The 243,793-nt window shown below is 49.6% G+C and overlaps 4 protein-coding genes across 14 annotated transcripts; 2 read left to right on the forward strand and 2 right to left on the reverse strand.

The window, feature by feature from the left end:
* Positions 1 to 90,681: 90,681 nt before the first annotated feature.
* Positions 90,682 to 154,632, forward strand: NEK6 (NIMA related kinase 6). 2 transcript variants are annotated; one of them, XM_083807028.1, is made up of 10 exons: positions 90,682 to 90,896; positions 115,180 to 115,307; positions 123,558 to 123,698; positions 124,635 to 124,697; positions 127,928 to 128,038; positions 131,608 to 131,716; positions 132,963 to 133,070; positions 142,894 to 142,988; positions 148,212 to 148,325; positions 152,445 to 154,632. In XM_083807028.1, the coding sequence occupies exons 2-10, from the start codon at positions 115,215 to 115,217 to the stop codon at positions 152,553 to 152,555; spliced, it is 945 nt and encodes a 314-aa protein (XP_083663154.1). In that variant the 5' UTR covers positions 90,682 to 90,896; positions 115,180 to 115,214; the 3' UTR covers positions 152,556 to 154,632. The 2 variants fall into 2 exon arrangements, with proteins under 2 accessions (XP_083663154.1, XP_083663155.1); XM_083807029.1 differs by lacking the exon at positions 90,682 to 90,896 and adding an exon at positions 90,999 to 91,147.
* A 743-nt stretch (positions 154,633 to 155,375) lies between these two features.
* Positions 155,376 to 182,136, reverse strand: PSMB7 (proteasome 20S subunit beta 7). Its single transcript, XM_083807030.1, has 8 exons — positions 181,977 to 182,136; positions 181,752 to 181,845; positions 181,513 to 181,610; positions 180,860 to 181,000; positions 179,506 to 179,621; positions 171,052 to 171,110; positions 157,554 to 157,705; positions 155,376 to 155,615 (listed from the first exon to the last, which is right to left on the reverse strand). Exons 1-8 carry the CDS (start codon positions 182,036 to 182,038, stop codon positions 155,504 to 155,506), a joined length of 834 nt encoding a protein of 277 aa, XP_083663156.1. The 5' UTR covers positions 182,039 to 182,136; the 3' UTR covers positions 155,376 to 155,503.
* A 9,887-nt stretch (positions 182,137 to 192,023) lies between these two features.
* On the forward strand, positions 192,024 to 224,009 carry ADGRD2 (adhesion G protein-coupled receptor D2). Of its 9 annotated transcripts, none has more exons than XM_083807229.1 (26): positions 192,024 to 193,994; positions 195,318 to 195,395; positions 195,482 to 195,545; positions 196,441 to 196,671; positions 197,401 to 198,054; positions 198,689 to 198,787; positions 199,276 to 199,361; positions 199,719 to 199,997; positions 201,247 to 201,358; positions 201,937 to 202,071; positions 202,208 to 202,328; positions 202,896 to 203,001; positions 203,281 to 203,336; positions 204,427 to 204,553; positions 204,666 to 204,769; positions 204,955 to 205,057; positions 205,324 to 205,477; positions 206,275 to 206,408; positions 207,050 to 207,165; positions 208,519 to 208,639; positions 213,366 to 213,407; positions 213,619 to 213,672; positions 214,039 to 214,183; positions 214,464 to 214,522; positions 217,187 to 217,217; positions 220,734 to 224,009. In XM_083807229.1, exons 2-26 carry the CDS (start codon positions 195,348 to 195,350, stop codon positions 220,739 to 220,741), a joined length of 3,189 nt encoding a protein of 1,062 aa, XP_083663355.1. In that variant the 5' UTR covers positions 192,024 to 193,994; positions 195,318 to 195,347; the 3' UTR covers positions 220,742 to 224,009. The 9 variants fall into 9 exon arrangements, with proteins under 9 accessions (XP_083663355.1, XP_083663350.1, XP_083663352.1 ...); XM_083807224.1 differs by lacking the exon at positions 220,734 to 224,009 and adding an exon at positions 218,231 to 220,722; XM_083807226.1 differs by lacking the exon at positions 220,734 to 224,009 and adding an exon at positions 218,275 to 220,722.
* Positions 222,329 to 243,382, reverse strand: NR5A1 (nuclear receptor subfamily 5 group A member 1). Of its 2 annotated transcripts, none has more exons than XM_083807270.1 (7): positions 243,032 to 243,382; positions 240,661 to 240,776; positions 240,244 to 240,385; positions 236,365 to 237,002; positions 229,084 to 229,203; positions 228,455 to 228,602; positions 222,329 to 224,547 (listed from the first exon to the last, which is right to left on the reverse strand). In XM_083807270.1, the coding sequence occupies exons 2-7, from the start codon at positions 240,760 to 240,762 to the stop codon at positions 224,300 to 224,302; spliced, it is 1,398 nt and encodes a 465-aa protein (XP_083663396.1). In that variant the 5' UTR covers positions 240,763 to 240,776; positions 243,032 to 243,382; the 3' UTR covers positions 222,329 to 224,299. The 2 variants fall into 2 exon arrangements, with proteins under 2 accessions (XP_083663396.1, XP_083663395.1); XM_083807269.1 differs by having other exon boundaries at positions 240,661 to 240,779; positions 243,032 to 243,380.
* Positions 243,383 to 243,793: the final 411 nt, after the last annotated feature.

Here is a 243,793-nt window from a genome sequence, read left to right on the forward strand (position 1 = left end):
TTTTCCTTCAAAGCTCACCTGCCTTTTGCTTTTGTGGTGCTCTACCTGCATTTTGCCTTCTCCTATATCCACTGAGCAACAAAAGGTGAAAAGCTGGGTTTATACAATTAAAATTGTCAGAATAAGAATGGGAAAAAGCAAAAATCCTGAACAGGTTTGAAAACAGGATGAAAAGGAAAAGTTAGAAATGGGTGTAGCTTCCCTTCAAAATATGGACAAATAGGCTCCATGGCCAGCACCTGTGTTATGAGCATAAACTTCTTCCAGCTTGGAGAAGTAATTACAAGGTGTGTGCTCTTCGTGGAGTGTGTCCAGAACTGTCACTGAATGCGTGAGATCCAATCCTGCCATTATCGCCATATGCTTTATAGTCTCCAAAGCTTGTCTGCCAGCGTAAGGGAAAGCATCAGTCTCCATTTCAAGGTGCAGTTCCTGTCCCTCTGGGGGACAGCTGCTGTGTGTCAGTGCGCAGCAAGGAGGCAGGGAGCAGCTACACAAGAGCAGCATGCGGGAGAAAGGTGCAGGCTTTGCTTTGCCTTCCTGAGCAAGGGTTTCTTTGGATGTGTTTTGTGTCCCTTCAAGTCACTTGGGAGTTTAGGAGAGCCAGACAGAATAGCTTTTTCTGTCATTATTTGATAACCAATACAGTTCCCTTTGACCCTCTCCCCTCTTCCTAAAAAAGAAAGACCAGCTCAGCATTGTGTTATTTTTCAAAGCCTTTACAAATTAAGACAGTAACATGGAAATCCTCGTTGGGTTTCAGTTCATACTTCCTCCCATGCTGGGCTGAAACGGGGATTCTTTTGTGATGGCTGTGCTGCTTATTTTTTTTTAAACCTCCTGAATTTGGCACACTGCCCTACTTTATTTTCTTTCCATTCTCTAGTGCTGCTCCCAATGGGAGGCTCATTCGCTTCTAATGCATGGTGTTATCTTTTGCAAGTTGAACTCTAAATCCCGTGTTGTTTTTCCTTGCTTGTTATTCAGGTGCAGAGAATGTTAATGACGTCTCTTTGGTTGGTGGATGCCCTGGCTATGTGGCTTTAATTGTTTTTATTAATGTGTTTTATAAAGTAAATCACAGCTAAATGTAGATTTTGACTGTGGCTCAGGCATGGCACGTCTGTGAGACACATCCATTCATTTGTGCTTGAAATGCTCAGTACCGTCTTCATAGCGAGGGAGGATGTTCCAGGTGTGACTGGGAGAAGTTTTACTGAAGCAAAAGCTCCAAAACCACGAACTGACTCCTGATATGCAGAGGGACAGAGAAGGGGAGGGGGAGAGGAGCAGGAGATCTGCTGACTAAATTGTATTCAGGGTCACTGAGTGCAGTTCCTGCTCAGGGACAGATGTCCACACCAAGGAGGGGACTTTCCTCAGCAGCACTCAGCAATCACCATTCACAGTCACTGGAGAACGTATGGTCCTCAGATCAGAGAGCCGGGACCCGAGCATGAGAAGATCCAAGTTCTGTGTTTGCCCCTGGTTCAGAATTCCACGAGACCCTCCTAAGTGCTTCTCAGTGACCCAGGAAAACCAGGCTATATTTTCTGAGGCACGCGGCCCTGGCAGGAGGAACGCGCCCGCTGCGGCCAGTGCCAGTGCAGCCCCACGGTGCCGCGGCCCCGGGTGCCGGAGCCTGGCCCAGGAGCGGGCTCGGGCAGGCGGCCAGGACGGAGCAGCGTCGCTCGGGGGGACGCCTGGGTGGCAGGGTTACAGGGGGAGCTAAGGTGGCCATGTGCTGCGGTGAATTTCTCTGAGTGCTCTGGGCTGAACTAGCATTAGAGGATTTGGTAGAGGAAAATAGGTACTAGTGTCTGTAGTTTGTCTGTTTGTTATTGAACTGAGAGTCTCCCGAGAGCCATGCAGTAAGTAAGCAGTAAAATCATCCAACAGTGCCTTGAAAACAGCCCTGTCTCTAAACACCGCGCCTTCTGGGCACTGATTGTGTTCCGAGTGGCTTTCTGCATCTCAGGAGACCGTGTTACCTTGGACAACACACAGCCATGGCTAAAAATAAATAATTAAAGCTGCGTGGTGCTTGAGTTGTCAATGCAATGAGAGGATGCAAGGCTAGAAAATGAGCTGATGGGCTTTACATGGGCAATATCTCCAGGCCATTCTCCCCTTCCCGAGCACTTGCCCTTAATTTCTATGCAAGAGACATTGTCAGTTTGGGGGATTCTTACCAGGAGCTTGTGAGAGAAATGTTGAAAAGGGATTTTTCCAGGTTGCCTTTTCCGTCTTCCCGCTGCATTAGCTGCAGGTGGTGCAGCTGCTGTTTCGGCATTTCTTCTTCAAAAGCTACATCACGTAATATCACTGAGATCACAAGGAGATGAGGAGAAAAATGGCCCTATAGGATTTTTGATAAAAAAGGATACATCCATAAAAGATGAAAGGTTAAATTGCTTTTAGAAACACAGCAGCGTTTAAACAGGTGAAGATCCTCGGAAACGGAGTTTGGATTCAATAAAGTAGCCACGCAGAAGGGCAGAAGAAGGCCTTTCTTTGGAGGGAAATGTCACACTTTAGTGTTAATAAAATGTCTAGTGGTATGATAATAATGATAGCAATCAGAAGCCTTTATTTTTCACCTGGCAGGGCTGGTTCATGCGTGTTTTTTCAAAGCTACCTGCAATTCAGGACAGAACAAAAAAAGAATCAGGCATGCATTGACTGAAAAATATCACAGTGGAAGAGAAGAGAGCCAAACCGGCCCAAGACACCTGAACGTTACTGGGGAGATAAAGAGTGCTGCTCCCAGGTGGCAGGACATTTTCTTCTTCAGCCTTTTAGATATTGCCTCCTCACAGCTGAGTTGTAAAGACATTGCAGGAGATTTACAATCCTAAAAGAACACACAGTGAAAATGTCAAAAGGAAAAGGCAAATGCAAACAATAGTTTTGCTCTGGGCTGGCCCACTCTGCACTCTGCTTAGTAGTGATGTACCACAAAGGCAGCCAGCTCACAGCATTAGATACTACTGCATCTCTTGCATATTTATTAGGTTTAATGTACCAGAACTCGGTGGAACAAAATTTGTTCTCCACCTACGTAGATGTCACTTACAACTTTCTGAGGAAAGAGGAGATGAGCAGAAAACATTGGTCTCTTAAGGGCAGACGGTGACACCAGAAAGACCAACACATATCGTTCCAGGAGGTCTAATTGTGTAGGATCTGTATGCAGACACTAATGTCCAAAAAAATCACTTCTTGCTCAACTTTTTTTCCTGCTAGTACATTGCCCGCTGTACCTCTGGTGCATCTTGGCTAATTTCTCTGCCTGCATCGTTAGACTAACTGCCTCTCTTTCATCGAAATACTGTTTGCTCCCAAATAAAATCTGACAAGCCTCTCTGTCAGGGTATGGCTCTGTCTTGGGTTATGGCTGTATCCATGACAGGGCAGTGGTTGCTAACAGTTCAGCTCTGTAATTCCCTGAAGGAGCTTATTTGGTAAAGTTACTGTAGGGGGAGGCAGCAGCCACACCTCTAGAGTGGAACACAGCAATTGCTGCTCTGTTGATGCCTTTTTATCCTTGCAAAAAGTCCTCCAGCATATGAAAATGTGCAGCTTGGGGAAACCCAGTACTTCTGTGTGGAGGAGAATTAAATTTAGCATCCACCACCAAACTGATAACTGCATTGTAGTTAAACATACAGTGAAAAAGGATTCATGTTGATGGTTGTACCCTTTGAGCAAGCAACATTTTCCTTATTGAAAACTAGTAACTCGTATAAAGGCACTGGTCTCCTCTCTGTCCTGCTAGCTCAGCGTGTGCCAGACGCAAACCCACCTGCGTTCAGCAGCATACACGTAGGCTGGTGTGTACCTACGAGCTGGGGAGACAAGAAAACCTGTACGTGCAGCACAGCAAAGCCGGTCCCCGTGCAGCTGCCGTGGGCTGCGCGCTCTGGGGCAGCGGCAGCCCTCGGAGCTGGGGCTGAGCGCCGTGAGCGGCTTCAGGATGGCATTCCTGAGGGCGAGAGCCTGGCGCGGCGCTGCTGCTTGCGGTCATGTCGGGAAAGCACGGGACAGAGTGGGATGGGCAGCTCAAGCAGAAGCCTCTCAGAAATGTTTCCGACACATGTTTGGCATGTGTGGAGTTTGCCATCTCCCCAGCACTCAGATGCTCTGGAGCTGAATGCCAGAGTGCACATCTGGAAGGAGGAGACTGCTGTCCTGCAGAGAACTAATAGGCTGCAGGGACTTTTCTGCTATAAACTCTCATCTTTCCTTGTGCAGCAGCTGGCTGGGTTAGCTGTAGCATTAATATCGTATCATTAATATTAACTTCAGCAAGGCTCACACTGGAGATGATACACTCCAGCCCCAGGAGCCAAGTCTTTTGAACAGTGCTTGCAAGATACAGCCATGAGCACTCACTCCAGCATTTACTTTGAGACTCCTCGACTGTAGATATGCTGCTCATGCTGGCCCAGAGCGCGTGTTGATGGGGAAGGTGCCAGCTCTTGTCAGTCACTGGTGTTGTCATGAATTATCAGGGGCCACACAGGGTATAGCTGTGTGTGTCAGCCTTGAGAATGAGCACTGGAGCAAGATGCGAAAACATGAGGTCCTGCTAAGACGAAATATCAGAGCGAGAAGGAGCTTCCTTGGCACAAGAGCTCGTGGGCCCTGCTCACCCAGCACGCCCCAAGCATGAGCAACCTTCCCCCCTGCCCCTGAGCCATTGCTTTTCTGAGCCCTGCCGACTGCTGCTGCAGGAGCTATGAACAGGGAAACGTCAGTAACTGATACAGACGGGACTGACTCAACGCGGGACCCTGCAGTAGCTCGAGCTGCAGGCCCTGGCAGCAAAAAGCAGGCAGGCCGGGTTGCAGAGGGGATGGGAAATGGTGGGGTTTTGCACGGGTTTCCCTGGGATCCGAAACCTGCTCTGACATCCTGTCCTTGAGAGGAGCCGAATGGGCTTGGTGCCAGTGCGAAGTGCCAGCCCTAGTGCTGTGGAAAGCTGCTGTTTGTGATGCTGGACGGCACCAGCTGGGGTTTGCACAGCAGCAGCTGGGTGCAGAGTCACTGGCAACCAGCTGTCTACAGACCCAGCGCAGGTGGCATTTTGCCATAGGCCTTGTGGCCACGGGTAGTTTCCATACAGACAAATACCTAGGTTTTTATCACGTAGTTTAACCAAAATTCTTATTGGCATACGTTTCCTTATTTATATGTAAGGAAAATAGCCCAAACTGGCTGTTGCTAGTTTAGGAGCTCACCACGGGCTTGAAGCAGGGCCCATGAGGGTCGGAGGGTTACTTCTGCCCTTTATAGCAGAGTTGAATAAGAGCTACGGTGTCATTGAGCCAAGGAATTTGTTCCATGGACCTAATTTGAAACCATTTTCCCCAAGCCTGTGAAGCAGAGTTGATCTAAAAGTTGATCTTCACTTCTCAGCAGATAATTGCATAATGGTTGTATTCGGGTGACAGGGGGCATTTTTGGTGTCCACAAGGCTTTGCTCTTACATTTTTGGGACAAAGAAATAAAATAATTCCAGTCAAAGAGGTTATAAGGTGCTACTACAGCACTAGTGAAATTGTCCTGCAAAGAAATTATTCTTGCCAAAATATTGTAATTGTTCTTCTGAACAGCAGCCATCGGTTGGCTCATCCGGGTGCTTCCACAGGAAATGAAGCACTGATTGCACCCGTAGTTCATCCTGCAGTTGAGGTCTGTAGTTCCTGGATAGGTCTCTGTGTCTTTGCAGAGCCCATGGGAGTCCAACAGGAGACTCGTGGCCTTACCAGTTTGTTTTCTCTCTGTCAGAAAACGGAGCAGTTTTCCTAAGGCACTGAAACTATTTTTTTTTTCCTGAGCAGGACATTGGTAGGCACTGGAAACATCAGGGAAAGTCTAATGAGAAAAGAAACACTGTAGTATTATAGTGAACTGGTGTGCTAATTGCCTTTCAACAGTTACGCTTTTCAAAGCGTATCTTTGCTGCTGCAATTTGTGTAGCAAAAATACACCATTTATTGCTGTACATCTAGCACAACACTGAGCTGGCTGAGTGCTGGAGCTGTTGATTCATCAGCAGTACACTTGGGAGAGCTCTGGACTTATCTTTTGCCAGGGTAGCATGTCTTTTGGACTAATTCTGATCCAGGATTGTCTTGGAAAGGAAAAATAACCCAGTGTCTGCCCAAATCTGTATTATGCTGCACATCCAGTTATTTGTGTATGTGGTTCACAAATGCCTTTGCTTCCCAGTGTCCTCTGATAGGCACAGAGCACGTGGAATAAATTTACACCCCAAAATCTGAGGCTGGATTACTTTTTAGAAAAACATCAGACAATTTTCACTCTAAAACTTATATGGCACCGAAATAAAAAGAAGCAGAAGATATCCAAGATTATTAATGCAAGTACAAATGTACATTTTGTTTTAGCAAAACACGGTACTGGATTTGAGCTTTCACTGTTATGCTGAGGTATACACAACCAGATATTGCAACTTTGTTCCAGCAGAGGCCCGGGACAGGAGGCTCTTCAGTTCATGCTGCAAGGATTTCTCTCTTGCTTTTGACTGTTTGTTTCCCCTTCATCCTTTTTGGAGCAATGTTGAACCTCTGCCAAAGAAGGGGGGCATGGGGGTGTTGGGGAGATTAGGGGTGTTACAGACTGTTTGCTCCAAAATTTCTGTGCTCTACTACTGCTGGGTTTAGGCATGGCTGTAAAAATATAACTGCACTGTAATGTAATGAAAAAACGCAGGAGAACTGAAAGTGAAACTGCCTCCCTATAACACTGCCAGCAACAGCGAAAGCAAGCTTGCCTGCTCGCCTGCGGATTGAACAGGCAGAAAGAAACAGCCAGTTCTGCAATTTCAAAAATGCCTCCTGTAAGAAGAATGTTTCACAGACAATATATATAAAAAGAACCAATATTTGGTGTTCTTAAACAATGTGCTTTTGTGGAACTAGAATCATTTTATTTTTTTTTAACTAATGGTTCATAACACTAAAAGGAAGAATAACTTGACTGCTTTCCTATATTCTTACCCATTCCCTGTTTGTTGGCTATTTATGGCTTTTCTCACCAGAATAGCTGATTGGCTTGGGCCCAGGTGCTGTGTGCATGTCCTGGCTGAAGAAGGACCTTCGTTTCAGGGACCCCCAGGTGCGGTGTGGTTCTCCACCCGTGCTTGGTCTGAGCTGGGAGCAGAGCCCGGCACGCACGGCTCCCAGTGCTGTGCTCCTCTCCTCGGAACACGCCGACGCATTGTGGAGGTGCTCTCTCACGGAAGGTGAGGGCATCTTTCTATACCCAGTGACATGGCGAACTTGGGGCTAACTAACTTCCAATTCCTTGTTAGCCTTTATAGACACCGACAAACCTGTTTGGATTTTGGTCTGAAGCTGCACTGCCTCTCCTCTCCTTCAATCTCACCACCAGTTTCTCTGGGAACTGGAGAGGCTGAGGCAAATAATAGATACAAATCATGACCAAAGAAGAAATGGCTGTCATTGTAAAAATGTATTTATTAATGATCTTCACATAATTCTCTGGGAGTGATATTCTGCAAGACAGAATTGTAATAGATTTTCACCAAATGGGAATATTTTCCTCCAGAAGTATGTAGCATTAAAGGGAGTGAAGAAATTGAATATGTTTCCTCCAGTCAGGGAAATGACGGATCAGGGACAAGAGACAATACATTAGTAAACAATATAAAAAATGTACATTTTGTCATTTTGTATTCCTGAGTTATTCTAAATCTGTGAATAAATCGAGAGCTTAAAGTCTCTGGAGCTGTTTTGAAGTCTCTTGCTTTCTATAAATATTGCATTTGCCTCAAGTAAGAATTTCTGACATGTATTAAAAAAATATACATTAGTAAAGCGTATAAAATAGATATTTGGAATGCTGTTATTGTTATTTTTTTATTAAAAATACAGTTTAAAGGAACAATTGAGTTCTACTTCAAAGTGTCAAAATTATTTTTCATGCTTTTTCCCCATGTTCTTTGAGCTTCATGGTTGAAGCTCTAATTTTCTGCTTTCTGATTTTGTCCTTGTTTGAAGCAGTCATTCCCTTGCACAGATAATGCTCTCTGCTTCCTATTAATTCTCCAGTGAGATGCTCGTGTTAGGGTCTCTTGGCAGCTGGCCATGGCTAGCTGAGCTTGGCAGGCCAAGTCCAGCGCAGTCTATCAGACTGGACAGAGAGAGAATATCACCACTCCGGAGCAGACCTGAGGGAATAGCTTACAGCTGCTCTTAGTGTTGTTTTGGGAATTTTGGGGGAGAATCAATGTCAAACATGAGCATGTGCTGGTGTCCATACTTAATCTAACCAAATGGTGCAAAGAGATCACTTATCATAACAAACTGGCAAGTAACCTGTTTGCAAGGAGAGAATTCTGGAGTTTGTACGTGAGGAAACTGCTGTGGGTTTTCACATTTGTGACATGCTTTGTTTTATCGTGTGCTGTTCCATGTAGTCTGTGGAGAAGTTAATGGTTTTCATGTGCTTGCAAGATTTAGTCCAACTGATCCAGAACTCACTTCTGTGTGATACTGAGCATGCACTGTGCTGTACCTCCAGCAGAAAGTTGTCGTGACAGCTCAGGCCACTGGCACAGTGGCCTAGTTCAACATCCAGTATGGACATGGCATTAGCAAACAATGCTGGATGACCTGGCACTGAGTGGTGAAAGGAAGCATTGGAGTGAGCTGCTATCAGCTTCCCACCATATTTGCAATAGCTGAGTGAGCAGGTGACCACAGTGTTAGCTCAGCACTTGGCGCATGCCTCTGTGAGCCCTTGAGCAGAGGCAGCCTCTGGAGGTAGTCTGTGCGACTTTACAGTCGCTTTCCTTGTGGGCGCACATCACCGCAGAGCTACTCACAAAACTCAAGGCCATGCTGAAACAGTCAGGAGCTGTGACAAAACTTAGCAAAGGAGACCTCATTCCCATGACATGGGAGCATATGCTGCAACCATGGATCGCCCTACATGTGCTTCCATGCTCTGTATTTCTACCTGTGGATGCACCCATTTAGGAGAAAAATGCAGGAATTACTTTTATAGAAAAAAGTCGTTGAAATTTTCTGACACCATTACAGTGCTACATTGTCATGAAGCAGTGCTGAGAATTGCAAGTCCCTGGGACACAAAGATTGCCTCTAATGCTTGAAAGCAACATAAAAACAAAACAAGGGAGGGGAGGGGCTGCATCCAACACACACGTGGTTTCATGTGGGTGTTGTCTATGCTATGTGGTAACAGCATGAACTCACGGCAGTGATATCAAAGAGCTCCTCAACTTATTCATAATTAGCAGTGGGAATGCTTGGGCTTACTGTTGTGCTCACAAAGGACCAGGGTCTGCGTCGGAGGGAACTGGAGCTCTTTAATTAACTCCTTTCTAGAGCTGTTGAGTTTTGCAGGCTCTCTCTGGCCTGACAGAAGAAACTGTCCTTTGCTTGGGCCTCAGTGCTGCTGTGCTGGGATGTCCATTTTGGGGCGTCCTGCAAGTGTGTCACTGTCCCTTGAGGTGGTTTGTGCTGCCACGTGGAGCCATGCTGATGTCTGCTTAGCTTTGGCAGGAGCTCCTGCTGTCCTCCTCTGCCTCCCACAGCATCCCTTGCACCCCATTACAAATGTCTAGCCACCCTCTGTCGCTGTTGATACCAAGCACAGCCCGGGGGCAGCTGCTGGGAGCGGTGGGTGCACCGCGGGCTGAGGGTGCCCTCCCTCACAAGGCCCCACCAGGCTCCTGAGGGCGGGTGTTCCTCCACAATGCGGCCCGGGGCCTTTGCTGCAGCCACCTCTGTCTGAGGGAAGGCATCGAGGGGCTCTGCCGCAGCCCTGCAGCCACCATGCCAGATTGGAGGCGCCGCTCGCAGCTGCCATGCCACCTCAGGAGAGGGCGGAGTCTGCGGGAGCCATCTTTGGGGTGGGCGCTGGCGGCCATGTTGTGAGAGCAGCGCATCGCAGAGCTGCGGTGCTGTGGGGCTTTGCAGGAGGAGGATGGGGCTCTCCTCACGTGCAAGGCACTTTCAGTGAGGTGCTGGCCCCATAAATGGAGTGTTTTATCCTCAAATGTGGAGGAAATCCCAGGACTTGCTCGAGCATGGTGTCGCTTCCAACATTCTCTGATTCTCTATGATCTGAATCCCCTCCTGGGGATGACAGGAACCTCTCTGAGGAGCTGGGCCCTGGCTGCCGGTGTCCCCTCTCATGGACGTCCCCTCCCTGGCGGTGCTGGTGGAGGTCTGTGTGGAGCTGCAGTCTCCTGTGGATGCCACCTGAGGAAGCACCCCCCAGAAGATGGCACCAGGTAAGGCTGGAGCGGGGATGGGGTGTTTGGGGCCTGAAGCACATGGGGCTGCCAGTTCTCCTCCTGAGGGGACGTTTGTAGCTGGGTCCCTGCAGCTGAACCACACACAGCACGGAGCATGGGCCTTGTTCCCCCTGTTGTATCCCCTCTTGTATGTTGGGGACCTGCGCTGTGCATCACGTCCGAGCACCACGGAGGTCTGTGTCTGCCAGTGAGTCATACAGGAGTGGGGAGAGGGGGCCTGCTGGATATCCACTTGTTTTCTGACGCTTTGACACAACAAATCTGCACCAGAATATTGGCAAGCATGAGGTTAGGCACAGAGATGCTCTCCTCACACATTTATGTCAATTGCATCATTATATTTCACTTAGTTTTTGTCCACTGCCCACTTGAGTTAGTGACAAAAGATTTCAATGCTGGGCATGCAAATTAAAGCAAGAGCTGCTATTGTTTTCCCAGGTACCTGACAGCTCCTCTTACTCAACCTAACGCAGACTGAATTTGAAAACAGAGGAGCCCGGGCTGGGGTATTCCTGGCAGAATGATAGCTGACAGGGCCTTGCAGGCTCCAAAATCAGCGTGATGTCTGACACAGAGGAACGTGTGTTGGCAACCTTGCTTGAGCCGCGTTTCCAGAGCCGTAAAGAAACTGGGGCACTTCCAGGGGATGACAGAAAAGCTGCTGTTTGAGGGGAGAGCCAGAGGCCATGTCGTTGTCATTCTCCTCTGTTTGGCAATCTGCACAGACTCCTTGGAAGAGCACCTGAGAGCATTTATGGGACAGGAGAAGTAATAAAAGTTAAAGCGATGGCCCAGTACTAGCAAGCAAACATATTAATGCAACATTTACAGCTACAAAGGGGCTCGTGCCTAGCATGGGCTTGTTGCCATTCTTCTGGGGGCAGAGAAGTGCTGCTGGGGCACAGTCTGCACAATGAAACACCACAGCCTGCAAGGGACGATAACTTATTTGTTACTTGAGAATCTGGCTGTGGTGAATAGTGGTGTTCCCTCCATGACGTGCTTGCCATCCTGGGTGTACTGTGAGCACATATAAAGTGCTGCCAGTGGTACTGTGACAGATTGAAAGATCCTGCGTAGTACCAGTGATTCACAAAGCTTTGCTTTGCTCAGGATGCATCTGGAAAGCTTCCCAGATTATACATCTGCCCCTTTGACACTGAAGCAGCAGTGCAAGTTGGAGGCCAGAAAGAGCAGAAAACAGATTTAGTCTGGGCTGTTCTTTGGGGCAAGGATTGTCTGTCTCCATGCTTGGAAAGCAACTGGTGAGGCACACCAGCCCAGAACAATTCCTAGAGCAGCTGCAGGAAGTCCTGGTGCCAACAAATTGCAAGCGTGACGGGGTCCTGGAAAAAGCAATGTTTTCTTATAAATCTGCGTGTTGTACTATCCCTCCATGGCAGGTAAATTGAAAGTTGCCCCACTGTGTTTGATGTGACAGTGGTTGCTATTTGCCTTCTTATCACCTCCTATCCAAGTTGGAAAATGTCACGGATTTTCTAAATGAAGTTGATCAGTTGGGTCCATAAGCTGTGCTATCAGGAACTGTCGACCGTTCTTTTCCATTCGGTGTGCTTTCTCTCTCCTTGCATGGGTGGGTGGAGATGAGGATACTGTGCGTGCTCTTTGGGACACAGACCACTTCTCAGATATGGGTTTTCTACAGCACCTCCTGCAATGGGAAGTGTTCTGGGGCACCTTGACACGAAAAATGACTTCCTATGGGAGAGGCAGGGTCTCACCAGAAGGACCTGCAAAATTCAGCAGAGAGGAAGCAGTCATATGAGTGCTGAGGTGAATTGCATTTGACATACGGCTGGGAAATCTCTGCGTGTCTGTTACAGTTAATATGTGATGAAAGAAGGGGACCTAGCTGTTGATTGTTTCATAAGTTTTGTTCAGATATGATCTATATGAAAAGAGGCAAATCTATATTCAAGGGCAGGATTCTGCCTATGGATCAGAAGTGCACGTCGTGCTTTCATAGATGGAGGCAAAATGAGTCAGTGGGAGGGTTGCAATTAGAACTGCCTCACAACAATTTCCATCATCACATATCATGGACTTCTGATATTTAAAATCTTCATTTTCCTCCCTGCTGGTGGTGGAGGAAACTAAAGGTTTAGGGTTTGTGTTTTTTTTGCAGCCTAGGAACGTAATAAAACCTGTCATTGCAAATCAAAATGTTCTTTGTTCTGGCCTCACTCGTCATCTACCTGCATCTTTCTGAACTTTCCTGGAGTTTGGTGGTCAAAGTAGTGCACGTGCCTGTCCTTTGTAGACCCTTTGGAATCTGGCTGGTGCCCTTGACCCCAAGGGGCTCCTCTAAGCGTGGCCGGGTGCAGAGCGCTGGGTCTGCTCCCTGGGTGTTTTCTGCTTTGCCAAGTTCCAAGTGGTTATCGTCAGGATGGGATGCACCCCCAGAACATTTGCAGCTCACTGTCGAGCTGAAAGCCTCACCTCCAGGGTGTTTTCTGGGACACCATAACTATAAAGTCATGGTGAGCATCAGTACTGGGTCTGCTCATGCGCTTCTTTCTTCCCCTGTAAGTTACAAGCTCCAGAAGGCTTTCCAGGGCTAGATTAAAATGAGAAAAAGTAACGCAACCAAAGTATATCTTATCCTGTACTTTTGTTTTTAAAGCAACTGCAACGCAGGAGTGCGGGCCTTGTCTGAGCCTTGCTTCCTAGGAAGGTAAGAAATGTTCCTTATTCTTCATTGTCCAGACTTTTGACACAGAGCAACCTGCCCCATATTAACTTTTGCATTTCTCATCAAGATGCAACATACTTTAAATAGCATCTGCATGACTGGCTCTTTTTTTTTTTTCGTATGGAGGCTGATACACAAAGTACCTCAAGTGGCAGCTGTCACCAGTGAGGTGGCATTTTTCTTCACTGAGGCTGACAGCAGCTGTCCAGGAGAAGTATGAATGGAATGAGAATGACATCATGTTTATTCAGGAATGACATTCCCAGCCATGGATCAGTGTCAGCAATATTTTGATAAGTTTTAGAATGAGAAAACATTTCTTGAAATGTTCCATGATTTATCCTTTGTAAAATACACAACACAAAAAATAATTGAAGAGATTGCAGCAGGACAAAGCAGGGCTTGCCTAGCGTATGTTTCAACACACACTTTTATCGGTGCTGGAGACAGTCACTGGGGCACGCAGCATCTTTAACTCTTGCAAGTCCAACAAGTTTACTGATCAAGCTTTTCCCTCTGTTCTCCTTGCCCTGGCCCAGTTTGTAACTGAACACGGTGGATTTCGTAGCTGTCAGCGAGAGCAAGTAGCCACAGAGGAAGTCAGCCAGTCAGAGCAGAGGAGGTCTGGAGTGGATTTTAGTATTTGCTTTTAGGCTGCAGGGACAGAGACAGGAACAATTCTGTTTGGTTACTTACAGTGCAACTAACAGGGCCAGTTTCTTAAATACATGTGGGTGGGTCAGTCAGGTTTATAATGTGATGACTGGTGTGGCTTTTGGTGGCTGATTGTCCTGCATGAAATCTCTTCTGCTGCCAGAAGTGGTTCATCCCAAAGCCCAGTGAAAAGTTTTAGGGAACTAAGCACACGGCTCGGTGGATTTGAACACCTGAGTCCAACAGGCTTGAAGCTCTGGTTAACTTTCTTGTGTTATTTCTCGTGGACTCTCTTACCACAGTGGTACAACTTTCCTCCCTTATTGCAGTGGTCACACTTCTTCATCATCTAATGGCCGTTTGTTTGTTTGTTTGTTTGTTTTATGCCTGGCTGTTTAATTGCATCCTTGCTGGTATGCACACACCCATCTCTGGTCTGTTCTCGCGTCCAGCCACCGGGGCCACTCTCCCCAGGCAGATTTTGAGCCCTGCTTGAAAAATGGCTTACAGGGCAAACCCCATAAAGAAAGAGCCCAGAACGAGTCGCTGGCCTGAAGCGCAGCGTGTGCTGCAGGCAGCACAGAGCGGTTGCGCTGGGACATTAGCTAGGAGCTGGTTGCTGTTGTTGTCAGTAGGCTCCAAAATTCGTCCTGAGGTCCCTGCCTTTTTGGAGGTGCTGACTTCCCCGCTTGTGCCTCCGTCAGTCCGGCGCTGCTGTAAGTGCTGACAGGTCAGGGAGATGAGCGTTTGGCTGAATTTTCATTTCTGTAATACCTGAAGGTCTGTGTCTGTCTGTCTGGTGAGAGACATAAAGCAGAAGGACACGCGAGGGTGACCGCACTGCAACCCATACCACAGCAGAGCTGAAAAGAAACAAACTCAGCGTGCACCAGAGTCAGGTGAGCAGCCTGGCGTTAACGTTGCAGCTTTACATGTATCTGCTCAGTTGTGATCTCCTTCGCGTTCTCTCCCTTGCCTCCAGCCTTGGTTCTCTCATGGTATCACATTCAACCGAGTTATATTTAATTCGGGTTCAACAGAAGGGCTTATTTAAATATAAACTTTGTGAGTGACAGAGCATTGGCTCAGCATGCGAGGAGATGAGTGTGGGGAAGCGGCTGGTGTCTGGGGAAGGGTGGGAGGAGGTCACAGCGCGCCCTGCGAGCAACCCGTGCAGACAGCAGATGGACTCCTCGCCCTCGCCGCAGCCTGGCCTCCAAGGCTGCAGCGGGACCGGGGAGACCCTGCCCGGCCAAGGGGCGTCCCGTCTGCTCTGCCCCACAACCACAGCCGTGTCCAGCTTGCCGTTTCGTGCTGGGCAGCGTGCTTTCAGAGGGTTGGTGTAGTTTGTCCCTTGGCAGAGCACTGCAGGAGGCCAGCGATGGCTGCAGGGTGGCTGTGCCTTCGCTTCGCACCAGGGCCCTCCCTCCCCTACAGCCCTGCTCTGCTGAAGCCAGGCTTTGGTGACTTCTGCTGAGGGCTGCTGCTGTTGGGCAGTGTTACCCGGCAGAGGTGGGAGTGGTGTCCCTGCCAATGCTGCCGTGGCTCTGCCCAATGCCCCCTTGCACTCTGCTCCCTTCTGCAGCTGCAGCAGGGTTTTCGGGGGCAGCCGTGCTACCGGGCCAGACCCATTTGTCTGTGCTCCGCGGGGCAGAGCGGAGCTGCTGCAGCCTCCAGCTGGTCTTTGTGGCAGCAGAATGGAGTCACTGGATGGGGTGCGCCTCACGTGGCTGTTTCACATCGGTTCAGCAGGCTCAGGGATGGCGAGGAAAGCTGGGGAAGAAAGAAGGGCTTGGGAGCAACTGTGCTTTAGTGGGATTGGGCTATTACTAGAGCAGCAGGTTATAATTAGACCTGGCTCTAGATGATGGAAAACACAATTCAGCATTGGTTTTGCTCGGGTGAGGACTCTTACGGTGCTGCAGGCCTCAGTAGATCTGCAGAGGGGAGCACCGAAGTGGTGCTGTTGAGCCGAACCAGCCCACGCCGCCAGCTCTCTCGGTCTGTACCCGGGCGCTCCGTGTCCGGTGGCACAGCCAGCCCGCGGGGGGGCCACGAGCCCTGCAGCAGCAGCGCGTTGTCCCTGCAGCGCGTGAGTTGTGGCGGCTTGGTACGAGGCGCCTCAGCCTCGGAACAGAAGGCTGGAGTGTCGCAGAGGGAGCTGGTGCTAGCTGCTTTCCCTTCTTATCCTGATTCTTTGCAGGGTGTCAGTTGCTGCTGTCAGGCTACAAAGCAAACCATAAATAACCTAGCAAAGGAGGAATCATTTCAGGGAAATGTTCCACGGCAGCCTGAATAGGGTTATCAATCCATTGAACTGACTTTTGTCTTGTGTTTTGTAGCTGGGTTCGTATTATTTTTTCAGATCTTGCATTCTGCTAGAAAAGTGTTTTGATGCACGTTCATTAACACTCACATGCGAAATGCCTTTTTCTAACGTGTTCACATATGAAATGCCGTTTTCTAACCTGAACTATACCTCTACCACGGACATGCATTTAGGTTTGATTAAAGACACAGATTACTTTTGTATCCATGAATTGATGCTTAGAGTGTCAGAAATACCTGTTGCACACACACCTGTTCTTTTCAACATGGCAAAAAAAGAATTCTATAAAGAAATACAAATCTAACTAATTATAACTAACTTAAACTTCTAGATTTACATTTTTAATTCCCATCTAAGTTTATGTTGGACTTGTGGGATTGATAAAGTATGCTGAGAGATGACCTAGCACCGGAGTACTGGGTCGGTGAGGAATCTTCAGTCTCGGACTAGAGGCAGACCTGTTAGAAAAGAAGCACAGCGGCTGAAAGCTGGTTTGTGATCGCCAAGTTCGCACAGAGTGAGGATGTGCTTCTCCAAATGGTGAACGAGTCTTGCCTGAAAGACAGAGGAAGCAACTGTTTCATCTCCGTGAGCTGTCCTACTGCAGAAAGCAGATTACTGGGTTGATCGCTTTACAACCACATGCTAAACATTCTAAACAATTTATGCATTTAAACTGTATGTTTTTCTCTCTCAAAACTTGCTACTCTGCAATGTTCCACAGATCTTGTTTATAACACATTCATCTAAAATTATCTCAGTGCACACAGCACCCTCCTATAGAACAGATGCTATGTAACCTGCAGTTCTGTTTTGATCTCAAATCGACGTGTTTAAACTACTCGTGTGAATTATAAATTGAAACTAAACTAAGAAAATGAAATTGTTGTGTTTTTTGCCATGATGCTTCCACAGTTCAATAGTTCTGTTCATTTTAGAGTGCCTTTCTGGTGTGACACTTGCAGTTGCTATTTCAGGTTTAATTATTTTTGTATTTAAGGAGTTTCTGGGTTATCTTAAAATAATCTCTAAAAATTAACCTTTCCCAGCTACATTATTGAACTTTTCCTGGGTATCTTCTCAATTTGTTTTTGCACCACTTCTGAATTTAGATGAGATTTATATACAAGAGACATTTTCCGTTGTAATTAGCCTACTTATGTGTCTTCATGCATCTTGAAAGGATGGCTAAGTATCTCAGGAGATTAGCACTTGCATCCCGGGGCCTTTTCATATCTAAATCACTGGTTATCATCCTCAGATAATTATTCCTATTTATTTACTATTTATATTACAGTAATTCCTAGAGGAATCTCCCAGGTTGGAGCCCAGTGTGCTGGCTGCTGTAGGTGCATGGATGAGGCGTGTAACTGCAAAGCCCCCCATACCGCTCTAAGCCTTTTGTAGGGAGATTACATTTTGCAGCGCCAGCAGGACACTGGCAGCACTCTCCTAACCCCCTCCATGCAGAGACGACAGAGGATGGAACCCTGCATCTTTTGGTTCTAGGAAGAGATTCCAGATATCACATTCAGGGAAAGGCAGACTGAGGCCAGGGATTTACTGCTGCTGTCTGAGCGATGAAAAACCAGACTTCAAGATCTGGAGCTGCCCGGTTTGGTCCTGTGCAAATCCCTGGCTTCACGGGCCCACCAAGATGGGCTTTTATCCTCTTTAGGGTCCCTGGAAAACACCTCTTGGACACTGTTTTGGCACTGTAACTTCGTATTTTGAAGCCTTGAAGTATTTCAGTGTTTTACGTTCTTAGTTTTTGGTAAGATGGAGAGAAACTGATTTCCTCTCCCAGGACCTTCTGACTGACAACAGAGCTGGCATCTTTTTCACTGCCCCTCTTTAAAAAATCTTATGGACAAAACTGTTTCTTTGTAAGAATACTTCACGTCTTTATAAGAATGAAAAGCTGAAGCCAGAATTGCTTCAAAGCAGAAGCTTTGGATCCACTTTGGCTTCAACATCTCACCATAGGAAAGCCAGGAGTCACAGTCACATCATTAATCAAGGGCAGTGATAAAGAAGCCTTGGACTGAGATTCCCCCAAGCCTGACATACGGCAATTTCTTTGCCTCATCAGGGCCCTGTCGGGTCCCCAAAGTACCCATTCTCCTCCAGCCTGCTGCTTCCTTCTCTAGGTTTACGAGAACCATTTTTCCTGCCTCCTCGTCCCTCCCGCAGCTCCGAGCTGTGATCCTGACGCTGCCACGGGCTCGCGTCTGCAGGTCGGTGGGAGCAGGTGGGGGAGAAGGGGACTGAGAAGGAGAGGAACACCTGCAGGCTATGGGGGAGCCACACAGGGTGTAACGGCGTTGTGGCCCCAACTGCTAGCAAGGTGTAACAAAGCCAGGAACAAGGAGGCACCCAGCAAGAGCCCGCTGCTGGCGCAGGGCAAACAGATGGTGCAGGCAGCCTGAACGGCAAGGGTGTCAGCTTCGGCACGGCTCCCTGGGTCCGCTACCACGTGCTGCACGGCCACAGCAAGCCGCGGGGTCAGCAGTCACCTCCAGAGGCGTGCGGCCCTGCCTCCCGGCACGCCACGCAGAGCAGCCCAGGCTCGACCTCCTGACGGGGGAAGTTAGGAGCTGGAGAGAAACGGTTGATTCAGGCCTCTGCTCTGCTGGGGCGTGTTCATTCAGAGCGCTGTGCCGAGGAGGCAGAGGGGCTTGATGAATGAAAGTGTGGCTGCTGCTCCGATCTGAAAAGGCTGGGCAGAAAACTGCTTTTGCATTGGCACACGGAACTCGAGAGGGCTGTGCCTGGGTGAGCAGGACGTGCGTTTTCCTGGTGGCTATTGTTTAATTAGGCTGCTGCTGATGCTGACACTGTGTTATTTTCTTTGCTCTATCTCCTTTCCTTCTTTATTATTTCCTACTTTGGTTTGATGTTGTTGGTATATAAAATTTAAAGAGCTCTAAATTTTTTTAAAGGCCCCTAAAGGGAACGGTGCATTTTGTGTTAAAGTCATTACATGAACACCTGTGAACTGTTGAGTTTAATTGGGCTACAGCTGTTGGGGAGCGAGCGGGGATTTATTGGTTTGATCGGCTGTCTTCAGGCTGTGGCGTGTTGTCATGTGCTGCCCCTCTAACTCGTCTCTTTAAACAGAAGCCACGTGTGCACGCCGGCTGGTTATGGGCACCGCGGGGCTGTGGCAGCAGGGTGGGCCGTGAGGACGCAGAGGCAGGCAGCAGGGCGCGGGGAGCTGCGTCAGCCGGGGGACGGCAGCTGCCACGGCCGGGCTGCAGCCTGCGCGGGGCCTGCCGAGCGTGTGGACGGTGCTCAGCAGTGAGTGAGCTGCCCAGGGCTTCCCGCGAGGAGCAGGGCGGGACAGAGCGGAGGATGCTTCCCAGCGTAAGTGCAAGGTCCTGCCTGGAACATCGCACGTCTGCGTGGGCGGAGCGGAGGTCATGTAAGAAACGTGTCTTTTGAGGAAGCAGCCAGTGGGAAGTCAGCAGCGAGCCAGGGCAGCTCGGGGTGAACAAGTCCTCTGGCTAAGCAGGTGGGTCGTGCCCGGCTAGCTGGTCGCTTCTGCTCTGCAGGGCATGACAGCACGGTACGCACAGCAGGGAGAGCGAGGGAGAATGAGGAAGCCTGCACCGTACCAAAACTTGGTAAAGGCCGAGCCCTCGGGGACAGCAGCTCCCTCCTCACCTGGGTGTGTTTGGGGCACCCGGCGGGGCACCCAGCTGGGCCCTGCTCAGGACCACATGGGCAGGAGGCAGCAGCAGGCGCTGTGGTGCTGGTGAAGGCTGCGTGCGGTGCTCACCCAGCCGTGGGCACCCCGGGTGCCGGCAGCGCTGAGCCCTCTGGCAGAGCCACCTGGAGCTGGTGCCTGTGCCCGTCCCTTGGTCCCTTGCTGGGGACAGCTGCCCTTCTTGGGGAGCACTTTAATGAGCCGAGAGCCTGCCCCTGCTCTCCGCAAGTCACCTGCAACTTGCGCCTTTGTCCAAGTGTCCAGAGCCACCCCAGGTTCCTGGGACCCTGGCTGCCAGCACGAGCCTCAGCCCCGTTGCTGCGAGTCACCTCCCCGTGTGTCTGTGGGGGATGTGGATGTGGACGGAGATGTCTCTGTGCTGCGCCTCGGGGTAGGGGGGAGGGTAAGAAAATTCCTTTTGATTCCTTTTTTTTTCTGTTGTTTTCACACCATTAGGAAATAATTAACCTCCTTAGTGAAAGCATGTCTCCTTTGCACCTGAGTAGGAGAACCTTAAAATACACATACAATATTTTTAACACTAAGCTTAAATTATGCAGTTGCTGCATTTTGATGATAAATATGCAGATGAGAAGATTTCTGCCTCTTTTATCTTGTGGTTCTAACTCTGTCTAAAAACAGATTGTTGCAGTCACCCTAATTCTGAGAAAAACAGCCTTTTGTGCATTGAAAAGCCAAAACAAGCAAGTCTGATGATCAGATCTCTTCCTGGCTGGCGTATGTCTGCCATGCTAGCGAAGGAATCACTTGTCTTTCGTGGTGACGGCAGTTGGTGCCATCAATTCCTGTCAGCTGGGAAGAGGGATGGGAAGCCAAATTCATACACTGGTGATTAATTCTGGAAGCTCATGGGAAGAAGGACATTGTGAATACCTCTGGAAAGCTCTGAGGCTGCAGCAGAACGGGCAGGGTAGGTAGATTCAATGCAGACCTGCTTGGGTAATTCTCGTCTTTCTGCGTCCCGGGGACAGCCTGGAGCAGGGATCGGCTCAGACCCGTGACTGCCGGTGTTCAGGCCAGGCCGACGTGAGACGGGTGCGTTGCGGGTGCTGAGGAAGGCTGCAGAGCTCAGTCGGCTGCAGTGCTCGTCCCCTGTCCGTGCTTACCGCCCGCCTTCAGCTTTGGAGGCGATGCCTCCACTGGAGGCCACGAGTGCTTTGGGCAGTTCGGGGAGGGGCATGGTGTGAGAAACTGCCTGGTGTGCTCCCACCACTTCTTCTCCCCTGGTCTCTCTGTGATATTCTCATATATCCGTGCCTACAATCACTTTGTCTCCACTGCACAGTTCTCTCTTGCCCTGCCTGTTGCAAGCGGGCTGCCCATTGACCTCTGTGCCCTTTACAGTGCCCGCTGAATGCGTGAGGTCAGGAAACAAAGCTCCTGGGGGAGTCAGGCCAGCCTCTCAGCTACACAGACAGCAAATCCTTGTGCCTGCCCAGCAATCCGAAGCGTGTATCTGCCAAACAGCTCTTGAGCTTTGGTTTAAAAAAAAAAAAAAAAGACGATTGCAGAGTTCACCTCTTCAGGCAGCGGCTGGGTGCGAGCTGAACGCAGCAGTGCCCACACTGCCCAAAGGGCAGGTACCTGGGGTCTTCATGCTCACCTGATTTCTGAAGTAGCCATCATGAGAAGAGGGGTTTCTCTTAAGTTTTGTCTTTTTTTCTAACTTTTATGGGTGTTTGCAAGGTCACTGCCGCCCGAATACATATTCCAAAGCTCAAATTCTGGATCGTTACTGAGCATAGCAGCCAGCACACCGAAGCAGGTTCTGGTTGGACAGATGCTGTGGTTTTACGCTTTTCGGTCTTTCTGGGCTTCACAGCATCCTTCCTAGTGCTGCAAATGACAAGCAAGAGCAAGTTGTTGTTTGTCACCGGCCATTTGCCTTTTCCTGAGCGAACTCTGTTGTTTGGGCTGTTCTTGGACTGGCACCAGCGCTGTGCTCGGAGTGATGTGCACAGGCCAGAGCAGGTGACGCCTGCAAGAGCCACTCCCCTGTCCACATCTTCCTCCTTCCCCATCTGGTAAATTCACTGCATGTCTCTGACAAATCATAAAATGGGGGTAAGAAGTTCGGCAAAGTGTAATTAATAATAGTGAGCAAATCTGCAGTTAAAGGCTCCGAGTCACCTCCCCAGAGCACTGCAAAGCCTCTCTGGACACGTCAGATTAGTGCTGCAAGCACCGCTTCAAGCCTTATATCTGATCAGGCTGTTAGTGCAGGAGCTACAAAGTTTGGAGATACCACAATTTACATAGAAGCCAGCCTCTGGTGGGAGTTAACTGGCCTCGAATTGCCTCCGCAGAACCCCCCCACTGTAAAATAGCAGTTTGCAAGTGAGCGGCATTAAATCAAAGAACTGCAAAACGAAATAACACTGTCTGCAAGGACTGTGAAACTTCGTTCCCAGACAGTGTAACTTCTCATCTGACCTGTACATATCCCGCAGTCAAACATGAAGGGCTTTGGACTCTAATACCATCTGTGGGAATGTGATCCCTTGGCTAGTTTGCAGCTGTTCAGCACTCTCTCAAGATACGCTGGAATTTCCAAGTTCAATTGAACGAGGCAGTGAAAATAAGTGTGAAGGGTTTTAATATCGATCTATGAAGACTATGGTGCTCACAGGTAAATAAACACTCTCACGTTATATTTTCTTGCACAAAGGGCACAACAGAACATACTTTTTATTTTAGGCTGAGGAAAGCCGTAGTGAGAAAGAACAGAAGGCAAGTCCCCACGACAGCACGGCGTGTGTCTGCGCATGCATGTCTGTCAGTCTTTCGCAAACAGTTGCAGACGCTCCGAAAACAAAAGTAGTTGTTGAGCTCTGCACATGGGAGAGTTCTTACGATCGTACAGATGCAGTCCATGGAAAATAACAGGCCCTTGAGGCTTGGCTGCATAATCCGTACAGCCTCACACCTAAAAATATATTTTCTGATCTCCTCCAGAGACACCCTCCCCCCCCCATTTTAGGCTGTTGAGTAATGAGGGTGAGTCAGCCACATCAGGGCTCCTATTCAGCCTGGTTCATTGTGCTGAAGCAGGCAGTAGCTACTGGAATTGTGCAGCCCATCTCTGCGCTAACTCAATAGCGCTGCTTATTTCTCCATCTCTTTTTAAAGACTGTGCAGAAGTAAACCTGCTGGGGTTGCACATTAGTTTTCCTTTCACTCCAAAAGCTGTTCCTTTCCCAAGGAGCCCAGCACCTTGCTGCTGGCGGCTCATATAGGCAGTATAAAGTAGAACTCGATCTGCAGTTTTTAAAATTGTTTTCTAGTATTTTCTTGATTAAAGAGTTCTGTCCAAGGAATGATGGTCCTACAGGCATCTTTCTTTAGGGGCCTGTGAATGGTAATTCCTCTTCTTGGCACCCGGATCTGGTATCTCCTGCTATGTGTCATGAGTGCAGCATGCTTGGCGTATTACAAGTTCTGTTTGAATTGAAGTGGTATTGCTGCAGCTGCATCATGTGAACATCAACATTAAATGGTTGTTCTGGGATTAATAGTTCTTTCTCTACCTTTTGGACTGTAGCTTCCTTTTGCAGGAGGGGCAGGAAATCACATCCTGTGCCTTACATTCACAGCCTTGGCTCGTTCCCAGAGGAGAGCAGAATTTGGTGCTGCTGTTGCTTGCAGCCTGCTCGGGTTGTTCAGGGCACCGGGCGTGAGCTGTCTGCTGGAGGGGGTGGGCGTCCTCGTGGTCGTGGGAGAGGCGGCGTTTTGCCTCAGCTCTGCCGACTTCAGTCCAGCAGCGGCTCTTGGAGCAGGGATGGCATTTCCTAAACTCCAGCGAGTGCAGGGCACGGCCAGCTGGGCCATGGCCAGGGGCACGGCTCTCCCGCGGCCCCCGTCCAGGCAGAAGTGTGCGCGAGCTGCGCCATGCAGGTGCGGAGAGCGCGGTGCTGCCCACCGGCCGTGCCGTGCTTCCTGCCACCGCTGCTGCTGCAGGACTTCTGGGCGGCAGGAGCCTGCACGGAGCTGAGAAAAGCCACAGGTAGCGGGGCTGCCTGTCAGACTGGGCTGTAGCTGCACGTTAGCATCCTTCTGACACTCAGCTTGACATATCTTCATGTCTTGTTGGCCTCCAGAGCTGAAACCGAGAACTGAAGAGGCTCCTCTTGGTGTTTGTTGCTCAAGAGACTGCGAACGTTTCCTCACTCTCACCATTGCCACTTGTCACGTTAGCGAGGCCCCACAGGCTCATGCAAAGCCTCGGGGATGCAAACCCTCCCCTCGTGAAGCACGTGATGTCTCTGCCTCTCCAACGGCTGCGCCTTGCCTGTAGGTCTCAGCTTTTCTCAAAATCTGCTGTTGACACAAGCCTGTATCTCAGCGGGTGCGGATGAGCTGGGTGTTCTGGGTTCGCTTGGCACACCGACGGTGTGGTATGAGGCAGCTCCGTTGCCGTTGCTGCGATCACCTGAAGTAGCTCTGCGCTGCAGCCCAGGGTTTGCTGCTTTCCGTGCCGTACCGGTCTCGCTGCTGCGCGCTTGCGTGATGTGGTGAGGCTGGAGAGGAGGGCGGCACTGCGGCGGGGCACAGCCTCCTTGCTCCGGGACAGGGAGACAGAGCCAGCGGGTGGTGGGTGTAGGGGGGAGCCATTGAGTATCCCACCGTGGGCCTGCCTCTGCTGCCTGCCTCTGGGCCCCACGTGGGGATGCTGAAGAGGTCGCCTTGATCAAATTCGCCATGGAGCTGCACCCAGTGGTGGTTTTGCTCGCTCATCGTGTTGGGGTTTTAGGCTGGGATGTGGACTCTTGGAACTTGGAGTCCTGACCAGGGATCAGAGGGTTGCATCTTCATCGGCATTTCGTTTTGATCAACCCTTCATCTCACGGTTGCTTTTCATCTTTAGTGGTGCCAGTGTTCGTTCCCCAGTATTGGGAGCAGCTGGGAGGAAGGGGAGCAGACATAGGTGAGCCGAAGGCTGTGCAGAATGTCAGTGAGCTAAGCCTCGATCCCAGTGCTGTGGCCAGTGAGTGCCCCTGTCTCTCTCTGACCTCAGTGGATGGTTTCAAACTTCTTTGCTGGTTTTCCTTACATAAATCTCTTTCACTGCGGATTTTGACTGGGGATAGCCCCGCTGCAGCACAGCTGCCACTGCCTTTGCCATGGACTGCCTTGGATGTGAGCCCCAGTGCTCCCAAAGTGTTCCTTGGAAGCAGGGGAGGTACAAGGTGGAGAGACCTAAAAGACAGAGAGCTTAGCGAGAGACCACGTAAGGAGCTCCAGGTGAGGGCTGTTTGCCCTCTGCAACAGTGGAGCGCACAGAGCGCTACGAACAGCCGGCGTTCGGATGCCGGCGTGCGCTCTTAGATTAACCTGATGAAATGCAACAGGATAGGGAGGAAATGAAAGAGTTTGTACAAACTGTAGGGGCAACATATGGCAGACTGGGGATGGGGAGACCTTGGAGAGCAGTTCGTGGCCGCAGAGATACTCAGCCTGTTTTACAGCGCAGCTGCTCCGAACAAAAGAGTCTGTCTGGAGCGCTCGTGTGTTAGTTAATGCTGGTGACAGGAAGTTTGGAAAATGTCTGAAATATTGCTCATTAAATGGGCAAGTGCAGTGCTCAGGTTCGAAGCATACTGATCAAATATGTTGGTCATAACGGACATGCTTATGAGACGTGTCAACGATTTAACAGAGTGGGTGCGAAAGCAGGGAAGCAGTGGAACCAGAAGGCTCCAAAGGGAGCAATGTGTTGCAGATTAAGGTTGCCCAGTGCGCTTTCAGGAGAAATTTGTCCAGCTTGTCTAAATATGTGGAACTGAAAAAGGCAGAGCAGAGAGGGTGTATGGATCAGCCTTCCAAATGGACCTCTGGGTGCCTCAGTTTGGGTCTTCGCAGGGAATCAGCGAAAATCTCTCCTTTCTGGAGCCGAAGCTCCCAGCAGCGAGGAGCAGGCGGTCACTGCGCCTCACCAGCAAGGAGCACCCTCGCCCGGGGGGTCAGCGGATCTAGTGGAGTTACTGTGGTTCAGAAGTGGTGGTGCAAAACTTACCAATAAGTCATGTGAGAGGGTAATCTGGGAAATCGTATTGAGAGCTCTGATGAGTGGCTCTGCAGATACGCAAGCAGGGATCAGCAGGATCCTATATTTGTTTAGTTAGGCTGGATTTGCTCACGGGCATGGAGCAGTACCATCAGCCAGGCAAATCATTTCACTAATGCTTGCAGGACTGTGAGTTTATTATTATTCTTGCTTGGCATTCTTAAAGTAAGTGTGGATTGAAAGAATATTTGGGTCTGGGTACACAGCAACTGCTGCTGCTCTGAGTACAGCAAGCATTCCTGCTGTACTGGGTAATGAACTTCTGGAAGTGCTGTAAAAGGGAGAACTGCTTTGATCAACTCTTTGCTATAGGCGTACAAGGAGAGTTAAGTGCCTGGGAGTTTGTCTTGCCCTGTGCGATAGCATGGTAAAATCAGTGGCAGTTTGTACCTTTGGACACTACACAAAAATGGATCTCTTTCCTATTCTCCTTGCAGTGAGGGGTGATTCCACCCTTAGCAGGACGGTAGGCGTGGAGCTTTCTGTAGAATGGCCATCACTCTGCTGCCCACGTGTTTCTACAGACGCACGGCAACGTTGGACGCTCAGGCTCTCTGGGTGCGGAGGCAGGGAGCTACCTCAGCATCTTTGCTGAAATTTTGGCTTGGTGTGACCCAGATTTTTTCAGAGCACATGCATGTAACAATGCCCATTGCTGGGACTCCAGCTGCTGGAAAGGACTCCTACTCGGAAAAATTATCAGCATGTAAGGCGTGCGGGCTGCTTTACCCAGGCTAGCTTTGATCTTTGCTCAAGAACTGATTCGGGATAATAACAAGCTGACATAAAATACAAATGGCCACTTGGCGAGACAAAGATGATTGCTTTTGTAGAGCTTTGGCTACCGTGCAATTCATTTCTTTTCATAGACATGCAGCTAATATGTAAGAGTCATTTGCAAGATACTCCTGATTTACATAGTGGCCCCACCTTTCCTGCAGCCCCCACTGCAAAAGCTAGATTGGCTGGAGGCTTACAATGCTGACAATGAATAATACATCATCTGCAATCCGGGCTCCCTTAGCCACGTTATTTGCAGGCTGCAGTCTTTTCTGGCTTAAGCAATAAAATTTTTAGTAGATGTGCAGGAATTTGGTTTTGTCCCTCCTGCCATAACTGTGCCCGGGACGTTTGGAAGTGCCCGTATAAACCCAGGGGGTGGTTTACTGCTGGTGGAAGCACACCCCTTATTGCTCCCTGCGAGCAGGGTGGCGGTGGGACAGCAACAGACGAAAAGCTGAGCTCAGTGCGGGAGCGAGCTGTGTCTGTCGCTTCTTAAACCACGTTGGCTTTTCGCACCCTCGATTTCGCAGCATTTGGGGAGTCCCTTACGGTCAACGGTATTCGGTTTTGGCTGTGAGTTTGCCATCTAGCGGCTACTGCGTTTGCTAATGAGGCCCCAGGAAGCCCCTGCTAAGGGCGGTGGTCCCGAAGCCCCCTCCCGTTGCCCCCAGCAGAGGCAGGCAGGGCAGCGCCCGCCGCACAGCGCTCCCGGCCTCCATCGCCCGCTGCGCTGGGTGCCGCTCCCCGCGACGCTGCCCGCGGCCGCTTGACGTTTGAGCCTTGCTTACAGGTGAAGCAAGCTGTCACACCAAGGAGGTCCCAGGCTGACGGGTACCAGCCTGCAGTTCGGAAGCATTTGTGTCGAAAACGCTCTAGAAATAGGAGCCAGCTTCATAACACAGGCCTGCGGTGCAAGGGCCGAGGAAGAGAGGTTTTCTTCCCAGCCTTAGCAGTGTCTCAGCCCGGCTGCATTTTCCTGAAGCCGAACCAAATTCTCTGGGCTGTACATACTCAGCACATGGTTATGGTCCCAGTTGTTTTTCTCTGTTTTGACCTGGCTTTAAGAATGAGCGTAAAGCTTCTGTGTTGGTGTCCTGCCCGCAGAATGCTCCCCAGGTGGGTGCCGTGGCGGGTGCCCGGGTGTGCGCGGCAGTGAGGACGCAGCAGGGCAGGCTGCACGAGGTCCCTCACTCGGGGCAGCCGTTGCTTTCAGAGGATCGTCCCATGACAGAGCGTCGGTACTCGGGTGGGAACAGGGAGGAGCAAAGAACCGATAGGAATGCAGGTAAGTAGAAGAGCATTGGCGCAACTCCCTCTGCCTCTTTCCCCCCATGGGTTTTACAGGAGTCGTGCTTGCTTGTGTTTGCTGTCCCAGATACCAGAAGAAATGATGTGCTGCTCTCGGTGCGTCTGCTTTGTGCCTGACTTTCTCTTCCATGATCTCATGTATGAATCAAAGCTTGCCTACAGGTGGTGATCGAGCCCCAAAAGGCTCATCACTTACCAAGCGACCGTCTGCAATTATTTGTTTGTCCTCTGTAGCCAGCTTAGTTACTTATTGATATCTAATGTTTGTCTCACCATGTTATAATGAAAAGGAAGAGATAAAAGCCCTGTTCTTGCTTGAAGTGCCAAATTAGCTAAGGATGGTGACACTGCTACTGTTCTCTCATGTGCTTGGATAGAAAGGCACAAACCGCTGCTCTTTATAGGCAGGGGTAGCTTGTTATCCTGGGACAAGACTGTTTCTAATGCATGAACTGTGAGCCAGAAGCATCTGAAATATTTACTAGACAGTTAAAATACAGGGGATGCTGCCTTGCCAGATCAGGCATCCCACCAGGAATCAGCATGAAGGAAGCGTTTCCTCCAGGGTAGCTGCAGCGGAGCCTAAAGCAAGCAGCAAGGCCAAGGGTTTGCTTTCAGGAGATAGTCCTAAAGCTCTCGTAAAACCTCCTGAAAGAGAAATACCTGTCCTCTGATCCGAGGCAGCATGGGCTCTGCGGAGTGAGTGCAGAGGCCCAAAGGGCACGGAGATGTCAGCGCCCGCTCGTGCCAGCAGCCTGTGCTGCGGGGAGCCACGGCCGCGGTACGAGGGGCACCGCATCGCAGCACCTCCGGGGGCCTCTGGGCCCTCCCTCCTGGTCATGGCTCTTCAGCAGCAGTTGTGCTTCGGAGGATGAGAAAAGAGCCTGCCGGGGCCATGAACCGCTAACTGCCCCGTTACACCGGGCAGTGGGAAGGCGATTTGGGCGCCCGCAAGGTCTCTGTTGTGAGCTGGCTGCCTGAGGATTGTTTGCTGCTGGGAGGGGGAACTCGCTGCTCTTCAGTCCGCAGCAGGACATAGGTTTTTGACAAAATAGTTAACGTCTGCTCTTTTTAGCAGCAACGTCAAGGCAAATATCCTTGAGATAGCAACTTGGACCATGTGCTTCCTTTTCCTTGCCTTCCCCTGCAGCAAAAAGAAACAGCTGTTGAAATATTTTTAGTTATAATCTGGTGGACATGAAAAAACCCATGTGCCTGCGCACGCATTTTGCTGCCTTTATGACTGTCTGTGCCTCCAGCCAGACCACCTAGTGCCGGGAGCCCACCAGACGGCCGCAGGGCAGGGCTGGTCGGGGTTAGTGCTGCTGCCAGCACGCCTTGGGCTCGCCCCGGCAGTAGGAAGGGGTCACTCAGGAGCTGCCTGCAGCTCCCCAGGACAGTACGGGCAAAGCCGGAGGCGAGGTGGTGGAGCCTGCGGCTCCCACGGCACCTCTGCCCGCCGCTCGCTTGTCCAGCCGCAGCAGTTTGGCAGGGCCGCCGCCGCATCCTGGCGTGCTGTTTGCACAAGTTTCTTGTTTGGGTCCAGCTGCAAATCAGGGTTTACAACCCCCGGGGATTTTTTGTGTGTGAGTGGGTGCGTTAAATTGCTGTAAAATGATGTCCACAGACATTCTAAGCAGACCACAGCGCTTTGATGGAAGCCAGGGTCTGAATCAAAACCACCTCATTTCCCCCCAAACCCCGTCGCCCCCTCAGACTTGTCTGGATCCCATCAGAAATGTGTTAATCACAGAGAAATGACATACATCTCTACTCCGAGGTACATATAAATTTAGCGTGACGTGGTGAGAGACCCAGTGCTCCACACTCAGCAGAAAGTTGTGCTTGCTGGCAGCCCGGGGACTTCGAGTCTCTGTGATGCCCGGGGCTCTGGCGATAACCTCCAGCAACGGCTCCCGCGGCTTCCCAGCCCTGAAGCTGTGCCCTTAGTGGGCGTTACGTTTCTTTTGCTTGGCTTTGCTATGTGAAAGTAGTAGTTAATGCTTCTGTTAGGAGGGAAAACTCAACTTTTTCTTTTCTTTTTTCCCTGGCAAGAGGAGGAGTGACGATGGAAAGCAGTTTTCCAAACTTCCTGAAGCGTGGTGTGGTCACACGCTGGGGGCTGTTTTGTACGGAAGGCACGGCCAGTCGGTACAACTGCGTGTAGCAGTCGGAATCTGGTCTGAGAGATGTGCAGGGCTGCCAGCCGCGGAAGGACGCGCTTCTTCAAGGCCTGGGGCAGAGGCGGAGGGAGGATTGCTCGCTGCCTTTCCCGAGTTGTTCCCGAGGCAGGACTGCTCTTGGGAATCAGGCACCCAAACCAGGCTGGGATTCCTGGAAGAGAGCTCGCTGGTGTCCTGTTGGTAACGTGACTAAGTCCTATGGTATTTTGTGGGGCTTTTCTTCCAGATGTTGAAAGAAATGGGTATTTGTGCAATTTAAGCTCTCATTTTAGAAAATACATTTCTAATCTTTGTGGTTGTGTAAGAACTTTTGAAACATGACATGAACGCAGCCTACTGGCTCAGAGAAAGGAAAGCAATGGGGGAGAAATCAAAGTGTCTCTTCTTTATCCCTTGGTTGCTTTGGGGAGGAGGAAGAGTCATTATTTTTTAGCATGTGAAATCACCAGTGCCTGTGGCGATTGCCCCGTTCCTATGAGCTTGTGCGCGCAGATGAAATGAGCTGTGCTTCGCTCCTGCCCGGGGGCTGTGGCACTGAGCTGTCCTCGCTGGGGGGCGGGAGGCACCAGCAGTGTTTGGGGGAGAGGTGGGAGAAGAAAGCAGGACAAGGAGCTGCCCTGGACGCGCTGCTGGGGCCTGGGGTGGTGCTGGGCAGACGTCCCCAGCTGGGGGACAGTGCCCATAACCCCGCGCCCATGCCGCGGCCTGGGGGGCAGCCCCCGCACGGGCAGCTCCTGCTCATCCATCGAGCCTCCTGCTCAGTCTGCCTGATGCATTCAGGGAACAGACACTTGGAAGTAATTCTCACGGTAGTATTTTAAGATTCAGGTCTCTCATTTTATTTGTCCTGCATTAGTCAGCATTACCTTGCCTTCTGAGGCAGACAGAACAGAGAGAGGTACACGGGAAGAGCGAGCTTTTTAAGTTAGCGCCCAGGTCGTTTGTTCGGTGCGAGCTCTCCCTAGAACTGAGAGATGGAAAAATCCTGCTGGGCTGGTGAGCCCTGCAGTTCGTCAGGACAGATAAGCAGATGGCGAGAAGAGGGAGGTGGAGGCTTCATTTCTGCTCTGTTTGCAGTCAGGGTCAGGAGCACAACGTTTTCCCTCTCCTGGGGGCTTAGTGGCAGCGCGGGCTGCATGCACCCCACTCTCCTAGCGGGGGGCCCTGGTTGTAGAGGCAGCAGGAGTCCTTGGAGGACCCGGCCTGGGGCTCTGAGAAAGGTCCTGGCCAGCCCAGAGTTGAGGCAGCGTTTTAGGAAGTAGTTTCCAGATTCGTCAACTTCTGCTTTAATTCTTGGTGCTTACAGTTTTAACTTTTAAAACTCAGCCACTTTATTATCTCCACCTCTGAGATCCCTATTATCCCTGTTGTGCAATTACTGTGGATCAGAGTTGAATCTATTTTTACCCTCTTGTTTTTCCCTTCAGTCTGCAATGCCTCTGGGAGTGAATTCTGGGAAGAATCTGCTTTGGTTTTAAGCTGTATGGTGCCGCCTCCTCTCCCATTATCACTCTCCGGTTTCAATGGCCCCATTGTGCTGTCTGTACTGGCACTTCGCTTGGTTTGAAGCGTGGGGAAGAAGTTGCTCCATCCCTCTAGTTTGCTTCTGTCACTCACGGCGCTGACCTTCCGCCCGGGAGCTCTTTGAGAGCAGTGGCTATTCCTCCTGCCGGCACACCTGAGCGAGCTGCCGCGCTGCGTCCTGCCGCCCCGGGGCTCCTGCCCTCGCACCGCTCTGCCGGCGCTGCCTTCCTCCCGTGCTGCCGTGGCTGAGAGGAGTCTCTTCGTGGGTCCTGCGTCTTTAGTACCTCGGCACGCGAGGTTTCTGTCAGGACTTTTTCCTTGTGAGACTGTTGGCTTCCGCCAATGGTTGAGAAAGAACATGAAAAAAATTCTGATGATGCAAAAAAACGTGGTGGAGTAGAATTATCTTAACGTAATTACTTTCTGACTGCATTAAACCCTTTCCATTGTGCATTTCTCAGGCCTTATTGAATCCCTGCCAATTTCCTTCAGCTTTGTCTCGTTTCTCTTCAAAGTTGGCTTTTCTCAGCTCCGAGATATTTGTGTTGCTGCCCTTTCTGCAGACCCTCATCTGCATTTCAAACCTGGTGAGAGGTTACCATCCCCGTATCTTAGGTATCTCTGTAGTCAGTTAGTACACCTGGCTCGCATCCAGCCCTTGGATGCGGAGCTCTCTCTGATCTGGCTGACAGCGCGAGGCAGCTGCTCTCCTGTACTATCCCCAGGAGCGCAGCCCCTTCCGTAAGTGTCCTGTTGTTTCCCAAACGAAGCAAAATCCCCCTGGACCACACTGCTTGCCCCGTTGACAGACCTCCCAAGTATTTTCCTTTTCCTTCCCTTTCCTTGCCCAGCTACCAGTCCTGCTGCTCCGTCCTTTCTCCAGACGCCGACACCTTGCACCCAGCGGGGACTGTGGGCGGCGCGCGGTCGGGTGCTTGGGTACCTCCGACGAATATCGAGGATGCCACCCATTAGCACTTGGCTAATGAGCTGCAGCTCTAGCACTCACTGCAGAAGTCTCGCAAACATAATGGGGACAGCATTCGCTTGAAATTTGTTTTGAACATTCATGACATTTTTTTCTTAGTTTACTCAGTTCTGTTGTTTTTTCCTGCATCTTATTTATTTTGGACTGTGAAACTATACTAGTTATTTTCACTTTTTTTTTGTTTTGTTTTGAATAAATTTCATTTTACTGTTCCGCAGACAGAATGACACCACAGGCTGTCAACTTCACTTCCTGGACATATTGTTTTATTAATGCTCTTTAAAACTTCCACTTTTTATCAGTTTTACTTTTGCAAAACTTGGATTTGGAGCTTACAGCCTCCCTTCAAACCCAGGGTACTCATTGTTTGGGAGCAGTGCGCGCTGTGTGGAAATGCAGGGTGGGACTGCGGGGGAAGAGTTCCCAGTACCTGCTGAGTGCACGAATCCTGCTCGGCTCTCGCGGCGCTGAGCTCTTCCTGGACGTCCCCTGGAGGACTTTCCTCTCCGCCTCCCTCGAAGCACCGTTCCTGCGCTGGTCAGGTTCGTGCCCCACATTCGCGCCGTTTCACGCGGCAGCGCCCCATCCCCCTGAGGTTGTCTCAAAGCCATTCTCCATCCAGCAGCGCCGGCCCACGTGATGGGTGAATCCAGGTCAGAGAGCACGGTCCCTTCACATCTGCTCGATGCTCGCTGCTGACATTTTCATTCAGCCTGCCTGTACTGGGCAGCGATGGAGGTCTATGAAGGGGGGACAGAAACATCTTTCTGCTGGGGGAGGACAATGGCAGGACCTCCCAGTAACTGCAGCTGTGTCGGGGCTCTGAATACAACGGGCCACTCTTGGCAGTGCTACTGAGGTCTGGCTCTTGGAAAGCAGCACTGTGATTCAGCTGTCACTCAGCTCCCAGCAAAGGGAGCTTTGAAAAGGCGCCTCTGCTGCTCTCCTGGAGTAGCAAATATTTCCTAGGCCTCTGCTGCTGAATGGGAGAGATTGCCATTGTCCTTCGTCCCCTCTCAGGCTTGCTGGGCTTGCTCTAAATGGGCCTTTTGCAAGGGAACAATAAGCCCGGCGAAGGGTCCAGGTTGCACATGTCTGAGCAGTGAGAACACTCGAGCACTTGTTCATTGGCTCCCGTGATGTGAAAGGCTGCGCTGCCGAGAGCAGGTTTATTTGCCAGCCACAGCTGTGGGTTTGTTTTCTCTCTCAGGTTGTGCTGCTCTGGGTGTACATCTGCACGTTTCACCTCATCTCCTAGAAAATGTCTTTGCCCCAAGACTTCCTTTGGCCTCAGAAATCTGTTTCCTTTTGTCGCTGGAGCTGTGTGATGTTGCAGTGAAACCACAAGCCAGGTGGGACCAGCCGCTTTCACATCTCGCTGCTGTGACAAAGCGGGGTTTGGCTGAGTATCCCCAGACTTGCATCGCCTTGTGGTTTTGTGGCAAAACCACACGCACCTCTCTGAGTCAGGCCCACGGAAAAGCCATGGCTTCAGCTGAGGTTCACAATGATTTGGGGGTTAGTTCTGGTAGTAGATGTTCCTCAGTGATCCGTGTGGAGGCAAAAGGTAAAATTTTCTGGGCCCACAGAACATTTTCTAGTTTTCCTCAGACCTCCTCATGAAACTTTCAGCATCACAGGATTAGATGCTGCTTTTTGAATATGACTGATGTTATTCCCGTTCTCTTCCTTCCCCAGCTGGAATGTGTTTTGTGAGTACATCGTTGATTAGTGGGCACGTAGAAGTATACTGAAGCTTTTATTTAATGGGAAAAAGGATTAGGTCCTACTGGGAAAGAACTGGGCTCAGTCCCTCACTGGAAGAAGGGTAAATATGCTGTTTAGTGGAATAGAGTAAAAACTTACAGAGAGACAAATATGAACACGTCCAGTTACAATCTTGTCATCTGAAAACCAGAGAAGGAGCCGTGATGGTCTTTGGATCACTTCAAAAAAATCAGTTAGTTTTTAAACCCCACGCAGATCCCAAGTATATAATAATGAATTAATTTCCTCCACCTGCAAGTCACTTTTTTAGGGGGTCTTATAACAATGACCCGTCTAGAAGTGATGTAAGACCAAGGAGCAGCGTTCAGCGACTCAGAGCCTTGCTCCCCTACAGTGCAGCTGACACGGTTTGCTTTGTTTTTCTGACATCGCATGTATAGAGAATAGAGCACTTTGCAGTAAACGTGGCCTCTGCTTACATACGCCTACAAATTAATGCCAGCTTTTATTTTAAAATGCTATCAGAAAAATGAGTTCTTTGTTCAGTTCTGTCATCTGGTTTTCCTCCTGCGCTGGTCTTACTCTGGTGCAGTTTGCATTGGAGCTTTTCCGGATTTAGGAATGCAAAGGGCCAAGCGATGGTTCCTTTGCAAGGGACCCAACTGCAGCCTGTCGCGAAAAGAAGTTCACAAAAAGGAGGTGACATCACCCCAGCTGCCAGTCCAGGGGTTTGCGCCGTGCCTTGTCCTCCAAATGCCAATGAGGAAAATCTCTTTGGAAGTTTCTGCCTTGCTCATCCCATTTACTGCAACTAAATTTCAGGAAGCTAATCGGGCAGAGAGTGCAAAGGATGAAATGTTAGAAATCAAATTAATGAAGCTGAATCACCAATTTGCGACCTAGAAGACTATTAGGAGTGGTCAGAATTAATTAACTCTCCTTTGCAATGCTTCAGAGGAAGCCAGCGAGCTAGGCGCAGAGACGCAAAGGACATCAATGGGATCTGACTACCTGGAGCCCTGTGAAGAAACGCAGCGAGGCTGCTCTCTGGCCCGAGCGTGGGCTCCGGGGGCTGCTCGTGAAACACGGCCGGCAGGAGCAGGAGGGAGAGTTGCCATGCTCCCGTCTCGTGTCCTGCTCGCATGCGGGGCTGGGCTCCATCTCCCGGTGCCGCAGCCATCACCAGACACAGAGAAACTCTGACACAGTGTCTTGCTGACATTTTGCTGAATTAATCAAAACCAGGTCCGAACCCTAAGCTCTTCCAGGGAAAGATGATACAGGTGTCGAGCTGTAGCTTCTTTCCTTTCAAAGGTCAGAGTTTTAGACAGCTCGGTCTGGTCGTTGCCAAAATAAGTCAGTCATTGGGGGTGCTCGGTGATAGGAAGCCAACTTATCAACTGATTTGAAGTGAATGTGAAAGGCGATACCCACTTTAGTAATTTTGGAGAACTGTGAAGAAAACGAGTGTTTTTCTCACCATTCTTTTTGGGGCAAATATGGAAGGAAGAAGATATCTAATGGTGTTTATTTTCACTAACCAGAAATGCAGTGTTTCTTCGTGAGCGGATAAACTCTTCTGTATGCTAAACAGCCTGTGGGAGGAAGGAAGAGGAGGGAAAGATTGGTGCAGAGATGGCTTCAGGTCCTTGAATAATGCATTGTTCAGTAAATTGACTGTCCGATCAGGAAATAGTCCACTGTATGTGATCAACATCGACATTGCTAGCTGGACAACTTACAAAGAAGCATTTTGGAATTAATTTGATGATTATGAAAATGTCTTAGATCCTTTGCTGAAGGCTAAATAAACACAATTAAAATATTCTTAGTTTTCAATGTGCTTTGTTCAGTTCATTAAGTGCAACTAGAGCTTCCAGTTATCTGCATTTAGTTTTTCAAAAAATTGGAGGGTATTTTTAGAGCAATGTAAAGCTTATTGCTAATTACACCTGGGGGGAAATCTCATTAGATATTCATTTGCTTTCAGAGTTTAAAACAATTCTAATGAGCTGCATTAGTTGTGATAACACTGACTGACTCTCTCTCGTCTGCTCCCCCTGGCTTGTCTGAAACAAACAAAGCTTCTCCGCAGCCCGTGGCTCGGCGAATGTGACCTTGGCGCTCTTCGGGTGCAGCAGGAGGGAAGCGCAGTGCCAAGGACGAGCTCGTTGTGCCAGGGGCCTGCAGCTGGACACGACGGGTGAGGCTGCGGTGAGCTGCCCGCGCAGCACCCTGCCGTGCCCGGCCGGCTTTCCGGCATCCCCTGCCACCTCTGCTGGACTAACGTGCCGCGGTCTCGGCCAGGCCATGAGAGGCCGAGCGAGCACCTGCGACAGGCCCGGCCGACTGGTTCCCGTGCAGAAGGAACCCTCCCGTAGGCACGCCTGGCCGGGTGGGTGCAGCTGGGCTGGGAGGCCCTGCAGGAGCTGCTCTTTCCTCTTGACCTCGCTGCTGCTCACGGTAGACCGCCGTGTGGAGGTTCGTCGGCTGGTGCGTCTGCCTGGGCAGTGCCATGACGAGAGGTCAGCTTGGTTCTCAGTCCTCTGCTCCTCCAGCTGCCAGAAGAATTGCTGCCTCACCCCTCTGTATCCAGGAGATTGGAAAGGCTTCTGGTGAAGAGCAGTCACTGCCTTGGGTGCCTTAACACCAGGACGATGAAGCTGCTCAAGGAGAAGTGAAGAGCAGGCTTGCCTTACCTAGTGTGAAGCGTGTTGGAGTAGGGCAGATAGAGCAGAGTAATTTTAATTTCTTCCTACATCGATACATTTCGGATGAACTGAAGCTGGGAGTAATTCAGTCTGTGCTGAACAGATAAATAATTTGGGGCTGATCTTTTCATCCCTTCCCACCAAGCCCCAGTAATGACCCAAACCCAAGAACACCAGATAAGTTTTGATCTTGCTCCTTTCCATTTCACAGACATAGCATTTTTGTCCAGGACAGTTTGGATATATGGAGGATAAAAATTACAACAGCTCCACACAGCGTACTGTAACTAGCCCATGCAATCATTTGAATGTGTTTAAGTCAGCTCTTTCTAATTATGCAAAGCAACACGGTGGCATGGGAAAATACCTGTTTATGAGTCTGTGTAAGCAACATAAGATATTCATCTCATCTGGCATGCAAGGAAGGAAGCTGTTTGTGCACACACATATCTCTGTAAATGGCATAGCAGGAAGGTGACTGTGAGCTGAGACACTCCTCTGGAGACCAAGGAGACTCAATGTGGATGTAAAGTGGCACATTGAGACAGGTTTACTGCGGCTTCCAGGCAGAGGCTATGAATTGAGCGGCAAGATAATGGTGCAGGAGTGATCACACACAGAGCAGGATATATGGGATTCTTTGGTAATTGGGGACATTTTGGCATCGGAGCTGAGCAGGGTGAGAACAAGCTGGCGGAGTCTGCATGTCAGCAGGAAGGAAAGGGCTGGAGGCAAAGATGGAAGCTAATTTTGTTTTAATCTATTGGTTGTGGAGTAGAGAAGCATAAAGGGGAAAGTAGAAATGTCAGGCTTGGCTACTGGCAGAGAGAATACACCTGAGTCAGAGAGGAGCCGCCTGGACCAAAGTTGTAAGTAGAAAGGTGGAAACCAGACTTTATTCCTCAAAGGAAAAGAGAGCACAGAAAATGAAGCTTTCAGGGAGCGAGGGTGTGAAGTGGATGGTTGGTACCAAACCCCCTACTCTATGGCTCTCTTATTAGAGAGGTTAAAGGAACTGTGGGTCTAAATTGGAAAGGTTTTCACAGGCACTTCACAGAGCTGAAGTGTTTTGCAGGAGATTCCTCAAAGGTGGAAGGCGGACAGCCTCCCACCATTATTTAAGGAACAACCCAGATGTGCACCAGGGTCTTGCAGGGAAGTTCGTTTCTCTTCAGGTGAAGACGAGTCTTAGAAAATGTTTTAATAGATGAAAGGTGGCCTGTTGAGAAACGCACAGCTTGACCAAAGATAGCCAGTGTGGTTTCCGGAAAGGACCTTTTCTGCCTCGCTAACTTTTGGAAATTTCTTTTTTTAGAACATACACTCCTGTCAGCATAGACAAGAGGCTAAGCAGCAGTCAGGAGAGGCTTGGATCTTCAGACGGTGTTTGACAGGGTCCCACGTCGGAGGTTAATGTCTAAAGGTGGGGAGTTGGAAAGGGGAAGAATTGGCTCACTGATTGAAAATTGGCCAGAGGACAGGAGCAGAGTGGGGAAAGGAGGCATAAATAGAAGCCTTTCAAGATGAAAGACAAGTTAATAAAGGAGCGTGTACTGTAGGAGACTGCACTGGCGGATCCTGGTCTTTCTGATAGTTACAGTGTATGAAAGACTTGGCTGAGGACATAGAAAGCAAGATTTCCTAGTTTGCAGATCACATCGGATTTGGGAGGAGTGGGGAATAATGAAGAATTCCAATACAGGCAAATTGGAGACCACTTCTAGGCTTTAAAATGATGGCAAACACAGATCCAGACAGAGCAATACATTTTATGGCAATGTATTTGGTTACTGGTATCTGACTTCCCTTTAAACAGTCTGGGATGGTCATTGGTTTTAATACATCCCCGTGGGCTGTATTTCTTGCTGAGCTGCTGGAAGAGCCTCACAGAGAGTACACACATGTACGTAGTAAATTTTATTCTCTCCTTGGGTTGGGGGGAAAACAACTGGAAATGTTTCAAAGGCCAAAAGCGTCTGAATGGAAAAGGGCAGAAAGTAGGAGCGAATGAGCTGGTTTAGAAGGAATAAACAAAGAGCTATTCCTTCCACGTTCAACCCCAAGTTCGGAATAGCTCAGCTGACTTGGAGAGCAAACCAAGCCCACATAGGCAGTAAATCCCATCTGATGCGTATACTTCTGCCTCAAAATGGAAGCAACAGCTTTTCAGTATGTCCCGGCCCTGCAGCGGTGAGCAGCTCTGGCCAAAATGAAGCCTTTCAGGAGGGCGACGGTAGTTTCCCAGTCGCACTGCGCAGCTGGGAAGGCAATTCGCGTGGCCGTGCGGACCCTGGGGGAGCCTGGCTAGCCGTGAGGGAGCCGATCTGTCAGCTGGCCTGTCACAGCGCTCGTGGCTTCAAAGGATCGATGACATTTTCCACTGTGTCAGGGCGAATACTGTGGTGGTGGAAGGCAGAGGTGTCTGTGTTAGTGCTTAAGTGATACTTCTCTGTCAGCTTCAGATGTTCGGAATGAGCCATCACAAGCGGAGCAGGCTTGGGAGCGACGCGCGGCGATGAAAGGAGCCGCGCTCAGGCTGGATGTCGCTTGGGGCTTCTGCCAAGCCAACGGAAAGCACGAGCCGGGTCCCGCTGCAATCTGCTGACATCAACTAGATAAGGCACACGGCTTGTGGAAGGAGATGGAGTTTGGCTGTCTGACTAGGGCACAGAGGCAGTCCTTGAGGAGCTTCTGAGCTTCTTCCCAAGCATCTGTCTGGTTCGGAAGTTAAACCGCGGAGTGTTTTGCTTCAGTAGTGAAAATGGCCTCACTGGGGACTTTCCCCAGACCTATTCCTCAGTGATTTATTTCGTGTCCTCCAACCAGGCTTGTATAAATTCCTTTGGTTACTTTTTGGGTACTAATTAACTGTGCAGTAGAAATTATATTATACAACTGGTAATGAGCAAAATCTCGGATACAGTCATATACCAACCAAACCTTGGCAAAATGTAATTAGCTTAGCATTTGATACTTTTTTACTCTGCACTTGATTTTTTTCCTGTCTGAGAAAAAAAAAAACCCTATATAATGAGCTCTTTGAACCTAAATCAAACAACATTTTCAGTCGGGATAGGTAATGAAATATTAGTCAAACCCGTTGCAATGGGCAGATCAGTCACTGCCTTGTAAGATCTTAAAATGAGCTCTGAGATAATGGTGGCAGGATGGCTTGCTGCAAATCTTCCAGGCCAAGCGGTTACGGGTGTCACAGGTATGCTGTCGAGAGCTCTTTCTTTCGATCCCAGCACACTCAGAAAAACGAGTTGCCACTTGCTGAAAGCAATGGGATTGAGACGAGAAAAGCTGCTTTCACTTTTGGATCAAACCAGCAAATTCTCTGTGCCAAGAGGGAACCTGGAATAAGTATTAAGTCTTGCAGGAACGCTGAGGGAACTAAATGTGTGTGCTTGGCCTCATGGCAACAACAAGGGAGCTTATAAAGCAAACAGTTGTGAGCTACTGAGCTCAGCTGTTCACCAGGGAGAGGAACAGTTTGCTGGAGCTCTCGTTTCCATATTAGCATCATACAACAGCCTCATCTATTAGTAGAGTGTACTCATGTCTGAGATGCTGCTGCAGCACCGAATCACTTCCCAAGACACTAACTTTTTAGTTTCTCAGCAATAAGGCTGTTTGGAAAACAAAATATTGGTCCCCCAAGAAATTCTGATCTTTTAGATTTTTTTTTTGTCCTAAATTGTAATAAAAATCAAAATGTTGAAATACTACATTGGACAAAACGTCTCAAGTATTTCAGTTGGGACGAAAAACGCAAAACGTCATTATCAACACATTACCTTTCTCTAATACAGAAGCATCTCAGTGCAATAATTTCAAAGTGTCAGGATGATATATAACATTAAAGTATGTGGGGATATAGACTTCAGAATGTAGGAACAAATTGTTCAGAAATGCTCTTGTTTCAAGCTTTGCTGAACTGCCCATGTTCCCAGGGAGCACTTTTGTTCTTGATGAAACAGCATTTTCTGGTTTTTGACATTTGAACAAAAGCGTTCTGAGCATCTCTGCTCAGCAAGTGTGTCTGCAGCAAGGGTGGGCACAGCTCTTGTCACCCAATTTATTTAATGTTTGTTTTTGCTTCAGCTGCAATCCTGGAAGTCCCTTACACTTGCGCTACCTTCAGCGCTCTCTCTCTCTGTTATTACTGCGTGATTTGGAAATTGAGCCCAGGCCCTGACCTTCTGTCACGCACGCTGAAGGACTTGCTTTCAAACTAGACAGTAGCACTAATGGGATCAATAGCTATTTCAGCCAGTGCGCTGGTTCTCTCTGTGGACATGCACTGCTTACATGGCCGTCTGTTACTTCGTCTCCCTGTGTCCACCAAGGCTCTTCTCTTCCTACCCTTTCTGGAAACCAGTTCTGCTGAGTCTTGAGAGGTGAATCTGGTGATGCGCTGCTGTCTGCTCAGCCTTCAGTCAGCCCCCGTCCTGGGAACGTAGCTGCAGCCACCAACTCCTCAGCCTGAAGGTAATGGTGACCCCAAACAGTCAGTGAAGAGCAAGACTCATGTTGTGTGCTCCTTTCAAAGCCTTTCTAGGAAACCCCTTCACTGTTAGAGAAGCCTGGTCAGAGGCTTTGCTGCACAGGCTCTTCAGCTAGGGCTCTATGTACACGCTCAGCAGCCCTGTTTACCTCTGGTAGGAGCTGCATGGGAAAAGCCAGGATGAAACTGTCACTTAAAGGTGCAGGAGGGTCATGCTGACGGATGCACAAAGTGTTAGGAATGCCCCCAGCGCTCCCCGGGCTGGGTGCCGGGCAGGGCAGGAGGGTGCCCAGGCGGCTCTGCGGTGCCCGTGTTGCCCCGGTGCCCCCTGCAGCAGGGCTGCCGAGCCTTGGTGCTGCAGCGCGCGCAGCTCGGGTACTGCCGCTCCTCGCCTGTTACCTGCCTGCTGAGCCTGTGCTTTGAGTTACCTGAAATACATAAATGTGCTGCTGCTAATTTGCTCGTGCTAAGCAGTTCCCTAGGGGTTAGATCATTGCTGCTGAAGGAGCCTGTTCCCTCAGGATTAGAGGGAATCCAAACCCACCGCTCCGAAGCACCCTCTAAGGAGGTGTTACAGCTCTGCCCTGCCTCCTGTCTTGGTCAGGGATCCTGGTGCAGGTTAATCCTCGAGCCGGGCAGCGTCACCCTTTGTTTTTTACTGCCCGGTGCCCGTTTCACAAGCCAAAGGGATTAGTGCTCACCAAGGCAAGAGCCCAAGTTGCTTGGCCTCTGCAACAGGCCCTCCCTGACATTCAGGCAGCCTCGGGGTCTTTGCTATCTTTCTAAACACTTCCCTTCTCTCCTGTAGAGCTGCCTTATTACAGCAATAAAAATAACAAGGTCCCTGCAGACCTCTTTATAAAGAACAATTTAGAGCCAGGAGTAAGTGTGAGGATCAGGATGAAAATAGGCTATCACAGTGCTAATGTGATATACAGGTATGATTCGTGCATTATATTGGTGCAGGAGAGTTGTGTGTCTTGGGAAGGCAGGGACTCGGGGTGGGACTGGTCTAGGTGAGGACAGAAACCACGGGTTCGATATCCACAGTGTGAGAAGGGTTTGTGACAGCCTGGAGTGACTGTGACAGGTCTGAAATGGTTCTGTTAGGTTTAGTGAATGCAAACACCAAATAGCAAATAAATCTATCGAAGGACAACATTAACGTTGAGCTATGTTAGATTGGAACGATGAAAACAGAATTATACCGCAGGTTCCGTGCTATCCGTTCACTCCTGCAAGTGCTGCTCATGGCCTCCGTCACTGGAAGCTGGGCTGAAAAGGGACATAAAACAGACAAAAATGTGCAAACACTTCAGATCCCATCTCCCACCTCAAATGTTGCTGTGCGTTTTAAACCCGTGGTCTCTGGCACTGGAAGTCCACAAAACCACACATCTCAGGAGACATCAGGCACAAATCAAAGGCCAATTAGTTGCTGAGCTTGCCCAGGGAGCTCAGTAAGAAGGGGGTTAAACACCTTAAAAGGTAAGAAAAGGTAATTAAAGCTTCTGCTTGTGGTTTGGGGAAAGAGGAAGAATGGAGCGGTGTCCCCCATGTAAGAAGTATCTGTGAAAGGAGAACCTGTCGTTAGTGGGACTGGGGCTTTCTCCCAAAGGTCAAAAATCCCAGACTGGAGTGTGCAGCAGGACGGTCTGCTCAGCTGCAGCAGGGACAAGGCCAGCCACACCGCAGAGACAGAAAGCAAGCAACCTGCAGAAAAGGAAGGGATTTTTTTCTAATCTCCTGCTTCAGTTCGAATGGAGGGTAAATAGGAAACAGACTAGGACTCCTGAGGAGGTTTTCAGGCAGATGCCTTGCATGCACTTCTGCCAGGAGGGAAGCATTTTGAGGGAAGGCTTGCATTAATGGCACGTGCACAATATTAATGTATTAATGTAGGCTCTGTATTTTTTTTTCAAAGCAAACTTACAGAACTGCACGCGTTGGGAGATCTGAGGGCACAGCAGCTCCTGGCATCACTGATGTGGAGCAGATAGAATTATGAAGGTTTATTAATAAAAGATTGGGGCATTAATCACAGCCACGTGGTTTCCCCCTCTGGCCCTTCACACGTTTTTTGGGGGAAGTGAAGTGTGCCCCTCTTTGCACAGTAATTCCGGGCACCGGCGGCCCCACACGTTTATTTCCTCACCCTTTCGCCCGGGATGGCTGCTGCCTCCTAGCACTGTAAGTCTGAGGGGCTCTGTGGGATGGCTGGAGCAGCAAGTGCACCGCTCATGGCAGCCCTGACAAGGGGGCTCTTCTGCTGACTTCCACTGAGGTGTGCTAGATTCCAGTATTTGCTCTGTGCAACTCAGGAGCGCAGCGGCTCTGCTGCTGCAGGAGCTCAGCTGCCCAGCGGTGTTATTTCCTGTGTGACATCTGCCCTTCTGGTAGCTTTAAATAGAGCAAGATGAGATCCTAGAAAACCCAGAATGTCTTTACTTGGAAACCTCATTAAGTACAAATGAAATTGCTCTTGCTCTAACCACACTTTGCGATAACCGTAGCAGGTTGGACTGTTCATTTCCTGTAGCTGTATGACTGTTAGGAACTTTGCTTCGCTAACAAGTTTGCAATGCTGCATCTCGATTTTGAGTCTGTACCAAGAACTGTGAACATTTATCTGCGCCGTATCTTCCGTACCCAGGTGATTCGAAGCAACTCCTGCAGTAGTGCTGCGCCTGCATGAATGTTTGAGAGGAATGTTGCTTTCATGAGTAAAGTGCAATGAGAAATCCCAGTCCCAACTGAGAACTCAAAGACAAGGCTGCACTTCTCACCACCTAATGAAGCAGAGGCCCCTGTCTCACCCAGTGACCCCCAGGACATGCCTCAGAAGCTGGGTTAGAGCCCTGCTTTCAGCAGTGAGCTTCTGCACCTCAGAGACCTCCCTCTTAGAAACGGCCCCAAAGGCTGAACTTGAGCCAGGTGCTCGGCGAGACACGTCGGAGCGCTCGGCTGCGTGTGCCTGGGGAACAGCTCCGCTGGCGCGGGGCTGAGCTGTGGCATCAGCCTCGGCTGCTCCCCTCCTGCTGCACCCGACCGGCAGTGCCGGCACAGACAGCGGGGTGGCCCCGCGGCCCACAGCGTCTGCTGCTGGTCCTGTACCTGGCCAGGCACCTGGTCGGCTGGGCACAGGGGAAAGAGCGCCCTGGGTTTGGTCGGCTCTGTAACGCTCCATTTCGTCCTCTTGTTTCTGCCTTGGCTCACGCCTTGGCTCCCCTCGGAAGGAACTTGGCAGTAGCACAATGCCCAGCGCGTACTTGGAGGCCCGGCTCTTGCTCCACGGCTTGAGTGTTGCTAAATGAATGATGCAACCGGCTTCCGAGGCCAGGCCTCTCCTGCATATTAAGTTACCGCTGCCTCCTCAGGACGTTTTTCTGTGCTACAGGCAAGCCCCTGCAGTCTTTCTGCTTCAGCGAAGATTATCTGCCCCGTGTAAAAACACTCGGGCTGGCCCCAGAGAAACTTAAGCACCCAGCGGGAAATGTTTCTAAAATACACCCCCCGTCTTTCTGTGCTGCCCTCCGCAAAGCTTCCTCCCGCGGGCCAGCTGACTCGTGCTGACGGCAGTCCCCGCGTGCCCCCCGCCCCTCCGACTCCTCCTCAGCCCCACGAGCAGCGCGCGAGGCTGCGGCCAGCAACACCTCGTTTTCCCATTGCTCTGGGCTGCTGTCGAGCTCTGCTCCGTGCCTGCCTGGGGAAGAGGGGAGGCCGGCTGCGAGCCCTGCTGGCAGGCTCCTCCTCGCGTCGTACGAGGCTTGCGAGCACGAGATTGCTATAATATTGAGCAAGGTTTTCCAACACATGCTTTTCTCTGGCAAATCGCCACCCACAGCGCAGTGTGCCAACATAACACTTTGACTTAAAGAGGGAAAACTGCCAGATAAATGTTTTAGTTGCAGGCCTGTTTCATTGTTGAATTCTAAAATCTTGGCGAAAGCCTTTGCCAGTGGATGGGGAGGCAGCCTTGCTGTTGAGGCTGGTGAATAGGGACTGAGGCAAACGTGCTCAGGAATGACATTCGGTGGACATCGCCCGCCAGCTAATTACGTTCCCTGCTTTCTGCACCAGGGGCACTCAGAGCAGGTCAATGACAGCCGAGTGGGGGACCCTCTAATTGTCTAGTGGTTGGCAAGCAATAGGATTTCCTGTGATTTTGGGGCATTTCTCAGGGATTTGGGGACACCTTCGGAGCCCGCAGCTTTCTCTTTGAGAAGCAAGCCCTTCGTGGCCGTGGGGATAAATCCCTGGCACCAAGAAACTTTTCAGTGGGGCAGAAACATAAGACAAAAAGAAAATGTAGGGTGGGACACGGCTCTGCTCCCTGCCACACCTGGAATTCTTCCTTTGGGCTATTGCCATTTCTGTGCTCCCTGTTAGCTGCGTGCAAGCTCTGTACTGCCCTGAGTACACAGGGAAAATGATGCGTGCGCCATCCAGGCGTAATGTCACCCAGGAAATCCTTCTGAAACAAGCGGCTTTACCACTCCTTTGCTTCCATCTGCCTGGGCCTACAAGAACAGAGGTGTCAGAAGGACACTGTGCTCTTCTGCCCCAGACACAGAGAACCGGAGGATAAGCAAAACGTCAGAGTTAGGCAATAGGAAGGAAAAGGCTGAGCCTCTCTGTCTGAATGTCACCTGCAATAGAGTAGAATGGAGTAGAACAGAACAGACAGGACAGAAACCGACTGCTGTAATTGTTGATTTTCAAAAGAAACCCTTGCTTGCGTGTGTAGGTAGCCACCTACACAACTTTTGTTCATCGAGGATTATTTAATTTCTTCTCAGATCATTGTCTGCGCTAGTTGTCTTAAACAAGACTAACTTCCTTTCTCTTTATTCTCTAGTGGTCTTGATAGGTTTTAATTGCCTTTAGGTGGTTCCCTGTATAATCACACATCAGGTTCATTAATGATTGCAATATGTTCACCTAATAGGTTTCCATTAAAATCCAATGGGCTCCCATCAAAATGAGTTATGGGAACTGACAGAAAAGTCACTGAAATCTCAGTATATTTAGTTACAGCAAATTAAACATTGCGTCTGGTATGAAAGATACAAAACAAATGACAACATGAAAGAAATCATCTCACAAGGAAATAAATCCATATCTACAGAGCTCTGCAGAAACTAGAACAAGGCCCTTCCTCACTTCTGGGAGCCCAGCGAACCGACGAGGTTCAGTCTGCTCTCCGGGCCCTACATCTCCGCTGTGCCTGGCAGCCGGGTGCAGGCGGGGAGGAGAGGTCACTCGTGCACTTGCAGCGCTAAAATAAGCCCCGGTTAAGCAGCAATGCCTCAAGGCCGTGAGGGGTCGTCGGCCCTGGGGCTGTTTGCACCCTCTCCTTCCTCCTGCTCCATGTAGGCGAGGAGCGTCTCTGAGCTGAGACATGCCTGGCCCAGACCTTTCCGTCCGTACCTGAGCCTCCCCTGCCGTGCTGAGCCCTGCTGGGCGGTTCTGCCGCTGCGTCCCGCTTCTGCCACAACAAGCGGGACTTCGGAGAAAAAATCAAACTGCTGTAAATTCCAGTAAGCGAATCTGTGACTCTTCATGGCAACTCCACATTATTCCCAGGTTGTTTGCTATTTTCTCTGTTCCTCCTTCCCTGCTGCCTTCATTATCACGCCGAATATCACCAGGGCAGCATGACAGGAATCTAGAGAGACACATTATCAGGGCGGCCTTGTTCATACCTCTGAACTGCAGCATTTGTTAACATTTCTGAGCTTAAAAGGGTGGGGGAGGATGGCAAAATCTGCTTCTCCAAATGAGAAAGATGTATTTTAACAGCGTGTCTGGGCGGGACACCTACTTCACGGTGGTGACTCGCGTCCATCCAGCGCCCCCCCTATTGCCCAGCCACACGGCCCTGGCCGGGGGGTCCGGATCGGGCCCCGCCGGGAGCACAGCGCGTGGCATCGGGGCGCCGGCCCTGCCTCTGTGCAGCGCGGGTGCCGTGCTCAGGCAGCTCTCACCCCGTGCAGCGGGATTGTAGGGCGCTGTAAAGCTCTGTGTGATAAGGGGCCGTTCACTGACTTGCAGGCAGCTTTGCAGCAGCCGTAAGCAGTGGGATGCTTAAAAGAAGGGGGAAATCAGCGCGCAGAGACCCTGCGCTGTGCACGCGCTGAGCTGCGTCTGCAGAGCCCCGCGGGGTGGTGAAGGCAGGGGCTGGAGCTTCAGGCAGGGGCGTTCGAGGCTTGGGGTGGACACTTTAATGTGACCTTACGTGTGCTGCCGAGGGCTCATTTCCCAGCGAGTTCAGCTTTCATCTCGTTGCTACAGGTGCTGTCTGCCTGCGGATGGCTGCCTGGGAAGGTGGAGCTCAGCACCTTTCCGTGCGCGGCCGGGGTCAGTCTGGGATCAGCGTCGTACCTGGGCTCTGGGTGGGTTCGTCTGCGTTGCCTTTGTGCAGCAGAGCTCGGAACGGGGCTGGCTCCTTGCCACAACAAAGGTTTTGTGCCTGTTTCAGGCAGCTTCCTGAAGTTCCCGTAGTGCCAAGAGGGGAACCAGAGGAAGTTCCTACAGACAGAAATGTTACTGCTTCCTGTTCCGAAAACCCACCAAAGCGTCAAATCTTAGTGGTTTCGTTTGTTTATCTCAAAATGAACTAAGCGACTTAAAAGTATTTCTCACAAGTAATTAAATTATGATTTTCCTCTGCTTTTTCTCTGCAGTTGCTGGAGGTAATTTAGCATTTTAATTAGCTTCAAGCTACAAACACATTTCTGACCCGAGAAAGAAACACAAAATTGTATTCTGGTCTCAGGCACTTACAAGTAAATAAAGTAGTCCCTTCTAGTCTTGCCACCGACTTTTATTTAGTGCTGCTGGGAGGTGCCAGAACGTCAGCCTCGGTGCCTGATCCTTCTTCCTAGACAAGTGCCCGTAGCAGCTCATAGGGAAGAGAGCTATTGCTGCGAGTGCCCGGCTGCCGGCTCAGGTGCTGGCCTTACCCGGCCCCTCCATGTACCTGCCTGTAGGTGGGCACCTGGCAGACGAGGCTGGGACTGGAAGACACCGAGGCTGGCCCGAGACTCGCAGGGCGCCGTCTTCTCCCCATCTCGGTCCTTCGCTTTGCATTAACTCAAAGAAAATTTAGGGAAGCAAACACCTCTTTGAAAATCTTTGCAGTAACTTGATATGATACTGTCTGAGAAATGCTGAAACCATTCCAGGGCTCCAAGAGAGCGGGCCGTGGTGGTGTCAAGGAGAGTTTTACAGCGCATGCAGCTGGGTCCACAGCTCCTGTTACAGCCTGTCAAGGCTGGCTGCTCCCAGCGCCGCTCTGCTCGTTGCCCTGCCGGGCTGCTGGCTGTCTGCGCGGGGCATGGAGCGGGGTGGCCGGTACGGTGTGTCAGGGGATGGGACAAGGCGTGCGCATCACGCAATTGCTTGCCCAGCCTGGCTTCCTGATAATCCCTCCCCATTCAAGCAATCCCATCTCAACTTGCGTGCAGTATTTTATATATTTGAAGCACTGGCATGGGCCAAACAGTGGCCAGCCGTGTAAACAACCCTCCAGTGGCCTTGCCAAGAGGATGGGTGGGATCACAGTGCCAGTGTGAGCTGGCGGGCTCCAGCCAACCTCGGTGGAACAAGGCCAGTTTGCGTCTGCGGTGCTTGGGAAGGCAGCGGGTTTGGCTCCGGTGACGGGGAGTGGGGGCACGGCGGGCTGTGCTTCCCGGTCCCGGGCACTCCGGGGCTTGTGGTTTCAGGGAGCACGAAGCCCCCGCTGACTGCCGTGGGAGTTGAGAGTGCTCAGCACTTCTGGAAGCCAGGGCCCGGCCTCTGGCTTAATGTACATGCTTGTACAGGACTCTGTGGGAAACTGCGCGCAGCTTCAGCATGGCTGAAGAGAGCCAAAGCATCTAACGTTCGGAAGAAATCCGCATTGTCAAGAGGGAGCACTTTGCAGCACGGGACAAACTCTGCGGGGGTGCCGGCAGCACGTACAACAGCTGCTGGACTCCGGCAGGGGCCGAGGGAGGCTCTCCTCCTCCACACCTCCACGTGGCGTGGCTTCATCTGTGCCTCGGTGCGCCCAGTGGGCCCTGCCCAGGACCTCGACACCTGGGCAATTTCCCTGCTTGCTTCCAAAACCAACTCTGGCAGCAGGAAATCGGAAAAGTTATTTCAGATGCTTAGAGACATTTGAAATACCCACGATTGCTTCAGTGGATGAGACACATTGGAAAATGGTCTCGAAGGACGAAAACAGCCAAGGATTTGTTTTAAAAGCTGCGTGCTTGTGGAGGAGGCAGTCGACTGAGTTGTGCTGCAGTGCCTCCTGCTCTGACGTTACGAAGGAGAGAGGGCACCTGCACAAGATGTATGTGGAGCCCCAGATCTGCACCATTTTGTAGGAAAAAGCTCAGGTGTTGCTCAAGATCAGATGTGAGACGTGAGATGTGACTGCCAGACTACAGAGGAAAGATAAATTTTTCATATTAACAGTTCCTGGCAAGCTTCAGATTTTTCAGCTTTTCATAGTTCGCAGAAGTGCCAAGAACTGAGGCAAACAAAGGGTGAAAAATATTTCATTCATCCTGTAAACAGCCGGTTCAGGGACACTTGTTATGAACTGAGTCAAGTGCAGAGCTCTGGATCCAGCCCTGGGCAGGAATGCTCTCTTCTGAGGCTTGTCTTCTTTGGATCTTTGACAAGGAGAAGAGTGCTTTCTGTGTTTGAAAGCAGCGAGTGGGATGAAGCAAACACAAGGACAATTTAGTGAAGTGCTGCATTTTTGCTAAATCGTGCGTAAGACATCTAAGTTTGTACACGCCATAACTGAAAGGCATTTGCTCTCCAGAAAGCAGTTCACAAATTTCCTTGTGCTCCACACCCTGTGTACAATGTCACAGTAGAAAACCACATTTTCAACCCCCAAGGAGACATAAGCCAAAGAAAAGCTTTACAGAACCTTTGCTACCTGCCACATCTTTCGCAACCTTTCACCATTTGCAACAGGGCAATTTCTGCTACTGTTCGTGGGGACTGCACTGCAAAACCGGATTCCTAAGATTAACAAAACCGAGTCTCTTTTATACAGTTTATACTTGGAATTCAGCGTTGCAAATTAACGTCTGGGTCAAAGATTTGTCAGGGCCGAAAGGCAGTGCGCATCTCTCTGGCTTGCCTCGTTACTCACAAGTACTGCTGAGCTGATAAGCACCGCATCGTTGCGGACCGGGCACCTGAACCTTGCTGCTCCCCTGCTGCAGGGGGCTGCAGGGAAAGCCGTGCTGCGGCGACGCTGTTTGCCACCTGCTCTGGGGGCAGCAGCCCGGGGCAGGCAGACCTCGCAGCTCGTCTCGCACAGGACCCCCCGGGCTCCTGGAGCCGTTCCCGCAGGCTGATATTTTATCTCTCGTGGTGAGTCACGCTGCTTCTCAAACTTCGTGCTCCTGCGCTGGGAGCTTTTGGGTATGCCCCTGGTAACAGAGGGTCTGGGGAGGGTTCCTCTCCCAGACGAGCTTCGGCACACGGATAGTCCAGTGGAAACAAGGTGCCTGCGTTCCTAATTAATTATATGTCACCTAAAGTAGATCTGTGTAAAAAGAAACTTGTCCACTGACTTTACAGGCTGGAAACTTCTGAGTTCGCTGGGGGGTTCCCAAGCGCTCTGCTTCGAGCCGGCTGTTCGGTGCGTGGGGCAACAGCGATGTAACACTGGGGCAACCCCGCGTGGCCGTCGTGACATCTAGTGACGCCAGCTAAGAGCTTCGTTTGGAGTGAAAGTCACAGGTGCAAACCGATGGGGATCACAAATCTCTGTGAGCAAAATCCTTCTTCTCCTCCTAGCCTTGATATATCAGAGAGGCTCCAGCCTTTAGAAGCAAAAGGTACGAGCAGGCAGGAACTGCGCCTCGGCACAGGAGAAGCGGCTTTGCTGGCGAGCAGCGTATTGCGGTGTGCGGTGATTTAGGGAATCTGTCTGTGTACAACTTCTGAACCCTGGCTGAGGTTACAGAACTGCTGCGTGAATGTTTCAAAGTATGTTGTTTCCACGTGCCACACATCTTTCAGATCAAGCATAACGGAGGTCCCTTAGGTGCGAATAGGTCCCACTGCAGTGAGAATAAAGGGAGGCTGCAGCCTAGGCGGGGTCTCAGATGAGAGCTGGTAAGGCTGGAGAGCCAAATAGGATGTAACGCGGGGGCTTAAATGCAGGCAAGTCTGAGAAGTTAAAGGAAGAATTCAGACTCTCTCCTGCACAGTGAAAGCCTGATAAGGAACACAGAGAAGAGATCGTACTTTCATCTGATGGAGAAGGTGTGTCCTTTATCACTCTAGGACCAGCCACATTAAAGGAAATCATTTGCATAGGAGAGGACGAGAGAACTAAAGACACTTTCCCATCCTTTGGAATGAAGAGCTATTTTCTGCTGTCTCCAAACACTGTTCCTCAAGCATACCCTCTTGATGGCTTTCAACAAGCCACGAAGCTATTTTACACACTTAAAAGGCATTCCCGAAAACCACTTTTCGGTCGCAAACCCTTTTTGAGTCGATTTAGTTTCTGCAGGCTTGTAATAGGCTGCCATGGGCAGAAAGAGCTTCAAGTAGCAGGGTGTTCAAGAAGCAGACTAGCTTCTGTGAAGGAAACACAGTCCTTGAAGTACTTCAGTTCTGAAAGCCTCTCTTATCCAGTGGTAAGTACTGCTGGGAGTAATCAGCAGAGCTAATAGCATGTGCTCAGAGAATAGATTTTGCCTGAGTTTCCATACGTCGGTGTAAATCCAGATCCGACTGATAAGAGATGAACACACTAAATGTATCTCAACTCCCCAGGTGCAAACGGCATGAGACGGTGTGGGAGTTCCCAGCGGAGGTGACACGCAGAGTGGAGGTGAGCACAGACATCCAGGGCTCCCTGCAGAACTCCTTGCCGGAAAACAGACTCGTCTGATTTCTATTACGGGAAGGAAACCAGGGGCAAGAGTTCAACTGGTCACTAGAGGATTACGGGGAATGGCCACTATGCATAGGCAAAATGTCTTCGCAGCGTGCAGGACGGCAGCCAGGGGATCCAGTCTGGGATGCCAGCACTGGGAACGGGCGCTGCACAGGGGTGGCCTGGCTCTGCCAGAGCTGTGGCATGCAGGGCGCCGGGGAGGAGTCGTCTCTGGTTGTGCTCCCACGGGGCTGCAGCTCCGCCTGTGGCGTTGTACCTGTTGGTTGCGTGCTGCTAGCCGCAGCGCTGCCGCAGCGCAGAGCTCAGCAAGGGCCAGAAATGCGGCCCAAAGAGCTGGGTAAATACTTGGGGCTAAGCGCTCACAGCGCTGTTAGTCACAGCGGCCGCGCCGCACGCAGTGCCAGAACAGGGCTGCTTATAGCCTGCCCAGTGCCTCTGTCACTTAGTCCACTTAGTCACTGCAGTGACTGCGGCGTAGGCGAGCCCCATTAGAAATAATGCATAAAGGTTAATGAAATACTTGTAGCTATTTTAATAAGTAGTTAATCTTTTATTACATACTGCTGCACAGTCCAGCAGAGCAATAGATTGCGTTTAATTGTAGCTTATAATTATCTATGGTAGCTTCCACTGATGTGCTGGTAACCATTTTGGACACATGCTGCTTACATATATAGCGAGCCAACAATATCAATTCATTATTTATTAATGCCTTGTGAGCTGCGTAAGGCTGGTACCATAACACGAAGCGTAATCAGGGCAGGCCTGCGAGTGTCTGTGATGCCGCAGGACTGACTGGGAATGCCCGGAAAGGTGCAGCAAGAGCTCACACAGCTGGCCGCAAGGGAAGTGCGAGCAGGACTGCGGACTTGTGGCACTTCAGAAATTGGGAAAGCTGTAGGGCATATGTGGGAAAAGCCCAGCTCAACCCAGTGCGTCTCTCCCCAAATGACTTCATAAATGCAGCTAAACTGGTGGCCGGGCTTCAAACTGTGCCCCAGGCACCTGCCTTTGGCCGCTGGTGGAGGCAGGGCGCTGGCCAGGTGAGCACTGCTCTCCCCCCGTGTAGCTCCGTACCTGTGCCACAACCTGCGAGCTCAACAAGTGAGCGTCTGTGTAGACGTACCCCCAGCACTAGTCCTCAGCGCCCTGCCCAGTGTCTGTGCCGCTGCTCGCTGCGTTTCCAACTGAAATGGCAGCTCAAGGATGTGCGGTACAGACGGAGTCCATCTGCCAGTGCAATAACTCGGGGACTCTCCCTTATGCTCGTGGCTGGGTGCCGGCTCCCACCCTTCTGCTTTCGCTGTGATCCCGGTGCCTGTGATTTGCCTGGCAGCCCCTCTGGTTTTATAATGCAGACCGGTGATTTGGGTTTACTCACAACCTGAGGGTTGTGCGGCTGCTGTTGCAAAAGGAAGAGCTGCTACGCGTGTTCAGTGCTTAGGTATCTGTGCCCAGAGGACAGCGCTACATTTTGTTACCTCTGATTAAATAAAAGCTGATGAAGAAACCTCTGAGCATGACTCACTGTCTCACTCTCCGGGTCTTGAAGTCACTTCTTAGAAAACGAAATGGGGAGATACTGTTGCATCCCTCTGATAATTGTCTGCAAAGAGGGTGATGTGAGTAATGATCTAATTTTATCATCTTGTGGTTTGAAGAGGCATCAGGACTGGTTGCAGATCTGTAATTAGCGTATGGCTGGCAAAGGGTATCTGATGCAGTCATTACCAGTTCTGAGGCAATATGGAAAGCAGAGAATATGAAGGGGAAATTCAGCTCAGGGTGCTTATTGATTCATCAGGCAAATGCTGGTGTGTTCTCGGGGCTGATTAGCACTCCGGTTGCTCTGTGATCTCTCTGGGCTGCAGTAAAACCAAAGGCGGTCATTAGCTCTTGGGAAAACTCCCAGCCCCCTGCCCCTTCCCTTCGCAGTGCTTCAGGTGCTGGAGATGTTGCTCTGACCATTGCCCTCCCTGTGCGAGCCTGCGGACACGCAGACAGCTGAGTCTGGCCGTGCCTGCCCCTACCCAGCGGTGCTCCAGCTTCGGCACTGCGCTCGGGTCCTGGCTGCATGGGCTGGAATCGGCCACGTCAGCTAAAAAACACTGAAGAAATGGCAGGGAGGGCAGGACTCATACCACTTTATCCATTGAGATAAACACGGGCGACACCTTAAATGATGAGTACCAGGAGCAGGGGCTCCTTTTGTTCCAGAGCTGGGGAGAAAGCAGCTCCAGTCCAGCAGGGAAAGGACCCTGGTGATCCAGGAGAAAAAAAAACGCAAAACAAGTTTTTGGTGTTTCAGGTTTATAGCCCCAGCTCTAGACCTTGTCTGAGCATTGTCTGAGTCCTGGCGTTGTCCTAGGAAGCTCCCCCAGTTAATCCTGCACCCCACCAAGCAGTTTTCACAAGTTCCCCAAGCGTCTTAGTTAAACGTTTCATTAGGTGTGGGTGGCTGTGCCCCATTTTCTTGCTGGAAGATGGAGGACAAAGCATGGAAGCATGCACAGAGAAAACGACCTCTCGGACACGCACCTTCCGCTTTTCTCGGTTGGGCCTCAGGGTCTAGGTGCAAACGAGAAGCACCATGGTCTCAGCAGCCCCTCCAAGTAACATTAAGTATCAATAATGGAAGTGCTTACAGATACCCTGTACAATTCAACCCTTATATTTTATTTATAGCTGACAAAGCTCAGAGAAGGAAAAAATATCATCGTACTTTAAATAATAGAAGGTAGAGGTATTAAAACTACCCAGGCAGTTACAGTAGTTGCAGAAATGTCTCCCAGCAGACTTGAGTGTGCATACACCGACTGCATTTTTAATTTTTAAAACATATTTCTTTCAAAATTATTCAGCAATACAAGAAAGCCACTTTTATGGGGTGATAAATTACTGTAATAAAGTGTCTTTTGTCCAAGCATATGGGAAGAAAGCCATTGCAGGCAGCAAAGACAGGCGCTAGCCCCTGGAGAGCCAAGACCCATAAGCAGAGGAGCATGTTGATTTGTCTCACATGATTTTAATTATTTTTCAAGCATCCTCTCTGGATGTTTTTAACTGCAATTTTGCTTTTGGTTAACATTTCTAAGAGGGTTTGATTCCGCAGCGAGTTTTGCATGCAGTATCAGACCTTCGCGCTGGTTCAGAGAGCTCTGCTGCCCCTTCCCTGCAGCCCCAGCTCAATGACTCCGTACCTGTCATTTACATGCAATTAGGAATGCTTTGATAAGATTTATATTCCTTTGAAACTTTAGAAACTTCTTGCAAGAATTAACTGAACAAGGAATCATGAGTGATAATGAGGGGTCTGATCCTGCTCCCTTCAGGGCCGGTGTGTTTTTATCGCAGCTACTCCCGTCCTTGCACAGTCTGGTGTGTGATCACAGATGCAAATGGAGTCCCTCAGTTCTCAATGGACCGAGCACCAGTGGACACAGGGCTTTTTTGTCGTCCCTCTGGACAGCAGCGGCACTCTTTCACCCCTTGCTTTCCTTTTCATCATCAGCATCGTTGTTTTATAAACCCGAGCAGATTATGTTTAACCCCAGTCCCATATATACCTATATCCCTGTTCTGCACGTAATTCTTGCCCCCAAAGCTATGGCGTTTGAACTTCAGAGAATAAAGTACATTTAATTGGACCTATTATTTTCTTGCAAAGGGAAAGCCTTTCAGATCAGGCTTCAGCCTCTCTGTGCCAATGAAAATACACGTGCCTAATTATTTCCATTTTTCAAAGAACCTCAAAGGCAGCTGATGAAAGGAACCTTTTGCAAAAGCTTACAGCAAACAGAGTGAAGTCACCTAATGTGCAGAGAGAGGAAGCCGCGATCTCCTCCCGCGTGCATGGTGCCAGTGACGCTCCACATTGCTGTGAAAGGGTGTGGCGCTGCTGCCCTGGAAAAGAAGAAGATTGTTGGGAAATGGTTGAATTCATAGCACCAAAGCGTTTTGGGGGGGCTCACGGCTTTTTGGGCATCATCATGAAATGTTTTTCCCTGCTGCCGGCGCCTGTTCTCACAGAAGGCACAGCCCTCTGTGAGATTATTCAGTGTTTCTTCCTCACTTCGAGAACAATCATTTTTCACTGCGATTTTGCACTAACCTGTCTGGCTCCACTGACGGTAGACTTCCCCTTCTCTAGGTGTACACATCTGGGGTGAGAATCGGCTCGTGCCCTGGAAAGCTGATGGTCTGAGCGAGCAGCTGTGCCTCTGCCGCAGGCGGTTGGTGCCGGCGCTGCGGGGCGCCTCCCTTCTCCCGTTTCTGCCCCAAAGTCTGGCAGCGTGTGCTGGTCTCCTGGATGTGTGTGTGCTGAGACTCCTTTCTTGTCTGCTCGGCTGCCAGCTGCTGGTACTGGAAGGGTAACATGAGTTTCCTCCACTTAGAGGTGGCAGGAAGCCATTCCCTGTTGCTTTTCCTACATTCTGCTTTAACAAACCCGTGTGCCCCCGGCCTGGCAGCACGGCTCTGTTCTGGGCTGCGGCTGCGGGGTGACGCCTCCCAGCCAGGGGCACAGCCTGGGACGTGGCGCCCTGGGGCTCTGGACTGCCACCGGCGCAAGAGGGAGAGGGGAGCAGGGGGCAACGCATGGCCCCGTGCATTCTTCACGTATTTGATATTTTCATATTTCACCGGAGAGAGAGGAGCGTCCTGTTCAGCTCCCTGCACGCACCAGGATGCTCTCCTTGGCTGCCGCCGCTGTTACCTGTAGCTGCTCCGTCCACCTCTTCTGCTGTCAGCAGAAGATAGATGCAGCCTGGAAGCTTTTGTCCTCCATCCTTCAAGGATAGTATTCATTAGGAATTTATTGGCCTCAGAGGACCTGGGCTAGGCCCGGACAAAGAGATGTGTAACAACGGAATACACTTGAATTGAAACAAAGACTGAACTCAGATAAAAACTGTTCTGGATTTTTTGGTCAGCCTGCAATCTGTTCAACTTTTATTGGCTTTGTCTTGACTATCGGAGGACTTTTCTTCATCTGGACCTAAGCCCAGCTGGACTTAGGCACATGCTTAAAGCTGAATACAAGCTACGTTGCTGTGCTGAATCAGGGCTTTTCTTCTTCCTAAGTCATTTTGCTGTGAGTGCATTTTTGGTGCACATGAATATAAACTGAAGCTGTTATGCTAATAAAGTTGAACTTCCTCATTTTAATATTCTACATTTCTTTTCATTCTACATGGAGACGGCGATGACTTCTTTTGTATCTGAGATTTACATGCGGTCCCATATTTTAGCAGTGACACATAATTTACATGTGATTAGATCAAAGTATTTACTTCCACGAGTTTTAAAACAACAAAATCTGATACTGACTATGCCTATTTCCCTCACCTTTTAAGTGAATAAAGAATAGAAATAGCAGCTTGAAGCAGCAGAAATTTCAAGAGATCTGACTTTAAGGGAGAGGTTTCCCTGCACCGTACTTCTTTCAGACGCTACTGTCATGGCTGGAGACTGAAAGTGGCAATGTTTTGAGAAATGTTTCGTGAAGTATTTTATAAGTGCAGTTTAAATTACTTTTTAAGCTGGGTAATCTGCCAACGCCTTACATTGTTAATAGAGAAGAAGAAATTGCTTCAGAACTGACTGGTGTGCTCAGGAGATGGGAAAGGAATTCCTGCCGAGAATGAGCCATGCTTCCCACAGAGAGCGTATTCTAGCTTCTCTTGGCTGTGTCAAGAAGCATCCCTGCCCGGAGAAGATAAGCATGTTTTCTGAGTTGCATGGGAAATGCAAGCACATCTGCAGAGAAATGAGCCTGGGCAAGCAGCCCTTCCAGGCGGGCTCCACCTTCCTGTGACAGAAGTGATTGTGGGGAGACCAACGTCTTCGGGTTAAAGACAATCGGAGAATTTCGGCGCTTTTGAACCTGCTTTTTCTGATACCGTGTGCTTAAAAACTCTCAGATCCTGATGGTTTGTGTGAAGTCCCCTGTGCACCTTCCCTTCAGTTCTGCCTCACTGAGCCCTGCTGGCACCCCAGCGGGCGCCCGGCAGCCGCCCCACGCAGTCCCTGCACGCTGCGCTCCCAGCTCCGCCTCGTGCTGGTCGCTGGTTGCTGGTTGCTGGCCTCCTTGCTCGTTTTCGGTTAGGACAGACCTGCAGAGCACTAAGCCACTGCTGCCTCCCTCACGGGTACTACGCTGCGGGGTGAAGCCAGCACCCGCGCTGGGGGCGCCCGTCGCCGGCACATCAGGCGCTGGTGGCCACACTGCTGGTTCCTCGGACTGCCGAGCCTGGCTAGCACCGCGAGGGGTTTATTCTGCAGACCTTGGCCGATCGATAGGATCAGTGTGAGTAGCCTCAGCCCCTTGCAGGAGAAATCCTTCCTTGCGCCAGCTCAGCCCCGTGTGCGTGGACACGTGCATCCCCGTACCAGGTGCGGTGTGCTGCACAGCCCCGAGCTGGCCCAGGCTGGGCTGTAATTGACTTTGAACACTGAGCGAGGCCTAATTCATCAGTCTCACAACTCCTCTCGTAAAACAAAGAAATCGCCTCCCCTCCGCGCTCTGCCCAGGCACAAGGAGCAGATAATTAATTCTCTGGGGTGGGGATGAGGCTCTGGGGAGGTTCCAGAGGCAGAGCCCTGCCCTTGGAGAAGCACAAACAGCTGCACGGGCCCTCCTGGTAGGGGATTTGTTTTCAGCTCACCCAGATAATAAGATCCTTTCTCCTCTTAACCTCTTACCTAGAGTGCAATTAGGGGTAAACAGAGCTGGCTGCGCTGTAAAGAAAGATGTGTTCTTAACCTGGCAAGAACAACTTCTTAATTACTAAGCCGACAGGGGGGAGAGTGGTCTGAGTCTGTCTGAGCCAGGTGATGCTGCAGGACTCACCTGGCTCAGCGGAGATGCCACGCGGCGCCTCGGTGAGGTTTCGCCTGGGGAACAGGCTCTGTGCAGCCAGCAGCTCGCTGAGGTTCGCCCCGGCCGGAGAACAGCACCCACGCCTGCCCCCAGACCTGCTCAATGAGGCCGCCACGTATGTTCCCGCTGGTCCCGCAGCCTGCTGGTAGCATCACCCCGTCTGCCCTGCCCTGCCCTGCCCCTGCCCCGCTGTCCATGAGCGTCTCCCTCCACCGGCGTGCGCGTGGCCGGGCTGGTTTCCCAAATCCAGCAGTCTCTGTGGTGCTCTCCTGGGAGCAGGCACAGTTAAATGGATCGCAGGACACTCTCCACCGCTATTATCTGATTTCCCCTGAATGCGTTTGTTCAGTCTCTGCTACGCGGCTGTTTGGTGACAGCTGTGCTCAGTGAACCATTTTCCAAAAGCAGAGAGCATCCCGTTAACCGCGTAACCTGGCGTCGTGACGGTGGGAGTTGAGCTGGGAAGCCCCAGCCCCGAGCTGCTTCTGCCTCTGTGGAAATTCCTGTGGGGGAAGAAGCACGACTGGTGCTCAGGGACCAGATGGACTTTCCAGCAACATCTTTCCAGTGCTGTGGTGCTGGGGCTTTCCTGTGCGTGCCATTTCTGAGTTTTCTTTTTTTCCACGGGCAAATAGCAGACAAGATAAGCTGCTGCAGCAAATGGCTTACACAGATGTTAACGAGCATCTAATCTTTACATAATTTTTCTGCAAAAGGTGATCAAAGTGGGAGAGTTTGGACGGGCCCCGTTCCAGGCAGCAGCGTGAGTCAATCCCAGCCCAGGGGCCCGAGCTCAGCACTGGCCGTGGCAGCTCCAAAGGCAGCTTGTGTCCTGGCTCTTTGCCTCTTCCAGGGCCCCTTTCGAATCTCGGCTTCAGCTGCTGCCTTCCAGGCGAGCAAGACTTACTTTTTTTTTCCCCCCGTGGAGGAAATACCGCTCTCTGAGGCTCGGTTTTGAAGCGCGTGGCTGCTGCGAGCCGCGGGCAGCACGTGGGCAGCGCTGCCGGCCCCGGCCCCCGCTCACGCAGTGCTCCCCCCGAGGCAGGCTGGCTGCCCGAAACCAGGCCCTCTGCGGTCGGGGCAGGGAGGATGTGGGCCACGGCCCTGGCTCGTGCGATGGAGCGGAGGCGCCGTCAGCGCAGCATCCAGCTGGCGGCCCTGGCGGCCCCCGGTTTGCAGTGGGTCATGACGGCAAGGCCGAGGAGTCGCGAGGCGGTGGGTGCTGAGCTCCCCCGGCTCTCCTGGCACCGGCGGGAGGTTAACGCCTGTCCTGGCTTCCCCGAGCCCTCCCGGTGCCCTGCCTGCGCTGCCCGGCTCCTCCCCGCCCTGCTCAGAGCGCGCTCTGGTTACGGATTTCACACCCTCCTTATCTTTGCGTCTTTTTATTCATCGCTGTAGCTGCAACTTCCCCACTCTTGCGCTGCGGTAAACCCCAGAGCTTGTGGGCTTAGTCTGATGGCATTTCTGTTCAGGGCTAAGACCCGTGCTGAAGTTTTCCAGTGCTGATGTGTGCTGCGTGAGGTGGTGTCTGTGAGGGCTTTACGGCTCCTTCCGCCACCTGAAAGTGGGGTTTTCCTCCCGACCTGCCGAGCCCCGGGCCCTGTGCAGGACTGGGGCCGCCTGCCCGAGCTGGCCGGGAGGCTCCTGCCCGCCCGGCTGCCCCGCGCCCACAGGTGGTTGAAACATCCCATCGGCCGCGCCAAGGCATCCACAGCCCTGCAAGGCAAGATCTGGGAGATTAACTATTGCGAGTATCGTTGTCAGCAAATTACGCCTCTCTCTGTTGTCCCTAATCAGACCGTAATAATTGCATTTATGCTTTGAGATGGCTGAGGTAGTCATGAGGAGCCCTCAGTCTGCAGCTGGATTGCGACAGGAAGCTGCCGGCGCGCCGACGGGAGTTGGCGTGGCTCTGGTTTGCCGGGCGGTGCGCGTGGCAGCACTTCACTTCCCAGGCTGGTGAGTGCGACTCGTGGCGTCAGGTGCAAAAGCTGGTTTGTGAGCCCGTAATTTCCTTTATGGAACGGTCTTTTGGGGTGGGTTAGGATTTGCTGGTTCGTGATCGCTCCCACCAGTGAGCTCGCATTCCTGGGATGTTCGCTGCAGGCTAACACCGGGGGAACATTTTATCCTAAGAGTAACAGCCTGTGTGTGGTTTAAAAACCTTTCTCTGTAATGAGAAAATAAAAGCGAAAAATTCGAAACATTAGGCCTTTTTCTTAAAAAAACACTAGGAACATTTCCATTAAAAACATTCCTCAAGAAAAGGAACATCTTAATTCCAGCCCTCTGATAAGCACATTTTGCACCGAGAATGCATCTCATTTCCTGCTCGCTTTATGGCCAGCGCTGGGTCTGACTCATTCCTGTCCACACCACCTGGCCGGGAGCTTCTGCTAACAGAACAGGCCGATCGAGGTGGGAGTGACCAGATTTTCTCTCTAGAGGACATGGGTCTCTTGTTTTCTGTGCTTGTATTTCCACTCCTTTTTACTGGAACAAAAATAGCCGTGAACAGCACTGCTCTTCCCGGAGGCTGACACTTGCCTGCAAAGGGGCAATTTTATTGTTTCTGCTCAGGAGGTTGAGCAAACCCCTTCCAGCCAGAGCAAGAAAGAGGATACAGGGGTGGTGTGAGCATGGGAGCGATGCCATTGCAGTCATCCCTGCGTGCTAGGTCTGAGCTTGCGTTCTGGCAGGAGAACAGGAATGGATGACTAAAGAGAAGGAAGCTGTGTCTGATAAAAGGCCAGGGCTGGGAGAAGATGGCAATACTTCGTTATTCTGCTCTGGCTCAGCCTTGTCCATGCTCCCTGGGTACGTATCACCCACGGGTGCTGGGACAGCTCCCAGCGCTGCGGCGCTGTCCTAGCAGCTCGGCGCTGCCTGGGCGCTGCAGCGCAGGGCAGGGCCCGAGGGCACGGGTACAGCCCCAGCCCTGGCGCTGCTGGCACGGGGCCGTCCCCCCGGGCTGCTGCGTGGCCAGGCTGGGGCAGGCGGGTGGCAGAGCCTCGGGGCAGCGAGGGGAGGCCGGGCGTTACGGCACAGGCACTGCTGCGCTGTCTGGAGCACGCAGCTCATCAGGCTGCGCCACGTGCCAGAGCCCCAGGTGAAAACCCAGGGGCAAACTTCAACTCTGCTGCTGCACGAGGTCTGCAGAGACCGGTCCTGTCCCCCTCCCTCTTTGTTCAGCTGGGTGCTGACTGCCGAGGACACCGGCATCCCCTGCCAGTGTCACGGAGTGAAATACGCCCATGCGCCAGGCCCTGGCAGGCTCCGTGAGATGCTGGCACAAAATGCGGTGGCCCCGGGGATTCTGCCTAATCCTGGGGATGTCAGAGCTCCTCCCTGAAGCCCAGCAGAGGGTGTCCGGTGAGGAGACAGCCCTCGCCTCCTCCTGCCTCCGGCAGCAATCCCCTCCGCTCGCCATCTAAGCAGGGCCTGAGATGCACCCTCCTACCCTCCTTGTTTCGGGAGGCAGCAGATTGGATTGCCTCCTGGTGCTTCCTAAAGGAGTTCTGATGTGGCAGGCTGCCTCTTGCAAATGAGCTGAGCTGCAGCTGGGCTACTAAAATAGGTCCCAGTTTCCTCCGACAGACCAGATCTGGCTTGCAGGTGGCCTGGACCGAGTGCCAGCATGCTGGAAACTGCTACCAGGAGCAGGGTGGCAGCCGGAGCTCGCTGGACTCGCAGTAGCGGCTCCATTATCCGGCACATTGGAGCCAGCTCTCAGGCTCTCAGTTCCCAGGCACTGTGACATATGCTGTCTTAAAGCCTCCGGCAAATTGGAATCAGCTTGGCTTTTCAAAAGCCCTTTCATACAAAGGGCTGACATTTTCTGTGCTTTATTCTGGAGCTGGTTTGGGTTGTTAAAAATTATACCCAGTGGGTAGGAGCTGCCATACCTCCAATTGCTTGTGAGGCTACTCTGTATTTTATCAGCCTGGTTTTTTTTTATAATTTTGGTGTAAGGAGAGGGGACCATTGTTTTGAAACTGTAGCAAGACTTTCCAATAGATCTGGAAACGTGCTAGTGGTAAATAGCTATCTGAGGAACAAGCCACCCCCTGGCACCTCAAGGACAAGGCCTCCAGCTGTTCCGTTATTCAGCCCCGATCATGGGCTCCAGCTGTAATTTCTGTTCTGCTAGCTTAATTCCACACCATTTTTACACTGGCTTTTGAAAAATGCATGTTTATTCTCCCTCTGCCTTCCCCCATTAGCGGTAAAAGCCTTTCAGAGGGTCGCGCTGAAGTGCACTTGTCTGTAAGCTGCTTGCCGCGCTGTGCCAGGGCCCGTGCCCGCGGGGAGGTGGGAGACGCCTTCAGGGTGGATCTGTCTGAATCCACTCGTGGTGCCGAGCCAAAAGGGAGCGAACGGTGCGAAAAGCAAAGCTCCCTTGTCCTGTCTGCGTGTCAGCACACACAGGGGCACAGGCGTACGTACGGTACCAACAAATGCATCGCAGGCCTTCGGAGTCGTCTTCCAGGACACCCTGGGAAGGCTGGTCCGCCTTCTCCTCGGATCTTCGTCTGATAATGTTTCCTTTCCCTTAGTGGAGCGACTCCTCCTCATTCACATTGCAGCAAGGCCGGCGCGGTCATTTTCACAGCGGGGGCAGAGGAACAGGGCCAGGTTGTAGAAGGAGATGTGGGAAAAGCACAGGAGCAGAACCCTCTGGCAAGCCGGGACAGGTGGCCCTACAGGCGCTTCAAAGGGACGTAATATTTGACTACCAGTAAGAAATATCAGGGTGGAATTAGGAGACACAACATTTGGCTGGGAAGTGGGGTGTGCATAAGACTTTTGAATCATTTTTCAAAGGAAATGGCATTGCTTCAGCCCCGTGACTCCCCGCTGGCCCAAGCACGAGGTCAGAGCAGTGACTAATCGCTACAGCTAATTTAGCTTCTGTGCCTGTTCCAGGAACGAGGTGGTGTGTCGGAGCACGACTTTCACTTCTCTTCTACAATAACTGCTTCAGACTCCGATTCTGTGAGTTCACAGGTATTCCAGGCAGAAGCTCAGCTTTCTGGGGTGAGCAGCGAGGGCAGTGACACGCGCTTGTTCCTGGTGCCCTGCCCGGGGGAGCCGTGGGCAGCTCTGGTCCGAGTGCCCGTGTGGGGAAGTACAGGTTAGGCTCGTGGGTGATGCTGACTCCAGGGTCTTTGGAATTTTCTTCTCCCGATGACTTATACCAAGGAATGCTCCTAGAAGAGTCAAATAAGCACCCCGCTGCCCCGCGGGGACGAGCCAAAGGGGGCTGCACTGCTCTGGCTGCTGAATGTTCTGGGGGGACGGGGCCACCTCCCAGCTGCAGCTCGAAGCCGCAGACGCAGCCCTGTGCCCGGGAGCGGCACCCCGGGGCCCTCACCGCTCCTCAAACTGCTTCCCTGTAAGAGGCGATGTGGAACCCCGTCCCCTGCTACCCCCCCTGCAAAGCCTCCCTAATTGCGGCTCTGTGCCACCGCGTCTCCTCCCGCGCCCCCCTGCCTGCCTTGCGGGGAGGCGTCCTGTCCCCGAGGGAAGGCAGCGCCTGTCGGCCAGGGGCTGAGCGCTCCGTTTTCTGTTTGGCTGATTCTTGCGTTAGCTCAATCCCACGGGCGACGTGGAGGGCCCGAAGCTACAAAGGGCTGATTTGTCTTGTTCCTGCATCGTCTAATGGCTGCTGCCCGTTTGTACCGTGCTCCAGAGCTTAGTCCGCTGCAGCCCATTAGATCACCCCGCTGAAGTGGAGAAAATGAAACGCGTCCTTTCCAGGGACTCTGTAAACAGTAAGAAAAAACGAGAACTAAACCCTCCCCAGCCAGAAAGATTGCTCTAACGATTATTTGCTTTGAGCAGGCATATCTATATTAATTTGCTTTGGGTTGGCTTGATTGTCTTGATAAAGATTACAGTAGACTGGAAGAAAGTTTAGAGGAAAGTGAATTGTTTAATTGCCATTCAGCAGTGGGGGTATGTCTGGCCTTTCTGTGTCCGTAGAGAGTTTTAATAGAAACACTTAGTTTGGTATGAATGAAATATGAATGGAAATGTGAGTGTACCTCTGTGTGTGAAAATGCAGCAGAAGAAATGACAGAAGGGTTAAAAGAAAAGGTATCTGCTAATTGCTGCGTAACACCATATGTGAGATTTCATTCATATTTCATTCATATGAGGACAAACTGACCTAAAGATAAGGTGGAAGAAGATGGAGAATAGAACTGGAGCCATAAATACCCAGATAAGGAAAAGAAGAGAACTGTGAAATTCAGGAATTCAGTGCAAGACGTCTGAGGGTGAGACGAAGTGATGAGGCAGAAGTTCCCAGAGTCCGCTCCTAAGCAGCACAAAGAGCAAGTTGTGTGTGCGTCCTCCAGAGCACACCAGTGCTTGGTGCTGCACCGCCCAGCCATTGCAGACACGTGAGCTTCACATGAAGGAAAAATCAAGTAGTGCACGTCCCAGCTCAGCGTAATGCTTCAGCGAAAGGCCTAAGCAGTAGCTTAAATTTAAGCACATCATTAAGTGAGTTAGTGAGGAGAGACGTGTTGCTCAGTTGGCCCACTCCTTGCTTTCACAGGCGTGAGAACTCTCTTTTTAGGGCTCCTGTTGCAATTTCGTAATTAACAGTAGCAAAGACTTACCACCGGGTTGTGGAAGTGGCGTGTCTTCTACCTCAGCGGTCTCCAGCTGAGCAGAAGTCTGCAGAAATAGCAGAACACCACCGAGGAAGCTGCGGGGATGCTCTGCGATGCTGCAAGAGCCGGGCTGTGTCCGTGCCGTGTGCGGTGAGGGTCAGGGTTCGGGCTGGCTGGGACTTCCCACGGCAGCTCGCTGCCGTCCCTCTACCCGCACTGCTGCATCCCGGGCCGTGCCAGCTCAGTGCCACAGATAACAACGAGGGATTTGTGTGTTCCCGCTGCGACTCGTCATATGGAAAACCACGAGTGCGATACTTTCCTGCGATTGTTTGTAGCAAAGTGTGGCTCTGGCACAAAATGGCTCTGGCGTTACCTTCCTAGCTCTCCATGGTCGTGGTTTTCCCTTTTCGTTGCTCAGCTGCTGAGTGTACCTATCAATAACTTGTTATTAATTTCTTTGGGAAATTTAGGAGCTATTAATAGGATTCAAACAGAGGTCCCCACAGTTTCATTTTAACACTCAAATAAGACTTGAAGCGTAACTTCACATTAAGCGTCGGTTTCATACCGTCTGTCAAACTGATTTTCACCGGTGAGAAGTCAAAACAGGGAGATAAAGCGGGAGCCTCGGCTGGTCTCTGCTCCACAGACACGGCCGTACCAAACGCGGGCACGCGGGTTCCGTCCTGGCTTGCAGGCCTTGGTGCCAGCAGAGCGAAGGGAACGGCGTGGGCAGACCCTCAGCCCCGTGCTGCTCCCCGAGCCCTCAGCTCCCTGCTGCAACTGGAGACGAGGCAGAGTTAACTTTTTCCACTCCTCGGCCAGAGCCCAGCTGCCCTCGGGGTGGTGCGGACGTCAGGCAGCGACGGGCACTGCCGCTGGGGTATTTCTGATGTGACTAAAAATAGGCAGGAATAGTCTAGGAATTGGGAATCTCCTGGGACACCGGCCTCTCCGAGCTCCGCGCACCAGGAAGCTCAGGGACATTTTTGCTAAAAATCTTCAGATAAAGCGAACTGCCTTGAACCTGTGGGATTTTTCTCTTCGGTGATTTATAGGGAAACGTCCGCTGTCCCCTGCATTGCTCTGCATGCAGTTCTGAGACTGGGCCTCCCTCGGCCCTGCTCCCTCCCCAGTAGATCAGCTTTGGTAAATGCCTAGACGCGTGTGCCAGAGCTTGTAACGAGGGGTAGGTGCCCTACAAATACCTGCGATTTCCAAACTGAACCTTTGAAGTTCATGTAGCCCTGCTCGCTGGGACAGACAAGGAAATTTCAGCATTTCATTGTGTCATCTTCAGTTTAACGCAAATTACTTAATGCGGAGTTGTGACTGCAGGCACACATTGCTGCTTCCTGTCCTGGTTTCAGCAATATTGAATTTCCCCAGCCCTACCAGGGCTCAGCTCCTCATTCCACTCACAGAGACCAGCCATTAGAGAAGGGAGGGAAGGAGGAGGGGAGCAGCTCCTGGGAGCCGCGTCCTCCAGCTGGTGGGGAAGGCAGGAAGGAGGAGATGGCTTCGCTCCTAATCAGCCAGAGCCCTGCACGGCGAGACGAGCCCCGCGCTGCCTGCGGCCCGGCGCAGGGGATGTGGGCAAGCTGGGCCCAGACCCGGCTTGCCCAGCCGGGCTGTCCCCGCTGTGAACATCTTTGCCCTGGGCTGAGGTCCCTCTTCTCTCCCCCTGTTCTCCCAGTGCCCCGGGTGGGCAGGCAAGGCGTGCTTTCACCTCGTGTCAGAAACAGGGACTGTGCCGTAAAGCCGTTGCTACTAGGACAAGAACAACCAGGAGCGAGTGCGGCTCTGTGGGTGAGCTGCCCGGGGAGAAAACTGGCACTCACCTGGAAGGCAGAGCGTGCCCCGGCCCGATCCTGACGGCCCCTAAAGGCAGCGAACATGACGCCGTGTACCAAAATGCTTTTATTTTTTTTTCTTTTTTCTTCTTGTTTTTGAACAGGAAGAAAACAAACCAAGCAGTGAGGATGTGAGGGGAGAGGGAGAGGTGTGAGGTCTGGGACTGCAGGAGACAGCGGGTAGCCGGGGGCGGCTCTGCTTGGCCCCTCGCGGGCTCGGTGCCCGGGACCGGCTCCGCCAGCTGCCCCCGGCCGGGAGCAGGGGCCTGGGCTCGCCGCGCGCTGGGCACAGTAGAGGCCAGGCACGTGAATGTGTCCCGGAGCGTGAGAGACGCCAGGCTGACCCCAGGGACGATGAAGGAGGTTTTATTTGGGATTTAAGGCAAGCATTTTGTGCTGCAGCAAACAACCAGCCTTGAGCTGCTCCCGGTGCCGAGCAGACTGCCAGGAGCGCTGCTGCCGCCCGACGCGGGGCTCTCGGGGTGCGAGCGCGCGGGGGCACGCGGCGGGTGGCTGCCTTGTGAAGTGCCACGAAGCGCTGCAAAGGAGCGCCAGGAACAGCCTGGGGCCCCCAGAGCAGGTTGCGGGAGCACAGCAGGCACTGCTCCAATTTGACAAGCACAGTGAGTGATTAATGAGCCAGGGAAAACAGGGTGACACATGCAAATACTGGAGATCTACAGAGGAAATTCTGAGGATCAAGTCCACCTTTGTAAACAGAAATATCTCTATTATTGGGGAAGACAAGAAGGGAGCAGAGAAGCTCTCTGACTTCCCCAGACAGTCTCTAATGATACTTTCTGCAGTTTGCATCAATCCAGATTAAGCTTTGGGCTGACACAGACGGATCTTAACTAGGCTCTCGTCCAATGGAGTCGCATGTTCCCCTGTCCCCTGCCTCCGCCGTGCTGAGCCGGGCTCCGCGCCTGACACAGAGTATCTGCACATCCCTTTGAGCAGCCAGCCCTGCTCCCCTCGCCGCTCTGCCAAATGAGGCTCTCATTTCACGGCGATGAGGAGTGCTGCGGTGATGAGGACAGTCCGCGAGCAGGAGGAAGCGGGCTTGGTCTGCGACTTTTGTTGTTGCAGGCATTCACTTGGGAAGAAATTGGGGCAGCTGGGAGAAGTGCTGAAGGAGGCATTCGTAGTGTCCCAGGGCGCCTCTGCCAGCGTGAAGCCCCTTCCACGGCGTGCCCCTGGGACTCCTGCTTCAGCCGTGAGCCGGGCCTTAGAGAAGAATCTCCAGTTTGGGGAAACAATGCCAGTCGGGGTCGTGGGCAACGGGAAATGTCACCGTGGTGGCCTGCGCTGGTGACATGCAGGTGGGGGCAGGATGAGCGGTGCTGGCTCCTTCCCGCACGGTGCGAGAGCAGAGTGCGTGGCTCTGGGCCGTGCCGGCGGGGCCCTCAGGATGCTCATACCTCGGGCAGCATCCGTACAGCAAACCTGCCCGCGGGGCGGCCGCGGCAGCACAGCTGGGCACTGCCAGCGCACAGCAGCGGCGTTCCGACGGATCACACAGGGCTGTGTTCCCTTCTGAAGGAGAGGTCGTTGCTGCCTCCACAGAGGTCAATAATTATTTCTCTTCATCTGTGGAGCAAAGTCTTGGCCGTCTGGTGCACGGTCAGATCAAACTTTTAACAATTTCCCAAGTCACACAAGATGGGAGAATTTTTAGGATGAGATTTGCAGAGCTGTTGTGGAGTCCGTTTTCTTTAGATACCAATGGGAGATTTAAAAATCTGTACCTCAGTGTAAGGAAGGTTGAATAATGTGGAAGCTCCTTGGGCCATACAGCAGCGGTACTGGGACTCATCCACCATCAGCTGTGGATGCATTCGTACCAACCTGAGCCTCCGTGCTGGGCCTGCTGCTCACACAAGCGATCCCAGGGCTCGTGGTGCCCTTTCCCGCGTGGGGCAGTGGAGAAGCGTGTCCTCAGCACCGCCTGGTGAGCGCAGAGCGATTCTTCTGGGGCAAGCGGGGGCATGAGAAGCACAACGGAGAAGCCGTGTGTCAGTCAGGGGTGCCCATTTCTGCAGCGGGTAAGGGAGCAAGGTAATTGATTTTCCAGGCGCGTGTTATCTGGAAACTTTCTCCCAGCTGGTGAGAGCCTGCGGTAACACAAAAGTGGTTGGTAATTGCAACCCGCACAATGCACACGCTGCTGGGGTGAAGCCTTCTACTTCTTGAGAAGGCGCGAGCTCGGAAGGGTTCTGGGCTTGATTGTCATTCTAGACAAGTGTATCCTGACATCCTTTCCTTTTTACTATAAATCAGAAGCAAAATGAATAAATTAGTTATTGAAGTTCCTTGTGGGCTTCATTGATGCGATTGCAGGTGGAAAAGACAGGTAACATAACCAGAGGGAATTGGTGTCAAGGCTGCTCCTTACAGCCCCAGATTATGTCACCAATCAGCCGGTGAAATAAAGAGATTTCCCGCGTATATTTAGTAAATCAACATGACAATGTCATATACAATCGGAGTTAATTAGGCAAACCTTCTCGCTGCGTACAGCGTACCTCGTGCCTTAAAGGTAGCGCGGCTCCGCCGCCGCTGCAGCCGCGCGGGTGCCAGGGGAGCGGCCGGTGGCAGCGCCGGCTGGAGGCACCTCCGGCAGCGTCCTCGGGGCTGCAGAGCAGGGGCAGCCGCGGGCAGCTCCGCGCTGGCTGTGCCGTGCCGCCCGTCCTCACGGCCCCGCGGCCGCGGCCTGCTGCACCGCCGCCCCTCACACGCGTGGCCCCAGCAGCGCCCGCCGCGGGACGCTCGCTCCGACGTACACGCGAGGCTCGCTTTCAGGTCAAGGAGGGACAAAAGCGGCCACAACCCCTGCCCCTCCTCTGGCCGCGCGCAGCTCACGGGCATGTCCAGGGCAAAAGGCGTTTGGTCTCCGAAGGCCTCTCCCTCCGCTCGGCCCCGGGAGGAGAGGCCAAGTGTAGGGCAAGGAGGCGACTTGTCCGAGGTCAGCCCCGCGCCATCTCCTCGCTCCGACCAGGGGACTCCCATCTGGTTCGATTCAGCTGTCAACCCCGGAGCAGAGTGGCAGTAACAAAAGGCTTTTTCAGACATAATCCCGCTAAACGGAGACAATCCTGTTATGTTTCCAGGCGACAGGAATTGAGACTTTAGTGCCAGAGTATGAGGGCTCTGCCCTAAGGGCTTTGTTTCGGGACTCGATGTCAGGTGATCCCAGGGCCAGCCTGGTCTTTGTGCCCTGCAGCGGCACAGATTAAGCCCCAAACGTGTATTTTTAAACGGGGCGAAGCCCAGGAGGTGTGACACGCAGTCTGGGATGGGGAGGAGAACCAGACCAGCATCCCAGCAAGGGGGATTAGTCTGGCCAAGACAATAGCAGCCCCGAATCTCCGAGGGGCACGGCCTGACATGGCAGCTGAGGGCTGCCCTGCCCGCCCCGTGCCAGCCACCCCAGCCTGCCAAAGTTCAAATGTCTGACAAGCGTCACACTGCCGCTCCTGTATTCCCAGCCCATGTGTCCCCGATCCCCAGCAGAGGCCAGCTAATACCCAATTAACAGGATTCTTTCTAATGAACTGAGCCTGAACCGCCAGCCACTCCATCCTTTAATCTCTCCCAGCCGGAGCGGAAGGGCCTGGCAGGTGTCCCCGCAGGCGGGGGGGACACGGCAGGCCTGGCGTGCCAAAGCGCAGCCGCGCCGCCGGCAGCCCCTCGCCGAGCCCCCCCCCCCCCCCCAGCACGTGCCTCTCTGCGTTTGTCCCCGCGGGTCTCGGCGTGTCCTTCCCCGTCCCTGCTGCCCCGCCGGGCTGGAGACGGGCACGTCAGCGCCCCGGGCAGGTGGCCACTGTCCTGGCCAGTGACAGCTCGGTCACAGCCCTGCACCTACCTGCCAGCGACCCCTTTGCTCGCCGTGCCCGGTGTGAAGGTGCCCGGGCGTCCTCTTTGCTGTGCCTCCCAGCCACACGGGACAGACAGCCCTCGGCACGAGGCTCGGGGATGCGGGGCAGAACGGGGGGGTACGGCTGGCCCGGAGACCTCGCTGCGACCGACAGCAGCGGGCGTCTTCGGGTGTCGCCTCTCAAACGGGGGGGAGCCCACCCCTGCCTCCCGGCCCCTCTGTGGCCGCAGGGGGCTTTGGAGGGACGCGGTCCCGGGGTTAGCTTGGCTTCGGGAGCATCAGAGCGAAGCCGGTTCTGCTGCCTAGGAGTGGCTGCCCTGCTTTACAGGGACTGCTGTGCAAACTAGACTTTTCCCTCTGCTGATCTCAGAAGTAGAAATCTGAGATACTGCCACCAGCCAGGAAATCCCCTGCGTGCCATATCTCAGTTCCACCAGCCTTATCGCCGCTCACAGGGGCTGTGTGCATGCAACAGGCATCCCAGCAGCCTCCGGCAGAGCGAAGCCTGAAGATGCAGCACAGTGTGGGTGCTGTGGAATTTGGGTTCTGGGCCAAATGAGGCCACGGGGAAGGAAAGATCACATGAACAGTAATCTCCAGTGGCTGGGGACAGCCCACGCTTCTCCTGTGCCTCCCTGGCTGCAGGTAAAAGCTGCGGAGGCTGGTGCTGGGCTGCGCAGGAGCCAGCCCTAACCCGAGCAGCGTGGCCCGCCGTAGAAATCTTTGACTCTGCCCTTGTGAGCCAGGGCAGCTCCTGCCTTTTGTGTGGGCGTCAGTCTGTTATCTGGAGCAACCATCATTCCCAGCCTGGCCCCAAAGAGCTCTGTTGTCGGACGGTGGGTCTGTGAGCGGTGTACTCGGCATGCTGAAGGGGCGTCGTAGCACCCACATCATCCCCGAGGACGACTCCGTCCTCGGTGTGCTGGGCTGGCACGGGGCTTACCAAGGCTCATCCATGCCAGTGAGTCAACTTTCCTGGTCACAGTTCTTGAGTTTTTGTACTTAGAAAGGCAGAGCAGGGGACCCACTGCTTGAATTATCCGTCTGGGGAACCAGGGGAGCTGCAAGCCCTGCTCGGATCTGCTCAGCAGAAGAGCGAGGGGCAGGTTAGGGTCGGGAAGGAAACAAACCTCGCCTCCCTCCACAGCGTGGCAGGAACCTGTAGGTGAGAGGGAAACTCCCGTGGGGCTCCAGGATGGCATTTACAGCCCTGAGCATCCCCGCCAGCCGCGGCTGGCAGCGATTACTGCATGATGGGCATTTTCCTCTCCCAAAACTGTGCTGCGGAATTGGAGGGTGAAATCAGGAGCCTTTGCCCCTCGCAGCAGGAGCTGGGATTTGACAGCCCTGCAGAAATGCAGATGTTCACGGTGGCACCGGGGCTGCCGGGGTGGCAGTGGCCGCCCTGCCCCTTGCAGCTGGACGTCGCCGGCTCTCCCGCGGTGCTCTGGCTGCTGCACCAGCGCCCGCAGGGGTGCCAGGAGCCGCTCGGTCTGGAGGCAGGGCGGAGGCTGAGTGCCCAAGTCCAGCAGGTAGTCGTGCAGCACCATCGCATCACCGTATTTCTTTCATCTGCAAATCTCGCCGTGCTTCAAACATGTGAATGATGACCAAAACCACCCCAAGGAAGTGGTGAGATAGAATTGTCCCAGCTTACAAACGGGGAAAGTAAGACACCGAGACAAAGAACTCATTTAGATGCTGGCTCCCGTCTTTGTCAGGTGCCTGCGAGAAGCTGGGCCAAAAAGGATTTGTTCAAAGCCCCAGAGCAAATTGCTGGAGCACATCTGGGACTCTCTGTGCCCCAGCCTTCATCTTCCTTAGCCACAAACCAGCTCCATCCCCCAGGCAGCAAGAGGGGATCCCGAGAGAAGAATATAGTCTCCTAAATACGAGGTCTTCCCCAGACTTCTGGGGAGTTTGCAAGTAACAAACCTTTGAAGCACTTCCTTGTGGTATCGGCACAGACCCAGCAGCTCTGGCACAAGATGCTCACACTCCTGGGGCCGGGGCAGGCTCCTGCCTGCTCTGAATTTACGCTTGTGCCCATTGCCTTGATGCTGCACGGAGCCAGGCAGCTCCTGCCCTGACTCTGCTCTTCCCCCAGCCCAGCCAAGGAAGCCTCAAGCTGCTTGGCCATCATTTTCCAGAAGCCTCTGGACTAACCCTGAGCAAGCAGACTGGATCCTAGGGGATCACTGGAGAGCAGTAGACAGGATCCGGTGGGATCTGTGCAGACATATTGCCTGAGCAGCTTGTGCAGCTCCCCCCCTTTGCAGCTAGCCGTGTATAACACAGGAACTGAGTGTGAAACAGCTTCCCCGCAGACCCCATTAGCCCGAGCTGCCAACTGCAGACATAAGGCTGGGCCACGCAGCCCGGGAGAGACGCTCGAGCCGGTACGGGCTCCTCGTGGAGCTGGCAGGGCGGGAGGGAGCGCGGGCAGGGAGCAGGCGGCGGCTCTGGGCCTGCTCCTGGGGCTGGGCCGAGCCCTTTGCTCCCAGCGAGCCCCCGCTGCCCAGCCCGTGCCAGCGGCAGGAGGCACTCGGGGGTGGGTGGGATGGGGGGGTCCTTCTGGCTCCGGGGCCGGGGGGGCTTCTCTGCCCTAATTTCCTCCCAGATGAATTTCTCCTGTGCCTCTAATTAAGCTTCCCCTTTGGCTTAGCGCTGTGGACAGTGTGAGCGTTTGTAAATTACCCTGTCCAGCAGACAGGCTTTGTCCAGCTCTCAGACCTCCAATTATTCCGCGGGGCCCCTCGAGACGGGAGATCTGCCGGAGACAGCCCGAGCAGAGGATGTCAGGTGCGACAGGCCCTGCTTGGACGGCAGCCCTGGGACACGTGGCTGCTGCCGCCCGGCACAAAGAGCTGTGAGCCCGCGCCAGGCAGAGCTCCGTGCTTGCACACAGAGAAGGAGAAGCCCTTCCTCCTGCTCGCGGGGCCGGGGCAGGCCGCGGTCAGTGCCTCCCGTGCCGCACACACCGGTGCCTGCCGCGGTGAGGGCTGAGCGCCGGGTCCTGCCCGCACACGGCTCGCCGCAGGTCTCCGCACCGCGTGCTGTCAGCTCCGAGCTGAGTTTCTTTCTCCTCGCCGCAGGCGCCACCGTGATGCTCTGCTCCCGGCACCGGGCGGCCGTCCCTCTGTCCCTGCTGCAGGAGGCGGACGGCGGGCGGGGGGCACCGGCAGCGACGGCTCAGCCCGCCGTCCCGATGGCTCCCAGGTCCTTCCTCTGGGTGCTGGGGCTGCAGCCTGCAGTGCCCTGCAGTGGGCTGCTTGGGGTGCGCGTAGAGGCATGTATTTAAGGCAGCGAAGGAGATTCGGGCCATCATTCGGAGGACACCTCTCTCCAGCCGTTTGCAGGCTCTGCGGCTCGCCGCTCAGCGCAGCCCTCGCGCGTGCATCAGCGTGCGGATTTGTTTACCGGAAGCATCTGGGGAATGCGGCCGTCCCGGGCTCTGCTTTCTCACTCACAAACGTGCTGGCCGCAGCGCCGGCCTCGCACGCGGCTGTGCGGGGCGAGCAGCTCGGCGAGGCCGTGGTAGCTCCGGGCCGGCCGCCCCTGGCTGGGCACGGCGCGGGGCCACGGGGCAGCACCGCCAGCAGCGCCTCGCCTCGCCTCGCCTCGCCCCCGGGGCAGGGCAGCTGCCGCCCGATCGCTCCGCGCGTGCAGATTAAAAAGGCAAAAACGCACCTCTCCGAGCTAGCTGCTTTGTCTAAGTCTTGAATGATTTTCTGTCACTAGGTATCAAACTGTAGTTGAAAGGATTTCCCGTTGACATTTAGCAGTATTAAATTACAAAATAACCACAAGTCAGGCACTCAGTATGATATAAACAGTGGGATTTGACAGAGCTTTTTCTGGCCTTGGGGACCAATTTACTCATTTTTACAGTCCCAACTCCAGTCATCCGCTGGTAATGCACAGCGCCTTTTGGACACCATCTATTTGGAATTAGAGACACATATGGCAGAGTGTAATTACCTATTTATTCTGCTGCTGAATCAGCAAACTGAGGCTAGTTAACATTACAGCTCATAAGCCCCTTTCATAAACATGGGTCAGTGCTGGAACTGGGCAAAATTAATGCAAAAGAAAGAAAGAATTCCTATCGGAAGGGGAGCCAAAAAAATCAGATGATTTAACAGGGAAAAAATTGACTCTCAGTGCTTTCCGCAAGGAAGAAATGCGAGGAACCCCAGCCAGGCTTCTGGGAGGAGGGGCCGGGACCATCCCCTGCTCCCACCGGTGCGAACCGGGAGCTGAAGGCCTGAAACGAACGAGGGGAGATCGGGCCCGCCGGCCGGAGCTGCAGCTCCAGTCCCCGAGGAGGCCAGGGGCCGCTCTCAGCGCGCAGCCCGGTTCCGTGCCGGCCGCTGGGGCCGCGCTGCGACTCGCGCTCGTTTGCAGCGCGGGTGGGTTCAGCCCTGCGGCCGGGGGCTGCGTGCGCCCCAGCACCCCGCGGCGCCCCACGCTTGGGTCGTGCCCATCGCGTCGTCAGCGTTTCCTGCTGACCAAACGGCCCAGCAGCGGCAGCAGCCGTGGGGAAGCTGCCGGCCCTGCCTGCCCGGCTGCTCGGGGAAGTCAAGGAGCGGTGCCCGGGCCCCTGGGCAGGCCAGCCCGGGGAACCTGCCCCTCGGTGACTGCGTGTCCCCACCCCAGCGCTGAGTTTCCGTGGCCCAAGCAGGATTCGGCTCAGCCGGCCAAGGGCAGGGAAGGAGGCAGCTCCTCTCTCTCCCCGTGTGCATCAAAGAGGCAAAACAACCGCAGGATCCTAAACCGCCGGCAGAAAAGCCACAGACTGTTCTGGAAGGGACTGGCTAAAGCTGAGGAACGCGTTTCTCCTCCCACTGACCTACAAAGCGTTGCAGTGATTAAGACACATCGCTGCCAGGACTCAATAAAGGTGGTTTCCCCGTGGGACTGGGTGAGGTGCGGGGCTCCGTGACGATTTGAACCCAGATAGGAGAGGCGCCGTCTGTCCTGCTCTCTGCCTACCGCCGGCCCTCGCACGATCTCTCTTTCACGGGGAGGTCTGAGTGGGTCTTGGTCTGGAAAGCACCCGGGAGCTCACGAAAAGCAGGCACGGTGCTCAGCACCGGGGAAAGGCGCTGCTGGGAGGCACGGGGGCAGCCGGGGGCAGGCGTCGTGTCCAGCTGTCTGTCTGTCTGTCTGTCTGCCTGTCCCGCGGCCGCCTGCGGGCCGGGCTGGGGGAGCAGCCCCGCATCTCCTACAGGCGCACGCTCTGCGCTCCTGCTCCTTTCATTCCGGCTCTTCAGAGGGCCGGGCATCTTGTACGTGGGGGTGTGCGGGGCGCTGGGATTTGAACTCGTTAGCTTTGTGCAGCCTGCACCTGCATCTCACTTATGTCTGCAGCCTGTGGGGAAATGGTTTTGTTTTCTTTCTCTTTTTAAGAGGGGAGGAGAGGGAAGAGAGAAAACGACAAGTGCTCAGGAGGGCCAGCCTGGTTCTGGGCCAGGTGCTGCACAGTAGGAGCAGCACAAAACGCCGTGGAGGTGGCTGGCGAACACCCCCCCCCTCGGGAACGTGACCGAAATGCCCGCGCCTTGTGCTGGGCTGGGGGCACAGGGCCCGGGTCTGCCCGCACGAAGGGGCCGTGCTCGTGGCACACGTCCTGGCCTGGGTGCGCCGGGCTCGGTGCAGGCAGGGAAATAACACAGCACTTCTGCCTTTTCACTGCGTCCTCCCTGCAGGGGGGTGCGGGGAGGAAGAGGAATGGGTAGGCCGTAAAGCCGGACGGCAGGACTTGTGCGTTCGCATTCTTCCCTCCACTGTTACTCACTCTGTTAGCATGCATTTTTTTTACTTGAAGTGGCAGCTTCCCCCTCCTTAAAACAGAGATATTCACTCACAGGAATATTCGCCCTTCAGACAGTTTGTCTCATGTGAATTCACATGTACCTGCCTCTTTCCTCCAGCCCTGTGCCTTCTTTTCTCTGTGATTTCAGATAGACTCCCATAAATCGTGTTCCAGGCCTAAATTAAACAACTGCTTAGAAGTCAGATCCCATCTGTGGCATGCCCTGTGACCTGGCAGTCTTCCTTTCCATCACATAAAGCTGGCAGCGTCCCAGGGTCTCAGGGAAGTTCTGCAGAAGGATTGTCAGGCTCCTGGGATTTAGTTTAGATCAGTATTTCCATCCCTAAAACCTGTTTTCAGGGGGAGAGAAGAAAGGAGTTCAGTGCAGAGTTTTAAATTCGCCGTGCAAAGGCCGTACACTTAAAAGTTAAAATATCGAGCAGACAATCTGTTTTATATCTGCATTTGTTGGATCCCATTAAGGGCTCTGGAAACCAGCACGAGAAGCCCTGTTTTTCCCACACTTGCTGTTCCTTGGCTTTGTGCTCTTCCTCCCAAACGTCCTGCCCGTGCCACGCAGGAGCTGTCGGTACCTGCTCCTTGGCACAGGCAGGTAAGCTGCTGCAGTTTGCAGATCTGCTGTGAGGGGTCTTATTTTAATCTCACGTGAGCGTTTTTGCTTAATTTAATTAACTTTGCACTGCACAAAACGTACCTAGTGAACGCAGGGGAACGAGAATAACAGTAGGAAGTTGTTACAAAAGCAGCAGAAGTTGTGAACGGAGCTCGGAGGGCTGAGGGCTGAGGGCTGAGGGCTGCAGGCTGCAGCCCGGAGCAGGCAGGAAGCGAGCGCGCAGCAGCCGGGGTGCCAGCGGTGCCCCCAGGGAGCGCGATGGGGCTGGGAGCCGCTCCAGGGCTTTTCCATGGGAATTCAGCAGGACCTATTTTCTGATGGAGGAGTTGGCAGGACACGCCGCGAGCCAAGGAGTTCACTCCAGAGCATGGTGATTTTTAATAAAGTCACAATTGCTGCTCTGTGCTAAATGACTCATTTTGAAGTCAGCCCCTCATAAAACAATCCGTTCTCAGAGGCTGCTTCCTTCTGTACGTGTTTCACCAGCACGGCATACTTTTACGGTGTAAATGCTACCTTGACTTACGGTGCTGCCCAACAGTTGCTGCTTGTTCTCACAGGTTTCTCAGCGGCACAGCCCCGGGCCCTGCACAGCGCGGCAGGAGGGGGGGCCGCAGGATTTCACATCCAGACCCCGTTGCCGTGAGCCGCGGTCACGGCGGTGGGGCACGGGGGTGTGCGGGGGACACAGCCCCGCGGGCACAGCTGGGCCCCCTCGGTGCTGCCTCCTCAGCAAGGGTGCTCGTCTGCTCACGTTCCGTTCCACTGGGCTTTCTTCAACTTCCTCGCGCTGAAATCTGCGCTGGAGCCCCCTCCAACTCCCTGCCAAATGACATGAAATTATTTCACTGGCCAGCGAGTTGGCAGGAGAGGAGCTGGAGGGGTGACAGATGGACGCTGTGAATGCAGGAGTCCTGCGTCGTTAGGGAACCAGGCTTACAACGTTCAGAAAACCGAAGAGGTCTCTGATCCATAAACCCCTTTGTTCCCAGGCACTAATCTTCCCAAACCGACCGAGCTGTTGACGTGCAGGATGATTTAGTTTACATGCTTTTGTTTATTTGCTTTTTGAGGACGTGTGGGCCAAAACCATGTCTGAGAACATGGCATGTCTCTCGTTACTTGCCTGCAGATCGCAACCTTGTAAAACAGCTTTTTTCTCAAACACACAGTGTGAGCATTTGTAACCTGAATGCAAACTGCCAAACACACGTTCGCAGAACTCTGGTATTTTTATTTAATATGTATATATTTTCTTTTACAATTTGGGCCTAATGAAAAACATGTGGATCGCGCCGAGTAAAAGGAATAATAGAAGTTTGTGACGGCCGTGTCAGTTCCCGCTGGGTATTGCCGACCGTGCACGTTCTCTTGCTGGCTTGTGGCTCCAGATACTGCAAAATAACTCGAGTACGTTCCCCGGCCCCGTCCAAACCTGCACGCTGCGGTTTTCAAAACGCTGTTGTCTTGGCAACCTTCCAGCCCCTTTCTGGGCATTCAGACCTCAGCTGAAACGAGTGGAGCACAACCGGAGTGTTTTCCCAGGCCTCTAGCACAGCACCTGACCGCGATCCTGGTTTTCTTCCTGACGCTTCGGTCTCTTTGCTTGTCTTTGCTCTCCTTTCTGACAACGGTGGCACCGCTGTGGTGCCTCCGTTTCCTTCCTGCTTGCAGTGAAGGCGCTCTCTGCCCAGCGTCTGAACCAGGGGCACCGACACACTCTTGCTCTGTGGTTGTTCGCAGCAGAGGACAGAGGTGCTTGGCGGGGAGCTGAGTCAGCACTGCCAGCTTCCTGAGCGATACCCGCCCGAGCGGGCACGGAGCACGGCCGCTGCCTCGGAAATGCCACTGAAACCCTACGACTGCAGAAAACTGCTCTAGAAAATGTAAATCCGAATGAATGCCGTTAAAAAGAAAAACAGAGAAAAATGTGAACGTGAGTTTGAACAAAGCCGTCCACCTCCTGCCTTCCCACAAAGGAAACCTGCTGCCTCTGCCCTAGGAGAGCGTTTTACCAAGCTCAAACGGAACTGTTTTTACAACATCCCTTTGTCTCTGTTGGAATGCGACCAACAATTACAAGCTTTTAAAGAGAGCTTCTTGCTTGTTCAGGCCCAAAGGGAGTAGCTGGTATAAATAACAGACGGGCCTGCATTGTCTCCAGCGCTGCCGTGCCGCTGCTCCTCGCGGACGCAACCTGGGCAAGGTGTGGCGGCGCCCGCAGCGGCAGGAGCCTGCGATCTGCTCCCCGCGAAGGAGCACGATGATAAAGTGAGCAACAGCTGACAGGGCCAGAGCTGGTATGCGCAGCCCAGTGGACGTGACGCTCCAATTTTAGAAAACTACAACTGGGGAGACTTGCTGGACCTTGCTGCTGTTTTCCATACCGGGAGCCTTGGGAGAGCAACATCTTATCTGCCCGGCCTCGCGCGGCATTAACAGCCCCTCGTCCAGGCAGCTGCTGGTTAACAATTAATACCTTTGGAGCACGCACCTAGCTAAGGAAAAACGGTAGGGATTTGCAACATACAGCCGGGCCACACGAACACATTCTTGTTTTTCCAAGGTGAACGGCTCTGCCACGTCAGCCGGGAAAGCTACACTTCTCCTTTGCTCTCAGTTTGCCAGTACTGCCTCTTCCATCTCTGGCTGTGTGCGAGCGGCAGTGCTGCAGCCCCGGAGATCCGCAGTCCTGATGCCCGCCCGCCCCACTCCCACCCACCCCTGCCTTCCTGCTCCGTCCGCCTTGTGCCTTCGAAGCTATTCAAAAACATCATCTCGCCTTTCCTAAATGGTATCTTTATCTGTTCTCTCTTCGCCCCCAGCGTCAAGTTCTGCTTTGAATTGTCAGGTCCGACACCAGCGATTTGGCTGAAGCCCAGCTCCCACCCACCTCCTTCTCCATTGCTGTGGTTTGTAAGGGAGGGCGCTGGGGGCTGCTGCGTGTTCCCCAAAGGAAGGTCTTGTAGCTGCCTCGTGGTGAGCAGGATTAGGAACCTGAGTGAGAGTACGCAGGCTTCTGCTCTCTTCTGCTCCTCAGTAACCTTCTGGGTCTCTCTGGGCAGATTAAGGCTTTTGTGCTGTTTTCACCAAGGTCAGTGATCTATTCCTTTGTATTCACTGTACTCCACTCAATTAGTTGAGGGCATTTAAGATGGATTTTTCATATTTGCATCGCAAATTCCAAATGATCCATGAAAAGCAGCTGTTCAGAACTTCTGAATTCATTATCCCCAGTGTTTTGGAGTAAAGAAACTTTGCCAGCCGTTTGACTGGGGCCCTGAATCGTCAGTATGATGGGAAACTGTCAGTTGTTTTTCGCTTGCATTGAGGAAATAATGTGATGGTACGGCATCTGTTTTCCATTTTCCGTTCACTGCAACTCGTCTTTATCTGACTTGCTATTTCCTAGTGGCTGCTCCAGCACAGCAGCAGCTAAGGGCCTTCTGCAGGGGCACCCCCGAGGACTTGCAGTGTTGGCACGGCCCTGCACAGTGGTGTTAGATACAACATTCCTCCTCTCTGCTCTTCCCTTGAAGAGAACGTGCTTTAGATTTGGGCTGGAATTTGTTACTTTGCGCAGAATCTTTTCCTCCTTCCTGCCTTAAAATGGAAATCTGACCTTCTGGGGCCTCATTTCTTCTTGCCTCTGACTTGCTGTGCAACCCTGGGCAAACGATCTCCCGTTGCAGTGTCTCTGCTGTCTGCAAAACGGGCATAACAAAGGGGGGAGTCTGCTGTTAGCTCCCCACACTGAACGGACACACCGCCAGAAAACAAGAAGTGATCTTCCTTCTGGCCCCACCAAAACCTGGGAGAGTAAGGAATGTTCACGTAAGGGAAATACTCTGGGTGAAGTAGAAACAGCAGACAGAAATAACAGAGCTTTTTTCCTGCTCCTGACCACCACCTTTACACAGCATTCCTGGGTAAAACTTTAGTTCTTGTTTGCTGACTCTTTAGAAGGACCTAGGACTTTGACAAAACAATATGCCGATGTGAATAAAGAATTAGAATGAAAGTGCTGTGTTTCACAACAGACCTTGATGCCATGGCATCAATAATATGAATAAGTTTAAAACTGGGAAAGTTTCAGCTCAAGCTTTTCAGGATTGCTTTCGAAGCCAAAAAGGAACTGCAAGAACTGCAGGGAAAATGCAGAGCACGGAGCATGCAGGTTCCTCTTCCCTAAACAAGCAACCGTGGGCTCTCCAGTGAGTGCTTTGAGCTTTAATCATTTGGGGCTCACATTTCTTCTGGCTTGGAGGTCCGGTAGTGAGCAAAAGGAAAACTCATAATCTAACCTGAGTGGTATTTGCAGTATTAGCTCCCCTAGGTTTGCTTAATCATGTTGCAATGAGCCATGGGCACGCTGTTCACATTGCCACTTTGCCTTCTACATCCTTTACCTTGTGTCATTTTTTTTTTTCTCCAGGAGTCAGAACCAAGATTATTTCTTAGTGGCAGCCTCAGTGTTTTCCTGCCCAGTCATTGCACAGTGTTTGTTTCCAAGCTCACTGGTTGTGCCTTTTCCCTGATCTCTATCTCCTGCTTGTGCAACCCTCCCAAGTGTTACTGCTGTGCACCCACGTGTCCAGCGGACAGTACAGCACACCTCGTCACCTGTGGGGAGCCCAGCCTCCCCTCGAAGACCAGCACTCCAGGCACACAGGTTCGTACGGTCAGCTCAGAATACAGCAAGAGACAACTTGCACAGACACCACAAATCGCATTCACGGGGCTCACATCATCCTTTCTGCATTTTCCAGCCAGCCAATTTCTCGGTGGCCATTGCGTTTGTTCGTACAGAAACGATGTGGCCGAGAGCCAGAGGCTTGTCTCGCTTTCTCCTCTCTTTCCTTCCTTCCTTTCTTCGGCTCGTCGGGTGTGACAACCTGAACACGGTTGTTTATTGCTTTTGTTTCCACATATAATCAGATCTCTTTCCCTGACATTATGCAGCTCAGCACAAGCACTCCAGGTGGGATGAATCCAGTTCAGTGCCCTCCTCCCACCCTAGGCTGCTCCCACTGCTAATGAACTGCAAACAACCATGTTCCTCATGTTCAACCTTCACCCTGCCCGATGCATCCATAATCTAAATATAGGCCATAATTATTCCACTGGCGTCTGTAGGCCCATTGACAGAACTGACAGTGGCAGAGGTCGGGAGACCCTTTGCACCTTTAATATATTCTCTTAACCAGTTCCCTGCCACTGATGGTTACAGTCTCCCTAACATCCAGTAAATACCTGGGGTTTGTCCTTTGACTGTTCCAAACGCGTTTGTTCCTCAGTCCTTTCAGTCCCTGCACCACCACACTGCAGGCTGATTATTTTCTTCCCTCTAATTGGGACACTTCATTTGTTTATCTGGTTGTGCAATCAAAATGTGAGCTCGGAATGCTCTTTTCAAGCCAACGACCTGCATCTCCCCCAGATGCAAATCCCAGTGCCTGAGAAAATGAGTGCAGGAATCGATCTCCTGGCCAATGTGCTGTTTCCATGTTGGAATACCCTGGAAGCAGAGGCACTGACTTTCCATATTATTATTTTTATGGTTCTGTGGAACAAACAGTTGAATGTGGTGCTGCGAGTGAATAGCGGGGGGAGAAGCTAATCTGTGCTGTAAGTAATTTGATCGCAAATCATTTAGAGAATGTAAATTATAGGGGAGAGATGTCACTCCTGGCAGGAGGTCGCCTGTGTCACCTGTCAGGCAGTCCCCAGTGGCGATCACGAAAATTTCTTTGCGGGATTATTAATAAATAAACATAATGCTCTGCATTTCTGCAGCACCTTTCACTGGAGGGACAGAAAGCACCTTAACATTAAGAACTGTGCTGCGCCATTATTTTAACTTCCTTTCATAATATTATTTTAAAGGTTAAATTTATCATTTGATTCCTGGGATTATAAAATGGTATTAGATTTAAAATTCATGATTCCCACCTCCACCTCCGCTCGTTTTGAGGCATAGGAACAATGTCCATTCTACATCTTGATAAATTAAATGAAGTGACAAGTCATTAGTTCTGAGGCGCGTGTTAAGTGTTTCTAGGGCAGTAGCTCCTCGAAGTGTAAGAGTGGTCAGGAATCCTGAGTGCTACTACAAAGGACAAAGTTTTTGTCTTGCAAAATTTATAATTTAATACAAGACTATGAAAAGCAGTAGAAGAGAAAGGAGAAGGTTGGCTGAAACTGAGACTGTTTAGATCCGTAAGCATGCATCATGTGGGACATGAAGTTACGATGATAGAGTTGTCATTCAGTGTGCAGTGATTTATTACTGCACTTGTAAAGAACTGGCTGTGCGTCTTGGTATAGGTATCACCGTAACTGTTAATAAGCTAGAGGAATGTAGAGAAAAGGTGAAGAAAAGATGGAAGAAAAGCTGTTACTATTGCACGATCCCTGAGTGTTATGCTAACCAGTACTGTCTCATTTTTCATTTGCATTCTTTTGTCTCTGTGTCCATATTGTTAGCCTGAAATGTAAAACTTACCTGCAGGCTTTTTATGGGCAGGAATCTTCCTTTGTTCTGAATTTTTTTGCACAACACTGAATGCAGTCTGAGTCCTGACTCACGAGTAGGACCCCAAAGTCCTGAAATGTTATTATGCTGTCCTGCTCCTGCTGAAGTTCATGGCAAAAGGTATCCCACTTTCTCTGGCTGTGAAATTTTATAGCACCGATGCTACGAGCAGACCTTAGAAGTGAAGAAGAGAGCAAATCACAAAAGCATTACCCAGAACAGATTCTTCAGAAAATATCCCCTGCGCAAGGGGCTGAGAATGGGAAGGTGCACGCATGCAGCTTCTGGCAGGGTCACACTCGTAACATCTGGCTGTGAAAGCCGGGAGGCTCTGCCAGCTCCTTTCGAATAACAGGCCGTGCTCACGGAGACGGAGCGTAACTGTGCATTCCTGCGAAACTCGCCCAGAACACTTGGAAGGGGTCACAAGGAGGAATGTCAGGGAAATAGGGGAAGGGCCTACGACTGTTACAGCCGGAGCCATTCAATCTGGCTTCAATTGCTTCAGTTGCTTTTTCTTTTTCCTTCTCCTATTTTTCCCCCTTGCCTTGCCTTCCCTTGCCTTTCCTCCCCTTCCCTTCCCTTTTTTCTTTTTCTTTTTTTTTTCTTCCTTCCTTTTTCTTCTTTTCCTTTTTCTTTTTCTAGAAATTCACGCATGAAACCGAGAAAGCAAACCTGCAACAAAAAATGAGAACTCCAGCACGGCTGAGTAAGGGAAGGCATTCAAGTACTGCTAACAACCAGAGACACTGTATAAACAGGGACTGACTTAAGACAGTTCATTAAGAAAACAGGGAGACTTAGCAATGAAGCTTGTGCCGTCGCTAACAGAGCAGTGCAGCAGCTGGGCCCGTCCGTACTGACGGCCTCCCGTGAGGTCTGGGTTCACACCCGAGCCCAAGCCCAAGCCCTCCAGGTGTCCCCAGTGCCTGGGTGCCCGCGTGCTGTGGCCGCAGCCCCACGTGAGCCAAAGGCAGGCTCAGCCCTCGGCTCGGGACGGGACCTGACCTGAGCTCAGACCCCACCAGAGAAGCAAGAGGGAGGCAACGACTTTGAATTGAGTTTCCTGAAGCCCTGGCACAAATGGCAATGTAAACTGTGACACAAACGGCACGGCCTGCAGCTTGGCGCTCAAACAGCAGCAGAACAGTGCTGCTTCTGGTCATTGTTCCTCCACAGCCACACATGGCGTGGCGAGTCGCCTCTCCCTTCCCAAAGCAAGCCCTAGGTACCTGCCGCCTTAGTGCACAACTCCTCGGGCAACCCGTTCCAGTGCCTCAGCACCCTCCGAGAAGTCTCCATGAGGGTTTCAGCAGCAGCTGCAACCCCCCGGCGGTGACGAGGGCTTCTCAGAGCAGGCGCTGCAGGTGGGGAAGGGGCTGCCCTTTTGTGGGGCTTTTCTTTGAAGTCCAGCTGAAGGAGCCCTTTTGTGTCTGGCCTGTCTGCTTTCTCCCTCCATGCTGAGACGTTCCTGAGAGAGGACGGTGGGAGACGCTGGTGGCCGCGTGCTGCCGAGGGCTGAGCTGCTGGGGGGCCAGGAGGAGCACGCAGGCGGAGGGTGCTGAGGGCTTGGAGACCCCACGAGGCAGGATGTGCTGGCTTTGGGGCGCAGGGGAAGTTACAGGAACAGAGTTGTAGAAAGGAAAATGTGTGAGTCAATATTCATCCATATATTCATGATCTGTAGGCTTGAGTGCTGTGATGCTCATTATCTAGGCATGACCTTAAAAACTGGAGTTGATTGAGAACACGGCAGCCCATCTGCTTGGCAATGCGGGCTGCTGGGGGCCTCACCCCAGCGCTCGGCTGCTGCGCTGCCTCCCTGCCCTTTGTCTGAATACAAATGCAAGGGCTCGGGCTTCATCTCCAGACCCTTTGCTGGGGCTGAGACAAGGCGCCCACCACTCCTCTCGCAAGAGCACGGGGAGCGGAATCTCCACGTGCAGGACCCGCAGCTTTCTCCGTGTCCCAGCTCCAGCTTTTACAGCAACTTCCTCCTCCTCCTCCTCCCCAAAATAAGCAGCGAGCACAAACCTGACAACCCCCATCCTCCACCCGCCCTTCCCCGAGGGCAGCAGGAACTGCCACCCACAGCCCTCGCTGGCAGGGCAGAGCCCACGCCGGGACCCTCTCGGTGCTGGCGACGACGGGCACAGGCACCAGGCAGCCTCTCCCCGCGCTGCTGCTCCTCACGGAGGGCGAGCAAAGCTGCGGATGGAAGCGCACAGTTTCCTGCCCTGCGAGGAGGGGCGGCAGGCCTCTTCTGCTTCTTCTCCGCCACCCCGCCCTGCTTTCCACTGACCAAAGAAATGAATGAGAACTGCTCACTGCCGCTTAATCCTTCCAAACACACGATCACCAGCAAGGAGGAAGCGATGTTAAATTTTCTGTAGTATAAAAACTCCTCCTGCTCCTTCCTCCAGACACCTTCCTCAGCCTGCTTTCTAGCATCCCTTCTTCTTTAAAAGAAAACGTGTCTTTCTTCTCAGCAATTAAACTCTATAAAAAAAAAAAAGGACATTTTCTCCATCATACTTTCCCATCTCCCCTTTCCTGGATGGCAATCACAGACTCCAGATCTCACGCTGCGCAGGATATTCTGCCACTGGTCACATCTGGTTCCCTGATGAGATCCGCAGGCGGCCGAGCTGGAGCGCTCGCGGGGTCACGTGGCGGCTCTAGGTCGCTTATCTTCCTGAAGACCAGCGCTTTTTAATCTCCTTTGATTCCCTTTCTCTCTTTGTGCAGCACTCTTATCAGTTTGAGACTAAACTGTTGCACAAATGCTCATGAGATCAATCTGCAGATCTTAAATGCGGTAAAAAAGAGGTGTTTCTCTGAGCAATCTGTTGGAGAGATTTTGTACTGACTTTTAGACTAGTTACACGCTGGTATGCATTCCTTTAGCATTAATGCTTCCTCTGGGACTCGAACCCTACAGAAATATGAGAACCGAGCATGCAGGCTGCAGACACACCGTGAAAGTCAGCCTGCATGCAGTGTGTGTGCGGAGAAGGCATGCTGCCGCCGTGCACGGGGAAAGAAAAATTCACAGCCCATCTTCTCTAGCTACTGCTGGAAAATTGAAGCTCTTTAAACTCTGCAAGTTTCATTTGAGGAAGAAGGGTGGTTTTTTTTTCTTCTGAAAATAACTGTTAGCAGAAGTCTCCACAGTGGATGCTATTAAGAATGGAAAATAACAAATAAGTCAATAGGCATATATTAAGTCACTAGGGCCAGGAATTTATCAATAACGGACTGAGGATGAAGGACACAGTGACAGTTGCATTTAGCACTCAGAATAAGGTAAATCAATCCCATTGACTATATGTTGATTTAAAATCCTTAAAGAATTGGGTTGAGATCATTCTAGTTTTCCAGATACAGACTCACTATCGGGAACCTTCATCCCCGTAAGAAATAAAGAAAGGTACCTGTTTAATTTTCTCAGCCCCCACCGCTGTGGTGGCCTACTCGTGGCACTCGGCTGTGTTTGAACGACGGCAGTAAAGTGGCCTCAAGGCCACGGGTCGGGACAGTGCCGAAACACTTGGGCTGTGGGGAACAAGCAGGCTGTCACCGTGTGAGCTTTGGCCGTGCAGCTTTAGAGGCAGAAATGCCTGGCTGCGCTGGAACAGAAGAGCACTTCCTTGTATGTTAGGGTAAAAATGAAGTTATTTAAAGTACCCTTATTTATGTAGCTCTCCGTTCCTTACAGACTGAGCTTCAGGCTTACGCTGCCTGCTGGGAGTTCCTTCTGACAGCTGTGTCAGCGGGACTTTAAATATTTGTAGATTAAAATGTGCGTCAACACACTCTCGAACTGTATAAAACAGTGGAATTGGTTAAATGGAAATGGGGAGCTGAGCTCAGCGCGTGGCACGACCTGCCGTCAGATGGGCGTGTGTCGAGCACCTCGTGCCCTTGTAGGCCCGGCCCTGCACGAGGGCCGACCTCCCTCCTCCGCGAGCCACCGGCCAGCGGCTGCTCCTCGCGCGGCCGAAACGGGGAAGGAAAAACGCAAACGTCTTCTGGAAGTTCTCGCTTTGGGGGTTGTTTGAAGGAGAACTGCAGCAGAATCCTAGCATACTGTATGAAAGAAAGCCTCTCTCTGTCAAGACTTAATTGAGGAAATTTAATTTTCTTTCTTAACTGAATTGCTGTTGATAATCCAAAGTAATTCTGTCTGGTGTGTCTAATTTAGCAGTGAAAAACCTGGATCTTGAAGCTGTGCACAAGAATGTAGCAGATTTTTGAAAACAGCTTTTCTGAATAGCAAGACAGTAACTCATGGCAGCCTAACAAAAGATCCTTTTCTTTCTTTTTGTTTTGTTTTGATGTAAAACACGAAAGTTCTTGTACCTCGATCCACTGGCAGTCTATTTTCAAGAGAAAGAAATGCATTTTTGCAAGTGGCACATCAACAGACCTTGAGAAAATTGAGTTTGGAGAAAAAAAGAGAATTGAATTCATTTTGTTTCTCTAAGCACTTTCCCATGTTTCAGATTTTGTACTGATAGATTGATGATATGATTTGCTTTAAAACCAGGTGGCCTCTCAGTTTCCATCTGTTGTGTCTATTGCTCTGTCTCTAGTGAGAAGCATTGCATAGCTGTGCAGGCATCTGTACCCTTGAGAGAAAAATCTATGCTATCAGAACTGCTCAGGGAGATAGAATCTACTTCTGCAGTATCTTAAATGTGAGACGTATCAGAAACTTGAGGCCCTGCAAGGATCGTGTTTATATTCACCCGGACTGGATGCACTGAATTTATATTAGCTTTGTGTAAACAACTTTACAACAAAAACAAAACTTAGTGACGTTTTCAAAAGAATCAGCTCAGATCTTACAAAATAACCTGAATATCCCACAAACATTTGCTGCAGCTCTTTTGTCTCTCTGGATGCCAGAGGCAGCACGGCTTTAGCGAGAATGTTTTCCTAAAAGTGGTTCTGATGAATAAACAGTGCCACCTGCGCAAGGACCTGCCGGCACTTCCCGGGTTCTGCAGAACTGGGACTTTGGAGCTCAAACTACGTGAGGAAAGTCTGCCAGCAAAAATGACTTATTCGGACCAAAATGTCACAGGTAACTGGTTCCCCCAGCCCTGGCGCAGGTGAGGCAGAGAGGGGATGATGCAGCAGCCCCGCAGGCTGCCAGCATTTCTCCGGGAGGTGCTGGCCATGCCTGTAAGCGCAGGATGCAGAGCGAAGCCCTTCCCTTCAGGACGCCTGAAGGAACCGGGGATCACAAAAAGGCCCAGGACAAATGGGACGAGATCAGACCCGTCCCAAAGACGGGGGTCCCCTGCGTGCCGCCAGCACCGGGCTGGCTGCGACTCCCTCGTGTGCCTGCATTTCACAGCCCGGGGGGGTCGCGGCCGTCACCAGCTCCACGCCAGCTGCTCGCAGCGACCGAACGGCCTCGGTCAGCGGTCATTGTAAAAAACTGTATTATTTCTGGGTGGCAGAGCTCCAAGTAGGGACCAACTGCCGCGGTGGCGGCGGTCGCTCCTGCCCGCACGGCCTGCTCGCTTGGCCCGCCCGGCCCCACGCCGCGGCGCCTCGCGCCGTGCTGGTGCCGGCTCGCGGTGTCCCGGTGGGGCAGGGCCGGGGCGGACGAACACTGACTGAGCCCCAAACCGCCAGCGGCCGCACGGTGCTGGCAGCCGGGCTGCGCCTGTCGCCCCGCTGCGTCGGTTCAGCCAGACCCAAGGGTTTCGCTTTTCTTTATGGTTAAGCCCGCTTTCAGGTTCTGCCCCCCTTGTAAAAGAGCCTCGAGTTCTCGGCCCTAACTCGGGCACACCGGGAGCGACCGGCGGCGGGCGGCGGAGGCGCGGCCCGGCCCAGCAGGGCCCAGCGCAGGCCGCGGCGGAGCCTCGGCGGCCCCGGGGCGGCCCCGGGGCGCGGCGGGGCGGGAGCGCGGCGCGGGGCCGCCGTCATGTTCCGGGGGAGGAAGGCGGCGGGAGGGCGGTGGGAGGGCTCCGCTCATGCTCCTTCCACAGGGGCAGCGGCGCTCCGGCGGTGACTCATCGCGGGACGTGGAAAAAGCACCGAGAGGGCGAGCGAGCGGCCGGGCGGCAGCGCGGAGCCCCCCGCCGGGCCGGACGGAGCCCGCGGCCGAGCGCAGGCGGCAGCGCCCGAGCCCGAGCCCGAGGCCGGGCGGCGGCGGAGCCCGGCGGCAGGTGGGGAGCGGGGCCGCCCGCGCGCTCCCGGCCCCCGGCCTGCGTGGCAGCCGCCGGGCGCGCTCCCGAGCGGCGCGGGGTGTGGGGGGGGGGCGGTGAGGAGGGGGGGGGGAACGCGGGGGCGCGCGGCGGGAGCGCGCGGCCGAAGTTGCCTGCGGGACGCGGCGCCGCTCGCTCGCTTCGCGCGGGGCTGCGGGGCCGCCGCCGCCTGCCCGCCCCGGGGCCGGGCCCCGACGCTCCTCCGGCCGCAGGTGAGCACCGGGGGGGGGGGGGGGGGGGAGGGTCCGGGGGCGGAGGGCCCCGCCGCACCGAGCGGGACCCCCGGGAGGCCCCCGGGGCGGGGGAGGAGCGCGCGGGGCCCGGGCGGCACGTGCACGGCCGGGCCGGGCCGGGCGGCAGCGCTCGGTCGGGGCCGAGCCGGGGCCGGGGGGGAGCGGGGGGCCCGGCCCGGCCCGGCCCGTCCGTTCCCGGCCCGCCCGCCCTTAGCGCTGCCCCCTCGGGGCCGGGCAGGCGCGGCCCCGGGTCCCGGCGCGGCCCCGCAGCGCGCCCCGCGGCCTCCCGGTGCCGGGGCTCGGGGCCGGGCACCTGCCCCCGGGGAGCCCCCGCTGCTCGCGGGGCGCCGCCGCCGCCGCCCCCGGCACGGTGCTCGGCCCCGGGGCGGCGTGCACTTGTTGGGAGGAGCGGCGGGGGGCATCGGGGCTCCGGGTGTCCGCCCGTCTGTCCGGGTGTCCGCCCGTCTGTCCCGCTGCCCGTCCGCCTGCCCGCACGCGCCGGGCGGCCCTGCACATCGGCGGCTGCCCGTGGCGCTACTGCGGGCTCGGTAATCCGATAGGAAATATCGTAGCAATTACCAGCCCGGTGATGCAAGCCCCCGGCGCGTTATGGCTGTCCTGCTGGCGTTCCTGCGTCTCCTTTCAAAGTTGGTTGCTGTGAATCACGGCCAGCAACCATTCGACTTGTGCAGCCTTTCTGCCGTTTTCGCGTTCTCCGGCATCTCTTGACGCTCACACGAACTCTTTCCATTGTCATTTTTTTTCCTGCCGACGTTCTCCGTGACAGTCATGCTTTCAGCAGCGGGGGGGGGGGGGGGAGGGAAGGGAACTTGTTTCAGATAGCAGAGTTGCTGCCCCCGTTTCCTATGGCTTTATGCCTCAGAGATTTAAAAAAAAAAAAAAAAAAGAGAAAAAGAAGTGGGGGGGAGGCTTTTATTATGGTGGAAAAGGAGCATCCTCCGTGGGAAGTGCGGTTTCTGGACGGGGCGCGAGTGACGGCTGTCGCCCTGGCGGAACGTGTCAGGACAGAACCGGCCCTGTGCGCTCCCAGCACCCCAGCACACAACGCGCCTCTGCTCGTGTTGTTCACCCTGCTCCTCTGGAACCTTTTTCTTGACAAACACGTGCTTTGTCAGGGAGGACAGGCACGTAGCTTGGAGATGAGTTTTAATGCACCTTTGCAGCGCGTAGCCTGGACTCCAAGCCCACGCGGGCAAACTGACTTTTTTTAGTACTCGCCTCCTGTGGTCCTACCCAAAGGGTTTTATGCCAGTATGCGATACTCAAACGTATATTGAAAATATTGAGCCTACGCTGTCTGTTCTCATTTCTCATAGTAATCGAGGTTGTGCTAGAGGAAATAGTGGGAGATTCTGAGATTTATCTCGCACCACGCTTCTTGGCTTTGTTCAGACCTATCGTCGGTCTGAAGGCCTCTTCCAGTCAGTGGCTTTAAAGAGGTGGTTTTTTTTCTTGTAGTTCTTTTTTCATCTGTTAACAATTATTTACTCAGAGTAAAATGACTATTTTTTAATTTTTTATTTTTGTATAGGGATAGGAGCCAAAAATACTTACTTTTTTTCTACTCAACGTGTGCTTTCTTAGCTGTAAAATGGAGGCAAGTTTTTCTGCGCACCTTGAGAACACTTTATAGCTGTGCAGAGGATGAATTAGTGAATGTACTTCACACCTTTTCCTACTTCATATGTGCCAAATATGTTTAACTTAAGGCTGTGAAAAGTAGATAGACAACAACATGGCAGCACAGAACTGGAGCAGCCAGCGAGTGGGGCAGGCAGTAAGAATCCGACTTTCTTGTTCTGAATTTAAAGCACGAGAGTTGTCACGTGTTGCTGGACGGGCAGAGGCAGTCCTAGAGGAAGATGCCAAAAACCAAATTATGAAAGTGGACATCAGTATAACCCCAGGGGCCTGACTCTTGCCCTGTCCTGAAAGCCTCGTTGGGATAGAGGACTTCTAGAACACAAATTTAGTATCTGACTTGTGGTTTTTAGCCTTTGTCACCCTGAATTACTTCTCTTGGAAGCTCTTGTGATAGAAGAGGTTGTTCATGGCAAAGAACCCATGAAAGTTGTCTTTATCTCCAGCTAATGGGGAAAAAACCAAAACCTGGAACTTCATTTTAGACGCTGGGCTATTTTACTAACTGCTTCAGTATATTAAAATTCAACGTGTCCAGATGGAAAGGGGCTGTGGTGCTTGGGCACAGAATTGTGGTTAAAGAAGCCGTGAACAGACGTTTTGTTAGGAAATGGTGTGGTGCATCTTCGTGTCCGGCCTAAATGCAGGACGCACCGGCAACGTTCGTGCAGCCCTGGAAGCAGACACGGAGCTTTCTTGTGGTCGCAGAGCTCCCGGCTGCCCTCACGCCACCGCTCGTCGCTGAGGGCCCGAGCGCGGGGCTTTGGGCAGGAGGTGGAGGCCCTCGGGGTGGCACAGGGGGAGCCTCGGCGCACCTGAGTGACACGCAGTTGTACACCCCTGGAAATGGCCTTTACCGGTGTAAAACCGGGGGGAAGTTAAAGGCTGGCTGAAACAGACAGAAGGAAAACGTTGGCATGTTAAAGGTGGAGGCCTTGAAAGTAATTTCTTCTGGCGTTAGCTCCTGTTAACGCGGGTGTGATTGTTGTCCTCGCCTTTTCCTTTGCAAAGCTGACAGCACGAGTGCATGAAAGCACTTGGCAGGCTCTGTGCGCGTTCAGCCAGTCGGTCTCCGCGTGCCCTCGGGGATCAGTGCCGTTTGTCTGAAAGCTGGGGGTGACAGCCTCAGGACGAGCCGATGTGCCTCGGCGTCGGGCGGAGCGGCCGGGGCTGGGGAACGGGGCTCCGCTTCCCGCTGCCGGGCTGCCCCTGCCCTGCGCCAGGCCTGGCCCAGGGGTGGGCTGGGGTAACGCTGAGGAAGCAAAAGAGAAAACTCAGCTGTGCTGAACCCGTTAACGTGGCTGCTGGAAGGGCGACTTCTGCTCTCCCTAGCTGAGTCCTCGAGGGGCGCGGGCCCGCCCAGCGGTCAGACCGCTCCGCAGAGGGCGGCCAGCACGTGCACTGCGGGACGCAGCCGAGGTCCTCCCGCCTGGGTTCCCCAGGGCTCGCGAGGCCGCGCTGCCACGTGCCCCGTCCCAGCGCTGGGAAGCACGGCTTGCTGCCTTGTGTCAGCTCAGGCTTTGCAGGGCACGTCCAGTGATGCTGCAACAGGTATTCATTACGCAGTGCTTTGGTATGAGGGCAAATTCACAACGGTGAGGTACGGGTCCCGCGAGGCATCCCGCACAACAAAAAGCAGTGCAGAGTGCCGGAGCCCCTCACGGGGCACCGCGGTGTCCTGGGGCTGTGCGGAGGTGTCTGGCATCCGTCGGATCCTGGCCCTGCAGCAGTGAGCCGAGGAGAGGCCCCTGCCACCGACAGCGCGGGTTTGGCAGGGCACAGTGCAGCGGCTCCCCGGGGAGGCTGTGGGATCCCCGCCGTGTTCAGGTTGGGCTACGCGGCACTGCAGAGGGTGCTGAGAGGAGGGGGGGGGGGAGGGGAAAAACAGAAGCCAAAAAATTTGCATTCAAATTCTAGATTTTAAGAAAGTGCTTTTTTAAAAGCACAGTGCGCTGTTGGGTTTTTTGTTTGTTTGTTTGTTTGCTTTTCCCAGCAGGTTGCCATTGCTGCAGTGTGTCTGAATTAGAGAGAACATTCAGCCCTTGTTTAAAAATGTCTTACAGGTTTATTGGGGAGGGTGCCGTTTGGTTTTAAAGCCGGATTGGAGCCGCTGTCGCTGCTTGGCTGAAAGGTGGGACAGGGGGAACCAAGGTCCTCACAAGCATGGGACTAAGCGGGCACTTCTAGAACTTGGGAGCTAAGTTTTATTTAAAAGCAGAAAGCCGTGGGGAGTTGCTTTTAATAGTGGTTCAAACGCAGCAGTCCGTAAAGCTGTCAAATCTTTTTATGGCTAGATAGGTCTCTTTCTATCTTGGCTTATTTTTTATATGCATATTGGCTTGGATCAAGATTACTTCAAGTTCTAACCTGTGCTAAGTATTTAAACATCTGGACATGCTGTACGCTGACGTACATGCACAAGAAGTCTCTTGAATTGTGTTAACGTTTTTAAACATATATTTTTTTTATTTTCAGAATATTTTAAATATTTCATAATTTTTTTAAAATAAAATAAATTATAACTGTGTTTAGCTTCAGTGTTTAATCAGATGATTTGGTTTCTCACATGGCAAATATCAAACACTTTTACAGTGTCAGTACAATTAAAGAAATTAAATTTCTGAAGTGTTTACTTCAGCTCGGTGCTACTTTAAGTGTCTGCTATCATAGATTCCAGGCAGTGAACAGCTGTCTGTCACAGATGGGGAGGAAAAAAAACTTCCCCTTAGCTTCTTACTTCTAAAAAGGTTTCCATACAAAACCAGTAGTAACGTAATACTACCTTTTAGTCAAATTTGAGTTTCCTGTTACGCGTTTAAGTGAACTGACAGCAGACAGTATCTATTTGAAAGCAAATGGGTAAGTGAATGACTCGAGGAATTTCATACTCCAAAGCGTTCTTGAAACCTCACAAATGCTTGCTTAGAAGTCAGAATGCATTATTTATTTGGTCTCTTTTTTTTTTTAGCGTCCTGGAATTCTAAATCTACTTAAATACTGCTTTTAAATCTTCCCCTCCTCAGGTTAAGGCAGCGTACTCCTCATGCACAATAAAACTCCTGCTCCTGCAGTGACGTTGAGATAACTGCATTTTTTTTTTCTTTCCAGTGACTTGTAGGTGGTTTATGAATTACTTCTTTAGAGTCTACTGCATTTTATTAAAATAAAGTGGTATTGGCTGTCCTGTTCTTGTACTGTTTTGCAAAACAAAATCAGGTAGTTTGGAAACTCTCAAGGACACATGTAGCAAATCCATATTTTTCTTACAGTCCAAGTGCAGAGAAGTCCCAAACAGCGCAGGTATAAAAAGCCTAATGACTTTTGTAAAATAGAGCATTTTCAGCTAAGATCTTGAGGTGGTAGAAGTGATACCTGACGTCGTTTTGAAAATGGAGGTCACGCACAGAAGTGCACGAAGTTGGTTCTGGGACCAGAAGTTAGGGTGGTTGGAGGTACTGTTTTATTCCCTGTGAGCAAGAACACCATGACAATATAAAACACACTAAAATTGTTAGAGCACGCCTAATCACAAAATGCAAAAGATGGTAAGGTTGTGGTTTGTTTTTATTTTATTTTTTAACTGAAAAAGTGGCGGCAGCTGTCATACAGCTTTTCCCTGTGTGATTGTTTCCTCACCATCAGTTGTTTTTTTTCCTGGACTGTTAACATACCTATTACAGCCCAGAGGCAGTTCTTCCATTTTTTGGTGTTTCTGCTTTGAGTAACTTAAGTCTTCAGCTGCAGGCTCCAAGCACGATGCGTGCTTCACGTGGTGACTCCAAGCACGCACCAGGCCCTTCCCAGTCTCTGGGCAGAGCCTTGGGCAGCAGCACGGCAGGGCGGTGCGTTTGTCCTTCCCTTTAGGTTTTGGTTTTGTTCGTAATTTCAAGCAGCTCTCGCTCTGATGCTGCCCTGCTTCAGGGGCAGGGGGCCGTGCACCTTTCTGTTCGCTGCGCCTCGGGACGTGGCTGCCGCTGCGCGCCGGCTCGCCTCGGCGTCGCGTGAGACGCGCGTTGTTCGCAGACGCGGTGGACGGGCCGTTTGCGCAGCGCCAGTCACGGGGCGGGTGGAAACGTGGCTTCCCCAGGCACGGGGGGGCTGCCTGTGCTGGGAGCCCTCCGGGGAGCCTTTGGGAGCCGGCTCCTGACCCGTGGTGTGCCGCGGGCGAAGCCAGCGGGGCGAGCTGGGTGCGGTGCCGGCCATCCTAAGCAGGGAGCCACAGCGGCTGCCCTGGGGGTAACGCTGAGGAGCGGGGTGGGGGCTCCCCGCTGATGAGAGGATGGCGGAGCGGGAGAGGGGCAACGAAGCTCCGCGCTGCACAGCTATTTGCAAAATGAGCGGCTGTCAGCAGCCCGAGATAGGCGCTGCAGCCTGGCCGGGAGACAGCTGAGGGACCTTGCCCAGGGGGTCCCGGTCTCGCGTTTCAGCTCAGCATCCCACCTCTCCCGAGCCGTCCGTCGGCGTGTGCCCTGCCGTGGGGCTCCCCGGGGCCAGGGGCGTCCCGTGGCTCTGCCCCCCCGTCCCCTGGGACTGGTGGCACCTCACCTAGCGCCCTGATTCTGCAGGGGTCAAAAACCGAGCCGATAAGGGCCGTGACCCCGCGCCCAGCCCAGCCTGCTGACGGAGCAGGTGTTGCTCCACGCCCTGGGAGGATTTGCAAGTCTTTCATTTTGCAGAGCTCGGTGACAGGCGCCGCTCTCCAGTTGCTTTCGTCGTCCGGTCTGCGCGTCTCGAGAAGCCCGCTTGCTGCGAGGCGGGAAATACCCGGCGGCCTGCTGAAAACTCCCGGTGTGCCCGAGACGGAACCTTAAATCCACGCTGACAGCGGGAGCGGGTGCTGGATGGCGAGGACGGCTCGTGCGAGAGGTGGTGCCGAGGGGCGTGCTGGCGGCGGGGAGCTCGCCCCGCTCAAGGCACGGGGAAACGCACGTTCCCGTTCTTCTTTGCTGAGAGCCGGCGGGCCTCCTTGCCCTCCTTCGCTTTGGGGAGTTTTTTCTTAACCTCGTGAATTGTAAACTGTGCAGCTGGAGATGGAAATGGCTGTAGTTGGTGCAGCAGCAACTGGGGAATGTTGGTCTACAGGGCGGATTACTTCACAGTAAATTCAATGTGATTCTTTTGAGGAATTTCAGTTTAAGTCTCTGTCCTGTCCTTACCCTCATGGACGCATTTCTCCGCCATTTCTGCTCTGAAAAGGAGTTTTTTCTCCTTGTTGGAGGGTTTTGCGTTTCTTCATAGAAGCACTGAGAACTGCCAAGACTCTCTTGGAGAGTTTGTGGTGGGTTCTGGTCCTCGGGGCATACGGATGTCATTACGGTGAGGAGATGGGGAGAAAAACCCGAGAGGTGTTTTAAGGTTCCTTTTCTCCCAAGTGCAGGGACTTAGATTGAAATAGGTATTCACAAACATGGACACAAAAAATCCCTCTTCTGTTCGTGGAAGTTCTGCTTTCATTCCCCTGTGCTGTCAGTATTCCATTAGACCTTCTATCAAACAGCTGTGCAAAACTTAAATCTTAAAAACGCTAAGCGAGAACAACCGCAACAAAAAGCCTTGACACGGTCCTTCAAAATACACGACTGTATTTCAAAGAAGCAAATAAGTCAGAGCCGTGTGTGTCTGTACGTTACCCTTTAATCAGCAGGGAAATCTAAGTGGTGACTTTCAGCTGTCACTATATTAAGAACCAGTGCTGCCTTTCGTGGCAGTCTGTATATACTGGAGTCGGTACTATGTAGTAAATATTCTTGCTGTGTTTTCATAATCATTCTACTTAGAGTAAGTGCTTCTTGGGTGGGTATTACAAATCTGTTAATCTTTATGGTATTTATAGGGTAATTTTTAACTCTCCTGAGCTCCTTACTTCCTTACAGGTCAATTACTCGATTTATAACGTTATGTCAGTCGTAAGAACTTTACCATCCAAGGGTAAACAGTGGTGGGTACAGTTCTTTACCTGTGTTTGCTCTTGGTTCTTTGTATATTACGGAATGCCATAATTTACAGTGTGACCTGTTGGGATTTCTTTGAGTCTCCCTGGTTTGTACTTTAAAGTGACTGTGATGACTTATTGCAGCTTTTGTGCTTCATCACTAATGGAGGGAGAGGGGAAAACTTGCCGCAGCCCTCTCTGAAGAAAAGGCTGTTAATCACGTTGCAGCTACTTAAGTCACAATCGCTGCAGATAATGTTTAGGTATTTTTGGTTGGCTATTGATGTAACTGGTGCCTGTAAGTCAAACATCGCCGTGTTGGTGAACGCGCAGCTCTCGGGGAGGCGTTGGTGGGAGGGAGGGCTGGCTCGAGGCTGTTGGCACTGTAGCTGTCAGTTTTAAAGTGAAGATGTGTTTGAGTCGAGGGGTTTGAGTAGGTCTGTTTTTTGAAAAGGTGATCTCCCCGTGCTCGAGATTGTCTTCTTGAGATTGCCTTTCCCCTCGCCGCCAGCATTAGCACGGCGGTGTGACCTGACGCTGGTGTCCCCGCTCCTTTCGTTCTGGGGACAGCCCCGACTGCCGCTCGTCAGCAATCGAAGCCCTCAAAGAAGTAGAAAGGTGGGAAATCTTCTGGAAGGTCTAGGGTAGGTGCAGCCGGAGAGCCTGAACAGTCTTGTACTGAGCTCCCTTCCTCTTGCTGCCTGGGGATGCTGAAGCGTAATCTGCTGGGCTTTCATTTGTGCTGTTCTGTTTGGTATTTGCAAGATGCGGCTTCTGCTGCAGAAGCAGGTTTTGGCGTCTGTGGTGACTCTGTGAGGATCTAATAAATCCCCTAAGGAGCCTGATTTCTAGTTGCACTTTTCTTTCTTCCCAGATGTAAACCATGATTCATTCTCACGGACAAGCAGACCTTGTAGCGTGTTTGGTATAACACACAGTGAACATATTGTTTTCAAAGATTCAGCCGAGATTTTGTTGTTGTTGTTGTTGGTTATGCTTTGTGAGCACATCACGCTGTGGTGTTCCCTCTTAGCCTTTTTTTTTCCTCCTCCATAACCCCCCTCAATATTTCATTTGCTTGTGGATTAGCGAAATGTCAAAAGGGTAATGAGGGAAACAAAGACTTTATTTCAGAGTAGGAAGGTCAGGTGTTCGCTGCCTCTGCTTCGCTCATTCCATCAGTAACAGGGCAGCGAGACGCTCACCCAGCACCGCGCTCGCTGCAGGCTTCTCCCCAGCGCTGTGAGGTCTGTGGGGTCCCATCCTGCCGCCTGCCAGCACCGTTTGGGCGTTCCTGGGACTGGCGGGAGCTGGCGGCGTCTTTACCCTGCCTGGCGTGTGAGACGGTGCTCAGCTCGAAAAGCGTACATGAAGGGCAAGCCTGGGTCGGCCGGCGGGGCGTGTGTGTTCAGGGTGCCTTTTTGCATGTAGTGCTCTAAAGGAAGTTTGAAATGAACCATGCATCACCGTGTTATCAGACTTTGGCAAAGTTGCCCAAGATCTTTTGTCTCGTTCATCTGAAACGGGGGACAGCTGAATGGCAGCTCGCTCATTTTATTGGTGACATGGATGGCACTAATGAGTTTGATAATAGCAGCTGGATGATGTGGGGAATGTATTTTCCCTTCGGAGACTGTCTCCAGTTTGTTACACCAGACCGTATTTAAGTTTTTATCTACACTTAAGTCATCAGGCAGCGGTAACAGCCAGGGTTGCTTTTGTTCATGCGTCCAGGACGTGGCATTAATTCTGCTCTGCGCTCAGCTGCCGTCAGTAGCTTTTCCTTCGCGCTGTGACTGTAGGGTGAGGTACTGGGGCTCTCAGGCTCGTGGCTGGATGCCTTGCTGAGAACGTGTGGCAGTTGTGTCCCTCACAGACCTGCTCTCCTTTTACTAGCAGGCTTTGGGGTTAGACTGGAGGGGGTCACGAGGCGCCGTAGCAGAGCAGCCCTCCTCATCACCTCCCGTGTGTTAAAGCTGGGGTTTGACCTCCAAAGTGTGGTGTGGTCCTGCCTCTGCCTCCTCTCCGCCGTGCTTGCAGTTCTGGGACTTTGGGTTTATCTCTCTTGAGCCTTGGTTTGATCCAAAATAGTCCGGTCCATTAACCTGTGGCTGTGACTTCTCGAAACCCACCGGCAATGTGTACAGTCCCCTCCCAGGATTCTTCCTCTTCCTGAAATACCAGGTACACCTTTCCTCTTAAATGACTTCTGTGCTGGCCACAAATGCATTTTTTAACCTCAATTCAACTCCATTGATTTATGAAGCTCTCCTGCAAGCCCCGCGTTGCAGGGCTGAGAAATCACTTGTTTGTGAGGCTGTTCTGAACGGGTATTTGAGAAGTTGAGCAAGATGGGTTAATCAAGTTAATTAGAAAATCCATTAGGATTTAGGAGCAGTAAGAAGATGAGCTTTTCTTTGCTGCCGTGTTTAACTCTAGTAGGGATTTAGAGCTCAGGTTGCACACTGAAATTTTGACTCCTACGAAATGTGAGATAACTAGGTGAGATATTTTCGCCCCCACCTTGCCTCCGTCGGGGGCTGGTGCAGGGTTCTGGTGGTCGCTGACCACCTCTGGCGCCTGTGGCAGTGGTGTTAGCAAATGCAGTTCCCTAGGTCTTGGAGCCCTCGGGGCGTCCTGTTGGAAATACAGAGATCGGAGCCTGACGGGTGCTCTCACCTGGGGGGTGTTCGGGGCCCTGGCGCACGGTGTGATTCGAGCCAGGCAGGATGCCTGGCACTGCACAGCTCCCTCCTGTAGCCCGGGGGGGCACAAGGGTGTCGTTTCTCCCCTGCGCAGTAAGATGTTTCTGGATGTATTGTTCAGGCTCCTCTGTCACGTACTGAGCCCAGTTCGTTTCCAAGTGTCTACTGGTCATCAGCCAATGAAAAGCCGATGACTACTATAAAAATTTCTTCCACATGCAAACCAAAAGGCACTAATTCAGCATTTATTCATGTTCTGTCAGACCAGCAGAGTCGATGGATCCCTAGCTCCTGATCTGGGTCTGTCCCGCCAGCATGAGGCAAGGTTTTCGTGCTTTTTTCCAGAGAATTGGGTACATTGTTACTCATTTATCTATTTATTTATTTTACTAGCTCTCTAAGCTGGTTCATTTCACGTCAGCTCAACTTGTTCCTTTGCTGTCAGTGTCTTTAGTTTTGATTTTTCTGCTTTTGCACTTGCTTTGCTGTGTCGTTTGCTACTTCACTGCTCAGGGTTGGCTTCACCTGGATTTTGTTGCACTTAAAAAATTATTTCTGTTGATGAGAAATAGTGTCTTATACACCGGTATTAACAAGCTCTCAACATCATTTGAATTGATATTGATAAAACATTGTAGTTTATTTTGAACTATTGTGAATGCTTGTTCCTTTGTGAAACAAATCTTGGTGTTTCTGCAAGTGCCTGATGGTAAAGAGTTGTCCCCGCTGCGGAGCGGGCCCATGGCAGATATTTTGAGGTGTGTTCAGCGTAATTACTCTTAAAAACTGGTAATTCAAGATGGTTGGAAAATTGCATTTTGCCTTGTTCATAGACTGCTGAAAACTAAATTGCACTGTGCCTCAGCTGGGTATTTTTGTTTCTTTCTTTTAGTAGTGTTAGGACTTCTCCCCTAAATTCTTCTCTTTGCGGCCGTGGCTGACGGAGGTGTCTTGCGGCAGGTAGAACAGGCACGCGTGTTGAAAACATAATGTAAAGGCATTTGCAAACGTCTGAGAACTTTTGATTCACGCTCTCTGACGTGAGTGTTTTTTTCGCTATTTTTATATTAAAGACCACATCATACATCCATAGACGTGGGGTCTTGGCAGGCTGGGAAAGAAGCATGGGGCAGGCAGGACAAGAGGCTCGTGTTTACATGAGCGAGCCTGCGGGTTTTAATAATCTGCTGATTCTTCTGGGTTTATGCCTCAACAGTGGGGCTTATTAGAATAATGAAACGCGCGGGGCAGAATATAGCGCTGAATGTTTTTTGTCTTGCACAGCGCTTGCGCATTGAGCCAGAGCCTTCTCAAAAGGTTGATTCCCAGCTTCTTGTCAGAACATTCTGTGCAGGCCTCTGTAGGAGAAAAAATTGGACCCAATTTAAATAGACAGTCTTGTGAATCCTGAAAGAATTTGGGCATTTAGCCCAGGAAAGGGAGAGTTCTCTGCAAGAACGTCATTAACCCTGTCTGTCATCAAAATAAGTAATAAAAGTAACTATGCAGACTTTATAAAGAACAGAACTTTCTTGTTTTCCCCCGCAGCCTTGATTCGCGAGGCACTGGTGCGTGAATCTTGCTCTCCAAGGGGAGCTGTCCCGGTGGGAGAGGGGATGGAGGGGCCTTGTGGCAGCGCCTCGGAGGAGTGGGCACGAGGTGCAGAGCAGCGTGAAACCAAACCAAACCAAACCAAACCTGTGCTGTTGGTTCCAGGAACGGGTAGGGAAACTGATTGTTCTAGTTAGTATAGATAAGACACTTTATAGCAACATATGATAGTACTTGTCCTGGCATATTTTGAGGAGGAATGATACAAACGTGTTTCTAATGTAGCTATTTTTGTAAGTAGAAAAATGTTAAATCTTTTTACACAGGGAAGAGTTTCTGCTTCCGTTTGGCTGTTGCTTGCAGGATCCAGATGCGGGGAAGCTCTTGCAGCATCTGGCTGCTTTGTAAGTCGTGCAGAGGGTTTATGAGGTGGCTTTGAAGTTGCCTTTGGATTTGAATCATATGAGTCTTCACGTTGGCTAGGCTGCATAATTCTCAGCATCATTTCCTCTTACTTTTGATTATGAGAAATGTAAATACTTCAAGCTGTTGTTCTGATGTTTTGAAGTTGGGCCTACATAAATATATATATATATTGTCCTCCTCTGTTCCTTTTCCCTCCATTTGAGATAGATATGTTGGCTATAAAGACACAAATTAATGGCTGTAGAGCTCAACTGCGTGAGCAGGGTGGCTACAGCAGGTTTCAGGGATTTTGAGCCCATCTGATGTGAACTGAGGAAATACTTTGCGTTCTTAGTTGTATGTGGTGGAAACGCATTTCAGGGATTGGTGGAGATCGGATGTTTTCCCCATGGGTTGGGAATAGTTGGTCTGCCCTACTGGATTTTGGCTCTGTTTTTACAGGGGCTCTTTGGGTGTTGATTGAGAGTGGAAACTGGTTGTATTTCACGTGTAGATTGTCAGCTTGCTGGTAGAACTGTAAGCTTGCTTACTTACGTGCAAATAGCTGATCGTTCCCTCGATGCAGGAGGGAGGCCGCAGCCAGCGGGATAATGAAGCTGACGTTACGGGTACAGACAGAGCACACTTCATAGCTGTATGTGATGTTACTTATTTCAGTTATGATTTAATGATGTGAAAATGTCTGGCAGTTTCTGTGAACGTATATGTTATGAATATATTTCCAGCCTATATTTAATCTTTCCTTCATCTGAAATGAATGAATTCTGAGTAGGACAACAGAAATGTTCTTAAATAATTTGGCTTCAGGCTTGAAAGCTTTATTGCATTATAAATTAAAAGGTAAGCATGTTGTTGCATGCTTAGTAAGCAATACGGTAAAATTCCAGGTAGATTTAGTATGTGTTTATTTTTAACGTGTTTCGTTAACACTAGTAGTGGCCTGAGAGGTCTATCTCTACCCTTTCAAAGGTTGTAAAAATGAATTAAATGAATACTTTTGGAAGGCTCAAAATTGTGCCTAGAAGAATATAAATTAGTTGGGGGAAAATGCAGCCTGCTGTTGCTGTTCTGTACAGTATTATCTGTCTTCAAAGTAGCTGTTGTCAGTTTAAATGCAGCTGAATGCCATCCATACTAAATTTTGATTTTAAATATGTATTTGATATTTATCTACAGATAGTAGGAGCACTGTATGTAAATATTTACACATGGTGTTGCAGGAGGAAATTCCGTGCGGGGAAGTAAGAGGTAGGACTAGTCCGGTTAGGCTGGTGAAAAGGAACGTTTATCTCATTGTCACATTGATTACTTAGCCATAACTGTAAATCACCAAGTACCCTTGGCATCGATCCTAGGACTGTTTAATAGGAGCCGTGTGAAACCATCCCTTGTAATGAGTGGATTGAGCTACATAGCATTTAGAGCATATTTAGAAGACTTTTAAAAACAATTGTATCTTTTGATTTGGCACCAAGATCTAAGAAGCAGATTTCACAACATATTAAAAAAAAAAGGAAAGAAAACACACCAAAAAAACAACACTAACAACAAAAACCTCACATTAAACCTGTCCTCCAAGTCCATGTTACATACTACAAGAAGAATAGATGGTTTACAAGAAAATAATAACAGTAGTAACAAGGAACAAATAAAAGGTAGAAAATAAATCATTTAGCAGCTGTTGGTGTGTTTGGAGCCATAGGGGACAACATACAGACCTCATCTACGTAAGAGCAGTGTAAATTACTGTTGATGCTGTTGCATCAAGGAGATGATGTATGGAGAAAAACACAATGGGAACATGAGAGATTTTGAACCAAAATTAGAAATAAGCTGGTAACTGCCTTTCTGGTTGGTGGTGAGAACTAATGCAAGTAATGGGCATAAAAATCATTCTATCAGATTTATTGTCTTAACTCCAATAACATCTTCAGGTGTAGTAGTATAGTTGAGAAGGGGAAAATGCTCACCGAGACCTTGCTATTTCCAAGTCATTTTACTAGATTTGTTGCCAAACTAGACTATAGTGTACTTGAAAAAGATGATCTTGCCTGCTAAAAATGGGAATATGGACCCAAACTGGATGTAGAGAGTAATTTAAAGGAGAGGGGAAAGTTTGACACGGATATTTAATTATTGGCAGGAAGCATTTGTTTTATTGACATCTGCAGTGAGATGGCTCCGACTGGCTTAAAATTTGTTGACTTAATGTCATTTTGCTTCTAGGTATGGAACAGTGAATTACAGTGTCTGTCACAGCATTTGTTTAATGAATATCAGTTGTTGACATAAAATGAAAAAGCTCTAGGGCTTTTCAGCCATTTTGCTAAAACATTCTTGGTGGATTTTTGGGTCTTCCAGAAGCCAGAACTCCATTACTGGCTGTTAAGACTTTGTGCAAACTAGATTCTCCACAAAAAGTTTGCAGAAAGTCTTAACGCAACCCCATCTGCACCTGCTTTCAGGATAAATAATTCCAGCACTCATAAAATGGAACATGTGTCTGAAACGCTGAGAAGACTTTGGTTCTGTTCTTCTAGGTAGTGGTCAGTTTGTTACAAACATCCTCACCCTTTAAGGGTTTTATAAATTGAATTGCAGGTACGGTTTTCACCGAGGGCTGTGACTTCCCTGATATTAAAGACGAGGAAAGCTGATTTCTGCCGGTTTTCATTTCTCCTTTAGAGCTTATGTCATTGAGGATGAATAAAATTATATTAGATGGTATATTAGCCCTTTGGTCATGGATGGAATTACTAAATCTAATGAAGTTGTGTAACTGGGTGATCGTAATACTGTTTTTAAGAGTTTGTTCACGCTTCCGTGTATTTTTGCTTTCTTGGGCTTTGCATGTGTACATAATTCATGCTGTATTACATTTGCTGGTGTATATGCATAGATACAGTTTCTTCCTAATATTAAGCCTAAATTCTTGAAACTGTTGACTGATGATACATCTGCTCTTTGCGTAACAGTTCTTGCTTGGATTCCCTTTCTGCAATCTGGAGCTGTTAGTAAGAAAAAAATGCACGGCCCTTCCTCTGCATGGCTTTTGGTGGCCGTAGGCAGCCTCGCCACCGCAGCAGCATTCCAGCCAGCTGCACATTCTGTAGGCAACTCTTTCTAAACGTTTTTTTACTAAATTGTTTGCTTAACTCGGCTCTTGCTGCATTCTCTCCTGTCTCTTGCATTTCAGCGGCATTCCTCATGTTTTTTCCCTTTAACATTTGTATTTATAGGTTGTTTTTATTTTCAGTGTTGGCAGGTGTGTATTTCACATTAACATGAGGCTTTTTTGGATGTTAGGCTGCTATTTGCTTATGGTAATTTCCAGTCATCATAAGGTGACTGTTGAGAGAGATGAGCAGAGAGGGGAAAAAATTGTCAAGCATTTACAGTAAATACTCTCTGCTTTTGGAAACACTGTCAGAAGTTTAATTGTTAGGTTCAAGTAAGTTTGTCATGTGCCAGACAGAATCAGTCTGCTGTAATGAACGGGTTGTGCACTTCCACCAGCAAAAAGGGAGAGTGAGAAACCCGGGGACGCTCAGGACTCCCTGTCACCTTGCACTGCAGAAGGGATGGGGTAGGCTTTTTAACCTAGCCTGTAATTAGGTTTTGCATGGAAGCATATATTACTGCGCTTGCTTTGCCAAAGCTCTTCAGTATGATGGATGAGATTTAAAGGTTGATCTGCCTAAATTGCAATGAGAATACTAACGACAGAGATATTTCTGTTGTGAACTATTCCTACCAGACATCACGGCTGTGACAGAAATGGTGTAAGATAATGGACAATAAAAGTCACTCAAAAATAATACTCTCCTAGGATTGGACTGCCTTCTGCACGGCACGTACCCTGAACCGGAGCGATAATGTAATCATAAGCCAAGATCATCATTTAAATATATAGGTAATCTCATATAGTATCCTGACAGATTTATTTTACGAGCAAGCAAGAGAGAATATTATTGGGCAGTAGAGAGGAAGAAAGTGTTACTGATGCGGCTGTGTTTATTTTGTAAAATAGTTTGCTCCGTCCTTTTGGGAGCGAATCCCACGCTGGGCTCTGCTGCGGATGTCGCCAGCTGACCGGCAGCATGCCTGCCTTGGGCACAGCGGCGGCTCTTGTTCACAGTTAATCTGTATTCTGTGTACGTTGAGAGGGGGGAGTTTGGGCAGTAGTTTAAGAGATGCACTTGGCTGTGTTTAAACAACCCGTGGATTTCTGGAACGATGTAAGACTTGCCTTTTTGTTTTGTTATACACAAGGTACCCAAATAGAGGGGCTTGCCTCCTGCTGCACTGGGGTTTGGGATGGGGAGGTTGTGAGAGGCAGAGAGTAACTGAGTGGAAAAGCACGTACATACATACATATGTACATATATCATGATATTTGAGGGCGTTGGAGCAGGTCAGAGGTACAAACAGCACAGTAACGTGTCCAGGAAGGGCACAGCTGCCCCCATTTCACAGTCAGGAACGCTGAGGCTCTGGAGACCTGGTTGCATCGCTTTCAGGGTGGGAAGCGGTGCAAGAGTAGAAAGCCCCAAGCCCCATAGTTCATTCCACAGAGTGGTTTTTGTGGCGGCACGAGGGAGTTGCAGGGCGCGTTACAGAAGCGGCCTCAGGAGGGGCCTTCACCCGAAGCGCGGGGCAGCCCCACCTGCCGGGCTCCTGTCACCGGCCGGTGAGCGCAGCCGTGCTGACCACCGCACCGAGGTGCCTCCCCTCGCTGCCTGGGGCCTTTCTGCCTCAACGGGTGCTTGGGCCTGGTTTGACGTCTGCTTCGCTCCCCTGAGGAGCGCTTTCCACCCCCGTGGCGCAGAGGGCTGGAGCGGTAGGCCCGCCTGAAGTCACGCTGTGAGAGCGAAGCGCTCATCCCATGTGGGCCTCGTTGTGTTCCCCTCCACTCCGAAATCTCTTCTGAGCTCCTGAAGAGCAGCTGACTTTTCTGCAAAGCTGCTGAGGTACAAACCAAAAGAAAATGAGGTGAAACTTCTTGGGACCTGGAATGCTTTTGGTGCACTAGTTTCAAAATTTATGTCTCCCAACTTAAAGCTTGTTGGGTGAGGCGAAGCAGCTCTAGGCCGAGTTCAGGTACATTTTCTCAAATATTTCTCTATTTATTTAGGACGCTGGTTCAATTGGAAGTCTTTCACTTCCTTCCATTGTTTTCAGAAACTGTTTTCCCCAGTGGCGCAGGCGAACAATCGTTCAGCATTAACATCTCTGCAAATATTTACATAGGCAGTACATTCAGTTACATAGGAACTGCCGTTTTTTGTGTGTGGCTATATGCTGCCGTGGTGTCTGCTCTGTACGAGAAAGTTAAAAGCATTTTCAAAGGCAACATGCCTTGCTTTATATTGTACAGCTAAGTAGCAATACTTTAATAACTGTAGCTATCAGTGTATTCTGTATTCATGAGAGTTCTTCTGATTTTGCTGTGATAAAGGTGCTTTGGTGTTTGGTGCAGAGGGAAGTAAGCCTGCCTCTGCTCTTGTAATATAAAGGTGGCACAGGTACAAGCAGTGTGTGATCATAAGCTTTGGTGTTTGAAACTCACCTGAACTGGTGACATTTTTGCTGTTGTATGAGTTATTACATTGGTTGGTAGCCAAGCCAAGCAATCTGGAGTTTATCTGGCTAGTTAAAATTGACCCCAAATGCCAAACAATTGTGATATATCCTTAACGTGACTTGGCTGGAATATCCTGGAAGTAATGCTGTATCAATAGAGCATCAGGGAATTCTTTTCCCCATGCTTTCAGGCACCAGCATTGGTATCTGCTCCACTTACCCCTTCCTCTCTCAAGGACAGGAAGCCCAATTGCCATCATTTGATTTTAATGTGTAGTTCCCAAAGCAGGCAATTGCTTTTTTGGAGACAGAGGTAATCGTTTCAGTTTTGATTAAAATCTGGAAAATGCTGCAAGAGATTTTCTGAATCATATATAACCCTTGCTTTTGTATATGTAGATTTTTGAGGCGTATGTGTTATTGGGGACTTGCTCAAGTTAAATATCTCATACATGTATTCATAGTAATGTCAAAAAGCTGTTAGGTTGTTCTTGTAATACCTTTTGCAGGTGAGGATCCAGTTCTTTTATCCACTTTCTGGAAGATATGTGATGCTTCATGCAATTTAAACATGTTTTAATTTACTGTCATGGTCAAGACCCAGTCTGAAACTGTTTGACACCGCAGAGCTTCCTTGGAAATTTGGAAGCATAATAAAAAGCCTGTCACTTGAGAAATGAAAGTGCAGAACTAGAACAATGTAAAGTGAAAGTGTGCCAATGCTGAGAGAGCTTATTCAAAGACTTCTTATTTCCTACTGTTGTCTTTGGCTGTTTTAAACAGATTTAAAGCAAACAAATGAAAAACAACAAAAAACCACAACACCCTAACCCTCAATTATTTGTCTGCAACTGCTCCTCCCTGAATTTGATAACGAGGAAGTGAGACCAAATCTGGAGTGTTGTTGTGACTGCTTGGTTTTTTGTTCTGAGGAGCTGTTCTCTTCCCTATTTGATTATTTTTGTTGATGCTATATTGTGTCAATGATGTTGCTGCTAGAAAGTGGTATGTGAAATGAATTTGTTACTCCACTTGTTAGTAAAATTACATCCTAAAGCAGATCGGGATAGTAGATTCATCTTCTCCCTCATCGTGCAGTTCTGAGACTGAAGAGGGGCAGGAGGGTGAAACTTCTTGGTCTACACGTGGAGACCACTGGTTCTAGGTGCTGATGCATTAGCTGTCGCTAAAGATCGCTACTTCAAAAATGACACACGTGCCATAAAAGCAGTCTGGTTATTCCTGTACATTCAGTTTAATTGTATTTTTAATGTTGGTGTCCAGTCTGGGGTAATGCTGCATGTTTTGTGGAAGCGGTGTAGGTGTGACAAGTGTTCCTGCTGTTAACTAACAGTGAAAATGCTGGACCCTGCCTCCTAGTAAAGAACTTTAATTAAAGGAATAAACCACCTCACATGAAACCCAAAACCTAGGTATAAGAAATAATTTTCTTCAAGTGCAGGGGCGGCCAAAGTCTTCTTAATTTTTCCCATCTTTCCAACTCTTAAAAGAATAATAAGGAAAATTCATTACCAGTTAATATCACCGTCAGTTCTGGAAGCATTCCTTGCAGTAACTAAGCTGAGCTGTCACGTAGGTCAGCCTCCTTACTGCTTGTGGTCGACACGCATGTGGTGCTGCTGCGTGGTTAGCACGCAGGAGGTGCTGCCAGCCCGATCCGTGCAGCCTGAACAAGGTGGGAGTTTGTAACTCGTTTGAATGACTTTGAGAAGACCAGTCCTTTTCAAAGGAATGAACGTGTGGCTTTTGGTACGCTACATCTCCTGCAAATGCTTACATTAGTTACAAGGAAGTGTTTCATGCTAATTGTTGGAATCCATGAGATAATTTCATGCACAAATTATGGGACTCTCCAAAAAGCCGGCAGCATTTTGTCGGGTTCCACTGTACAACCCGAGTACCTTTTTGGACATCGCAGAGGGCCTTTGTGTCCCTGGCTGCTGCCTGCAGGGCCTCTCGCGAGGATCCCCCAGCCTACCTATGCCGTGTTTGCCAGCAGCCCAGAATAGCTGAGCTGACAGCCCGGGGCAGGACACGCTGTCCCGTAGGTGTCAGCGGGCTGCGGGCGGCTGTCATGTGAGCCCTGCGTATCTCTTTTCAAAGCTGATATTTGGTTCTTGCCTCTTCCTTCGCTTCCAGCTGTAGCACTTTAAACAAACAGTGACCGAACCCAAACACGCCGCCCAATAAATTCTCGTACGTGCTCGTGGCGGCCGGGCTGTTCTGAGCTGCTGGTTGCCTTCCCGTTGTCGCGGTAAGCAGTCCTGCCGTGAGCTTCCCTGTGGCAGCCGAAAAGCTTCGGTTCTCCCCGGAACGCCCCAGATTTGTGTGTGATCAGATGACTGCGGTTCTCATGTTCAGCGCTCACTGCCTCTTCTCTGTGGGCTCTGTTCCTGTCCTGAGGCAGGAGGCAGTAGGTAAGATGTTTGATCAGAGTTAGACTACAGGTACTTCACGTGCACTGCACGGACGTGCCTTTTTATCTTGAGGCTGCAAATGTGAAATTCCCGAATTCCTTGGGAGATGAGTGGTGAAAGGGGCGGCTGTCAGAGCCTGTGCTCCATAGCAGCGTTTCCTCTGTGCCTGTGGATTTAGTAAAAATAAATAAATAAATAAATAAATAAAGTGTTGTTTTCTCCCTTTAGTGAATGACTTTTCTTAAAATAATGAATAATAAAATAATAGTTCTGTCAGTATAATATAAGGTAGGAATTTCATAGGAGAATTTAATGTTGGTATGGAGAGACCTGTTTTTCCTTTTTAAATGTTCATCATTGTTCCTTCTAAATCTACAGATACCTGAAATGGGAGGAATGTTAAAATCAAACTGTGTCACGCTAGTAGTGATTATCTTTCTTCACACAACCATAGCAGGGTTTGGGCTGGAAGGGACCTTAAAGGCCACCGGTTCCAGCCCCTGCCGCGGGCAGGGACACCTCCCACTAAGTCGGGTTGCTCAGAGCCCCATCCAGCGTGGCCTTGGTTTTTCTTCCACTGGAGCTTCATTACACTGACTTGGAAAAACATCTTTTACTAAGAGCAACCCTTGCATTTGTCTCTTCGTATGCGGTAGCTATCCCCGCTTTCACCTCTTTCCTAGTGAGTGCTTGTTAGAGTGAGCATTTGTACGCTTAAGGACCAGGAGGAGCCTTTCTCGAATTCCTCCCCAGCGCCGTGTGCTCACGTTGTGGTAGCTGGCGTTGGAAAGGCCTGCCGGAGCTAAAAGCCCACTTCACCGACAACTGTTAGAAGAACCAAGCACAACTTGCAATAGAAATTCTTCTGCATCATATTTTCTCTCTCCCCCCGCACACCCCCCAAATATTTAAAATACCTTTGCATTTTAAATTAAGAATTAGTCATTGCTCAAATGCCAGGCATGCACTATTAATACACTAATGAGATCAGGTTGTGCTCTTTCACTGAGTGAGTACTTGCCAAAACTCCTGAAACAAGTTTCTGAAAACGCTTGTGTTGGCCACTAAATCTCGCCTTGTCACCATTACGCCTCTCGTCACCATTAAGGACAGCGGCACTGCAATTCTGAAAGCAGGTCTTACCTAGAGCGTGTACGGGTAATGAATAACCAGCTGTGAAAAATGTTGTTTAGCAAGCCAAAAAGCCCGTTTACATCCTTTGGAGGGGAAGGGACATCAACGTGTTCGTTGTGCGTGTTCTGTGTACGCTCTGGTCTCATTGCTGTGGACTGGCTTTGCTCCCAGGGCCGGATCCTGACCCCAGACCACGCACTGTGTAGCAGTGCAGTGCCAGCGATTTAGGGGACGCTTTCGGAGTGTAAAACAGCCAGGATGTGTCCCCGAGCCTGGCTCGGACGTGGCACCACTGTTGGGTCAGGTTCGGGTTCAGTTTTCGAGGAGCAGCGCTGCCCATCGAGGTGGTGCTGAGCCAGGAGGGACTCGGCTCTCCGGGGCTGGGGCGAGGGGCGGCGCTGAGGGGCAGCAGCCCCCGGGCCAGGGGGAGCGCGGGCACGTGGCGCGGTGCTGCGGGGTCAGCCCTACCTGTGCTGCCCCGTGCTGGGCTTGGTGGGGGTCTCACACGTCCCACAGCCTGCTGCAGTAACGAGGAGCCTGCTCTGTCCGGGTTGGGGAATAAATTCCTTCGCCTCATTCCACCGTCATGGGAATTTCAACTTTCTTCTTTTTGATTTTCTCTCTTTGTTTATTTCTTTATTTTTTTGCTTCTGAAACAGCAACAAAACCTGGCTGCCACCCTTCAGAGTGCTTCCCGTTGGTGTGTGCTGGGGTTGATTCTAGCTTTTTGAACACCCTCATCCAAGTGCTTGTTTCTCTTCTTCCTTCCTGTTACCCACAGGGTTTTGCTTGGTTTTATATGGCTCAGAATAAACCTAATCTTGTCATACTGTGAAATAATTGGGTTCAATGTAGATGCGAGATGTGATGGCTGGAAGTTTCATGTTACAGGTGCTGGATTTCACAGCTCTTCACCAGCTGTGCTACCAGCAGCATAAATGAAGGTTAAATTTCTATTTGTGTTGTGGCTCTGAACTTCCCAAATGAGATCTTTGTGCTTAAAAAAGGGAGAGGAGACTGAAGTGGTCTCTATAAGGTGCAGGATGATTTTGGAGTAAAAATGAAGGGTCATGGCAAAAACAAAAGTCACCATCACTGTTCGCAAGCTTACCTTGAGCTCTCTATCTGGTATTTGTTGCTAGATTCTTTTCTGCAGCCTTTAATTTCTGCAATTTTTGTAGGAAATTCTGCTGGACAGTTGTGCTCAGTAATTGCTGCAGGTCAAGCTAGAAAAAGTCATTTGTGGAATTGTCCCTTGTTTGCTTGTTTGCTCCTAGGATAACTAATACTTTGAACTGGTTGAATTTAATGTTTTCGTAGCTACGGCTTCCTGTGGCTGCATGAAAAGGGCTTTAATCTGAGATAGGGGAGAGGGAGCACGGGTAAAGTCGTGCTGCTTTTAGGTTGTCCCTGTCCAAAGCAATGTACCAGCTTTGGTGTTCTGTGCTGCGAATGGGTCTAGTGGAGAGCTAGAACCTTGTAGGTGCTTGTCAGTGACCTTTTCACAATTTCAGACATGGGTTTATGGAGTGCAAGCTTGCATGAAGCATTGTCTGGTTTTGAGTAGAATCTGGGCATAGTTTTTGTTTTTGCAAATCAATTAGGGTTTGTTAGCTTTCACAGCTCTCACTTGACTGTGTAATAAAATAGATGAAGAACTATCACTCCAAGTTTAACAAGTATGTAAGAATCACAAAGGATGTTTTGGTCTTTCTCTGGATGTTTTGGTCTTTCTCTGTGTGAATTATTTATTACCATCTCTGGAAGAATGCGCGGAAAGTTGGGTTCACGTTGGTTGTACGATGTAAAGTATTGTGGAAGATCAGAAGATGTAGACCCTAAACCAGAACTTAACAAACGTGACCTGGGGAGAAGCATGCCTTTCTTTGTGTTGTATGGCCTCGTTGATTGCACGTGCCTCAGATTTCCATAGAGCCTTGAATGCTTTAAAAGCAGGCAAGGCAGGGTCTGTTTGGAAATGCCTTAAAGCCAAGGAATCGCGGCGGGGCGTGAGCGTCGCTGGTGTTCGTTTTTGTTTTGCGAACGGAGAACGTGCTGGCCTTCCTGCAGTCGTCCCCCGCGTGCCTGGTGCTGCGGGGATCGTCTCGCTCAGCAGCTCCAGAGGAAGCGACACTCCCCGCCGTTAGCCTTGGTACCGGAGTTGAGAAAAGTAATGCTTTTTTTTGTAGATAACGTGCCACTGAGCGAATAAACCCCTTTTCTGCTGTTTTTCTTAGTGTGAAAACATACCCGTAATGTTTGTCATCGAGGTGTTTTTGTTCTGTTACCTCAGGACCACGGGCGTAAGCGTGACCTGTCGCTGCGTGCTCGCGCGGCCGTGCCGGCGTGCGGGTGCGTCAGCGGCCGGCGAAGGTCCCGCGGGGCGCTGCCGGGTGGCAGGGTTGGGTCCGCTGCGTTCCGGTGACACGCATAGCCCATCGGAGGGGGGAAGAAGGGGGCGGAATCAGTTCTTGCTGCCTTGCTGCACAGCCGCGTACGGGCACACCCCTAGGAAGAGTTTTTGCTTTCCGTGTTGGATTGGCACTGACGAGCCTTCTCTCTCTCTCGCGTTGCTCGCAGCTCCCGCGGAGTGAGGCAGGGTTTGGCATGGTACCATGGAGGGGCAGCACAACCACCCGCACCACCTGGGGGACCAGAACAGCGCGCTCTGCAAGCTGCCGGGCCAGGACTACCAGCATGACCCTCAGGTAAGCGCGCTCTCTTCGGCCCTCCTTTGCTTTTCGTCCCTGCCTTTTATGAAGCATGGGGAGTTCTTAGCGATTTTTTTCCCTTTTCCTTTGTTTATAGCACAGTTATGGCAGTTCCAGGGTATATCCAGTTTGGGATTTTGCCAGCCAGGCAGAGTTTCCTGAATCCGATTTTTTATGATGATAAGAGACAAAGGAAATACTTTAAATTTCACTTAAATCAAGTATTTTTAAAACATCTTATAAAAACGTGGACTATGTTGGCTTTCTGTTCTCTGTGATTCTTTGAAGAAAAGGCAGTTGTTTGAATGTAAGTGAATAAATGTATTTTATTTCCTTGTATAGATTAATAGTAAATGCTAAAGAGAGAGTTACAAAATACAAGAAAGTTCATCCTACATGAAACTGTAGACTCTCTGACTTCATTTCCTGAGGGTTTCTGGAAGATTTCTACCATAGTATATTTTGTCCGTACTGTCATCAACTTACACTGTGGTGGTTCCTCTCCCTTCCCCTTCCAACCCTTTTGAAGCAGTGGGTTAAAACAAGGTTAGACCTGTAATAAAATAACAGCGAGACCTTCACTGTAATCATGAAATTTGTGTTTCGTGAATTCTGAAAGCTTGAATTTTTCAGACTGTTTTGCTGTTTTTCAGACCAGATGAGTTTTAGTAGTATGTATTTTGAAAAGTGAATAAAAAGCACCATGGAAAAGCTGTCAGAAAGAAGAATATTGGAACTGTGGCGTAACACTGCCGTGGGGAGGGCACGTGGGTGTTAATTTGTTGTTCCAGCTGTGCAGGCCAGCGATGCTCAAGGTTTCTTGAGCAAGAAATGGTCATTAGGACGGCGGTATCAAAACCCAGTATAGGGTTTGCAAAAACAACGAGTTGCCTACACAGATAGTATGGCAATGAATGTATCTTACACAGCACTACTTGGAAAATACATTGTATGGAGCAGAGCTCCCCTCTCCTAATGTAGCAATTTGTCATATTAAGTCATTTAATAATAATTGAATCCCCTTGATTAATCTCCTAGAATTAGCCAGTTGCATTTTGAGCAATTAGGGTTAATTACTGCCTCATTTGGCAGGATAGAGCCCCTGTAATTATTTCATGAACAAGATTAGGAAGTGTTCCTGCGCAGCAGATACATTCATGGCATCTTGGAGCACATGTTAGAATTTGTAATGACATAGTTAAGTGTAATTAGTAGCTAATAATCTATGTTCTGCTGTTCTGCTGATGCTGAGTGGGCTCGTTTTGCTGTATGGTCATTGTTAGTGAAACCTCCCCTCCACTCTGCTAATACCCAAGTTGTGTTAATGGAGGTCTCTAAGTATATTAACTGCTCTGAGAATGATCTAGTCTGGAATTAGGATTGCAGGAAGGTTTTCTTTGTGTTTTTTTTTCCCCCCTTTTTTAAGATAAAAAGGGGAGAGGGAAAGGCTGAATAACAGATAACAAAATATGCGATCTACCAGAAAAACGCCTCTGCTCAGCAAATGCAGTTTAGAAATTAACAGAAAATTGTAGTATTCAGAGGGCAGGCCACCTTACACTGATGACATGATACGATTGCTTATTACGTATTTCTGATTTTCCATTTTGCAGGAACATAATTATATATAATTTTTAATTTCCTGGTACGTTTTACCTGGAAGAATCTGAGATTACATCATTTTTTTTTCTTCTGAAGGTGTAAGCAGTGCAGGCATGCTATATAATAGCGTGTGGATGAGAGAAGGGTTTGGAAAGGAAAATTTGACCAGTTGCCTTACAAGAAGTGCCATGCATGGCGGGGATGAAGGCAGAAGAGACGGAGCCTGGGTGTTTGCCGCAGGTGGGGAGGGGTTTCGGTACGGCAGGGCCCGCTCCTCCTGCCAGCCCCTTTCCCCCACAGAGACCAATGCAAGCGCCTGCTCCTCTGCTAGAAGCTTTTCCTGTAATTGCACGGCTTCCTAAAGCATTTTTCCATGCTGACAGAGGTGTTACTGATATTTCACAGGTATCAACAAGAAGTTACTTAACGTCAGGTAACTTGTTAGTAGAGCTATGAGTGAGGGTATCAGACTCTTCTTCCTGTCTTTAGCTACTGTAGCTTAGTAAGAAGAAGATAGTTCTGAGCAGTGCTTCCTATTTAGAAGTTTTCTAATTAGAGTAAGTGAACATAAAATCACGGTTTAGTTTCTGGCTACCTGACCCGAAGAAGTTCGTCAGCAAGGCACACAGCACATTCTGGTAATGCTCCTGAGAGAAAGTGTCAGTCACTGACATCTCAGAGTTACTTGGTGTTTATAGCAATAAGAAGGGAAAGTTATTGAGGAATAAAACAGTGACATGAAATACAGAGCTGTAATTTTTATGTGGTTTTCATACGATATAAACTGAATAACTCGCTTTTAAACATTCCTCTGGTATACTTGCACATCTTAGCAGTGGAGCTGCTCATGGCAGTTTCGTTTCGGTCTGCCAATTCAAAGTAGATTTGAACATCTAGCAGCAAAGACACTGCAGTTTGTTTTCTGAAGTGCTTAGCTTATTTCTATGTTAATATGAATTCCTTTGTTGATGTGAATATGTGGTCTGCTATTTTCAAGCTGGTATTTCTCTCTTTCCTCTTCATAAACTAGTACAGATATCTGCTGATAGAGATGTTAAAACTTTGAAATTCAAGCCAAGTTCTTCAGCAAACTTTAAATTCTAGGTAACAGTTCAGGTTAAGGATATCTTACAAAGACGGTGTAGTCTAGTTTTGAAGCCGCAAAATGAAAAACCTGATGTATTCTTCAATAATTACTTGACTACCTGTTTGAAGGATAATCCATCTTTTAAAAGTTTCCTCGTCTCTGGTGAGCCCAGAAGTTCTTTTTTTTTTTTTTTAATCAATCTGTTCTAAGTGTTCTCATAAATCCACACTGGAATTCCAACCTCAAAGTATACAAAATTCTTTTCAGGTAAGCATCATTGAGTGGAGATGGGTGTACAATTTGGGACATCATAAAAAGATTTGAAACAATGATGTTCATAGTAAATCATTGCTTATAATGTATACGTGTTCAACTGTAGGGGCTGAAGCTTCTCCATCTACTATCACAGATGTCTTTTAAAGGTGAAATTAGTTTACGGTAAATGTCATTCAGATGAAGTATGCACTTTAGAAGCAAGGAAACAGTTGCTTTAAAATTAATGATGCATTGCAAATATCAGAAAAAAAAACTTATATCCAGCGTGAAGATAATTAAAATTCAGGTCAGAAGTGTATGACTTAGTCAGGCTAAATTTTTTAATGAGATTTCAGAAAATTAATTGGGCGAGTATGTTTTTACTCTTCTGAAGAATATTTCATTTCATGGCTCTACAGGAAGATGCTTTTATTGGTATCTAAAGATTGTAGTGTGTGACTTTTTAACTGTTGGTTAACCAATCTTTAGCAATTTTTTGGTTGATTAAAAATAATCTAAGCATCGTGCAACCTTGTAGCCACTTGTGCAGACTGATGACCAGTGCTGGTTTCCCACATGGCAAGCAGACAGCAGTAAAATGATTGAATTTATTATTAATCAACATTGCACAATGTATAAACCCTGAGCATTAATTAGCGGTGAACAGTCCCATTTTTTGGCTTATTCAGGCTTGTTTTTTGTCTTCCCATACCACTGGAGAAGCAGTCATAGAGGCATCGCTCTGTGGCTGGTCAGTATTTTACTGGCCTTTCTGTTCTTAGTCTCTCACCGCTCAGTGTCGGCCTTTGCCTGAAACACCAGGCTAACGGCTGCAGGAAGGGCTGCTGGGGCGGTTCTTCCAGGACTGCTCAGGCTTCCCCCTTATTATTTGGAGATTATTTATTAGTAGATTTATTGGCCTCGCATTCACAAGAGCAGAGGAGCTATGCCTTTCCCTTGCTCCCTGTGCCATTGAATGGAGAGTGCCAAATAAGCTGCTGAGCATCAGTATATTGGAGACACTTTTCCTTAAAGAGGAACAAGTCGCTCAGCCAGGAGAACAGTTCAGGATATTTCTTTGGTGGCACTGTAACAGACATCCCTGAAAATGTGGAAGCACGAGTGGAAACTACAACCTATCAGCAAACAGCAAGTATATAGCAAGGAATTTTTTTAGTACTGTCATTCTCTGCAATTGCTTGTGTTGCTTTATAATTTGGTATGTAGAGACTCCTATTCAGCTTTAATTAATTTCTTATCATTGCAGTGTATCTACTCAAGGGCATGCAAGATAAAATAACTTTTTATTGCATTGTTTTGTTTTGTTTTTTATATTACAAAACCTTGCTGATTCTGTTTTGCAGAACCTCATAAAATCTCAAATTTTCAGGCTGAAAGTTCTGGTAAACTTCTCCCTTAAGTATTTTGCAGAAGGCCGTTGCCACATACTTCTGCGAGCTTTGAAATTTTTGCTTTTGCATCAATGATTACATCTAAAAGAGGACACATATGCCAAAGATGTTGTCCAGAATAGCTTGCTCTTGGAATAATCTCTGTTTCTTCTGAAAAATGAATAGCCTCTTTATTTGAATGAGGAATTAATTGACTTTAATCTTTGGCTTTTTTTTTTTTAATAGAGTACTAGAAGAATGAGACTTCATTGTGTGGATAGAGAACAGCCTTTGTCTCAAAATGAGCTGTTCGCAGACTGTCCCTTTCCTACAGCTGCCCTGTGAACCAAAGTTTGCAGATAGCCAAGTTGTCCAAATGTCTTCAGACTTCTAGTGATTCGCATTTTTTTCCCCTCCTATTTCTTCTTTTTTTTTTTTTTTTTTCTTCCTGTAAGCTCCATCCTGGACCTTGAAGCTTGCCCTGCAGAGATGTTTGCTTCGTTCTCCTATGTTCATACAGACAGAAACACTTCACTGACATAAGTCATGACACCAGTGACACACATTTAAGGCCAGTCTACAGGGATGCTATTCTGAGGAGGTTGATATTTCTTAGGTGCGCTAAATGTGTGACATTATTTGTAGGAGTTACCTGCTTACATTTAAGTACAAAAAAGCACAAGAGAAGATTAATTTTAAGCAGACGTGTGGGAAAGTGGACTGCCCCGTTCAATAGGGAGCTTTCTGATAGGGTTTGGTCGAACCTGGGCACGCTCTCTGGCTTATACTGCAGTCAAACATCTAGCCTGTATGAAAGCTCCATTACTTTAATTAGGTCTGATAGGTTATGGTAGCAAATGCAAATCTAGGTCATTGCATATGTAAATGTGCAGCTGTAGTCCTGGAGGATGCCAGAACATATCAGCTAAGGTGTCCGGTCATCATCCGGCATTAACTCCAGCGAGGCAAGCAGACTTTATATGTTAACCATGCGAAAGCGGTTGGGACACACAACACATCCTGTCACTTGACTAACATCGTAAAATCACACTACAAGTCTTACCTTTATTCTGAATTCCAGGGTAGAAAATCTTCTGCTCAAAATTTCTTACTGCCTAAGAAGAGCCATGGCTGAGGAGGTGCCCGTTCACAGTTAAGGGGGATGCTTTTATTTCTTTCTGTGTTTTAAGGAGAAAAAAGCGGTTTGCAATTCTGTGTGCTGAGGCCTTTGTTCTGACCAGCTAAAATGATTTGGCTGGACACCTCAGCTACTTTCCTTAGTAATTCATATGGAGGAGGTTGGGAAATTGCGATGTTCCTGGTTAGTTACCATTCAAGGTGAACAAATACTTGTGTGCAGACATTCTGCTTGTGACTTCATCGTGCAAAAAATGCAGGTAAACTGATGCGTTAGCACTCCCTGGCACGAGATGGGTGTTGCTGTATTACTGTCTCATATATTGATGAGTATTACGGTTTATTAAATCTCCACAAAGAGAGATTGTGATCAATTTAAACTGAGAAAGCTACAAGGGATGAGACTTTGAGTATTTGCTTGTTTGGTTTCATCCCGTGTCGCCTCACTTTATTGATAACGATGTAGGCTTCCATTTGGTTTAGTACCTTAAAGGGGGCTGTATGTAATGATCAAGTAGCAGGATCCATGAGCTGTTTTTTTCCCAGTCAGTGAAAAGATACTTCCATTTTAGTGTATGCATCTTCATTTCAATCTGTACACTGCTGTGTTATAGCTCACAAACACGGTATAACTTCAAGCACGGCACAGGTGCCACAAGTAACCCCCCTTGCTTGCTAACGCACACCGACTGCAGCTGATGCGTGGTCTGGCTGGTGGAGTTGTGAGGTTTGATGGGTGGTGACACTTCTTCGGGGTGTAGGGGAGGCCCGTGTGTGTCTTGAAAGCATAAACAAAATACATGCGGAAATCAGCTGCTTGTTTACGTGGGGCTGGCTTTGACGTACAACTGCGAAATCTAACGCAGCCTTTCTGTTCGTGCAGCCTCTTGTTTGTGAGTTAAGGTTCTGACTGCACTGCCCGGAGAAAGAAACAAAAACCATTTCTCATAGTGTGGGAGTATTTATAGGCTCACAGTGACAGATGGAAAAATTTACCTATGGCTTTGGCGCTTCAAAAAGAATTATTCAGAGGACCACTTCACGTGAAAAGGAGCAGGTTGGCCCTTTTAGGGAACTTAAGCTGAGAAATCTGCTGCTGGCCTGGAGTTAAATACCCAGTTATGCGCCTGCTTCCATTAGCAGGCGTTGGCGGGACGTGACAGCAGGGCGTTTCTGTGCTCTCTGCGGTTCCTAAGTCTCGGTGTTGCAGCCCAGCGAGGGTCCTCTATCTAAGGGGTGCGGATCTGCATTCAGCCACTTCTTGGGATGTGGGGCGGCACGGCACGGCACGGCATGGCATGGCATGGCACGGCACGGCAGGGCAGCTGGCCGCCGAGGTGCGGGCAGGGCAGCAGCAGCAGGACGTGGTATCCTGCTCAGGGATATATGTCCGAAGCCTTTATAAAACCTAATCTTTTTTCTTGAGCGTGCCTGCATGACAGTAGTGTCCTGTTGTGGGGATTTATTTGTTGTGATGAGGATGCTGTAAAGGTGGCAGTTGATTGATGCAGTTTGTGGGTCAGAAATGACTACTTAGCAGGCTTTTACTGGTGAATTTTCTTAAAAATACTGAATGTTATAATTCTGTTTATAAAACCACTGCCAAATAACCATGATTGTAGTTCAGAGTCACACAAACCTTTACATTTAGGAGCTTTTTCAAATACCTGATTGATACTTTTTTTTATTATTGAATAGTTATAATTTTTATTCCTGTTGCAAATGAAACAAATTCAAACTTAGTTGTAAGAAACATACACTACAAGATGTCGTCACTCTAGCTTGTATGTGCTACTGGTAGAAGTTGCTGGACTGAAAGCTTTACTTGCATTTTAAATCTTATTTCCATTCCCAGCCCTCTGGGTTAGGAAATTACAGTAGCAGCAACAGTCACCTCCCTGAGCTTCCAGACTGCTCTTCCTGGATGCTTGCTGGGGTTGTCTGCTGAAGATTCAACTTAAACAACAGCTGAATCCCTGGGAAACTGTCCCCACAACTTCCCTTGTGTACTTGGCTAATTGCTTTTTGCGTTTTTCGGTGGGAACTCTGAAATGGCTCAAGATGTTGAAGCTTAAAAATAGTCTACTTGGCATGCACAACAACTTTGTCATTTATTTTCATAATTTTTTTCAAAAATTGTTTAGCGGTCACGTTAATTACAGAAGAGACCGGAATGGCTCTAGGGAGCAATTCCAGTCCCTGGAGCCCCTGGTCCTCGTTCCGCTGTGTCTGCCTGCCTGGCTGCATGCTCACCTGAGGCTGCTCCGGGTGTGCGACGGGGGAGACAGTAGTTTGGGGCTCATTAGCTACTTATACGGGAGGCAAGACTGCTTCCTTTTTAGAAAAGTCATTTAACTTAATTCAGCTTACATTACTAATAAATTACTGGAAATTAATGCATTTATGGTCAGAATTATCTATGGACTGATGAGCCTGGAATGAATTCCTGAACATCACAAACAAGAGCACAAGTGTATGTACGCTTGGAGTTGTTAACTCTGCTCTGTACAGTCTCTGCTCTGGTGCAGCACTGCGAGGAGTGCACAAAGCAAATCGCCCGTGAGGAAAGGAAAGCCAGACCACTCCATTGCCTGTTGTATTATCAACACCAGGTTTCTTTTGTCTTTCTTGCCTTCCATCCTTATTCTCCTGCACACAATTAGTCTTACAGACTGCGAGTTTGGGGTCTAACAGGAGGCAGCTTGGGAATGCAAGTTTCTGTATTTACTATTGCTTTTTGTAGCTCATTGATTGAATTTCTTTTGAATTGAACAGAGACATTTAACATCGTACCCATACCGCTGCACGCTGGCAGACTTTCAGATAGAGAAAAAGATTGGACGAGGACAATTCAGTGAAGTTTACAAAGCAACTTGTCTTCTAGACAGAAAACCTGTGGCATTAAAGAAAGTTCAGGTAAGCATTTAAATTCAAAGTCTTACTGTTTAGCAAGTAGAATGGGAATGTTTTAGGTGTCTACATAGATTAAAAAAAGAGGTATCTGACTCAGAAGTATGTTCTTTGTCAGCAGTAATAACGCTATAAAATGTTTTATAAATTGAGAGCTCAGTGTTTGAGACCACTGGATGATCTGGTCTGATATTATTCTATAAATCACGGTTATGCAGTAATAGTAACAGCAGTGGAATTTCATATTTATTTTTAATTTAATTTTTTACCTTATAAAAAAGGTTTATTATTGAATGTGTGGGAGAGAACAAGGCTCTAATGGCCATCGTCATACAGACAAGACTGTCATCTCAACACAGACCAGCTGCGGGAGGCGAGGGCAGGAGGGGCAGGTGGAGGTGCTGGCTCCTCTCCCCCCTCTGCCAGGTGTTGGCGATACCTGGGCGTGCAGGGGCTGCTGGGCTGCTCAGTGGCCAGGCTCTCAAGTGCTGAAATAAAAGACAAAAGAAATGTTTGTGCTTGTTGAAGACTTTAGAATAATTTCAGAAAAGCTTTTGTGCCAGCAGTATTGATTTGTAACTCAGCGTAAAGTATTGTGTACTGTTACTTAAAAGGGAAAAAAAAGTTTGTCTTTTATTTACCATGCAAAAAAGTAGTAATTAAGCTAAATGCTGTTCGAAAATGACGACAGCAAATTCACAAGCTAGTATCTTTAGTTTCATCTGCTGCTTAGAATATTGTCTACAGGTTCTACAATTAATTTTACCTTATTGCTAGTACTTTAGTGGTTTCAAAATAAAGAAAATGTTTCTCTTTGGTCTGAGAGTTGTATGTATACTCATTAAGTAGAGGCTATACAAAGTGAGGGAGGAAAGGCAAATTTCTTGTTAAGTAAGTTCTTAGTTTTTGTTATTTCATTTTAATCTGTTTTTACCTTTGTAGATTTTTGAAATGATGGATGCCAAGGCTAGGCAAGATTGCATTAAAGAAATTGACCTCTTGAAGGTAAGAATTTTACAATTCCTATTCTTCAATTTTTTGTTTTGAGGAAAAAATATTTTCAGGTTTGCCTTTCATAGCAAATAAAGCTCATAGGGCACATACAATCTTAGTAGACTGTGCTTTCTTTTGCATGCTAAAATGCTTACAGAATGTAAGTTCTGTCTTTTAATAGCATTAAATAATAGCATTATTTCATTGAGTTTTGTGCCAGTTGTGTAAGGAATCTATTAAAAATCTGTCATAGAAAAATACACCAAGTACTCTTATTTCAGAGAGGTATGCAAGTTCTGTACTTTGTATTTTGATTTGTTTTTCTCTTTAAAATAAGCTGATTAATGAACCTGCTAAAGGGATGAAGTTTTGCATGTCTGTCATGTCATATGTATACATATACATGTGAAAAATGGTAGTTTAGGTGCAAACTCTGAAACCAGGCAGTGCTTTTTAAGGGATTAAACCAGCTAATGATCTTTGCTTTCTCAATAATTTATTCCAAAACGTTTGTGGAAAATATGTACGCATTGCACTTTGTTGGCTCCAAGCCCATGCATTTAAGTTAAAAACCTCTGTTTGTCTGAAATTAAGCAATATCCATGTTTATTCTGAAGCCTTCAGTGGTAGCCTTCCAAGCAGAGTAGCGTGCTTGCAAGTTGTTGTTTGTGCGTTTTCCTGTAGCAGCTGGAGCTCCCAGGGGAATGAGTTTCCATGATGCCAGCAGAGTGCAGCTCTGCTTTGAAAACTACCAGCTGATAAAATGGGATTGGTTTTGTTCATCCGGCTGGCTCCAGCGCCTGTCAGTCAGCAGCTGAGCGCGTCGCCCTGCGCCTTACGACAAGTAACGTGTCAGAGCCTATCTGCAGCTGGTCTCCTGCTAAGGGATAGCTCCCGTGCTGCCCGTCCTTACAGCACCGTGGGGGTGGCTGAAGGTGTCACTGTGGAGGTGCGCAGACCGAAGTCCCCAGTGCTGCTGTGCCATCAAACTTTTTCAGATGTGTTAAAGAAATAGGAAATGTCATTAACCCAAGATAAGGTGTTTGCAATGTTTTTCACATTTCAGGATTTCTGGGGGTTAACATACTTTCCTTCTGACAAAAGAGATTGAAGGTAGCCTTTGTTATGCTACAGGCATACACCGTCGTTACAGAAATAACTCCTGAGTCGATTTACTTATTTATAATAAGCTTGACAAAAGGAAGAGTGGAGCATGGAGATTTGGCATATCCAGAGTGCTCTGCCCAGCTGCTCTGGGAAAAGAGTCCAAAGGTCTGTGAAACGAAAGGCAGAGAAAATGTACACGCCTGCATTCACACCTCAGGCGGGTTGTGGGCAGTCTCCCATGTTTTGCAGCAGGGGAAGGAGCTCAGTAAGGCTCCCTCCAGAGTGCTCGTCCTGCTGCTCAGCCTCAGCAAAGGGTGGCGGCAGTTCCAGCTGCTCTTGGGCAGTGCTTGGATGCCTGCTCCTCCAAAGAGCCATCGCAGAAGTTGGCGCAGTGGCACGGGTGTCTTGTTTGTGATTTTGTGCGACTTCACTGTCACAGAAGAAACATCCCTCTTTAGAGCTGATGAGTTTCTTTAAATCAATACAAGCTGTGTCAATAAAAAGTGCACGTTTGTTCTTTCATGAAAAAATACATTTAAAATCTGTGTGTTAGTTAAACAACATTTGTATGTGCGTAGTTGGGTTTTTTTATATGCAGTAAAAAAAAAAAGGCGCTGGGGGGGGAAAACGTCAGTGTGGTAAGTCTCCAAAGGTGTGCAGTCTGCATTCCTTGCTACAGTTGTTGTATTTTGATGCGATTTATTGGCACTCGGTGCTGAGGTTTAGAGGAAGGTTTGTGTGATAGCTTGAACTCCCCGTTGCCTTTGGGAACTCAGGAGAGTTTTCCCATCGGAGCATCCTACAGAAGATAGAAGGCAACTTACAAGTCAGAGGCTTACCTTTGTCTGCAAGAGCAGTATGCAGTGTCCTGGTGTCGGCTGTGCTGTGTCAGCTTGTGCGATGCTGTGGGGGCAGAAAGGCATCCCGGTGTGCGCACCGTATCGGCATCCGTTCTGCTCCTGCTTTTGGTGCTTTCTTGCCTGGAAGTTGGTCTTTGATCGATGTACCTGAGGGCAGACATGTGAAAGAAATTTCAGCAGAAATGGTGGGCTCTGCTATTTATTTATTTATTATTTATTTAAGGCTTGGTCTGGTGGGAATGCTCTTCTCCTGATGCCTGCACATGGATCCCATTAACACTAATGTGCGTTAGTGTCCAGGCATCGCAAAGGAGAATCTATCCCCTAATGTGCATGCAGAGAGGCGTGATTAGCATGATGGATCATAACAGTGTTTCTTTTGGCTTTGTAACCCCTGAAATAGGCAGGTTGAGTCACAGCTGTTTAGTAGATGAAATGCTCACTTTAGTAGTTTCTAAATTTACTGCATTTCTAAGAGCACAAGAGAAAGATAATGTAATGCAAAATGAGCAAGAGCGAGCGAGTAGAGAAATCTGGGTACTCCATTACCTTCTAAGCAATTAGTTTTCCATTTTAAGAAATTCAGACAAAATATTAAAATGGAAATTTTAATTTGTTGAGCCAATTTCTTAATTTAGTCCTGTGAATAAAGCATAAGAATCTGAGAAGTTGCAAATTTTTAAGAAACACTGAGGGGAAAAAAAAAAGGTAAAATACCAGTTGTGAATGTAAGAAAAAGCTATACTTAAATGAAAGTAATAAGTGAAAATGTAAGCATAAAGAATGGGGATAATAGACTAACATACTGAATGTAATTTGTATGTTATTTTACTTCCATCAAGATTTTTGTTGAATTCTACTCTTGTTTTTAATCTTGTTTTTAATTTAAGTACAGTAATCAGTAATAGATTTTTGTTTGTTTTTTTTTTAATTATTATTATTATTGTTCTAACAGGAAAAAAAAGCAGTTATTGCTTACGGAGTGTCTTTCAGAATGTTGCTTTTAAATATTTTGTGAGTTTACAAGAGAAAAGGCTGTTTCACCCTGTTCTGGGCCATATTGCTGTTTATGCAAGACACTATTTATTAAGCTGCACTTTTGATAAATGACCTTGTTTCTTACATGCTTTTTGTGTACAATAACCCAGAGCAGTTTGTAGTTGCACCTATTATCAACCATTTTGCTTAATGATTACAATAATGGTACAAGTTTTGTATCTTTGAGTTGTTACTGCATTGTTATATTTTTTTTTCTTGCACTTCCTCTATCTGCAGCAACTGAACCACCCCAATATAATTAAGTATTTGGATTCTTTCATTGAAGACAATGAACTTAACATTGTCCTGGAGCTGGCAGATGCTGGTGATCTCTCCCAGATGATTAAGGTAAGGAAGTGTCAGTTCTAAAGGAGCTACAAACAGCCAGGACTACGTAGGACCGGGAGGCAGCAGGCCTGTGACTGATGCTCCTCTCGCGGTGCCGCCCGCCCAGGGGGTGATGGCAGGGCTGAGACTGAGCGTCTGCGGGCAGGTGAAGTGCAGCAGGGCCTGCTGCTCGCCCGGCCTGCTGCTCGCCCGGCCTGCTGCTCACCCGGCCTGCTGCTCACCCGGCCTGCTGCTTCAGAAGGGAGCAAGTCTCCGTGTGGTTTGGTGGGATGTGTGCCTTACTTTGCAAGGCTGATTTATCCCACCTGTGACTGATGAGGACATCTAATTATTGTCAGATTCGGTGTTCACATAGCCCGTCTGCCACTCTGAAGACATTCAAGGAAGCGTATTGACTTTCCTTGCAACAGGGATTTGGGGTTGAGAAAATGTTTCAAGTACTTGCTCTTCTCTTATGTCGCTCTCAGGAATACTTGTATTGCTGCAAACCAGCTTTAGTTAAGCTGTTACCACCTGCTTTTATATTTTCTTTGACGTGTTAATCTTTAGACATACATCCCTTGTGAGAACAGATGTGTTATATCATGTTTGTTAGCACTCTCAACCTTCTCTCCATGTTTTACCTGCTTTTTTTGCCATCATTATTCTGTAATTATCATAAATGAATGTTTGGAAAGTTCTCCTCCTCCTTGTTGTCACAGTTAAAATATCTTATTAACAGATTTGTTTTCTTTGCCAGCAGAGCTATGAGGCACTAGGCCAAAGGCTGTCAAACAAGTCATCCATTCAGTCCGTACTCAGTGGCTAAATTTACAGTTTCCATGAAAATCTGCTCCATCTCAGGGAAGAGTCCCCCTGGGCGAGCAAGCTGGGGGTGGGTGGTTGGCAGAGCAGTTCCTGGGGAGAGCCCCAGAATTCCAGACACTCCGCAGCCCCTTGATAGCAGCAGCAGCCCCGGACCTGGGGACGAGCTGGCAGTGGCCGAGGCTGGGAGGAGGCTGGTGCCTCGCTGCGGCAGCACGCGCCGCCTGCCCGGCCCGACTCGCCAAGGGGCAGGAGGCAGCGCTGGGCCTCATGCCTGGGAGAGCTCCTGCCCTGCCCGTCCGTCCTCTTCCAGCACTGCGCTCGTCCAGCTCCTCATGTGTTTTCCCAACAGATCCTGGGAAGCTTGTAGCAGGCTCTTAGTAGCTGCAGTTAAGGATGGTGAGGGTAGAAGTTAGGGCTGTGATCACCCTGGGATGTGCAAGTATTTTTCTTCATTTTTAAATCCTAGCTTTAAAAAGTTTTGCCAGCATAATCGTCAGGTATCATATAAAGTATTTGAACTTTTTGTGGTTTAAAGTTTTTAGTTTAAGACTTTCCCTACTAAATGTTTTTTTTTAATCTGTTGGGGTTGGTTATTTCATTTTCTTAAAATTATTTCTGTCTTAATAAATAGGAGTTACATTTTTCTGCCCATACTTAGGTTGATAGCTGGAACAACAGTGTAACTTGGATTTTTTCTGCCAATGCTCTCCAGTCTGGTCTGCTTTCCCATATGTTTATCACAGTCATGAGGAAGAGACAAGGCTTTTTAAAGGTCATATAAATGATGCCAAATGATCCTTCGGTGCAAATATTTGAATTCATTTTTTTAAGTAAAGGGTGGGGAAACAAAAACAGGAAAAAGAAGAAAAAAAAAAAGAAAAAGAAAAAACAACAACAACAAACCCTAAAACCAGGAGGGAATTAAATTCTCCTCCTAAACATAGCTTGAAAGTAAAATTGACGAACTGAGGTTTGCTGCCTGCTCTTCTGTAGCGCCCTTGCTCCCCACCCATCCCTTGGGAATTTAAGCTTATGTGAGGATTTTCAGTTTCGGAGAGGCGGTAGGAACAGCAGTAACAACACTCTGAAGGTGCGAGAGTGATAAAAACAGGGACTGTCTTTGTCACGCCCCTGTTGCCTGCATTATTTATGAGGTATTGTAAAGCTGATGTAACAGAGTGCTGCTGGATAACCCACTGGAGAGTTGGGACTCTCTTGTAAATGTCAGGCAAGTCTTATTGGACATGACATTTAGAAAATTATCACTTGTGGTCTTGCATATCCACTCTTAAATACTTTAATGAGAATTAAATAATATTATCGTGTATATAACACTTTATCCCTCACCCTCTGTAATTCCTCTGTGCTCTCTATCAAGTTTCGGTTTGAAACTGTTGCAAGCTGTCAGACTTGCTGCCTGGGGAATTGCACGGTCATGCCCCTTCACAGCTGATATGCAAAATAAAATTTGCCATTACTTGAGTCAAACACGATCCAGTAACAGCATTTCACATAAAATACAAAATGTGACAACGGACATCAGATGTCTGTGCTGAGAGGAAAAAGCACAAGTTGCAGAAAGGGGCAACAGCCAATTTCCTTCCTTTATTCTTGCTCTTGCATGCTGCTGACTGAAATTCTCAAGGGTATGATGCAAAAGAAATGTGATTGTAGAGTGCTAGAAGGGTATACAGCGTTTCAGAGATGGTCGTTATCCAGTCATACCTTGTATATCAAAGGATGAAAATAAATCCTAAACCACTGGAAGGGAAGTGTATTAGAAATGTGTTTTGTTAGTGTTCCAGATGAAGAACTTGCTCAGTATCAAACACAGGAAGAAGCAATGAGAAGTCAGGGACCAATAATCAGAAGTAGTGCAATTTTGGGAAGCATCGAAGGAGGCTGTGGCACTTTGCACGGTGTACGCAGCTGTAGCGTGTTCCTGAAATGGAAAAGAGCACTTGAAGATGCATCATATTTAGCCTCCACTGGAGTGTACAGCTGATTATTTATTCCTGTAATAAGTTACTTGAGAGGAAGACTTAAGTATTGGAGATAACCATCCCCAAGATGCACTACATCTTATTGCATGCATTTTGCTTATGATTATTTTGCCTGAGAGCTTTTAGCACCCAGAAGTCTATAGGGTCTGGACTCAACTATGCTTGGCACTGCAGAAGCACACAAAACAGCCTCCTTCCAAATCTGTGCGTCTTATCAGCAGTGTCTTTGCAATCTCACTAGAGAGAGTTCAGTTAATTTAATATTCCCATTATGCATAAAATAGAATATATTATCCTACCTGATCACAGAAGAAATATAGATACTTTATTGATGCTATGGCCATCTTTTTAGAAGGGGAAACGTATTTCCTTATTGTTGTTAATACACTGTACAATAATGAATGCTTATGAGATTTTTTTTAATGATCTTTTGTTACTTAAGGCAAAACATTTGAGACAGTTGTTGTTTTGAGGCATTAAATATGTTTTGCAAGGTAATTAAGGAGATTAATGCTAATTATAATTGGTGTCCATTCAAAAATGTCAAACCTGTTTACGCATATTTTTCATAATAGTTGTTAATGAGTGAACTGCACTGAAGTCTACATACAGAGAGAAGGAGTTAAAAGCTAATCAGAAGACAAGTCATGCTGCTGCAGATTGGGAAGACACGAGCAACCTGCGGTTGACTAACACGAGTCCAGGAACTAGTCAAATATGTTGCTTTTCAACTGATCTTTTATTTATTTCCTTCCACAGTATTTTAAAAAGCAGAAACGGTTAATCCCGGAAAGGACGGTGTGGAAATATTTTGTGCAGTTATGCAGTGCAGTTGAACACATGCACTCCCGCAGGGTGATGCACAGAGGTAACATTAATTCAGTCTCTTTTCACTGAATAATAATATAATGTTCCAATTAGTAAGCGCCTACATTCAAAAACAATTATGCTGATGTTCAGCCAATGCATGTTTAGAGAGGCTGGAGCTTGCAAGATGGATTTCTCCTTCTGTCTTTTTGCCTCATTGTTAAAGGATTCAGTCCGAAGTGAGTGTGGTACTAGGAAGATGAGCTGCTTTGTATTCCAGACACTGATATTAAGTAGAAGTGTCAAACTTGCCATTAGAAAAGTGTCAGAAGTAAAATGCTGAGACTACTAGATAACAGTGAACTCTAAGAAATAGTCTTCATTATATTAGTTGTGACCTTAGAGAGTTTAGAAGAGTTTTCCTGTCTTGGAAGCTTTTCTGAAATATTAATACAAATATGTCCCACACTCTCATACTCTGTTCTCCATTTTCATTAATTATTTTTGAATCTCTTGGCTTAGAACTTTTTGCATTGAGCTTTATCCAAAAATTACATTGCTTCTTGCAGCATAACTAAAATGCTTTGTGAAGGACTTGTGCAAACATCCCAAAAGGCACTAATACCAGTCTGTGCTGCTTCTGCTATTTCCTTTCTCCTTAGAAGTAGTGAATTTTTAACCATTTTTTCAGCAGAGCGGTGTCACTTTTGCTCCTGTATCTAACCCCTCATGTAGCTTGTCAGTTGTACCTGGATTAGTTCTACTATTGTTAGCTGAAATTTGGAACCATGCGTATTTAGTCTTTTGACTTGTGAGAAAATATCCTTTTTAACTTGAATTCTGGTTTCCCAAGTAGCCAGGTCAGGATACTAGTAATTTTTACACTACACAAGCAAAATAGGCTGTACAGAGCCCAGAATTTGCGTGTGGTAGGGCAGTAATTTGCCAGTGGTATCAGGGGACCATGGCAGGCAGTACTGTTTCCTGCAGAAAATGATTGTTCCAAAAGGAAGCAAACTTAAGCATTCCTTTGATTCCGTCAGTTAAAGAGGTTGCTTCTATTGTGTTATGCTGTTTCCTATGACTTTTCCCTCACTGGTGTTTCTTGTGTGCTGAGAGGTATATTCTGTATTGTGTGTGTGTATGAACTTCAAGTCACGGAAGACTCAGCCTATCAAAGCTGTGAAGAAACACGGTTCTGCACAAGCCTGTCCTGTAGAGGCAGCGCTCCGGGCTATGTTTCTATTGCAGTATTAGAACCAAATAACCTTTTGTGGCTTTGACCTTCTACCTTTTTCTTCTTGCAGACATAAAACCAGCCAATGTGTTTATAACAGCCACAGGGGTGGTGAAGCTGGGAGATCTTGGATTAGGCCGTTTTTTTAGTTCTAAAACCACTGCAGCACATTCCTTAGGTAAGATGATACTTCTGGACATTAAGCAAGCACTGCTGTATAGTTGTTAGCTATGACGTTCAAAGGAAGTGGTTTCTGTCCTCTTATTATGACAGAAGTTTGATTTGGTGGGCACATACCGTTGTTTTCTGTGATTTCCTTTTTAAATACTATTGAAACGTCTGGAGTCTTCATACAAAAATTACTAGATTTTTTTTTTTTTGCTTAAGAACTCCACTTGATGGTTGGTTGTGTTTTTTTTCTTTTTTCTGGCATGTCTGGCCTGGTAAAGCAGATGTAACAAATGCAGCTTTTCCACTCTAAATAGCATGCTTGCCTGCACTCTGCTTACTAGAATTAGATGTTACACAGACAACTTTTTTTTAGCAGATGCTTCTCAGACATCTTCCCCTGAGCAGGGATTGTGATGGTGTGTGAGGTGAGGGAGGTGTTTAAAGCCCTCACAGCTTGTCTGTTCCAAAGAGGGACTTGACTTGAAATTCAGTTTAGGCTTTAAAGATCCAAGTTTTCTTAATGCCTTCCACGTATCTGAAGGTTGTTTTCCTGCTCGCTGTCTGTGCAGCTGATTGTTCCCACCAAAGCGTAGTACCCTGCTTTTATTCTTACTGAACTGTATCCTGTTTCCAGACTCTCACACTGATCACTCTGAAATTTTCCTCTGTACTCTGCTATGCTCTGGCTCATCCCAGATTTTTGATATCCACAAAGGCAACAGCATTGCTGTGGTTAATGGATATCTTCAAAGAATTGGGGCTATAGGATGTTTTCCAGGACTTCACTTGAGGTAGCCTTCTATTTTGACAGTGAACTGTTTTCCGATCAGTTTTGCATCTGTGGTTTCATTTAGTTAGATTTCAAAGTTTGCTTATAAGTAAAGTTGTACATCTTTGATAAAAGGTCTGTTAAAGTTATATCTGTTGCTTCTTTCTTTTTTAAATGAATAAATTTAAATGATATCACAGAGTTTTCCTTTAATAGTGCTACCTTCTCATGTGTTGCAGAGAAGTAATTTTTTGCATCATTATAAAATTACAATTGCAATAAGACTACTAGAAAGTAAGTTATCTACAAAATCTGGCAAAGAAAACTAATTTCTTACAAAAACAAACCTCTGTGTGTGATCTTACAAGAGAAAGCAAAACTAGAAAACCAGAGTGACTATATGCTTTTTCTCATGTCTTGTAAGAGCATTCTTAAAAGAAAAAAATGAATCTTATTGTATGTTTTCATCTCTGCAAGTTGAGGTATTGTGGAGAAATCATCTGTTCTGAGGAGAACATATTTTCAGCATGAATCAAAAGATAAATAATGATATTTTGGTAACGTGAAGGAACTGTTAGCATTAATTACAATACTATAGGAAAGTATACAGTGTACACAGTTCATCCTTTGTCTTACAGTATAAAATATTTCATAATTTTTAGTTTTCCCTGAGTGTCCGTACTCTGAGAGATGGCTGATTTTCCATTCTCGTTGATGTGGCTGTATTTGTTGAATCGGAGGTATTTCTGTGTTCCAGCAGAGAAGGGTCTTTGCCTTTAGCACGGTATCAAAGCTCTCTTACATTTAGTGCTCTCGGTTGATTTAGGAACACACGACATGTTTGTTTCACTATTTGTCTTCATTTGTGCAATTTCCTCCACCGAGTGCAAGTCTTGCTTGATTGTTTCTTTAAATGAATGCAGACGTATTTGAGAGTACTCTGTAATGACACTGGGCTTCTAAGTCCACTTCTAAGTAAGTAAAGAAGGAAGATGTATGCCTTATTTTATGTGTGCTTAGAAAAAGTGAGACGTTTCTCCAGTTTACTTCCATAAAATATTAATTTCCCTTTGCATCAAAAGTTATCCTTGGATATGCACACTGTATTTAATAGATTAAAATAAATCCTTTTCACAGAAAGTTACAATCTCATCATCTGAACAGGCAAAAATATGACCATGTCTAATTATATGATCTTATCTAGCTTGACTGCTGCACTTAATACATTAATAAGGATAAATTGGGGCTGGGAAGCTAGCTGCACATGTAAGCCAAGCTCGTGACCTTTACCAGGGTTGCTCTCTCTTAATTGAGAAAGCTCCTGTAGGAAGAGTTGAGCCTCTTCTGTGTGCACCTTGCACTTCCGCAGACCAACAGCATCCTGGAAACAGGTGAATGAGATGCAAAATGCTAACAGAGCAGCAGCGAGCGATTTTGGAGAGAGTGTGCTGTGCTGTGGGGGCATGGAGAGAACACCATTTGCAGTGGTTCCTGCATGCAAGTAAAAAGAATACTTTTACAATCAAAAAATATTGCACACTTGAAGGTTTTGGGTTTGGGTGTTTGGGTTTTTTTTTGTTTGATTTTGGGTCATTTGCCAGACATACAGGATGTGTGGCAGCAGGAAAGATGCAGATCCTGGTTTTGGTTTAATGAAGACGTTTGTGTAAGTCGCCGTGAGTGATGCACGGGGGCTGGCACAGGCCAGGCCCAAGCCGGAGCCGGGCCCCGTTGCCCTGGCAACCGCCCTGCGCCATCCTTTCTCTGGCTGCTGACCCATGAATCGAACACAGGGCCTATGCAAATACATTCATCCCTTTTTTTTTTCCTTCCTTTGTATTTGCCAACATCAGACTGGCATAAAAGGGCATTCGACAGCGCCATGACCTGCCTGACAGGTGTACCACCGGGCCGTGGTCGCCGTCGCGCCAGGGATGGGAGCCGTAATTAGAGCAGGGAGCAGAATGAACGTCAGACGAATTACCAGGCAGCAGATCATATTTGTCAGGAAGGACTGCATACATAAAAATTAAGTGACAGTACATGCCGGCATAATGAAAGAAAAATGAAAGATTTGCCCATACGCAGCGCAGGAGAGGCTGGTGAGCCTTGCATCGGGTGCAGGCAGCATGGGGCGGCTGCTGCAGGCACCCGGGCACCTCCTGCCCACCATCCTTCCTGTGGCCATAACGAAACCGCACGTCAGGAGAGGCAGAGGAGGATCCCTGATGAAGGCCAGGAGCGGTGGCATCCCTCCAGCTGTCAGGCTGCAGACAAACCCACCACTGCCCCACGCCATCCCTTCTTGGTGTGGGGCTGGAGCGGCGATCGGAGCCGCTGGGAGCTCTGGGCACGCGTGGGCTTTGCTAGGAAGCTCTTGGATTTTCAGGTAATTGATGCGGCCAAGGTGGATTTTGTTTGCTGCTGTCACCACGTGGTGCCTCGCCTCTTCCTTTCCTGGTGGATGCGGTTGGGGTGGAGTTGGCTGTCACGAGAGCTTGCTGGCACTGGGGCAGGGGCAGCTCAGCCTGCGATGAGGAGGAGTTCTTCTTTCCTTTTTCTCATTTTAATACCAATCGCTCTTTTCATGAAGAAACGTTTTTATGGCCCGTTCATTTGCTATTTATAACGTGAGCATTTTATTACATTTCTAGTTCTGTGGGTTTTTTTCTTCCCCCCGTTGTGTGGTACTTTTCCCCAGAGCCGCGTGGCACCGGTTTGCTGGCCCAGCTCGCCGCAGGCGGTGCCTGGGCTTCACCCAGGGCATCGCGCCCGGAGGCGCTGCAGCGACGGCGGCGGTGTGCCTCCAGGTGTTGTCTCCCTCGTTCGTCATTCACAATTTAACAGGGCTGGAAGTATTCCTGTTTTGTCTTGTCTTCAGTGTTTGCTCGTGTCCGTTATTTATTTTGTTAATCTCCGAGGACGGCATCCAGAGGCGTACCTTGTCAGTTAAGGTATTTCTAACAAGCATGTTGGAATAGCCCTGTCATTAACTTTTGCCATAAAACCTAATTACTTGTAAATATCATAATGATATTATAAATAGCAAAATATTTAAATACTCCATTTAAGACTTTGGAAAGCTTAGCAATAAAATGCTAGATTTTGTTTCACTAGGATCTGTAATAAATATAGAGAATTTCCATTATTATTAAAATGGGCCATTTTATTGTGAAATGGTATAACGCTCATTTTTAGCCAAATAAACTTGGCATTATCCAAAGCTTCTGATTGGCTTTACGTTTTGAAAACCAAAAACCAGCAATGATGGAAAAACTTTTACACAGAGTAGTCTTGTTTTGGACCAGATGACTTATTATTTATTCTTGGACAAGAATAAACTTGGAGCAGATTCTCCTTTTGGGGGATGTATGCAAGTCAAACCTTCCCAGTTTAGAACATGCAACTAGCTGTGGATTGGTGTACGTGGGGTGTTGCACGTTCTTTCTGTTTTCTTGTTGGATATGAGGGTGAACGGGGAGTAACTCTGCAGTCATGAGAAGAGCTCTTTTATAAATAGATTTTGTCCTTTTTTTTCCCTTGGCTTGCCAAGCTATTTTATCATCTGAAGCAAAGTCGCAATACTTCGACGGGCTTTTTTTTTTTTTTTTCCTTCAGATAGACACACACAAAAGAAATCTGCCTAATATTACAACAGCCAATATTTTGTGCATCTTGAGAAATTTTAGCTTTTTGGTATGTGCCTGAAGTACAGTATTTGTGTAAGAAATGATTGCTGCAGGTATATTGCAATACCTGCATGTAAAAATGTGACTGTAAAGACTTGGTAGAGTTGTATTTGTAACTTAAATAAATAAAATAAGAGAACTTAAAACAACTTCTACTAGAAAGAGCTGAAATACTACGCACAAAATACACTCTTTTGTAGGAATAAGTAGATTTATGTATTTATTTAACCTTTCATTGAGACAATTAGTGTGGGTACCTCACATAGAGATTTGAAATAGTTCAATGTACATTTTAGTGCTTTTGACCACGGTTTTATTTTTATTTTGCTGTCAAGTCTCTGCTGTGGAGGCAGCATGCTTGTCTCCTGTCAGGCACTCGCAAATTTTCCAGTACTTTTGGCACTAAAAAATGGCTAAAGCAAGAAAAGCACAACCTGAGTTGCTCTCTTTATTTTTCTTAGCTGAGTTGCTCTCTTTATTTTTCTTAGCTGAGTTGCTCAGGCTTTCAGTGTTTTTTTTGTAGTTGTTGTTTTGTCTTGTTTTTTGTTGTTGTTGTTGTTTTTGTTTTGTTTTGTTTCCTGATGAAAAGAGCTGTATTATATCTAGTTTGTGTTATTTAATGTTTCTTCAGTATTCCAAAGAAGCTTATCCTTGACAGTTAAGAATATGGGAAACTTCATGTATTCTTATAGGTCACAGACTAGGAGAAGATTAAGTCTCCTGAAAATATGACAATATATAAACAATTACCCAAAGCTGAGCTAATTCCCAAGTTATTCTTCTGGGAAGGGATGTGAAAATATACCCCAAATTATACAAACTTTTAGAAACTGATACTTTAAAACCAGACTCCTTTTAAATAATGCTGTACGTTTTTCTTGGTGGCCTCTGAGCTTGTCTGGAGAGATCAAGCAAGTGAGAGTTGTGGACTGTCACTTGCAAGTGAAATTGTTTCCGTGCTGTATTTGCATCACCTGATATTATTAAAACCTACTGAAATATTTTTTGTAACTGATGTTCATGGCATACGCTATAGTGTCCGGCATATTAAAGCTAAGCTTGTAGTTTTGAAAATACCTTAGTATTATTTTTAAACTGAGTGAGTTTGTTTGTTTGTTTTTAACAACCAAGTTTTTCATGGGTGGCATCACTGGTTTTTGAACACAGTTCTTTGCCTGTTTCATTTGCAATGAACATGTTTCAAAAATCACAAGTATTTCAAAACATTACAAAGTTTGTTTTGACAGGAGTGGAACATCTCGGTGACGAAGGAATGCTTTAATCAGTATTACCCCTTTGAGGCCCACATTGCTCTCTGATATCTCTTGGTTTGAAACTGGGAATACTCTGTAAAGATATAATAAAGGTCAGAATTTGTTAGGTTCTTTCATATTCAGAACTCTGTTGCCTGCTGTGAGAAAGTAAAATGATAGATTCAGAAACACTGTTCAGCTCGGTATAAAGATTAGCTGGAAGATGCTGGTGAAGGCAAAGCAATAAAAGCTTTCCTAATCAATTGCTCTTATATTTTGCAGCCAAATATGGCTATGGAGTTTGATTAGTTTTAAGAGTTATGTTTTATAACACTTAAAAAAAAAAAAAAAAAGTACAGAACTTATTAAAATATTTGGAAGTATTCTCTGCTGATTTCTGTCTAATGATAGTCTGCCTGAAGGTGTGTGACAGTGCTGCTGCAAGAGACTCGTCTGTGGTACGTTAAATTCAGTGAATGAGGCTCTGTGAGAGAGCTTCCTAAAAGTATGGATCAGATTTGCAGGTAGTCTCTGTTTGTTCCCAACTGTATATGGGAGGAAAGGTATTTGAATTTTATTTCTGAGATAACTTTGCTGCCTTTGCCTGTGTTTTCCTGGTGAAACAAGAGACTCTGCTCTTAATTTAACTCGGAATAATTAGCATTTCCCTAGCTTGGGTGTTGCACCAGAGCTGTTCTGGTCCACATGGGTGTTTTAGCTGCGTACACACACACACACACAGTGCTTGGGAAGGGAGGAAGAAATGTTGTTCTGGGGTCTCTGAAGCAGGCTGATATTCAAGTGAAGTGCTTCGACTTTCAGGAATAGAATGGGAAGATGCTTGCTTAGTCATATCCTTCTCTATCATTTTGTGACCTTTATAACTTTAAAGGCATTACTCTAGCAGCTGGTGATTAATATTGAATCTGAACAATATTTTGTATTTTCAGCAGGGCAAATGCCAAAGAAAGTTTCTGATTAATAGTCTCCGATTAGACTATTCTTGTCAAATTGACTAATGTAATGCAATGGTGAGCCCTGACTGATTGCATTGGAAGTCTTGTGCGGTTCTCTAGAAGATGCTCATTACAGGAGATTCCCACATAATGTTGGACAGGCCATAAAGAGAATTGGGCTTGTCAGTCTTTTATCATGACAGTTATTTAAAAATTAATGCGTCAGTTTTGAAACGCGGGGTCCTGCTTGTTCGTACATTTGCTGACAACACTACAGTAATGATAGGTAAATGTGCAAGGTAGGCTTCATAAAATCAGATCAGGCATGGACTGCTCCACAGACCTATTAATATAATGGAACAGACTAATGCACAAAAAATCAAATATGGACTAGAACGCACTCATCCATGTTGTAAACCCTGTCATTTTGCTTTGATCGAAGGTTGTTTTAAGGCATTATCCGAAACGACAATTTTAGCCTACCAAGCAGACCCCTGCTAACGTGGAAGGCGAGGCCATAACTTTAGAGCCCACACATTGTTATTTGCTCTGAGCTTGTTACGCAGTGACCCAGAATAACTGATAGCAAGAACAGCTACTGCTGGAGGCCACCACTGGCACCGTATCCTCTGAAGCACGCAGATCTCGGGAAGTAAGAGTGGGAACGATCTCCACGTTCCCTCCTGCCAGTTCTGTGTGCTGTGGTCCACCCGAACGCAGCTCCTTCACTCCCTGGTGGTGAGGGGCAGGAAGTTTTCTCTTCTGTCTAGTCTGTTAATTTTCTTGTCAGATTTCAGAAGAGAAGAGGCATTGAGAAGTGAAAAGTAGCAACATGTCGTACGTGCTCATGTTCAGTAGAGACTTCCAGAACTGTTTTCAAGAGTTTAACTAATCACTGTTTCTTCTACAGTTGCGTATTTTTAAGGAGGAAAATGAATCGGTGCTATTCTAACCAAGTGCAGCTCTTCCACAGAAATCTGGAAACTGTACGGGAGTTATTAGGAGACCTGTGTTGTCCATGGTGTGCATTTTGCATGCACAGGGGAGACATCCATGGAAAGCCTTGCTGGATTCTTTGAATGAGGCCTTGGCTGCTCAGGCTGTTCTCTGAAGTTACTCTGCAGTGTGTTAAAAAGTACTGACTATTGACAGAACTCTGGTCTAATCTACATGTAGAGGCCTTTCACTGGCAATTAAAGCCAGACAGATCTGGGACAACATCAGTTCAGCATATTCCTAGGCTGGATGTGGTATTACTGAGCATGGAAATATAATAATCTCCATGTGTTATCTTTCCTATCTTGTAGTCTGTGTAGAATTTGCAAAAATGTACTTTCTTGCTTTGTAATCCTCACCTTGAAAGTGAAGTAATTTCTTGCTTGAATGACCTGCAAACGCAAGCTGAATTCATCATGTAGTGCTCCTGATTACTGAAACTCCTGGGGGACCAAATAAATGAGCCAGTCAGGGAAGTGGTCCCCTTTCTTGGTTACTTGATCTGTTTTGATGAGTAGAGTTGTATGTATGCATTGCTTTGGAATAAATTGGGTAGTTGCATTGATAGTGCTAACTTCAAATCAACGCTCTTTGTTTTGACTAAGTAACCTAAGAAAATATTTTTGTCTTTGATTTTCAGCTCCGCTAGGATGCTGATGTGCTAACTAGTATTGCCTGACCGCCCAGGTGCTGCCCTGTGCCCAGCTGCTCCTCACTGTGTTGGTTTATGTGCCCGTGAATTCTTTGAGGCTGTAATCATCATCTTTCTGTACTGTAAATTGTACAGCGCCTATACCAATGGAATCCCGGCCTGTGTTTAGGTTTTCTGGAGGAGAGGGGAATGTAGATGAGTTTTGGACTCACCTGTGCACTTAACGCAGTGTGGTCTGAGCTCTCGGCGCTTGAGGTGACTTTGCTTGGGTATCACACAGACGTCAGCAGCCCCCAGTTTGTGCTGCGTCCCGCGTCCGCTCTGCGGGGGATTTTGCCTTTCAGGAAGTTGTTGCTTTCCACTCCAAAAGTAATTTGTTTCCTACAGAGCGCAAACCCCTCTTCAGGAAAGCTGGGGGAAGGTAGTGACGGGGGGAAGAGCTGCCACCAATGCTGTTCATCTGCTAAGGAATCTTTCAGCTGTCTGTGGTCAGGGTCTTGAATGAAGAAGTTGTAAACTGAAAGTTACGGGCAAATGAAACATTTGCTATCTTATGAGAAAGGTCTTTAATTAGGAGAAGGATACACTGGAATGCCAAATGAAAAAAAAATTGACAGGGGACAGGGAAGCAGGAGAAAAGAGAGCGTATAAAGTCCTTGGATGTTTTAATAAATGATGTATCTGAGGATTATTTGATGTAGCTGAGACTGCCAGGATGTCTTGTATTTTCAGTACCAAAACTGAAACTTACTTAGGATTTTAAAAAGAGCCTTTTTGAGGTAAGGAATTTATTAATAATTTCCTGTAAGTCCTGTCCAAAATGCTGTAGTAAATTTCTTGTGATAAAATGCAGACTTCTGGAAGTACATAGAAATCCCACAGCTTCTAACGTGACTGAGTTGGAACAGTGTTTTAAAGTTTGGAATTATTATCTTGGTTCTTCCAGAAAGTTTTTGAATACCTGTCTGATGTCAGACTTGTTACTTCCATTTCTCTGCTACAATAAATGGTCTCCTGAACTCTTAAAAAGGGTACCCCGTCACATCTGCAGCTGATCTGTCATGCTGCTAGTGCAGTATATGTCAAGTGAACTTTCAATGGATGTGCTGTCACAAGATTCTTGTTTTAGCAGTGTACATTCATGACATCTAACTTGCAGTTTCATATGCTGTTGAGTGAACCAAAGGAGAATGATCGTTTACAACGGCTCCGTCCGTGAGAGACACTCCGGTGGTACTTGGAAGGGGGAAATAACTTTCCTCAAATTTCAGAAATACAAAAGATATTTCCAGTAACATTCAGCAGTTCTCTAGCTTTCCATGTGATTATATTTTTGGTTCTACATAAGAATGTGCCTTTGAAACCATGATTTCTTTCCAAATTTTTGTGCCAGTCTCTTCTAATGAGCAATACATGCTAAACCTAGTCCTTGAGCAAAATCAAACTTCTGTACAATGCAGGTTGCACTGTCTCTTTCTAAGACAGTAACTCCTCATTTGTTCATTTTCTTTACAGTGGGAACTCCATACTATATGTCCCCAGAAAGAATACATGAAAACGGCTATAACTTTAAATCTGATATCTGGTCTTTGGGCTGTTTATTGTATGAAGTAAGTATCTTCTAACTTTTTTCCCCATTTGTCTTAACCACACAGTACAGTGAAACAGGAATTGAGTAGGTCAGACTTATTTTAGCTTAGTTGTTGAGAAACTTTATGAAAATATAACTCTATACTCATCATGTGATTTTTTTAGGCTTGAAGAACAAAGAAATTGTGCCATACAGCTTGGTACTTACGCAAAGTTAATTTAGTAGGTCACAGTAGATGCTGAGGATACAGACACAAACAAGCCAGTTTACTGCATTTCGTTCTTCTGACTGTGAGGAGAGCTGTAATGAGGGCAGCATATTCATAGTTTCTCCTGAATACCATTTGTTCTAACAATAGAAAACTTATTTGAACATAAGCTACTGGTTTGTTTAATTGAATTCTGACCAATTGGAGTATCTTAATTTTGAGAGTTTTTGGTAATGAAAAGTAGGGTTTTTATACAACATGAAATCATCGTTTCTTTAACTGTATTAGAATATAGCTGGAGTATTTTCTAATTGTACATTGTCTTACAGACAAATGCACAGATACAAAGCAGGCACACTTTGTATGAACTGCATGCTTACTGTGTAACTAGTTTTTAAAGTATTTTTACATGTGTTTATTACATGCATTTTAAAAATAGGTGCTATGACTTTATAATAGTACTTTGGGTTTTGTGATTTCATTTTTAGCAGAAATCAGGGTTTGGAACAACATTGTGGTCATTTATAATTTTAAATGTATGTGTCATCTTTGAATTCAAGTGAAAGTACAAGTCAGCATTTAGAAAGTTTTTATCCTTGCCCAGAGAATTAAAAATCACTAGGATGTTTAATTATAAGGCTACTGCTCACATCCTCTTTGGATAATAGACCTCCAGGCGTCAGGGTCATGCTTTCCTGAGCTACTTTCAATTATGTGAAATGATGAAATTTTTCTTCTCACTGCAATTTCTCACAACTAGACGGAATGAGGGAATAAGTAAAAGTGCAATTTTGTGAGCTAATTAGCTATGAAAACAACTGTAGTTAAACATGTAATTCAGCTAGTTGGTTAAACAAACCTTTAGGACAAGACAGTAAAAAAGCAAATTTTCCTATAATATAGCTCTTTCTGGCAGGAGTTAATTGCTTGTTGCAGTTAACCACTTCTGGGAAGAATACTCACCTAATACAACTGAATGCTTGTTCAGCGAGGTAACCTTCTCCATCGGGCTGCTCTGAGTCATTTCTGAGACTGAGCTGTACTGGAGATGGGACTCCAGATTTATGCAGAGAGAAATATTTAGCGTTGTGCTAAGATATGTTTTTGTTGCAGGCAATATGGTCTCCTTATGGCACAGTAGTCTTAGTACTCCTTAGATTTCAAGAAGACTTAATTGTGCACTAAACATAATTCTCTGGTAGGAGTAGCAGTACTATAGTAACGTGAAAGATTTGGCATCTGAAGCATTTTTAAATTTACTTCCTACGTAGGTAAGCCTCTACTTTGTGAACGAGAGCTGTGAGATCTTGCAAATTCCAAGAAGGACTGGACGGTTACCAATTTTGCGTTCGCTAGATAAACAGCTACTTGACTTTTAAACTTTTTAGATTTTGGAAAATTAAAAATCAGGTTCATACATCTTTGAAGGAACTGTATTTTTATCTTGGCTAATTCCTTGTAATAAGAATCTTTTTCCATTTGGCTTAAAAGTAAGGAAGCCATGTTTGTTTGGTTATGAGTCACTTCTGATATTTTTCCAAATACATTGTGTAGATAAGCTGCAGAGAGCTTTAACGTACAAATTGCCCTCAGAGATGTGCGTGTCCACTGGAATCCACTTACAGAACGTTGAGGGGTTTGGGATGTGATGTCAGATAGCACCACTTAACTTTGACGGTCATAACCGTACAGTGATTTTTATTAAATCTTATCAATACAGTAGCAACTGTCTTCATCCCTCACTTTCTGTAGAAATCTGTCAGCGAGATCACTTGGAGGGATGAAAATAAGTTGTTAATTCCAAGAACATAGCTACAAGCAATGGCTTCAGCAGTTCTGGCAAGATGATCAATTTAAGCACCAACAGTGATTCCTGTATAGGTATTTTTTCAACCAGTCATACTGCATGGTGGTCATTTTAAAAGGAGCTCTGGCTGTCCTGCGGTAATTGTTCTAATCAAAATGTCAAAAGCAAACCCAAATGAAGCATCAGCCGTTGTTAGTGAGTACCGAGCGCCTGTAGCCATGGCCCTCCGCAGACCTGTTTCAGCCACAACCAGGGTGCCGTCTCTTCCCCCTTTAATTCCCTGTGTCTGGCACCCCAGAAACCTCTGTTGTTTCCTTTTCATTTCTTCTCTTTTGCACATGACCACTTAATTGGATGTGGAAAGGGAAGTTAATGGGAATTGAAAAATCCTTTTCAACCAGACTGAAATTATTGATTTTTCTATTGAAATCTGGGAGACCTTGTTTAACCCATGATTGCTTTATGCACCCTCCGTAACGCGCCCGTGGTTGTTTTTCTTGGAGCAGTCCTGCGTGCCGGGCCCTCCACTTCTGTTCTGCTGATTGGGAGCAGTTTGCTATCAATCTCTAATTGGAGATTAGAGACTCTAATTGGAGTGTGTAATTTTTCCCCACTGATCTGCCTGTTGCCATTATGACTGCAATAGGGATGTAACTTCACCTTTTTGCCTTCAAAAACTTTGGAAAGGCTGCAGGCACCAAGGCTTTCCTGGCGGCTGCCTGCCACCGGGGCACAGCTCACGCGCCTGTCCTCAATTATTCAACCTCAGGTCTGTAAAGTTTATGAGGAAAGGCTCTTCATTATTGCTGTTTTGCTGATAATGGTGGGTGAAACTGCAGAGAGGGGCAGCCGTAGCCGCTGGTGAGCCCTTTGTTGCGGGTTACGAGCTCTTACGAGTGTAATTCCTCTTCTCTCTCAGCCTGCAGCCAAGCACAGTGAATGTCACGGGCACAGCAAATACTGCAGGCTGTGTCGCCTGGAGCATTGCAGCCAGAAAACTGAACGAGCCTGCAATTTTTCTGAAATGTTTTTGGGAGCCCTGTACTCAGTTCATTGTGTCCTTCAGTGTGCTTTGGGTACCTGCATTGCCATTTTTATGCCACTCTGGATATCTGATAAATATCTCTGGAAGAGAGAGCTTTGTGGAAAAAAAACTAGTCCGGAGGCACGTAGGAAGATAACCTTGGATAAGTGGCTTGAAAGAAAGTGCCCAGAACGTATCTCGTTGCTTCTCTGTAGGGCTCAGGATTCATTGTGCCAGTGCGTGTTGCAGGTTAGCAAGGGAAAAATGTAATGACCTTAAATTGTTTTAAAGAAGTCTTTATGATTCAGACCAAGTATAGTTTCTCTTAGCATGTCCTGCGTTGCTTAGCACTTGAGGTATGTTCATTGCAGTGCAATTTTGCAGCCTGCCCCTGCAGCGCCCTGCGCCGGGCCACGTCCGACTGCTGGGAATGAAACCCAAACGTTTTCAGACCCTGCCCCACTCACAACTGCCTGCCTGTCACCAAGTCGCTAATGATCCGTCAGTCGTGATTCCTAACTGCAGGATAATAGAGTGGAAGATCTAGTATTGACTGTTTTTAATTCAGCTGGGAGCTTGCTGTGTGTCAGCAGCAGGACAGCGTTCTTCTGATGGCTTTCACAGCACATGGTAATGAGCAAAAGACTAATAATTATCAAATAACCCCCTGTTAAAGACATAGTGAGAAGCATCAACTTCAGCTGGCCTCAGTATGAAAAGCTTGCCAATTTGATGCAGCTCGTGGCAAAATGCTTTAAATATCTAAACAGAGTGGATAATACCAACAATTATCCGGTGGCGCTTCGTCAGGCGGAGGCAGGGCAGTGCGGCGCTGCGTCTGACAGCGCGGGTGCCGAGCAGCATTGAGGGCCAGCACATCACGGAGTAATAAGTGGCTGGGCCGTGCTGGTATCGAGCATCCTGCTCCTGCACCTCGTGGCTGCCTGCACAGACGTGTGGTGTGGTGCTGGTGGGTCCTGGTGGGCAGCCCTGACGCTGGCGTGGTTTGTGCCCCCCTGTGTAAGTTCAAAAAGCACCTCCTCCTAGGGCTGTTTCCCTGAGGCTCGTTGTTCAGTGCTCATTTAGACCTCCTGATTAAAAACTTGCAGTGTAGATGATTTTCCACGCACAGAGATGCAGTTTCCTTCCTGACACTTAAGTATCATATAAACATCTCTCTGTAAGGAGCCTCCGCGTGCTCTGCAAGGAGTTTTTCCCCACCAAGAGCCTTCCGTTGTGCTCTCTGTGCTGTGTGAATAATCTGTTTATGTCAGACATCTGTCGTGGGTTTGGAGATGCAAATACTGGATTAATAAAACAGAATCTGAAGAGGAAAAAGACCAGACCGATGGGGAAAAGTTTCAGTAGTTTGGATCCCCAAACTGCCTGGGTTGCTCTCTCCTAAATAGCAAATTTGCAGGGGGAGGAGATGATTGTTTCTGTAGAGGCTGAACTGCATCACTCGCACTAAAAGGTTCTTTGTATTCTAGGTAGCCAAATGTTCAAAATCAATCCATTTATTTCTTGTAGCAGTCTATTAAAAATTTACCAGTCACAGAGAGCAAATGCATTGGCTGCTCTGAACATGATCATAACCGAGGAAGCTTGAAACCGTAACAGTTATCAAAGACAGGAGCTGCTTTGTGAAGAGATGAACGCGTTCATCAGGTTTTCAGTCCTCTGTGAACCGTCTGGTTTCTAACCGGCTGCCCAGCAGCACGAGCACCCTGTGTCTCTATTTAAATGAGCAGGTACTTCGCTGCTGCGTGCTCTGGGCCGCTGTTTACAGGCAATTCTACATCTGAGATGTTTTTGGCAAATAACCACAGTGATGGGAAAACGCAGGGACTTCGCCGTGTGAGGAGGTGCAAGGAGGAGAGATGCGTGGCTGCGTGGGGGTGCCGGGAAGGGCGGCGCAAGCCCTGCCCAGAGCCCGCTGCCCCCGGCCGCCTGCCGCAGGATGGCTCCGAGGGGTCCGTAACACGGGGGCAGAGCGGGGGGGCCTGGGGACACAGCCACAGCTCTGCGCCCCCTGCAAGGGCGGCGGGGCCTCGGGGAGCCCCTGCGGTGTGCGGAGCTGTCTGACCTCGGCAGCAGCATTTGCTCACAGTCAAAGACCAAAATTTGCTCCTGCAAGCCAGCAGTACTGAGGGCTATTAAATCTTTCACATTTCTGAAATGCTTTCTCTGTTTTCCTCTCCAGATGGCAGCTCTTCAGAGTCCTTTCTATGGAGATAAAATGAACCTGTTTTCTCTTTGCCAAAAAATAGAGCAATGTGACTACCCACCTCTTCCAGCTGAACATTATTCTGAAAAGGTAAATTGGGAGCATTTTTGGAGGGGAATGTGGGGGTGCCATGAAGTACCGCCCCGAGCACAGGAGAGGAGGCCAGGAGGAAAAGAGCCCATGTCTAAGGTAGAGCAGGGGCTGGCCAGAGAGAATGCCCCGGGTGCCTTTATGGCTGGCTAAGGAAGCTATTGTTGTGATGTCTGAATATCAACAAGCTAAATTAAGACAGAAAAGATTTTTTTAATGCGATTTCTTAACATGGGGAGCATTTTGATACTGAAAGTCTGTTATGCTGGCAAAAAACAACAATGAACCGTGGGAAAGCCCTCTCCTTGCTTCCCTTCCCTTAAAATAACATACCATAAAGCAGTGCTTAAATTTTTGTTTGTGTAGATTTCAGTTTGTTACAAGGAGGGGATTTTTTTTATTATTATTATTTTTTTAAATAGAGGGGGAGGGAAGGAAAGTCGCTTAGTCTAACACAGTAAGTGTCAATACACCAGCTGGGTAGGGGGGATTTTTGAAATTTGGGTTTTGTTCATATGAAAGGAAGGGATGGAGAGCAGAAGCTGAGCTGGTCTACCTTAAAAAAAAAAATTTAAAAAATCCACTATGTATACTTGCTCGGTGATGTTTCACGTAAGCTGCGAACACCCATGTTGTTTTTTAGGCAGGGCTGTTGGAGCTTTGCTTTTTTTTCTTTTAAGATTTCCTTACCTTGACAAACCATCTGTTTTCCTTACTTCCTCATTCACTTACAGTTGCCTGCTATTTGAAAGGAAATGGCTAATGTAATTTTAAATGTTCACCATACCCTTCAAGGGTTTTCTTTTGTTTTATTTCTGCCTCAAAGTTGTGAGGGGCAAGAGGCAGGCTACAGGGCTACAGCAGTTAGCGGCGGCCTCGTGTCCGACCTGCTCGGCATCTGGGGTGCTGCGCGCTGGGCGCACGCAGGGTGAGTGGGGTGCAGGAGTGCTTTTCCCCAGACTGAACATAATTAACTCCCTTTTAATGGCATTTAAAAGAGGAGTAAGAACACCAAGATTTCACCAAGCTTGACTGAGCTGCATGCAGCGCTGCACGGTGCGAGTCGCTCAGGCAGGGCTGCGGAGGGGCCTGCGTGGAGCGCGCTGTGCCTCGCTCCGGCCTGAGCCCCGACCCGGTCTCTTGGGGCTGGTGTCGTACTGTCCTCTGGGCCACCACACAGTTTACATAAGTTACGTAGCAAAAGAACCATTGTGAGATTATTCGAGAGCTGTTGTGGAAGAGTGGATTTTTTTTCCCAAGCTGCCGTGGCAGCAAGTCCCAGCTCTGTGCGTTCACGTTCGCCATGCTGTTGTAGCGTGCATCTCAGGATATGCCTGCTGGCAGCAAGAATTAGTGTAAGTTGACAGATGTGTTTCCTGTCTTTACAATTACTGTCTGTTTGCTTCCCTCTGGCAGTGCTAAAGAGTGTGTGTAGTGTAGTGATACAATCCAGGGTGAGAAGGATGGTTTAAAGCTCAAAGGCGCCAGGTCCCAGAGAACTAGACTCCAGATGGTGTTCATACACTATTAACAGAATGCTTGACAAAGTCTGAGGAGGGCTGTGCCTTTGGCTGTAGCTTAGCTCGCTGTATGAGCTGCTGCTGCTTACATCAACCACAAAGAGCTTTAATTCTGAGTATTAGAACGTGGCTCCGCCACGAGTGGTATCTGGTGCTGTAGGTGGCCTTAAAGATTGGACTTTGGAGATTATTTTGGAGTGAGGGGCCAAAGGGAAAGGTGGGTTAGTGTCTTCCACCAGCCAAGCTAGATCAACCATGCAGGCTGGGTCCTTCCGAAAGGCTCAGAAATGTGGCAGCACTTCCCAGCAGCAGCAAGCTGCACCAGAAGGAATTCGTTCTTCCCGTGACGGGCAGGGGTTGGTTACCTCTGTCTGGACACGTGAGTTTTCCTTGAAGAGCGAGTGTCTCCATCTTAGATGCAAAGGGCAGATTCTTTAAGCAGCTCTAATATTGTCCCTGCAGCAGGGTTGAAAGTGATGTGGGAAGGCAGCAGAGCCTTTGCGTCCTCCCACCCTGGGGCAGGGACGCGGATTAGGCCGTGCCAAGCTACCGGTTCTCAGTGGTGTTCTGGAGCCGTCAGCACGTCTGTCCTTTGCCCGGCAATGCAGCCTCAAACCAAGGCTTCAGCTGCGGGCTAGCTGCTGGTCCACGAGTGTTTTACGTGGGGCATTGTTTCACGTGGACAAGGCAGAGCATTTATGGAGGAATGCCTGCTTTCATGGCGTTCCCCCTCAGCAGTATCCTCCTGGCGGTAGCCTTCTGTTCAGTCCAGTCTCCCGAGGAACTGGGTTACTCTCTGTTAGCAGGAGGAGCTGGGACTCCAGCCAGGATTGGTTTTCTCTCAGAGACAAGCTTACTAGTAATGGGTTGACTATCGAAGCGTGGTCTGCCGGTTCCTTACAGCTGGTGTAGAAGTGCCTGCACTGTGGTGGTTGAGAACAGAACTTCCCACTATCTGCCGAAGCGCCTTGGTTTACCTGGGAGCGCAGCTGCTGGGTGGATACGTTGGACTGAGAGCGCAGGCTTCGGGCAGAGCTTTAGAAGCACCGTGGTTGTTTGTGGGTGCTTTGTTGTGGACAGCTCAGGGCTCAGGTGCGTGTTAAATCGTTGGGGTCTCAGCTCTTACAAACCACCGCTTGCCCTCGGATGAATCAGACAGGTCACCACGGCAGGTGTGAGAGTGGGACAGGGCCAGAGGGACAGCGGGGCTGACTTTACTGAGGATGGGCTTGCCAGGTTTTACATCTCAGCGTGTGCCTACAGCAGGATCGGGAGGTGGTGAGGTAGTGACCGCGTTATGGCGCGTCCTGCTTGCGTGGGACGTGTGCCCGTGGCACTGTCCTGCCTGCATGCCGACTGCCCTCAGAAATCCTGCTGGAGTGGGCTTCAGCCCCTGCGACAGCCTGCAGCACGGGGCCTTGCTCTGCTCAGAGCTGAAACCTCATTTGGGTACGTTCAGTAATGCAGCTGAAATGTGTGCCTGATAGCTGTATGGTCATGCTTTTAATTACCATTAAAATAATTGGCACTGTGGCTACTGGGAGGATGTGAGAAGATCAGAGGCTCAAGGCTGTTTCTCCCTACGCCTCGGGGGTACGAGCAGCTTTCAGTGTCTGTATAATTAAAAGCTACAATCTTTCATGTGCACAATAAAGAGTGTAGGGAGGTGGGGAGACTTCACCCTTCTGCATTTTATTTATTAAACATAATCAATGACCAGTCTCTCCTTCACAAAGGTTTTCTAGGAAACATTGGTGTTCGACAGCCATGCTCAGGCATCCTGTGTCTCAAGACAGAGGTGCTGCTCAGATGTTTTACGTTAAAACCCTGCCGGCTTGTTACAAAGGGTTGATGTGGGCAGTACGGCTGCTGTACAGGAGAGTTCTGTTCAGGACAGGTTTTTAAACCCCTCCTTCTACTTTCCCCTTTCTTCTGATTCCCCTTTCACTGACATGTCCATCCGTGTCTGTCGGCTCACCTGGACTTCTGGAAGGTCAGTCCTTCCTCACGTGCACGTCCAGCTCCTGCCCCTGGTGCCCAGCTCCCCGTGCCCCTGCTGCTTCCCCTGCCCGTGCCCACCCGGCCGTGCCGCAGGCCCCACTGAGCGAGCTGCTGTCACCTGATGGCATTGCTCAGCCTCACCGCTTCTCTGAAGCAAGTCAAAAATCCCACTAGAAAAAAGGTTGTTTCTGTTTGTTTGTTTTTAAAGCTCTGAAACTAGCAGAGTCAGGAGCAGTGGAGCAGCCAGGCGGCTGCTGGGCCCTCTGGAGCCGCGCGACGTCTCTGAGCAGTGAACAGCGAACCCACCAAGTACATAAGTGCTAGCGGTGCACTGTAAATGACACGAAATCCACTGTGATGTGTGGATTAAAGCTCCTGTGCCGATGGTTTGGTGGAAAAGGGTCTCTCTAGTCCTTCCATGGGGCGGGAGAGGAGGGGGAACAAATGCGTGCCTGCAGTCTGCCCAGGACCGTCCACGTGTAAAAGGGCTCCTAGCTCCTGCCCGGCAGCCCAGTGCTCAGACAGCCCCAAAGCCTTTTCCAGTGAGAAATGAGCTGATCCATTTACGTGTTTGCATGCCTGTTTTTCTGTCTTTCAGCTACGGGAGTTGGTCAGCATGTGCATATACCCCGATCCCGATCAAAGACCTGATATTGGTTACGTGCACCAAATAGCAAAACAAATGCATGTTTGGACCTCCAGCACTTGAACCATCTGCAAACACTCTCAAAAGCCAGCACAGCTTAGTCTTACTTGAATTTTTTTCTCAGATGAAACCGACTGGTGCCTAGTCACGCAAGCGAGAGGGTTGAGCACTCGTAGCAAGATGCTCTATTATTTCTGCAGGTTATTTGACAAGGACTCTTACAAGGTGGTCATGCTTTAAAGTGAAGATTCTGTGAGGTATTGCAAGTGATTTTTTTTTTTTTTAAGCCAATAACATGTTACAGTTGTAGATCATTTAAGGGTCCTTTCTTAAAACTGTCGTGTGTAATCTAGGATAGATTATATTAACAAGGGTGTCAGAGCATTTGACACACCTCTTCTATCTTAACTGTAATGTGAAATATTGAAATAATTCCTTCGGTGAAATCACTTTATACTAATGTAAGAATTACAGTAGATTTTTGTGTAATTTGTATAACTGCTACTTTGCCTCTTCTGCAAATGGTTAATAGCGAATTCAATTTTTACTTTGTGTATTTTAAAGCATCCATTTATGTGTTTTTATTAATTTCCTCCTCTTCAGACTTAGAAACTGGGAGGGGCATGGGAGGAGAGAAATGCATTTGTTTCATGATTTTTTTTTATTTTTTTTTTAACTGAAAACTTAAGAGTGAATATTTTGCTGATGCATTTACTTGCTAATTTGACTACAGTCAATTAGATGAATTCAGCATATAGCTGGGGGGGGAAGTAAAAAAAAAAAAAAACACATGCCAAACAAACCCCAAACTATCATGCTTCTGCAAATAATTCCTCTAAACTTATCTTCCCATTTGTTGTGACTATTTTTAGACTACAAGTTCATATTGAAAACCAGTGTTTAATACAGCTAGATTTTTGGGGAAGATACTTTTACACATTCAGTAGTATGTTAAGTACCAGTAGGTAAAACTTAAGCAAAGCAGTGTTTTAAACTCTGAAACATTTAAAAAACAAGTAAGTAAAATGCTTTGTGTATCTAATTCTACATAAGGATCAGCCCCGTCTATATAACTGTGAAAGCTAATTTACAGAATGTGAATTTTTATAAAAATCTCAACCTGATTTGAAGGAGTCATCTTCTTTAACTAAATGAAAATTTTCAACCAACTAAATTCATTCATTGAATCAATGATTTGTTTCATTACTGTCAATGAAAAATATTCACTGCTTTAGGAACAAAACTTGGATTCACGTTCAAGTGTTTCCATTTCATTTGCCTGTTCAGAGGAACAGTGCTGCACTTAGTGTTCTTGAGGACTACAGCGGGGGAAATAAATAAGCCTGTTCTGTTACAGCGCTGCTTCCATGTGTGACGGTGGCTAATGCCAAAATGTAGATTTGTGTGTGACAGTTCAAATGCAGCCTGTGCCTTTTTTTCTGTTGTTGTTTTGTTGTTTTTTTTCTTTAAGAAAAGAATACAATTTTTTTTTTTTGAAATAAGATTAGGGTTAGAGGGTTACATACATATATATGCTTTTAGTGTTTTTTTTTTAACCTAATTTTCTCTACTTAAAGGAAAACTGCAGTGCCATCTTCAACTACTTTCCATCAAATTTTGAAGTATTTATATAGGTAGCAAAGAAAAGCTATTAATTGCTGTGAATAATGTTGGTATCATTAATGCAAGGTGCCATTTTATCGAGGCTTCTCAGCAGAAAGTTGATCTTGCTGCTCTCCTGAGAGATTGAGGAAATTCAAATCAGCATGAGAATGTAGGAAAGGCACCAAATTGCTTCCACCATTCCCATGCTAACTTGCTTAATTTATAGCCGGCTTCTTTAGCAATTCTTAGATTCAAGAGTGAAGACTGTCACTTTCACACTGCAGGTTTCCTTTAAGCTGTGGTGGCAGCTACACATTCATAGGGATGGCTGTGCTGCGCCTCTATTGGTGTGACATAGAAAAGGATCTCTGGCTTCCAGGGAAGCTCAGCTTAAATTTGAGTATCTTGAGAAGTCTGGTCACTTTCTTGCTGCATAAAATTCATTAGTGCTTATAAGTAAATGTATTTCAAAAGGTAATTTTTTTTTGCAATTGTGCATTTTTAGATAAATAAAAAAAATGATTTACAAAATAAACACCTTTGTTTAAAAAAAAAAGTCAACTATAGAGGGGGAAAAAATTAAAAAAAACACTCAAACAGGACTAAATGTGTGTGAAATTTGCTAACAGCTACCATGATATATAGATACCTGACAAAAAGCTCTGCTGCTGGAAAATGGACTACATAAGCTGTTATCAGTTGTCCTGATGGAAAACTGTATACAAGTCTTCAACCTCTAGAAGTGTGGCTGCTCTAAAGATTTTTTTTCCTCCGGATGGCTGTTCCAGGATGGTAAGACTAGGGCCTAGTACCAATTAACCTTTTGAAGCTGACTGTAAATGTTATGCATTCTCTTTTGAGTAGATAAGAAAATAATTTTATAGGTGGATTTTCAGTTAGCTTTTCTTTTGCTTAAGATTATGGAATACAGTGTAAAACAACTTGAAATCAGTTCATCTCAATGAGCATGAACTCAGGATTTTAGGACAAAAAAGTTCCAAGTGAAGGCTTATAGAAAAATTCAGGCAAGTAAGACAATTAAGACTTCTAAATGATGTTTTCTCTGGTTATGTAATGTAGAAATGGAAACATTTTATACCAGTGTGGATGTTGGACACTTCTAGCCCTCTTTTGTTAATAACAGATCTTTTTGGGTCGCATGCAACTTATTTTCACAGTGGTAAGATGCTTCAGTTCTGTTCTGCATGAGTCCTGTGTTTTCATCGGGGGTAAGAATGGAGCAGCAACAAAAGAAATCAGCACTCTGTGAAATACTAATTAAGAGAATGGTCAGAACCCTCTTTATTCTGTAGCAGTTGCATGTTTCTCTTTGAGCAGGAAGGCTTCTAAAAGCGAAACATAACTAGCAGTCATATGCAGTGACACAGAAGGGCTGCACATAATGTTCAGGAAGTATCCATGGTTTGTACAGTTTCGTCCACCACCTCAATTTCCAGGAGTGCTACATTTTCTGTGAGAACAGCAGTAGTTCCTTTTTCACACTTGTATCTGCCATACCTGTTAAAGAAAACAGTGGAAGTTAAGCTGAAAGATGGTACTACCTAAGAAAACTCATTTAAAAGTTCAGAACTAATTAGCCTTCTGTGATATGGAAGTGTCCAGAGTGACACTGTGCTTATTGCAGAATCTAAACTGATTGCAACAACTAATAAAGTTTTAGTTAACCTAGCATATTCATGAAATGCATGGTCTTTAAAAAAAAAAAAGTAGCAGGTAACTTGAAAGGCTACTTTGTAGAAATAAGTTGGATCTCATTATAGCATAGGCCATTCTTGCTGTGTACTTCTGCTCAAAGCACAAGCTTTTTTTCATCTCTAGATTAATTTTACCAGTGTACAAACTTTGGGTTTCCATGCTAATTGTAGCTACCATTTAACACAAAGCCTGCCTCTAATCAAGCCATATTTCAGAAATTTTGCTGCATCTGACTGTAAAGGAGTTGTCACTCCTCTCCCATTTACACAGTAGAAGCCATAATCTCACTTAAAATGTTCAATGAAGAGTCTTCTGGCTAACTGCCTACATAGTGAGAAGTCTTTGCTCAGAACAAAGGGTCATGTGTACAAGTTTGTATAGTAAGAAAGCCAAAGGATTTTTAACTGAAGCAGTGCAATTCATTCTGGGTTTGGCTATGGCCACCTGCATTAAAAAGAAGGGGAAAAGCGATTCCTTTGAAGTCCACTATTTTGGTAGTGTACTGAAAAGTTGCACAACTTGCTACACATAACATAAAAGTACGTATCACAAATCCTTTAACTGCCTTGGGGGCTGTAATTTCACTGACGAGGCAATGTAGTTCACCAAACAACACATCTGAGCCTTCAGAGGTAAAATTTGTCAGCTCTGCTAACACTCAAATTTTACTCACTTGAGAATCTCAGCACCTCTGCATCCTGAATATTCTCAGTGATGCAAGACAATATTACATCCTTAAATGTAACCTTGTTTCCCAACAACTTACAGAGTTAGGTTTGTGTTACAATCATTCAAAACAAGTCACAGAATAATGTCATTTTCAATAAATGCAGGCAATGAACACTGAGAACCATAAAAAGGGGGTGGGGTGGGCATACTGAAATGGATCTTTTTGATGGGGCTTGCAAAAGGGAAGAGCTGGAAAGCAGCACAGGTTTCTACACGGCTGAAGTGGTTAAGAGCACTATTTCATTAGAAAAGCAAGAATGTTCATAACAACAGTTGTAGTTAATTTATACATAAACTAGGACTCAAGTTTAGTCTTAAATCTTGCTACTGCCATAGTTAGCTATTAACTGTAAACTGTCCTTTACTGTACATTTCTAGACAATTTTAATTTATGAGAAAAATTATGAAAATTATCAAAACAATGTCTGTTGTCTTCGCAGTCTCACATAGGTTATGTTCTCCAGCCACAGGCTAGAAAATAAGTCTAGAACTAGAAGACAACCTGGCAGTCCCAGGCTAGAGTTCAGCAGTTTTCTTTAGGTTTTACCCCTGCAGTGAGTTCATAGGTAACAGCTACGGCAGGCTGGGCTGCGCCATGTGCTCCTTTTTCACATCCCCATGCTACAATTAGGCAGAACTGCAGCGGGCACGGTGATGCCACGAGTCTTTCTGGCACCACATGTTTCAGCAAACACGCACAGTGGGACCTTCTTGCTACCTGATACATCTATTCAGTCACAAATGTGAAACTTCATCACACTCAAACTGCCTGAAACTCCATGAACAGACTCAACATAGCAAAGAGGTGACAGGTAAGCAATTAGTTTCTTTCACACACCTGTAAATGCAACTAAGCCTCTTCTCAACTGCCAAGTACAGCCACTAATTTTGTTCTCTTGTTTAGCTGAAATTCAGTATAGAGATCTCGAGAGCACTATGACAAAATTTAGTATGACAAAACAAGAACGGTTAGGAGCAGCCTAGGTAACGCACAGCTTCGGAAACACTAACCTTTCGCCTTTTTTGTTGGCCACATCGTACGGACGGAGAAAATCCAACTTATTCTTGCTTATGACACAGATATCGATGTTACTGCCAGAGCCCAGATCGTTGTATATGCCAGCTGCAATGGCATCTCTCACAAGCTGTTTGGCTTCCTCTTCCTGTAAAAGTTAAAAAAAAAAAAAAAAAAAAAGCTGTCATTGCACAAGCGTTGGCATTTCACAGAAATGTTTGTCCATGTGACAGTGGAAGCTATGAGCTCTCACAACAATAAATGAGATAATCACCAAGGACTACAGAGCATGAACAGCAGCCTACTGAACAGTGGGACAGCCTTCATCCTGTTCAGGCTCCATCCCTCTCGCCCCTGAAGACAGAGGCATCAGATTTAGTAAAGAGAGTTAAAGAAACAAAATTAAGATTTTTGTCTCAATGAGTGGAGAAATTAAACGTGGATTTTATTTTACAGGCTTCTGTGCACACAAACAAGTTCCCTATAGTGCCCTCTGTAACAGCTGCATACAAATTAAAGACCCAGAGCAGTTACAATCTTTCCCTAGGCAGGAACTACTTACTCTTCTTCTGCAGTATCAAAAATATTTGTATAATTTTGGAACACAGCTTGGTTTACAAAATATATTCTGTAACTGCGTTGCAAGGCAGCCTAGCTCTGCACTGAATTGTAGCCTACTAGTATTTTTAATTCCAGTCCTGAAAACAAGTGCAGAAACCTTGGCTGAACATACTGGCAGAACTAGGTGGCTTTATCAAAATATTGCAGTTTTTGATTGACTTCTTAGCATTTAGATGAGAAAATGGGAAGTTTGCTACAGTCCCTCGTCTGCTATAGACTTCAGAAATCCCATAGGTAATTAATGCATTATATATATATATATATATATACAAAGCATATTAATTTATGTATTTCAAAACATACATTTCTACATTATTTAGTACAACTAATAGAATCCTAGTTGTAGCAAAATTAGAATCAAAAACTAGAACAGGAAATAAAGCTCACATTTTACTGCTGCTGAAACCATGCACTAATCCTGCAGAAGTTCAGGTGTTCACATTCTTACAGGTTTTGTATTATCTACTGTCTTTTAAATGTGCAAATATGCAGCTGGTGAGCTACGCATGCTGCCCATAACTGAGGATTTTTTAAATTATTTTTTACATTATTTGGAAACTGTCTAAATAGTCTGAAACAGAGCACCATAGCATCTCCGTTACACAAACACGTTAACACTCAGATTAGTGTCTTTTTACAAGGAAACATTTCAAAATCATCAAAACTCTCCGTTAAAATATCACAACAGCTTTGTAATCATCTTCATCCCCCATCCCAAAATAAACGGCATGTTGACATAGAGGCCTCTGAAGTCCAAGTTCTGATACGCCCGATAACCTTCTCTTCTAGTACAGGCTATTACAGCTGCACTGGCTCCCTCTACAGCTCCCAAGGAAGGCTGATTTTTATTCCAAAAGCAACTCCAAAAGCTGAAAGTCACAGATGAGATCCAGCAATATCAGAAATGAACTAAAACCAGCAAATCCTTAATTGTACACTGTAGCCAAAGATAGCGAGCATCAATATTGCGAACCAACCTTCCTACTGCATTCATTTAAATCCTACAGAACGCAGCGACGGGCGCCTGTTCTCAGCACCGGCCGCTCCCTCGTGCCGCAGGACTCCCTGCAGCTCCCTGCCCCGCTGCCGCTGCGCCTGCCCCCTCCTGCTGGCAGCAGCGTCAGGCTGCAGGGCAGGGATGCCCCCTGCACCTGCACCCGCCCCATTTTCATCTTTCCAGGGCCTCCTTAGGTACGCACCTGAGCACAAAGCACACCCCTCGCTGCCAGCTTAGGTTTTTCTCCAATGTGTACAAGAACTTAAGAAACACCACGAGCAGAGCAGGCCTGTTCCAAGGAGAAAGATTAAGACTGAAAAAAGCCCATGAACACGGAAGTTTTGTCTCAGTTTTAGCTTACAGTCCTTCACGGCCGTTACTGCACAGCCAGCCCGACGCGATCGGTGGGGTAACTGCATGCTGCGGGCACTCTGTTGCTTCGCTGACATTTCCCACCTCTCAGTAATCTTCTGCCGTTAGACATGAACGAAAGAGCAAACGCCCAGCGCTGATGCTGATAGAAGCACCTTTTTCATTTGCTTCATTTTAGAGGCCTCAGCGTCCCTGACACTACCCTGCCCGTGAAAATCACGATGCTAAGAGAGCCCAACTCCTCCAACGCCTCCGATTCAGACGGCAGCTGCACAAGCCCCAGCGTTCAAGTGCAGCTGAAGAGGAGCCCAAAATTAGCTCAGCTACAATCATGTCTGCTCCCAGCGCATACTCTGCATTCTCCAATGGCCCTCTATAAAAGAACTTGTTAATAGCAGCGTTCCTCTTCTAACAGCTTCATTAAGGCACTGACCAAGAGTGGGGCTCTTTCAGTAAACTATTAAACAGCCTAAGTTCGTATTAGCCTCAATCTTTAAAAACGAGAAACCCACCTCCACTGAATTACACTTTCCACCAAGCTGACTAAACCAAAACAGACATGCTGTAAAAATAATTCCTGTATGTTTCCTCTGTGTTTCGGTAGTAAAGCTCTGATAAGCAAGTGTTTTCTCCTTCAGCTGATACAAGACTGCTTGCACAGATGTGTGCTGATGGTGTTTTATGTTTATTTTCACAATACTACTAAGACAAACAAACAATACTGTGTGCATGGATTTTTTTTTTTAATTAAAGTGGCAGCAAAACCAGAAACATTTCAACCTATTACTTGAGCTGCTGGTACCAGAGAAACATCACAGCTTAGGAAAAGCAAAGCAGAATATGAGTGTTTCTTCCCCTCCCCCTTTAATCTTTTTTTTTTTTAGAATTATGTAAAATCTTGCAGAGTCAACTCTTTTTTGTTATTTCTTAAAATGTACTCTATTAATCTACTGTTATCAAAATGAAAGCTTCTAAAATGACCAGTACAGTCAACAGAGCTCAGCTGTAACCACGCTACAGCATCTGTTACACTGAGAAGGTCTAAAATGTAATCTCAGCTCCTTCATCTGATATAGTGCAGCCTAGTTCAGGAACCTGGAATAATTTTAATTATAGAAAACCCTACTACAGTGCTATGTTTACTCCTCCTCCCCTTTCCATAATTTAGAAAGATGACCAGAATAGCCACGAGAGGGGAAAAAAAAATATCCTTGATAGAGATGCTGCATACAAAGTTCTAGCAAGGACTGCTATTTTACAACCCGAAAATAGGGGGTTATGGTGAAAAGTGCTGACACAGTCTTAAGTGTAAGGGCACGAATGAGTCACTGTAATAATTAATCTTAAAAAACCCTAAAAGTTCAGAGTATATAAAAGGAGCACTTCCTACTTTATGGTTGCAAAGACCAAGCTAACTGGGAATATCATTCTCTCGGGTCCACACTGCTTCTTAAATGAGATTACAGCAAGAGTGATGTACTGTAATACAAGTCAGTTGTGACAAGCAGCGCTTTATGGAGCTATCCGTTTGTCTCCATCACTACATCACGCAATGTGTCCCAGGACTCCAATGTGCAACTCCATTTACCACTACATGACAAATGGGCAGCACTTGTAAAAGGCGCAAAGAGGTCCAGATCAGCCACGTAATGGTCACCACAGATGTACCATAGTGCTGGAGGGGGAGCAAACAGACCCCCAAGTTCATTAAACTGACCAGTAATGGATCTTTCAAAACGCGTCTTAGGAATAGTACAGTAAAGGCTAAAATAAATAACTCAGCATGAAAGGCTAATCTGAAATGGTGTTTGATAAATTATTTATAACACAGACAATTGTCTGCATTTAATATTGGAGCTACTGGTAGCATCTTTAAAAGATGATTTATGTGTTGTAATGCCATTAAGCTTTATATGAGCCCACTGCTAGCTATAAAGTCTGCTGAGATTTAGAGAACGAGTTTTAAACTGTCACTGCAGCATCATAGTAGATAGAGACTGTATTAAATCTTTACTTTAAACCTGTTATCTGGAGAGTTGCATTTTGTAGACACTCAAGAACTGATGGATTACCTCTCTACAGCTGCTATGGTGCAAGTCCCAAACAGCACCAATAAGGAACTTTTACACATTACTCTTGTATACGACTTGAATCAAGTTTCTCCTCTCACTTAAGCGATTTCCAGATTTCAAATACTACTGAAGTGAAAAAGACTCTTTTCTACAGAGGATGTGGACATTTCTACCTCATGTTAATGCTATTGTACTAATAGCTTTTAAACAAGTTAATCATGATGCCTACAGCAGTAAGGGGAGCAGCTGAACTGCTTTGTGAATATTATTTCCTAAATTATTATTATTTTTTAAAAATTTCACAAGCGAGTTAAACAAGATGTCTTTTCCATACCTAAAAACTGCAGAAAGCTTTTTTATTTTTTAATTCTTACCAAAAAGGAATGAATGGCTTCTGCAGGTCGTCAGTATCCTGTTAGTGTTGGAGAACTGCACTATGTATCAAAGTCTCAGTAAGAATTTGAAATATTAGTACACAATGAATATCATTGGGTATAAGTAACAACTTTTGTAAAAAAAAAAAATCTAAAAACATTTAACAAAACTGACTTTTACAGCAGAATTAAATCTGTTCAAATTCTGTAACATAAAAAGTACGTCCTACTGAAAGGCAGAGTCCACCAGACTGGCAGGTGGGAAGAGAATGGAAGGAAGCAGAGGGGAAGAAATCAGAAGCTTCAGGAAGGGCAGAGATGGTAAAAAAAAAAATCTATAAAGAAGTGTTGGGAATTGGAGGCTAGGAAAGTGATACCTCTTGAAGGACATAAGCACCTACAGAAGCATAATTAGACTTTGGAAGAGTAATCAGCAGACTACAACATGCGAGAGGATGTGCAGGTCTGTCTGTTGGGAGGAATCGTGGTAGAGATCAATATGTAACTGGAAGCAATGCTAAAATCTGCGGGGTAAGTCCAAAGAGATAAGAAAACTGGGAAGCAAAGTACATTGCTTTTTTTTTTCCTTGTACAGAGACGTTGAAAGGCTCCATTTAGTGAGAACAAATTTGTTTTGGCTGCCTTTTGAAGCTGGAAAGGGGCTGGCACTTGTAATTTCAACCACTTGGGTTTCACAAGTCTTCACCAAAAAAGAGTGTGAATTTCAAGCAGTACCTCACAAGCAGATGAAAAACATAGTTTGTTTCATAAATCTGTTTTATAAAAATGAATAAACTATGCTACAATCACTGTATCTTGCTTTTCTTTCAGCTTTGATGAGATGAACAAATTCGGAAGTGGTCAGTCTTTCTAGCCCCTCCCCAGCTCCTTCCACCACCAGCTTTTGTTCATTTTCTAAAAAGTCACAAAGTAAGCCAAAAGGATTATGAAAATCAGAATCTGTAAAGATTAGCAGCATCTGGGAGACATGTAGCAGTAAGACACAAAAGATGGGTCCGGGGAGCAAATACCAATTCGCGCATAAAGAAAGGGTAGAAACTACTGAATATTCTCAGTAAGTGCGATGGAAAAATTAAAAGGACTCGAAGACTATTAAATACGATTACAATTTTCTCTCCAGAACACATCCTGTCGAATGCTGTGGATCATGCCTTCTGTTTGGAATGGCTTTCATAATAAGGTAACTTTAATCGCATTTGTCTGAATTCTACCTTCTCTGCAAGTTTTTAAAGTTGGGACTTCTACTTAAATGAATAAAAATGAAGCACAACCGAATTTAAGTTACATACATTCCTGTGTCTCCTTGTGCCACTACACCACTTTTCCCTTCAGAACGTGGCATATTCTCAAATGCAAACTCTACAGAGACTGTGGCACCATCACTGATCCAATACATTGAAAGACAAAAAAAAATTTGCTTAAAACTCTGGGTTATTAATACATCAGGGTTAATATGCTGCCTACAATACACAAAAAATGCAGGAAATTTAGTTTTGAAAGGAAGTAATTTTCAGCACAAGTGGCATAGGCAGAAAATTATGCAAAAAAGAAATCAGAGCACAGCAGTGACCTAGCAGCCTTGTTAAACCTCATCAAATTTAAGTTTTTACGCAAATTTACCTAAATTCATTAATATATCGGATAATTCTGTATTGCATTTGATGCAAATTTTGTTGTGAATAATATATTAGTAAATGTTTATTTTTCTAACTGTTCTTACTAAAATCTTTTCAAATAAAATATACCTAAGTCCCTAATTACTATTCTCAGTAATTACATTTTTTTCTTGTTCCATTGGTACAGACGCCTGCAAGCCCATGCTCATCGCCACCTCCCCCTTTCTGATATTGTACACCACACAAGTATAATAAACCATGTTAATATTTCATACCAGTGTGAAATATGCTGGAGTATCAATTCAACATCTGCTGTCTTTAGGGTACTGGCGTCCCGCAGAGACACTTTCAATTTGTAATTGAGTTCTATACTGAATTAATCAGCAGTTTATCTTTTTTAGTAAAATAATGTCTTCCCCACTAACCTGGATTTACATTAACAATTTATGCCAAATTACCTGCCAAGGCAAAAAACTTATATGATTCGGAACTCCTATTCAATAACATTAGTTCCTATATTTCATTCCTTACAAGGAGACTAGTACAATACATGGCTCCGCTGGTACAGAATTAAATCACAAGCTCCTCTCCCAGCTGCAGGGCTTCTTTTAATACTACTTCCATACTTTGAGCTAAGAATTAATATGAAAACACATTTAATCTATTGTTTGTATCTGTGTAAAGGTCACGTTTTTCAGGGAATCGATTCTCAGAATAAAATGAACTCGCTCAACAACAACAGAGCTGTAAATTCTGCCAGGCTGCAAGTTCTACCCGGCGCGGTACCCTCGGTTTTCTGTACCACTGCATTACCTTGCACTAAGGCACTGAACCTTAGCTGCCAGGATGTAGCAAGAAATGTAAACCATGGAGGGAATAAAAACAAAAAAATCTATGCCTTAGTACTGTGCATCAAAAGATGAATATCCAGCAATAACATCTGGCTTCAACTAAAGCAAATTAACTTTCACGTGACTATTACCTAAACTCTAAAAAAACGATGGAAGGGAATGAAAGTGAACATTTTGTTTGGGGAAAAAAAAATGAAAGTCTTCGGCCCTGGTAATTTTTTCTTCCTAAACACGCCAAAAAGCTGCATAAACCTTGTTGGCTCGCAGGATGCCTCCCCCCCGGAGCCCAGGCACAATCCCCCCTCAGCCTCACGCCCATCCGGTCTGCTCCGCTCACACGGAGACGCACTCTGCCTTCGCAGTCCTCGCTGCAGGACGGCACTCGGGCTCTGTGCCACCTGAAATATTTTCCAGCATGTTTTGCCTGGGTTCTGCGGTTATAGGAGACTATATTCAGACAAACTGAAACAATTTAAACAGGAACACCTGCTCCTGAGAAATGCATCAAAAATAATTACCTGTCCTACATCGACCCTCTGCAGTGAAATGATCTCTTAACATGGAGCTCTGCTTCTGACTGCCTTGTCTACGTTATTACGTACAAAGTTTAAGTATTACTTTCGTAAAGGTGAAGAAATGGTTGCTCTTTGTCATGCAGCAAGGCCCAATTTAAAACAAGGCAAAATTTATTTATTTTGAGAGCCCATAAACAGAAAGCTAGAAGAAAGTGCTACGGGGTACTACTGGTAACCCAGATTAATACTGCCGGCGGTTTCCCACCTGATTTCTGCATAGAAATTGTACTTTGATATATTCAAAAGCACACCTCAAAACTCTTCTCCAGTAATCTTAGCCGTTTCAGAGCCCACGTAGCTATGAAGCAGCACAGACCATTTTAAATCAGGTTCGTATTTCCCATTTAACATTGGTTCAACAATGGAAATCAATCCAAGGCACAATCCTGCGGAAGATGAGAACAGAACTGACTGGCCAACGCGCCAAGCAGAAACGGAGTTAGGGTACACTAAGTTTAACCTAAAAAAGTAAGGAACAGCATGAGAAGCCTTTACTTTCTGGATGGCTGTCTGCGGTAATATCTGATATTTACCCATGGTATTCAGGTCCCTGAAGGAGAAAATAATACAGGTACGTAAGGAAAGCATGAAAACTGTATCACTGAGAGCTCCATCAGTAAAAGGCAGTGAAAACACGCCACTAACAGTCTCCGTTATTGTCACTGAGTAATGAAATAAACAGATATACAGAGCACATAAATACTAAGTACTTATTTTTGTTCACAGAGTCGGATTTTTTTTTCCATTTACTTAATCTCTGTGTTTGACACCAACAGGAGTTCAAGTATCTCAGGCAGGCTCTCCAGCTTAACTCTGATAGTCTGGCTTGATCTCTATTGTCTGCTGTCTGAGTTCAGCCGACAAACCTCCCAGCAAGTGGTCACCTTCCCATGGAGTCATTAAACCTCTGAATGTCAGCTGGTGGGATTAGCCTGCAGACTTGCACACCTGAGCCCTATGGCGGGGACACAGGCATTTTGATCACCATCACTAATGAATACAGAATTCATATGCAGCTTGTCATTGCTCCTGAGCCCCGAATCACACAGATGCAGTCTAAATAAGAATGAGGAGAACTGTTGTTGAAGATTAGAGAGTTTTGGCAGTTTCCAAAAATAGCTCAGTATTATTCTCAGTAGCTAATAAACAAAAATAATGCCACTATATTGAGGGACAGTAGGAAATATAAGCACAGAAACATTTTTGAATGATCTGTATGTCAGCTGTTTAAAAATGGAAGAAAGTGACATGTTTTCCTAATATTTTGTACTAAGCCTGATATTTATTTCAGTAAGATAAATAAATAAGAAGCATGTGCTGAAACTAGCGTTCATACTACCTTCCCCTTTGATACAGCAAAGACCTTCAGTGCACGCAAAGCATCTCGGGGAAGACGTCCTTTATGCCACAGCTCCTTCGCTCTGGGGGCACGGGGCTGCTCCCACGTACCTCGAAAATCAGTGGCAAAGCCAGGAACAAAACTGCGGACCAAAAGAGCCCGAGACTACGCATTTTAAACCTAGATCACTTCCAGCCCTCTTCCTTTCTGTAATTTCTTTGTGAGCACACCTACTCGGACAGTTGGAACCATTAGCTGGAAAAGGTTACTACCTCCCACGGCTGGTCTGCTTCTCATTTCTCCATTACAAGGGATTACCAAATCTGCCAGCAGGACTGCTCGTGAGATTGCTCCCTAACCCATGTTTGTCAAAACCAAGCAAGTCAGCAAAGGTAGCTACTGCGGAACAGCCACAAAAGCAAATCTGGCCACCAGGTGAAGGAGCGCACATCGCTGGTGGGAAAGCAGGATGCAAAATATTTTAACTCCCGGACAGCAGAGCTACTCCTGCATGAGGGCCAGTGTGCGTCGAGGGGAACACAGTCACAGCATCACAACCCCCTTTTCAAATCCATTCCTTGCCCTCCAGAGCTTCTGTTTTTCTGTCATCGCTGCTCGACTTCCTGCCACACTAAAAATGGTGTACTAAATGACTGTAAATATAATCTCACATTTTTGCAACGATCCATTTCGGATGTAATTACTAAATAGCTGCCAGATTCTTATCCCCTTCCATTTTTCCCCACCTATTCTGTGCCCCTGAATTCACTACAAGACGTATTTTATTTTTTCTCTGCAGTAATACTGCTTTCTGTGGCTTCTCCTCACTCTCTTCCTTTTAGATCCTCCTTTAATAAACTTGGCTGTTTTGATGAAATACAAAAAAGAAAGTTACAGACAGCCTGTTTCCATGCTTAAATATGAAGCTACAGTATAGCCTCACTGTACATGTAGTAGTTCTTCTACAGACAAAAAACCTTCTACTTTTCAAAGAGAAGTCAAATACCAGGACAAAACATACAACGTTCCTCCCCCATTTCCCTAGGAATTCAACAACCACAGCATAGATAAAGCCAGGATTCCAGCATCTAATACCATAGGCAGACTTTTTTCCCAGATCATGACGGCTGCCGTATCTACTGCTTCAGAGCACTTCTTCACTATTGTTTAACACTGGAAGGCATGAGCGTATTTGCAAATTCTGACTAAGGTTTAAAAACCATATGGCTACTCTGCTGAAAGAAAAATTGGCTGCAATGAAAGATCTAAGCTCAAAACACTCTATTAGATGTGCTGTTCTTCCACTTATGTTTTTTAAAGTAGATCTATAGCTGCCCACATGACAGATTAATATTGTTCCACAGTAGTTAGGTGCTTGGCATTACATTTTGAAGCATCTACAGGCCTTCAGGGCTGAAAGTGTTCACATCTTCAGCAATCTATAATGGTTCCTCTAGAGGCCAGCACTTGCTTCATAATGAAACATGCCTCCATAAATCAGACTGCAGAAGTGGCACTTGTGTACGTCACCATCCATCTTAGCAGTTTCTCTGAAGGATGTTGGGTAAAGATCATCTCCCGGCATTGCAACCAGGGAAAGGACCATCACAGTTGGCATTGATAAAGCATGTGCTACTTAAATCTGAAGACACACTAAGTCTGTGGAAAAAAACACATCCTGCTGGTGTTAGCATGCCTCAGGCAGTGGTAGAAGCTTCAGCAACTCATCTTCAAAAGGCAGAGAGCCAGGGCTCTAGAAACCTGCAAAAATTGGCTAAGCCTGCAGTCTTTTTTTTTTTTTCCTTTTTTTTTTTTTTTTTTTTTAAGTTGAGAATCTTCAAAGTCTACAATTCTAACTGTAGGGCACAGCAGCTGCCACTGCAGATTTGATCCTCTCAGCTTTTGGCAGCTCTCAACTTGAAATTCTAGCAAAAGAATTTTTCAAGTTGCTATTATTGCCTGTCATAGATTTATAAATATTGTGCACTATCTGCTGTGGCATGGCTCTCATGGGACACCAGTGCATGCCAAAAGCATAACAGAATGAAAAACAGTTCCTATTCTTCAAATAAATGCTAATTTTTTTTTAACTGTGCTCATACGATGTGTTTGGTGATCAGCTTCAATAGTACAGAATATGTATCAGAGGGAAAAAAGCTGATTGTCTTTTCCAGTAGTATTCAGCTGCTACTTTCATTAAGCTTGTTTAATTACATTCCAGATGCTAATTTGCAAGTCGATACCAGAGGGTGCAGGACAGTTTGCCTTTGAATCATTTTTCTGTGATGTGATGGTCTTGCAGCACACCACTACCCTTCAGTAGCCCTAGCAAGATATTCTGACAATTAGTGCAAAAGAAAGCAGTATTGATCTTGACAGAAAAATATTAATTCTCTACCCATTTCATTAAATTAATCTCCACGAATTTTAAATTTAATCATCATTGCCATTTCATAGCAAATTTTACATAAAATACACAGCGTGGTTCGGATTTAATTTAATTTCAATAGAAGTGTGCTATTTGGTTATTTTATTGGAAAAAATAAATCTGGCATAGAAAGTAAATATTTTAAGATGGCATCTGTAACAGCAAGAAGAAGTGTTTAAAAGTACAGTTTGAGCTCTACCACTTGAAACTTTGCTGGTTTAGATATTCTGATTATTAAATTATTAGACAACAGAATGTCTCATAAAAACAAAGGAAGGGTTAAGGGTTTGAGGCTTGCACACAAGCCTCAAACATCTAAATATCTATTTCAACAAACTGGTAGGCTGCATTTCCACATGCTTGTTCTAACAGTGAGTATCTGCTGCCATTTACGGTTGTGTATGAAGACAATTTAATTAGGATGACCTTTCTAAACAGGAAAAGTTGGAAAATTACCAAATTTGGGTGCATTTTCGGTTGCTCTTACACAAAGAAAGCCTTAAAATACAAGCTTGAAAACTAGCTGAGAATGAGGTAAGATTTTTAGTTTCATAGCATAGCTCTTTGACATTTGTATCTTTGAAAGGGGACTATTATGCTGTAGCTGTTGATTCCAAGGATTTGTAGTCCATGTTTTCAGTCTGAATAGCACACATGCCAAGTGCATAGTCACAGGAGAGGCTAGAAAAGAGACTGTGTCATTCTCACAGCAGTATGGGGGGAAAAAAAGAGTAGAAAGACTACCTCTACACCTAGTGGTTCTTTGTATTAGTTATCTAGTGCAATGCTACTTACAGAAGATACTTGAGTGCCTATTAAAAGGTTCCAATGTTTTTGATAGCATTTATAAATATACTGGAGGCCAGAAATCCAGCTTCTTCAGATATTACCTAAAACACTGAAGCAACATACAAATCCTCATCTTCCTGCATTTTTTATTTTTGCACACCCACAACTATTTCATATATATAACAGCATATGACATGCTTTAAGTGTAAATTTTAATTGATCAGTTTTAGTGAGGAACTCAAGAGTTATGGGATTATCCCCAGAAAACACGCTGCAGTCATGGCAACATCTGGAGGGGAGAAAATGGCCCACCGCAGTTGCACTACAAAGATGAGGAACGTCTGAAGATCTTTTCTGAAGTTCATCAACTTTTCATGTGTTATTCAGTGATATTGAATATCTAGTAAGATTTGTTATTTGTGTATTTCATGCTCAAATGACTGCAAGAGTTAATGTTACAAGTCATTTTAATGGGTTAACTTTCTGATTTTGTGTTCAGTTCTCATTTTTTTTCTTTACTGTGAACTTATTAACTGATTAGAATGAGAAGGAGCATTCACAAATTCTGAAGAGATTAACATGGTTTAAAGGGGGTCTTGACACTACTGAGGCATTTCACAAAATATGGTCACAGAAAGCTCTACGATTGTTTTTTGGTGTTGTTTTTTTTCATCAGTCGTGAGCCTGCAGGTAACTAGATTTTTCGCCATTTTTAGTTTAGCAGACACTGAACATGGTGCTATTAAGTGTAATGAAATACTAGAGAGAATACAAAAATAACGTCCTTGGATAAATTCGTTAAAAAAATATATAACAGAATAACTTATTCAGATCTTCATCAAGACACTCCAGCTTTTATAGCTCTCCTTAATGATTCCCTTTCATGAACAACCATAACGTTTCTCAAGTTTGATCATTGGCAAAACATGAACAACTCACAACCAAGTCCCCCAATAACCAGCTTTTAAGTAGATAGTAACAACAAGAATGTACTTGCTAGTTCTGAACATAGCCAATCAACCCAAAATCTAACTGGTTTCCTATGCTACTGGAACATTTTGTTATTTTTACAATCATCTATTCTCTTTTAAAGACTGAGAGTTGCATAAAGAAGAGACTGCCTGACTACTGAGCAAAAAAAACAGCAAAACTGACTATGCAAGTGCTGTTAAACTCCTGGAGTCAACTATGATTAGTAATGTACATGTTTTTCAAGCTTTCATCTACATTAAAATCATACAAGTTTTTCCATACTTAAATTTGCAAGGTTATACATTTATTCAAATTTTGTATCCCCCAATTTCTTTACATTAAGCTGACATTAATGTATTTTAAGCATTTGAGCAGATTTAACTTTTTTAAAGCAAATCTCTTAAATTTGTCATGTCATGAGAATTACTGTAGCCAAAGAAACACTGAAAGAAAAAATCATCTCTTACCTCCATGTCTGGTTTGTATTTATCTTCAAAAATGGCCATAGCTGCTAGTGATCCAGAACCTATGGTAACAAAATGAGGACGCTTCTTTAGCCAACATATTTAGATACAAGATTTTGGGTTGGTTCTTATTAATTTATTAATGAAAAGGTAACAAATAATCAACAACACAAATCAGACCTCAAGTCTACCTTCGCTTACAACCACTACACAATATCTACCTCTTGAGGTCCAACACCTAATTTAATCCTAAATTTGTTATCTGGTGTACACGGACTAGTGTCCCCTGTCCCAACAGCCTTTTTATCACTGTAAACACTGAGATATGAAAATGAGGTTAGCAAAAGCGAGTTACCTGAATACCAGCTTCAACTCCTGCTCCTCCACTCCCCGACCCACGCCAGAGGGCACGGCACTTGACACTGGGGTGCCCAGAGGGAACAGATCGCCCTAACGAGCTGCCCCGGCACAGCCACCTTTGTGCAGGGGACGAGTAAGCCAGCAGAGGTAACTGGGTTGCTGGCTGCTGCCATCAGGTTATTTCCCACATCTAACAGTTTATTACACATTTATTTCATGCCATTATTTTTACTTTCAACAATAACAACTCAATAGACGAAATGACAAAGATGACATCACGAGTTTAACATTACTTCTCCTAAAGCCCACGCTGCAAGTATGATAACGTAAGGGAGCCCATCTCTACCCAAAGCACTAACTGCAGGTGTTACAAATACACTTTCCATAAAGGAATACAAAAAGCAGTACAATACTATTGGAAACTGTAAACGTGCTTTGTTCAGAGTGAATCTTCAGGAAGGGATCCCGTCTGTCTGTGGCCCTAACCATATTTCAGTGTGTGCTACTTTTGGGGAGTGAATAAAGTTACCTGCAATTTTTTACTCCAATTAGAAGATTTTTTGGCATTTATTACTTTTTAACTTGTTTTGCATACTGCTATCTGTTTAGCTGGGTCACAGAGAAAGCCATATTTTCTATTTAAAATGATTTGTGTATATCGCTTGACCACCTCAATGGTTTAGTGAAAGAAAAAGGCAGCGATTAAACAGTTTCAAATGAGGTGTCCTGCTGATTTTATCAAGTCTGCTGAATGTATAATGAAAAAGGAGAAGCTGACAGTGACACTGTTGAGAAAATAGAGACTACCTTATCTGAACCATTTAAGGAGGTCCAATTATAGATCAAATTTAAAGGGTAGAAACAGCAGATTTACAGACACAAATCAATGAACATGGTAATCCCAATGAATATGACAGATATTTCTGTTACAGAATATTGCTGTGGTTGAGGATCATTACCTTTACAGTACCAAATACATCACATCCAAAAGCAGTAGGACACTCTAAGTGCATACTTGTATTACAGGCTGTGACTATTCATTTACACCTTGGAGCAATATGCGATTCCATTTTTTAAATGATGAAGCTGGGAATAAAAAGGATTTTTAAGCAACTAATAGCGGAAATGAACTGCTGATACAAACAGCTGATGTCACAGAACAAATCACCAAATAAAAGGAATTTTACTGATCCTTCAAACAAGGTCAAAATAAGGTGCATTCCAAAACAAATACAGGACTTAAACTATAAAATAATTCTTTTTGTACAATGACGCTGGAACATTTCTAATGAAAGGTTAAAAAAAATCTTAACTATCTCACCACATTACCAAGATGCAAATAAACGTCAAATTTAATATCAGCTTTAAATAAGTAAATGTAGCTGGTCCTACAACATAGGTTTTAGGAGAGTTGTTGAAAATGTACTTAATTATCACTACATGTAAACGTTTATGTCTAAAAATCAAGATTCCAAGAACAGGAAGCAACGATGGAAAAGCAGCTTAAACCCAGTTTTTTTCCTCAACTGGTTATGAATCCCAAGGTGAGTTTTATAAGCTTGCCTGTAAAAAAAGGTACCTTAGCAGAAGTCTGCAACACAGCTAAACATTCTCTGAAAGAACAGATTTTGGTAATCTTAACTATCACAATGGAAGTTCTTTACTCTTCCTAGCACCAGCTGTAACAACTGTGTTTTTAGGAACATCAATATATGGAAACTTCTGAGTTCCTCCACCAAAACAAATCACCTGCTGTTTGACAACAGCAATAGGAACTGCTTGAAAACCATTACCGATGTGAGTTAACGCAGCCACCTGTAGCACACCAAGGCAAGGAGCCTCAATCCACCCTTTGTGCTCCCGGAGGACTGACCCCGGTCCCACACAGCGCGCACAGAAACGCAGGAACGCGGCGCGGGCGCTGCTCTGCAGCAGCCACCAAGCCCCCTGCCCGCACTCCCCGCAAGCCCGCAACGTCTGGAGAAAGACAAAATCCAAGCACTGCAAAACGCAACCCACTAATGAGGAATAGACGCTTCCACCTCATACACACACAACTGATTCAAGTCAGCGAGGATCCAACATTGCAGCAAATCAACGTCAAATCTATTAAAATAATCAGGGAAGCAGTGATGCAATGAATCCTTGTACAGCATCTTCAACTGAGATCAGACCCAAAGCAATACCTCAACAGTTATTTATCTTAGATAGCTTGAGATAGATAGCTTGTTTTTAAGTTTGGGAACTTAACACCACACAATCCACACTATCAGTGCAGAAATAGGAACTTCTCTTGGTTGGATTTTTTTTTTTTTTAAAAAAAAGATGTTAGCTTACAACTCTTCTGTAAATCAGCAGTAAGGGTAATTAAAACCAAATACAATTGGTAAAGTCTTCATGCATTTGTGCTACATAATATACAGAAACCTTTTAGCTGGACTTTTTTAAAACACCAATGGCAATATTACTTCAACACCTTGGGAAACAAGAAAAAAGTGCCGTATCAATTCTGAAGAATTTGTTTCACATCCATTTTCAGTAAGCTACACCTTTGAAACAGAAATATTCAGGAAATATTAAACTGGCATCTAAAGATATAAAAACGCCAATAGCCAAAAAATAAAGAACCATAAAAACCGAGATGCAAAGTTGTATTCCAAGGCAAATACTTTTCAGTCCTGCAATTAGCACGAACCAGAGAACTTAATTAAAAGACCACACGAGTTTTTTTGTTTTGTTTTACTTCTTTAAGAAAGACTGGCCATTTAATAAGTTTTCACAACCAAATTATTCAAAAATTCCTAGACTTGACTGTAATAATCTGACTTTAAAAATGCCTTTGGCATTTACACGAGGAGTCGTACCACTTCGGTATCAGATCTGAAGTAAAAGATAATTGTTGATACCTGGCAGAAAATCCAGCTAACAACTTCCATTGTCTTTTGCAACTGCAGGAGCTTTTCTACGACAGATGAACTGGACCTTTTTAGCAGAGCACTCACTGAGGACAGCTCCTCGCTGCTAAGCACAGCCCGTTTTCATCATCCAAGGACCTGTTTGCTACCTCAGCCTGCCACACTGGAGGATGTGCACAGCCTTGCGAGAGCAACATTTAGCAATTCCTAATCCATCAGTGTCAGGGCTCCCTGACAGGGCATTTATTCACACGCACTCATTGTTATTCAATTTGCTGTTCATCCTAGGTAAAAATTTGGTGATCTCCACAGCCCCATCGATCAGGATCATTTTTCACCCTGGTTCCTGGCTGAGGGGCCGAGTCTCAGTGGTGGTACTGCTTGCTCGGCAGGACAACATTGCCAATGCATGAAGAGCTGATTTATGAATATGGAGCAACACAGGTACCAGGGGACTGGCTTCTGCCACTAGAGACTACTGGAACATACTTACTGTTTCCAAAAGCTGAACTACAGACTTCAAGTGGTTTAATTTTATGCACGCATTTCATTATAAGTCTTGGCCAGGAGCTTTCCTAGACAAGCCAAGCAATCAGACAATCTTGCATCGTTTGCTGAAATCCAATTTTGTCCTTTGTCAGCATAAACAGTTTAATTTGATGTTTTCACTCCTGAGTAAGCACTGAGTATCTTTTAAATCTGCCTTGCAAGGGAGGACATCACTCTACCCGTCCACAAATACATTCAAGGCAAGATATTTTAGCACATTAAAACAAAAATAACCCAACACCTCAGCAACATTTCCCATTAAGAATTTCATTTCCAGAAATTGATTGGCCAAAGATATGTATCCTGATTTAATAAACCACCCTTCAAACGTTTGTGGAAAAACATTACGGTCTACATAAAACAGAAATACAACTCCTATTACTATCTTGGATATGACCTTTGATACATTTTCTGCTGTTTCAGTTCTCTTTCATTTATAACGGTAAGCAGATCTCCTGTTACTAAAATATATCCTAGTCATTAGACAAAGTAGTATCAGTGTACCGCGTATATAAAGGTAAAGAACATTTGTGCTGAGCAGGGCTTTGTGTGGAAGCATGGACAGAAGTAACATGCAATCACCAGACAGATCTGGCACAGCTGACAGCAAATCAAAGCTTAAACTAGAGTAAAATTAATCCACTGAGAGCCTACTCCCTTACTTACTTGAACATGCTCTGCCACTATGTTATTTTTGTAGAGGGAGAGGAATGGCCAGGATTTTCACAAATACCATATTTTAAAGCGTTGAAAGCATAGGCACAGAAGTAACCGTGAACATAACGGCAGCTGTGCGACTTTATTCAGGCAATCAGCTCCTAGTAGTTAGCAGTTTAAAGTCATTTACGGTTTTACAGTTTACTACAATATTGGACATAAGGCAATTATAAGAATCAGACATTTACACTATTTTTTTCTTCTATTAAAGGCTAAACAATGACATCACATAACATGACTGTTACATGGATTTCATTTGCCAAGCAAGTAATGTTCCCATTGCTAAGGTAACGGCACCATCTATCGGTACAGCACCACCTCTGCAGAATTTCTGTAAGTTGATCACAGTTCTCATACCCACAGAGTTAACCGGATCATTCAGTTTAACAGCTGTACTGTTTTACTAGTTCAAAGGCATGGAAGGCTTTAATTGTTAAAGGCTGCGCGTTAAAAATAGGTTCATTAACTTCCCGCATAGCAAGTTAGTTCAGAGGCCACAGCTTCTCGGAATAGCTACCACATGCACACTTAACTGTCCCACACAAAGCCTCAATCCGCTGAACATTTGAAATAGATTCATACATACAACTTATACCAGAATCTTTGTGTTTCCTCCAGCGTTCTCAAAGACTTTTTTTTTCCACGCTAAAAATGTTTAAGAAAATAAACTTTGAGATCACATCTTCAGCTCTAACAAATGAGGAATATTAAAGCTCTGATAAAAACAGGCTGTGATCTCTAAAATTACCAAGAACACGCAACGGAAATTTGAAAACAAATTCAAAGAAAGTGGTGGCCTGAAGGTCAAACGAATTGGTACAAGAAAGTTAAGTCAAGCCCTAACAAATAGTTTGAGCGTTTTTCAAAACCCACTACTTCCTTAACCACATTCAGAGAACGGACAAGTTAAATCCCTGTCCCACAGAAGTACACGTTTTTCTGACAAATAAATGAAAAAGCCTACAGCATAAATTCTGTTTTTACAATGAAGCTGTTTTAGTTTAATGCACTGTACTAGAACTCCACAAAAACTGCTCACTAAGAACTTCTGTTCTTAGTGTTGTGGTGGCATTTTGAATCCGTTTCAGGAAAAAATCCCCAAACCACAGGTTATGGCATTTCTGGTTCCTGCTCTTCCAGACGAGCAGAAAAGCCATTTTGTAGATACTCCAAGAGAGACCCAGAAGGAAAAAAAAAAAAAAAGAAAAAAAAAAAAAGCTTTAAAATTTCCAAGAATATAGCTAATGGCATTTAATCTAGAGATAACAACCATGAACAGGAAAAGATTAACTAAAATTGAAGTTGTATTTTCCCATCACAGAGTCAGCATAAAAGCTACATAGAGCAAGTCTTGCTTATTAATCTGACCTATTTCATTTTTCTGCTTTCAATTTGTTTTTCTGATTTATGTGGACTTTACATTACACTTCTGCAACTCTGCAGAAACCAAGATTTCATTTAAAAATCATTCAAGTCTTCAAAATGAAAGGTAAATCTGAAACGAGTGTCTTCTTTTTAGTTCAGAGACCAACTGCAACCCCAGTTATGTTTGGAATTTTACTTTTTCCAGCTTGTAAGATATTCTTGCTAGGGTAGTGATCTTAAAAATCATAGGTGATACAGCACATGACTATTATCAGCTCATAAGACACCAGTTTTCTCTCTTACTGGTGTCTCAGTTACCTTTCTTACCCGTTTTTACTCTTCAACCTCAAATTGTTGTCTATAAAACAGAACAGAACTGATCAAACGATGAAACCATTGAAAGTACAACTGTGTGCAAAAGATTTTACAAGTTCAGTAATGTTTCAAGATGTGCGTGTCCTCTTCAAAAACGTGTGTGTTAATTCCCTTTTCAAAAAAAATAACCAGGGAGAATGGCAATCACCAAGGCTCTCCTGCAAGTCGAAGATTGTATTTCTGGATTCTTACCAAGGGGCCTCTTCAATCTTCCCTCAATAAATAAAAAACTGATCAAGATGTCTAGCTAATGAAATTTATCTAGACGACACAGACAATGAATAGTTTTAAGATATAGTATGAATTCCTAGCTGAATGAAGATTCTGTATTCTGGAATAGTGTCGTCTTAAAAATACTCCTAATGGCCTCCAATGCTCTATCAAGGAGATCACAACTAAACGGGCTTATGCTCAAGAGCCACTTCAGTGCTGAGATTTTTGCTACTGCAAAGCACCACTGAGGAGTTCAAAAGTTTAATTCTCTCCTGTAGGTATTCTTCATCTGCTTCTGTGGAATTGGAAAGCAATGGAAGAATGGATCTGCTTTTAATGGAGAAAGACAAGATACTCCAGAAAAGCTGCCCATGATTTGCATTTGCATTCTGCTGCCATGAAGCACTCATTTACAAGTTATCCTATATACTTGTTTACAGTTGAGGAAAAAAAAAAATCAGAATATATTTACCGAGACTGTGTTTTATTATATACCTTGAACATTACTTTTGTACTTGGTCTTGGCAAGGCAGTACTACCTGAATGTCAAAAAAATGCATGCAAAAATTACACGTTTTCAGTTTTTGGTATCACACTCCCTAATCCAGAACTGAATAAGATATATACAGAAATGCATTTTTATGATTTGCTTGCTTTTTCTAATTGTTGGCAATGAAAGCATTATGCATGACAAACGTTACTGTTTGTTTTTTTCTTCATTTTTAGAACACAAACTGCTGGCAGAAATAGCAAAGAAGGGATCTTCACAGTCTGCAGACCCTCAAATGCAACACTTGTATCAAACTACTGGAGTAAACAATGTGTACTTAAGCCAGATGATTCCTTTTCAAGTTGCAAATGTCAATTTCTGAAACTGACAAGCTAGTTCCTGGAGTGTAGGGACCACAGGAAACACTGATTGTGAATAGGAAGTTGGAAAAACAGCTAAAGAGGAATATACTATGTATCTCACAAGAAGAGAAAGGAATGACACCAAGAAGCAAGGCCATCATGTAGATTAAAGGCTGGTTTGGTTCTTCTAGGAACCTCTATCTTTTTCTTAGCAAGAGGTGAAAACTATGTGGTTAAAGCAAGCTAAAACTTGGCTACCTCTGGCCAACAAAAACAGAAGGCTGATGCCAGGAAGATCAAAGAACAGCTTCACCCTCTCCTCCACAGCCCTCACAAGGCAGGAGCAGGAAGAAGGTTCATGCTTAAAATTAGCTATCAGCTTGCAGGACATTTTCAAAAAAAAAAAAATAATAAAATAAAGGACCTTCCACAACAACAGAAACTTTTAAAAAATTACTTCAGTTACATATAGTTCATGTTAGTGCTATTACAGAAAAGGTACAGATGCAAGACTTAGAGTTAATAACCTGACGGTGGGCTACTAATGTCAAGCTGGCACCCCAACAACAGACATAACCTTCTTATTGAGAAGCTCCATATCGTAATTAAAACTAATCATACGTAGCAAATAAACTACAGTGAAGCACCTTCTTGCTTAAAACACTGCTGCTACTTAGCAAGAAATACAATAGGTCCAAATGAGAAGCAAGACATGCTTATTCCTAATGGAATTGCAGTAAAACTTCAGGAAGAACGCAGTTCCCCACGCAAGATTATATATGAAGCATAAGTTACCACTTTCTGCACATCAAGTTTCTATAGATTTTTTACAGTAAGTTTTTGCAAATTCTTTGGCTTTGAGGTAAGTTGGGAAACCAAAAGAGCAACTTTCTGAATACCATTTTTGTGCCGCTTAAGATTTAGATAGTATAATAGCCCATATCCTTAAAAGTATTCAAAACAGAACATCTCACCTGCCACAAAAATACGGGTACAGCTTTATCTCTGAAGTCTGAGCTCTGCACAGCTCACAGCAAACAACAGAATTTACGTAAAAATTACACTTTTTTACCAGATAGTTGTGTCAGAGTACTAGGGAACCAGCACTTACCCATGGTAACGTAAGGCAATTTGTCAGTTGATCCGTGGGGATATATGCTGTAAAGGTGAGGTCCTGTGACATCTACTCCCCCTAAAACCAGGGCAGCACCAATGTAGCCTTGATACCTAGGGACGATGTTTATACGTGAACATGGAAACCTACGATAAAGCTGTGCTTTTTTGTTTGTTTTAAACACAACGCATGCATTTGAGAATTATTCCATGATTACACCAGGCACATTTCCATAACAGAAAGACTGCTTTCACTATCTGTGAGCAACAGCCTAAACTGAGAAATTAACTAAAACATTATATATTTCACTGTCAACCAGAGCAAGCATGCATTGGACAAGCAAGGAGGCTAGAAGATACATTTGTGCTGACAGGGAGAGAATTCAGAACAGTTTTCAAGCCTTGCATGAAATTCCTGTATCTGCAATTATGTTTATATTTAGAGACTTCAAAGAAAATATATTCCTTCGTTTCCTCCATAAGATGTTCTTGGCTGATTTAACTTTTTAATTCATTGTCTTATGACACGCTTAAGGCAAACTGCCCAGCAATACAGCATCAAGCAAGTGAGCTGAATTATTATAATTCATCGAGGTCACTTGGTTGAACAAAGTTGTGCTGGAGACTCTTCCATAGTTTGAACAATCTCTCTAAATGAATATGCTTGTTTCATTCTTTTTTCTCTTTCAACAGCATTCTTTACTTCTACAAAAAACAGTATTAAAACAATACTGCAATGCTTAAAAAGACTTGGAGAACATGCCCTCAATAACGGCACATTTTAAGTTGCGTTGCTATTTAGGGGGTACAACTGCCATATTTGTAATGGTTTCCAATCAGTCAAGCAATCAGATAATTTTTCTTAGGACAACTGCAGAACAACTTCCAAGTGTTATATTCCTGTATCTCACTAAACCACCAGCAGAATTCTGTACTAACAGAAGCTGCAAGTTTCAAATGGTGAGTCATTCTATTCCTTTGAAAATAAAATAGATTTTCATATTTTATTTCTATTACAGGTCATAAAATTCTCAATTTCAAAAGCTTGCATTTACAAGATTACTGGTCCAGCCATCTTGTCACAAAAAGATACAGATCAATTGTCACTGGTGTGAACAGTGTGAACAGTTCATTAAAGTATTGTCCTTATATTTTTGCAGTATAAATGCTATCAACACAGCACAACCGTAGTATCAGTTCTCTAAAATATCACACATACAGCAATTCTTCACTCTTTCCTCGAGTCTTGTTATGGAGGTTAAGTAGGCTAAGTGAGGATGCGCACTCACAGGAGCTTGAGTCACAGCTGGTAGTTTTAATAGCATTATTAATAAATAAGAACGTTCGGTTACCTGAAAAGCATTTGCTTTAGCATTCGATTAGCTGTGACAACGCGTGGAAGTCGCCCGGTAGACAGCGAGTGGAGCTCCAGATTGGAAGAAATCAGTTGAGTTGTCATATCAGTATCCGCAGCTGTTCCAGCACCGCAACAACTGGAAAATATTGCAAGCAAGTTGGAAGAGGTGGGGAGGGGAAAAAAGGAACTCTGTGCCTCTATGAGCATTCTGCCTGCTTTATTCAACAAGTTTAAACTTCCTTTTTCTTCCTAAGCTGCCTCAAGTCATTCAACTCCTTGTAACTACTTGGGTTTTCTTCTTGGCCATCCCTAGACAGCATTTACAGTTTCTGAAACACAACAGCCTTGCTACTGGTAATTCTAATGAGCGACATACGTAATTATAGCCCCTTAAGACTTTTTTTTTTCTTTTCAGCATTTTCAGTCTGAGCATCCCTTTCCCTCATTGCAAAATTGAAGAAATTAAGTTCCCATACAGTTAATATTTTCAAAGCATAAAACAAAATATCCTGTTTAGATGTGAATAAAATGCCAAAAATGAGCAAGCCTGGCTAATAAACGTAAATTACTGTTTTTATGCACCTTAATAGTTGCTTTTGGCAAAGGGAACGGCTGAAAATCTCACACAACAAACGATTTAACACTTACTAGATGTTAGGAGAAATGAAGTGTATTTTCGAGCAGTTCTTGTCAGCTACGACCATTCCTTCGGTTGCTCTCGTGTCTGCTCCGAGGACCACGCCATCCTGCGCAAGGAGAGAACGACTCCCAGAGCCCGGCCTCGGCACCGGGGGGGGGCCGGCACCGGGCCCGGCCCCGCCGTGACTCAGCGGCGCCTCAGCGCTCGGGCCCGGCCCGCCGCAAGGATCCCGCCCGCCGCCCCTCACCTTGAAGATGACGCCCGCAATGGTGGTGCCCGTCTTGCGGGCCGCCGGCAGCCGCTGCCCCTTCTGGACGAGCTCGGCCTCCAGGAGCGAGTTCCTGCAACACAGAGCGAGCGCTGGGGCCGGGCGGGGGTGGGGGGGGGGGGCTCCGCCGACCCCGAGCCCCGCAGCCCACCCGCCCGCCCGTCCCCTTGCCCCCCCGGCCCGCCCGCCCGCCCCGAGCCTCACCGAGCGCAGTTGTCGAAGCTGAAGCCGCCGCTGGGCGCCTGCAGCACGGACACGGCCGCCATCTCCTCGCTGCGGCAGGGACGCGCCGAGCGGTTCCGGGTCGGCCGCCTGCGCGCGCAGCGGGGCCGCTGCCGGGGCTGGGCCCGCCTCGGGGCCCGGCCGGGCGCTGCGAAATGGCGGCGGGGCACGGCTCGGCCCGGCCGGGCGCCGTGAGGGCTCGGCTCCGTGCGGGCTCGGCTCCCTGCGGGCACCGGGTCGGGGAGGCCGCTCCTCCCACACTGGAGGTGCCAGGCCGTGCTTCTGGAGTCGTTTGCGTTCGGGTCCCTGCCCTGCTCTCAGCGCTCAGAGCGCTTGGAGCCGGTGGCAGAGGTGCTGGGGCGCAGGGAGAGGGAAGGGTGGGCTCTGGGTGTGGGGCCGGGGGCAGTGTGAGCCCCCCGTAGTGAGTGCTGGTCTGTTTCCAGGCTGAAATAAGCGACAAGAAAGCGACACGGGTGAACTGCAGTTTACGTGTAATTTACACCGAGCAGCCGAAGGTGGTCCGTCCTGCACTACTAATCCCATTTCTCCATGCACTCATCAGACTGACTCTTATGTTTAGATCTTACAAAGAACCTACAACTGCAAGAGAAAATGCAAACCCACCTGACGTTGCTGCGCTGTTAATGTCATGGTTATACGGTGAGAGAGAAAATAAAAATGCCCGTTTTCAAAATTAGCAAACTCCTGCTGTATCTCAAGGAGATCAATAAAATTGTTTCACTGTTTTCTAGATAAACTACATCAGACTTTTGTTTTAGCTTTCTTTTTTCCAGGTTACTGACATACGAAAAGGAATGGCCCGGTGTATTCACAGACAAAAGAACTTGTGGCAGCTTTTCAAGAAAGGATGCATCTTAAATGCAAACGTAGTGAGATTTTTCAGAAGTCTAACGCATATTTTATTACATGTCTAATTTGTTTTCTAGAGAATTAGGTAAAAAAAAAAAAACATAAGTGCCTGAAATTAAAAATCTTGTTGATTTTAAAAAGTCAAATGTTGTTTGTTCTGAACATTAAATGTTAATTATACAAGACCCTCTCTCTTCTAGAACACCACAAGAACGTAAGTAGTGCATTTGCTTCTTGCCTAAAGGAGACTTTTTCCAAGCATTTTACTAAATATCTTCCTTCTTGAGGTGCTTCATCCTCAGAGCACATCTTGAGAGTATGTGGCATTGCTGACAGGAGCAGGTCTGGCTTTCATTCCAGAAGGAACGATAGTTCTTGCATCAGAAGTGAATCAAACATCTTGCAGACTCCCTCTGAACAAGCACCAGTTAGCAGATGGCCTAAAATTGAAACGGGGGTCCCATGTGTCCAGAACAAATCTACATGTCTGCAGTGCCCCTCCGAATTATTTAAAATGTTCCCCATCAGTGTGTTTTTCAGATAAAGGTATGCAAACAAAAATGAGATGGGTGGGCAAAGCTATCGTGCAATGTTTGCTTTTCCCTGTTCAAAAATAGATGCCAATGGGAGGGGAAAGAAAACAGCCAAGGGGATGAAAAACAAAATCCAGCATTTTTCTTGTTTATGCCAGTCTTGTAGCAAAATAACTAAAGCAGTGTTCAGACTGGAGGAGCTGGAGAGCCAGACATGGCATTTGTCCCTGCCAGTTAATAGAAAAGTCTTGTGAAATAGGCAAGAATCAATTTTTATGTTAGAGATAGGTTAACTCCAGATCCTATGACTTGCAAGCCCTTGCTGAGGACACCTTGCGGATGGCTAACTCTGCGAAATGTGCTGACACTGCCCAAAGTCTCTGTGCCCGCTGAAGAGTGGGGAAAGGCGCCTGATGCTTGAAACTGGAAAGAGGAATGGGCATCTCTGTTATTTCTAAGTGCCCTTTGGTTTCTGTCACTGTCAGAAAGCCTTGCTGCTCTCATCCACACCAGCTGTGGGCTCCCAGGGGTACATTGCTAAGCTGGTGGAGTTCCAGAGTTCACATTTTTGGCATTGGCTAAATCAGACAGTGTCCCTGCATGTGGATTCATTGCCTCTGTGTATTGTAGGTCCCAGATGAAGCTTGGCTGCCTGGTTTGAGGTGGAGTGCAGTATACTGACAGCATTTGTTCCAACAGACCACAAAAGACCATCTATAAGATAAGCACACAAAGAACCTGCACTCTCTTCTCCCCCTTCTTTCAACCCTTGCGTAACTAAAAATCCCATATTCTTGTACACCAGTTAGGCTGGGAAGATGTCTGAGAGGAAGAATATCCTGCTCCCAGATGCTCTTTTTTTTTATTTTTTTAATTCTAACACAGTTGTTTTTCTCTTCAGTTGATAAAGTTAAAATAAACAGTCTCTAGGGTGAATTACAGGCGTCAAAATTAGATTGGCATACAAACTGTAGAGCAGTTGGTGGTTGAGAGTCTGGGGAAAAAGAAACAGCAGGTTTTAGCTAGAGGGGACAACAGCTTTATTTCCCTCTTGGTCCTTGACAACCAAGCAGATGTCCTACGATTATTGTTTTACCTTCTAGTAATATAGTGTCTTTTCCTATCCTCCCAGGTATGCAACTGGCTCTCTTGCAGATGTGCAGGTAGGGCTCTTCCTTAGTTCAAAGCTGTCTTAGTGCACCACTAGCTCCATCTATTGCTGGTTAACAGCTGGCTGAATTTCAGATAAGTGTTTGTTTCTTCCTCTCAGCCTTGTAGGATACCTATTTCCAGTCCCACGTATGTAGGCACAACCGATGGTCTTAAGAACAAGTTATTTTCTGATCATCTTACACAGGCTTTTTCACAGCTGTTTGCTTGCAATCTTTGCTTCTGGGTCGATGCCCTTCACTATACACACGGATGACTTGTTCAAGTTTTCTACAGTTGTCCAGAGTCCTCCAGTGGGAGGTTATCAGGACCACTGAGCGCTGACACCCTCCCTGTGCTCCTCCGAACAGACGCGGGGTGGTGGCTGCTGTCACCAGGCACAGCCACGGCCGCTGCGTACCCACAGTACCACACTGGGAGGACATAACGTGGTGGTCCTGTTCTGAAGAGCTCGGTAAATCTGAAATTATTGAGAAGAAAGAAGACTGGGGAAAAGACTGTGGAGTTAAAGGAATTTTTAAGGTTCTGGGCCCATTTATAAAGGTGTGCTTGTGTGGTCTCCAGACAGGCAGTGAATTGGCTGTTCAGAGTTTCTGTTAGCGCTACATACTTTCCAGAGTAACATACTTTCCAGAGTAACATACAGAGTACATACTTTCCATACTTAGCTTAGCCTCCTATGATGAGCTATGCTGAAGCCTGAAGACCGCAAGCTTTTCTTTTGTTATTGTTTTGTTGGGTTTTGTTTTTGCTTTTGTTACAAAGCTGCCCTGAAGTCTGTTTCAAGCCTTAACCTGCAATCCAAGTTTATCACCCTATAAGGCATCTGACAGGGAAGTTAAATAGCACCCCAAATACCTTTTTTTTTTTTTTTTGAAACTTACTTGGGATACAAGGAATTATGGTGTTTTTTTTTTCTCAACAGGTGGGCATTCAGGCTGAAGTCTACATCTTTACGGTTTGTATCTGTGTATAATTTACAAACTCCCAGGTATTTTGGTGTCTGCATTTACACCCTGCCTTGTTCCCCAGTTTTGTAGTCAGTGCTTTCTTTGTGTGTGAGTGCCAAATGACATCTTGAATTCTCAGACCTTATTTAAAGAGGCAGTGCAGAGCTTGGACTGTTTAAAAAAATCTTCAGTACGGTTTTACTTTATGAAGCTTGCACCTGCTCCTGCCATATTAAAGACAAACATGCTTTTTCTTCAGGGTAACAAGTGTAAATCATCAACCAGAGTTTTGCTTTCTAGGATAAGGGAGTTAGAAAAAGTAGTCTTAGCAGATGAGGCTTTTGATCCCGCAGAGACAGGACTGGTTTTGCGTAATGGGGGATCAAGTGATGGGTGAAGGGTTGCCTTTGTTCCAGCTTTCCTTGGTGGAATAACTTGGCACCTAAACCTGTTTGTTTAAGGTTTTCACAGGACAGTCAGACAACCCTGGTAGCCACAGTCAGCACAACAGCTGCGCACACTGAGAAAATCCCGAGTGCTCTACAGCACGCCAGCGAAGCCTGCAGTGCTGGGAGGTGAAAGCCAACACAGAGCTGGCTGTGTCGGTGGTGGGAGCGCGGTGCCCAGCGACTTGGGGCTATGGGACTGGTGCCTGCAACTGTTCAAACTGAAAAGTGACACATCACTGCTGGCACATGCATGTGAAATGACAGGCAGTGCAAGAAGCCTAAGAAATGCTTTCTTGTGCTATGAGTAGCCACACTTGTATCTCTGTTGCATGATGTCCTGGTGGCAGAACGTCTGACTTCCCTCATGCTTCATGTCTGCCTGCAGAACTCGTGGGGGAACGTGCTGGGTTCCTGCACCACCCAACCCTGCGTGTGACTGGGTTTTGTTAGAGGTGGCCAGAGGCAATGCAGATTGTCCAGAAGCTGAAAGCGCATACTGTGGTTGTGCTTGAACCCTAGTCATGGCTGTCTTGTGTGTTATCCAACAAACACATTCATGAGTTCCCAAACTAGCCAGGAGCGACCGTAATGTCCCAAGGTGAACTTGGGTTAGGAGCGGAGCCAGGCAGAGACAATCACTGAACAGGAGAATAAATGCACCATGTGTCTCTCCTGTTCAAAACCACTCTAATTTCAAACATCTTGCCTCAACAGCGATCTGTTAACGAGCTGCAGGCCAAGAATCTGTCAGAAGAATTTAAATACAATTCTGACAGATCTGAACGAGATGGACTAAAACTTTACCAACCTGTGGGTACAAGAAAGCTAATCAAGGAAGCGCTTCCCCAGGTTGGGACAGAAGGTGATCTCTCAGGGATCTTCTGCATTGTGTAACTGTTGCTTCTGAAAGCAGGAGATCTATTCAAGGTGTTCAAACTCATTACAGGAAATAGAGAAACCTAATCTGAGAAGTTTATTCGTTATGTAAAAACTGAAAGAAGAGATTGAAGCTGGGAGCATAGAAGTGGTGCAGGCAAGTGATGATGCACTGAATCGTGAAGCAAGTTTCCCTGAGTTTCTGAAAGAACAATTTTCTGAATGGGGGGAAAGGACCTGGCAGAATACAGAAACAAGAAATAGACTGTCTCCTTCCTTAGGGGGGACAAATAAAGTGCATGGGGAGCCTTTTGCTTGCTTTTAGCTAGATGCTGTTGGATGCTAGAAACTCAAGAAAGTCCAGTGCTGATCTTATGCTATTTTCTAGCATTATGATACTCAAATCATTCTGCTACTGTCTATCACTTGTCAATACTGTTTAGGAGAAGTGCCTGAATTTCTGGTGTTCTGTTGACAATTGGAAAAGTCCTTCTGTTAGTAGTGCTGGATTGAGTTTTCAGCTTTATTTAGGTTCTGTCAGAACAGGCTGGCAAAACTAGACAAGTTGGAAAAGGAAGAAGAGAGTTTCAGGTATGAAGAGGTCTGTGCAGCTCTCTGAGATGCTGCTGTGTGTCATGAGAAGGGTGTGAAGCGGGGAGTCTCCGTCTGGACTGTGAATACGCAGCTGAGTCGGCTGAACATGACGGCAGAAATACGGCTGTTATTAAGAGAGGATAAACTTCTGAACACAAGTGTTGGTAACCTCTAAGTGCTGGCATTTGCAGGAGGAGCAGGTCCAGGTCCAGGCTGCAGTGTGTGGCCCGCCGTGTTGCAGGAGGAGCACCGCCCGGTTGCACTGAGGAATGCCCTGCTGGGTGATCTGGGCAGAAAAGCTCAGCGGGGACCCCCAGCAGCGCAGGACCCGGTCTCAGGCTGGGTGGTGGGGCCAGGCAGCCAGGTGTGCTGCGATTCCCCATGCAGAAAACTGCAGGGAAGTGGGGAGCGGAGCCTGGCCTTGAGGAACAACCTGCTGCAGGCGCTGCTGGTGCAGGCTGGTGCAGGTCGCAGCCCCCGACTGTACTTTTGCCTTCTGTGGGGTCATGACAGGAACCACTGAACATCCTAGAGGGAAAACGGAGAGTAACTTAGATACTGAAAGCAGCTGATCCACTTCTGAACCAATCATTTCAGCCTCACAGCATTAATTTCCTGGCACTGGGAAAAAACCTTCACTCTGTACCTAGTGGAAGTGAAGCCTCACATCCCTTTTAAGCCATAAAAGTCACATTGGCTTTTCTCACCGCTCACTGTTGTGTTGTATAAGTAAACACGAGGTATCTTACAGAGGCCTGTGTGTGTGGGTAGGGCTGCTTTGCTGGGCAAGAGCATTTAGTACAAGGGGTGCTGGACCCCGCCAGCCCAGGGGGGCTCCGAGGAGGCACGGTGGCCCCAGGCACCCTGCATCCCTCGGAGCTGCCCCTGCCTCAGCTCCGTGGGGTATGCTGCTTACACCAGTTGTTTGTAGACCCTCCCTTCTCTCTTGTGACTGAGGTGAATAGATCCAGGAAAAAGATGGTTTCTCTACTGCCAGGTTCCTGCAGCAAAAACCCGGGCCATCTGCTCCATGGTCTGGTGTGTGCCTGGTTGCATGGTGCTGTGGCAGTCGCTGGAGTTCTGGTGTTGCACAACAATTGCATGTGGAAAACTTTACCCTTAATGTGAAAAATGGGAAAGACAGATGTGGTCTGTGCCTAATGTTGTTCTCATGCTTACTGCTCTCATCTCGCAGCAGCTCTCCTGCTGCTGCCTTCCCTCACTCTGCGTGAGCACCAGAGCCCCTCTTTTCACCCCAGAAAGCAGGTCCCCATCTCTGGAGCGAACTCTTCTTTCGCTCAGGATCTCAGAGGATGGCAGAAACACCAGCCAGAGCTCTGGGACATTTTTGAGCCTGAGCTGATGCACATGGACCAGCCCCACCGCTTCAGAATGGACCTCACAGGAACACCAGTTAAAAAAGTTTTTGCCAATTCTGATTACAGGTTAAAGTAGAACCATAGTGGGTGTCTGGCTAAACCAACAAAATCCTTTCACGAGAAAACTATGGAAAAAGGATATTAGAAAGATATAGTGTTTCACAGAGGATCAGAACCAAATGCCCTGTCTTGATCGTAGGAGGACGGGAGATTTAGGAGTAGTTAGCAGCTTGAGAAAAAAAAACAAACAAAAATGAATTATAACGGCAGGTCCTATTTTTTCTATTAAAAGTTTCTAGGCTACACAGATTTGTTATAAATGATGGCACTGAATAACAAGCCTTGCCTGAGCTCTGCTGAAAGGCTCTCTAATATCAGCAGCTGATGCCCTCCTGCGCAGGGACACAATCGAGTCTGCTCCTCCAGACAATGCACCTGTCACTGGAAAACAGAAAGCTGGCAATTAGCAGGGGAGGCTCTGTGTTGTGCTTTCATCCCAGACAATAAGAAGGGCCTGGAAGAGTGCGATTAAGGCTGGCATCTCCACAAGAGATTGTTAAAACAAATCTCACTGAGACTTTTGGGCATTTGAAAACACAAAAACAACAAAATAAAACCCTAGTTAAAGCTAACTCTACAAACAAGTCTAGAAAGCAAAGTAGCACTGGAATTGTATCATTTGCCTGAGAAATATAAGCCTGGGGTTGTGGAGGAAAGACTTTCTTCTCAACTGAGAGATCTTGTAGCTGTCAGTGGTGTATCATAGGAAATAAACACCAAGCGGGGCTCGGCATGCCGCAGCTGCAGTGGGAGTTTTTATTGCTTAACCAGGACGAGGGCGAAGCGTCAGTGCCTGCAGAAGGCCAGTGGAACAGACTTTTTACCCTGCTAATGCAAGTTATAAGCCCCAGGCAATCCTCCATACTTGGCACTCTGAATGTTTAAAGCTCTCCCAAATGACTAACCCTACAAAGGCCCCAAAAGCAAAGCAGCATCAGAAATAGCTGCTCTCAGCTACTTCTTGTGACCAGTACTGAAACGGGAAGGGAAGCCGCTGCCCAGCTCAGCCTTCACAGAGCTCTCTGTTAGAATAGGCTGAACTGGTCGGCAAGTCTCAGACTTCTTCTGCTGGAGGAATTCTTCCAACTGCCAGACATCAGGAAAGCCAGAGAGGTAAATTAGGCAAACCTTCTCAGTGCTATCACCTCCATCTTCTCAGGCATATGATTCACGATTGCTGTATTCCACAAACTAATTTCTCCTGTGGGTCTTCACTGACAGATCCCAAACTGCACTTTCAGCAGTGTGAGGGGCACGAGGCTGGCAGAGGAGGCACAGATCCTCACCCCGGAGCTCCAGCACGGCTTGCTGTTCGCAAGCGGCTCAGGTGTGCGCTGTGTGCTGGAGTCAGGCCTGGTAACGGGGCACGGTGGGATGAGTCCTGCGGGGAACACTGTGTGTTTGCTGTGTGAGGATATGAGCTAGTACGGACAGGCTCCTGAGACCTACGTGCCTGGGTCACTCTGTCCCCTCGGGCAGGTGGTGCTCTTCCTGCCCTCTGCCCTCAGCTTCCCGCGGCGCACGTCCCTGACGTGCCAGACTCTTGGTGTGAAGTTGTAGCATCAGGAAGTTTGGTCAACCCTGATGTGACAGGCTTGAGACAAGAGGGGGAGAGGAAATAGACAGAGCTAGACAAATAATGGGATCGCCAAACATGCAGGTGTCTGGCCATAAAAGCAAATCAATGTAAACCTTTAGTGTGCAGAATACGGAAGCTTGTTTGGAAACCTGAAGAATTAGCCAGAACACGTGTCCTCATGCCTCTCTCCTGCAGAGCTGTGAATGTGAAATTGCATCCACAATCCAAAGTCCAAAGAGCGAATTGTGCATTCGACGGCTGCTGCTAGCTCGGCCAGCCGGTGGTTGCTGTGTAGTTACAGGCTGCTCTTCGGGGCAGTGTGTGCATGGATGATAGGTGCTGATCCCGTGTCTTTATCCAGAGGAAGTGAAAGGATTGTGTAGATTTTTCCAGACGCTGCTGCTTCTGATAGCCTGATCCATGTGAGACAGCATGTGTTAACAGCTTGCTCTGAGTGACAGGATGTCCGGGGCTGATGTCCCCATCTGCTGGAGCAGTGGGAAGTTTTGCCATGAGTGGATCAATGCAAATGTCCAAATATTTGTTAATTGCTTGCTGAATACTGATGGCCTTCTTTCGGGAGACCTGGAGGTCCTGGAGGAGCCGAAGCCAGGCCTGGTAGGCCTCTCAACCAGCTGGAGTTAAGGGGCAGTCAGCTCCCCTGCCGCTGCTTACACGCTGGATTCTCAGGGTGTGGGAAGGACAAGAGGAGTTTTAGCACAGAAGTACCTGTTCCAGGGATGTGTTAAATGTCCAGGCTGAGAACGCACTCAGAAATCCGTTAGTCTTCTTCCTAGTGCAACGGCAGACTGACCATCCAGAGCCTTAAATCTGCCACAGACTTTAATTTGTGGTAGTTAAAAACTGCCAATTTGCAATGCCTTTACGCTGGGTGGATGGCATTTGGTGGAAGTCTTTGTTAGTGAAACTGGAAAGCAGAAGTGTTTTGGGCACGTAGAAGCAGCTTGAAGTTTTAATTTCTGCATGTGAGAGACATCTGGGCTCTGTCTGTGCTCACCAAGAGAGTGTCTGAACTCGAGGAAGCAGAAGGCTCAGGTTCTTACCTGAGCTCACAAACAGCCCAGGTGCCCCCTTTCAAGTACTCAGCATCAGCCAAGAGAGCAGAAGCAATCGCTTCACTTTTCTTTTTGAATAATAAATAGCAAAGTAGTTCAAGATGGTTTGTTAGGATGAAGAAAGAGTCTGCATTTTCAGGTCCTTCCAAACCTCATGACAAGTATCCATTGCAGAAGCAAAGGGAAGCCTCCATATGCAGATAAATAAGGATAGCTTTGAACTGCAGAAGCAGCATTGCTCTCAGTGTGAGGCATCAGCACAAACAGCAGGTTTTCAAATTTTCAGTTGTGTGAAACCGTAAAATAATTGAAATACATGAGACTTACTTTCACTGCCCTGGTACTGGGTGGGCGGGAGGTAAGTCTGCATCTTCTTTCCCAATGCCTCCTAAGTCAACACTTGGCAAGCCCTGTCTGTAGTGAATCTAATTCAAACAAAGTTTGGGTTGCATTAAACTCAGTGAGGAGGAGCCGGGTCAGAGAGAGGGTCAGTTTTGTGTATTAAAAAGTGGGAAAAAACAAATACTGGAGTAGAATTAACATGTACAGCTGGGCTAGGGAGATGTTTGAAGGATAACTCTGCAAGGGGACAGGCTTGCAACATGACCTAGTGATCTTTGACACACACATCACTTTGTTCCATTTTTCAATACATCTTATTTAGACACGTGGCTTTCTACTCCACTTGGCAAATATTTGATTTATAAAGATTAACATGTTGCTAGCCCATGTGCTGGGAAGCTCTTCCAAGGGCTGTGTGAAAGATGTGCCTTGAGGGTGGCAGATCAGGGTTTACGAGCTGATAAGGCTAACGCTTCCTAAAATGCACCTGAGCTGATTTTTTTAATTGACTGCATATAAACAGAATTGCAACCTATTTAAAAATAAGCTAACCCAGAGTGACAGCATCACCCAAACTGCACAACACAATTTGCCCTTTGCTCAACTGCTTATTAGAGAGATTTACAGGCATTAAAAGTACATTGGGATTTCACCATCTTACTGTCCCAAGGTCATACCTCTACTTGCTAAGGTCTTCTTGCACTGCCTGGACATCTCTCAACTCTAAAAACTCTGTTATTTCTAATTTATTTTGAGATGTATGGAATGAAGGCTGACTCTAGGAAATGCAGTTGCCTTAAGGGGACAGATGACTGTCTTGAGTATTTGCGTTGTGTGAATAAGTGCAGACACAAAGCTGAATTACCAGAACTGGTGGTGATGGCTGCCTTCATGGCAAGAAGCAAACAGATTGCAGCGCCAATATGTGTGTGTGGCTGCAGGAAACCTGCTGGGGAGCTGAGCCATCCAAAGGAAGTTTCCAGCAGGCCAGGCCTCGGACCCCTGTTTTTGGACTTACCCAGCACTCTGGGGCCTTGCACAGCAGGTGTGATTTTTAGGTGGAAGACATTGAGGTGCCAGGCACTGGCTTCCACGTGCAGGCTGCCACCTTTGCTTTGCAACGCCTGCAGAGTGTTTCACCAGAGCCCTCTAGAGCCGTCCTTGATTCCAGCCAAAGCACAGAAGCCTTATTTGAAACTCCAGTGTGTGATTAGGGAAGTTAGTTCAAATTTAAATCCAAAGAACTTGTACAGGTGAGGTTAGAAACTCAGGCAGCATTCACTGAGCACTGGAAACTTTTCTTCACCCTCTCTTTGTGTGCACAGAGGATGTTTTCTGTGTATGTCTGTAGAAAAGAGGGGTGATGCTGGAGGCTGTGGTTTGGATTCCATTTCTAATGCTACCAGGAAACTACATTTATTGCCATTACAAGTTGGTTAACTCTGTCTGAGGTACAGGCAGAAAGAAAATAGTTTACCATCTGCTGGGTAACCCTAACTCTTACTAAACCTAACCTAGCTGTAAGTTTGAGAGATACTTTGCACTTTTTCATCTGAAGATCCTTGGTCTGCACTTGGGCTCTGTCCGTACCCCTTGCTCCCCCACCACGCAGCGAGGCAGGACCCGGTTTTGGCGGAGCTGCAGGGCCCGGCCGGGAGCTGCCCCGGCGCTTGGCGAGCCCGGGGCGCTGCGTGTGCGCCAGGGCCGCCCCCCGGCTGGCGGCGGTCACCAAGCAGCCCCGAGCAGCTGCCTCCAAGGTCCATTCTTCGGAGGGAGATTTATTGCAGCGAGCAGAGGCACCGGGATGCGATAATTGCCTTCATTCCCGGACGAAGACCCCGGAGAACAAAAGCCAGTTGCCCGTGAACCCGTGGCGTGATTCAAGCATCCGCCGGGAGGGAGGAGTGGGAGCCGAGCGCGGTCGCTGCAGCCCGAGCGACGAAGCCGAGGGGCGCTCGGCGGAGGGCGGCTCAGCCCCGGGGCGGGGAGCGCTGCCGGCCCCTGGAGGTGGCCCCGGCCTCCAGCCCCGCCGGCCGCCCCCGGCCCTGGGGGTGCCCGGCCCGCCCGGTGCCGGGGCGGGGGAGCCGCGGAGCGGGGCGGAGGAGACCGGCGGCGGAGCGGGGTGCGGAGCGCGGGGTGCGGGGAGAGGGGCGCGGGGTGTGGGTTGTGGGATGTAGGGCGCGGGATGCGGGATGCGGGGCGCGGGGTGGGGGGTGCGGGGCGTGGGATGCGGGATGCGGGGCGCGGGATGCGGGATGCGGGGCGCGGGGTGGGGGGTGCGGGGCGTGGGATGCGGGATGCGGGGCGCGGGGTGCGGGATGCGGGGCGCGGGGTGCGGGATGCGGGATGCGGGGCGCGGGGTGCGGGATGCGGGGCGCGGTGGCCCCGCGGGAGCTTTGCCCCGCAGCCCGCCCGGCTGGCGGCTCGTCCCCCGGCACGGCTCCGCCGGAGCTGGCCGCCTCCCGCGGCACGCCCGCCTGCATCCCCAGGCTGCTGGCTGCTCCCCCTGCCCGGGCCCTGCCCCATTCCCTGCACCTGGGGCTCAGCTCCCCGAGAAGCGCCCGCCCGGCTGCCCCCGGCGCCTTCTGCCGGCCGCGGCTCCCTGCAGGCAGCGGCCGGGCGGGTGGGAGCCGAGCACTCCCCCAGGGCCTGGAGCTGTGTTCGCTCTTCGTAAAGCCGCTGCTGAGCTTTGGAAGACCCCTTTGAGAACGTATTTTGAGTCAGGGCTTCAGAACCCATCTCCTCAGCCCCTTAGCACCCAGTGCTTTGGGATGCACTTTTACTGTCCGCACAGTTCAGGAGTCCCACGGAGAGCCCCGGGACTTCTTGCAGCCAGCAGTGTCACTGCTGAGAGACGGCTTTAGGACTTGTTTGCACTGGAGAGCACATTGCCAGTTTCCATGTCTCTCTACATACCCTTATCGATGTCCCCACCAGCTCGTACGTGGCTGTACCCTCCAGCTCTCCACCCCATTGCCCCGGCCTGGTGCTGTGTGCTGCTGCGCGGTGTGCTCGGGCTCTGACCGGGCATGCTGGGCTTACTGGTCCGCAGGACCTCTGCTGGTGCTGTGTTCCCTTGGACTTTAAGAGAAATGAGAAAAGCTACCCACGAGCTGGCACTGTTTCACCCTGAAATTTATGACAGCTCTTTTATTTAGCTAATGCAGATAAAGAGGCTAACTTGCCTATTAATATCACACATCCATATATGTTTTATGATTAGTTATTCTGTATCCTGGAAACAAATGTTAAATGAGACCTCCAGTTCTTTAAGAACCGAGGCTTGTTTCGATAGGATAATAGCCAGGATAGGTGATTCAGAGAGCCCTTTTCTCATTTTTGATTTCAGACTTAATGAGGAAAGCAGCCTTGCTCTGAAGACTAGCTTTCTGCAGAATGTTTCTGTCTCTGCAGTGCATCTCTAGTAATATTTTGTTTATTCTAGCAAGGGGTGAAAGCTTACCAGTTGGTCAGAATGTTTAGGAGAGACTCAAGATCTGATTCTTGGTTCTTCAGCTTTCTGGTGAGTTTTACAGCAATTTTAATAATTTGAATATTTCAGATAATATTAATACTTTGTATGAGTGTTAAAAACCTCTTCTCCAACAGGTTGGTAGTCTGTCCAGAAGTTTCTTAGTCTTTGCAGCCCCTGCTGAGAATCAGACTTCTAAAGGTTAGTGTTCTTATCAGCACTTCTGTATTTTTAGTCTATATTGGTTTTAATCTGTATTGTTTTTACAAGCAATATTCAGCACAGAGAAACAATGCATAAAAGGGTGTCCCACTGCAGAAGGAAAAGTGAAGAAACCTTTTCTGATCTCATTTTTTGTGGCTGTTGTATCTGTACAGTAAGTTCTTGCTTGGTTAACGATGAAGTTACTGAAGTTACTGAAGTTAGAGTTTAGTTACTCTAAAATCAGGAGAGTACTGCCCAGCTGCTTGCCTTTTCTGCTGTAGCTGCAAACAAGACAGAGATCATCTTGTGCTTGCAAGTTGGATCTGCAAATGTAGAAGCTGGTAGGAGCGGGGAATGGAAAAAAAAAAAAAAAGAGAGAGAAAATTTACTTGTCCATATCTACTTTGAACAAACTACCCAACTACCTTAAGGGCAATCCCTGGGCATACCACAGTGAGGTTTTTCTTTGGAGTTTGGCATGGCTTTGGGTGTCTGGCTGAGCTGCAACTCTAGGCCAGTGATTCAGTTTGTGAGCAGACCCACGGATGTCCTGCATTTTCATTCCAAGATAGTCTGGACGTTTCTGTCACGCTGTGCCTTCTGAACATCCCAGGGGCTGAACACAGAAACAAGCACCTGCTTTCCTCTCCCCTGGGGTGCACAGGGTTTGTAAATGCTTTGGGGTGCTGCAAGAGGCTGACCCCTGCCTCCTGTTCAGCGTGGAAGTGGGATGGCAGGGGCTGTGCTGGAGGACGCTGGGTGCTGGTGGGCAAGCCAGCCGGGGAGGGGGCAGCCCGAGAGCTGAAGTGCTGCTTTCTGGAAATTGCTGCGTGTCCTGCAGGCTGGGTGTCGCCCGAGGTACACGCTCTATGCTGTGTGTGTCTTTCTTCAGGCTTTGCTCCTGTCACGATAGAGACCTCAAGACACATGTACGAATATGTGGCCACTGCTTTGGACTGGTGGCATGCAGACAGATACTGTGACCAGCGCTTTGCCCAGTTGCTTTTTGAACCCCCAGACAGTGAGCAAGCTTCCTTCAGCCAACTGCTGCAGTCCCACCACATCAAAGGTTCCCTCTGGCTGAACGACAGGGATGGTGTCCTGCACAAGCCAAAACGGAGACGTGAGTATAAGTGGGTGTGGACTACTTGGAGACATGCTCACTGCTGGATCTTTTTTATCCTGGAAAAGTAATCTGGCTGGAAAGGTTGCCAGTTGCTTTTTATTGTCGCTGTGGTGATGCCTCCCGTCACAAGCGGGAACTGGCAGCAGGAACACCAGTGACCTGGTACATCAGCAGCCCAGCCACTGTCAAGATTTCGCAATGCATTGCAACCAAAGGGAGTTGTAAAGGGGCTCATCTGCTCTGTCCTTCTCTGCCATCTCCCTGTAAAACAGCTCTGGCTTTGCTCAGCCTTGCCATTTGTGGTCTTCAGTTCTGCAGAGCAGTGGTGGTCCTGCAGAGACAGGACCAGGAGAGCGGGGTTCCCCAGTAGCAAGGCTCTGCATGGCAGATGCCTCAAAGGTCTTATCTGACTGTGCTCCTGGTTGCTATAGCATGGGATGCTTGGGGACATGCAGTTCTTTCCGGATTCACTGTTTGCAGACCTACATTTCTGGAAATTATACTTGCTGTAATAATGCAACCTTGGCTTTCCTGCCTTCCTGATTCCCTCCAGGCACAGGGGAAGCTGAAGCCTCGCTGCATACATGCAGGATGTTCTCGTGTGCAGGGGCCGTGAGTCCTTAGCTTGGGTAGCAGTCCAATGAAAAGGATAGTTTTATTGCAGTGGAAGATGAGCAAGCTTTGGCCATGCTTCTTCTTTATGCTGGCTGAAATTTCTCCTTCTAGGGGACCATGTCGTACCAGTCCTGGTGTTCAAAGACAAAACAGACACAAAATACGTGAAGGTGCTTTCTGACTTCCCAGAACTGCCTGCTGTCACAGCCTGTGCCCACCTCCAGTGGGACACCAGGACCCAGGAGATCGCCACCATCTTCTCCTATGCCGTGCCAGCTTTTATTAATGAATTCCAGCTCCGTGGCTTTGTCGATGAGGAAGGCTTTGTTCGATTTGCTCTCATTGTCCACGGGCACCATTCCCCATACCTGCCTGTGTTCCGTGCTGATGGACAGTGGCATCACTTCTGTGTGACCTGGCAGCAGGAAAATGGGACCTGGGCCATCTACGCCGATGGTAAAAGGAGGGCGTCTGCCAGCGGTCTGTGTGCTGCGGGGCTGGCTGCCCCCCAGGCCATCTACGGCCAGGGCACTTTCATAATCGGTCAGGATCAAGATTCCCTGGGGGGCACCTTCAGGGCAAAAGAGTCCTTCAGTGGGAACATCACAGACTTGCACATCTGGCAGAAAGTCCTGAGCGCGGAGCAGATTGAGAAAGTTCGGTCGTGCTGGATGGTAGAACAAGAGCTTGTATTTGGGTGGAGCTCAAATGCTCTGGAGGTTGAAAGCACCATCCAGGAGGTGACCGCACAGTTTCTTTGCCCAGGTAAGTCCTGTGCCTCTTGCTGCTGCAGCTCCCTTCCGCGGTGGGAGGTCAGCACGCAGGGATGGCCCAAGAAACAAGTCCCATCCTCAGCAAGGGAGTTTTGCACGGTTGGTGGGAAGGACCATCTCCTTGTGTGAGAAGATCCAGAGGTGGGCTGGGCAACTTCCAAATCGTATTAGAACCACAGTTGTCACTAAATCCTTGGTTGTGGAAGACGCTTACAACGACACTAGCAAAGATAGCTGTTCAGATGCCTGGGGCTAGCGAGACTTTCTCTTCTACCAGGAGAAATGTCTTACTTGTCAGTGACGCTGCTCCCTGGGTTTTGCACACCCAGAGCTTCTGTGCCCTGCTGGGAGGCAGGTGCTGCCCCTCAGCCAGGTCGGCTTGGCAATGCTGATAAAACACAAACTCAGGACCCGGCATTGCCACCTCCTCCGATGTTTTCCTGGATGTTGGAGGCAGTCAGAGCCCAGCGCAAGCTCTGCTCTGACTGAGCAGTGGGGCTGCTTACGGAGCAGTCCGCAGCTTTTGTCCTCAACAGAGTTCGTGGGTTGCTTGCAGGAAACGAGACCTGCTTGGGCACGGCGTGTCCCTGGGGAATGGCGGGCCTTCTCTTTGTGTGTTTCCACAGGGCCTGTTGAGGAATGCCGGGTTTTTGAAGTTGGCAGCAGTGGATTCCGCTACATGCCTTGTTTGCAGTCTTTGCCTTTTATCTGTCGCTACAGAAAGGGTACAGCATCTGTTATTTATTTATTCGCTGGTTCCACCGTGTTCACTCCTGGGGGTCCTAACTGGGATCACGGTCAGTGATGGGGAGGCCTGGTGTCTGCTCTGAAGAGATGGCATGCAAAATGTGCTGTAGCAGCGACTGCTTCATTTGTATGTGCTCTGATGGGTTATTTTGTTACTCTGTAGTGAAGCTGTGCTTGTACACACCACATGGCTCCTGGATGCAACGCTGCAGGGGGCCTCCCAGTCTGGGCACCTCCAAACTCGCTGGCAGGGGGACATGGGGAGGAGGCAGAGAAGAAGGGTTAGACTGTCTCTCCAGATGGGATCTTGTACTAGAAATAAAACACAGCTGCAAAGTCTCCTTGTCCTGACTGTCCTATAAACTCACTCAGCATCCGAGGAGCATTCCCCAGGCTTTGAACAGGGCATATGTTAACCATGCTGCTAGACACCACAGCCGTAGATACGCTTTTGTTTTATTCCCAGATGCATATTGGCAACTGAAAAAAGCTCAGCTGGAATCCAGCCACTCGCTTGTCAGCCGTGTGAACGCGCTTGCAGAGAGGACTGTGGTGAGTCCTGCAGGCCCAGCTGCAGCAGCTAGCTGCCCCGGGGCGCTGGCAGCAGCAGGAGCTGTTGGGGTGGGCTTGCTGGCTTCTGCTGGCGTTTGATGTCACTTTGCCAGAAATTATGCCTGTGGCCCCTTCTGGGGTGCTGTTGGAGAGTGTGGCCTCAGGTTGTCACCGAGACTGAGGCTGGACAAGAAGTTCAAAATGTCCGGGCAGACCTTCCCCTGAAGGGAGGCTGCCCAGGCAGGTGTCTGCACAGCAGTGAGCAGGGCCTTGCTCACGTCCCCAGCACACTGCGTAGCTGATGAGCAGGCAGAGGTCATGGCTATACACTGACTTAAAATATATTTTCCATGGCAGATCCCCGAGAACATCTTCAGGAGTGATGTCCGAGACATGAACCTCTCCGTCGCTCTTGGTACTCTTGATGTCCTGGCAGCTGTTCTGAGGGAAGGAGAGGCACCGGTGGAGCCCTCGGACCTGCTTGCGGTGCTTCTGTTACTAAAGCAAGTTTCCAATGTGGAAGTCCAGGAGGGAGAGGAGCTGAAGATATTGGAGCAACTGAGCCAATATTATGTGGAAGTGACCGAGTTAATCCTGGAAGAGCACAATATTGAAACGTGGTCATCAGTCAGCCAGGTAACATGCCACCAGCAGTCTGGCCAGCCCTGTGCCACTTCGGTTCATCTTGCTGTGTGTGCAGTTCTTTGGCCTACAGCACGACCACGGGCTGAAGACCTCTCCTTGCATGGTCCGTGTAGCCTTTCTGGCCGTATTCTGGAGCTCAAGTATTTGCAGTGAGCATGGGAACAGAGCCTTTTTGCCAGCTCAGAGAAGGGCTGGCTCCCACGGTCATCTCCGCTTTCTTTGAGCTTCTCCACTTTGTGGAGCCTTGGTTTGCAGGACTGCACACAGTCTGCAGATTCCCGTTGCTTAGTAGATTCCTCGCTCCCACATCCCACTGTCTGGCAGGGCAATGCCCTTCGTTTCCAGTTTGTTGCATTTTATGTAGGTGGGCTGCCAAGAAGTTGTCTGTCATCAGACCCCACGCTGTTCAAAACACCGCCAGGCTTTATGTGAGGAATTTTCATTATCCCACCCCCGTTCGGATTTTCCCCACTGCCTTCCTCCCTTCTCACATGGGTCTTTTATGTCTTTTGTACGACCCAAACTCTCCACCTGTCTTGGAAAAATGTGACAGAGTCTGGCCTGGCCAGTGCTCCAGGAACTGAGCCAGGGACCTCCAGAGATGAAAGGATGCTGAATAGTTCAGAGTTTACCTCGTCAGAGTAGCTAAACTAAGTAATTGTGGTCTCTGTGGCCACAATTACTCACAGCTTCCTGATGATGGCATAAAAACAGCCTTGGCTCAGATTAGCTGGTGCAGGAGGTGTATCTGCAGAAGGAGAAGGGATTTGTTTTGTTTCCAGGAGGTTTTCATGGCTGTGTTGTGTACAGGGGTGGCACCTGTGCTGCCCAGCACACGCAGGACCTGGAGTGATTGGGCCAGTCACCTGCTACACCTCCAGCAGGGAAACCTTTTCCAGGTTGTTCTACAGCTTTGAAAAAATCAGGAGCCAGGCCTAAAATGCTTTTTTTTTTTTTTCCAGAAGATTGTTTTATTTGTTGATTTATTTATTTGCTTGCTATTTTAATGACTGTTTATGAAGACCATCAAGTTTCCCTTTTTGCCAGTCTCTCCACCGCTGCTGAAGGAACTGGGAACATTTTTCTTTAAAGAAGACAGAGAAAAGCAAAGCAAAAGCATTGAGTCCCAACATCTCTTTTTCTGCCGAACATTAAGCGTATAACAAAACTCCTGTGAGCTGTAAGCAGTGCGAGCTGGCAGTACAGGTGCTGACTCCTCTTGTTCTCTGCACGTTTCCAGGTTATCAGAGGGCCTATGGCTGTTGTTGAGCTCTGCGACAGAATGGTGTCACTCCTAGCCCCGCTGCTGACCGCAGGGAGGACAAAGATCACAATTCAGCACAGGAATGTTGGTGAGTGGCACTGGTGAACGGCAGGGCAGAGGCGGGCATCTCACAGGGACCCAGCTTAGTCATCCCGCCTGGTTTCCAGCTCATCCCTTGCTAACCCTTACGGCCTCCTCCCCCTTTCCTTTGTGCAGAAGTGTCGCAGTGTGGGAGGCACCTCTCCAAACCCCCTTTTAGTTCAGGACTTCTCTCCTGGGTGTGCCTGAGTCAGTGATGGCTCAGGTTGGACAGATCCCAGCTCCTTTCTGTTCAGCACATGGCATCACTGGCTGCCTACCAGGCATCCTTTTCTTCTGTATCGGGATGGAGGGGAGGCACCTACCATGTTCCCCTCTCAGTCCACTTCTGCAGGCTGTTATCTGTAAGAACAGAACTTGGGCCACTGTGAGAAAACAAGTGGGTTAAAAGTACTGTAAGGAACCTTTGGGTACAAGAGACAAACTGAGCCCAGATGCAGATGAAAGGGACCTATCTGCTGCTTCTGTCTTGCCTGGGGCTGTAATGTCCTGGTGGCATTGTGCTGTGCAATAGCCCTGGAGGAAGGGTGAACCCTGCTTCAAAACCTGATCTTGCCCCTGCCACAGGGATGGAGGTCAGGAAGCTGGAACTGAGCAGGCCAGACCTGAGCAGTGAGGCATACCTGATCCAGAGCCCCGAAAAAGACAGGCCTGACCTCATTGAAGTTCCCGAGGAAGAGATGCAAAGGCTGAAAGCCAAAGGTAGGCTGCGAAGCCCGTCCCTGGTTGTCCCTGTGGCACTTCCACAACACCTTTAATGGGAGGAAGGGTCCTCACCGTGCCCGCTGGCAGTCCCGGGGAGTGCTTGCACCCGTCCCACAGGGCTCTCTCTGCCCAGGTCTCCGCAGGGTCACGGTGAAGAACATGTGGTTTGGCTACGGCTCCCTCCAGCGCTGCCTGACCGGCCACGGCAGCGCCACGGCCTCCCAGGACATGGCTGCCTCCGACAGAGGACAGAAGTGAGTGAAGCAGAACCCCGGGGCTGGGGTGTTCATTTCGGAGTCCGTGCTGAGCCCCTCAGTGCCCCTGCTCTGGGGTCACCTCCACCCTGCTCCATCCCACCCCATTTCCCCTTGCCCCCTGCTCTGCGGGGCGGCCGGACAGCAGCGGGGGGCTCAGCGGTCGGTGCTCTGTGAAGGCAGAGACCTGGGCACACCGGGCAGTGCCGGGCTGGGCTCTGCCCGTGTCCCGCGGGCTCCGCACCACCTCCCGCTGCCGGGGGCGAGCCGGGGGCTGCGGGGGGGCTGCGGCGGGGCCCCGGCCGGGCAGAACCGGGGGCTGCCGGAGCCGGGCAGCGGGAGCCGGGCAGCAGGAGCCGGGCAGCAGAGCCCCGCTGCGCCCCGCGCCCGCTAGGTGGGGGTGGCCGCCCGCACACCGCTGCTCGCTCGGTGCTCGGGGGTCTCCCCTGCCCCGTACCTCCGGAGCAGCGGCCCTGGAGGTCCCCGCCTGCCCTGTGTGTGCCCGGTGCGGTCCTGCCCCCGAGCACGGCTGTGGCGGGTCCCCGAGCAGCACGCTTTGCCTCGCAGGTACCTGCGCACCGCGGTGGGCACCGCCGTCATTTCGTCCGCTCTGCTCAGCGACGACCAGGAGATAAGCACGTCTGTGCGCTACCGCCTGCAGCACCGCATCGAGGTACCCGGGACAGGGGGCCGGGGAGCCCCGGGGAACCCCCTCCCAGGCCAGTTGTAAAGCCCGAGCCCCCCAGGCCCTGCGGAGACTTTGCCCAAGGGCCCCGGAGCTCTTGAACTAACGCGTGTCCCGTGCCCGGCTCTCGCCTTGACTCCTGTTTCCCCGGGGAGGCGTTGTCTGGGGCTGACAGCCCGTGCTCTGGTACACTGCAGCCCAGGGAGCGACGTCCATGTGATGTACGTGCAGGGCTGCATAACCTCCTCTTGTCCATCTCTCCTGCAGGATCTGCCCGACAAGCCGCCGGGGCCCATCTGTGCCTTCTGGAACTTCAGCCTCAGGTGCCTTGTTTCTCTTCAGGTCCCCAGATTTACAAACTTTTATTTCCACTGTAAACCAAACATAACAATACAAATATAATGGTAAAAGTAGGGACCTGTAATTCTTTGCATGCTTTGCATGCTGACATCCTCCATCTGATGGAACAGAGCTCTCTCCTGGGAAGATTTCCTTTGGAAAAGTCACTCAAAAGCAAGTGACCTTTAATGAAGTATGTACAACTAAAATGGAAAGCCCGTTAATTGTGATTGTTGTCTGCAACAAAGAAGGGCTGGGCCGAGATATATAGCACAACAAATACTCAGGGCTCCCAAGCCTCATAAATACTGCGTGGCATTGAGACATGTTTTTGCTGAATGTCACCACAGTGAGAGCACTGAGACTGTGATATATTATGGATTTGTAATTAAGTCATTCAACTGCAAAAGACCTCTTTGGAGTCACAGTCTTGTAATAGGCATGGTTGCGTTTGGGGAAGGTGAGCAGAGCGTGTTTTCGGAGGGAGCTGCTTGCTGCACAAACAGTTCCACCAGCCCTGGTCTGAATTTGGTCTTGCCTTGGTACCACACACTCAGAAGGGCAGTGCTGCCCAGTGAGAACAAGCTGAGCCAGTGCAGCCTTGGTCCCTGCATAGGAAATTCAAATCTGGAGCTTTGCTAGCTGCCTGGGCAGCGCTGAGCAGCTGGCCGGCTGCAGACAGGCTGTCCTGCCTTGGAAATCAAGACTCCGGTGGAACTGTGGCAGCCAAGCCGATGGAGAGGGTTAGATGTCTGGTCCAGGGATGCTGTCAGTGAATGTGCTTAGAAGGAGCTCTTCCCAGAGCTGTGCAGTTACTGAGCTTTGTTTAAAGCAGCAGTGGCTGAACTGTACTTTGTATTACACACATTGATGCTAGATCTGTTTTCTGATGGATAAGGTAAATGTGCTGAGACAATCCAGACCAAAGTCCACATGAAGACCTGTCTCTGACATCCTCTTCTTCCTCATTTCAACTCTGCTTCTTCTGGGACAATGAACTTCCCTTAGCACCTTGTCTTTACATCTTGTGGATGGCAATTTCCATGTTTTTCTTTGTCTTTCACTGCATGTTAGCCCAGATGCTGGCGGGATGTGGTCGACAGCTGGCTGCTCTGTGGTGACTTCTCTCCCGGACTCCACTGCCTGTTTCTGCAACCACACCACAAACTTTGCAGTGCTGCTGCAAGTGTACGAGATGCAGGTAAGCGAGCAGCCTTTCTCTACTGCTCTGTGGGGTGGGTGCAAGAACTGCAAGCAGCATGTGGGTAATTTGTGGGGGTTTTGTGTCTTTTGTTGCTTCATGATTGGAGCAGAGGACCACCAAGGAGGAGATCACACTACAGACCTTGACTTTTATTGGATGTGGAGTTTCCTTCTGTGCCCTGATTGCTACCTTTATTTTATTCTTGGCAGTTGGGTAAGAAAATTCCAGACACTTGTTGCCTTCTCTGTATTTTTTTTTGACATTTTGCTTCCGAACAAGGACACAAACAAGGTACGGTTATGTAGGTGGGTGGGAAGAAGCTGCCCAGTAAGCACTAGACAGAGCTTGTGCACCCTTTAATGTGACTGCAGCTGAGGGCTTCGTGTCTCCTTCCTCAGTGTCCCCAAGAGTGAGCGAACAACTGTGCACAAGAACCTCATCTTTGCCTTAGCTGCAGCAGAAGCTCTGCTCATGTTCAGTGAACTGGCCAAGACCAACCAGGTACGCTCACTGAAAGTATCCCATTTACCCAGCAGGACCAGTTCTGCTAAGTGTTATTGTAAGAGCAAACAGAACAGAAGTTTAATTCCTTCTAATAACATTTTGTTAATTCCCTGTAACTTTAAGTAACTTGTAAATGTAAGCAGTTATATCCTGCCCACCCTGCAGCACAATTTGCAGGTTCCTGTCTTCTTCCTGACCACGCTCTGAGAAGTTTCCAGAGGACTGCCCTTCCTGTAACAGCATGCGATTTCTTTTCTCTCCAGGTGGTGTGTTTCATGGTCACTGCCTTCCTTCATCTCTTCTTCACGGCAGCCTTTTCGTGGATGCTGGTAGAGGGACTTCTCCTGTGGAGCAAAGTGGTAGCAGTCAACATGAGTGAAGACAGGAGAATGAAGTTCTACTATTTGACAGGCTGGGGTATCTGCAGCTTCCTCTGCATTGGGAACTCAAAAAAAATGTGTCAATTTTTTCTCTAGCAAAAGTTTCAATAGGAGAGATTCCCCCAATAGCGATGCTGAGCCAGACAAATGTTTGGTTCGATTCAATATGAGAGCTGGGAGCCGCTGTTCTGTAGAGGCTTTTTTACCCTTATGTGTCAAACTGCCAGTCTTAGAGTGTAAGTTAAAAACATTTCTGTTATTTTTCTAAAACCAAGGGTTCAGTTCAAAGAACTAGAGGAGGAGGTTTATGGTAAGTTCTTATTCTTGGAGATAATTACTACTGTGATGGTAATTAATGTATAAACACGTTGAGTAAGCAGCCTTTATTCTGAGTGAGTCCTTTGGGGACATAGAATAAGCAGAGTTTTGTATCAGAAGAGCCTCTTTAGGTCAAGCTTCTTTTGCTCCTTGCAAAACACATACCTAGTTGGATGGTGGACAACTGGCCCCAGTATTTTGCACTGTTTTATGTCTTTGATTGTTAAAAAAGCATTGTGAGGAGTAAATTGCTTTGATCAGGGCTCAGGGCTAGGAATGCTTTATACCTAAGAGAATGATGCTGACAGCATATAAATCTGGTCCTGTAGAGCTGGGACAGATTTGAGCTGCAGTAAATTGATGTTGCACATGGGGTTTAAGAGGCTAAGCTGCCTCATGCTGGAGCGTGTCTGGTCACGGGGGGGTTTTGAAGCAATTGTCTAGAGCACAGCCAATCTGCCTGGGTCATTCTTGGTTTTCCTGGGTTCTGATTTCCTTTTGTGTGTGTGGTTGCAGGCCTTCCAGCCGTTATCGTGGCTGTGACCCTTGCGACTTCCTTTAACAAGTACGTGGCAGACAGCCGCTGCTGGCTGAACGTTCAGACCAACGTCATCTGGGCCTTTGTCGGGCCGGTTCTCTTCATCCTGGCAGTAAGTGCCCAAACCTTCCTGCAAGGTGTGATTCCCGCGTGTCTGGTTTTGGGAAAGCATCGCAGGGTCAGCGGTGGCAGCATTTCTGTAGCTAAGGTGCTTGCTCGCTGGCCCCATTGTCCTTGCTGCTTTTATGGGGGAATTTTTGTTACACTTCATACATGCTAGCACAATACAATTACATCTTTTTAACCAAAGCAGCTTTTTGATAGAAAAAAGTGTTTTAAGAAAATTATGCTGCCCTATGTTCTTGTATTGGCTCTTGGACTAGGAATGTAGGTAAATGTGTAGGTTGACTGTGACATTGCCTTAATTAAAGGTCTGCTTGTTGTATGGGAAGAGGTACCTCCCTGAAGTAGGATCAGTATCACTCCAGAACAGCACAGTAGCAGAAAAAGGTGAAATGCATAAGGGGACTAGAGCTGACACTCAACAATACATTCTGTGGGAGAGGTTTTGAGATAAGTTTTATAGATTTGATACTTGTGCAGATAGCTCTATAAAGTATTTTACTTAAAGCTTTCTCAGGAGTGATACGTTCTCCCTATGTTCTGAAACTAGTTATTGACTTCCCAGCAGAAAAGGCTCACCACACTGAAGCTCACAATAGCTCATGGGGTCCACTGGCTCTTTTCTGACAGGTGAATACTTTTGTGCTTTTCCGGGTGGTGATGGTGACTGTGTCCAGTGCTCGCAGGAGATCAAAGATGCTGACGCCCAACAGCAGCCTGGAAAACCAGATCGGAATACAGATTTGGTGAGCAGGGCAGCGGCTGGGTATCCCAGCACTGGCTGGTCTGGGCGTGAAATGGTGGAATTACTGTTAAGCTGAGCATCTTTGCCTTGGGGGGTGCAATGAAAAGCAGTCAGGACAGAAGGGATTTTCTCCTCCACAGTACCTGTGCATCACCCAAAGGCAGTCTCTGCTGGAACAACTACACCACTGAGAACATTAGGCCTCTGAGCTGCCGAGCAGCTTGTTGGCAGACACGCAGACATCCTGCAAAATAGAAGCGTAGGGAAGTGAGGTGGCAATCTGGGGCATTTCCAGGAACCAAATGACATTAGGTGCCCAGTCTCCTGGAATTTTCTAGGGCTCTGAGCCACAGAAGTGAGTCCTCTCCACTTCACAGAGCACTGCAGTTCAAACTCATCGCTTACTTAGTGCATGCCCGTCAGAAGGATGCTAGATGAACCAAGTGCGGGGCAGTCAGGCTGTTTACCATAATAAGAAGCATTTTCTGTATGTGTTTGGGACTTGGTGGATCAAAAGGAGCCCTGGTGGGGGTTACATACATGGGCAAGGAGAAGCAGCATGGACTTCTGTAATCAGTTAATGTAGGGAGACCTCTAAAAAACTGCTGCTTGAGTCACTACTTTATCATCCTCTGTGAATTTTTATTGTTGTTAGCTGGCGCCGGATACCCCTGCTAGACACGCATTGTTCCCCTCTATCATAAATAAATTTTCCCAAATTTACAGAAGCAGAAAGATAGGGCAATGCAGGAGGGCAGGGTGACATCCATATGCTAATAAAACAATTGCAGAAGTCCTGCTTGTGGCAGCGACTTGGGGGAAATAGCTGCCTTCTCATGGCTAATGACGTCAAAGAGCTCCCTTCTTGCTAACTCCCAATGATAAAAAAAGAGCAGGGCTAGCACACGGGGGGCCAGGAGGTGAAGCGTTTGGTTTTTCTCCTCTAATTTTGTTTTCAAAGAACTTTGTTTCATAGCTGCCATGTTGGGTGCTGCTTGCACAACACACCATCTGGTAGGCACTTGCTGGGGGCACAGAGCCGTTTCCCGCACGGAGACAAGGAAAGCTGTCTTCTAACCTGCACGGTGCAGAGCAGAGCGCTCTAAACTCTGCAGTGCTCTGCAACCTTGTGCAGAGCCCCAGGCAGATGGCAGCAAGCCCCTGGCAGTGGTTGCAGGGCCAGGGTGGACGCTTGGCAGGCTGGGGCACTTTGCCAGGAGGTGCTGAGCTCGAGCACATGGGGCACGGCTGAGACCCTGGTGGCGGCTGGGTGTGGGGTGCTGGTGGGGTGCCAGTGCATAGCATTTTGGCTTGGAAATACGCCCAAGTAACTCTGAGCTCTTCTTTGTGACAGGGCCACAGCCAAGCCCATCTTGGTGCTGCTGCCCGTGCTGGGGCTGACATGGGCGTGTGGGGTCCTTGTCCACCTCAGCATCGTCTGGGCCTATGTCTTCATCGTGCTCAACTCCCTCCAGGTGAGTCCTGTGCCATCGGGAGCCTCGCCTCACAGCCAAGCAGGTACCTGCAGCTCCTTGCGCTTCAGTGTAACCCATCTCTCCTGCTAGTTAGGAATATTTGGCAGTCTTGTGTCTTCTGGTGTGACTCCTGAGTGCTGGCATATGTATGAGTCACTGTTGTTAATACATTTGTATTGATAGGGATCTCTGCAGGACAGAAAGTAACCCTGGTGTGTAAAGCAGTACTTAATATTTGCTTCCAACTTTACTGGTTTCTTCAAAGAGCTTAAAATTTTAAGCAGCCTGTATGTGGTTAAGAGAGCAAAGCAAATGGTAATAGTTACAGCAGCCAGGAGCACTCAGCTCTGCACTGAGGTAGAGCTGTTCACATGGCCTCAGAAAAGGTGAAACTCAGGGACACGGGGTGACAAAATGTTGTAAGGACTTGCTGAAGTCCCAGAACTTGTGCTTGCCACCTACATTCAAAGCATCATCCACCTGGTCGGTGAAAGCTTCCAAACCTCGAGAGAAAGCAGCTGTAGATGGAGCTAGAGAAGCACTAAACAGCATTGCTCCTGACATTTGCAGGAGAGACAAATGTCCCCAGGCAGAAGGCAGACTTCTCTGCGAACAGGTAGTTACCATCAGCAGAGAGCCATGCAGAGGAGAACATCCATGGACGCAGTCCAGCTCCCAGTGCTAAGCCAGCACTGATACAAAAACCATCTGGGTGTACCCACGCAGCCAGTCCTGGGCCTTTCTACCGGATAGTCACAGACACATTTTTCAAAGTCCCTTGCCAGGCGCTTGAGGACAAATCTTACTCTGGGGGATCCAATTCAAGAGAGCAATCAGGCACTATCCTCCAAGCCACTGGGACTCAAAGAGTTCTCCACCTGCATCTCCCTTGTTCCTTTGGCTGCAATAGAAAATGGCCAGTGCAGAAGCTTTCGTCTATGGAGCAGGAGAGTTCCAGTGCTTCCCTCTGGCATACTTGGCAGGCTTCGGTGTAACATTGGCCCAGATCTCCAAGGGTGAAAGGCAGGCGTTATCACCATGTGCACAAGATGTGTGGTTGCTCCAAGGCACATTCTGCCTGTGGCTGGCACTGGTCCAGTGGCTGGGTGCTGCTCATGCACATCTGTCAGCTCTTGGATGGGGAAATCCTAAGGCCAAAGGGCTGCCTCTGGACGTCTCTGCTATTAAGGATACCAGCAGGGTGGCAGGAAGCCTGTGCTGACTGTACTTAAATACAGCCTCAGTTCTCCTTGCCTCCTCATGCCATGCTTGGATTATCAAGCAGCAGAGAACTCCAAGCTCAGTGCTGTGAAGAGATGCTAAGATGAACAGGGCTGAGGACAGCACCAGCATCTTTTTGTTCACAGCAAAACCATTTCTCAGCACAGGCGAACTCCATCAGCATCAGCAGAGAGAGGCAGATCAGAGTACAGCTTCCCAGCACTATCCTGTCAGTCGTTCTGATGCTGAAAGGTCTCTGCCTTGCTTCAGCTTTCATGCTGTAAAAACGTGAGCGTATGTATCACAGCAGCGGGGTGCTGCTGAGGGTCTCAGGCTGGTTAGCTCTCAGGGGAGCTGCTTTCCAGCAGCACTCAGGGCTGCTCTTCCCTCTGCAACCCGGCAATGGCAAGAGGAACCCCACGACAAGTTCCCTGGTTCAGCGACTGCTAATGCCTCATGATGCTATCCTGACAGTGTCACTTCCCAGACTGCATCTTCCGTGGTTCATTCAGCCTTTGCCTCATCACTGATGACAGCAGAGAGGCTATACGATGCAGGTGGTTGTAACATGGATGTGAGGCATATGTTTGTTTGTTTTTTTGGAAGGGCAAGAAATATCTTCTGAAATGAATAAATGTGTCCTCTGGATGATATGTCTCCTGAGACCCCCTCTCACAACCCATAGCAATGTCCACCTTAGGTGAGAGGAGCAGGGGTGCTGGCTGGATCAGGATTTGTTTTCTTCCCTTGCTTTCCAACTTACTGCTTCTTTTGTTTTCCTTCTTTCTCCTAACACTCGGTAGGAGCCCGGTCTCTTGTGTGGGCAAACAGTCAAGGGTTTGCCCATGAATGTGCTGTGCTTGTTTGCCTTCTGCTCCTTCATTGCTAAGTTCAGGTCAATTTAAATATTACCCTAGAAAAGAAAGCGTGATGCTGGTGGGAAGCCGTGGAGTTGAGAGAAAGCAGGGATAAAAGCGTCACATTTCAGCTCCTTTGCTGGCTGTCCTATTGAGGACAACTTCTATAGATCACCTTGGGATTTCCTTTAAGGCCAGTGTGCTTCTTTATGTGCTGGTGTTGTGTAGGAAAGTTTTGCTGCTGTAGTTGTTTGTTTGTTTGACTGCTTTCTGTTTATCTGCGGAAACTGAAGCCTGTTTTCAAGGTTACTCTGTGCGTCGACACCAAACATGACAACTCCTTCTCCAGCCAGGCAGCACAAGAATTCAGCCCAGTGAGAAGCAGCACTGCGTGGTGCTGGGCCGGGGAGGCTGCAGTGCTGCTGCCAAAGCCCAACCAAAATGAGTCCCTCACTCCGTCACCAGCATGAGGGGTGACTGGAGGGGACTGGAGCCACCCCAGGGCTCCTTCTTGCTCAGCTCTGCTGATACTGCGAGGGCTTCAGGACCTCTGCCAGTACAGGTGAAACCACCCATTGGTCTTGTCCAGATGAGCCTTGCCAGGCACTGGGCTTTGAAATTCCCATGAGACAGCTGCAGGAAAAAAAAAAAAAGTTGCTTTTCTGTACAACACTGACTAATTACCCTTGGTTCGGTACCTATGGGCACCCGCGGAGCACAAGCAGCAGAGCTGGCTCCCTGATGTCAGCCGGGGACAGTGCTGGCCCGGCCGGCTCGGCCCATCCGAACCAGGCCAGCAGAGCGGGAAGGGTCCCCCAGGTGGTTGCCAGCTGTGTCTCGGTGGAGGTGGGACAGCCAGAGGTGTTTTGGTGGCTCGGCTGTGGAACACACACGCTGCTGCCCCGCCGCTGTGGCCTCCTGGGTGCTCCACACTGCCCGGGCGTGCGGCGCCACCGTCCCCTTTGGGGCAGGCCTCCGGCTGGATGTCTTTGTACTCAGAGCTATTTAAAATATCTCCTACTGGTGCAGCAGCTTCTGGGACAGGTCTGGAGGATTGCACAGGACTGTGCTGAGCAGTTATTTCCTAATGATGGCCGCTTGCTGACAAATGTGGGTTTGTCCCCTCCCTTCCCAGGCTACGCGACGCACTGGGCCCTCTCCGGGCTCCTGCAGCGGGAGCGCAGCTGGCTCGGCGTCTCCAAACCCCCCCTGAGTGGAGTTGGTGCCATTCGTGATGGAGGTCCCCGGGGAGGATGGCAGCTCTGCCTTGCCCTGGGAGCTGGCGGTGTGGGCAGGAGCAGGGCAGGAGCAGGCAGGAGCGGCTCCTCCAGCACCGCTCCGCGCCATGGCTCTGCTTCCGCCCGCTGCAGCTGGGCCTCCTCTCCTTCCTTGCTCTCCTCCCAGCCGACCTCACCGCTCCCTCCCCCACCCTGCTTTCATACAGAATGATTATTTCAAGGAAGACCTGCCTTGGCAGCCCGACCAGAAATCTGGTCTGGAGGAGTGACCAGCATTGCTGTCTGAAGGACAGGTCATGGCACGGCGCCAGGGTATTGCTACCATTACGCCTGCCAAGAGCTCGCAGATGAAGAGCAAGGCTCATTGAAGACAAGATGGATTACTTTTCTTGCTGCAGCTGATTTATCTAGCTGCGATAACAAACACCCCACAGATATAACATAAATCTGGTGGGCCAGATAGGGCTGCCTTAAGGCCAAAATTGTTGGTCTGGAGCTGTAATTAGCCCCTGGCTGTGGCCTCCAGGTGGTGCTCGCTGCGGGCTGTGCCCATCGCACACCCTGCATGAGCCGTGAGCGGTCAGTGGGCTCTGACCAAGCTTTGGGCTGTGGCAGAGCGTTTGCTTACATACTGGTTCCCAGTATTTGCATACAGGAGCACCAGTTTGGTGGGAAGGGAGAGGGTGGCCACGGCTGTGCTGTCCAAGCTGTGAGGTCCTGGTCTGAGAAGGGGAAAGCTTTGTCCAGGCTGGGCAAAGCCTCTGGATCTGTACCCTCTAAACTTGCATTGGAGTTTCCTGCTGACACACCGTGGGCTGTCACTGTGTAGGACAGCGGATCTGCCCATGGCATCATGCTGCGTTTTGTGGGAGGGTGGCTCAAGCCCATCTCCCCGGGCTCAGTGGAAAGGGAGGGCTGCCTCCTGGATTTGGGTTCCTCTTGCAACAAATTCCTGGTGGCTTCTGTCTCTGAGATCTGAAGGAGGTGTTTCTGGGGGGATTTTGCATGCACAAGTGAGCAGGAGTGTGGGAGAGCTCGGGGGTGAGGGGAGCAGAGGGGCCGAGCAGGAGATGCCAGCTCTCCATCCGTCACACGAGAGAGGTGCGGAGCAGCCTCTGCTGAGTGCCCAAACTGCTGCTCCCGAGGTGAAACGGAGGGAGAGAAAAAGGAAGAGTGACCGGGGGGTGACCTTCTCTCCTTTGGATTCTCTGTAAAGAGCCTGCTCTCAGGTCTGATTTTAAGGAACATCCCTCTAGCCCAGCTGTCCCCTGGCTGTGCTATGCCCAGTGCCTGTGCCTCTTCTCCTTAGGTCGCCACCTATTCTAATACTCATCAAGTTCATTTCCTCCTGTGGAAGGTAGCAGCCAAACAGCTGTACATCTCTGACTTCCTGTGCTCTCTCCTTTTCAGGGCGTGTATATATTCCTGGTCTATGCAATCTATAACAGCGAGGTAAGAGATATCCCTGGCTGGGGCTCTGTCACTACAGAGCAAGTGTTTAGTAGCAGTTAAGGGGTAGCTGGGATTGTAGTAGATACAACAGACAGCGTAGCCCAGACTGTGCTTCTGGGACAGCTATTGCTTTTTCTCCATGACTTCCTGGAGGATCTCTTGCTCTGCAAGAGTTGCTGTGGCCCTCTCTAATGTCCTTGCCTTGCTCCAGGTGAGGAATGCCATCCAGAGGATGAAGGACAAGAAGAAAGCACTCTCATTCACAGTAAGTTTGCAAGGAAGCCTTGCTGCCCCCATTTGCTCATCATTTAGCCACTAGAGGAGGGCCCTAAGTATACATTTGGACTTCTTTGAGGAGATGATGTTGGAAAGAAGTCTTATTTTTCCTCCTTACTCGTCCAATGTAGGAAGAATGGCAGAGACTGAATCCCTTTGCTGCAGTCCTGTTGGACAATGCAGACCCAAAGATCACCTGCCCTAGTTAGAAAGCAGCCTTTAGTACCGGGGTGGGATGGGAGTCCAAGCGCCAGGGGCAGCAGTGCAGATAAAACCAGTCTTCAAAGTTGGACCTGGATCCAGCAAAGACAAGTTGCAGATTCCACTGTCCTGTGTCTCTTCCCTGTCACCACAGAACTGCTCTCATCCCATCAACTACTTATCAAGTCCAAGAAACACGACCTCCTGGGAGACCGGGAAACTGAGTCCTTCTGCAGCTGAGCGTGCCTTGTCGAGCCCTGTGCAGAAAGATCCACCAGTGAAGAACATCACCAACAAAGGTAAAGAGGATTGTCACTGCTGTTGCTCAGGCTGTGGGATGAGACCACAGTAAAACGTTTTTCCCAAGGCATGAAAGTGGCAGTAGGAATGGGAAGGAAGGTATTGCAGGCTCCAACCTGTTTGTGGGTACAAGGATTTACTTGCAATTATGCGGATAACCTGGTTGGTCCCTTTGCTTCAGTGGAAGATATTTAGGGGGCACAAAGAACTGAGTTCTTGGTAAAGCTTGAATATTTCTGCTCTCTGGTCTCCAAACTCATTGTGCTTCTTCCCCCCTAGGCAACTTTGGAGCCAAAATTCCCATGGGGATTTCATCAATTATGTCACCAGAGAGACCGGTATGTAATGTCTTCTGATATTCTTCCACCTTCACCCATATACAGAGCATAACAGTTATGTAGGAATGGCATACAGAGGTTCTAGCGACGGGCTGGGCCTCGGAACACCTGGTGGTGTTACCAGCTCTGGCACAAATTCAGTGGTTTATGTTGAGCAAGTCCCAGAAGCTGTCTGACTCATCCATCCTGTTTGCAGACCGAGGATAACGATGATTCCCTCTGTCCCAGGGTGTTACACCACTTGCCAAGTGTTTGTAGTGGACCAGAGACAGTGTGTTATCACAGCGCGTATGCCCTGTTCCTGAGGACCAATCTAGACACGTGGTCTGCCTGGACTGAAACAAAAAAAGGTCTTGATACGAACCCTGAACACGCTCATTTATTAAAATACGTACTGGTTATTAGTAGTATATTCATTTAAGTCATTTAAATAACTTAAGATACGTGTCTTCATGCCCATAATTGCCACTTCTAGTAATCAAGCCAGATGCAACGGAGCATTTGCCATCCTCTGCAGGAGCATAGGATGCTGCTCAGGGGGAGGAGAGCGCGGCCGGCCGGCAGGGAGGCTCTCCTGGCTGGGAACTGCCGTGGCTCTGCGGTGCCCGTGGGGGCTTGGCTCGGGAGGCTGTTGCCTGACCTCTTGGGCTGGCCTGGGGCAGGGCAGTCAGTGGAGGGCAATACGGGAGAGCAGGAGAGTGCCTGCAGGGGGGCAGGCGGGGAGGAAGCCCCCAAGCAGCCACTTCCAAGCAGAGAGCTCGCCTCTGGCTGCGGGAACCAGCGCTGCCACAGCTTTGTTCCCGGCCGCACCCAGGGCTTGCAGCTCCTCTCCAGGAGGGGGGCGCATCTGGGGGCTGATTTACAGCAGGGGATATAAATGAACAGAAGGAGCTCGTGAATTTGAGTACGTGAAGCACCGAGCAGCAGTCGTACAGCTCATGGCAAGAGACTCCCCCCAGGGCCAGCAAGTTTAAAAAGGGCAGCGGGGGCTTGTTGTCTGTGCAGCAGCTGAGCTGCATCCATCCAGGGAGGGCAGCCCTGTATTGTTCTGCAGCCGTTTCACCCCCCCAGCAGAAGTGAGTCTGACGTAGAGCTCAGCAAGGCATGGCCTAAAGTGGAGAACAATTTAAATTTGACTACTCTGATACCACTTCCATCTCCCACTATTGAAATGATCATCAGTCCTTGTGCACTTGACATACAAGTGCTGTAATTTCCTCAGAATAAAATCCAACACTACTTTCATATAAGTCTCTCACTGAAGGATCTCTCTCTCCCTCTCTAATATTTATCCTTTGAAAACCCGTGTCACATAGACAGCTCTTATTTATCCAATAGATAATACTTCTATAGCTGGCATATCATTTTGAAGCCACTCAATAAAATCCATATTTTCATCTCCCTTGATTTATATTGCGGTTAATGCCATTCCTCCCTTGTGCTAAACACCGACCAGGATCCGCAGGTGATGCTTTTCTCAGCCAGCCAGGTGCTTGCTGTGTAAACTGGGACCAGGGCTAAGCTCCCTGGCACAAAATGCGAGACGTGGGTTAAAGAGATTAGCCCAGAGGCCTGAGTTTTCTAATGCAGGGAGCATTAGGAGGCAGATTTCCTAAATGCCAAGGCCATGGCATTTCCTAGCAGGCAAAGATAGAAGCCGCTTTCCTCTGCGTGAGGGTCACTTAGGACTTTACTGTATCTTTGCCGCTTAAACATTTCATTTTTAATGGACTTGTTTCCGTGCTAACTAACGTGCCTTCAGCAGCCTTCAAAAGGCCGGGCTGGTGCCCGCGTCTGCGGGGGGTGAGGATGGGCACAGGGCCGGTCCCCACGTGAATCCGCACCCCAGTGGCGCTGTGCCCACAGGGCCCCCCCACGAAGCCGAGGTGGCCCCGCGATGCTGAGCAGCCCCAGGGTGCCGGGAGCCCCTGTCCAGAGCCAGGCTCCTCAGCGGCGAGGCGGTGGGTGCCTCCGTGCCCAGGTGGTGCTACCCCCCGCAGGGTAGGCGCTGCTTTCTGCGCTCATTAGTTATATAAGTCTGGGCTGTTTTTCCTGCTCCCTGACTAAATGAGTCATGTAACTCGCTGGAGGAGCTGTGAATTAAGGATGTCACTGGCAGCTGCACAATGGTTGGGATGAAGAGAAGATGCTACTTAAAAACGTTTGAAAACACTTAAAATGACAAAACACTGAGCGAGTGAAGATACAAACACAGACAAGATGTTCTTTGTGTTTCAGCTTTTTTAAAATGTTGTTTGGTGATGTTTATTGCTGTTGGGCTGGGAGCAGGAATTTCACACCTCGGAGAGCATTAACCATCACTTAGGCACACGGAGCAGGTTTACGTGTGGTCTCTCCACCAGAGCACAGGCCGAAAGTTCGCTCTGCTGCACGCCTGGATTGTGCTGCAGTCTGTAGCAGGCACCCAGGCTGAGAGGAGCATGGGGTTGCAGCAGCACTAAGCAAAGCACCCGGGATCTCTGTAGGGCCGGGGTGCAGGCTTTGCATCCCTGCCTCTGCACGAGCTCGGCTGGGGGCCAAGGGCAGCGAGGCCGCTCGGTGCCCACGGGGGACCTGCCTGGCCCTGGGGGGGTGGCAGAGGGCTCCAGCCACCAAGCACACAGACTCGTGCCTTCTGTTAACAAATGTTCTCCTCTCTTTCAGGCCGTGGAGCTGACAGCATTCAAATCCTCAGGTAACATTTGCCTACATCATTTCCTTTCATTTTTGTTACTGCTGGTACTGCTTTCTCTGGTTGCATCGTGGAGCGTGGATCGGAGGGTGGAGGGCAGGTTATTTTTACTAAGACTTTAGGGAATGTTTTATTTCCAAACTGCCCTGGTGGCTGCAGCCCTGTCAAGGCTGTTGAGGGATCTACGTCCCCCTGAACAGGGCAGCAGCAGGAGCTGAAGAGTGGGTGCATGAAGGCCCCGCTGCGCTGCCTCCCCACAGCACCCAGCTCAGTAACCTGAGCACCCAGCAGCGCTCAGCCGCAGGTGCCTGTCTCACAGCTCCCACCTGCCTGTCCCCAGGGTCTCGGCAGCTTTCCTGCTGCCTCCACGTGTCTGCAGCTTGCTGCACACCAGCCCCTTGGGCCGCTCGGCGGGCTCTGGAAGGCAGCGGAGATGCAGCGGGTACGGCAGGCAGCTCTGGCAGGGACCAGCATGCCAGGCTGCCTGGCGAGATCCAGGCTGCTTTCAGGAGCCCCAGCAGCTCTCTGCTGCCACGGGGTATTTGAAAACAGCAGCTGCCTCAGAAGGCGCTGGCGGGTGTTAGAAGTGACTTTCTCCCAAAGAAGGGAAGCCGGGGAAGGTGGGGTGCTCAGACAGGGATGGATTTATGAGCTTAAAAGCAGCCATTTAGCTTCTTCTGTTTCAGGTTGTAGAAAGGCCAATGTCACCATGGAGGTGGGTAGAATTGAAAACAGAAATCCCTCCTAAGCCCCAGACCTCTGCTCGACAGCAGCAGCGCCCTGCTCCCTCCCTGACTTCCCTGCCTGGCTTTGGCCAACTCCCCAGCTCCCCTGTGCATGGGTGTAGCATATTTTGGTTGTTTGTGGTGGTTTTTTTTAATCCATCACCAATGAGTACTCCAAGCTCTCTCTGTGCAGTCGCTGGATGGGGTCACTCAAGCAGATAGTGCAGTGAAGAAGCAGCGGGGATGGACTGATATTATTTTTCCTGCATTGTTACATTTTCTTTTGTCAAGGGATGCAGTGCATTAGCAGGTTTCTGATTTTGCTCCACATTAAGTGTCTAAGCAGGGCATGCTTAGACTATTTTCGAGAAGATGCCACCCAGAAGCATTACAGCTTTCCTCCCCACAGTGGACACATGAGCAAGGCAGAAACGGTGGCACCCAGGAATAAATGTGCTGCGGCATTTCAGGCGTAGGAGCGGGGTCACACTCAGCGAGACGGACCCTGAGCACAGGCATTTGTGCTCTGTCCCCCACACTCTCACCCTCACCTGCTCCTGCATATATTAATGGAGCCGCATTGTAATTAAACTCCAGATGTGTAAAGAGGTGGGTTGTTTAGTTTGTTTTTGTATTCTCAGGTAAGCCCTCAGGATATGTCTAAAAAACCGCAGAGCACTGCACACACTGAAGGAAGGGTGGGTTTGGGGGCACGCAGGGGGTGCCTGGGTCCCCACTGCTGGACCAGCAGGGCTGGGCTTGGTGCCTCCCCTCTCTCTGGGTCAGCGGCCACACAAAAGCCGTGGAAGCAGTAGGCTGGGGCAGGGCAGCACGTGCGTGCCCACCCTCTCTGCTAGCCTGAGAGCAGCTCCGCTCGCACCTGGGGGTGACGGGTGCACCTTGAGGGTGACTGAGAAGATCTCCTTGAGCCAGAAGAGCACTCCTCTGCACACTTGTGTGCACGCAAGCCAGGATTCAGCACAGCGCTGGTGGGCAGATGTGCTGCACTGCACGAGGCACAGGGCTCTAAGACGAGTGCTTCCAGCCATTAAAGAAAGTAAAATAAAAGGCAGCAGTGCCCGGCTGTGGTAATGCCTGGAAGATCCCAGGGCATGTCAGTGTTGCACAGGGTCTTCACAGCTTGTTCAACAGAGCAAAAGGCTGCGTCTCCTTTGGGAATAACAGCCGTCAGGGGAAGCAAGCCATAAACCTGTGTTTGATGGTGGTTGAGAGACAAATAATTTCAATGCAGACACTGCTTCTCCTCTTCTGTTTTGTTTTCTGCCTGGATAGTGTAATGAAAAGAGATGCATTTTGCCCCAAATGTCTTTATTTGAACATTTCCAGCCAGCTCTAATGAAAATTGCCACAATACCAGCAGTAGACTTGCAGGTTATGTGAAGATGCAGGAGAGAAGCCACCCGCCCCGCTGCCCACATGGGGAGAGCTCGTGGGCTGGAGGAGCACGGGTGGGCAACTCAGGGCTTACAGGATTCGCTCAGAATCTCTCAGGGAACCTGCACGAGGTCTGGGGTGGGGTCCAGCTCCTCTCTGCCCCGCTCCAGTGCTGTAACTGGTGCTGCCCCTCTGCTGCTCCAATGCAGGAGGCAACCGTCGGGTCCGTGGTGGAGACGGGAGCAGGCTCCCAGCTGCACTTTGCAGGCAGATCAAACCCCCGTAAATACCAGGCCAGTTTTAGAAACACAAAAATGAATAGTTTGGCAGCGTCGCTGCGGCAAGGAGGCAGGCAAGGGCTGTGCTCTGCCCCCGGCATCCCTCCCCCGCCTCGTATACACCCCCAGTATTCGGGCTCCCCCCAAGGACTCAATTCTCTTGGAGAGGCCGCACGTTTTTCACAGTAATGAGCTCCAGCCCAGCTGTACAAAGATGCGCGTTGCACAGAGCACTCTGCCCAGATTCATTACACCCATTATGTAAGAAGGGGATGGCCGGGGGGGTTCACATATTTGTACAAACAATAAGTACCGTCTTCCTTGTCTTGGTGAACAAGAGCTCCAAGAGGCCTCCACATCCTCCATCTCTTCAAGTGATGGCTTCTTTGTTTCCCCACGATAATTTCATTATTCTGTTTGAATACATTTATATGTTGCTAAGCCACACATAGCAACATGGATCTTGTCTCCATGGCCCAGCCTTTCTGTGATCAATACTGAGTATTTCTGCAACTCTCGCAATACCGTGTTCAGTAGGGTTTCTTTTAAAATAATAGGGAAATTATTAATTTCTGGGATTCAAAGACGGTCAGGCACATGGGCACTCAGGGAAATGCCGACCCCGCGGGGCTGCCCTGCGGTGGGATCCACCATCCCTCCCTGCTGGGCAGAGGGCACCTCATGCCCTGACGGAAGGAAACGCAGCCTGTGCAGAACCAGTGCTCTCTTCCATGGCAGCGTAGGTATTTTTCACCAAATCTCCTTGAAACCTCACTCTTCAGTGCGCTCAGACCTGGCGGTGCCTTGGGCAGTGTGTGCGGTGTGCTCATTCCTGAGCAGGGTGAAGGAAGGGGGGCTCCTCGCGGCTGCCCCTGCCCACTGCAGCACCTCCCTGCCCCAGGGCCATGCCCCCAAGACCCCTCCAGGGGCAGGGGACACGGAGGCTGGCAGAGCAGTTCTGGTGGGGGCCGGGCTGCCTCTCCTGGACCAGGCAGCCATCCAAGGCAGAGCCAGGCTGGGCTTTGTCCCCACATTACAACCGTGGGTGCCCCCCGGCCCTGGGAGGGAGCCTGGCCCCGCTGCTGGCCGGCACAGCTGAGCCCATCTCTCTTTTGCTTTAGGTTTCTGAGAGGCGGTTTCTGGGTGCCACAACACTGTGGTGGCCTTCGAGCAGCCTGGAGGATGGCAGGGCAGAGGAGCTGGCTTCGTGCGGAGGGCCTCGCGTCCAGGCAGAGCTGTTAACCCTGTGCTTCTTCCTAGCAGCATGTGCGGACAAAGCCAAGGCAGGACTGGGGTAGCTGGGGGGGGTCTCATGGGGCTGCTGGGCTTCGTCTGATGCCGAAGACACCCTGCACCTCTCCGGGGCTGTGCAGAGCACCCCGCAGTGTGGCTGCTGCCCAGCCCGTGTGGCTCGCCCTTGGGTCCCCGTGGCAGCGTGGCCAAGCCCAGCCGGTGGAGCCGTGTGCCCCAAGGCGCTGCTGGTAGCACTCGGCTGCCTGTGTTGGTTGTGCCACCACCAGGGCTGGTTTCTCTCAGATGAGGCAGTGGTGGGAAGCCATCCGGGGGCTGTGCCCGTGCAGGCGAGGACATCGCTTTCCCTGGCCCTGCTCCTGCCTGGGCTGCGCTCTGCAGGGGCAGGGCTGAGGATGGGCTGCATGGGAAGCACACGCACCAAGGAAGACAGCGGCTGGCTTCAATGCTTTTCTAAACCAGCTGACTTTAATAGCATCTTCTGCTGTGTTTAGGACAATAAAATATCTCCCTGCTTCTCCCTGGGCTTCCCGTCTGGCTGGCGTCGCTCTCTGCTCCAGCTGGCGTTATGTTCTCCCTCCCTCTCTGCTCTCTGCATCGGACTGTTTTTCCTGTTACTCTCCTAGTGTTTAGAGCACATAAAATGTGTTGGTTTTTTGCTGATTACGATGACAGTAAATGCTGATTTTTAAAGGCAGACTTCTCTCCTTGTACTTTATCCATGGGAATGGTCTCGCGGCCAGGCACGGCAGCACGTGGTGGCTTTACGAGGCTGGGTGCAGCGGAGGGCAGTTCCTGGACACCTCCTGATCCCGTGTGCTGCCTGCCGCGTTACGCCGTGTTCCCTGCTCTCAGCACAGCATGTGCTGCTTGGCATGGATTGAATTGCTGTTGGAAACTGCAGCCCTCAGAGCAGCTTTATACTGGCCAAAAGAGCGAGGTCTGAGTGCAGAGCCATCACTTCTGGTGCCTGGCTCCTGGCAGAGCAGCATCTGAGCTGCTGGGTCCAGGGAGCCAGCGCGTGGGGCAGTGCCATGCAGGGCCGCCTTCAGGCAGGCCACCGAGCCGGCGGCACAGCTCTGCCTGTGCTGGGATCCTGCTCCCTCCCTCGGTACGTGGCACACCAGCGGCTCTCGGCCGCAGTGAGACCAAGAGCTACAAGAGAATCCTGGGTGTGCCCCTTGCCCCTAAATGCTGTCATCCCTGGGCTCACTTGCAAAACACACTCAGGGTCGCTATGGCAATTCTCAGCAGCGCTTTGCACCAGGTCCTGAGAGACCCGTGCCTTCCAGCTGAACCACAGCAGCGGTTCCCTCCCGCAGGGACCCGTGTCCCCGTCCCCTCCGAAGGCAGCAGCGCCCCGGGGGAGCTGTGGGATGGAGATACCGGGGCTGAGCCCTGCCCTGGTACCAGGAGGGGGTGGCACCAGAAAGGACCATTAGAAATACAGTCAAAAAAGACAAAGTCTGCCTTTTTAAATGAACTGCAAAATTTATTACAGTGGTTTGCTCCTGACAAGGAAGTTAATAACCTCCTGCCTGGGAAGGAAAGGTGGGGAGTGAAGAAAGAGAGGGATGAGAGAGAGGAAAGGATGTGAGAAAGAGAAAGACACTTAAGGACACTTTTAATTTTCTGAAAATAAAACATCTTTTACCTCCGAAACCATTTTCTCCAGTTCTTTAAGTTCACAAAAAGAAGAAGGTGAAACTGAACCACAGACTTCAGGAGGAGAATGCACAAACGTTGAAAAGCAGAAACAAACATGCTCTTCTGCATCTAACAAGCTTCCGTGGATGAGCGGCTCTGGGTATAGCAGTCTGCAGCGGCGCTCGCCTGCAGCGTGAGAGCTCCTCAAGGCACCGGCTCTGCGCAGAGCCGCGGCGTACAAGAGTCCCCTCCAAGCAAGGACACCCACCCGCAGCGGAGGAGACGCCTGAACCCCAGCCAGCGGCACCGAGGGAGCCGCAGTGGAGCTGGCGGGGCCTCGCTGCTGCGTTGGGGGGGGGCCGTGCGCTGGGCACCTGGCCGAGGAGGAGGCGTGGGGCGGGTGGAGGCTGAGCTGGAGAAGAAGCAGCAGCGAGAGCAGCTGGAGCCCCCGGCGCTGCCCCGTCGTGCCTGCGAGCCCCCGGCGCAGCCTCTCGCTGCGTGTGGCACCATGCTTGCTGCCACCCAGGGACAGGGCCGTGCTGGTGGGGCTGGGCAGGGAGGGCTCCACCGGGGGTGGCAGGATGGGGCCCTGGAGGCCCAGCTCAGGCCCCGTGAACCACGGGGCTGTTCTTACCACTCCTCGCTCCAGCGCTTTGGCGGTGGGCACAGGGGGTGTTGCCGGAGCCTCCAGCTGCACCCCAGGCCCTGGGCACGTGCTGCCACGTGCTGCTGCGGCTGCCCGGTGCTGCGGCACGGGGCCTAGACCTGCATGTCCCTCCTGCCCAGCCGCTGTGCCACCTCCACCAGCACCACCTGCGGGCAGGGAGGGCACAGAGCCCTCCCCTGGCCTCATCCTGTCCCTTGGCTGCCCAGGCACCAGTGGAGGAGCTGCCCGGTCACAGCGACCCGCAGGCCCCCGCAATGCTCCCAGGCCAGAGCTTTCAGCCCTTCCTCTGTGTGTCCACTCCTGCCCTGCTGCAGGGGGGTCGCAGCAGCAGGGCCATGGGCTCCAAATCCCAGGGACGGGTCCCTGCCCCCAGCACTGACTCTCTTGGAGCGTCTGTATGAAGCTTTGCCACCCCAGACACGAGCTGACCTTGGGCACAGGGCGCACTGCAGCTGCTGAGGGCTGCAAAGCCACGGCTGCTGCCCCCGCACCAGCAGGCACGGAGAAAAACCCAGCTGAGGGCTCAGCAGTGCCTGGCCCCTCCTGTGCTGCTCGGCACCCACCAGGCAGCGACACTGTGGGAGCTCCAGGGCTCTGTTTGCCCCTGCAGAAATCCTCTGCCACCGTGCCAGTGCCTGGGCACACCACGACCCCTGCGAAACCACCGCCTGCTGGGGGTTCACCTCGCTTCTTCCCCTGCCCTGTGCATGAGGGGTCCTGAGACAGGGCAGGGCTGGGGGCAGGGAGGGCAGTGGCAAAGAGATGGTGCATAAGGACAGCAGGAGAGGAGCATAAATAGGAGAAAAGCTGGGCTTTACCCTTCCTCACACCACAGAGCCGGGTCGGGCAGGCAGCGTGCTGGGCACCAGGTGTGCAGAGGAGCTGCGGGGCCACGCTGCCGATGGGGCAGTCCAGCGGCCGAGCCCATGGCCCCACAGCCATTAACAGTCCTTACTGTGTATTAAAATAAATCATCTGGGACCTTTCCAATAGTAAGGGTTAAATAGCATCACTGAGAAGCACGGGGCAGAGAGGCGGCGGCGGCCGCCCCGGGTACACCTCCTGCCCCATGGTGCTGCCGTCAGCGCCGGAGCTCTGCCGAGTCCGTGCGCGGGGCCGCGCTCAAGTCCGCTTGGCGTGCAGCATCTCGATGAGGAGGTTGTTGCAGGGCACCTCCCCGCTCAGGTGCTTGTGGTACAGGTACTCCTCCGCCTGCATGCTCAGCGCCCGGACCTCTGCCAGCCGCAGCAGCAGCTGGCGAAACTTGTCCGTGGAGTGGGGGTAGTGGCAGACGGTGTACTCCAGCAGCGCCGCGTTGGCCTTCTCCTGAGCATCCTTAGCCAGCGTGTGGTTCTCCAGGTACTTCACATCTACAAGAGACCAGGGGGTGCTGACACAGTGACAAACACAGGCACCTGCCCCGCTCTGTACTGGGTGCACCAGGAGGGACCCGACCCTGTGGGACCAAGGCTGCTGCGGTCACCGCACCCAGTGCCAGCACATGGCACAAAGGGTCCTGCTGTGCTGCCATCAGTCCCCATCCCTGCCCACCTCGTGGGTGCCCCTGCTGCTGCAGACCCGTGCCCGATCCGCAAGGACCCCACCTTTGGGTGGCCCTGAAGCTGTTGCCCCACTGAGCTGCTCCTCCACCACCACGCCACAACCGAAGCCGCGGCCGGGGGCAGCACCAGGGACAAGCCCAGCTTGTGGGCGGGGGGCTTTCTGCTTTGGGCACCCGGGGTGACACCCACAGGCCTGCCCTCCCCCTGCAGCCACAGCGTGGGCGCTCGGTTCACTGCTGCTGCTCCGCGGCCGAGGCACTGGGTGTCAAGCTGCCTACCGCGGTGCTGCATCAGCAGGTCTAATGGCTTTACGCACCGTGCTGTTCCCCATCAGCTGGCTACAGCCAAACACGGATCGTATCGCAGCACCCGCCTCTGGGAGACCTTGTTGCAGACATCGGCGCTGAGAGCACTTGGGGCGAGCGGATTTAGCAGCTTTACTGTGCCGCCACGGCTGCGTGGGCAATGGTGCCACCAGCTCCTGGCTCCCAGGCTCAGGTCTGGGTTTGCAGCCCAGACCCAGCCCAGCTTCACGGAGCTCCTGGATCTGGGCATGGGCTTCAACCAAGGCAGTGGCAGGTCTGGGGTCTAGTTCAGGCTTTTGCCCCCAAAAAAGAAGGGAGGTGAACTTGGCTTTTGGGCCAAATGGGCTGTGGCCATGGCCAACGGGCTGGGGAGTGTTCAAGGAGGGCAAAGCGGGGTGCTGGTGGGGGGTGGGGGGCCAAGCCCCGGCACAGGCACGGCGAGGAGCGGAGGCACTGCCGGGGGTCCCGGGGGACGCAGCCTCCAGCCCTGCCGGGGCCGGGCTGCGCGGCCGGGCGGGCGCTGCGTGGTGCAGGCACGAGTGCCACGGGTTGTGCCAAGGCACACTTTATCAGATCACCCTTCCCTTTTCACTCCTGCGGCACATTTGCTCCTATTGTGGCCGTCTCCCTTCTACCCGGGGTTGTTGTTATGAAATCTCTTTATCTGCATAAGGTTATTGTGCAAGTCATTAAAAAAAAAGAAGTTATATTGATAAATGTCAAATCTATCCCCTGAGTTGGCTCAACAATAGCTAGTTCTACTCGATGAACTCACCTGGTTCTCTGAAAGACCCTATTCACTGTTTAATTGAATATTTGAATAATCTTTTCATTCCTGCAAGGAATAAAGAATGTTGTCCAAATAACATTGACTCACTTCATTTAGCGACACTGCAGCAGTTGCAAAGACTGTCCTGTGACAAAGCCTCCCATCACACATACAGATATGCCTGGGATTATTTCTATGCCCTCAAGTGTTCTTCCTATTCACAGCTCCTTTTGTTTGGGAGAAGCTGCTGATAAATTGCAAACGCTTAAGGGAATGTGGGCTATAAAAGCCTCTCTTCCTCCCCTCCCCAAGAGTAGCTGCTTCATGAATGTAAGTCATGAAATCGAATGATAGGTCAATCCATTAAGGCTCTATTAAGCCCTTCTGTAGAACAAAGCTAACCTGTGCCGTCCTCATAAATATTGCTATTTTGAGAAGCCCTAATTTTAATTAAATCTCTTTACCTGCTCAGGAGAGAAATCTATTTAGAACTCAAATGGCAGCTCTTGTGAGCAGGGCTTGGCTTTGATTGTGCTATGCCAGAGTGGTAAATGTGGAAATTCTCTTGTTAAAGGCAATTACATCCTGCACATAATACACAATCCCATCCTCTACAGCTGAGCCTGCGAAGGGCAAATTACTCCAAGTGAGCTCTGCAATATGGAGAGAAAAAGTTGGATTTGGGGCAACATGATGTCTGGGAAAACACAGCTATTTTATTCCATGCCTTCCCTGGAAGCCGCTGCTCCAAGGGCAAGGAATCCCACGCCATGCTCAGCACAACTTCCACGGGCACAGGCGCTCACCATGTGCCCGGGAGGACGCTGCCCCTACTCGCTGTGACATGTGGTGGGGACAGGGATGGGAAGGGGGGACAGGGACAGGCATGGGGGACAGGGACAGGCATGGGGGACAGGGACAGGAATGGGGGACAGGGACAGGAATGGGGGACAGGGACAGGAATGGGGGACAGGGCAGCGCAGCAGGGACCAGCCTGACCGCTGCAGATCCTGCGGGGCAGCGGCTGGGGTGCGGGCCCCACCAGCTTCTTCATTTCCCAGCCCAGGCACTGTTTGTGCCACACTTTATCACTGTTTGAACAGCAAATCCCATATCTAATTTCTCTGGATTTCAAAACAGCTCTAAAGAAAAAGAAAGCCCCGGGAGGAGATGCCGCAGCTGCAGGAGGGAACAGCCGTGTGGCTCCAGGCCCTGAGACACCCACCCTGCCTGGGGTGCCGGGATCCCACGGCGAGGGACCCGCTGCTGGCAGGGAAATGTCCACAGCGACCCCCCAGGCCAGCCACTGGGGAGCTGATTCCCACTGACCACACCACGCCAGGTGCTTCCCCTACCCCATGAACGCAGCAGCAAGGCTGCCCCAGGAGCAGGCTGGAGCAGTAATGCAGCCCCTCCAGCAACAAAGAGGCACAGGAATACCTGGGTGCTCGTAGGGTGCAGGAGCACAGCTCGTGGGCTGCCGCGTTTGGCAGTGGGGCACAGAGCTGCTGGCACCAGCACCGCTCCCCAGGGGGACCGCGTGGCTGCAGAGGGACAGGGCTGGAGCCAGGGGTAGAGCTGGGGATGATTTAGGAGATTTGGTTGGGGATGGGGACGGAGATGCCCCAGGCTGGGCTCACGGCCCCAGCTCGGCCCCAGAGCCCGCACTGCGGGGGCCCAGCCAGCCGCCAGCCGTCCCTGGGGCAGCGCCGCTCCCTGCCCCACGCGGGCAAGTGCAATTAGCGGCGGCAGCAGCGGGGTGTGAAGCCAAGGGGCTGCAGCAGCAGAGGTGCGAGCCGGGAGCACGGCAGCCAGCTGAGCCCCTCGCTGGCCCTGCCACCGTCCTCACACCGGGGGGTGAGAGTTCCTGCCGGGACGGGGCCGAGCAGATGGTGTCGGTACTGGTAACGAAGGCGGCTGGGCCGGAGGTGGCTCCGGCTGGACCCCACGAGCTGCCCTCCTTGGGGCGAAGCTTGTGGGAAAATGCAAAAGGCACCGCATCCCTGCAATGGATGAGGCGGATGGGGGATGCTCCCGGAGGCGGCAGCGGGGCCGGGGCTGGGGCAGAGCTGCTCTGCAGCCCAGGGATGGGGAGGGCTCTCAGGGCAGCGCCCGCGGCTCCCGCGTATTTTGTCTGGGTGAGGAGGGACCGTGTGAACCTGCCGCGTCGGCCGACCGCAGGCTCCGAGGCAGCGCCTAATCAGGAGAAACGTGCAGCCCCTGGCCGGGGCCCTCTGACGCAAATCCCGGGGGAGATAGGGCCGTCCCCGCGGCCGCCTCTGTCAACACGCCTGTTTTGCAGGGCTGTATCAGCCGGCTGTTTCCCCGCCTGGTGCAGCGGGTGGGTGACCAAAACAGGCTCTGCCTGCGGGCACCTGGGGCTGCAACGTCCTCCGCAGCCACGGCAGAGCAGAAACAGCCCGAGGAACTGCAGAGGCCTCTTGCACAAGGCAGGGCAGCTGAGAGGCTTCAGCCCTTGTTCCCGGTGCCTTGCCAAAAGCCCCTTTGTGCCCATTCCCCCAGCAGCCAGCCCAGCCGCTCCCACCACCTCCCGCGACGCCTGCGGCGGCCTCGCGGTGCTCCGACGGCCGCAGCGCTGCCCCTGGCCCCCGTGGAGGATCCCTGCCCGCGCCCTGCTCACCGAGGCTGAAGAGGATCAGGAACTTGAGGCAGACGAACTCCTGCCGGTCCACCTGGAGGGAGTGCAGGTGCAGGACCAGCTCCTGCGCCCGCAGCACCAGGGAGTGCAGGATGGAGCCCGCCTGCGCCGCCACCGTCGACAGGTCCACCTGCAGGGAGGGCGCGAGCATCAGCTGCGGCGCCCTGCACCCTCCCCGATGCGCCCACCAGCTCGCCCCAGCCCACGGCTCCAGCCAAAATTAGGCAGAGTTGCCCACTTCCCCAGTGCTGTTCAGAAATGGGGGCCCCTGTAGAGCTGCACGTTGCTGAGTGCTCGTGCTGCCTCCCCAACCAGCGTGCTCATACATGCTCTGTGAATAAACACCCAGCTGTGGATTTTCCCCTGCAGGAAACATTTTGCTGCAGACCCAGGAGCCAACCCCAGGTGCCCACAGGGCAGTGGGATGGGGCCATGCCCTGGAGCCGGGCAGAAGGCTCAGGTCTATCTGCAGAGTGCAGCAAAAACATCATCTTCTGCATAAACAGCCCGCAGCACAAACAAACCGGCCACCCCACGCCGGGAGGAGCGCGGCCAGAAGCGAGACAAAAATCTCCCCGGCCCCGCAGCCCCAGGGGCAGTGCCACGCTCACCTCCTGGCCGGTGACCAGCAGCACGCTGTGCTCCTTGCCGTGCTGCAGCTGCCGGTAGACGTGGTCGAACACTAGCAGCTCGCTCCAGCAGTTCTGCAGCAGCTTCATCTGGTCGCCCACCTGCAACACAGGCAGAGCCGCGCCGCTGATGCCCCCGCGCACGTGGATGCAGCACAGGAGCCTGGGCTGCATCCACACCAAGTCATTCCCAGCCTGAAGAGGGGACGAGGGCAGCCCCAGTCCCACCCCAGTGCTGCCTTGTGAGGTTCAGCACCGCGCTGCAGCCTGGCAGCACGAGCTGCTCACGGGGCCCGGAGCGTTGTGCTCAGCACAGCAGAGGCACAAGGGATGGTAACAGAGGCAGCAGTGTCAAAAACTCCTCTGTTTTCACTGCTCTAGCAGCCAGAAGCACAGCAGTGAGTCTGGCCAGCAGTGCCATTACATTAAGCAGAGCACGGGTGAGGCCACCTGCCAACAGGATGAGCAGTGCCTTGGCACGGGTACGGCATCACCGTGACGTGTTGGAGGCCTGCCAAACCTCCGCCTTCCCCACAGGCCCACAGGTGACCGGACCCCACGGGGCCATTCCCACCCCAGGTTCTCTCCGGGGCCAGGTTTGCCTGCTGGCAGCAGCCGGGCTGGGCTGGTGAAGGCTCGCGGCCACAGGGGCATTGGCACCTCCACAGGGAGCCCCACTGCTCCCGGGGACCGGGACTTTGCCCCCACCATCACTGTCTGCCAAAAACCACATTTTTTAACTCTCTGGGATTTCTGTGTTCCCTCACAGACTGCAGCCTACCTGTAAGGCCTTTCCTAAACTCTCACCCACACATCTCTATGTAGAAATTGCAGCCTGCCTGCAAACACCCTCCTAGCAAGGGAATGCTTCATCTGATTAATGAAACGTTAATTGCCAACACCTCCCCTCAGCACAGGTCTGGCTCCTGGTTTCCATTTCCTCCTCCCCTGCATGTCACCGGGCTGGATGCCTGCGCCCTGCTCACTGCACTGCCAGTGCCACCCGGGGCAGCTCCGTCCCCGCCTGCAGAGGGACCCCAGGGTGGGCGCCTCCAGCAGCAGCTGCACCCCGCAGCGTCCCACGTCCCACGCAGGGCAGCACAGCCCCACCGCCCCGCAGGCACCCCGGGGAGGCTCCACTGTTGGAGGCTTGCCCAGCTGCAGGGAGCCCCCCGCGGAGGGGGAGCGGGGCCGGAGCAGAGGAGGGGAGTGGGGTGGGTGCACAGCCAGCTCGGGGTGCCCGCTGTGCCTCGCCGGTGCTGGCTGCCTCTTATCAGCGCCGCCTTGCCTCCACGCGGCAGGAATCCCGCCGAAGCCATGCACAAGACTTTAACAAAATGACTACCGGCCGCATCCCCTCGCCTGGCACCGCGACGGGGGAGTGCGATGCTGCTGTTGCACAAAGGCCCTGTGTCTCCTGCCCGTCCCTGGGATACTTTAAAGCTGCAGGAGCACAGCGCCCGGCCTCCCACCCCCGGCAGGTCTGGGGGAGGCGCAGGGCAGCGCTTTAACCCTGGTGCCTCCCGGCACTCACGCCCTGCCTGCACCTCTGCGTACCCCCGCACACGGCCACATGCGTCTCTGCACGTGTGGTGGTGTGGACACACAGGGACAGCTACAAGCGTGCACGGCCAGGTTTGCAAAGAAATTTCTGGAAATGCCCCTGTTAAGAGGCTCAGCCCAAGGGGGCAAGCTGCCCAGGCCTCCAGGGTCTCCTCGGAAAGCCAGGGGCTGGAGGCAGCACCAGCGATAGCTGGGATGAGCCAGCCTAAACGAACAGCTGTGTTTGCCCCGTCCCTGTGCCCATGGGTGCTGCAGGATGCGACCACGCTGCTGTCCCGGCCCCGGCAGCAGGGAGGAGGCAGCCACAAAGCCGCCGTCCCCACCGGCGGGCCGAGCGCGGGGGTTTATCATCAATACTTCCCTCCCAGCAAATTCAGCGCCACCAGAAGAGCTCTGCAGGGCCATTGTGCTCGCTGCTTTTAATAGAAGGAAGACAGATGCAGTATCATGGAGCTGGATAATACCATCGTTTGGCTGAAGAGGCTGCAATAAACCAGGGTCGGTAGATTGCAAAAGGAATGGAAGTCGGATGAGAAAGAGCTTTATGGTTCCTGAGCCCGGCACCCCCCACAGGCTGCCTGGACGTATTTTGGAGGTGTGGTGGTGGTTGAACCCGTGTGGCACTGGGGAGGGAGGTGCCCGGCGGTGCAAAATGCCTGCAGCAGCAGGCAGCAGGGCTGCCCCGGCCATGTGCCCCCAGCCCAGCACTGCCGGAGCCCCCGAGACCTGAGCCCCACAGAACGCGGGGTTTCTGCTCAGCTGCTGAACAAAGAACTGGGGAAAAGCTCATTCTGCGTCAAAACAAAATGGAGATTTTCTGCATTCTGAACGACCTCCGGCCCCAAGGCCGGCGGCTGGTGAGCGGCGCAGGGAGCCGGGCTCCCCGCATGGCCGCACGCTCCCAGCCAGCAGCACCCGGCCAGCGCCGAGCCCCCCGCTCGTCTCGTAGTGTTGTTTTGTAACCTCCTTCCTGTGCCTCATTCCTGACCGGGACGAGCTCCAGAAGGGACAGGCTGAGGGTTTTGCTCTAAAAAAATGCTTTAAAGAAACTCATCTTTTTCCAAAAGGAAACATTTAAACAATCTCGAAACCCCCATTTCTTCCTGTAACAATACTAGCCGGCTTCTCCCAAGCTCCGCAGGCAGTTTCAGCGTGTCGCCTCCGCCCCACCCACGGCACACTTCGCCCCGAAATGCCCACTGGCCTGCCCCAGCGTGCTGTGTGTGGCCTTCCCGGCAGCGCTATGGGGCCGTGGTGGGATCGAGGCTGGGCTGGGGGAGCTGCGTGGAGCCAGCACAGCCCAGCGGCGGCTCCACGGGCCCCAGCGCTGCATGGGGCGCTCGGGGGCATCCCTGCACCTCGCTCCCACCATGGGGGCGGCCTCCCCGGTGCCCCCGCTGCAGCCTGCGCTGTGCGGAGGAGGGGGCTCCTAATGGACAGCCCTTCGGCGTCCATCAGTCCTCCCGGCGAGGCGGCACGCACGCACACTCGCCTTTAAAAGTTAAGCAAAGGATCTTCCTCTTTTAATGTCAAGGCTTTTCAACGGAGTGCTTTATCAAGGACCTGATGCAAGCTGTCTTTAAGAGGCTTTTTTTTTTTTTTTTTAAGAAAGCATTTAACCCATTCACAAAACGCGGCAGTGAAACGCTCCCCATGCGGGGCAAGCACTCACCTGCTGCCACAGCCGCAGAAAAGGCCTTTCTGAGGAAGGCAGGTCCGCAACCGACAGAAAAATCCATTTCCCTACAATAAATGGGGCTGGGCTGTAAAGGTCCAGGGAGGGGACAGGCATTACCCTAGCAGCTAAATCCCCGTGCTGCTGCATGCACTGACACGGGGCGTCCCCCTGGTACCACTGCCTGCACTCGGGCATCCCTGCAGCGCCGTGACCCCAGCGAGCACCGCCAGCCTCGCCTTGCTCCAAGGTGCTCAGCGGCTCCAGCACACCCATCCAGCACCAGCTGCAGCACGCTGCAGGCCTGAGGAGTGCTCGGACGCCTCCCGACCCAACCGCACCCCAGCACTGCCCTCGGGGACTTTGCCCAAAACCTGGTGCAGGGCTGGCCCCAGCGGCTCCGTCCCAGCGCGGGCACACGGTGAGCACCAGCACCCCGAGCCGCAGCCCGGGCAATTACAGGGTGCGAGCAGGACCTGTCACCTCGGCTGCTGGGAAGTGCGAAAGTGGATTAACCATCCACTGGGTGCCGGCAATCAAAACCCCACACAAGAGTAAGGTGTTAATGGTCAGATGCAGGCCCCCTTCCCCCTGCCCAGATACCACTGCCATGGGCAGCTTAGAGCAAAAAAAAAAAAACCACCAAGCCCAGCGCAGCAGGGCTGGGGTGACACCTCCCTGCAGGCAGAGCACGCGCTGCGGCCCTGGGCTGCTGCCCTTTGCCCGCGCCAGCAGCAGCCCTCGGCAAGGCGGTGTGGGCATCAGCGTGCTGCGGGAGCGAGGGGCCACACCAGCAGCAGCCACGGGAAGCAGTCACATTTACCCCAGTGCAGAGGATGCTAAACATTGCTGCAGCATCCACGACCAGAAGGAGATTTTAAATCTGCCAAAAACGCGCTGGCTGTTGGCCAGGAGATGGGGGTCAAGATGACCCATGCGTGCTGAAGGCAGAGGAGCAGCCGACTGCAAATGGCCCAGTGGTGGCTGCGAGATCGCTCACAAGGAGCGAGGGAAACCAGCCCCGAGGACAGCGCAGCGCCCGCTGCCGCAGAAGCCCCTCGGAGCGGCGTTTCCCCCAGGCTGGTGTTCACCCACGGGTGGGGAGCAGTGAGGAAGGGCTGTGGGGTATCGGTGTCCCCTGGCCCCTGGCCGTGCGCACCCATCTCAGTGAGCCCATCGCAGCAAGACCGCGTGCCCAGCCGCTGGGGCTCTGACCGGCCTCGGGCTGAAACCACGGCAATTTGTTTAACATTCCTGGCTGCTCATCCCAATCTAAAGGTCATCGCACCCCTGTGTGCATGATATTTATAGATACGTGTAGCAATATCACCTATCTAGACCAGACTGTGCAAGATATTTGTATATAAAAGGAACCTCGAGCAGGCACAATGTGAGTGTGCAAGTGTGCGTGTGCATGCACATCCCTCTCTCTCTCTCTCTCTCCATATATATATAAAAAAATTACATCTGAAAGGACAAAGTTGCCTGAGACTCACGACCCAACAAAATATATTTCACCCCCGGCCCATATTTTTCTTCCTGAAGAGCTGCTGCAAATCTTCCCTCAGTCCTGACACATCTCATCTAGACTCAGTTAAAGTTCGTATTTATGGGCGTCAGCGCTGACCTCTTCCACCTCCGCCCGCGCGGCCTCGCGCCACGGCTCCGCGGCCGGCCCTCGATAAACAAGCGGGCCCCCAAATCCCCCTCTGCCGCGCGGCATTATTAGTCTTGCCTCCGAAGGCCAGCGCAGTCCGTAATTCTCCGCCTGGTGACACAAGATGAACGCGGCGACATCAGTCTCGCGGCGGATTGGCATGGGGACCCTCGTTTGTCAGTGGCAGACTGACAGAATTACTGGCCCTTAAATGAAACGATATATCTGGGAAGTTAAATCTGTTTTCAATCTGGCTGCCCCGCGCCTGCGGGCGGACGTGGCGCGCGAGCTGATGTCAAGGGGCCGTTAGCCCCTCTCCCCCCGTGTCCTTCCCAGGGCGCAGCGGCGGAGCCGGGGGGGCTCTCACCACGTCCCCAGCCCTGGCCCCGGCATCCAGCTGGGAGGAGACAGCAAAGGGTCCGGTCTGCCCGGTGCGCCAGGGTCCCTCGCTGGGCTTTTGGTGTGGGAATGAGAATGGGAACGGGACCTGCTGGCTCTGGGGGGACCTGCTCCTGCTCCCCCAGGCAGGGAGCAAAGCCTCGCCCTGGCACCCCCGGGGGTTTGCCCCCTCCAGGCCTGGGCAGAAGCTGTCTGCAAAACAGCCCCACAGCATGAGCCCGTGGCCCCAGCACCCCTGGCAGCTGGGAGTGCTCGGGGAGGGGGGGACACTCTACATGGGGGACACAGAAAGGTGACCTGTACCCGCTCCCTGCTCAGCATCATCCTGGAGCGATGCCGGTGCATCGCCCTCCCAGCCCGGCCCCCCCAGGAGCCCTCCCCTGGCTGGGGACAGCAGCGGCCGCCTGCACGTGGCCGTTCCCAGGGGGGCTGCGGTGTCCCTGCTCCAGGGAGCTCCGGCCGTGCCGCGGGGACTGCCTGCGTTACGGCCATCGATCCCCGAGGCCGCGGTTTTACACTGTGCTAGTGGGCTTTAGGGCAAAGCCATAAACTCTGCACTAGCAGGAGTTCATTTACCGCGCGCTTTTATGCTCCGGGCAGGAGAGGGAGAGGTTCCAGGTGCTGTGGAGCTGCTGCCCCGTCCCACGCTCTCCATAAACCACCGCCCCGTGCCGGGGGACACCCGGTGCTGTGCAGGACGGTGCTGGCTGCGGCGTGCACCCGCTGGGCAGCAGGGCTGCGCCCCCAGCCCGATCCCACCCCAGGGACGGGGCAGCTCAGGGGGATGTGCCCCGGGGTGCCCTGCTCAGCTCCATCTCTGGGCACCACCGGGATGTGTTCAGGGCACCGGTGGCCCCGGCCAGGTGAGACCTCGTGGCACCGTCCCGAGCCCTGCAGGAGGAGGAGCGCCCTCAGAGGTGCATTCACACGGAAGCAGCCTATTTTCGTGGTGCGATCAGGCAGACAATAGAGTTACAAGGCTACACGGCAATGCAGCTGATGGCTGAATTTACACTGTTTACAATATCTCCTGCAAAACAACAGCCACCCTGTTCCCAAAATCCAGGCTCGACACTGATATGATTGAAATAAGCCCGACCCAGCCCCACAATGCGACTTCCTGACAGTGTTTTGGATAGCCAGGGGCTATTTTGAGCAGCGAGGCTCTGCCCTGCGGTATCCATGGGGTGAGCATGGCAAGGAGCATGGACCTGTCCTGGGCATGGTCCCTGTGGCACTGCGATGGGCGCTGATTTTGGCCAGACCTGGGCAGTGCAGCCTCACACTGCGTACATGGGAAGGCACCTGCCTCTCCCAGCAGTCGCGAGATTCAGCTCGCTGCATTGTGCCAACATTGCAAAATATTCTCCCATTTTTGCAGCAATTTGGGATCTTAGTTCAGCCCAGAACACAAACATAAAATATCTGAGAATGTGGCGAGGCTGGCAGTGGCTGCCCCAGCCCTGCTCATCCCTCTCCTGGCCCCAGTAAGTGTTTGGGGGGCTTGGGAGACGCGAGGGGCAGGCAGGTGGGGTCAGCACCATGCTCCCCAGCACACGGGCTGCCGGCAGCTGAGGCCGATGCAGAGGAGCTGCCTTCGGCCCAGCCCGGCCCTGGCTCCCTGCTGCTGGCAGGCACCCACCTGACAGCATTGATTTTCCTCCTAAAGGCGGAGGAGAGAATTGTCTCAACTATAATTCCTCAACGTTACATTTTTCAATTATACCTAGAGCCTGACACCGCACTCACTCTGCCGGCGATTGCCTCCGCACCTGCCCCCGCCGTGACGCACCGGACACGGCGAGCCCCGCGGTGCCGGCAGGCTTGTGGTCATGGCTATCGCCCTCCTGCCAGCACATCAGGCCCAATCCTGTCCGCTGCAGCACCCCATCCTGCTGGCACTTCAGCCCCGCTCCCCTCACTGCCCACATCCCCATACCACACCCCTCCCAGTGCCCAGGCCCCCTACCTCCAGCTCCTTGAAGAAGATGCAGCTCCGTGCCCACTCCACGATGGAGAAGAGGGTCTGGTCGGCCATCTTGCACATGAGGCCAAAGGTGCTGAGCTTCTCGTGCCGGCCTTTGCCTTGCTCTTGCTGCAGGCAGGCCAGGATCCGCGCCTTCACCTGGGCCTCGTCGGGCTCCAGCTGCAGCAGCTTCAGGATGACCTCGGGGATGTCGGGGGGGGAGCTGCTGGGGTAGGTCTCTGGGTACATGTAGGGCATGGACTCGTGCGCGTTTGTGTAGTGGTCGGGGTACTCGGACTTGATGGTGCGGCTGGGGAAGGAAGGGTAGTGGTAGCCGGCGAGCGGCGCGTGGCTGGGCACAGTCATTCCCAGGGAGGGCGTCCCGTAGGGGCCGCGCTCGTAGTCGACGGGCGTCAGGGCGGCGGGGTTGGGCGGCAGGGTCTTGGACATGGCGTGGATGCTGTGGATGGTGGAGGACAGGCTGTAGTCGTTCTGCACGGGAGACACGATCTGGGGCACGGTCTCCAGCTTGAAGCCGTTGGCACGGATCAGGGCTTTCTTCTGCTGCTTTAAGGCACGGTCCCGCTTGTACATGGGCCCAAACTTGTTTCTGCCTCCGCGCATCCGGTCTGCACGCACGGCTGTGGGGCAGAGGCGGCAGAGGCTGCAGTGAACCCGCGCCGAGGGAGAGCAGCGCGAGGGGGGGGGCAGACAAATGGGACGGGGGGGCGCTGGGACAGCTGCCCAGAGAGCTGCTGGCAGGGTTGTGCTGTGGGGCTGGGGTCTGCTGTGCCTCAAAACCTCTGGGAATTGCAAGGAAGGAAGAGATACTTGGCTTGAACTACGAAATGCACGGGGGTAGGGGAGGTTGTGCCCTGTGTGGGCTTAGAGCAGAGCCCCAGAAGCCTGGGCAGACAAGGGCGGGGGGGGGGGGGGGGGCTTGACGCCTGCTTTCATTTTTACAGCCCTCAACCCTGGACCAGCCCCAGGATTTCCTTGTTTCTGCTGAGCCTGGGGCAACACAAACTCTGGCTTGCGTGCACCCAAGCTGCACTCTTCCTGCAACCCTCTCCCCATTTCCAGGGCTCTCGGAGCCCTGCGCACAGCTGCGAGGTGCCCTCAGGCTGCCTGGGGCTCAGCCCAAGCGCCCCGCTCTCGGAGTCGTCCTGATGGCCTGCAGCAAAGCAGACATTCCTGCTGAACCCCGAGGAAACCCAAGAATGTGTCACTGTGCGAGGACACAGGTGCTTCTCCGCAGCACAAGCTCATCCCGGCCCCACGGCCGCCAGCCCACCCGCACAGCCCCAGCTCGGGAGGCCGCGAGCTGGACGCCTCGGCAGGCACCAGAGGCGAGCGAGCCAGCGAGCACAGCCCGTGGCTGAGCATGAAAGGGAAAAGCCCCTCAGCTGGCTCGCAGCCTCACTGAGAGCAGGCGGTTCTTGCTTTTGTGTCGCCGCTGTTACCTCTGCCTCTCTTTCACCCATGTGCCCCGCGGCTGCTGGAAGCGTGGCCAGACCCCGGAGAGCTCCCAGACTCTCCGCAGGCAGGCTGGAAGGGCGGCAGTGCTGGCCGGGAGCAGCAGCGTTCGCAGGGAGAGCAGGAATGTGCTCCCAGGGGAGCCGCCCTGTGCTTCCTCCCTCATTCTTTATTCATGGAAACAGCATCTCGAGCCACGCGGCCACAGGCATCCTCCGCGACCCGGGATGCCTCAGCTCCCCGGCTCGTGGGAGCCTGCCCCGCACGCAGCTGCCTTGGGCCGTGCCTGCCTTCAGGGTCTGCTGCCAGCACCCCTATGGGACTCCCCGCAGGGACACCCCATCACAGCCCCAGCTGGCACCTGGCTTCCACCGCCAGCCCCACACCCTAGGGCACACCGAGAGCCCTCCTCTCCTACCCACTCCGAATAATATTTTGGGGTTTATTTCCCCACCAGCATTTCCCCCACCCTTTGAGAAAGGGAGCCCAGGGAGCACATCCCAAGCCCGCCTACATCCTCCCTGCCCAAAACCTTCCCCAGGCAAACACTGGTCACCTCCTTCCATCTCGGACCAAGAACACAAAGAGAGAAGGGGGCTTTCAACCCCTCCTGCTCCACTTTTCCATTTCAGGACTGCATCCGTTTCTAAATACCACCAGATTCACACCGTGACCATCTCACGGCCGAGAGCCCAGAGCAGGGGGAGAGGTGGGCAGAGGGAAGCCCCCAGTCTCCAGCCCCCTGCCCTGGGCCCTTGGCCACGTCGCCATCCCCACGGCAGCCCTGCGCCCCCTGCCCCGCAGCTCCCCCGGCCGCAAGCTGCACTGCAGCTTCAGGAGGGGGCCAGTATCACCACCGTGCTTTTCTCCAAAATTAATCATTCGGGGCTTGCTTTTGTCCCGTGTTGCTGAGGCATTCTCCGTGTAGCTTGGCTTCCCTGACCAAAAAATTCAATAACGAAGGCAATGTAAGCTCCAGTTTTTAACACGAGAGTCCCACAGGAATGCTATTTGCCTCTGGGTGCCTCCCTCCCCAGCGAGCTGCTGCAGCTAACAGCAAGAAAATAAACAAAAAGAGGCTGTTTGGAACGAGCCGGCTGCTGATAGCCCGGCCGCTGCCCTCCTAGCCAGGCAAAACACGGGGCCAAATTAGCTCCATGGTAAGCAAGACAAAAACAGCCAAAAATGGGAAACCAAAAGTGCATCTGCCCCCCAAATGCTGCCTCTGCCTGTCCCTTACAGCCGACACCTGCCCCACTCCCAAGCCCCTGCCTGACGGGTGCGGTGCTGGCCCAGCTGCTGGCCCGCGCACGGCAGGCTCGGGGTACCAGTAACTCCAGTCCGGGGAGAAGCAGGGAACTGGGATCAGTTTGGAGACAGGGCTGGAAGCTGGACCACGCCGGGAGTTTGCAGGCGCTGATTCTGCAGCCCGATGTTGTGTCTCAGCCCTGCGCCTCCGCCCCAGCAGCGCTCTAACCCCGCTCCCCGGGAAGCGAGCGGCTCGCTCCCTGCAAGTACGCGCAGTACTTTGTGATTAACCCGCACGTCGCCTTGAACTCCCACGCGGATGCAGCCCTGCCTGGCCAGCCCGGCCAGGTGAGAAGTGTCAGCCCCGCCGGCACGTCTGTCCCCATCCATCTGCCGTAAAATGTGAAGGGTTTCAGGGCAGAAGGGGTTGGGGGGGAGCTGACAACGGCAGGAGTTTTCCTTTCCGCGTTTGCGTTTGCTTTTGCTTTGCAATCGCTTGCCAGCGAACTGTGTCCTGGATGTATTTCGCTGGCCTGTGCTAAGCGTTGCAGAGACCACAACAACAGACGTGGGGATGTCAGGGCCCGACTCGAACACCTCAGTCGGGATCAGCTTCTCTGACACGAGCGAGGTGACGACAGTGGGGGATGTAATTGCACTCCCCGAGAGTCAGGCAGCTGAGAAATCTGTTATACTAAATGTCACCAAGAGGAAAAATATAATTTGTGGTGGGTCTCACGTAGTTTTATTGTGAGTCTCGTAATATTTAACGTTTTCCTTAAGTCCCAGCTTCTGGAATTATGTGATTAAGGAAAACAATAATTTCTCTGCTATTTCCCAACCGTTCTGCCAGCAAAGAAAAAATCCTGGAAAGTTGAAGCCCCAGCAGCCAAAACCCCCGGAGAAACAAAACAAAAACAAAGGAACGAAAAGCAGAAGGCAAGGCGAAAAAACGAATTTTTGTTTAACTTGGGGAGGAAAAACGGAACCGGAGCGGCCCCGGCAATCACCGGCCCGGGGGGCGCGGCGGCGGCCGGGGGCAGCGCGACCGCCGCGGGGGGAGCGCGCAGGGCGAGCGCCGAGCCCGGAGCCCCCCGGGCCGTCCCGTCCCGACCCGTCCCAGCCCGTCCCGAGCCGACCCGTCCCGTCTGCGCCTACCTTCCAGGCGCATCCCCACGGTGAGGCACTTCTGGAAGCGGCAGTAGGGGCAGCGCTTCCGCTGGGTCTTGTCGATCTTGCAGTTCTGGCTCTCGGTGCAGGTGTAGTGCTTGTTGTTCTGCACCGTCCTCTTGAAGAAGCCCTGCGGCGGGCAGCGGCGGCGATGCGGCGGGCACCGGCCCCGAGCCCCCGGAGCCCCCCGCCCTGCCCCGAGCCCCCCGCCCGCCGCCGGGGCTCCCGTCGCGGCCGCGCTCCCGTGCCGCCGCCCGGCGAGCTGCCGCTAACGAAAGCGGGCGAGGGGCGGCCCGCGGGGGCCCCGCAGCCCCGGCCCCGGCCGTGCCCCCCCCCCCCTCCCCAGCCCCGGCCCCGGCCGTGCCCCCCCCTCCCCGCAGCCCCCTGCCCCCTGCCCGCTCCTACCTTGCAGCTCTCGCAGGTGAGCAGCCCGTAGTGGTACCCCGAGACCTTGTCCCCGCAGACCGGACACAGCTCGTCCAGGTCCTCATCATAGGAATAGTCCATCCCCGCCGGCGGCCCTGCTGCGGGACACGGCGGCGGCTCAGCGGGACGGGGCCGGGGGGGGGACGGGCACCGGGCGGCCCCGAGCCCTGCGCCGGGAGCGGGAGCGGGAGCGCGGCGCGGCGGAGAGCGAGCGGCAGGTGCCGGCGCCGGAGCCCTTTATAGCGCCTGGAAGAGCAGCTCCATGCTGGTGCGGGCGAGCGGCCAGCCCCCCGGGGGCTGGGGAACCTCCTCTGGGAGAGCGGGCGGCTGGCGCCTGGGGACGGGCTGGGGAGGAGGGACCTGGCGGCCCGGGGGCGCGGGGACGCGGGCACGGCCCGGCCACGGCCCCCCGGGTGCGGCGGCCCCGACGGCGGCGGCCCCGGGGCAGGAGGAGGTGGGAGCCGAGCCCCCGGGCCGGGGCCGCACCAAGGGGCCAGGAGCCGCCCGCGTCGCCTGGGCCCGGGGCGCGGTGCCCCGCAGCACCCACGGCAAGCACGAGCCCCCCGAGCCCCCGGTCCCCCAAGGCCTGCCAGAGCGGGCCCGTTACCCCCACGGCTGCCGGTGGAGCCCCAAGAAAGCCGCGTGAGGAGCGCTGGGGCGTGCGGCACCTCCGGCACCTCCCCTGGGGCCACCGGCGATGGTAACGGCACGGACGTGGCGCCAGCCGGACAGTCACCGCTCACTGCCGCTGTTCAGTTCCCTGCTTCACTTTTAGGCACTGAAACACTCCCCGAGAGATCGGCGCAGAGCACGTCCCCGCCGTCAGCTGGGTTTCGTTCTGTCTGGGGAAGTTTCCTGCTCGCAGGCGAACGCGGCCGCCTCCAGCCTCCCTGCCCCGTCCAGCTGAGGGGCGACCGGAGAGGCGGCTGCACAGGGCTCGGTGAGCCGCCCCCTGCCCCTGCCCACGCAGGGCAGTGCGGGCAGCACGGGCGCTGCCTCCAGCTCTCGGTGGGGATGGAGGAGCTGCTGCTGCTCAAACAGAGCTCAGCACCCACACACAGCTCACATGTGGCCTGTCCCGCTCCCAGCTGTGGGCCTCACGCAGGCACACACGGGTTCAACCCAGCTGGGGGCTCCTTCTGGCCAACCACCAGGACCAAACCAAGCCCAAAAACACAGCAAGGGGTGAGTCTGGGCGCAGAAAAACCGTGCCTGGCCTGGCACTGCATCACCCCAGGCAGGAGGAGCCTCCTGCTCCCAGGCCGGCCAGGCACATGCCCCGGTCCGGGTGCTTGGCCACGGGGAGCTCGAGGCTCCCTCGCTGAGCCAGGCAGGGGAGCTCAACCCATCCCCTCGGGGCCGGCCCGCTCTCATTGAGAGACGCTTCCTGGCTGCCCAGCTCTGCGCCAAGAAGGGCCCACGGGGGACGGAGCCACAATTTGAGGCGTTTTGACGCCCAAGGGAGCCGCAGGGAGGGCGCAGGCCCCGAGGCTCGGCTCATCCCGCACATCCCACCCCACACATCCCATTCCACGCAGCTCGTCCCCCACAGCTTGCCCCATACGGCTCGTCCCGCACGCCCGTCGCGGCCCGCGGGTGCCCCAGGGAGGAAGCAGCGCTGGCAGGGATGTGCAGCAAACAGGAAGCGGGCTCGGCAGAGGATCGCTCCAGAGCCACCAGGAATCGAGCCCAGACTAAGAATAGCAGCAGGCAGCCCCCGGCGCGGGCTGGTTTGGCTGGGAAGGAGCGCGTCTACCACTCGCAGAGCCCCCCGGCCGCAGCCCCCACGCTCACGGTGAGCTCCAGGGGAGCTGCTGGGAGCCGCGGAGCTTCAGCTGCCACCGGGGAGAGGAGCCCAGGAGGGGTCGGGGGGCCTGGCTGCCCCCACGCTTGCTCCAGGGTGCGGGGGCTGCCTGTGTTTGAGGGGGCTGCGACAGAGCTGAGGTGGCCAGGAACCCCCAGCTCACCACCCCTCGGACTGCCAGAGCCCCTCGGTGGCCTTCGCTCGCCACCCCCTTGCCCCGCGGCTGGATCTGGCATTTCTGGGCAGCAGCAAGGCCAAAGGGCTGAGGCCATGGTGGGACCTCGCTCTGCTGCCCTTGGGGCCCAAAGCAGGGCCAGGCGATCCTTGGTGTCCCTGGGTGTCCCCACGCCCAGCTGATGCTGGTGCCTCCATCCCCACGTCCGCTCATGGGGATGGGACGGGAAGCGAAGGCCCACGCACGGCTCCCGCTTCCTTGCCAAGTGTCCCCAGCCTCCACCGTGCCAGAGAGACCCCCACGAAGCAGGGCACGGGCAGGGAACAGGCAGGTCAGGGTGGCCGCGGGTGTCCCCACTGGCAAATACTCACCGCGACACGGCGCTGCGCCCCGCTGCACACGGGGTGGGGGTGGCAGGAGAACTTCACTCGCACCTCCGGCGAGCAGCCCCAGCCCAAGGAGCCTCCGCGGGTGCCGGGTATCGCTGCCCCCTCCGGAGTGGGCTGGGGGATTTATAGGGCCCGCGTCCGCTGGGGAGGTGTCGGGGCTCTGGCTGCGCGCACAGCGCCCGGTGCAGGACACCAGCCAATCTCCTCCCCGCGGGGGCCAGGCTCAGCCGAGGTGGACCAACTTAGTTGCCTTATTGGTTTCTGTGGCCACGTGACCATGCAGAAAAACATCATAATTAAGCTACAAAATGCTGCCCATAAACTAGCATTAGAAAGTGACAGGGGAGATAAGTGGGACCTCTGCAGCAGATAAAGCACCAGGAGAGAGGAACTCCGGCGGGAGGTGGGGGGCACGGGTGGGCAGGGGCGAGCGCACCAGCGCCTGCGCCCACGCCAGGGCCGCGCTGATTTATGGCCGCGGCGGGAGGGAGGGGGCCGTGGGGCGGCCACGCCAGGTCAGGCTGTGGGGCAGGACGCCTCGGGAGGAGCAGGATCCGCGGGACGCACAAACCCAGCACCGCGGACCAGCGGCCGAGGCCTCCCCAGCCCTCGAAGGAACCTGGGCCACCCAGGCCAGCACCCACAGTGGCCGGGACAGGCACGGAGCCCAGCTGCCCACTTGGGGTGCATGGGCAATGTGCTCAGGGACAAGGCGTTGGGGCAGCAAATTCCCCGCCACGTGGA

The sequence above is a fragment of the Anser anser genome (genome assembly GCF_964211835.1).
Source record: "Anser anser genome assembly, chromosome: 21".
Classification (NCBI taxonomy): domain Eukaryota; kingdom Metazoa; phylum Chordata; class Aves; order Anseriformes; family Anatidae; genus Anser; species Anser anser.

What these genes read in the sequence shown, in the direction of transcription:
- ADGRD2 (XM_083807222.1), top strand. Translation starts at nt 195,348, where the DNA reads ATGTTTAGGAGAGACTCAAGATCTGATTCTTGGTTCTTCAGCTTTCTG. An exon ending in TATCTGTCGCTACAGAAAGG is followed by an intron (nt 198,788 to 199,275) that starts GTACAGCATCTG and finishes TTTTATTCCCAG; the next exon opens with ATGCATATTGGCAACTGAAA. An exon ending in GCAAAGGCTGAAAGCCAAAG is followed by an intron (nt 202,072 to 202,207) that starts GTAGGCTGCGAA and finishes CTCTCTGCCCAG; the next exon opens with GTCTCCGCAGGGTCACGGTG.
- PSMB7 (XM_083807030.1), bottom strand. Translation starts at nt 182,038, where the DNA reads ATGGCGGCCGTGTCCGTGCTGCAGGCGCCCAGCGGCGGCTTCAGCTTC. An exon ending in TTGCGGGCGTCATCTTCAAG is followed by an intron (nt 181,611 to 181,751) that starts GTGAGGGGCGGC and finishes CTCCTTGCGCAG; the next exon opens with GATGGCGTGGTCCTCGGAGC. An exon ending in ATTGCCTTACGTTACCATGG is followed by an intron (nt 171,111 to 179,505) that starts GTAAGTGCTGGT and finishes TTGTTACCATAG; the next exon opens with GTTCTGGATCACTAGCAGCT.
- NR5A1 (XM_083807270.1), bottom strand. Translation starts at nt 240,762, where the DNA reads ATGGACTATTCCTATGATGAGGACCTGGACGAGCTGTGTCCGGTCTGC. An exon ending in TCACCTGCGAGAGCTGCAAG is followed by an intron (nt 240,386 to 240,660) that starts GTAGGAGCGGGC and finishes TGCCCGCCGCAG; the next exon opens with GGCTTCTTCAAGAGGACGGT. An exon ending in TGCTGGTCACCGGCCAGGAG is followed by an intron (nt 228,603 to 229,083) that starts GTGAGCGTGGCA and finishes CCCTCCCTGCAG; the next exon opens with GTGGACCTGTCGACGGTGGC.
- NEK6 (XM_083807028.1), top strand. Translation starts at nt 115,215, where the DNA reads ATGGAGGGGCAGCACAACCACCCGCACCACCTGGGGGACCAGAACAGC. An exon ending in AAGAAATTGACCTCTTGAAG is followed by an intron (nt 124,698 to 127,927) that starts GTAAGAATTTTA and finishes CTCTATCTGCAG; the next exon opens with CAACTGAACCACCCCAATAT. An exon ending in CCGCAGGGTGATGCACAGAG is followed by an intron (nt 131,717 to 132,962) that starts GTAACATTAATT and finishes TTCTTCTTGCAG; the next exon opens with ACATAAAACCAGCCAATGTG.